Genomic DNA, 257,327 nt, shown 5'->3' on the forward strand with positions numbered 1-257,327 from the left:
TATACCAAGCAATCCCCTTGTGCTGTGATTTTCTACGCGACTACGGATTCTGTGATTGCGGTTTCTTATATCTGATTGGTCGAAAGTAACATAGGTGTACCTTATTTGGTAGGGCTGTTGAATGATTCATAGATCCGCCATTTTGAATATATATGAATATTGATTAGCTAGACCAGTGATTATAGGCGGTGAGCCGCACGGTTCGTAGTCTCGCCGTATCAGACGTTCTGCTTAAGGTTAGTCTAGCAGCAAAGAAAAAAGCTCGGCACTCCGCCTAGATTATAGGCTACCACGTACCAACAACACAGAGTACATTGACAACACAAGTCATATTCAGTACAGGCACTACAGACTAGACTCTCCGCGAGCGGTTTCATTGGAATTAATCGAGCTTTTCCCCTCGCTGCCGTGTAAATAAAAAACACGCGACCCGGATAGATATAGGGTAGTCCCATATACATCTTTATATGTACAGTGCTTGTAACTTTACCAAGACTGGGCCAAATTTCTTATTTTAATTATTCCAGAACCCTGCAGTACACACCTATATGCTAGATGATCAACCTTTTCTGATCGATTCCACAACGTTTCTTTCACAATGCAATCGAATGACCAGAACTGGTCTATACCTTTAAGTAAACACTTTGATGAACTTCTATTATTATCAGATAGCCCATCCAAACAGTTGTTTTCCATAATAGGAGTTACGGAAACTTGGTTTTGCAGTGAATCAAACCTACCATTTGCATTAAATGGTTATGATGTTTTTGTCAATAATATAAAAAACAGACCCGGCGGAGGTGTAACATTTTCGTTTAACACAAGTTCAACTATTCAATTCATAATGAAATTAATTCAATGAATGAAACAATGGAGTCTCTTTTTATCGAAATCCATGTTCCGGATACTAAAAATATAATCATGGGCATCAGTGGCGGATCCAGGGGGGGGGGGGGGGGGGGTCGAGCCCCGTCCCCTAAAAAAAAAGCTGGTATAACACCATTTTTGTATTAAAACAAAAGAAGATGTGCCCCCAAGGGGGGGGGGGGTGGAGGTTGAAAAATAATTACACTTTCCCCCCGCTGAGCCAAAAAAAAAATAAAAAAATTGCTCACTAGAAATGCTCTCATCTGGTTGGTATCTTCCTGGACTTCTCCAAGGTCTTCGACACCATCAATCATGATATCTCATTATTCAATCTTTCTCATTATGGGGTACGTGGGAAGGCCTTGGAGTGGTTTAGGAGCTATTTATCCAATAGACGATAATCTTGACTAATTATACTTGCAATATGCAAAACGTAAATTTTTGAGTACCGCAGGGAAGTTTGTTGGGCCCTTTATTGTTAATTATTTATATAAATAACTTTTGTAAATCATCCGATGTCCTTTTTTATACATTTTTGCAGACGATTCTAATCTTTTTTATTCCCATAAAAATCAAAATACCTTAGTCAATGTTGGAAATTCTGAACTTGAAAAATTCACCCAATGAATAAGAGCTAATAAACTATTCCTCAACCTCCCAAAAAATATGTTATTTATTCATTCTATAGATACACTGTCTATGGATATTGTGTTTGACGATACCCACTTGTTAGTTGTTTCATCCATTAAGTTTCTAGGTATAACTGTTGACAACAAACTTTCGTGGAAATACCATATAGATAATACACACTAAGAAAAAATGGTGCAAGTATGCACCTTTAGGGGTGCAAACCGATGCAACACTGGCAGCACCTTTATCGGTTCAATCCTGCACCATTTAAGAGAGTGCCAGATTGCACCCTTAATGGTTCAATCCTACTCCATTAGGGGTGCACACTTATGCAATAACAGCACCTTTAGGGGTTCAATCCTGCACCCTTTAAAAGGTGCAATCCTGCACCCATACTCGAGCAATACTCGTGAACTTTGCTCGTACACAAATGCATATTAAACATGCATGTTGTTTCTTGGTTAGTAATCATATAATTAAAATATCTATTGCTAAAACGCAAATGTAACTGTAACAAGATCAGACAAAATAATCTATTGGTTAATGATTGCCGAAGGAAAATACAAATCACAAAATTGATGTGCATTGTCATAACTTGCTTAACAGATCATGATAAATGTATTTGTATGTGAACACGTGTAAAGTAATCATGAATATGCATGCATATGCAAACTTTTATTTTGCACCCTTTTTTGGTCGATAGGGTTCATTTTTAGAGGAAGGGTGCAAAATCTTATTCTGCATCCTTTTTTTAACCCCTTTTCCTTCAATATGGTTAATTTTTATCTAAAGGGTGCAAACTCTTATTTTGCACCCCTTTTTGCACCCTTTTTTCGTAGAGTGTACGTGTAAAATTATTTCACGGAATATTGGCATAATAAATGAGCTTGAATTTTATTTCCGACATCAGCCCTTCTCATGCTTTATTTATTTTTAATCTTACCATATCTTAATTATGGGATACTTACTTGGGGCAATACGCAGGAAACTCTATTAAATAGACTGATTTTATTACAAAAGAAGTCTCTCCGTATTATCTACAATTCTGCATTTCTCTCACACACAGACCCGTTATTTGTTACTAGCAGACTATTAAAAACAAATGACCTGTATCTTTAATCATTAATGTATAACTACAGTAGAAAGACCCTTCCACATATATTTGATGCCATGTTCCCCCTAAATCGGTCATTTTATGATTACCCAACTAGACGGTCTAACTAATTTCACCTACCTCTCTTTAAAACTGTATTAGCAAAGAAATCATGTATGTATGATGGTCCTAGATTTTGGAATTGTTTAAGTGAAGATATAAAAAAAAGTCCATCCCTAAATTCTTTCAAGAAATTAAAAAAAATATTTTTGCTCAAATCTTATAGTAATATACAATATTAATCTGATAACAGCTGGTAATCATCTTAAATTTTCATTTAGGTCTTCATCATCTGCTAGATTAATCGAATATTTATTTGTCCTTTGGATCTTATATACATTCCCAGAATCACCAATATAACTACCTCGTCTTCGGTCATGATTTGTCCTGCATGCTACTTCCTTCTTCCTTTCCCCCCTTTTTCTTCTTCTTTTATATGTTTTACTTGTCCTTGTCGTTTCGTGGTTGTCGTTCTGTAATATTGTTTTGTGTTTTCCAGGTCTTCGTAGGTACAATTAGACACAATTCTTTTTTCTTTCTAGGGGATCCATAAACTGCAAGCACCCCATTTCTTCAGAAATTCAAAAATTTCTTGTAATAATGTTATTTTGTTCGTACAGTGTATTTGTATATCTATCAAGATTTACTTTCTGTAATAATATAATTATGTAATGCCTTTGTTTATATTTCTGTTGGAAATGAAATAAATACGAATTGAAAGATTGAAAAATCAAGTAAGAGCAATCAAAAATAGTACTTGAGATGTACAAACTTGATTTAGCAAATGGTACTTTTTAACCTGAAACTGTATTTAAAGAGAAGGTTGAGTTCTGGGAAGAGGTGAAAAATAATTTGTGAGCGTTATCATTGTTATTATGCAAGTGTGGAAGAACATCAGATAAAAATATTGCCTGAAAAGCATGGCTCTTCAAATGCCTTCATATTCTAAATATGGCATGTAACAACATACAAATCGGGACAAATTTTTATGCTACATGTTCGTGATGTCCCATATACATCTTTCTATGTATACAGTGCTTGTAACTTTACCAAGACGGGGGTTAAATTTCTTATAATTTTGATGATTCCAGAACCGTGCAGTACACACCAATACTTATATGCTAGATGATTAACCTTTTCTGATCGATTACACAGTTTCTTTCACAATGCAATTGCATGACCAGAACTCAACTTTGTCTTTAATGACAACACATTGAAAGGATTACAAATAAAGTTCTAACATTTTAATTTGTTTCTTTAAAGTAAAACACGATCATAACTCATGTTGACTGAGTCAGTAATGACATTTTTTGAAAGAGTGGAATGAGGCCGAGAATCTTAGAACTCTTCCCCTTATCCCTCTTGATTTCTTTCTTCACAATCATTTTGAAGTTTACTACTACATTAAGAAATATGAATATAAACTAAATTATATACATATTTTTTTCTTACAATATGGAATTTTGCAGAGGAGGATAGTTATGGACTTATGAATTACTCTCTTTACCTGTGATCTGAGCATTGGCTGTAAATCCTCGACCCTTTGCAGGCGCATTAACAACATCATTGTAATCCAAAATCAAGGTACTCTCTGATGAAATGATGGTTGTCGTAGCATTCAGGATACCAGACACATGGAACACATTGGTACTAGACCCCGATTGAGGCCCATCGTAGATATCGAGTTGTCCACTAACTGCGATGTTTCTGTCAAATAATGCTAACTTTATTTGCTTATCCGGAGGGCAAGTGATGGTGAATCGACAATACAGAAACGCGTCAGTTGTGGTGGAGGTACCATAGAGAGGGGTGGAGAACTGTATGCTGGGGTTAGTCTCGGTGATGTAAATAAAACCTCCACACAAGCCAGGTACGTTGTCCGAAAAAGAATCTGATATAGATGCGAAAGGAAAAAGGGAAAAAGGGTAACAAATATGGAGCAAGATGATAAAAATCCTTGCATACCAAGCGCCATTTCGACTACATGATTACATGCGCTGATAAAAGCATTCATTCATTTTATTTACGGTGTTATTCCTCTGATGACGCGCGCCAATCACAGCGCACGTCTCTGGCGCAGCTTTGTGTCAGCGAATGACGCCTATAGTATATTTGGAATTATAATGAGTGATTTATTTTTTTCTTCATACTTTTTCCGTCCACAGGGAGTTCATTGATTTTCATTTGCAACAAATTAACAAACATATATTCAAGGTTATTCATATGTATAACTGTACATAAATGAAATTGACTACTCAATATACAAATATTTGTCGAACTGTCGAGTTAACAGAAGACATACATATTTTCAATAGTGTATTTCTGATATTCATGAACAACAAATATGGAAGAAACATTATAAAAGAGACATATTATTCTTTGACTATTGGGCTATATACAACTACCTTGTTGTGACCACTGCTAATGATTTAACAAATAAAAAAAAAATAGAAATATACAATTCAGAAAAAAAATCTATTTATATAAATAAATTCCTGAATTGAAACCGTTTTCTTGTGAACTTTATTGTTTCTACAATTCGAATCTGCAATATACTTTTCATTTTTGAAATCATTTATAATCGAAACTCTAATATCAAAGTCGGGCATTGTTTTCTTTATTTTGCACGTCACCGTCTGTCGTACCACCATCAGTATACAATGCAATGCATAATTATTTGAACCTCTTAAACCAAATAATTTATCTTGTAGTGAAAATATTATTCTATTTCCGGTTCCAGTATATATCCAGCGTTCCGACCTATCCCAATAGCATAGCAGATGTATTACTGTTTCGCTCTGTTCATTACAAAATGTGCATTCTTCTCTTGGGACTATATTAATTTTAAACAGTACATCGTTCGTATATAGTATACGCTGCAAAACCTTAAACTGAAACCTTCGTAACCCACATCAATGGTACAATTAAATCCAATGGAACAACATGTTTCCCAACTCTTGTGATTCAGGTTGAAAACTTTTACATTTTGTTTTACCTCTCCTTCTCTTTAATAAAATTGCATAGATATGTGAACATCCTTTATTATGTTTTATAACCAATGCCATTGTATTTGGTATAAGTGATTCATGGCTAAATGTCTAAATGAAATAAACTTCTAGCTTTTGGAGATTTAATGCACCAAGAGGCAATTATTTTGTAGTATATCATTTTGTTTGAAAAAATAAACAAACCATGCACACCTTGAAATTGAGCTTGAGCCAGGAACCCCGGTCCATTCGCAAATACACTATAATCTTCATAAACTAAGGTAAGACCCCATCGCGATGAGACAATGACTGCATCTCCTTCTTGCAGATCGCCCTGAAAACTGCCAACCAGGTAAGTCGTTGTCGTTGAAGACGGGTGGTCGTAGACTCTTACTTGCTCATTGACAGTAGTATTCATGTCCAGAAAGGTCAGTTTGGTTTGCAGTCCAAAGGAACTTTTGATGTGCATGGTACAATACATGAAGGCATCGGTAGCAGCCGATGGGTTGCCGAAGAAGGGGGATGATAAAGTCACGAATTGGTATGCTTCACTCAGTTCAATAGCGCCTCCGCAGAATCCAAACTCCGTGGACGAAATCTCATCTGATGCGAGAAAACAAAAATGTGCAGAAAGATCCAACACGGTCATGACGGAAATCATACAGCTTTTCAAACGTACCACTCACAAGGAAGAAATACATGAAATATTAGAAAGTCATCGCAATTGCACGAATACCACAATGAACGATGTGTGAAAACAACTAAATACATGTATTATTCATCATGTTCATAATAATAATAATAATAATAATAATAATAATAATAATAATAATAATAATAATAATAATAATAATAATAATAACTAGAAATGCAATCGTGTCACAACGATGTGCGTGCAATGACGCCGTGTTTCTACGTGTCGAACGAAAGAGCTTCTCTCGGACTATCCAGAGCAATTTGTACGAAGTCTTTAGCTTCTGTAATATTGGAGACAGGTAGGGCGAAAGAAAGGCCTCAATAGTGACCTTCATGGGATGGTAGTGACTATGCCTACGAAGTTTGAAAGAAATTGGGATAGGGGAAAGAACGTAGAAAGGGCTCGCAAGCACTGCGTGCAAAAAACAAATGGGATTAGTTGCATGTTCGTCAAATCAATCAAGGTCGTTCTAGGGGTCAAAAGCGTGAACCCGATTTGCCCCATAGACAATGCGTGTAATGCATGGGCGGAAAACGTACAGGATCTGTATTATGACCGGAGTTAAATTGTTTTTTCTCTCTCTCTTTATGTCTCTTTATGGGCCGTATCTGGTATCATTGGAAAGAAAATTTCATGGTTGTTATTGTAAACTACTCTCTTTTTTTCTATGATAATCCTATCGAAACATGTGATGTAAAATAGATTTAAAGGACAAAATGGCGTCTTAAATGGCCCCCTTGACTACTTTCAAAAATCCGGCCACGAGGTGCCCTGCGTATTGCATCTCGGAATGTCATTGCAAATTTTCAACGAAAAAAAAGGATGTTTAGGGGGCGAAAAGTAGTCTGAAAAAATGACGTCATCGCCGATAAGTGTTATAATCGGGCGGAATTCGTATAGTGACCCTTGTTCAAAAGCGATTTACTCACAATTTTCTGTGTAAACATATACCATACTTGGTATCATTCGAAAGGGCACTTCATTGCGGTCAGTTTGACACCATTGTTATCTGCGCGCAATGTATTGCACGCATTAAACGCGCTATTACGTAATGCATAGTAAATTCATCATTTTTGGCGATTACTTTGCGCTGACATATTCGAATTTTACCAAACTTAGTAAACAGTTGTCACGTATATGGATACATATGTCTGCCAAGTTTCATTGATGTAAGTATAAAGATCGCCATTTTAGAGCAAGTTGAAGTTATTTCGGAATTTTCTTGAAAATGGCGAATTTGGAGGGCAATTTTCTCAAATTTGGTCAGTGATAGGGTATATAATTATGTATATGGCTGGAAAGGGCATATCTTCAAGTATCTAAATCCAAAAAAGGGTACGGGTTTGCTAAGCCATTATGGAGATACGGCCACAGAGAGAAAGCCAATTCCCAGAACTTTAGAGGGCGCTATTTATGTTGTGCAAAGCCATTGGAGCGTGAAATTTAGCATGGCTATGTGCAATTATGAGATAAAGATACTGTGAGATTTAAATACAAAACGGAATTTATATGAGAAAGTTATGGCAGTTTTAGATTATTTAGGGGTCCATTATTCAAGAACTTGAGAGATTTTTGACGGAGTCGGTTTTAGATTTGAATTTCGAGTATGAAGATGGCATTTTGAAGGTCAAGTCATATGTCGCAGATGAAAGAACATCTCTCAGACTATCTAGAGGAATTTGTTAGAAGTTTGTAGGATCTAGGATAGTGGAGATAGGAAGGAAGATATAAAGGCCTTAAAATGGACCAGAAACGGACAAAATGGCGCCTGGACGGTCATGCATGGGTGATTTCCAAAATCGAAGAATGTAGTGACCTTGATGAGATGGTAGAGACTATGCCTATGAAATTTGAAAGGAAAAGGACATGAGGAAAGCACCTAACTAGGAATCACAAACACTACGCGCAAAACGAATGCGATTTCCTGACGATAAGGATAAGGATAAGGAAAAGGAGGAAAAGGAGAATATTAATGGGGCAGAATGTGAACGAAAACAAGGCAATGACGAAGGTCGTCATTGCAAATAGGAATAACAGCAAATAATATCAACACGTCTCGTTTACCCAGGGTAGCCTCATCAGTACTATACCGTTCCCCCTGAGGGGCTTGCAATCATTTTAGTTGCCTAGCTTTAACCCATAGGCGAAGTATAACCAGCTATTTGCTAAAGGTATGGGAGACCTTTTTTTTTTTTTTACACCCACCCCCCAAAATATCAGAAATGTGCAATGTTGTTTTGATTGTTATATTCCGTAGTGATGATTACGATAATGATCTATATGACAACTTATACCCACAGCACACTATATGATCCGAGTACGATCCAACTTTGGAAGAATTTGCGATAGCATTTGATGCCGAACATTCAACCTTTTAACCCTAAAAAGGCCGGGCTATTTGAGGTCTTAGTACGGCCGGGGGGGGGGGGGGGAGGGGTGGTAGTGAGCACATTTTTTTTATGGGGGGGGGGGGGGTACTCAAAAATTTGAAAAATTGCTGGGCTGGACGAGCATTATAGCTTGCCCGGTCAAGCGGCGGCGGATGTATGCGTTCCGCGTTCAGGCTATTGGAGTGCAGTGTCCCTCGGCGGGCGAGTGTGCTTGTTGGTATTTCCATTCGACTGCATTTGAGTGCATTGCGGAAGTGACCTATTGGTAAATCATATTATTATGTGAATGTTCTTTGGAAATTTATATTGTAATTCATGTTCATTTCAGTTTTTAACTGCCAGACACGAAGATCTATCTATCTATCTACCTTCTTCTTCTTCTGGGATACTCCTCAACGTTCCGTTAGGAACCAAGCGAGGAGGATGAGGGGGTGCGCATTGTGCTTGTTTAGTTCTTATTGCTTGAGTCTTGATTGCGGAAAAAGTTGGTTGCTTGGAGTTTGAAGGTGTCGATGTTTGTGGTCCGTTGGATGTCGGAGGGTAGTGAGTTCCAGTCCTTGATGGTACGTGGAATGTAGGAGTGTTTAAAACAATTGGTGCGGGTGGAGTATTGGATGAAGGAGTTTCCTGAGGTACGTCTGGTGGCTCATATAGCTGGACGCAGGTAGTCCGACACCGGCAGGGCCAAGTGCCCCCCCCAAGGCTTTGTGCAATATACAGACCCTCGAAACTTTCCTTCGAATATCAAGCAGGTCCCATCCTAACCCCACCATAAGTTTTGTCGCGCTGGTAGTTTGCCTGTAGTCATTGCATACCGTTCTGGTTGTCCTTCTTTGAACCTCGCCAATTTCCTGCGTATGTTCTTTGGTATATGGTCCCAGACACTAGAACTATATTCTACAATTGGACGGACTAGGGTTGTGTAAGCTAAGGATTTAGTTTGTTTAGTACATGATATAAGGTTTCTACTGATGAATCCATTGACCTTATTTGCAGATGATGTTATGTTAGAAATATGTTTATCCCACTTTAGATCATTGGAGATCTCTACACCAAGGTATGAGTGAGAGGGGGTTTCCTGTAATACGGTACCTCCAATCAGGAAGCTGTAATGAATGGAGATACCGTCTCGAAAGAATTTTCCGAGGGAAAATTATTCAAGATTAACCTGGCTTAACAAAAAGAAATGTAACCCTCTCCAGCCATCATTTCCATCAACAGCTGTCCATATCAATGCACAGTCCCTCTCTGGCATTCCAAATAGTACGAAATGTTACGCAACGCCATCTGCTTCCCTAAGTTCTCTATTCACTCGTTTGCAAAAATATGCAAGCATCGGGCTTTGAAGCCATGCGTGGCACCGACAAATTAAGTCATGTTCATGGAAGATGTATTTAGCTATAACATATAAAATGCAGAATTCACAACATTATGACCAATGCAACTTTCTATTAGTCATCAAATGCGTTTTCCGTTCTCGGATAGCTCTACCGAAGACATGGCCATTTTAACCAGCGAAATCGACCAAGGAAATCATGAGTTAGAGCGAATGAAAGATTTTCATAATCATGATTTTCTCATCTAATTATTGACATTTTCCGAAAATTTCCGAAATTTGTACATAGCTAGGAAGGTAGTCCAATGGTTTATCTTCCTAAAGAACTAAATGAAATTGTGTTATATGTTTGCGCAATTATTGATTTAGGGCTAGAAGTTGTCAAGTTAGCACCACTATTCACCCAAAGTACGGGCCGGCAAAGCAAAAGCCGCCGTGCTCACTGGGCTGGGCTGTGTGTGGAAAGGGAGGACTTAGTGCTACTAGGGAGCTGTAAGGTTTTGGAGGGGGATTAAGGGGATTACGGTAGGGGAAACAAAAGACGCGCGGTGCCACGGATGACTTCAAAGGGGCCTCTTGGACGAGATCTCCATTCATTACAGCTTCCTGCTCCAATGGTGTACTTGGTTATTACAGGGGATCTAGAAGCGTTAAATCTAAGAACATGACATTTTTGAGGGTTTAGTTGCATTTGCCTCTTATCCACCCATGCAGAAAGTCTGTCAAGGTCGTCCTGTAGTCTGGTTGCGTCAAGTTGAGTTTTGATGTCAGAGTATAAGATACAGCCGTCAGCGTATAGTCGTACAGTCGAGGATAACTCGTCCGGTATGTCGTTAACGTAGATTAGAAAGAGTAAAGGTCTGAGCACTGTCCCTTGAGGAACGCCCGACTTAACCCTAACCAACTGTTCACCCCCCCCCCCCCCCCAATAATACCCGTTGGTGCCTGTCTTGTAAGAAAAATGAGATCCACCTGTTGGTTTTCCCATTGATACCGTACTGATTAAGTTTAAGGATGAGACGATGATGGGGCACAGAGTCGAATGCTTTAGAAAAGTCAGTCTGGGTCCGTTTTTCGAGAGAAAGGGTAAGGTCATGCATGGTTTGGATTAGTTGTGATTCACAGGAATGACCTTTCCTAAATCCATGTTGGTATTTACTGAGTACGTTGTACGACTCAAGATGATTCATTATATGAGAGTGTACAACATGTTCTAATATTTTACAGCATACAGAAGTGAGAGATATTTGTCTATAGTTTTCTTGTTTAGTTCTATCACCCTTTTATGGATATGTGTCATGTTGGCTTTACGCCAGTCTTCAGGTAAATTTCCTGGATCAAGAGATGCTTGGAGGATTTTGGTAAGAAGTGGCGCCAATTCCTGAGAAAACTCTTTTAGAATACGGGGGAAAATCTCGTCAACCTCGGAAGCTTTTTTCGGATCTAAGTTCTTCAAGAGTTTTTCAATCCCTGAAGTATGAATGATTATATTATCTTTACCAGAGATATTAGATTGAGGAAGATTAGGTAGGGTTTGTAAGTTCTCTGTTGTGAAAACTGAACGGAAATATTCGTTTAGGATTTTAGCCTTCTGCCTATCCTCTGATGAGAGGACACCCTTTTCTTTTAAAGCAAGTACTCCAGAAGAGTCCTTCCTGAGGCTTTTGACGAAGGACCAGAAGCAAAAATCTCTGATGTGTTTTCTGTATGCAGATCTGGTAAACTTTTGAGTTTCTTTTCTGATTTGTCTGAAACTCTCCCAGTCACAATCATTCCCTGAATTTTTAGCCTTGCTACAGGCCCGTTATTTGCGTCTATGCATACGTTTGATTTTTGGGGTTATCCAAGGGGTTTTGTTCTGTTTACTAGTAACCTTAGTAGGAATGAAATTATCCATAAAGTTCTTCAGTCGAGTCTTGAAGACATTCCATAAATACTCAACAGACTCAGTGTTTGACATTTTAGCACGGAATTCCTCAACAAATTTGTTCAATTCTGTTTTCATTCCTGTTTTGTCTGCTTTGGCATACAGGTAAACACGACGTGGTTTAGGTTTAGAAATTTTTGGTGATGTGTTTATAACAAGCATGGGAATACCGTCATGATCACCTATCCCAGGTAAGATGGTAGATTTTTTCGACTAGGGTAGGATTGTTGGTGAAGAAAATATCAAGTATGTTTGATTGTCTTGTAGGATCAGTAACTATTTGTTGTAAGTTATGATCGTTTGCCAAGTCAATCATTTGATGACATAATTTCGTAACCTGTGAGTTAGGGCGTCCGTTTTGGGAGTCCCACTGTATATCACCTAGATTGAAGTCACCACCAATCCAGATGTTGTCATCGTGTTTACCTTTAATTCTAGCAAATTACGTCTATGATTCTAGACAGGGAAGTTTGCAACTCATTCAGATACTGATGATCCCTTTTATCTGGTGGTCTGTAAAAGGCACCTACCAGTAATGAATTACATCCTACCAGCTGAATCTGGACCCAAACAACCTCGCAATCTGTGTCGAGGTCCATTCTATGGGTTCCACTAAGTCGCTCTTAAAGGCAACAAGTACACCCCCATGTGAGTCTATTCTATCTTTTCTGACGACCGAGTATTTGTTAGGAAAATATTCTTCATTTCTGATCGAGGGGTTTAACTGTGTCTCAGATCCTAATACTATATCTGAATTATTGAATTCCAGACAGGCTGCGAGATCTGCAACTTTGTTCTTTATACTACCAAAATTGATTACCAGTACCTTTAAAGGTCTGCTAAACTTAGGTTTAGTGGGATTCCTTCCTTTGTTTGAAGTCTTTTTAGTTTTAGAGCATTTCTTTGACCTACCGGTAGCAGCTTAAGGTGATGAGGAAGTGATAGGTGGACTTACGGCCACGTTGTCACTATCCAGTGTTTCCAGACTAGCGAAAGAGTTAGACAAGTTTATGGACCATTGAGAGAGAAAGGATGTGCTGACGTTGGGTAAACCACAGTTACAACAAATCCAAGAATTATTGGACCCGCCCAATGCCTTGTACATATTGCTATTCATGTCCATACATTGAGCATGATACCAACCGTTACACTCATCGCATTGAACTGCTCTCTGCGACCAAGTGCATGGGTCCCCGCATAAAATACACGGAAAATTGAGCTAGAATCGTTGTTTGAGGGACCAGCGTTCGTTTCACAGTCCCCAGATTGCATTAATAATAATAAGCACAAGTACATGGTAGCCTGTTTGCCAGGATGTTGTATGATTTAATTTTTCTGGCAAAACAGAACTACAGATATGGGTAAGTATCTGTGTTTGAAGGGTATTTGCATATATGGTTCAAGATCTATGCTAGTAATAAGGTTCCAAAGTAGGTATTGTAGGAACTCTATACAATCTGTACTATCACTGTCTTTATATCTGTGACATTCTGTGGATCTAAATCTAGGTCCAGGTAGGAAATGATACTTGTCATTCAAACTTTCCACCATGATGTTCCACACAGATGTTTGGTTACTGGCATCATAATAATGATCTGTTGTTGTTACGTTTATTAGTATTAAATCTACCGTATCAACATTTAAATCTAAATCTATATTATTTATCGAAAGATATGGCAGGACAGACCCATGTTGGCAGCAATGACTACTAAATGATACACCCAGTTTGCTGGTTTGGTCAGTCAAATCAGACATGTAACATGGTACAAACACCTGTCCTGTAGGTAGGGATAGGTCAGGGATATTTTGGTACTGCGCCCGATTCCAGTCATCTTGAGTTTGGAGTTGGCTGGAATACACAATTGAGCAGAAACAGATAACAAGTAATAGCATACTCACAGTACATGAAGGAAACATGATGGGTCTATATAAAGCACGCAACCGAGGGGGAAAACACTCAACACCCACCAGTGCCGATCCTACCACGCCAGCTTGATACACGCTAGCCCTCGATCCATTACGGAGTGTGACGCGGTCATAGAAAATACACGTGTTAAGATGGCGTCCACGAGTCCTCCGGCTCTCACCCTTCCAAAAATGAAGGAGCAAATTGCACCACAATTCACAGTAATATCGACTCGAATTTTACTTCAAGTTGATCCAGAGACTTAAGAACATAGGGTTTAATGGTCTATGGATATAATTCTAGACCAGAAAAGTGTATTTTCATGAAGAAAATCACAGCGATGTTGAGAGCTGATCTTTACTCACTCGCCGCGTGCGCACCCCTTTCTATCAGGAAGATGATGTTTGTGTAGAATTCTACATCTATATACAATTGCCATTTCTTCGAAATTTGTTGCGCTGGGTAACAAGCGCATGTAGGTCAATTAATCAAAATGCGTTGAACTTGCGATGATATCATTTTCATTCCGAAGATGTACGGCCATTTACGAGGCGTCTGGTACAAAATTAAGTGACCATACCTTGCAAAGCCAGGTCAATAGTAATTGTAGGACCCAGAAGATGACCAGCATTGCTGCTGTTAAGGCGTCACTGGGCGTCACTGGGCGTCACTGGGTAAACAAAATTATCAACATCATCATTACCATTAAATATAGATATTACAATATTTGTTTTGTTATTATTATTATTATTATTATTATTATTATTATCATTATTATTATCATTATTTCATGATTATTATCATAATTTCATGTTTATTATCAGTATTTGTTATTGTTATCATTATCGACTTCATTACTATTAAATACCGAAATTGTAGATTCGAGCTTCCGCGCTGAAACCTTTTCCATTGTAAAGACTGTTGACATCGGTCATATCTATGATCAGTCCGCCTTGTGTAGAAATGATGACGGCACTGTCATTCAAAATACCGTAAAAATGAAAAACTTGGTACTGCGATGACATGTCCGTTGGGTGATCATAGATTTTAACTTGCTTGCTTGAAGTGGTTTCAATGTCCTTCAGTGTGAGCTTGATCTGCGTCCTAGATGGTGCTCTTATATACATCCTACAGACTGTGGTCACATCGGCCATTATCGGGTTGTCGTAGATTGGAGTTGAGAAAGTAATGCGTGATGTGGAATAAGTCAGTGCCATCAAACCGCCACAGAACCCAGCTTGGTCGGACGGCAGTTCTTGGAAAGAATTAAATCAAACTAATCAATGTTAATAGATTAATTGAGTTTTCATTATGGCATCATATTGGTTTAAGACTAGACGCAAATTCGTTGTTTTTTTGTTGCTAAATCATAATATTTCGCTTCATATTAAAAACGAAACCCCGACACTATCATAAATACTTCTGATTTTGTTCGTATAATGCCGCAATCACGATTCTACTATATGGACCTGATGATAGACGATGACACTTAATATCAAGGCACCGATTTACCTAAATTTATCAATCTAAAGCAAAGTAAGTCCAGTTGAGTTGTTAATAAAATGTTATGTAAAATATCTATTAGGATCATGTTTGATAATAATAGAGTGTGCAAGCATTCTGAGAATTCCCCCTAACTGCTAGTGGGAAACTGTAAATAATGAAATAATGCGTAGTACGGAGTGGAAGGACTTTATTACCGAGAATTCGAGCTTCGGCCAAAAAGCCGGGTCCATTGTAAGCATCACTACGATCTTCAAAGATCACTGTCAGTCCCTCATGTGATGAATAAATGGTTGTTGGTGTCTTAACAGAGCCATACAGGTAGGCAATACGAGCACTAGAGGTGGTGGATGTCGGGTGATCATAGACTGATATTCTTTCATTGGTCGTTGTCTCGATATCCAGGAACATCAGCAGAATTTGTTTCTCCGGCGGGCTTGTGAAGTGGAATGAGCAATCAGCATGAAGACCGTTGGTTGATGGGTTGTAGTAAAGAGGTGAGGAAAAGGAAATGCTTGGTGTCGAGACTGTCAGGTCAGCTGTTCCACCACAAAACCCGTTTTGGTTGGATAGTAATGGATCTGCAAGATAGTGGTACGAAAAGGTTACAAATTAGAAGGAGGAGAAGGGGTGCAGGAGGTGGTCCATGCCAGGGACGGATCCAGGGGGAGCACAGGGAGCACGTGCCCCCCGGCCCCCCCAAAAAATAGTGCTCACTACCCCCCCCCCCCCCCCCCCCACAAATGAGCGAATTTGTGGCCAGCGCGATTTTCAAATTTTCAGGAGAAAACAAAAATGTGCCCTTACCCCCCCCCCCTCCCCCCTTCCCGCTTATTTAGCGGCTGGTTGAGTCGCTGCGAAATTTTCGGCCCGATTAAAAAATATTAACACCCCCCCCCCCTTTGAAAAAATCCTGCGTACGCTACTGATTTCACCCTATGCCATTTTTTGCCCCCCCCCCCCTGGTAAGAAATTCCTGGATCCGCCACTGCATGCCTCTCAGTGTTTCATCCAAAGAGAAAAAATGCATCGCTCCTATCACGTGATGGATATAGAATACTTTAACGGAAGAAGATACGAATGGCAGAGATAATAATCTTTCTCAACAAGGAACAAACTGTTGTTGAGCAACCTATACAGTGTGAGTAAAAAAAAAAGCTTACACTTAGAAAAATGATAATTATTAAAAAAATCATCTATGAACAGTAAATTATTGTACATCTGATGAAAGAGTGTTTTATCCCAAATCAATTGGTACCATTTTTGTGTGGTATGCGTTCACGCTTAGATGAACAGGAGGCATTTTTTGCAAGAGTGCAAAAATCGACTTGCGCCAAAGTTGCCTATGTGATGTTTCAATAAAACAATTGGGATTTGGGTATTTATACGGTCTTTGCAGATCCATCTAACATTCCTAACAAAATTAATCATGCCACGCATATCAAATATCGAATATCAAATATCAACAAACGTTTGTGCGCGTGTGTGTGGGTGTGTGTGACTTTGCCCTTTGCAAAAAGCATATGCAATGCATTTCATTTGATACATTCAATTCATTCTCTCACTACGCTAATCCCAACATAATACATACTGTAGGTATCATTGTGGCGCAAGTCGATTTTTGCACTCTCGCAAACAATGCCTCCTGTTCATCCAAGCGTGAACACAAACCACCCAAAAATGATACCAAATGATTTGGGATAAAACACTCTTTCATCGGATGTATAATAATTTACTGTTCACATATGATTCTACAAATAATTAACAATTTTCTAGGTGTAAACTTTTTTTTGACTCACACGGTATGCATAATTGAATGGTAACTTATTTGATGATAGTACAGATATTTACAGTTCTGGTCGATTTTAATGGAAAATTTAGACAGATGCAGGCAGATGCAGACATATGCTTTGACGGCATGCAACGGATATGAGATTTATTGGTGTATAATATTGAAATAAACGGAAAAAAGCATCACCTGAAATCGTGACTTCTCCAAGGAACCCTCGTTCAGTGTAGGAACTTACACTATTCTGGAATACTAGTGTAAGGCCACCCTCTGACGATAAAAAGACAACACTTGCAGTGAGAGGACCGTACAATGTTGAGGCCAGATTAGTGCTTGATACAGAGGAAGGGTGGTCGTAAATTCGAAGTCTTGAAATCAAAGTACTCTCAAAGTCATGGACAACGAGTCGAACCTGCTTTCCTGATTCGCTGGTAATGTATATGGTGCAATAGACCTCAACATCACCGGTTGAAGACTTCTTGTATAACGGTGTGGTGAAATTGATTTGAGGCAAAGACTCTGTTAGTTGTATCGCACCTCCACAGAAACCCGGTTCAAAAGATGAAGAAAAATCTGCATTGTCGTAGATAAAAAAGACACTTTTGTAATGTAGTTTCAATATGCTAAATGTAGGAATAAGAAGTGCGATATTTTTACAATGACTTGCAGCTTTATAGCTGATACGAATGATCTATTCAAGCATGTCTCGAACTGTGAATGTGGCCAATAATTAAATGAGTATTCAGAAATTAATTCAACATATTCCAGTGAGATGAAACATGCTTAATCAAATGTTAAGCTGTAGAGCCTTGAATGACATTCATGTGTTTCATCAAATAATCTTGGAAAATTATGGGTTACTTCTCAATAATAATTCTAAAGAGTATTCTATCTCATATCATTGTAGTTACTGAATTCTATATTCAAATTGGTGCATCCCTTGTGGATACTAAACAAAAACAATCATGCATATTACTCTTTTGAACTCGTAAACAGCATACAACTCTGTACAAACTGATGTTTCAGCAAGACTTAAAATGGACGTCTAATCTTTATCATCAAAAGTAACATTGACTACAGATCATATTTCAAATGATGGTTATACATAATAATTTGTTTATTATCAAACAGATCATACCTATAAATTGAGCTTCAGCATAATATCCCCGCCCATTGTTAGAAAAACGTGTATCATCATAGACCAAGGTGACTCCACCTCTTGATGAAAGCACGGTAGCAGTGGAGCTAAGGATACCAGACACAGTCATTACATTGTACATGTATGACGCAGCCGTAGGATGATCGTATACAGCCACTAGATCGTCAACATTGCCAGAAGTTTCTATATTTGAAAATACAACCCGAACCTGCTTTCCTAACGGGCTAGTTATGTGGATCATGCATTTTGAGAAGACATTGTTTGAGGGATTATTGTAGCTCGGTGAGAAGAATGTAATATTTGGCGATAAGGCAGATAATGTAAACGTTCCTCCACAGAATCCAGGTTGGTTTGATTTAATGGTGTTATCCATCCCATCTGAAACCATACAAAAGACAAATCACTTGAGCGAATGCCCGTTTTAGGGCGTCATTTGATGACGCAGGACTGCGTCGGGGACTTTCAGGGTTTATGTAGCGCTGTGACGAAATGACACAGTGAAGGAAGTATAAAGACGAACAGTGTAAGCATTGGGTCTACATTACCATATGATAACTGGCTTATGGGCTAGTTGCCTGATTAGCGCAGGTAATAGACCCAATGCAAACGAAATGGTGTCGCGTGCGCAACAGGCCTGATTGTATATTGATATGTAAAGGAATGTAAAGCTTAACGCGTTGACAATGTAATCGAATATGCTATACTGACATGATTGGTAAATACTTGAATATAATTCGATTTCAAATCCTAAAACAAGACTTTTTTCAAGACAAATACGTCTACATTTTTCAAAGAGTACTAAAAGTCGCGAAGAAAGTTATTGTACGACTATGACATAAAAAACATGCGTAATATGTTATTTTGAATTAATAATTTGTATTCCACAATCAACAAACGAATAAATCGATAAGATACCTCAGTCATACCGCCAAACCATCTCCAAACGATTAAAAACCAACAAATTCTTGGCCATTAGGAGTAATGTATTACTTTGGTGGGTCATTTTATCGGTCTGGGCGTCGTTTCATGCAACAGTTATAAGTACAATTTCGCCGACATCCCATTAAGACACGTGTTAAATTGAATACACGCATTGCATCGGTTTGTCAGCGAACTTGTACTTTTGACGGTTTCGTCATCGATATGACTGTGATAGTGTTTATGTACATTACATACATTACCTAAGAGTCGCGCCTCAGCTGTAAAACCGGGACCATTAAATGAGTTACTTCCATCGATGTAAAGAAGGGAAAGGCCTTCGCCACTCGAGAAGAAAACTACCCTTGCATTCAAGGGACCCTTCAGACGCGATACCTCGTTAGCCACCAATGCAGTGGAAGGATGGTCATAGACAACAACTTCTTCTGAGGATGTTGTCGCAAAGTTGTGGAGGATGAGTTGAATATGATTTCCAGTTGGACCGACAAAGTGCATGATGCAGTCCATGTTGATATCGGAATATAAGATAGACGGATCATTGTACAACGGCGTGGAGAAGGTGATTGTTGGTGAATCCTCAGTGAGCCTCATGGTTCCTCCGAAAAACCCGGTCTCATTCATGGGTAGACCATCTTTCGTAGAAAAAAACATATACACAGATGATCAACATGAAAATAAAACAAAAAACACTATATACATGTGGGATTGTACGACACAAGGTCCTGCGACAATTGCTCCACGGTCATTTCGTACCCTAACCGAGTTTCTAACTCCAACCCGGGACCAAATACTATACCTAACCCTAACCCTACCCCTAAACCTAACAAGAAGCCCGATAGCAGCCCAAAACTTAACCTTATCCTTTTAACGAAACAAAAATGGAATAAATGCTGGATTTACTCATTTTTAAATGATTTCGAACAGGAGTGATAATAAAAAAGCAAATGATCATTTTAAAGTTCTATGAAACCAGTGATCCAACAAACCTAGATATGGCCACTGTAAAATGAGTTTGGCTTTACGTGCCTCAGATCTTGTTGTCGTCGTCAGGCATCATAAACCATTGGCAACAAATTTTGAATGAGAACGATAGCAGTTTTGAGGTACATGTAAATACCGTGTCTCAGTTTAATAAGAAAACTTGTTATCGATAACAAATTAATGCTAAAGTTTAATGACAAATTTGCTCTCAGACAATCAAATGCCTCGATTTCAATAGCTTACAGCAGTTATTTTAACGTATTATTGATAACAAGGCCCTGGTTGATATACATCTGTATAAGCGTATGGTTGATTGAAGTTCATTGAAGTTCTATAAACCAATGGTCCAGTAGACATAATGCCACAAGACTAAGGAACTTGCCCCTGATGGGGCCTTTAAAGTGAACCTTCGGCCAAATGGTAACTCCCCGACAAATTCATATTTCGACTCAGAAGGAAGTGCATTTTTAGCCACTAATAAATCTGTTAATACAAGATTGTTCCTTTTGGCCCCATCATATTGCCTCTTCGCCACTGGCTTTACTTTTCCATGTCGTTGATAATTTTACACATAAATATGATTCAAAATAGTAACATTTTTGGAAAAACTAGATAACTGCAATTGGAATGGTGTACCTAGAATGCGTGCTTCAGCAAGAAATCCACGTCCGTTGGATGCAGAGTTGTCATCGTCATAGGTGATTGTCAACCCTCCTGCAGAAGAATACACCGATGATGGTGCCGTAAGAGTACCGAGGAAGAAAGCAATACTTGTTGTCAACGAGGCAGGGTGGTCATACACAGAGATGCTCTGACTGGAAGTTGTCTGGATATTAAGAAAATTCAGTCGTACCTGCTTCCCTTCAGGGCATGTAATATGCATTCTGCAATCCACATGAACATCTGCTATGGATGGCATATCGTAAAGGGGTGACGAGAAACTTAACATTGGTGTCGATTGGTCCAGAGCGATCGTTCCACCACAGAATCCAGACTGAGCCGATGGAATGATATCTGCAAGACACAATGAAACTTAAACGCATTGGAATTTGTGTCTTATTCCTTACATTAGTTGTATGGGATATGGCTTGATGATTAGAAGAAACCTTTTTACTAATGTATAAACCTAATGTCAGGTTATCATTTTTGTCCAGCAGTCAAGATATCTAGTTTCTTGTTTCATTATACATCGTATTACACCCATCATCACAGATATTTGCATTTGTTACTGTAAGCACGAAATTAATAGAACGGACTGTTACAAAATGGCATATGTTATAAAACAAAAACAACTCTAAAAAAAAGAAGTAACTTCATCTTGAATTGTCTGTCGAGAAAGATAGGATATTGGCAAAAGAACGATTCCAATACAGTCTAGCTCAAAGTATTATTGTAATGATCGTTACTTACTAAAGAAGTTTGAAAGGTCGCTGAACAGCCAGTAGACTTTAAAATCGTCTTAAACAGTTTTTCAGGGAGATTCTGCGGATAAGGCTATTGAAATGTTATGTACTTTGGATATCACCCCCCCCCCTTCGATATGTGGTGCCGCACGAGGGCTAGTTTTATTTGTAAGGCATGATCACCTTACCTAATATTCGAGCTACAGCGTGGAATCCCGGCCGATTCATGGAACTGCTACTGTCATCGTAAACGACCGTTAGACCACCTTGCGTCGAGAAGACAGCTACACCTGTCTGTAAGGGTCCGTATATATAGGCAACCCTGTATTCCACGGATTGGGACGACGGATGATCGTAGACAGCGATCTCCTCGCTCAAAGTTGTATCGATGTCGATGAAAGTTAGCTGGACTTGACGTTCCGGTGGAGACAAGATGTAGATTAGACTCTCAAAGAGCACGTCATCAGGCGAAGATTGAAAGTAGAGAAGAGAGTAGAAAGACACATTTGGTCTGGTATCCATCAGATTGATAATTCCTCCAGCGAACCCGTGAATAGTGAACGGGAATTCATCTATGTCTATTATTGTAATTTCGTCGTGTAAACCGGTGACAGACATTATTCCCACAGTCCCAGATAGTAGAGAGTCATATTAGATGGAAGGTGAAGGGAGAAAGGGGGATGTGGATAGAGAGAGAAAGAAATATATCAAATATTATTTCCATTTAGATCCATTCATAACAAACATTACATTATTCGTTTTCGATCGACATATCAAAATGTAAAACAGACTTCGAAATATTTAAGTCCTCCTGAATACTATAGTATGTAGACAATTTTTTATGATTTCACCACAAATCGGAAGAAGGTCGTGTGCCTATAAACGTTTGTCATGATTTTGGAAAAGCTAGCGAGCTGCCACATAACGCACAGCGTGTAGCTAGCGCGCTGCGCGTATACAGGGCGTGTGCTCCGCGTGAGTCTGGCGTCCGATTTCACCACATTTTCTCTCTTGTCCACATGGCAAACATCTTATCACCGATATCAGCATTACACAACTTAATCTATTCTGCTTGTATCTTGATCTACAATGACATGCAAGTATCTCCCTGGGATTAGGCCTGAAGGCGCACGGCCCGCGCATTGAAAATTTGCAATTTTTGCAAGTGCGTTGTCGTGCGCCCAACTTTTGTGGAAGCTACATCGAGCTGACACCTAATGCATAGCGCGTTGCTTGCGCGCTGAGCGCATACATGTAAAGGGTTCATACAGTGCGCATACAGACCGTACACAGAGCGCACATGATAAAAACTCCCACGGATGCACAGCGTGTCGCTAGCGCGCTGGACAAATGGTCCACGCATGCACCGCGTTCTCAACGCTCAGCCAGCGTGCGAACGACAGAGATGGTCACACATAGACGACGCATGGCCCGCGCATTGAAAATCGGAAGAAGGTCGTGTGCCTATAAACGTTTGTCATGATTTTGGAAAAGCTAGCGAGCTGCCACATAACGCACAGCGTGTAGCTAGCGCGCTGCGCGTATACAGGGCGTGTGCTCCGCGTGAGTCTGGCGTCCGTTTTGCGTGTACATTCATGCGTTGCGCTCCGCGCATACTTTTGAGCATGCTCAAACAATCCCGACGCACACAGCGAATGATGGCGAACACATAGCGTTGGTCCAGCTTGCTTGCTACCGCACGACAACGCACTGGCAAAAATTGCAAATCCCCTGTGCGTCGTCTATGTGTGACCAGGCCTGACAAACGCTGGACCTACACTATGCAATCGACGTCATACGCTATATGCCTCGGGATTTTTTGTGGATGCTCAAAAGTATGCGCGGAGCTCGACGCACGAATGTAAACGCCAAAAGGACGCCAGATCCATGCAGAGCGCGCTAGACCAACGCCAGACATACGTGGAGCACACGCCCTGTATACGCGCGCGCGCTATCAACATGCTACACATTCTGTCTGAGCTCGCTAGTATCTCCCAAATCCTGAAAAAGTCGGGTGCACGACCTTTTCCGATTTTCAATGCGCCGGCCGTGTGTCGTCTATTTGTTTACACAGTGATCCGCCTTGAGGGTTGAAGCCGGCAATTTTATGTGTGTAAACGGGATCCCAGTGATCCGCCTCGAGGGTTAAAGCCGCCTTTTGAATCCACCAGAAATGCAGGTCTCAACCCGCCTCGCGGCTTCAACCCTGCAATTTTATGTCGCGTGAACAGGATCTGATCCGCCTCGAGGGTTGAACCCAAAGACGTTTAAATATAATTACTAGACGGAAAGCAGCACACGCGGAAACCATGACACGAATGGGATTAGGCTTTGCCTTTTTTGGATCATTTGAAGACAAAATGAGCACCTGAGGCGGCTTTTTGATTGGATATGAGCCTCATGAATATGTATTTTATCGATAGTATCGTTTAAGAAATGTGATAATATATTTGACCTCATTGCGTCACTTTAATTATGCAGATTTATGCACGAAGCTAGCTACTCGCACAAACTGAGAAGATTTAGTTCATTGAGAATTAGACTGGGATGCATACATCAAAAAGTGCTCTAGTTTGTGGTTCTTGTGACCACCGAGCGGCAACTACCTGAATTTTTGCACAGTGATGGAGAAAAATATGAATAATAACCACACAAAATCGACAAGCGTGAAAGTTGCACATTAATTAGTAATCATACTTTATATTAATCATAATTTTGTTTGTCGCCCTCTTGAGTCCAAATAGAGAAGATAAGCCTAATGTGTGTGGATTTCTCTTGTTCTCTTGTATTTCGAGGTGAATATTGTGATGTACAGGATGATGAACTTTGTTATTGACATGATTAAGGAATAAAGTGTGAACTGAGCTTGATTTAACATCCTATTCGAGGGATTTTTTTTTTTGGGGGGGGGGGGGTGGTGGGGTAACTGTTTTTCTTATTTTAACTTCATGAATAGTTATACCAATAATGATGCTGATACTTATTTTATAATAAAAATAATAATAACATTGTTTATGTTGATACAAATATATGCTCATCACAACTTTTTCTTTGACTCTCTTTTCCAAAGTATCCGTCATCCATATTTTTTTCTCACGTCAACCCCCCCCCCCTCCTTCACTCTCTCGCTCTATGATTTTTTTTCTTTCTCTATGCACTCACTCTCATCTTTTGCGTTCTCTCTCTCTCTCTCCCTCTTTGTTTCTTTAATCTCTATCTCTCTCTCAACCTTCCTTTCTAGCCTTAACCCCCCCCCCCCTACAACATCACTAAACATCGCAGACAGATCATTTTACTGAATGACATAAAGTATCCACACAAGGACAAAGGCATCATCATATTCAATATGTATAATATTGATCACATTACTGAACAATTATCATAACTTGCACATATGACACATAAGAAATGCATGTAGTTATTATTTTACATTTTCAGCTTTTCTTCATTAACAGCATTTTATGAAAATATGTCATTAACTTTTCTATTCTTATTCTGTCTTGCACATCCATTGAGTTTGCAGTGTAATGATAACGTTATGCATGCACATACTAATCATGTGTACCAATGTAAACCGGTTCATTAGCTTTGAATCACTATCAAAATATATATACCCGGTAAACAAAACATAAATATAAAGTAAGCCATACGTGTACGTAAACCAAAATCTTCAGCATTATATAATCTTTTTAAGGACAGAGATAAATTCCAATACAAATTCATATGAAACTGTTACAAAATCGTCACAATATTGAGACAAACTAGTACTTCTTGCAACACTAAATATCTCAGTAGAAAATTTCTTTCTCTCGCATCGTAATACCAAGCTACTTGTAAATATAGGCAACTTCTGGTAATGAATATTCACATAATGATATATTAACCATGATAAATATGCTCAAATAAGAAGTTGAATATCACCTGTTAGTTGATTTATACACTTATGATATGGACACCTGACTTACACTGAATTATACTGTATAAACATGGCTGAGGTTTGAGGACAGAAAATTCTAACATTCAGTTCTAAACAAGCACTGTAAAAAAATGTACTATTTCTTTACAAGTCACAAGAAAATTGACAAACTATTCTTGCACTACATCGCACATGATTACGATCCATAAATATGAAACAGGTGAAATAGTGTTCTGTTAATACTGCTCGAAATACATACATAATTATTCTCTATCACTTCTACAAGTAGTTGGAAAAGTTACAAACTATTCTTGCTGCTTACATCGCAAGTGATTTTGATGCATAAACATAAAACAAATGAATTGGTTTGCTGTTAATACAACTCGAATATAAGAATTCTCTACCAAGTCACAAACTATTCTTGCTGCTTACATCGCAAGTGATTTTGATGCATAAATATAAAACAAATGAATTGGTTTGCTGTTAATACAACTCGAATATAAGAATTCTCTACCAAGTCACATACTATCTTGCTGCTTACATCGCAAGTGATTTTGATGCATAAATATAAAACAAATGAATTGGTTTGCTGTTAATACAACTCGAATATAAGAATTCTCTACCAAGTCACATACTATCTTGCTGCTTACATCGCAAGTGATTTTGATGCATAAATATAAAACAAATGAATTGGTTTGCTGTTAATACAACTCGAATATAAGAATTCTCTACCAAGTCACATACTATCTTGCTGCTTACATCGCAAGTGATTTTGATGCATAAATATAAAACAAATGAATTGGTTTGCTGTTAATACAACTCGAATATAAGAATTCTCTACCAAGTCACATACTATCTTGCTGCTTACATCGCAAGTGATTTTGATGCATAAATATAAAACAAATGAATTGGTTTGCTGTTAATACAACTCGAATATAAGAATTCTCTACCAAGTCACATACTATCTTGCTGCTTACATCGCAAGTGATTTTGATGCATAAATATAAAACAAATGAATTGGTTTGCTGTTAATACAACTCGAATATAAGAATTCTCTACCAAGTCACATACTATCTTGCTGCTTACATCGCAAGTGATTTTGATGCATAAATATAAAACAAATGAATTGGTTTGCTGTTAATACAACTCGAATATAAGAATTCTCTACCAAGTCACATACTATCTTGCTGCTTACATCGCAAGTGATTTTGATGCATAAATATAAAACAAATGAATTGGTTTGCTGTTAATACAACTCGAATATAAGAATTCTCTACCAAGTCACATACTATCTTGCTGCTTACATCGCAAGTGATTTTGATGCATAAATATAAAACAAATGAATTGGTTTGCTGTTAATACAACTCGAATATAAGAATTCTCTACCAAGTCACATACTATCTTGCTGCTTACATCGCAAGTGATTTTGATGCATAAATATAAAACAAATGAATTGGTTTGCTGTTAATACAACTCGAAATATAAGAATTCTCTACCAAGTCACAAACTATTCTTGCTGCTTACATCGCAAGTGATTTTGATGCATAAATATAAAACAAATGAATTGGTTTGCTGTTAATACAACTTGAATATAAGAATTCTCTACCAAGTCACATACTATTCTTGCTGCTTACATCGCAAGTGATTTTGATGCATAAATATAAAACAAATGAATTGGTTTGCTGTTAATACAACTCGAAATATAAGAATTCCCTACCAAGTCACAAACTATTCTTGCTGCTTACATCGCAAGTGATTTTGATGCATAAATATTAAACAAATGAATTGATATAGATGGATAGAATAGATGGTAGGTTCTCTACAGTGACCTGACTGACCTCACATACTGGGTCACATACTCACAGCTAACCTAATTATGTCAGAGGTCAAACAAGTTCAGACCAGAACAAATTTACATTACTGTGAATGAATGCGGCAAGATACATAAGCTTTCAGACATCTAGTCTTCATCTTCATTGTCTGTATCTTCCTCATCCATATTATGCTCTGCTTGAGCTGAATTTTTACAATTGATGCACCTGCACAGATCGGTGCAGGTTATGTTGTGCTGTCGACATGAACATCGACCCTTTCCTGCAGCTTTAGGTTCTTCACAGCTGGTCTTCTTGCAACTGCAATATGTAAGCTCAAGCAGGGTACTTGGTGCAGGTGGAAGGTCACCCCACACTACTTCTATGTTTGTGTCCGTTACCTTCCATCCATGATTGTGTGGACTAGGGATCACAGGATATTGTTCAAGGCATCTGGTATGTATAGCAGATTGATAGTTAGCTCTCATGAGGTGTTTTACTAGGGCATCATGTGTGGGGGGCATATTCATTTCAGCTTTAGTGCCCATCAAGAACTTATTGTATCGAGCTGTATTAACACTAGTACAATCTTGATCATACAGTCTGCACACAAATTTCTCCATTGTGTCTACCAGACTTTCTTCTACTGAGAATGTAGCACCAAACTTTTGGAAAGCTGCTTGGAAATCAACAGATTCAGTCATGAGTTTCAATGGTTTTTTCTTAGACCTGCCATAGAAACAGCTTGTTGAGTCGCAGCCTGAAAAGCAATGGAGGCCAATGAGAGCATTAGCAACACTATCTCCGAGATGAGATCGTATAGCTGTCAGGTTGAGTGTACGCTTGTTATTGCCTCTACCGGTGTGGAAGAGTAGCTGGGCCTGAATCTGGTCAGCCTTGGCTACACCAATAACAAAAACATCAGTGTCTGGGCTCTTTATGATGACTGTTGGTGTACTGCTTGAAGATGAAGGGAGAGATGCAGCAGCATACTGACAATGCAAGAAAAGCCTGGTATCCGCTTCTTCGTGGTTGCATTCAAGTTCCCTTACAACTACTACCTTGACTGTGCCATCCATATTTTGCAGCGAATGACATTCCTCATCATGAGCCAAGATAACTTTGATATCGTGAAGCAGGGTTGGGTTCTCTTTCCACGTCTTGAAGAGGAAGCGGATCAAGGCTTCTTTGTTTTGACTACATGAAAGAAATTTCTTCCACTGGTTGGGCACCTTTTGCTCAGTACCATAGATCTTTGTGAGCTGGCTTCCACTTGCAGCTCGTCTTCCTCGCTCTCCTGCCTTGATGCTCAGGGATCGGTAAGTGTCGACCACAAAGTGTACAGTGTCACAGTGGGCACTATGTGCAAGGCGAACCAGCTGTTGAATTACACACTCTGACAGTTCACCAAAAGTACCTGGCACAGCCTTCTGAGGGATTTCTTGCAGCATCGCCATCCCATCAACAATCCAAACACTGTTAAGTGGAATACCTTCCACCACAGGAGCAGGCTCTACACTTGATTCAATGGCATGAAGTAAGGAAGCCTTTGTAGTCTTGGTTAATGAACCGTCGATGGTGGCAAGAGCAAGTGGGAGAGGACCGAGATTATATGTCATCATATTGCGAATATCCAGTTTCCTAGCTCCTGCAATAATCACCAAACGCTGAAAAAGGTTGCGATCTGCTTTGATGGTTACCTCTTTCCCCTTTACTTTTGTCGTCGAGGCCTTGTTCATAGTAGCGAAGGATTTTCTTTTCTGCTTTTTAAGGACTTTGAACAAGTCTCCATCTCCCTGAAGACGTTCTTCACAGAATGTCTTAAAAGCCTCATCCCCACTTGTATATGCTGCAGTATAGTCCTTGCAGACATCAGCAGAAGCTATCACTCCGGATGCTAAGTGAAGGAGTTCTTCGTTATTTTCTTGGAAGGGATTGATCATGGCCTCTACTGTTTCGACAACTGCACAGACATCCCCTTCAACTTTCTCCATGTTGGACACAGTTAGATCTTTTTTAAGTGCAGATGTGTGGTCCTTTCCAGCCATCTCTTCACATTGCTTGCTGATTGCACTTCTTTCATGTTGGGAGAGAAGCCAACGGGCAACCGCCCCTTTGTTCCTTGTGAAGCCAATCATGCCGCCTTTTGTTTTTGTGTCCCTGTTGCAAGTTTGTTCAATTGTCTGGTCACAAGCCACTCCACAGAATCCGTGTTCTGTCTGACGATGGACAACAAACTTCCCTTCCATGAAAGCCTTGTAGATTAGAGGATGACTGTTGGGAAGATGACTCATCTCATGCCAATAGGCAGGTAGATATCTTGCATAATTGGTGCGATCATATGCAAAAAACCAGGGAAGGAAGCTGCGAATTGAAGAAAGGTGTAATTGCCAGTCTCCTTGCCTTGTAGCCCGCAGAAACAGGAGGATGACTTCCACCATCTCTATGTAGCTTGACCACAGAGCAAATGTTGGATCTTGTGTTGAACGTTGTTTCACAAAAGAACGATAGGAAGATGCCATAGCCTGAAATTCTTCTCCTCGCACAAACTCTGTGAAAGAAGAAGTGGGAAAATCCGATTGAAGCTTAGCAAGGATCTCGTATGTTGATGCGTAGTCCACATCTGAGAGGGAGCTTATGTAGGCTTGCCAGCGTAGACGTTCCATGGCTTCCATGATACACTTGTGAGCTCGGATGCTTCGATTGTAGTGGTGTCCACTGATAACCCCGTTAATGGAACCTTGGGCTACAATATTCGACTCTATCATGAGGTTCTCCAAACCAGCATCTCCAAACCGTTTCCCGATACATGCAAGCATTGATAGGGCAGTGTGAAATGCACCCAAACGAATGACGATCCTCTTGCGGAAAATTTCATTCACCCATCGTATCTGCTGGGCCTTTGAATAGATGGCCTGGTCAAAAACAAGTACAACTGATTCCTGCTTGAGGGCATCGGCTATTGACAGGGTAGTAGTGAGAATGGTGTTAACTGTGTCAAATTCTGTTGGACTTGCATCAATTATTGGAAGGTAGCCGACAGTACACTGCTTTGAGACGGGTTTAGTCAGCATGACATTCATTCCTGTCCATCCTGGGAGCAATTTCTCACCAACCTCTACCGTCTTCAACAGCCTGCAGGCTATGTCAATATCTCTTGCATACCTCTGTGCATCTTGGTACTCCTCACACTCCAGGCCAAGTCTGTCAAATGGTTGAGGTCCAATTTTCCTACGTCCAAAGTAAGTCACGAGCTCCACTGGAGGGACTTCGAATGCTATCTTCCTGGACTTTGGTATCGCAATCTTTGAAGGTTCTCGCTCTGGTTGGGTAATGGGATGCTGGACAATGATTCCATTGGTATTGTGAGTAGTACCTTTGCCACTTACAGTTTCCTCTCCAAAATCATTGTTATCATAAACAAGAGTGGTGAAGATAGGCTGAACACCATCCGGAAGTATTTGATCACCCAAGGCAAGTTGTCGTTTGGCAAGGGCAGTATCATGTGCAAGTACTACGGACCTTGACACACTGTGGCCGAGCCCATTCAAGATGCCAATGAGTTTAGCTGACCCTGTTAGGTGCCTTACTGACATCCCTAGTGCATGGTGTTTTGGTAAAACACATCTCCCTTTAGTTTTCAGATATACAATGTCCTGTGCTATGGAGAGAACCTTTCTTTCATCATCTGTAGAAACTGTTACTTTCTCTTCTCTTGGCTCGTGACTGACTCCTGACATCCATCCAAGAAAATTGAAAAGTTGCCAAGGGATGAGCTTCTTACTTTGCGTGATGTTAAGGTCATCAGATGTTGGAGGCCAGGTTGTCTTCATGTCCATGTCATCTAGCGAAGTCTTGATGATTTGTGCAGCAGCATATAAAGTTCTCAGACTGCGCTCATCTGTACGTACTTGCTTTGTAGTATACATACTACCGTCACTCTCACTCTGACTTTCCTCACTGGAAACATCAACTACAGCTGACTCTATGACATCCTCCACACCAAGGCTCTCTACGAATACTATTTCGCTTTCGTACTGTCGTGATGGTCTGCTGAAACACAGGACAGGGTAGGACTCTTTCAATCTTCGTTTCAGGTTCGCACTTTTGTAGTTTGCTGCTTCCAAACCTTCTACCTCTTTTACTGTCTTAACAAAAAGCTTCAAGAGCTTGGTCAGACGAAGAATTTCCTGCCCACGTATTATCCTCCTTTCTATTACATTTTGGCAGAACTTAACATACGAGACCACATAGCTCTGCTTCAAATGGACATCACTTTCTACTTTAGGTTTCACTACTCTACAATAACATAGGTAACAAGACCGGTGATAACGAACTTCGAGTGCTACAAGATCTTTTCCCCTGATTTTAAGGAGCAATTTCTCATCGTTGCGGATTTCAGCAGCTTTAACAAGTTGCCCCCCTGAAAGTGTTTCACATCTTATAAGCCTCTCTACTTTCCTTTTCTGAGAAAAACTTTCTTTAACATACTTGGTACTCTTACATATTACACACTCAATGGGTAGGACATGAGGTCTGCCTGGACAGGGGCTGCTGGTGGCATCTGACCGTAACAGACGCTTTGGCTCTGGCTCAACCCACGCATCTGACGTCTCCTGAAGGTTCCTTGCTGCCAAAACTCCATCAACTTCTGTGAAAATAGAAAAAGTACAAAGCTTTGCCTCAATACTGAAATATACATATTTATTTCAATTAACATCATTCAACTGATACCCTGTATATTACATGTACATGTACATCCTACATACTAAAGCATAGAAAATATATTTTTTGTAATTTGTTGTAATTGTTAAGCTTATGACCACTTGTTACATTTGTTACTGTTAAATAATATTAACAGCTGTGCTCCATGCTCTAATCTTTATATCATAAATAAATGTAAGTTTCAATTTTATAGGAATTAACTAACATAATATGAACAGTTTTAAAAAGTAAAATAAACTGTGCTACAAGATGTATGCACAAAATATTACCTGTTGATATCTGTGCTTTCCTCGACTTATCCTTGGCTCGCCTGATGGAAGTGAGATTACAGAAGTGCCGGTAGCACTCTACGTGGTATCCTGCCCTCCCTTGTCGTTTTCTATGTAAATAATCAGGACACATCAATTAATTATTATTTTGTCCATTAACAATACTGTGCTTATGAACAGCTCTAATTTTAAATCCTTAACAAGACCTTATCCTTATACCATACAAATTTTCTACTGAAATATATTTTCCTGCGATGTTATTGTTATGCCCTCCTCATCGTCTCGAACACCAACTGCCTTACCTTTTGAAGTACGAGATAAGAATCGATCAAAACTTCAAATTATCTAGCTTAACATAAGCTTCATTCAATGTTGGCTCTGTTATTGTTAGGCCTACTTAAAATTAAATCAAAATTGAAAAAGAGAAAAAAACCTCCAAGTCAGACAAAAGACAAAGTTGATAAAGTCTCATAAAATCAACATTCAGGAAAATAATGGGCATACTACTGCCTACTCTGCAAGTACATGTGCACAGCCCGCAGCCGGCACATATCCATATCAGTAATGAAAGTATAGATCTAGACCTTAGACATACTTTTTGTGTAGCCTGTACATGTAGGAAGTGAACATTCACTCATCAATCATTTCAATGATCAATCATTGAGTTTGACTCATTTGTACAAAATTCATCACCTGCTCATGACATTAGATTTTCATAATTTTAATATTGCAATTCAGATACAATTTATGACACCTAAATTGCAGTAAAGCACAATATATTTCACATCTAGACATCATACTATATTGGTACGAACATGATTAGATTCAGAGTATAGATGTCTACAATGAAACTAAACATGGCCATGGCATCATCATGATCATACAAACTACGTAGTATAGCATAGCCCACCTTGTTGTTGTGCATACATCGTCAAATTGAAGACCGTCTGCTTTGGATGCGATGACACTTTCCGGACGATTTTCTAACTCTTTCCATAGGGTGGAACACTCTAAAAACTTGTTGAAGCTTTTCTCTGAAAAGGGAATAACTCTTCCATGTGTGTCGATTGCGTGCATGAAACAGTAAGAAGACGTTTTTCCCTCAGAATCATCAGCTTCCGACGACATTGATGACGACGTGTACGCGTCCATCTTGTACAGTGAAGGTGAATTGCAACGAGGGATGCGATTGGTCAAGAAAGGATTCATCCTTTCATAAGCAGGTGAAACGCGCAAGCTGGTTGGTTTACGATCGTGCTAAAAAAAATATATTTTTCTCGGTTTTTTTCAAATTACTAAAAAATGTTCCATCGTTACGCTTGTCGAGTTTGAGACAAGACATTTATAATATTTATACATAATATCTGAGAATATAAGGTAGTTGCCTAACGGTGGTCACAAGAAATCGACTTTTGGGGCTTTGCATCCCGGTCTAAATGGGTGAGTAATTGATTGAAATATGAGTAGATTAAGTGAATTAAGTCATCAATTTTGAAAAAGCTGCAATAGTCTTTGTGATCTACGGTAATTTCGTTACATTTTGAGACAGTTCTCAACAGATTTTTTGGGAAAAGACTAGGAAAATATTGCTCTTGAAATTGCACTTTGATTTTCATCGTCATGAAGTAGTTTGACTCCGGTTTGCCGTCATTTCACCCTAGTATACTCCAGTTAGGGCTGCGAGGTTTTGGCAGGCCCACCCCGGGGAATTTCGGTGCTCATCTTTATCAAGATCAGACTTTCTAATCGGGTTTTATTTCAGATTTGATCGTCATCATGAGTATAATTCACCAATCGTCGATTGAATTTAAATCTAAATTTAACGTTACACCTTAAAATAATCTATGAAACATGATTGTTTTGATAATTCAAGTGGATTAATTCTTGTTAAAATCTGTAGATGTGGACTCTGAATCTGATGGCTCAGTGCCGGCCATCCGTTCGCTCAGTTGCATCATCGGTACGTGGTGCATGTCAACTTTATTTAGACCAAAATTAACTCTAAATCCTATTTCATTTAGATGTAAACCTGGAACTTATTAATAAAAATGTTTAAAATACAACAACACTAGGATTTGCTTATTTAATATTTAGATTTTGTGTGGGTCCAGCGTGCTTGTCAAGTTGTCATTAGGGGCCTAGATCTAGACACTATAGATCTAGATCTTGACCCCTATTATTAATTTTAATTTAGACCTAGAGTCTATTAAAGATTTTTTTCTTCTCCAAATTGTGCAGTTCATGTTGATAAATCTATTTTTGTTTGTGTAAGAGAAGACCCCTAGTCCACAATTTTGTTTACTTATGTAGATCTAGTCCACCTCTTCTTGTTTTAATAAACCAATTCTGCATAGGGCCTAGACTAGAGTCTAAGACTAATTTATATTCATAATCATAGGCCATATACATTACTTTGTACTGTGGTCCATTAAATAGGAATGTTGATTTCAACACCATTTAAATTCAGGCCAACCATGACATGAAAAATATCTTTTATGCTAGGCGTACATCTATTTTTATTTTGTTAAGGAGAAAGGGACGCCTTGATTGTCATATTGATTTTGTTTTCTTTTTGTTCCAACAGATTGAAACTGATGAAGAGCTGGAAGGAGTTAGACTTTACAACATTTCTTAAATTTGCAAGATGAAGCTGAAAGTCCCATGCAGGTAAATATTAAACGACCACCTATTAATTCACTAAAATGGAAATGGAACTAAGTTTATGTTGCAAGCGTATAGTGTGGAGGGTATATTTTATTCTAGTTCTGCACTTAGCACACAAATATTGATATCTTTCATTTCTTTGTTTACAAAGGTAATTTGTCCTTATTTACAGGAGGTCTTGTGTGAAGAAGAACGATGTCTAATGCACATTCAAAGCACTACATGATCATACATGTACATGTAGAGTTAACACAGGAACCCTCATCACTTTTTTGTAAGTGGTCCTTTTACTTCTTGAGCAATGCATATGAAGAAAAACACAAAATAAAACTAGAATTTAATTCGTCACGAGGACGAATAAGGTGGTCTGTCTTCAAGTCTTATAATAGATTAAAATATATTTACTATATTGAAAAAGGGAGAAGTTATATAGACATGTAAACAATGATGATCATGATCTTGATAGTAATGGTGATGACGATGTTGATGATGATGATGATGATCATGATGATGTTGATGATAATCATCAACAGACCATGATGACATCTGATTGAAAAAAATGAGGGGACATTTATATAGCATATAGTCTCAGCTACAACATACTCCAAAATCAACAAAAACCAAGCGGAAATAACGGCGATGTTGCTCGCAAAAGACAGGAATGTAGAATCCAGATTTGAGAAAAAGTCATCTCCCATAGGGACTACACGCAAAAAGTAATGGATCAAGTGATAATAGGGGAATAATAAGGTAAATATGGTTGTTTATTACATTATTTGCGATTGTACGTGTTTTAATATTAAAAGGAGATGGTACAGTGAAAGGTCAAAAAGAAAAAAAGTGAAGAAAAAATTGTTGGAGACGCCCGGACTCGAACCAGGGACCTCGAGGTCGGAAGTCAAGTGCGTTCCCGATATACCAAAACATTTCCAATAGAGATTACACGTAAACGAAAAATGGAATTCTCAAATCCCACTTTGTAAGTGAAATATGAACATGATCCCAGCATCTGATCGAAAAAATAGAGGGCACACTTACGATAGCATATTGTCTCAGCTACAACATTCTCAAAGCTCAGCGTAAACGAAGATAAAACGACGGAGATATTGCTCGCGAAAGACAAGAATGTAGAATCCAGTTTTGAGAAAAAGTCATGTCCCATAAAGAATACACGCAAAATGTGAAAAATTGACATGCCTCCTTTAATCGCAAAAATACGCCATGATGCCATTGTCAAAATGAAATATCGTGACGACTGCATTTGTAGAGAATATTGTTAGCTAAAACATATCAAAATTTGAAAGAAAATTGCTCAATATTAAGAGATACAATCAATTTTCCAAAAATATGCTGACGTCATAATATGCAAATTGAAATTTTGAGTTTGGAGGCCATTATGATGACGTCATGAGTTAATTGAGGGTCACATGAGACATGAAATCATATTTCCAACTCATAATCTATCCAAATATGAAAAAATATTGGGAGTTCCCATCTATTCTGAAGAGTTACAATGGATTTTGTATAGGCATGTTTTTGCCCATGTATTGTGGATAAAGATAATGCAGATCCGCACATGCTGTCAACTTTGACGGACGCTCATTGCGTTATCACCGGTCAGAACAAGGTGAACAAGGTATCAAAATGCTTGGAAAAATGTGGTTGATATGATAGAGAAAATTTGGCGTTTCTATGTTGTAAAATGTCAGTACGCGCGATTACGCGCGGAAACGTGCAAAAAATAAGTGCTCTCGCGCAAAATTTTGAAAATGCTTACAATGGCCTGAAACGTGTGCAATCAAAATTTGGAACGAATTTGAGCATTTTAAAATTTTGATGTGCGCGTACGTGCGCGTCGAGTTGCGCGCGCGGAATTTGTTGACATTTTAAGTTGACCTTTGACCTCAAGTTGATGTATACCAAATATGGTTTATTTTTGATGACTCATTATCGAGATATGATAATGACCTGATTTTTACAAAATGGCGCCTGGATGACGTCACGATGAACTATTGACCTTGAAAAAGTTAATTAGACTTGAAATCATAGGGCCTGATGACTGACAGAAATTTAAAGGAAATTGACTATGTCGATTTCGAGTAAACGTGTGCACAAAAAAGTGTACGGAAGAAATAAAAATAAAGAATAAATAAATAAATAAAGAAAATTCTAACGAAATCAATAGGTGATCTGTCATCGACAGACCACCTAATAAAGAATAAAGAATAAAGAAAGAAAATTCTAACAAAATCAACAGGTGATCTGTCATCGACAGACCACCTAATAAAGAATAAAGAAAGAAAATTCTAACAAAATCAATAGTTGATCTGTCATCGACAGACTACCTAATAAAGAAAGAATAAAGAAAGAAAATTCTAACAAAATCAATAGGTGATCCGTCATCGACAGACCACCTAATTAATGAACGTCTGTTTATAAGATGTATTATGGTTGATGTGTATCCATTATTATCACTTTTAAATTGAAGTACCTACATTGTCTTCTCTCATGTAGGATGATGCTTCGCTACAGTGGATGATGAAGCCATGGTGGTTTACAAACTCAGGAGAGGAACAAATAACAGATATTGACAGGATCATATCTAGAGATGCGAGCCTACTATACACTTCATACGAGCAAGTGTGCTAATATACATGCAGGTACCCCAAATAAACTTATTTCATGTATCATATCATGTAGAAAGTTATAGATCTGACAAATATAGTTTTCATTGTCCATTGACTTGTAAAATAATACTTGACTGAATATCACAATTGTGATTTAGATTAAAAATAAAATGTCAATAAGTCTACATAACGTATGTTTCAATAGCATTATTTCCAGTACATTCTCTGTTCCAAGTTGTTTGGTCATTTTATGTCCCATACTTAACCGAGTATTATTCAATTATGACCACGAATTTACATTACAAGTACATTGTACATGTACATGTACCGGTATTACTTATTTCGTACTTGTCTGATCCAAGCTCCATCAGGCCTATTGTCTTAATGGGATCATTAGAAATAATCTAACATGTGGTCAGTATTAACTAGTCTTGTAGGAAAAATAGTTTAGGTTTGCCCACTAGAATCCCAAGTGAATATTAGTCCTTCCTCTTTTTGTCAGAGCAGGTATCAGGGTGTATGTTATTATTTGTTGTTTATTTTCTTATACACTGTATCTTATTTCATTTTTCCATTCAACAGACGTGGGTTATCATCACAGCCCTTTCTTCTGAAAACTAGCCTACAACTTCATCGATGAATGCAGAAGACATCTACGTGGGACTACGTCTTAAAGATGCTACCGGCCCTCATATAATGAAAGAGGACAGTAGAGATGGGTTTAAACTTGAATATTTACATACTATTTATTTATTATTTGTATTATATGTTTGTAGAATACCACATTTTAAAAAAGCTAATGAATTTATCATCTTGTCAACTTTCAAATAATTAAAGATAACTAATCATCAATGAATAAACATTAACATTTTAACAATGTCAACTACCATCTTATAGGATGAAACTGAGGGCTGGGCAGAAAGAAATTTCCTTGAAATTTGAGTGATAAAGATCTATCAGTCTATATCAAAGATTGAATTAATCAATGATATTTCAATTATAATCATACATGTTGAAATTCATTTACCTCAGTCTATGGACTTCTGTATTTGAAGTTTTGTAGATTATTATATTATTGCTGCTTCAAGTATGGTATGTAAGAAGGTTTGAAAGACAACCCTCTAAATGCACTAAATATGGAAACTGCTAATCATCATTGCTTTTTGTATCCAAACTGCTAATTTTAATAGAATCATGTTTTGATACTTCCTAGCTTAAGAAAACAGGGGGGGGGGGCTTGTTATCCTCTTCCTGGTGCTGTTTCTACATGGACCATGTAACAGGTTGCAAAAGTGTAAACAATATTATATTTGTTACATGTATATGTTTATATTAGAATGATTTAGAAAATGAATACGTTTTGAATTATAGAATTACTGTTGCTAGAAGTAATGGCAGTATTGATGTGTAAGGGAAGGGGGTGGTTTTTCCAGTGAAATTAACGGTATACCAATGTAAAATTAATTTTTAAAAAAAGAGAAAACTATTCTTAAAAATAAAATGATAAACGACATGGGCCTCCTAACTAACCCTGGTACCACTTCTGGGTTGTTGTTGTTGTTGTTGTTGTTTTTTTTTTGGGGGGGGGGGCGGGGGCAACCCAATTCAAAATTTCTAGTGTTAAATTCCATTGTCTTTAAATAAAAATTATGTCAAGATGTTGAAAAACAATGTTTTCAAGTTAGAAAATTTGAATAAAATGATTAAAATATTTTCCGATCTCTCTGGTCTCTACATTAAAAATGTTCAAAGCTCGTTCAAAGCTCCTGCAAAGGCTGCAAAAAGGAAAAGTGAATATAATCCAAGTGAAATGTGGACAGTAATGGAGTGAATATGGAATGGTTGATCGTATAGTTGATAACGAGTAAATGTAAATGAGTGGTAATAACAACTACAACTGAAAGTGAGACAGAAAGGAACTGCAACAGGTTGTTCAGTCAAGACAACAAACCGTTAGTTGCAGAAGATAATTTACGAAAGACAGAGAAAGAGAAAGGGAATCATTAAGGTACGATGAGAGTGGGTAGAGAAAAACCATCCACTTTGCCACATAATTTTTTTGTCTAAAATAAGGAAACTTTATACATTGGCATATTTAATATGTATAATCATAGCCACATACTGTGTTGTTATGGCTTATAGCATGTTTGAGTTAATAAAACAAAAACAGACCCAGTTATTGATAGACTAAAAAGGGAATAAGATCGAGACATTAAGAATATCAGTATTTCTTATTCAATAAAGTTAATGCACTCCCCCATATTAACAAACAACAACAACACAACAACTAGACGAACTTTTAAGGTCCACTTCCCGATGCATCCTGGGTACACCAGCTGTTATACTGGTGATCGATAATACAAGTTCGAGCGCGTATTTCACCTAACGGTGATCGCATCAGAATAATCCACCCTCATTCGCTGAATCACTTGCGTTGCTAGCGCGCCGCGTGATGAATAAATTACCCGTAATTCCTTACAGTAGATTATTTGACCTCTCTAATTACGCTGATACGCGTATTGTCTTTTACCATGTAGTGAACATCATTCCAGTACACTTTTCGTGGGGAGCATCCTACAGAATGCATAATTCATAAGGCTCATGAATTATGCAAGGGGGCTTATTTTGGCTTCTAATGGATCCGGACAAAATGGAGGAGCTTGGGGGCCTGGTTGAACCCATGTGGGCCGACGTGAGCAGCCAATGAAAATGGTAGTACTGACAATGACAATGACAATGACAATTTATTCTCATGTCACCACATTGGGGTATTGGAGAAATTTACAATCAGTTTGAATTTGTCAATTAAACACTGAGAAATATACAATACAAATAGAATTAATGTTAATATATACAAAATAACACTTTCGACAATAGTGAGAAAAATTATGATGATAATGATAACAATATTGATGATGATAATAATAATAATAATACAAAACAAAACGATAATATTAATTAAAACGATAATTGATGACGAAATTAATGGAAGCAATCGAAAAAGAAATTTACTGGCACCAGTAAATTGATATCTGAATTAATGAATTACTGAAAATATTCTTGACATCAATTTAATACATTGATATAAGACAAAAAAGAGAAACATAAAGTTAATATTGAACTCATAACATGTTTTTGCACATATTTAAATTAATGAAAACGAAGCATTATTTTTCGACAGAATTTTACTAAGTTTAAACGTGCTTGTACATTATTGGAGTTAAAAAGCTGACCCATTTTCAGTGTATTTGGTCTTTCAATAAAATATTTATCGATGAACAATTTTCTGTCTGATCGAAAGGTAGGGCAAACAAACAAGTAATGAAACTCATCCCCAAGCGATTGCAAATTGCACAGCGTACATAGCCTCATTTCCCTTGGAGTATTTGAATATCTACCAGCTACAATCGGCAGGTAATGATTGCCACAGCGAAAACGACTTAATATTGACCGATCTCTTTTAATGAGATCGATTAAGTATCTTTCTAAACATAAAGAATGTTTGAAGATTCGATAGTTAACACAATGCGAATTATCGTACATACAATCAGACCAATACTGAGCATGAGAATCTCTAAATCGACGTTCCACGGTTTGTTTGACCCACTCATATATGTAGCTAGTATTTTCACAAATTTCCCATAAATTAGACATCCCCATATTGTCCAGATTCAGCTTGATTTTTTTTAACCAAGGTGCCTGATATATATTCTTCTCAAAGACTAGTTTTAAGATAATATACACCTTTTTTACCAGAAAATTTATCCTGTCCACTATGTACAACCCTACACCAGAAGTTTATCATTCTGCTTTCAATATATTTCTCAAGTTTAAGCCTCCCCAATTCACCAAGTACCATACAATTTGCAGTTGTTTTGTTGACAGAAAGGGCTTGCTTACAAAATTTCATGTGGAAGATGTCAAGATCGTGTATCACTTCAAATCCCCATATCTCACTTCCATAGAGCAGAATAGGCAACACAAGTTGATCAAATAATTCCAAGAGGATATCAATAGGTAAGTGCAGTTGATAAGCTTTAGATAATAGACTATATATTGCTCGTCTAGCTTGATTAAGTTGCTTAATTTGTGCTTTACGAAATTTGTTGTAGTTAAAAGTAGTTCCAAGATAGATGTATTCATCAACAACTTCTACAATATCATGATCAAATTTAAATATAGGAATTTTACGAACTTTACCACGAGAAAATACAACAACTGTGGTTTTAGCTGTGTTAACTTGAAGAAACCATTTTTTCAGTAATCAGATACTGCATAATATGCGCGCATAGCTTTCTTTTATGCGCAACCTTAAAAGTAGAAATAGGCCGCACGTATGTTGCTGAAGCTGATTCCCCGCATTGTGACGTCACAGTGATCGACCTTTTTTCCTGCTGTGTAAACACGATCACATTTGCCCGCTTTAGAGGGTTAACCCGCCTCGCGGCTTCAACCCGGCTTCAATCCTCGAGGCGGATCACTGTGTAAACACGGTAAATGTGTGACCGGGCCTGGAACGCGGCACACGTCTGCTAAATTGACCAATCACCGCCTGTTATTTAGCAGACGCGTGCAAGGTGCGATATCACACGCCTGCTAGTTTGTTAGCACACGTGTGCCTTTTTCCAGACGGATGCTGTTTACTGCGCATGCGTCTGGAATTGATCGACCAATCAGATACCTTGTTTTAATATGGAGTTTAATGTGTGTGTGTGTGTGTGTACGGTGAGTGCTTGCAGCGCAGGCAAGCAAAATTGTGCCGGGCACGTGTTGATCGACGCACGTGGTCCTCTTACCGTTCTTAAAAGTATTGACTTTGATTTCTATGTCAGAAAAGAAGTATACATTGTAAGAGTACTTCCATTGAGGTTGGAACTTTATGATGCAAAGAATAGTATGTCAAATTATAAACGAGGTACCGAACTGCTATATGATACACGTTTATCCTCCACCTAGTATTGGAGTTTGTAAATACTATAAAGCTAGTCTAGGGTTGATAAAGAAAAGGTAAGTCTAATATCATGAATGGTAGTTTCCAGATTTACAATCTATCATTCAGAACCTACTCTAATCGCAAATTAGGTGATATAATATGCAACAGTGCCATTGTGATAATATGTATGATCCACAACAGAGTAGATCTCTCCACTGGCGTACCTATGGGGGGGCAGGGGGGCAGAGTGCCCCCCTGACGGGTTCCAGGGGGAAAAAAGAAAAAAGGGGAAAGAAAAGAAAGGGAAAGGAAAGAAAAAGAAAAAAGGAAAGAAAGAGAAAAAAGGAACAAAAGGAAAGAAAAAAGGAAGAAGAAGAGAAAAGGAAGAAAAAGGGAAAAGAAAAGGAAAGTAAAAAAAATGGGGGAAAAAATAAAGAACATGGCCGTAAGCACCAGGGGGGGGGGGGGCAGTTGACCCCAGATATTTTGAAATCGTACAGTTTTTTTCCTGAAAATGTAGTGTAGGCCTATACCAAATCCTTCAATTCTACTTTTGAAAATGCAAAAGTACCCTCATGACCAGTTCGGTCGCTCGAACTTCCTTCACTCCTTTTGCTTTTGAGATTCTTCGAAAACTTTTAACGGATCTTTCCCCCTTCCCCCATCAGAAAAATATTCCGCATACGGCCCTGAAAAATTAAAACAAATAGGAAAATATAAGTGATATAACAAATTTGAAACTCTTCGCTGGCGCGAACTGCTTGCTAGCCTATTTTGTATTAAATGTTTTCACTTCCTCGTCCCCCTGAAAAAAGAAAAGGATTAGTATTGCCTAGAATACAATTGTGCCTGCCCCGACGGGCCCCGACCTGCAACCATGGCAACAATAACACACAATATTATGTACCAAATGTTACTAAAAGAGACTAATTCATTTTTCTCGCTCGCTACACTCGCTCGCGAATAAAATGAATAGACATTGCTTTGGAAACAATTGTGCCCACCCTTGACCTGCAACAATATCATTACAAATGGAAGAGTTTTTTCGCCCTCTCGCCAAAAAGGAATTGAATCGCGTTAAACGCGATTGCGTCCATCCTGACCTGCACCAATAAAAACAAGTTTATTTATTAATTTCTATTAAAAGAGAATTTATTTTTTTTGCTTGCTCGCTATGCTCGCTCGCCAAAATGGAATTGACACCGCTAACGTGCCCGCCCCAACCTGCAACAACCAGTTAATAATTATGTACGAAACGTTATTCAAAGAAGTTTTGGTGTGCTCGTGCTCGCCAAAACGGAATTAACATCACCTTAGACATGATTGTGTAAGCCCTGCCCTGCAACAAAAAAATCTGAAATTTATGAACCAATTATCATTACAAAAATTTTGCTCGCTCGCTACGCTCGCTCGCCAAAATAGAAACAACACCGCTTTTAATAATCACGTCCCTGACATGGAACAATTAAACCAAGTTTATATACCATATTTTCCCTATAAAGAGAAGTGATTTTTTTTTGCTCGCTCGCTACGCTCGCTCGCCAAAATAGAATTAACACCGCTTTTAATAATCACGTCCCTGACATGAAACAATGAACCCAAGTTTTATGTACCATATTTTCCCTATAAAAGAAAAGTGATTTTTTTTCGCTCGCTACGCTCGCTAGCTCGTGGAATTATGTGCCCACCACAAACCTGCTACAATATCATTAAAAAGAGAAATGTAGGGGGTTGCCTGCCCGCCAAAATGGGATTGACATTGCCTTAAACACGATTGTGCCCGCCCCCTATCTGCAACAATGAAACAAATTTTATATAGCAATTCATTGAGAGAAAGATGTATTTTCGCTCGCTAGCTAAAATGGGTATAAAATCACCCTAAACACAATATTGTTCCCGCGCCCTGCATGGGACAATTGAACCAAGTTTAAGTGGCAATTATTAAAAAAGAAGTGATTTTTTTCTTGCTCGCTACACTAGTTTGCAAAAAAATGAAATTAACGTCGCTAACAAGTGAATGTTCCCACCCCCAACTTGCAACAATACCAGTTTATATACCAAACGTTACTTAAAGATTTTTTTTTGCTCGCTCGCTCGCTCGCCAGAAGTGAAAATTAGCATCGCCTTTTTTGTTTGTTTCGGTCGCTTGCCCCCCCCCCCTGACGGAGTACCCCAGGTACGCCACTGGATCTCTCCCCCTCTTCCATCTCTCCCTTATCTCTCTTGGGTCACTCTGTACAGAGGTCAACCGTCACTCGTGATAGGGGAACACACACACACTCTCTCTTCCTCTCCCTTTCTTCCCCAGTATTCTCGTTCATGTTGTGTTGTTGAGCAACACGCTCCATTGGGCTAGGACAGGGGGATTAGTGATAGGAGGCATGTTTGCTTTTAATAGCTCAGATTAGAAGTTGGAAACATACAGCGTGTCCACACACAAAACAATTTATTCCGAAACTCTATTACGAAACGTCGTATAAAGAATCATAGTATGAATATCAAAGTGTCCACACACAAGAAACGTCATATAAATAATCATCGCATAAATTCAAGGATGTCCATAAACAGAAGAAAGTAATCCTGAAACTCTACAGTCTGGTCTCCTTTCGCTCGAGGTCACGTTAAGACCCGCCCAATTAGTTACACTAGTCACACTCCCCCTGTCCACACACAACATTTTCCGTGATTAGGCGTGATTAGGCGTGATTCTTTATTGAGTTTCAGTTCGAAACGATGCCCAAACCTGCGTTTCGTTAGACTAGTTTCGTTACACGACGTATCGTTAGTGAGCGTCCACACACACAATTTCATCGTAAAACTATCGCGAAACGGTATAGCTAATCACGGAAAATGTTGTGTGTGGACAGGGGGACTGTGAAGAGTTTGCATTTGCTTGGCACAAGCAAACTTCTTGGCACAAGGGATTGTCTGACCATTATTATTTGGTAGTTTTCAATCTAATAAACCTGCTCATATAATTATCCCATAGGCCTAATTGTATTTAAAGGTTGATGTTTGGATGTTGAAGTTGAAGTTGAAGTTGAAGCCGCAGTAAAATCTCTGAAGAAAGGCAAGTCGGCAGGAGTGGACAACATTTCATCAGAGCTGGTCCAGGCAGGAGGAGAGGCCATGATTGATATGTTACTCATCATCTGCAACAAGATCTGGCAGACAGGAGAGTGGCCATCACCTTGGACTCAGTCCCTGATCATCACTCTCCCGAAGAAGGGCAACTTACAACTATGCCAAAACTACCGTACCATCAGCCTGATCAGTCATCCAATTAAGGTCATGCTAAGAATCCTCATCAATATACTGAAGCCACAAGCTGAGGAGATCATCAAAGAAGAACAGGCTGGTTTCAGAGCAGGAAGGATCACAACTGAGCAAATTCTAAATCTAAGAATACTCTGTGAGAAGTACCTGCAACACCAGCAAAACCTCTACCACGTCTTCGTGGACTTCAAGAAGGCGTTTGACAGAGGCATGCAGCTTTGTGGGCAACCATGAGGCTGTATAACATCAACGCCAACTTGATCAGAACCATCGAATGCCTCTACGACAAGGCAACCAGCGCAGTCAACCTTGACAACAATATAGGAGAATGGTTCCGAACCACAATCGGAGTACGTCAAGGATGTCTACTCTCCCCCACTCTCTTCAACATCTTTTTAGACAGAATAATGGATGACGCACTAAAAGACCATGAAGGAACAGTCAGCATCGGAGGCAGGACAATTACAAACTTGCGTTTTGCTGACGACATTGACGGCCTAGCTGGACAAGAGCAAGAGCTAGTCAACTTGGTAAAGCACCTTGAAAAGGCCTCCAGGTCATATGGCATGCAGATCAGTGCAAAAAAGACCCGGTTGATGACAAATAACACCAATGGCATCAGCACCGACATTACCGTAAATAACAAGAAACTGGAGACAGTCCGTTGCGTTTTGCTGACGACATTGACGGCCTAGCTGGACAAGAGCAAGAGCTAGTCAACTTGGTAAAGCACCTTGAAAAGGCCTCCAGGTCATATGGCATGCAGATCAGTGCAGAAAAGACCCGGTTGATGACAAATAACACCAATGGCATCAGCACCGACATTTCCCGTAAATAACAAGAAACTGGAGACAGTCCGTAGCTTCAAATATCTGGGAGCTATAGTATCGGATGAGGGATCCAAACTTGAAGTACTCTCCAGGATAGCCCAGACCACAGCTGCAGTGACCAAACTAAAAGTCATTTGGACAGACAAAAACATCGCCATCAGCTCCAAGATCAGACTGGTGCGCTCCCTGGTCATGTCCATATTTCTGTATGCATGTGAAACGTGGACCATAACAGCAGACTTTGGAAGAAGGATACAGGCACTCGAGATGAGATGTTTCCGCAAACTCCTCGGTATCTCGTATAGAGATCACATAACCAACGAGGTAGTGAAAAACAGAATCGAAAACGCCATCTGGCCGTTTGAAGACCTCCTGATCTCAGTAAAAAGACGTAAACTGAAGTGGTACGGGCACGTCACACGATCATCTGGACTGGCCAAGACTATCCTACATGGAACAGTACAGGGAGAAAGACGAAGAGGCAGACAGAAGAAACGATGGGAAGACAACATCAAAGAACGGACTGGCCTTGACTGGAACATCATACGGAGGAAAGCTGAGAACCGCGAGGAATGGAGGAAGCTGGTTGTAAAATCTACAGTGGTGCCCCAACGGTCAACCAGACTACGGGACAGATGAGATGATGAGAGTTTGGATGTTGATTGGCTTATAATACAAAATGTATTGCTGTATATTGCATAAGTGGAAGTTATCACATTTCTTAGAGACAATCAATATTCTTTAGTCTATATTTCTTGTCTTGTTTATAGTTTATGATTATTCCTTTATATTTCTATGTTATATGTCATATGGGTAGTCGAGGCATAATAATAGTGCAATATTTATAGGTGAATCACCTGCAGATTGCAGTATTGATTGATAAGCTCGTTTTTCCTAAAACGATATTTACACCTGAGATTATGTATGTGTTGTGTGCTGGAGGAATACAACATATTTCTCTGTTAGTATTATTATTTCTAAATCTGAGAGGATAATAGATTAGCGCGTTTAGATGAGATTGCCTAGGTACAAATTAGTGTTAGGGTTTAACGGATCACCATCAGGGGCGTCTCCAAAGGGGGGGGGGGGGGTGGGGGGCGGGGGTGCGACACCCCCACCTGTCAGGATATTGTCGGTAAAATTGCGCTGCCGTCGGGAAAAAAGAGAAAAGGGGGAGGGGAAAAAAGAGAGGGAAACGGAAAGAAAAGAAAAAAAAGAAAGGAAAAGAAAAAAAAGAAAGGAAAAGAAAGGAAAGAAAGAAAAGAAAGGAAAGAAAAGAGAAGAAAGAAAGAGAAAAAAAGAAAAAGAGGGGAGGAGAGAAAAAAAAGGAAAAGAAAGAAAAGAAACGGGGATGAAAGAGAGGAGAACGAAGGGAGGTAAGAGCCTGAGAGAGGAGGAGTGGGAGTAAAAGAGAGAAGGGGGTTGTTGGGTGGAGTCGTCCCGTCGAGGGAGCAAGAAAGACACGGGTAAATATGTTGCTGTGTCGGGTCAGCTATGTCGGTATTCTTGCTCGATCCTCGTGTACTACATGTATATCAATGCAGAAGTTTGAAGTCGGTGAGATGTGTATTGTCGGTCGGCCGACAAGTTTTTTCCCCTACAAACTGTGACTTTTTATTCGCTGTGACGACTTTGAGAGTGACTACAACTACTATACTTGTATTTTCTCGAAGTTACACTTTCCTATAATATCAGCTAAAGAAATTAGAGGTTTGAAATTTTCGGGGAAAATGAATTCAGACAAGAATAAGGAGTCAAGAATGGTACAACAAATCGTCTTCTTTCTCCAATAATTAATGAAAGGTAAATCACCAGCGGCGTGCCAACGTACTAACACTGAAACATAATGTTAACGTGACATTTCAATCATTAATTTGATATCGCAGTAATTTGAAACAGCTCCCCTAAGTACTTTTAAAGAAATAAAATTGTAAATCTCCATCGTGCCTAGAAAGACAAATGGAAATGTTATATTCCTTATTCGGTCAATGACCAGACGACGGATGGACCAACTAGCCAACGCTCCTTATTTCCTATATTATTTTTGTTTGACAATGAGGGACGGGCCAACGTGCCAACGCGCCAACGCACCTTATTTCCTTTCTTTGTTTGCCATTGAAAGGACACCATAAGTTCCCGATTTTTTGTTTTCCCCTTTACTTTTAGGCTACCTATTTCCTATATTATTTTCGTTTGGCAATGACGGGGGGGGGGGGGGGGGGAGGGAGGAGGCTAACGTGCATGCCAACGCACCTTATTTCCTTTCTTTGTTTGCCATGTAAAGGACACCATAAATTCCCGAATTTTTTCCCCTTTAATTTTAGGCTACTTTTCGACAGTAGTTACATTGATTTCTGACGATTTTCAAGCAATATCAAGGGTAAAACATTACAACTAAGGTGAGAACATCTTTAACAAACTATAAATAAAATACTTTGATGGGTAAGAGGTAATAGGAAGGAGTTAAAACATAACAAAAACCCATATTTCCATTCTCGAGTTGATGCGATGGCAAATTCAGAAACTGGTCACGAATACGAAAGGAAGGGACTACACTAAATTGGTACGTTGGCGCGTTGGCGACCAACGGACATAGGTCTACTACGTTTTGGTGGGGTATTCTAAAGTTAAGCCCAAGGATTAAGAGTCGAGCACAGTTCAACGAATCGTCTACTTTCTCTAATAATTTAATGAAACGCCAAATCTTCAGAGCTTCGCGCGGGAGGGGGAGAACTGAATTCAGATAAGGATTAAGAGTCGAAAACAGTACACCGAATCGTCTGCTTTTTCTCAGCGTCCGCGTCCGGCCCGGCAACTCCCCGCCCAATTCCCAACCCGGCCCGGAGCAGGATATGGCGGTCAAATACGCAAGTCAGCTCAGCTGAGCTCACTCAGCCTCAGGCACAAAACGAAAGCGATTTTTTTTCTTCAACTTACCCTTTTTTTTATCTCTTCACTGCAGCCGGTCGTGTTGGTAAATCTTGCTTCTTGGAAGACTTGACTCCAAATCTGATCGTTGGAATAGCCGAATCTTTAAGCTTGCTTCTCCTTTTCTTCATGCCAAATTCGGAATACCGTACAGGCCAGGATTATTAAAATCATCTACTGCAAATTGTGCTCCACTCACTTACCCTTGTCACTCTGCCCGCGTGAGCTTCACCTTTGCAACCCATATTTTCCGTAGATTTTCATCTTTAGGAAAGCTATTTTAGGCTAACATCATCTTTCGGAGTCTTGCTACAACCCGCAACAATACATTGATTTGGCATTATTATGATACTGTAAACTAATAAAATAATCTCTGCCAATCAATCACAACGAATTCCAGACAACTCGCCACAAAGACAACCCTCCCCAAGACAACCCGCCACAATACCCTGGACATCTCGCCACAATACCCTGGACAACAGGCGAGTTGTCCAGGGTGGGGTGCCTTTTCGGACAACTCGCCACACTTTTTTCCCCTCATGATTTCTAGATCTAAAAACACTCATCTTAGATAAAATTGTCATTTTTCATGATTTTCGTGCTTTTATAAACACAGTCATTACAGGAAACATGGAAATTGTGAGTATTTCGAGAGCTGTTCTAAAGAATAAATTTGATTTTAGACTAAAGATTTTAAACTTAGACTATGTTGTGGCATCATCATCGAAAACCAAAACTTTAAACTTTACAATAAAAGTAACTTAGTATGAAGGTTTTGGTTTCCTTTAACCTAAAGTGACTCTCACACTCTGCCGTGTAGGCCTACCGTGTGCCACCGTGCGCGAAAATGTCTGCGGACGGTGGAGAACGGCGAGGGCACACGGTGGTTCGTTATCAAAGCGGGCAACACGTTAATAGGGCGTTGGCGCTTATTTACACCCGGTGGGACCCGGCGAAAGATTTGGGCATGTTCCAAACTTTGGCCGGCTGGCACCGGCCGCAAGTAAGCGGCAAGAGGACGGTGTTGAACGGTATGAGGACGGTATGAATACGTTATGAAAACGGTCACACTGTATGAACACGTTCACAACACGCTCATAACCCGTTACAGAACGGTGATGAAAAATGGAGAGCGGACTGACCGTTGCCGTTCAAATCGGGGTATTTATGGCAGTCGTGTCATGACGTCAGCAGTCCGGGGACTCGCTCACAGGACGCTCCGAGCGGTGAGGGGACTCTAAGTGACTGGTAGGTGGCTGCTACAAACCCGGTGCACACGTTCGAGACCCGGTATGGGCCCGGTATGGAAACGGCCAAAATTTTCAACAAAAGTCAATCTGGGCGGTGAAGACGGTAGAAGCACGTTCAACACCCGGTAAGCGCCCGGTGAGAACGGTCAGAAGATGGCAACGAAACGGTGAAAAGATTAATTTTATGAATTTTTTTTTGCGGCCGGGGACAAGTTCGCTCAAAACCCAACGTTCTGGACTCTGTTTTTTTTTTAATAGCCCGGCAGGTGGACGGTAGGCCTACACGGCAGAGTGTGAGAGCTCCATAAGGTTAAGTTTTTGAATGTTTGATGAAAGTATAAGTCCTTAGTCAATGAAACTTGGACTATAGGGTAATCAATTATCCCCAATCATGTGAGTAGAATTCCGGTCACTAAGTTAAGGTCAAAGGTCATTTTAGGTCAACAAACTTAGACTTTTTGTGGCTTCAACATCAAGATTTGAATTTGTAGCATATTTTCAAAAGTGTTTGTTCAAATTCCATGAAACTTGTACCCAATGGTTATCAAGTATCACAAATCCACTTCCCACTTCCCATCCCCCCCCCCCTATCAGTACGCCAGTGCTTCCAGTATCCTACCATTAAAATGCAGCTGTTATAGACCTCTAAATCTACCGAGAATTTATCCCAATGATCTGGCGATCGTACGCCTTCGGTCAGTTGTCAAAAATATATTATTGTTGCAAGAAAAATCAGCTTTATTCTTTATTCTTTGTAATGACATGTGTTTATAAAAGCACGAAAATCTAAGAGGAGGGATTTTAGATCTAGAAATCATGGGGGGAAAAAGTGTGGCGAGTTGTCCGAAAAAGCACCCCACCCTGGACAACTCGCCTGTGGCGAGTTGTCCAGGGTATTGTGGCGAGATGTCCAGGGTATTGTTGGGGGTTGTCTTGGGGCGGGTTGTCTTTGTGGCGAGTTGTCTGGACCCCAATCACAACACCAATCTTCCAAATCACTGCCTAACTCACTAGTCCTCTCTCCTATACAGTCTCTCCTACCTCATGCCCACAGAGCTCTAAAATAACACGTCTGACACAGTACAAGTCCAGTCAAGCTCTGCCTCAGTTTTGTTAACCCAGGGCGTACATGTGCTCCATGCAAATTATATTCAAATATAGCACAATAGAATTTAAGAATAAAACTGAATATTCATAAGAAAAAGGAGAAGAGAACCAATGATGAGTAAGAAGTGAAAATATGCAAATGAGAAGAGAACATACCACCTGTTCTAGCTTGAAGAGTTGGTATGTGGTGGAGATAAATGGTTGAGATGAATCAGGGAGGTGGGAAATAGTGGAGATGAATGGATAATATGCAAATGATGTGAAATGAATATGTATGGGGTAGAAGAGACTAGAGAAACAAATAGTAATCGTGACAAATAAAAGTAGGGAATGAGTCTTATTTTAACTCTTACATAAACTTCCCTTTCAACTAAAAATGTCCTCATCTTTTTTGAAAGAGCTAAAACATTAACATTTAACATCATAGATACAATTGTAATCTACCGGTACCCAGATTTCCTGTGTCATGTACCTGAGGTACATGCATCACAACAGATAACCAGAGAATACTTTTTTTTTTTTAACTTCTTTTTCTTCATGAGCCTGGTTCTTTATAACGGCTCACTATCTGAAACTGCTATCTTCAAAATTTGGAATTTGGAACATGTTTTTAAGAAAAAGCAAAAAATAAAAACTTTTTAATTTTTATTTTTTTTAATATTTTTTTTAATTTTTTTTTATATAGATTTTCCCATTTTGAATGGTCACACCGTGACAACAAATGTTTTGTATACACTCTCTACTATCTGAACTACATGTATAATACAGAAAGAAAGAAGAAAAATTTGTCCTGAATTATTTGAAAGACATTGTCATACCGATACCTATAAATCCAAAATGCTATCCTGCATACACTTTTAAAATACACAACATTGTCATAAATATAATTCTGTAGGTCAAATTCAAATCCCCAACTTAGTGGTGTTGTTGTTTTTTGTTTTTTGTTTTTTTCCTAACCAAATGAAGGGAAAATATATATATATTTTCTCATCTTAATTCCTCTATTGTTTGTACATAATCATGCTTTTTTTCTTGTCTGAAGATTCCAATACATTTTCCTGCCGTTATTTGTTTTCAAATAGAAACATAATAAACCAAACCAACAATACCGACAACCGTTGGCCTATTTCCAATACATCATAATTTCTTACTGTTGCTATTAACCATAAAATAACAAAAATGCATCCGTCAATGACAAAAAGTATATAAAATTTGTCGTATACTCATTTCCTTTACCGATAATAAATCTTTCCTTTCTTTCCTTGCGCTGTTGAATGATCAACACCACAAATTTAAAACAAATCCAATAGATAGGAGTTGCATCTCAACAACAACAAAATATCCACTCCATAGCTTTGTGTTGTTATAAAAAAAATTAAAAAATACATACTGGAACCATCTCTTTTTTTGTTTTTTGTTGTTGACAGTACCCATTTTTTAAAATATAAATTGTTACAAAGGCAAATTACCATTTCCGCACAAATTGTTGAACTGTTGCCAATTTACAGATTTATACCTGGCTCAGTGTTTGGAGAAAAAATACTGATACTTTGTGACCAAACATCATGAATCAATAAAAAAAAAAAAAAAGAAGAAATATAGCCCTTTTTTCTTCTTTTTAAATACCTTTCCTTATCATTATCAATATTATTGGTGCTAAAGCTTCCACAATCTGTGTAAATACTCAGCACATCTGCAGAACATGATAAGTCACACAGAAATGAAACTGACAAAAATCCTTTTTTTTATTTTTGGTCTTTACTCCCAATTCTGGTTTTCAGTATACCCAAAATTGATATTCATACATAACAATTTAAGTTTCTAACACAAGAAATACACACTTACTGATGAACAATGTCAGCTTAGGGACATTAAATTTGAACTTTTAAACATAGGAGCCATTGTATATATTTTCTTCCTACAATTCTAGGTAAGCCCTGTCTATTTAAAATAACTCATCCTCTTTTGTAATTCAGTTCCAGTTGAACTATTATGAACAGATTAACATTATTAATCCAAATAAAACTAGTAATACAAATTAATATACTGGCTCTATGAAAAGTACTGCAAATTCATCGCCCTACATACATCATTCAGATACAAAATCGCGATACTTAGAAGGTTTCTGAACTAGGCGGCCAGATCTCGTTCTCAACTGTGGCTGCCCTTCTCTGTCAGGGGGTAGAGCCTCTCCGTCCGGGGGTAGAGACTCTCCGTCCGGGGGTAGAGCTTCTCCGTCCAGGGGTAGAGCATCTCCGTCCGGGGGTAGAGCACCTCCGTCAGGGGGTAGAGCATCTCCGTCAGGTGGTAGCTGAAGTCCCTCAGGATGGTGATTCATCTGGCCTCCACTCCATAATGGTGGGAGGGAGCCAGACAAAGGCGTGACGAAAGGATGAGAGGTCCCAACATTATCTTGTTGAGTGAAGGTAGGATGCTTATTTGACAGATATGGGTATTTGATGTGAGGATGATCATTTGACAGATGTGGATACTGGATGTGAGGAAGATCATATGAGGTAGGTGTTTGCTGGTTCCACTCAGATCGAAATGGTTTGATGCGGTTTTTGTGCACTACCATCTCTTTCCTGTCGTCGCCAAACAGACTCTGAATCTTGACTATGAGCTGAGATGGTGCTGAAGAAAGAACTCTGTAAGGCCCTTTCCAATTAGGCGCCAACTTGCTTCTGCTCACAGCTGGATTGTTGACCCAGATCAGATCTCCTGGTTGGTACTGTACATCTCGTTCTTTCTTGTCGTAAGTTGCCTTCTGTTTGGCTCGAGCCTTATCGTTACATATGAGGTAGCATGCTGGAAGGCTCGATGTAACCGGGAACGTAGGTCTTGTACATATACTGGTAAGGAGTGTTAGCTGATCTCAAGTCACGGTGAGGTAAAGAGTGAGGCAGACGTGCTTTGATCTCTTCCATAAAATCATGAAGAAGGGAGTATACCCAGTTGACGAGTGTACGGTCGTATTGTATGCCAACTCGACCTGTTTGAGATGGTGATGTCATTCACCTCCTCTTTCCACCATGTATTTAGCAAGCTGGTCTTTGATGACACGATTGGTCCTCTCCACTATCCTTGGGGGTGATAAGGAGATGAGCGAGTTTTCTTGATACCAAGCTGTTTGCAAAGTTGGAGTACAAGAGTAGTAAGACTCAAATTGACGGCCCTGATCGGTATGCAGCACGTCTGGTAGTCCATGTTCTTTGACATAGTCTTCAAACAGGTGTTTTGACACAGTTGCAGCTTTCTGATCCTTTATGGCATACATATTCATTTGATGAATTTCGTAAAGTGGTCGACAACCACAAGGATGTAACGAAAGCCACTAGAGGAAGGAGGGAGCATTGCAATGTCAGCATACACCAACTGGAATGGGCAGGATGTGGAGACGCTTTTCAGAGGTGCTTGGTGCCCTGGTGTCGGATTTCTGAACGACTCGCAAGCTGTGCATGTCTCACAGTGGTCCATAACATCCCGATACATGAATGGCCAGTACATATCATTCTCAGCTCTGGAAAGTGCTCTCTGTGCACTGAAATGGCCAGAAGTAGGGTGACTGTGGAGCAGTTGGAGAACTTCATGTACCAAACTTCGAGGAATAACTGCTAATTGGTACAAAGTGGTGGACTTCCATCTGTCTGTCTTTGTGCGATAGAGGTTGCCATCTCTTTTTTTTGGTTTTTTTGACAGTACCCATTTTTTAAATAGTAATCGTGACAAATAAAAGTAGGGAATGAGTCTTATTTTAACTCTTACATGAAGGAACCATCTCTTCTTTTTTTTGTTTGTTGACAGTAACCATTTTTTAAAATATAAATCTTTACAAAGGCAAATTACCATTTCCGCACAAATTGTTGAGATATTGCCAATTTTACAATACTGTCTCCAAAAATCGAAAGTTATTGTAAAAAATCAATCACGCGAAAATACTATTGTGCAGTGGGACAATGGTCGATACGGTGAATTACATGCTCGCGCGGTTCCCGGATCATGTTTTCGTCACTTTTCATACGTCAGATCACGTGATCACGATGTCGCTGCGATTGCGATTTTTTTTTAGGGGCGGGGCTTATTGTGTAAATCAGCAAAATGTATTTTTGAAATGATTAATAAACACGAATGAATGCATGAAAAAATGTGTGACAGATAGTTTTGGATTCTGATGTCTCCTTCTTACGAAAATAGGGCAATTAATATTCTAATTGAGTGAACTTTAATGAAACGTCAAAGCTTCCGGGAGGGGGAAAAACTGAATTCAGACAAGGGTTAACAGTCGAGAACGGTACAGCAAATCGTCTTCTTTTCATAATAATTTAATGAAACGTCAAAGCTTTCGCGCGGGAGGGGGGGGGAACTTCATTCAGACAAGGATTAACAGTCGAGAACGGTACAATAAATCGTCTTCTTTTCCTAATAAATTTAGGAAACGTCTAAGCTTCCGCGCTTCGCGCGTGAGGCCTATCACCCATAACCCCCGTGCTCTTTAAGTGATTCGCTTGCTCACTACCGCCTAAAATAAGATCCTAGCTCCGCATTTGCATTAAAATATATAGCTATGAATGTTGACTAAGTTGAGGAAATAATTTGTTTCGTCGTGGAAAATGACCATTTGCGCATACGCAAGTACTATAGATAGTCCATAGGAAAACAATTTAGCCTTCAGCCCCGGGTTTATAGGGTTAAATTTGTAGATATTGGACATTTAATTTTGTCGGTAATTGGTGGCTAGTTTTGTCGGTAATCGTTGGCCTCTACACCCCCCCCCCCCCCCCACTGAAAAAAGTCTAGCGACGCCCCTGATCACCATATTAGGTATGAATATGATGTGTACTTATAAGAACAAAACATATATAACATTATCTGTATGTAAGTGTTTATTCGATTTGATAATGAAACTGTTCTTATAATAATGTAGATGTTAGTTAAATAGGAACTCTGTAGGGGCATGCAATATGGTTCAAGGCATGCCCACATAGAGAATCTTGTTATGTTAGGGGTCGGGGCCAAATTCAATGAATTACTGATAATTTGTTGCATTTTCTTTGTTTTTTATTTCATTTGTGGGGGCGGCGACGTACCCTAGCCCCCGCTGTTTACTCGTACCAAGGGAATAGTGCGAGGAGGGTGGACCGAATGGCGCAGCATGGTCGTAATTATTATTATTATTATTTTTATTTTTTGGGGGGGAGGGGCAGGATGATGGGTCACGTACATTATTGGGGCACGCCTTTTTTCTTTATTTGTTCAGAAATGTACGTTTTCAATAAATGTTTTCTACATATATTCGGGGCCATGTGGCGACCCCCCCCCCATCAGTCTGACCACGTAGTGCAAGTACATATTACCGACAATTTTCGTTCAAGTAGTTCATAGATGGCGTAGCCTGTGTGTGTTTCACGGGGGGGGGGGGTGGGGTGTAACAGCGTTGCCATCTAGGGGCTGATGTATCATGTCCCTAACCCACAGCAAAGGAAGGAATCGACAGAGAGGGGGTTGTATGGACTTGAAGGGCAAGTCCACTTCTAAAACTAATAACAAACCAATCAAACTAAAAGTTTGCAAAATCGGATAACTAATAAGAAAGTTTTTACTTTTTAATGACATGAAAAACTTTGAAAATCACAAGACAAATTGGCAACTCACTCATGAGTCTGTGACGTCATTCAGGCGCAGATCCAGGATTTCTTAGGGGGGGGGGGCCAAATTTGAAATTATGCGAGCCAAATATTGGTACGTAATGGTGACCAGCAGTAACGTAATAGGGGGTGGGTACAGGGACGGGCGAGCTTCCCACTCCCTCCTCCACGAAGCGCGGAAGCTTTGACGTTTCAATAAATTATTAGAGAAAGGAGACGATTTGTTGTACCGTTCTCGTCTCTTAATCCTCGTCTAAATTCAGTCCCCCCCCCCCCCTCCTACGCGAAGCGCGGAAGCTTTTACGATTCATTAAATCATTAGAGAAAGAAGACGATTCGTTGTACCGTTCTTTGTCTGCTCCTTTTTCTTCCTACGTCCTCTTCCTTTTCTCTCCTCTCTCTTATTTTTTTGTTTTTTGGGCCAGCGTTTTTCCCCCGGAAGCTTTGGGGTTTTATAGGCATTTAATCACGGTCAGATGAGCATATTTTGATACCTCATTATTTTGTGCCACTGGCAGTTAACCATTCTTTCTTTCTTACTCTCTTTCTTTCTATTTCTCTTTAATATACTGTTTTTTAAGTGTGTGTGTGTGTGTGTGGGGGGGGGGGGGGCTCGAGGCTCCCGATCCCCGCCGTTCCGCGCGCCCTGACATGTAGGCATCTCAAGAAGCATATTTCTTGCCTGGCTGTAAATTTAGGAATTGTCATTTTCCAATAAACGCATACAAAAATATAGGTAATTTACTAAAAAGTGAGGACAAATCTCGGAAAAATTATGTCATTTTAGCATTATTTGTAAACCACCGTTATGGAATTAGAAATAAACCACGTTTGAATTTTATTTCCCCCGAGCCGCCCCGCCCCCTTTCAGTACACCAGTGCCCCCCCCCCCCCGTTACACCTTGTTGGCGGGAAAAAAATCGCAACTGATCTCCCCTACCTTTCTTCTGTCTCTTTTTTTTTTGTCTTTCCCTTTCTCTCCTCTTTACCTTTCCCTTCCCTTCCTTTTCTCTCTTATAGGTTGACCGGGGGGGGGGCAAGGACCGCTTGGCCCCTGGATCCGCGCCTGACGTCATAGCCTCGCTATCTTATTGTTTTCTTTCTATTGGTAATATACATTTCTCACTTTCCCCCTTGAGAATCACATCTCCTAACATCAGCATCCAAGTCATATTGATAATAATATGTTTTTGTGTGGATGCACCAATAATCTAATATAGAGTAATTTTTTTTCAGTTAAATCATGAAAAATGTGAATTCTGAAAATGTATTTATATAAAAGTCAATAATTATGAATATACAATATTCTTTAAATAGGAGGGGAGATCACTTGCAATTAATCCAGCCAACGACGTGTTGATCGCGGGGCCGAAAGGCCCTTGCCTCCCCTCCCCCCTCAGCAAAAGAGAGAGAGAGAGAGAGAGAGAGAGAGAAAGAGAAAGAGAAGGAAGGTCGGGGAAGGGAAAGAGGAGAGAAAGTGAAATAAAATAAAGAGGAAGAAGAAAAGAAAAGGGGGGAAATATGTGCTTTTGCGCTCCTCCCCCCCCCCCCCCCCCTAAGCGAGACCAAGCACCGGATACGCCACTGGAAACTACTGGCGTACTCCCCCAAATAAGAATGAAACGAGGTTTATTTCTAATTCGATTTTAGTGATTTACAAATGTTGTGAAATGACATAATTTTTAGTAAATTATACTGTTTTATGAGTTTGTTGGAAAATGACGAATTCCCAAAGTTACAGTCAGGCGAAAAGTATGCTTATTTAGAGGTCTACATGTCAAGGCTCGCGGCACGGTGGGGCTCGGGGGCATGGGTCCCCCCCCCCCACTATTTTGAAAAAGTATATTCAAGAGAAGTAGGGAAAAAGGAAGAAAAATAAATTGTGACCTGCCAGTGTCACAAAATAATGAAGTCTCAAAATATGATCAACTGACCGTAATTAAATGACTAAAACCCCTGACTTTTCGGAGGCTTCACCCCCTTGACCCCACCAAGGGCCCTAAGGCGTGCTCCTGTATGCTTACCTGACCGTTATAAAATGCCTAAAAATCCCTGACTTTCCGGGGTATCAAAATATGCTCATCTGAACGTAATGAATGCCCCGATAGCCCCTGAGTTCCCTGGGGCTCAGCCCCTGAACCCCTGGCCAATTAGTGACCTACCCGTGTGATTAATAAGGTATCAAAATATGCTTATCTGAACGTAATGAATGCCCATTGCCCCTGAGCTTCCGGGGGCTCCGCCCCTAGACTCCACACCAATTTATGTTCCGCGAGCCTTGACGTGCAGACCTCGAATCATATTTCTCGCCTGACTGTTACTTTCGGAATTCGTCTTTTCCAACAAACTCATAAAACAGTATAATTTACTAAAAAAAATTACAACATTTGTAAATCACTGAAATCGAATTAGAAATGAATCACTTGAGGGGGATGCTGCCCCATTCGAATTAGTACGCCAGTGGTGTCTAGTGGCGTATCTGGCGCTTGGTCTCGTTTGGGGGAGGCGAGATGAGCGCGAAACCATATCTTTTCACCCTTTTCTTTTCCTCTTACCCTTTATTTTCTTTTCCTTTCTTTCCTCTTTCCCATTCCCTCCCTCCCTTCTTTCTCTCTCTCTCTCTCTCTCTCTTTTGCTAAGGGGGGGGGGGGGGGACAAGGGCCTTTCGCCCCCGATCCACACCTTGATGGCGGGAAAAATCGCAAATGATCTCCCATACCTTTCTTCTTCCTCTTTTTTTTTCTTTCCCTTTCTCATCTCTTTCCCTTCCTTCTCTCTGTTTAAAGTTTGCTGGGGGGGGGGGGGCGAAGGCCTTTCACCCATATTACTCCGATTGTCTCATTTTCGCTCGGGTGAACATTGCCAGCACAAACCACTGACCTCTACCTCCTGGACGGATCATCGCCCATTCCCATTCACTATACGTCACGTACTAAAAGGCTGTATTGTCTGACCGTTCATGAATATTCATGTTTTTGCTAAACTCGGCAAAATGTTTGCTTTTACTAAATGGAAAAATTACGGTGGGGGGTTGGATGAAATGGACATAATGAAATAGGCAGAAGTGATCTATGATAATTCATGCGTTTTATGTTTCGTGTGCTCGACCTATAATCTTCAAATCGCTCGGTAAACTGAGTCCAAAGTTAGACTTGTTTCACATGTGTATTATAGGCAATGACGAGCTTGCAACCTATTTTGAAAAATTACGGTGGGTGAACTTTCAAAAGTCAATGAGACATGAGGGCTCAAATGAAAGAGCTAGTGATAACGTACGTCGGGGTGGATGTGCTTTTCGTTTAAACAAAAAATGAATTTTTAACGATTTTTAAAAAAAACGTCCATAGGCTAACATGTTAGGCTGCTGACGCTGACCATGCTCTGACGATAGGGGGCGTCGTGAAATGAGACTAAACGGAGCCATATGCCTACCCAAACCACATGTTGTTAAATAATAATAATAATAGCTAGTTCTTATATAGCGCTTTTCAGGACCGGAGGCCCTCTCAAAGCGCTTTACAGATGTATATATTATTACATTGCATCTGACCCCCCTCCCTTTCTTTTCTTCTTTCCCTTTTTGTGTTCCCTCTAGCTCTCCTCTTTCCTTTTCCCTTCCTAGTCTCTTTTTTCTTCCCCCCCCCCCCCGAGGATCAACAAATTGTTGGCAAAAAGGCGTAACTGATATCCTCCTTCATTACTTTTCTTATTCCTCCCCCCTTCCCTTTGACTCCTCTTCTCCTTTTTTATTTCCCTTTCCTTCCTTCTCTCTTTTTTTTTGGGGGGGGGGAGGGAGGAGGCAAGGCCCTCAGTCGCCCCCCCCCCCCCCCGCCGACCTCTTTTTCCCCTCTTTTCTTTTCTTCTTCCTCTTCTTTCTTTCCTTTCTCTCCTCTTTCTCCTTCCCTTCTGTTCCTTCTCTCTCTAGCTCTCTCTCTCTCTTTCTGTTTTTTGGCGGGGGAGGGGGAGACCCCTTCGGCCCTCCCCCTGGATCCGTGCCTGGTCGTGGGTGTGTCCCCCATCCAATATGTACTGACCTGAGCAGTTTTGTAATAGCGAACAGGCCCCGTACGTACTGAGCTGAGCAGCTTTGTAACAGCGGACTTGATTGGTTGCCTTAAAAATCAATTTACGAGCATACTGCGCATCCGTCTTGAAAAGGGCACACATGTGCTAACAAACTAGCAGGCGTGTGCTATCGCACCTTGCACACGTCTGCTAAATAACAGGCGGTGATTGGTCAATTTAGCAGACGTGTGCCGCGTTCCATACGTCTGGGGCACGTGAATAAAGGCACCAACGGCTTTCCATACTTTATGACCTTTATGGCCCGGTCACACCAAACGTATAGCAGTAACGTATGTCGACGTTATATGAATTTTTACCAACACGCTAGTGCACGTTGACATAAGTCAGAGATAGGTTTGGTATAAGTTGTATACGTTAAAAGCACGCTGGTAAAAGCTGGCATACGTTGTTGTACGCAGAGGTCGAAATAATTTTGTGTGCATGCTCAAATTGTTTTGCCGCATGCCGATCGACGTCCTCTTCATAGACTAGGGTGGGGGGGGGGATAAGAGCTTTTTTGTCCCGGAAATTGGAAAATTATGCCGAATGATATTTCGTTCGGTAGGTCGGGGTAAGGTCACTTTTTTGGGGTCACCCTTTAGCACACAAAAAACAATTTGAGGAGGGGGGGGGGGGGGTCCTCCAGAACACACACATACACACAATTGAAGGGGTTACGCCCACCCCCCCCCCCCTCCCAAACCTGCGTACGCGCCTGAGCTATACTGTATTTTCCATTGGGTAGTTATGCCGAATGCTTAGAGATTATATGTAAATGTATGTTTCTGATGTAAAACTGGTGTTATACGTGTTGTCATGCAAGACCAGAAATGAGTACTTGTACGAAGCTTGTGTGTTCACTAAGCAATTCTGTTAATCGGTGCCTATTGTTTTGTGTCGATTTTCGACATGCGATTGTGCTAATTTGACACTGGCAGCAAATGAGGGTTTAATAATAAAGAAAAGGGAGGAAACAAACCTACCAATAATACTTGCTACTGCCATGAAACCACGACCATTGTACTCTTGTGAGTTGTCCTGATAGATGACAGTCAGCCCCGTCACTGATGAATAAACGGTCATCTTGGTATCTGCATGTACCGATCCGGAGACATAAGCTAAGCGTTGAGAAGTAGATGGTGGGTATTGGTAGACTGAAATGGCCTCGTTGGTCGTTGTTTCTATATCTAGGAAAATCAACTGCACTTTCTTCCCTTCTGGACACAGAATGTGGAGTGTAAAGTCGATTTCAGCACTGGCCATTGAAGGGTTGTTGTATAAGTGGGTGATGAAGGTGTGGTTTGGTGAAGAGTCCGTGAGAGCTAAAACGCCACCGCAGAGTCCCTCACTTTCGTTTGGAATTCCATCTTTAAAACAAAAATGAGTAGAAACAAAAGCAGGTACATGTAATGCGAATGAGCACCAAAAAGTAACAAGGTAAAATATCACTTCCACTCTAATGTTACAAAAACAACAGATTTAAAGCCATACTGCACTAGACGTACATGCTAGAAGCACTACTGCAGAATCCCCTCTTGTTATACCTAAGTGTATCTCTTTGGTTATACCTCAGGTCAGCTGTAGCAGTATGGTCCGGTAACTTATTGCTATCTTAGCTGCGCTGTTAGTTCTCGCATCGATTCCTCTGTCTGCGAAGTAGGAAATTGGGTATTGGGTTACGCACTATTGTCTGTTTTTCCTCCCCCAGCAAAGTGCAAGGTATTCTGGCGGTATGTGGTCTTGCCAAAGGTGGATATATAATGCCGGACTAGGGTTCGAACCCTCAACCATCGGATTGAGAGTCCAATGCATGGACCACTTTACCACGACACATTCAGCTTCATCACTTAGTTTAAAACTTACCCAAGATACTGACTTCAGCTTGGAATCCAAGACCGTGAGAAGATATGCCATTTGCTGAGTACACCAGGGTAAGACCCCCGTGTGAGGACAATACAGTCGATCTTGCTTGCACCGTCCCGTAAAAGGTGGTCACCAAGAACGCTGGATGGCTGGATGATGGATGGTCGTAGATTCGCACGTACTCATCAATCATTTGGGTATCTAGCAGGACTGCTTGGACTTCCTTGCCGGAAGGACTGGTGATATAAAAAGCGCACCAGGCTGTGTATGATGATGATGATGCTGCCGTTGGATTGTCGTAGACAAGAGAAGAGAAGCCAAACGTTGGTCTAGAATCGGTTAGAGTTATCACGCCGCCACAAAGTCCCGGTTGAGTGTCAGGAAGCATAGCAGGATCTGTTGGGATAAGATTACCAAATAGGAAAATACTACGGAATACACATTTTGGTACGTATTCTGTAGTCTTATCTAACTCAAGGTCCAGTCTAAGTTAAACCAGAGTTGAATTGACCCTGACTTAGAGTTTTCAATCGAGGACTGTGGTCTAAAGCGCTCATTTAGTCTTGGTAATACCGAACCTAACCGCAATTCAACTCTGGTTTAAAGTTAAACACGACTTCAGAATACTGGTCTTTGTCGGTTAAATATAGAACTTGGTAGAAGGTAAAAAAGGCTGATGAAAAAAATATTCCATGGCATTTTAAGGTTATGCATGGCATCCATGCTAAAGCAATTACAAAACTTCAAAGGACTACAATTGGGCTGGATGCCACGCGCACATTTTTTTTAATTACTTTTTTTTCAGTTAAAATTATAAAAATTCCAGTTTTGTAATTCTTTATTTTTGCCAAAAAATATATTATCCGTCAAAGTTCTTTTTATTTAGATATTGTTAATTATGAGTTTAAAGTTATACACGATGTTGAATTTTGTGTTTTACACTCATAGGACCTAATTAAACATAAAGGTGAGATTTGCTCAGAATATGGGGTTATAAAAACAACTTATATATGAAAGTTTTTTACACACCATAAATATGTCCATTTAAACACCTTTTCTTGATTGAAACTAATAATGCTATACGTTGTTATGCCACAAATAGAAAACAAATGATCAGATCATAGGTTGGATTTCTGTTTCATTCAGTGTTGTACCAAATGAATTGATGTTTTTTTTTCTCAAAAGATGCGCATTTTGAGGGTAGAACACCATACTAAATCTCCAATTTACATGTATTGTGTATGACAATACTCACAGGTTTACGCAGCATTAGTCCATGGGCCAAAAAACTGATATGGCCCCTATCCCCTTAAACACGATCTCGAATGAAATTTTTCTATTCTTTAGTACCCTTAGCTACTAGAATCTGCTAAAAGTACCACTAGGGCTTTTACCATGGTAACGAATGCAAAACGAAATGATTTTCGAAAATGTCATGTGTTTGTTTTTGAGAAACTTAACAAAATAGTTAAAACATGTAAGTATAATGCATTTTAAACTTTTCACTCATGTTTGAAAATAACTGTTGCTATGGAAACTGAGAAAACAAATATTTCTCAAAAAAGGAATACAAGAACATAAAAGTAGAACTGCAAAAGTATAACGTTATGCAACGAGGTTTATATATTGTTTCAATAAAAAGTTATAGCAATCCAAAGTTATTGATTTGATTTCCACAAAAACAACATTTTTGCTCATATGTGTAATGACTGTATCGATTTGATTTCCACAAAAACAACATTTTTGCTCATATGTGTAATGACTGTATGCATATACGTGCATTAGTGTATTAAGGACCTGTTTGGTGTATTTACATCGAGTTTTAAAGATAACCTTGAACCATTGACGCCCGCGTTTTTATATGACAGACGAAAGAGCATCTCTCGGACTATCCAGAGCAATTTGTTAAAAGTCTGTAGCATCTATGATCATAGTAGTCAACAGTCTGGAACAGGGCGTCTGGGATCAGGGGCGTCGCTAGACCTTTTTCAGTTGGGGGGGGGGGGTGTAGAGGCCAACGATTACCGACAAATCTAGCCACCAATTACGGACAAAATTAAATGTCCAATATCTACAAATTCAACCCTTTAAACCTGGGGCCGAAGGCTAAATTGTTTTTTCTATGGACTATCTATAGTACTTGCATAATATGCGCAAAATTGTCATTTTCCTCGACGACATAAATATACAAATTTCTTCAATTTATTCAGCATCATAGCTATATATTTTAATGCAGGCGCGGAGCTAGGTTCATATTTTAGGGAGGGGCGGTAGTTAGCAAGAGAATCACTTAAAAGCGCGCTCATTAGGGGGTGTGGGTGATGGGCCTCCCGCGCGAAGCGCGGAAACTTTGACGTTTCCTTAAATTATTAGTGAAAGAAGGCGATTCGTCGTACCGTTCTCGACTCGTCTAAATGAAGTTTTCCCCTTACGCGCGAAGCGCGGAATTTCTGACGTTTCATCACAATATAGAGAAAGGAAGACGATTCCTCGTTCCGTTTTCGACTTTTATTAAGCCCTATTTGTTTGAATTCAGTTTCCCACTCTCGCGCGAATGTTTGAATTTTGTTTCCCCGAAAATTTTAAACCTCTGATTTCTTTAGCTGATATTAAAGGAAAGTGAAACTTCGAGAAAATACAAGTATTGTAGTTGTAGTCACTCTCGAGGTCGTCACAGCGGATAAGAAGTCACAGTTCGTAGGGAAAAAAACTTGTCGGCCGACCAAGAATCGAGCAAGAATACCGACACAGCTGACCCGACACAGCAACATATTTACCCGTGTCTTTCTTGCTCCCTCGACGAGACGACTCCACCCAACAACCCCCCCCCCTTTTTTTAAGTCCCACTCCTCCTCTCTCAGACTCTTACCTCCTCTCTCTCTCCTCTCTTTCATCCCCCGTTTCTTTTGTTTCCCTTTCACTATTTTTTCTTCTTTTTTCCTTTTCTTTCTTTTCCTTTCTTTCCTCTCCTTCCTCTTTTTCTTTTTTTCTCTTTCTTTCTTCTCTTTTCTTTCCTTTCGTTTCCTTTCGTTTCCTTTCTTTTCCTTTCTTTCTTTTCTTTTCCTTTTCTTTTTTTCTTTTCTTTCCCTTTCCCTCTCTTTTTCCCCTCTCTTTTTTTCCCTCACTTTTTTCCCTCTCCTTTTTTCCCTCTCTTTTTTCCCCTCTCTTTTTCCCCCTCCCCCTTGTCTCTTTTTTCCGACGGCAGCGCAATTTTACCGACAATATCCTGACAGGTTGGGGGGGGGGGGTGTCGAATCCCCCACATCCCCCCTTTGGCGATGCACCTGCCTGTCTGGAATGCTTCCGAGTCGGAAAAAAATTACCGCAATTAGCGCAAATTCATAATAGTCATCCCGCTCCTCAGACTCATGACGGGATGCGCGCGCGTTCCCTAGAGCACAAAACAGCCAGGCCTCTCAAAACAGTCGATGTCTCTATAATATTGAAGCCATAAACAAATTGCGCTTCAAAATGGTCATCAAGAAGTGCCTCAAAAAAGTAAAATATTTTGAGTGACCGGTTTTTACCATACTCGTTTTTCCAAATAGACTGTGGTGTTATGAAAACCGTTAGAAAAAAGCAAAAATTTGATTTCGATTTCCAATCATAATTATCTTGATAATCAGACAGGCGATCGGCTTGTAAAAATCATGGGGTTCCTGACTGACCTTACGGTTTATAATTATCATCGCAGCATGAGTTAAATCTAGGATTTTGTTTCAGAATTTGAGATAAAGTTACCAAATCCATTTAAATACAACCATATTAAGCGCCTAATAAATCTTGTGTATCATTATTATTGTAATAATTCATGAAGGCACAAATACGAAGGAATAATTACCGGGATTCGAACCCACTAGTTTAGGATTATCGAACGCTGACCTTACCGATTGGGCCAACAATGGGTTTGCATGATTATTACAACCCTAACCCTAATCCTAATCCTGATCCTGATTTTAAACCAAACAAAACCCTATCAAACTCAACACTATCCCTAAGCCTATTCTGTAATCTAAAGTATGTATTGTCATGAATATTCATGAGATATTTAATCTGACTGAATAAACTGTATTATCATTATCACTTCACACGCACCTAGCATGGCTTGTCTAGGTAAAACAAAAACACATAGGTGGAGATACCGCGAAGTATGTGGGATGTGGATGATTGAGATTAAAACAAATATATAAATCGGACAGAATCTAGAAAACACTCCGTCCCTCGGATAGGACGTTAAATGGAGGCCTCGTATCAAGTAGATTCACCACCCTTGCACGTAAGGAACCCACTGCACTATTCGTATAAGGGTATAGGGGAAACCCCGGTGTAGTGGTCCACCTGCACACCCCAATCAGGCTGAGTATATATACGGCATCCGCAAGAAATTTTCAGTATTGAAGGAGGCAGAAAAAGAAGAAGAAGAAGAAGAAGAAGAAGAAGAAGAAGAAGAAGAAGAAGAAATTGTTGACGGCATTTTGGGGTGATGCAGGGCAACCATGCTAACACTCTTGCAAAAATACTATAGAATACCATAGGGGTGGATGCTACGCTCATTTTTTGCTCCAAATTTGAGAGAATGTCCCAAATCATGTTTTTTCATTCTTTGACCGAATATGTATTATATGAAAAAGACACTTTTTATATTATTTTCATTATGACTTTGATTTAAAAAACTAGTTTGATATACATTTGAAAGTTGGATATTATACACATTATGTATGGTGCAATGAAACATACAAGTTTTGTGTACGGTTCGAGACATATACATAATGTACCTTACTCAACGTAAGTTTTTGAAGTGGTGCAATGGACAAGTGAGATTTTATATATCATGAGACAAGAACTTAGAAGGCTGTTAAAACATTCCGAGGTGATCCAGTGGAATGAAATAAGGTCATCTGAAAGCTTAGAAACATTGGATCACTTTAAACAATGAAGCTTTTAAAAATAGATTTTAACATTTACAAATATTATGTAAGACGAAAGTAACGATTGCACATATAGCCTGACCTCAATTCGATGCATCAGAATAAACTGGGTACATACATATTTTGCCTGCACCTATTGAAAACCCTAGTGCTCATTCATCCGAGGCAGAAGAATTTATGGATAAGGTATATCATTAGACAGGAAACAAATTGACTTCTACCAACAGAGATTCAAAGGTCACATTGATCATGATTTATTTACATTATGGGATACTAAAGTTGGAGATACTTTTTTTAAACGTTCTGCGTGATAGCGCTGATTGAAATAATTTGTTTTGTTGATTACGCACACCAGTTGTACACGAAAGAAATCATGAGAGCGTGGGTGATAGGCGCACAAAAGCATATTTGCGGTACAGATTTTAAAGAATAATATTACAATGGAAACTGAGGGAGGGACGAAAAAGAAAACCCCTCTGAAATATTATGTATTATATATGATAAATTCTGTCGAATAAACAAGATGTGCTTAGTTTGTGTGGTAGTTGCAGGCTACTAAACAAATAAGCATGATATAGACATTGGCCTTCCGTTGACTGCCTTCAATTATAATTTCACACGCACACCAGTTTTACACGAAATAAGTATGCTATTTACTAGGCATACATGAGTGTACATGTTATAAATATTTGCTGGAGCGACAATTACACAATTCGTAATTGTCGTGTTCTCTTTATTTTTTTGTCGTTGTGAAACGCCTATATTGTAGTATAGGATTTCTCGGTCACTTTCGTAAGCTTTTCATTCGTTTTGATACAAAGTTCATTCAAATTCGCGACATAAAGCTGCCGGCGTGTAAATTTCATTCAAAATAACACTTTTTTTCATTTGATTTACTTATTCGGTCAATGGATTTAGCACTTGTTTCATTCAATTTAACAACCGCTTACAAATGCGCAGTTTGCATTCATTTTCGTCAACAATGGCAAATCGGACGTCCGTACCATTCAATTTCACTTTGGGTCATTCTAAATAACAAAGTTTTCATTCATATTCGCCTATCTTTACAAACCTATGGTATACATGGTATATGCACATGTTTCTCATCTAAATTAAACAAATGAGTTATATAACATGCCTAGATGTCTTGCCCGTCAACATGTAGAGGATTAAACAACTGTATATATAAGATTGGACATCATCTTACTGATGTTCTCGTCACTGACTTTATCGTACTCGGTCGTCTTTTGGAAGTGATATATATTACGTAGACGAACATGATAATGTCATGCATGATGTAATTATGATCATTAAAATATATATAACCAAAACAAGATATCAGATTGTATACGTGTATTCTGCACATGACATGAGTTATTGAGATGTGCGCACAGTGAGAAAACAATGTATCAAACTCATTGATGATTGTGTAGCGTGATCATGATTGTAATTGAGATGGTGATTACGATTGTGACTGAGATGGTAGTTGTGACTGTGATCACGATCGTGATTGTGATTCAGTGTGATGGTGATTCAGATTTTGATGTGATTATGATTGTGATTGAACTGATACTCATTGATTGTTCTTAACATGTTCAATACAGACTAAATATAATTTACACAAATATAAATGGCTTCAAAGAGATTACGAACATCGAATAAATTATCAAAAACAAAACAAAACAAAACATTTAAAATAAATCAATGTATAGAGTATTGATACCCCTCCCCCACCATTACGGTACGCCACTCCAATAAATACAACCGTAGTTTGTAAACATACACTTTTTATACATGCACTTATATCATTGCATATTCATAAAAAGACACTCTTGCTTAGTTCCATGCTAATTCTATATTGATGTGGCTAGGTTTTTATCTACTTAACCCATTGGCCACTGAAATTTCTTATTTACATAGGCTCAATACAGTAGCCACCCGGTTCCAGTAGGTAAAGGGTTAACACATGATCGTTCAGTTCCTAAATAGTGATGATTTAGTGGGTATACTATACATGTACACCCATAGTGAGGACAAAATAACATGTTTGTTGCTTACCAAATCATACAATTTGAGATGGATTTAGCATGGAACTAAGCTTGCGGGGTTCTATATATGATCATACTGGGTAAGATTTACATGTTTAATTTGTCTGCAAAACGTGTGAAACTGTATGCAAAGAAACGAATTTGAATTCACGGAAGACGCTATTACGTAATCGCGAATCGTCTCGCTTTAAATTGAATGAAAAATTTACGAAAAAGAAACACGTTTTAATTCGAATGAAAATGAAATGTTTTTGAATGATCGTTTTAGGAAATTAAATGCTAAAAAACGAATTTGAACGAAAAATAACAGCTGCGGTGACAGAATCGGCGAAATTGAATGAACATAAAATGAATTTGTGTGGCCAACTTACGAAAGTGACCGAGAAATCCTATATTAAGTAATAACTTTCTTCATGTTGTTCTGTCCCTTTAGTCTTCAGCACCGCACCCCTCCTAACTCTTCGTTTTCAAGTGTTGCTTCTCCAACAACTCCTCCATAACCTGTACAAGTATAATCTCTTAATGGATAATTTCACGCTTTTAATGTGTACTGAATATACTTTTCAATTTTCCTTTATTGAACCAAAATTTGTTATATGATGAACATGTTAATGAAGAAATGAATTCAAATGTTTAGGAATTTGATCTTGACTCTAGTGATCCTAATAGTAAGGCATACTCCACTAGTATAATAATCAATTACATCACAGATAAACAAATAACATCCTCTACACTTGAAAAATGTTTTTCTCTCATGCATCTTAACATAAGAAGTGCGAACACAAATTTTGACCAGTTTAAAGGCCTGAAGGATAGAAGGCAGAGGCAGCTAGAAGCAGACCGATAGATCTAGACTTTATATAAATTGTCAACTGACTGAGACTGATAAGATATAGAACAGATCTAACGTTAGTCTAGATTATACAACTCACTCCCAGATCCTAATCAAATGATTGGTCGTGCGCGGTCACGTGCGATTCATTTACTACCGTGCCCATTACCAATGTAAATGTTTATAAATCCCACATATTTTTACTTGAACAACATATACAAAGATAAGCATCAAAGGCTTCACGTTTAATTGCAATCAAATCTGAGCCATTCGAGGTCACGATAAAAATGTTGTTAGTAATGAAAAGATATTACTAAGAAATTGAATTTCGTGAAAAATAAATATTAGTGCTAATGCCTAAAATTAATGAAAACAAGAGCAGTGTCTGTATACATGCATTTCAAATTGTCTACTGGATTCAAACCCAGATCCAGAAGATGTTTTTCTGGGTAATAGAAAGGGTTATGCTTCCAAAATGTCTTCAATCATGGCAATGAACTACTGTAGATGAAAAGACCTGCTACTCAATTAATTCAATAATCTCAAGCCGTATATGATTCCATAAATATTGTGGATTGCTCTCTGAATAATAGTGGTTTCGAAAATCCCTCTTTTTCATTTTATTTGTAAGTCACTTAAACTTCATTTGATAGACAAGATTTGCGTGTAAACGTGTATTTCTGTTCATCTCGGTTTTAATATTTTGTAAAATGTTTAATGGCATAGGAAACATACTGTCTGTAGGTCGATTCATTTACTATAAAGAAAATCAGTACATATGGAAACACTGGCGAAATACATGTATCTCAGAGTTGGTGGAGCATATGTAGAAGGCGGGGTCGGGGGGGGGGGGGGGGGTCAATAGAAAGGGCACTTCGAAAACACGAAAACCTACATAGTGTTAACACATAGCGAGAAAAAAAATCATTTTGAGATTCTGAAAACCCAACATTTTGATAGGATCATCGTCGATATTGTTTCTATCTTAGCATTGATCTGGTTGCACCTTTTGACCATTTTATTTTATTTGTATGCATTAACTCTTTTGTTATTGCCTCTGCAATAGTTTTCCTTGAATATGTGATTGTACATTGCACCGAACTTGATGGGACTTTCAGCACATTCCAATCAATGTAACAGCAATTTCAGCATCCTTGATTTAATAATTACATATCTACTTACAGTTTTAAGTGCGTGCGAGCATAGTGAATAATCTTTGAGGACATTCGAGAAATATTGCCCTCATTTGCTTTAGATTACGGGCACATGCGAGCGATCAGAATAACAAAATATTTTGTTTCAAGGTAGGGGAGCGGGGGCGGGGGGGGGGGGGAATGTCTGGTCATATCACCTATTGTAACAACTCTTCCTCTCCTCGGTGCCAAAGGTACATGGAAGTGGTAAACAGGGCAAATAAATATTATCTCAATCGCGAAGAGAATAGAAATTTAACGACCGTTTTCTGCCATTCTGCAAAATATTTCATGTCAAATTTGCCCCCTCCCCCGTTTAATAGTACAGGAACATTCAACATTTTGTACAGTGTTAGAGCATTTATGACCTTGCACATTTCCAAGGGACACATAACTTTACAAGTCTAGAGCCCCAGTATACAATGCATGAAGCCTTTCGTCTACGGCTGATTGTCAACGAAATGGAGTTAAGTCTGTTGTCAATTCTGCATGTTGTTATGGCAGGCACCCAGTGAAAACGAATTCGTTTGATAACATTATGGAAATGCAAGCACTACTTTAAACAAACAGAACTTTGTCATTCCTTGCTCATTTTCCCTCATTGAGGTGTCGTATGAAATGGCAAAACCTCAACCTTCTAGAAATGTGATTTTCGCTTTGAAATTCAGATACCGTCCGCCAAATGACTTTTTGGTTACCTCTCTTCAAATTCATTTTAGTCACTCATGCGTGAAATATGCATCATATGAGTTGCATAAAATGAAAGAGGAGGATCTAGCTTTCCATTTAGTTATGAACATGTGACTAAGTTATGATAAAACATCGATAATTCTCGGTTGCGTTTTTTTTCTGGGAAGCACTATATAATGTTGCTGTGTTTACACACTTGAGAAATAATACTCAATACTCTAACACAGGCGCGTACGCAGGGGGGGGGGGGTTCGGTTCGGTTCGGGTTCCGTTGGGGGGGGGGTCCCCCCCCCCCCAACGGAACGAAAAATCGATCGGTCAATTTTCAAATTTTCTGGACAAAAAAAATGTACTCTTACCACCCCCCCCCCCTCGAATATATCATCATTGTTATAATGTAGGGATAATCAACCCTTTGTTATGGATAAAAACAAAATCTTGATTAATGCTTGTTCCCTCAATACCATTAAAAAACAAAATCCTTGTAGTTGTTTGATGCTTGTTAGTCTGTCTGTTTGTGTGCTTTAATTTGTTTACGGCTCGAGTCCACAACCTTTGTATTCCGGTGAAGTGATTACAAATTCAATCATGCTTCAAACCTTACCGATTTTTTAGCAAATGTGATAACAATCACTTTATTTATTGGAGGAACCTGCGCCTTTGAATGATGATTTAAACAGAAATATGGCGCCATATTTGAATAGTTCAACCCCGAGACTGCGATCGACATATCATTGAGAGTAAATGAGTAATACAAGTAATACAAATTTAAACCTACCTAAGAGTCGAGCTTCGGCCATGTAACCTGGTCCATTCTGTTCATTGTGTGTATCACTGTAGACCAAAGTAAATCCTCCGCGTGAAGAAACGACGATTGGAGCCCCTTCTAGGGTCCCTGTGAAAGAGGCGATACCGAAGGATGAATCAATCGACGACTGATGGTCGTAGATCGTGACTTTTACGTATCTCGTCGTCTGCACTTCAAGGAATATTAACTCGACCTGCATTCCATCCGGAATTGCAACAAAACTCGTACGGCAATTTACACGACGATTGAGTGTCGAGGAGGGATCGTTGAAGAAAGGATTTGAAACGGTCACGTTCGGTGACGACTCTCTCAAAATGATGGTTTCATCACATACTTCCGTTTGGCCCAGGACGGAGTCCACTGTCAAACATGAAAATAAGATGGAATTGTTTCATCAAAATTAGCATACCGAATTAAACAAAAATTCAACTTAGAATATAGATAAACGTATCATCAGAATCCGTTACCAACGTTATATATTATCATTATTTTTATTATCATTATTATTGTTATTTATATTATCATCATCATCGTCATCATCATCTTCATCTTCAAGTGTCTCTCTTTACGTGGTCCAAGATACTGCTTCAGCACCATACCTTGCAGTTGTCTGAAGACCTATTTGCGAGCTAGTGAAGCGTGCGGGCAATAATTTTAAGATTTGTGAGGACACATTGCGACCGATTAGATCTTGTTATTTAGATAAATTGAACAATGCTGACGGGGTATAAATCACAATCTCATAATGAAAATATGAATGAGACATTTATTTTTTAGTTAATGAGATAAAGAAATGCTAGCGAACTAAGTAAGAGAATTTGGGGGAAACTCGAGAAGAAAAAAAAAGTGCTCTCAGTCGCTTTAGAATAGAGGCACATAATGTTAAGGAGATTAAGAAAAATCTAATTGTTAAGGGGGGTCAAAGGGATGATACAAAATCCTTGATATAGCACGTACGGAACATCAAATTCTGTAGAACTTTGCAGGAATTAAGCATATGTCACGTAAGTCCTATGTGTGAAATTTAAACGTTTACAGTGTGGTAATATTCAAATTATACAAGGAAACCCATTTACTTTCTAGACTTCACTGCCAGACACTATTGAGTGACTGACTGATTCTTTTCTTCTTAGGTAATAACATACATTGATTGAGCTGTAAAGGTACATGAGCATTTGTCTACATCAATAACCCACTTCTAGTAATGACCAAAATTAAACTGATTGAATCTTGGCGCAGCACAAAACGTACGACCATTCGGTACAAGGGTCTGAAAATCAGACTATTAGTAAAATGATTGCAATCACTCAAACCGATTCGACAAATTTGCCTTTTCATTTTGTTGTGTCTGCAAATGGGACAAACCGTGTATTACCTTTAACATGAATGACATTCTTTCATGTAAATACAGTTGCCTTAGGTTTGAAAAACTCCTTCAATGTAGGATTCTTTAAATTCTTGAACAAAGGAAAATCGAATAGCTTGGTAGTCTATGAGGGTCTAAAGGGCATGCGGTTTAAAAGATGAGAGGTTGGAAGAATACCTCTTTTAGCCTGTTCTAAAACGGACACGGCTCGTTCTTATTGTCACGGTGAAGGTGCCAAAAGGATACACGTTACTACACTAAGCTGCTCCGATTCTTTAAAACTGCACTGTTGGTCATAAAGGTGGAATAATTTTTGTATCCCAATTTATGGAATGATTTTGACAATGATTTATTCCTAATGTATCTAAAAATTACTTTAATAGTATATATTCTCAGATTTTATTTAATAATAATTTGCGATTGTTTGTTTGTTTTATCTAGATCTATTAGGAATAAATCAAAATCATTACATAAATCGGGGTAAAACAAATTATTCCACTTTTATGACTAACAGTGTAGATTTGGTTCTTTTTATGAACAAAACTGGGCACACTGTAAACGCGACAATGGGAAATAAAGCTAAAAAGGGGCACTTATCAAAGGGTAGCGTCATTCAAGTAGAAAGTTTAAAAAAGACACTACAAAAGTAGCAAGGTGGTTTTATACTTTTTTTTATTTACTCTTTATTATTAGAAAGGTAAAAGTGCATTGAACAGAAGAGGAAAATGGCACTTATTAGAAAATAAATGAGGCAAGTGTAAAAGTAAAAGGGACACTTATCAAATTTTAAAAGTGCACTTCTCACATCTGAACATTGGCACTCAACGCCTCTATCATCATCACCACCCTCATCATAATCGTCAGTATCAGTGACTCGGTAACATTGTTGAAGGTTGCTGAGAAAAATGTGTAATTTTTGTAAACAAACCACAAAGATTTGTATGATTTTCTTTGAGGGCGTCACTGTGCATCACCCCCTAACAGTGATTAACAGTATAAAATTCTCCCAACCATGTTTGAAGTTTCCCAACCGTTTTTCCTTGAAAATAAGTCATAAGACAGGCTTTTAAAAATCTGTCAACACTTAAAAGTCTGGACTGGTATATAGAGCCAATTCATTGCTTTGTGACAATTTACATTCACCCAAAATGTAATTAAATTGTGATAATATAGTTGGGAGAATTAAGGAATCGATCAGATCAGTTTTTCCCAATTTTTATCATTAATAATGGTCCGTTTTCACTCAGACTTTCAGGTTATCTTTAATTGTACATCTAGCATTGAAGTCATTACACTAGCACCATTTTATCTCATCTGAACAATGTTACTAAGTCCCTTTAATATCACTGTTATTATCATTATTATTGTAGTAGTAGTAGTAGTTGTTGTTGTAGTAGTAGTACATACATATACAAAGATACATACATATAGATATTTATATAGCGCCTTTACATAAACATACTCAAAGCGCTTTACATTAGTAAATAAAAACAGAATAATTATTTTGCTCTCCAAAATTGTAGTAGAAGTAGTAGGAGTAGTAGCAGTAGTAGTATTAGTATCCGCAGCAGCAGTAGTAGTAATATAAGTTTCAGATTTATTCATTTGAAAAACATGTGGGTTCTTAAAACCACAAATGGATGGCCCCTGTTGAATATACACGATTGTAAAGACTTGATTTTATATTTTCTGTGCAGACAATATTATAGATATAGTCATGAAAAGTGCGAATGGGATAGATAGAAACAATACCTTGGGGGGGAGGGGCAGAATATCAATACCATACGCCTTTATAGAGACAGGTAAAATTGCATAATTAACAATGAAGGCAAATCGGTTTTATGCGTCTAAAATGGAAATATTTTTTATACATATGACTTTCATGCAAAAAAAATTACGCCATTTAAAAAAATTGTCACCAAGGTTTTGTTATCAGTCCTGATTATAAGACCCAGGGTCGTTATTGAATTAGAAGAATATGGAACATAAACTTTCGTAATTTGACATTGTGATATGAGAATTGCTTACAGGTGTACCTGCAAATAAGCCCACAATCCAGACCACAAATATACCAACACGAAGATGTTGAAATATGGCTCCCATTTCTTTTTTTAGTTTAGTTTGGCCAACAGGTCCTGATTATAAGACCCAGGGTCGTTATTGAATTAAAAGAATATGGAACATAAACTTTCGTAATTTGACATTGTAATATGAGAATTGCTTACAGGTGTACCTGCAAATAAGCCCACAATCCAGACCACAAATATACCAACACGAAGATGTTGAAATATGGCTCCCATTTCTTTTTTTAGTTTAGTTTGGCCAACAGATGGAAGATTGAGTAATCACCAGTTTAAATTGCACAAACATGTCGAGGATCATCTACCAGAGGTAATAATCAAAACATTAGAGCCACTCCCCGGCTCGTCAAACAAGGAACTACAATGTTTTAATGTTTACAGCTGACAATTAGAGGGCGTTGATGTAATAGAGAAGTAAATTAGGCCAAAAGAGACTTTAACAAGTCACATTCATGTTCATTTTCTATGGGTATTAATTCTTCACCAAGTCCTTCCCATCATACATTCTGATAAAAACTAAAGCTAATAGCAAATTTTGCAGCGCAAACATTCTTAATTGTTCTAAAATTCATACGCATGGTCAGTTTGGGCCAAAGCATCCAGAATGACCGAAATGGTCAAAACAGCTTTCGATACAATCGATGAAATTTATTGTGTCTGGATTCAGTTCACTTTTCGACATAGACTTTGAACATCGAAACTCAAATCAGTTAATACTGATTGAAATTTCGATCTGATATTGGAGTCCCGCAGATTCATATGAATGGTATTTTGGGGTTTAAAAAAGTGACTGATGTGACCAGAACGACAACCTCCTTAGAATGAATGCAAACTTTTACCTGGGTAAGAAGCATTTCACTCATGCCCCATCAAAAATCAAATTAAAATCACCGCTCCTCATTAAAATTTGAAGTTGTTACTGAATCTAAAGCTAACGGTGAAATTGGATAAAAGAGGTTTAGATGAAAGAACTGGTCAAGATAGTGTCAATTCATTAAATCAGACTAATTATTTTAGTATCAACACACATCTTTACATAGAATTTGGGTGCCAAAACCTGTACATCAATTGATTCTGACTGAAATATCGAACTCATGTTGGACCCCAAGATTTGACACAAAATTGTCATGTTTGGCCAAAAAAAGTAACCAATATGACCAAAACGTCGTGAATGAGATCAATAAAATATTTTTCTGAATCGGCGCAATTTTTTAAGCCAGGATCAGTCTATTATTGATACTCCCATATTTGGTCAACGAGGTGCAATAATATTTTACTAGTATTTGACAGCGACGGGTCCGAATATCGTCATATTCGTGGAGCAAGGTGCCCGAATATATCCAATATGTTTTAAATGTAATGCTATATAGAACATTTTTACCTTCGCTTCACTCGCTCGCAACATTTAGAAACAGGAATAATCATGTATCATCCCCCAGGAAAGGGAAGGGTCACGTTAAGGCTGATGGGATGTTCGTTCACAACAAAAGGAAATAGTTAATTATTATATAAATGCGCATGGCCAGCAGTTGCATGTCTTTTATAATGAACCTGAATAACAATGCATTTGGATAGGCGCATTGATTTGGCCCCAGTTAAAAGGTGTGGTGCATTCTTAACACGTAACATGTGTTGTGTAATGGAAAATGTTTAGTGTGTAAGCCATGTCACGTCACTTTGCAACTTGAAGTCGAGGCGCCTGCAAAGTCATCGCATGTGCCAGGGGTTGAAGGCATCCTAAGGTTTCTTGCTGATATATAACTATATAATCTACATGTTTAGAGTCATTTTTGATGATGTAGATCTATTTCATGCTTACACAAGTGAAAAGGAGTTCATTTTATAACGGTCAGATAAGCATTCAGGGGCTCCGTGGTGGGTTAGAGGGGGCGGAGCCCCCGGACGCTAAGGGGTTTTAGGCATTTAATTCCAGTCAGATGAGCATATTTTGATACCTTATTTGTGACACGGGCAGAACACAAATTGGCGTGGGGATCAGGGACGGAGCCCCCATTAGCTCAGGGGTTTCAGGCATTAAATAACCGTCAGATGAGCATGTAGGGACCCGCCTTAGGGCCCTAGGTGGGGTCCAGGGATCAAAGCCCCCCTCCCCGAAACTCAGGGGTTTTAGGCATTTAATCATGGTCAAATGAGCATATTTTGATACCTCGTTATTTTGTGACACTGGCAGGTCACTATTATTTATTAAATTCTCCTTCTAATTCTATTTCTCTTTAATATACTTGTTAAAATTAAGTTGCGGAGGGGGGGGGGGGTTGCGGGCCCTGACATGTTGGCCTCTAAATAAGCATATTTCTTACGATGTAATTTAGTATTGTAAAAGGCATTATTTATTCCCATGCCGCTGTCTCCCACGAGTTTGTAATAGGAATAGGGTCGAGTTGCGGGATCATCTAAATTTGGTAATTATAAAACATATATATATATATATATACGTATATAAAATTATCTTGTTGTATATATTTTTTTTCCTTCTTTTTATTTGAAAAGAAAAGGGGAAACAATTGTATAAATTATTACGAAAAATATAATTTATTTCCATCCCTGTATTATATTTCAGGTGGAACATGCAGTAGTACGTTTATTTGTGTCACTCCTGGTTATTGTTATCTTTACTCTTACACTCAATTATCTATGTTAAACTATAACTTTGAAATTCGTTATCCAATGTATAAACAAAATTGAGAATGATCCTATCTGTTTGGACCTTTCTTCTTCCTCTTTTTTCTGTCTTTCCCTCTCTCTCTTCCTTCCCTTTCCTCCCCCTTAATCTCTCGTTTAGGTTTGCTGGGTGGGGGGGGGGGGGGGCAAGGCCTTTCGCCCCCCCCCCCCGTTCCACGCGTTGTTTGCGGGATTAATGTAACTGATATCCCCTTCTTTTGACCCTTTTCTTTTCTTCTTCCTCTTTTTTTTTGTTCCCTTTTAGCTCTCCTCTTTCCCTCTCCATTCCTTCTCTCTTTACTTTTGGCGGGAGCGGGGGGGGGGGGGGATGGGAGAGAGAGGCATTGGCCTTTTGCCTCCCCCGATCCACATCTTTTTGGCGGGAAAATTGCAACTGATATCCCCCTTCTATTTTCTTTTCCTCTTTTTTCCTTCCCTTTATCTCCTCTTTTACTTTTTCTTTCCCTTTCCTTCCTTCTCTCTTATTTTTTTTTAATGAGGGGGGGGGGGGGGAGAAGGAGGCAACAGCTTGGGAGGAAAGGCTCTTTCAGCCCCCCCCCCCATCTCCCTTTCCCCCTTTCCTTTTCTTCTTCCTCTTCTTTCTTTCCCCTTCTCTCCTCTTTTCCTTCTCTCTCCTTTTTTCCCTTTTTTTGCTGGGGGATGGGGGCAAGGCCCACTCGTCCCATCTGTGCATGTTATCAATATCACTTCAATTGGTATAACACACACACACCTAGCATGGCTTGTCTAGGTAAAACAAAAACGCATCCAACACACTGGGGTTTTGGGGGAACGCGCATTAAGTGGAGATACCGCGCAGTATGTGGGATGTGGGTGGTTGAAGAATTAAACAAAATATATAAGTCGGACATAATCTGGTAAACACTCCGTCCCTCGGATAGGACGTTAAATGGATACCCCGTGTACAGGAGATTCACCACCCTCGCACGTTGTGAACCCACTGCACTATTCGTCAAGAGTAGGGGGAAACCCCGGTGTAGTGGTTCACCGGCACACCCCAATCAGGTATATACGGCATATGTTAGAATCTTTGACGTTGACGGCATTCACGCTAAAACTCTTGCAAAAATACTATAGAATTCCTTGGTGGTGGATGCGACTCTCATTTTTTGCTGAAAATTTGAGTGAATGTCCAAAATCATGATTTTGATATACATTATGTATGGCGCAATGAAACGTACACGATTTATGTACGGTTCGAGACAAATACATAATGCACCTTACTCAATTAAAGCCTGTGGTGCGATGGACAAGTGAGATTTTATATATCATGAGACAAGAAGTTAGAAGGCTGTTAAAATATTTCAAGGTGATCCAGTGGAATGAAATAAGGTCATTTGAAAGCTTAGAAACATTGGATCACTTTAAACAATGAAGCACGAAACAGATTTTAACATATTATGTAAGACCAAAGTAACGATTGCACATATAGCCTGACCACAATTCTTCGATGCATCAGAATAAACTGGGTACATACATATTTTGCTTGACTTATTAAAAACCCTAGTGCTCACTCATCCGAGGCAGAAGAATTATGGATAAGGTATCATTAGACAGGAAACGAATTAACTTCTACCCTAATGCCTAGGTCACATATAAACCGGGCCCCGTACGATTTTCCCTACCCGGCAGCTTGACGTGGATTTAGAGACCGTGCGGGAACCGTCCGATTTTCATTTCTACGGCATGTGTGGTCACATATTCTGCGGCGCCCGGGAGGTGCCCGGAGAAAAGTGGTCGAGTGAAATGCAAGGCGCCCGTAAGGGTGCCGGCAGGGTGCCAGCCGAGTGCCGGCCGGTAACCCTACGGTCTCCGTCCGATTAGCAGGTGTACCGATGGCTCCCGGAAGGTACCCTGCCGCGACCCGGTCGGGGTCCTCAAGGCGCCCGGCCGGGTGCCGTGCTGTGCACTGAACTACAGAGTGAGTCAGAAAAAATGTCCCACTTTTTAAAAGTTGTTTTGTTTGAATTATGGATATTTAATCATGGGTTTCATGATATATCTTGATAGAGTTATCCTCCCAGTACATTTAGGTACTAGTTTCATTTGAATCTCTGCATGCATCACTAAATATCAGACAATCTTAACAATACTGCCAGATCTCACTTGCGCCAAGTTACAAATACAGTCAGACACGCGCACACGCACACACACCCACTACCACACATACACACACACGCACCCACAACACACACGGTGACAATTGTTTCATAATTACCCATTTTCTAATGGAGCATTGATTTTTATCAAGATCGCTGAATGTTTAAGTGGCATAACCCTAAAAATCTTTCCCTTTTGTACACATTCACCACTACCATCATGTCATCATCATCATCATTGTCATCATATTAATCTTCATCCTCTTCTTCATCATCATCATCATCATGAAGCACAACATCCGCCAATTCCCACCAAGAGGACAGCGGCCACTCAACTTTTCGTACGATAAGAAGAATTCCCGACAAAAGTAACAGTTTGGGTGGGCCTTGTCGGGAATGGAATGCTCATTATTGTGTGTGCATGCGTGTGTTTTTGTCTGTCTGGCTAATTGGATAATTGAATAAAAAACTGGCTGTCTTTGTTCAAAACATTATTTTATTCCTCACCTAGCAACTTGGCGCAAGTGAGATCTGGCAGTCTTGTAAAGATTGTCTGATGTTCAGTCATGCATGCAGAGATTCAAATGAAAATGGTACCTCAATGTACTGGGAGGATAACTCTATCAAGACATATCATCAAACTCATCATTAAATATTCATACAAAAAATACAACTTTAAAAATGTGGGACTTTTTTCTGACTCACTCTGTATGTGTCCTCTGGTATCCGCACCTCCTGTATTTAAAACTGCGTTGTACATTTTGAGATGCCGCCGTGAGGGACCCGCACGGGCAATATTCATTTTAAATGGCCCCCGGACGGCAGACGCCTGTTGTTGTGCATATCACCCGGGGCTCTTAAGGGCCCGTGAGGGCGCCGTAGGGTACACGAACGGAACCCTTGAACACCGCAAGGCGCCCGTAAAGATTTTTCATGAGAATTGACCCCCAAAATCGTGAGGGGCCCGTCCGGGCACCGTCCGGAGCCCGCATGGGACCCGTAAGGTGCCCTACGGGCCCTTTACTGGCTTTCTATGGCCTAACGGTCAGATAAAAACGCCGGGAGAATTGGGAGCAGCCAACTCAGCACCACGGCACCCGTACGGCTTAAAAAAAACTGTCCCGGCGCCCGTAGGAACTTTACGGCAACCGGCCGGACACCGGCCGAAAATTTCCAAAATGTCTGTTTTTACTCGCCGTACGGGCCCCGGAGTGTATATGTGAAAGCCCCATTACAGAGATTCAAAGGTCACATTTATCATGATTTATTTACATTATGGGATACTAAAGTTGGGGGTAATTTTTGTAAACGCTCTGCATGAAGTGCTTAGCTTTTTGTAGCAAAAGGCATTCAAATCTTCAATTAAGAAAAAATGACACTTTTCGAGAAAAAAAATACCTTGATTGAATTATTTGTTTTGTAGATCACGCACACCAGTTTTACATGAAAGAAATTATGAGAGCGTGGGTAAAAGGCACACAAAAGCATTTTTGCGATACAGATTTTAAAGAATGATATTACAATGGAAACTGAGGGAGGGAAGAAAAAAAAAAAAAACCTCTGAAATATTTTGTATTATATATGATAAATTCTTTCGAAAAAACAAGGTGCGCTTAGTTTGTGTGGTAGTTGCAGGCTACTAAACAAATAAGTATGATATTATAGACTTTAATTAGAAAAGCGAATTTTGGACTGCCTTCCATTATCATTTCACACGCACACAAGTTTTACACGAAATAAATATGCTAATACATAATAGGCATACAGTGTAAATTAGTGTTAATTTTATAAATATTTGCTTGAGCGATAATTACAAAGTTCGTAATTGTTGTGTTCTCTTTATTTTGTTGTCGTTGTGAAGCACCTATTTTGTAGAATTGATTAATGATTTTCTTCATGTTGTTCTGTCCCTTTAATCTTCAGCACCCATCATAACTGTTTTCTTTTCAGTTGTTGCTTCTCTAACAACTCCCATGGTAGGAATTCGCAGCATCCTCCATAACCTGTACAAGTATAATCTCTCCATGAATAATTTCATACTTTTATTGTGTACTGAATACAATTTTCAATTTTCCTTATTAGATGAGAATGAATTACAAGTATTTCCCCACCAATCCTTTATTGAACCAAGATTTGTTACATGATGTATATGTTACTGATGAAATTAATTCAAATGTTGAGTAATTTGATCTTGACTCTTGTGATCCTAATAATGAGGCATACTCTACTATAACAATCAATTAAATCACAGATAAACAAATATCTTCCTCTACACTTGAAGATTGTTGTTCTCTCATGCATCTTAACATAAAAAGTGCGAACAGAAATGTTCACCAGTTTAAAGGCCTGGTGGATAGAAATAATATAAAGTGGGTGTTATACCCCTTATAATCACACGAACTTTTTGACAGCCCTCTAACATTTATTATTGAGTCCTGCTTTAGGCAATCAACAATGCTATATTATGGAAGACTTCAACATAAATATATTTGATTTTCACCTAAAGAAATGTGGGCAACCTCGCTAGTCGTAAGGACTGCTATTCATAACGTGGAACTTCCTATACGTGAAGGAACGCTATTCATAAAACGTAAACGGGACACTATTCGTAAAGGCATAATGACCGTTATTCATAAGGACCGCTATTTATAATGTGAAATGAGGGTCGCTATTCATAACTCAAATTGTGGGTCATTACTCATAAGGACCGCTATTCATACACATGAAGAAGGGGCGCTATTCGTAATTAACATTTGGGGTCACTACTCGAAAGGACCGCTATTCATAATACGAAATAGGGGTTGCTATTCAAAATAAGTATATCATGAATAGCGAACCTCTTACCCGATTTCGAATAACGGTCCTTGGGAATATTGAACATTATGAATAATGGCCCTTTCCTCAAATTATGAACAGCGGTCCTTATGAATGGCGAGTTGACCCCATTTCTTTCACCTAGATCATTTTATGTATCAGCTGAATACAAACTGGGTACACGAACGGAACCCTTGAACACCGCAAGGCGCCCGTAAAGATTTTTCATGAGAATTGACCCCCAAAATCGCGAGGGGCCCGTCCGGGCAGCGAATTTGCGATTCCCAAACCATTCAGCTATGGGAGACTTTATGAGCAACGTGATTGGTCGAGAGAAGAAATAAATATTACGTCATTTACTGCACGCTCGGGGTCGCTCACAGCTGACACAGACACACAAACATTCACAATGTTAGTCTGCAAGCACAGACTCTAGTTTGACACTTTACGAAATATATCATGTCTGAGGGAAGTCTATCTACATGAAATGGCCTACTGTAGTCTCACGATTCAGACTCTATATTTTGCACAGGTATGTGCCTGCAAACTACTCACATGCCTTAGAATTCTGCTACTGAAGGTGTGTATCATCTAAATTTACATGTAACTTGTGTTATCGTCTATGTTCAAACAATGCATGGCTAGGCTCAACAAAACACTCAGGACTGCACATACGCTATGTTGTTAGGTACAATGCACTTCACACGCGAGCTAGCTACAGGCACACCACAGGCCCACTGTTATCCATTGTTTATGTGCAGCCCATTCATGCAAACATCATTCCAAAAGTCATAGACACGGATCTGATCATGGCGACTTTATAATAAAATAATTAAATACAGGGTCTAAATATCTACTTACATGCAGATTTGGAAAATCATTTTGAAGATTTGATGGTTCACTCGGACTTGGCCCCAGACACATTAGCACCGCCATGATGAGGTGGTTCGCGTCGATGTGGGCGTGTCTTTATAACTTTTTTAACCAATCACGTTGCTCAAAATGTTTCCCATAGCTGAATGGTTTGGGAATCGCAAATTCGTGTCCGGGCACCGTCCGGAGCCCACATGGGACCCGTAAGGTGCCCTACGGGCCCTTTACTGGCTTTCTATGGCCTAACGGTCAGATAAAAACGCCGGGAGATTTGGGAGCAGCCAACTCAGCACCACGGCACCCGTACGGCTTAAAAAACTGTCCCGGCGCCCGTAGGAACTTTACGGCAACCGGCCGGACACCGGCCGAAAATTTCCAAAATGTCTGTTTTTACTCGCCGTACGGGCCCCGGAGTGTATATGTGAAAGCCCCATTACAGAGATTCAAAGGTCACATTTATCATGATTTATTTACATTATGGGATACTAAAGTTGGGGATAATTTTTGTAAACGCTCTGCATGAAGTGCTTAGCTTTTTGTAGCAAAAGGCATTCAAATCTTCAATTAAGAAAAATGACACTTTTCGAGAAAAAAAATACCTTGATTGAATCAGGAAGCTGTAATGAATGGAGATCCCGTCCAAGAGGCCCCTTTGAAGCCATCCGTGGCACCGCGTGTCTTTTGTTTCCCCTATCGTAATCCCCTTAATCCCCCTCCGAAACCGTACAGCTCCCTAGTAGCACTAGGTCCTCCCTTTCCACACACATCCCAGCCCAGCGAGCACGGCGGCTTTTGCTTTGTGGGCCCGTATTTGGGGTGAATAGTGGTGATAACTTGACAACTTCTAGCCCTCAATCAATAAATGCGCAAACATATAACACAATTTCATTTAGTTCTTTAGGAAGATAAACCTTTAGACTACTTTCCTAGCTATGTACAAATTTCGGAAATGTTCGGAAAGTATCAATAATTAGATGAGAAAATCATGATGATGAAAACCTTTCATTCGCTCTAACTCACGATTTCCTTGGTCGATTTCGCTGGTTGAAATGGCCATGCATTCAGTAGAGCTATCGGAGAACAGAAACAGCATTTGATGACTAATATAAAGTTGCAATGGTCTTATGCTGTTAATTCTGTATTTTATATGTTATAGCTAAATACATCTTCACTGAACATGACTTAATTTTTCGGTGCCACGCATGGCTTCAAAGCTCGATGCTTGCATATATTTGCAAAAGAGTGAATAGAGAACTTAGGAAAGCAGATGGCGTTACGTAACATTTCGTACTATTTGGAATTCCAGAGAGGGACTGTGCATTGATATGGACAGCTGTTGATGAAAATGATGGTTGGAGAGGGTTACATTTCTTTTTGTTAAGCCAGGTTAATCTTGAATATTTTTCCCTCGGAAAATTCTTTCGAGACGGTATCTCCATTCATTACAGCTTCCTGATTGAATTATTATTTTGTTTTGTAGATCACGCACACCAGTTTTACATGAAAGAAATTAAGAGAGCGTGGGTAAAAGGCACACAAAAGCATTTTTGCGATACAGATTTTAAAGAATGATATTACAATGGAAACTGAGGGAGGGAAGAAAAAAAAAACCCTCTGAAATATTATGTATTATATATGATAAATTCTTTCGAATAAACAAGGTGCGCTTAGTTTGTGTGGTAGTTGCAGGCTACTAAAACAAACAAGCATAATATTATAGACTTTAATTAGAAAAGCGAATTTTGGACTGCCTTCAATGATCATTTCACACGCACACAAGTTTTACACGAAATAAATATGCTAATACATAATAGGCATATAGTGTAAATTAGTGTTAATTTTATAAATATTTGCTTGAGCGATAATTACAAAGTTCGTAATTGTTGTGTTCTCTTTATTTTGTTGTCGTTGTAAAGCACCTATGTTGTAGAATTGATTAATGATTTTCTTCATGTTGTTCTGTCCCTTTAATCTTCAGCACCCATCATAACTGTTTTCTTTTCATTTGTTGCTTCTCTAACAACTCCCATGGTAGGAATTCGCAGCATCCTCCATAACCTGTACAAGTATAATCTCTCCATGAATAATTTCATACTTTTATTGTGTACTGAATACAATTTTCAATTTTCCTTATTAGATGAGAATGAATTACAAGTATTTTCCCACCAATCCTTTATTGAACCAAGATTTGTTACATGATTGTTACTGATGAAATTAATTCAAATGTTGAGTAATTTGATCTTGACTCTTGTGATCCTAATAATGAGGCATACTCCACTATAACAATCAATTAAATCACAGATAAACAAATATCTTCCTCTACACTTGAAGATTGTTGTTCTCTCATGCATCTCAACATAAAAAGTGCGAACAGAAATGTTCACCAGTTTAAAGGCCTGGTGGATAGAAATAATATAAAGTGGGTGTTATACCCCTTATAATCACACGAACTTTTTGACAGCCCTCTAACATTTATTATTGAGTCCTGCTTTAGGCAATAAACAATGCTATATTATGGAAGACTTCAACATAAATATATTTGATTTTCACCTAAAGAAATGTGGGCAACCTCGCTAGTCGTAAGGACTGCTATTCATAACGTGGAACTTCCTATACGTGAAGGAACGCTATTCATAAAACGTAAACGGGACACTATTCGTAAAGGCATAATGACCGTTATTCATATGGACTGCTATTTATAATGTGAAATGAGGGTCGCTATTCATAACTCAAATTGTGGGTCATTACTCATAAGGACCGCTATTCATGCACATGAAGAAGGGGCGCTATTCGTAATTAACATTTGGGGTCACTACTCGAAAGGACCGCTATTCATAATACGAAATAGGGGTTGCTATTCAAAATACGTATATCATGAATAGTGACCCTCTTCTCGTATTATGAATAGGGACCCCTATGAATAACGCCGATGTGTATTATAAATAGCGAACCTCTTACCCGATTTCGAATAGCGGTCCTTGGGAATATTGAACATTATGAATAATGGCCCTTTCCTCAAATTATGAACAGCGGTCCTTATGAATAGCGATCCTTACGAACTGCGGTCCTTACGAATAGCGGTCCTTATGAATGGCGAGTTGACCCCATTTCTTTCACCTAGGTCATTTTATGTATCAGCTGAATACAAACGAACTACCTAAATTATTCAATAATATGTATTTAAAAACACACAAAACCATAATTATCCCACGCGACAGTATCATTCCTAGAGTATGTGAACAGTGTCAGCATTACATTCTTTTCTCTATACTGGACCCAAGTTTGGAATTCTTTCGAGCAAACCTTGGCGAATGCTTCCACTGTGTGCTCATTTAAACGGTACGTGGCAAGATATTTTTTAGAAAAAATATCAATGTGCAAATGACTTGTGATCATGTGATGAACGTGTTAAATTAATTAAGGTGTCATTACATGTACGCAGCATCTTCACTATTGTGTTTTACTATACAATCGAATGGATGCATAGAAACAGTATTTAAGGGACAGAATATCAATATCAATATACGCCCTAGACTAGAGACTGGTAGATATCATACCAATTGCATAATTAACCATGAAGGCAATTCGATTTTATGAGTGCTGTGGAGAAGAATATAACTATGCATTCTCGAGAGTTACAATTTGAATGCCAATGTAATTCAACCAAAATGCTAAATAATTTCATTTATTCGATTTCTTTTGTTGATATACCATTTACCGATTTCGTGGCACCCATCCTAAGATAAAAATATTTTTATACATATGAGTCTCATGCAAAAAATTACGTCTTTGTAAAAAAAAACTGTCGGGTTTGAAGAATATGGAACATTAACTTTCGAAATTTGACGTTGTGATATGAGAATTGCTTACCTGCAAATAAGCCCGCAATCCAGACCACAAATATACCAACACGAAGATTATGAAATATGGCTCCCATTTCTTTTCTTAGTTTAGTTTGGCTAATAGGTGGAAGATCGAATAATCATTAGTGTATATCGCACAAACATGTCGAGAATCAACCACCAGAGGTAATGATCAAAATATTGAGGACACTCCCTGGCCGCGAATTTGCGATTCCCAAACCATTCAGCTATGGGAAACATTTTGAGCAACGTGATTGGTTAAAAAAAGTTATAAAGACACGCCCACATCGACGCGAGCCATCTCATCATGGCGGTGCGAATGTGTCTGGGGCCAAGTCCGAGTGAACCATCAAATCTTCAAAATGATTTTCCAAATCTGCATGTAAGTAGATATTTAGACCCTGTATTTAATTATTTTATTATAAAGTAGCCATGATCAGATCCGTGTCTATGACTTTTGGAATGATGTTTGCATGAATGGGCTGCACATAAACAATGGATAACAGTGGGCCTGTAATGTGCCTGTAGCTAGCTCGCGTGTGAAGTGCATTGTACCTATAACAACATAGCGTATGCGCAGTCCTGAGTGTTTTGTTGAGCCTAGCCATGCATTGTTTGAACATAGACGATAACACAAGTTACATGTAGACTTAGATGATACACACCTTCAGTAGCAGAATTCTAAGGCATGTGAGTAGTTTGCAGGCACACACCTGTGCAAAATACAGAGTCTGAATCGTGAGACTACAGTAGGCCATTTCATGTAGATAGACTTCCCTCAGACATGATATATTTCGTAAAGTGTCAAACTAGAGTCTGTGCTTGCAGACTAACATTGTGAGTGTTTGTGTGTCTGTGTCAGCTGTGAGCGACCCCTAGCGTGCAGTAAATGACGTAATATTTATTTCTTCTCTCGACCAATCACGTTGCTCATAAAGTCTCCCATAGCTGAATGGTTTGGGAATCGCAAATTCGCTCCCCGGCCGGTGTGACGGCGTTTAGTGTGACTGGCGGATCGTGTTCGCGGAACAAAATCCGCCGGCAGATATTGTTCCCGTCACAAAATCTGCCGGCAGATATTGTAACCCACCACGCAGAGTGGCTGGCAGATAGTGTTCCGTTTTGCAGCTATCGTTCCATTCTGAAGGTATCGTTTTTATGAGTGGTACGGTACGGTCTCCGCTTGCTGCATGCATGCATGCTGGCTAGGCTGCGTGCGATTGCAATTGCATGTGTACCGTAGTACTATACTGTATACCACCATGGATGCTGAGTGCGAGTACGAGTTCGAGCAAGAGGCCGCTCTTATTAAGAGTTTTCTCTTAAAGAGGAATTAAGCCACCTAAGCGTAAAAAAGAAGAAAGCGATAAGGCGAAATTAAGAAAATAGTTTATGATATTTAAAATCTGTTTTTTCTATCATGTAGAGTGACCTTAAAGTTCACTCCCCCCCCCCCCAAAAAAAAAATGAAGGGAGGATATGGGATGATGCAAAGAGCCTCGATCACCCCCCCCCCCCCCGGCCCCGCAAGTTTCGTAATCAGTACAACCGAATAAAAAAAATGTTATAAATCTGTAAGGGATGCACAGTAATGGCAAATTTTAAATTGATAAAGAAATACAATATAATCCTTTTCGTCTATTGGATGCGGACAACTTCTAAAGGTGGCAAAATAACCTGAATTATACTCTGTAAGGATTCGAGAATAGTTTGAAAATAGGGTAAAACAAATTTAAGTTTATTAGGTCTATATTGTTTTATTAGCTTATAAATCTATTTTTAAAGAAATGATCGAAGCCGTTGATAATTTCTATTTCTTGCAATTTATCATATAAAATCAAAGGAATCTGTTTGGTTTTTTTTGGGGGGGGCTTACCAATGTTTAAAACGCTGCTATGGGAATCAGGTTGTTTTATTCTAAAAGGTTTTCTTGGCTAACAAATGCAGTAATACAAAAGTTTGAAAGATTCCAAACAAACACGTCAATTTGCTCTGACCAATCATGATCCTTCCCATATCTGCCTTCATTTTAGTTATAAATGAAAAGAAAGAAAATGAAAAAGCACAGAGACTGGATCACAGGAAAAATGTTTAATGAAATGAAATAAATACGTAATTAAATTATGATTTATTTCTGTTAAAACAGCAGTTGGGGAGGAGGTCTTATGTATAGGCCTCTAGAGGCCATTAGACCCACTCGGGCATAAATAAAACAAAAATGCCAAAATGTCAATTATGCTGGTTTTAACATAAAATTAGAACGATGGACAAGAAGAATGGACAAGAAGAAAGAGAGACAACAAGGCTTTGTCGCCTGTGGGCGTCAATGCAATAAAGGGGGGATGCTTTTCGGAATAGCCTACAGATTCGATGTCCAATACGAACAAATCAGACAATTTAAGTCTAGCAATCCGCCATGTTATTCACGATAGAATTATCAGACCATGTCCTGTAGCCACTAGCGTACCTATGGGGGGAAGGGGCCGGATTCCCCCCCCCCCCCCCCCCCCCCGACGAAAAAGAAAGAGAAAGAAAAGAAGAAAAGAGAAAAGGGAAAAGAAAGGAAGGGAAAAGAAAGGAAGGAAAAAGAAAAAGAAAGAAAAAAAAGAGAAAAGGGAAACGAAAGGAAAGAAAAAGAAAAAGAAAGAAAAGAAGAAAAAAGGGAAAGAAAGGAAAGAAAAAGAGAAAGAAAAAAGGATAGAGACAGAGAGAGAGAGAAAAAAAAATGAAAGAAGTAGGGAAGGAAAGAGGAAAAGAGAGACGCATTTGCCGACAGAAATTTTGAAGGGCTTCATAAGCCCAGTTCCTGTCACTGTTGAGGGAAAAATCAGTTCGTAATGCCTCGCGCTCGCATGATTATTTTTTATCACTGATATGTGGATTCAGATACAAAAAGGGGGCTAATTACTTTTTTGTATTTGTTTTCAGGTCGATCACGATGTAGAAACAAATTAGTTGCATGTTTCAATATTATAGGGGGTAATGATTACTTCAAAAGGTTTTTTAATTAGATTTTTAATTAGAGCCTAATTAAACCATGGAATAATTAACATTTAGGATAGGGAAGGAGGGTGGTAGATGCTATGCATTTGTTAATCGGCAAATTTGGATGACGTCGCACCCTTAAAAGTTGGCAGCAAATTTGGGTGTCACACCCCTAACCCTAACCCCCCCCCCCCCCCCCTCCCAATAAAACAATCTTTTTTTCGAATTATGAAGACTTTTCAAATCAACAAAACATAAGTAAGGTACGGGTATGCATGAAATAGCGCGATCGCAAACAGCAAAATACCGTGGAGGGGGGAAAACCCTCCCCCCCCCCCAAAAAAAACACCCTCCCCCCCCCCCCCCCCCCCTGACGCGGTATGCCAGGTTCGCCACTGCCTGTAGCTATATAGGAACAAAATCCGCCAATGCACATTATCCGCCGTGTTCACTAACGGCAGATTTGGTTGTAGCGGGTACGATATCCGCTGCTGATCACGATATCTGCTAGGCAGATTTTGTTCCGAGAACACGATCCGCCAAGGTAACAAGATCTGCCGTCACACCGGCCCGCCAAACAAGGAACTACACTGTGTTAATGTTTACAGCTGAGAGTTAGAGGGCGTTGATGTACTGTAATAGAGAAGTAAATTAGGCCAAAAGAGACTTTACCAAGTCACATTCATGTTCATCTTCTATGGGCATAGGCGCCGGAAGTGGGGGGGGGGGGGGGGGGGGGGGGGGGGGGGGCAGGGGGGGGGAGTTGCCCCCCCCCCCCCAGTCAAAAAAGTGGGGGCAAAACGCATTTTTTGCCCCCCCCCCCCCCCCAAAAAAAAAAAAAAAAAAAAAAACGCCCCCCCCCCTCCAAAAAAAAAAAAAAAAGCTGTAAAAGAGTAAACATGGTTTGTATTTTTAATCCAGTTCACAGGAGTTAAATTTCGTAAACATTGCGCATTCCACCTATACGGTATTTATCAATGGAGGTCTTATAATAGCGATACGCGCATATCGTGGACATATTGTGCGATAATGGGAAAGCGTGTCCGTTTTTTTTGTTATAGGGGTGAGAAGACATGAGCCCCTGAACGCTGGCGTAGTGATGGGGGTGGGGTGTATTTCTTATTCGAAACAAATGATTTACAAATGTTGATGTTGTGACATGATTTTCCGGCTTTTTTCTCCATTTTTTTGTAAGTCATACCTTTTTATGCGTTTGTTGGAAAATAAGAAATTCCCAAATTACAGTCAGGCGAAAATACGCTAATTTAGAAGCCTTTATGTCATGGTATGCAAAGTGGCTAGGCTCGAGCCCCCCCCCCCCCCCCCCCCCTCCTTTTTGAAATAGTATGTTAAAGAGAAAAAGAAAGAAAGACGGAGACAAAAATAAGTGACCTGCCAATGTCACAAATAAGGTATTAAAAATGCTCATCTGACCGTAATTAAATGCTTAAAACCTCAGAGCTTACGGGGGCTCCGCCCCCGGACCCCTGGATGCTCATCTGACCGTAATTAAATACCTAAAACCCCCGAGCTTCCAGGGGCTCTGCCCCTTAGACCCCACCAAGGGCTCTTCGGCGGGCCCCTGGATGCTCATCTGACCGTAATTAAATACCTAAAACCCCTGAGCTTCCGGGGCTCTGTCCCCTGGACCCCACCAAGGCCCTAAGGCGGGCCCCTGGATGCTCATCTGACCGTAATTAAATACCTAAAACCCCTGAGCTTCCGGGGGCTCTGTCCCCTGGACCCCACCAAGGGCCCTAAGGCGGCCCTTGGATGCTCATCTAACCGTAATTACATACCTAAAACCCCTGAGCTTCCGGGGGCTCAGCCCCTTGACCCCCTGCCGAGGCTCATGCCCTGGACCCCTCGCCAATTTACGCTCTACCTGATCGATAATACTCCACTTTAAAAAACGTTCCGCGGGACCTGCATGTAACGTGTAAGACTGGTGGTGATGCAGATTTTTCGTCTGCCCCACCCCCACCCCTTCCGAACTTTATTTTTCATTACGTCACTGCCCCTGGAAGGTGAGCCCCCTGGAATGTTTGCCCCCCCCCCCCCCCCCCCCCATCCCAATCTGCTTCCGGCGCGCCTGTCTATGGGTATTAATTCTTCACCAAGTCATGTGAACTGTTCAAACCTTCCCCATCATACATTCTGATAAAAACTAAAGCTAATAGCAAATTTTGCAGCGTAAACATTCTGAATTGGTCTAAAATTCATACACATGGTCAGTTTGGGCCAAAGCATCCAGAATGACCGAAATGGTCAAAACAGCTTTCGATACAATCGATGAAATTTATTGTGTCTCGATTCAGTTCACTTTTCGACATAGACTTTGAACATCGAAACTCATATCGGTTGATACTGATTGAATTTTCGATCTGATATTGGAGTCTGGCAGATTGATACGAAAGGTATGTTGGGGTTTAAAAAGTGACCGATATGACCACATGGGATGTTCGTTCATAAAAAAAAGTCATTTGTTATATGTACATGGTCATCATATGCATGTCTTTTGTATTGAACGTGAATGACAATGCATTTGGATAGGCGCACTAATTTGGCCCGAGTACAGGGTGTGGTACATTCTTAACACGTAACATGTGTTGTGTAATAGTAATATTGTAAGTGTGTCAGGCCTGCAACATCAACGCATGTGTCAGGAGTTGAAGGCATCCTAAGGTGTTTGGTAGTTTATTACCTGGTATGTAGAACTGTAGCCTGATGTATAAATATATTATTTACATGTTTAAAGTCAGTTTGGATGAATGAATGATGTATTGTATGCTTGCACAAGTGAAAAAGAATTCATGTGTCATGCGATACATTTTCTTACTGGATTGAACTGATAATGTGTGTTCTCAATGATGATATTTCATTATTATGAAGCCTATTTCTGCTCACTTTTATACTGATTAGTGATATTTGTGAAGAATCCAGAGTTTTAGCACTCCACGGAGATATGAAAGAATTAATATGTTTTATATTACATTTAATTAGTGCTGGTTGTGCATGTATAATTGTCGTAGAGGGCAAATGAATGTGCATTGACTATCGAAACAAATTGCTGTAGGTGGGGACTTCTTTTGATTATCCTAGATGTTATAATAAGATACAAATTAATTGATAAAGAGTGAAGAAATGGTAAGTTGCTACATCTGTAGTACAAATGTCATGAATAGGTATTTTGGCGGATTCATTGAGTTTGAATTTAATTATTGATATGCCATATGACATGCTGATTATTGATGTCAGAATAGCCAGTGTAAACTAATTCAAATAGCCTCTCACCAATATATATCAAAACCACCTATCATTCACAAACCACTGCCAAACTCAATCCTCTCTCCTAAATTTCCCAACATAAAAGTAGCAGAGCCCTAATTCAATACAACTGCCTCAGATGATGTCCATGCAGGCCTCTCCCGTCTTTTATTAGGGACTTTTAGATTTGCACGAAGACAGAGGAGGATTGCTACGATCGACGTCCTTTTAATGCACTGCCTTGAATGGACGTCACACGTATCAGTCCACGCAAATCTAAAAGTCCCTATTGACGGCTGATATGCAGCATCATACTGAACATTTTTAAGCAAAGTATATTCAAATGAAATACATCATGAACCAATAGCAAAATAGGATTTAGAGTTAGACTGAATATTCGAAAGGTAAGGAGAAGAGAACCAATGATAAGTAAGAAGTGGAAATACCTTATGCATTTACACAAGATTCATGAATACCGGTAAAAAATGAGAAGATAACAAAGGAACATACCAGGTGAGATGGAAGACTTGGTATGTAGAGGAGATGAATGGAGGAAGGCATTGGGTTGAGTAATTGAAGTAAATGAATATGTAATTGAATAAGGAAATGATGTGAAATAAATAGATAGAGAGAAGAGACTAGACAAAAAAAAATAGTAATTGAAACAAATACAAGTATGAAAGGAGTTTAATTTTAACTCTTACACCAGTAAAGAAATACTTTATTTTATTGATTATTACAGCTGGTATCTGCCAGCTGTTGAGGCATCCTATCTAATGGCTGAAAGTGGTAACTTGGCTGCAAGCTGTCTGTTCTGGGCTTCGTTGATCATCGTGTTGATGGTTTACTCTGTTTCTGGTCACTGACCTGAGGCACTCCAGCAAAGCATAGAGAGTCAATGCACTTGCTGAGAGGTAGCAATTGCACACAATACACACATCGCCGCAATTGCACACAAATGCATACAATGAATACGAAGTGGCTGATCGCACTCCAGCAAAGCATAGAGAGTCAATGCACTTGCTGAGAGGCAGCAATTGCACACAATACACACATCGCCGCACTTGCACACAAATGCACACAATGAATACGAAGTGGCTGATCGCACTGCAGCAAAGCATAGAGAGTCAATGCACTTGCTGAGAGGCAGCAATTGCACACAATACACACATCGCCGCACTTGCACACAAATGCACACAATGAATACAAAGTGGCTGATCGCACTCCAGCAAAGCATAGAGAGTCATTGCTAAAGCGTATTGACCTTTGGCGCTGCACTACGTGCTAATATGCAGCAATTGCACACATGAATAGTCCATGTTGAAATGTTGAGACTAAATACAGTGTGTCCCGAAAAAAACTATACACTTTTGAAATGGCTGCCGAATAACAAATATATGATTCTAGTGGAAAAAGTTGTATATGTATGGAAAGCCCATAAACTCAACTTTCATATGACACCAAAAGTTGCGAAAATAATTCATGCTCGGGTTAGCACTGCTCACTTTTGTAAAGGGTATGAAAATTAGGTTGCGCAGGAATTAGCCTTCCAATGTGTGAGAGGTAAATCCTTTGGAGCTTACAACATTGAGGGTGATATGATAAATTCATGATTTACTGAGTGAATTCCATGGTTTATTAAACCAAACTTTTATGCACGGAACAGGAATTTCATTTTTCTATTGTAGCATTGTAACTTTCCCTGGTAGACTCAGTGGTGTGTTCATGAGAGTCAGGATGGGGTGATGGTACACGTTGTAATTTCCATGTTACAAACTGTTATTTTTTTACATTTGTGACTTTGAATAAAAACCTTCACCCCACATTTCAGTTACCATTTACCTGAAGAATAAGTAGCCGACATCTTGGACATTCCTTTTTTCAACAAACCGTATTTGAATATTCGATTTACATTATCCCTACCTGGGTATTGAATAAATCAATGAGATGTTCAACTAATCTTACAATAATTGAAATGTGGGGTGAAGGTTTTTATTCAAAGTCACAGATGTAAGAGAATAACAGTTTGTAACATGGAAATTACAACATGTACCATCACCCCATCCTGACTCCCATGAACACACCACTGAGTCTAACAGGGAAGTTACAGTGCTACAATAAAAAATGCAATTCCTGTTCACTCATGCATAAAATGTTAATCCCATAAACCAAACATTTCACTCAGCAAACCCAAACTCATCACAATTGATCATAAATTGGCCATATCATCCTCAATTCCGTAAGCTCCAAAGGATTAAGTGTCACAAATTGGAAGGCTAATTCCTGCGCAACCTAATTTTCATACCCTTTACAAAAGTGAGCAGTGCTCACCCGAGCATGAATTATTTTCGCAACTTTTGATGTTATATGAAAGTTGAGTATATGAGCTTTCCATACATATATAACTTTTCCCCTAGAATCATATATTTGTTATTCGGCAGCCATTTCAAAAGTGTATAGTTTTTTTCGGGACACACTGTAGAGGTTGTCTAAACAGTTTTAATACACAGCCAGGATAGTAATGAACCTATGTGTAACCTGGGGTAAGCATTTTCTACTGCTAGCTGTTTATATTATTGAATGATCCAGTTGTCAAGAGACGATCTCTTTGATTGTATGCATGTATTTTTATTTTGATATAAAAAACTCAATCATTCATAGTGATATTTCAGATTTTGCTTGCATAAATTTTGGATATTTCTAGACCGAGTGTTGTATGTTTGATAAAAGAATTATGATGTTCAATACAGTAGTATAAATGTATAACATGTTTGTAACTTAATTGAGTAAAATGTAAAAAATTTTAGTACAAGAAATTAGTCTTTAAGATATGCACCTTGCTTGTAATTTTTTTCGGAAAGATTTCCTTTTGCAACAGCTACCTAAAATCTAACCCTAACCCTAACACTATCCCTATTAAACCCTGTTTTATATATCATATTATTATTAGATATATCATTGTAAGCTGTACCCATATTTTTTTCAATTTGGGTAGCTGTCGCAAAAGGAAATCTTCTCCTTTTTCCTTTTGTATTATGCTTAGGTAACAAGAAATACTTCAGCATTTAAAAGTGAACTTGATTATGAGATTACTTCAGCTCATCGCCAGGATTTTATTCAGATTAATTTCCTATCGAAACTTAAGGAAGAGATTCTAGTACCAGAGGGCAATGAGTGAACTTGAATTTTAGTTAGAATAGGGATACAAATAAGGATTGTTTGTAGGTCATGTAGAGAATGACAGTGTTCCTATGAGGCCTGACAGTTGGAGGCATTTTATGGAATATGCAATCATTTATGCATATCGAGTATTGTAAACTTGTCAGTTATTCTAGCAGATGTGTGGAAGTTATACAGAATGAATTCACCTTTATTAATCATTGTCCTAATGTCAATTCAATTCAATTCAGTTTATTCAATTCCAATACAGAACAGAATACAATCATAACAGTATAAATCCACCAAGAGTACGAAATAAGGTAAAATGATAAAACAATAAAGCGATACATCAGATAACAACACAAGATAGAGCATTATTGGAATTTGGTGACCATAACAACCATGAGGATTTGTCGAGACGACCACACTTAATAAAGGTAAAAAAGGTTGCATTGAACATTCTATATTATATAGAAAATGTATAAGATAATAGAGTACTATATTAAAAGGTATAAATGATTACGAATATATGACATATTCTATTCAAAAATACATATTACCGCACAAACTCACCACAGGACAATACAAGGCAGCAAAATCAACAATTTAAATTTCAAACACTTGTGATTAAGTATGATTTGAGTTTTCTTTTAAAGGTATTCATTGAGTTAAATGACTTTATTTCTAGTAGAAGATTATTCCAGATAACAGTAGCATGATATCTAAAAGATATATTAACAGTCCATAGATGATATTTATCTCTGCTTCTTGTATTTAGTATGGTCATGTACAACTGCATTCAAAGTGAGCATTGCTGATAATGATTTTTTGGAGCATACTCTGCTTATGTTTAAAAAGTAATATTACACAGTGCTGTAGTAAGATCTGAGTTGAAAGACAGTAAGAACATGAAATTAAAAAAATTATCCTTTAGTATGGGCTTGTCTCCAAGAAAATAAACAGATACGAATAGCTCTTTTCTGTAATATATACAATGGTTGCAATTCCGTTGGATATGTGTTTACCCACACTACATTACAATAAGATAAATGAGTGTTATATCTTGTTATTCTAATATAACTTATGTTCATATTATATTAATATATGCAACTACTATTTTGAACATGTAATTATTTATGTTTTATTCTTCTGCCTTTGCCTTTCTTTGTATTTGTTTTTGAGTATTTGTTTACGATTGGTGAATAAACTGCACTACATCGCACTGCACCTTTGTATGATTGCTTTATTGGGTCACTGCAACTAAGACCTGCTACAAAATCTATAATATCGGTATTAAAATCCAATATGTATAACTTTATTTCGTGACTGTTAGCTAATAAAACCATAGTAGCATTAATGTACCCTACTGCTTTAACATTGACACTCCAGAAGTTATGTTTCCTTACTAACACAAATCATTTTTTTCTTCAAGTTTGTTCAATTTCCCGCTCCGTAGACTAATCGCAGGCCAAATGTAAACTAGGCATTGGTTTATTAACGTAATACAATGACCAGATATAGATGTGGATGGTATCGTATCGAACAAAATTAGCTTGACATTACCTACAATACCCATAAAAAACTATTGTGATATATAAGATTTTTAAAGAAATATATACTTTATGTTCGAATACAATAACCATTTATCTTAATCTATGATAATGCACATAAAGTCTTTAAGCTTATTTTACAGGTGGATATACATGTACGTACGAGTTATATTATTATTGCATTAACATAGAGTTTTCATCACTTTGTAAGCATGTCATTATCTTTCTTTCTTTTTTTCTTACAGCCCCTCCCCCCCCCCCCAACCCCAACACACATTATCTAGCGATCTAGATAGGCTTAATTCGTGTCATGATAGTTCTTTATGTATTCTACAGATACAAATGTATTTCGCAATTATACCGTTCCTGAGTTTGGTCATTGGTTCCAAAGCTTTGACAACAGTATAAAAACTGAATGAGGAGGGGATAGGGAGGGGGAATCCCATAGTTACGAAGATTTACTCTCTTTACTCTGCCCTCCTCTCTAGAAAGGCATTCATCTTCTTGACTGGGAGTTCACACTGTCTTCCAAATTGTTCTTTCGTGAGTTCTAAAAACTCTCCATAAACTGGACTCGTTTGCTAAGTCTCTTTCATTTTACGGACCGCCTCACTTTGAGAAAAGAGAGGAGGAAGAAGGAGGGGAGGGGTGGGGGCTTTGTCGTTAGTTAAGAATATTAATCTTTTTGCTCTGCCTTCCTCTCGAGTAAGGCATCCATCTTCTTGTGCAGGAGTTTCAAGCTGTCTTCAAGATGAACCACTCGATGATGGATACTCTTCTGCAAGTTATGAACGCTCTCCGACTCCTGGACTTGTTTGCCATGCCTTTCTCTCATATCATGGATAACCTCATCTACCTTCAGGGAAATATCCTTGATCCGATCCTCGTCCGCAAGCTGATTACATAATCAAAGTTATAAGAAATTAAGTATTCGTATTACTTAGGATTTTTTCTCAAATCAATTTTATTTCTGTTTCCAACAAAACGTTACAAATCAATTATAATAATTGTCAACAATAAAGGAATTTATGTTGAAAACAGAGGGGTTCACTAGAAGGCAATGATTATACAATGGTGGACCCCTCAAATGATAGTTAGAAATAATGAGTAATTAGAATAAAGTAATTAAATCAAACTCGTAACTACAGGAACTAAGGAACTACAAAAAGGAAGAAAAAGAAGAAGATAGGGGAAGGGGGTGCCAACAGAGACGAGAGCGGGACAACGAGTACTTTACATGACAATGCCCCAATGCCAACAAAACATTGCACATCAATAACATTTGTATAATCATTTGCAACAGTTAAGGAATACATATTGGAAACAGAAGAGTCCACTAAAAGCAATGCTTCTACAATTGTGGCCCTCTCAAATGGTAGTTAGGAATGATGTGTAATTAAATTAACAGATTCGTAACTACAAAAAGGAACTACAAAAAGGAAGAATAAATGGGGTGCCAACAGAGACGAGAACGGGGCAAAAGATTACTTTATATGACAAATATAGAAGTGTTTGGGAGATACATGTACGAGTAAACGAAACGGAGATCACAATACATACCTGTTTGTTATTGCAAATTTTAATCGCTTTCTTCAGTTCTTTCCTCAGACTCGAAATTAGCTGCATCCATTTGCCGACCCTCGTCTTACTCACGACGAATGCCTTCCTACGAATAACAGACGATCTCCATACCCACAGCGGAAATTTACACTGCAGCTCCATCACATAATCAACCTATAAAACAAAGCATATAGTCCATAATTGAAATGGTAAAAGGGGGAGAGAGAAATCATTCATCTTTGAAATAAGGATTTAATTGCACCAAAGTCATTTGTCATCCTTACGGTTGGGGATTTAGGGTAAGACGAAGAGCTAATGTCTATGTTAGCAAAACCTTATAACAAAAAAATATTATTACTTTACCTGAAGAATATTATTAAGTTTGTAGCACTGTTAGAACATGACTTTGCTGTAAATGAGGAAATTATATTTTCGATGTCAATATGTCAATATATAGAGTATTAGATTTGCCCTTTATGATGTTTTTTTTACCTTGTATAAATGACCTGCAATTCAGCTTCGGCTGCCAGAACGTCATATGAATAAACCCTTTATTGAATTGAATTGAATTGAATTTATACAAATGGTTATATTTTTAACATAACTTGTAACTTCTGTTTGAATATCTTGAGTTTTGTTGGCTAACTTTTGGCAAACTTACCTGCATTGTAAGTCGATGAAGGTGTGCTTTGGCTTGAATAGCTTGGATGTCATCAACCGCTAAACCAACCTAAAAATAAGAAGAAGAAGACGAGCTCACTCGGTTGTATGTAATCAATTATATCATTATTTGTGTGGGTAAAAAAGGGAAACCTTGTTGGTAATTGTCAGGCAGGGCATGCAGGGGGCATTATTCTCAATATATGAACAAAACGTGAGCGAGCAAAGCAATTGAAAAGTATTAAAGGGGATCTAGAATAAGCTTGTGTCCCCTCCCTCCCCTTGTCTCTACCTATCTACACTGTTGGTCATAATGGTGGAATATTTATTTTAACCCCAGTTTAGGGAAGGATTAAAAAAAAAATATATATTTCTAATAGATCTAGATAATGGCATATATTCTGAGATTTTATTGAATGTTAATTTGCGAGTGTTTGTTTTGCGTGACTGATAAATCATATGTGTGCTACTATGCTAATCAGCTAGGGAACCTACGTCCTTAAATCATAATTGACAGTAATGAGGATTAATGCCTCACAAAAGGGCACTAATATAGCTGATCGACAAGATTTTTATCCTGGGGCCTCACAGTAACGAGGCCATTGCTTAGCCCCTGAATCATGAATGTACGCAGTGTTTGCTAGGGTACGCGGCCGCCCCCACAAATCCCCCAAAACGAAGAAAATGCAATAAATTGTCAAAAATTCATTGCATTTTCCCCCGGCCCCCAACAGGAAAAATTCCTCTGTGTGGCCATGCCTTGAACCATAATGCATGGCCCTACAGATGAATTTTTCCTGTTGGGGGCCGGGGGAAAATGCAATGAATTTTTGACAATTTATTGCATTTTCTTCGTTTGGGGGGATTTGTGGAAGGAGCCGCGTACCCTAGCAAACACTGCGTACAGTCATGATTCAGGGGCTAAGCAATGGCCTCGTTACTATGAGGCCCCAGGATAAAAATCGTATCGATCAGCTATATATTAGTGCCCTTTTGTGAGGCATTAATCCTCATTACTGTCAATTATGACTTAACGACGTAGGTCCCTTAGCTGATTAGCATAGTAGCACACATATGATTAAGCCGTCACGCAAACAAACACTAGCAAATTAATATTCAATAAAATCTAAGAATGTATGCCATTATCTAGATCTATTAGAAATAAATAATTTTTTAAAATCCTTCCCTAAACTGGGGTAAAAATAAATATTCCACCATTATGACCAACAGTGTATATATATCACTTTTCCCTGCCCTCTATTTCTCCAATTCCTTTTTACCTATCGGTGATGTAAATTCTCAGTCGATGTTTCCTTCCATATGGGGGTAATCTTTGTTAATTTGTGTCATTCCTGGTAATTGTTATCTTTACTCTTACATACACTATAACCAAGAAGTTTGAAATTTGTTATCCAATGTATAAACAAAATTGAGAATGATCCTATCTGTATGAATTGAAATCAGTAAAGTTTGAATTTTAATTTGTATCTATTTAGTGAAGATCCTTCCGCCAATGATAAAAATACAAATACTTACCAACATGTTCATCATGAGAATAGGCATGAGCACGACGAAGAGGATGAAGAAAACATAGGTCAGTTTTGGTATGAAGAGAGAGTCGGTGAAAGAAGTGGACTGGGATTCCATGTAGTCGCTACTGAAGAAAATGCTTTCAAAATCAAACTCGCCTATCATCATGACGAAAGTCTTGGCCAATGAGTCGCCCACAGTGTGAAACGCGCTCTAGAAATCGAGAGAATGGCAACATTTTTGGTTGAGACATGGATTGAATTGAATCGAATTGAATCAAACGGAATGCAAACGGGGTTTTTTTCTCATAGCAATTGGTTATTAATTCGATTCGGATACGAGTGGAAAACATAGAACTGAAGTCCATAGTTGTATTTTCAGGAACTTGTTAAATATGCTATGCTCTGACTGTAACAGACCATAATGATAACAAATGATATTATAAGATGGTTAGAACAACCCCTGCAATGTGATTGGTCAATTATCGTGTAGTTACTTTTACTGGATGCACGCGATATCAACACGATATATGCTATATTGGAATCGATATCACCGATATCTTAATTGTTTGCACTTTCTCTCTTCTTCACTAAGGAAAACAACCAAACCCAAATCAAGATGGCGAAATCGCGGCGGCGATTTGATTTTCCAGCTTCTATAAGAAGAAGAATTATCTAAATTGTTGGATGATTCAGATGCGACTAGCATGAAAATTTCAATTTAAGTATGGATTCTCAAAGTTGGAAAAGTTTGCGCAGATCAAGAACGTCAATTTAGGAGACATTTTTACGCCAGAATTGGACAAACTGTTATCGTTCTAAACTAAGTTCTATGCTTCTGTACATAGACCGACGGTGAGTTGTAAACCTATACTTTAGTACCTTCGCTGTGGCATACAACGCCACTTTTTGGATCACTGTACTTTAGATATCTAAAACAAATTTCAATTTCTCGAGGCTGTGTTGGTGAAACTGAAGCGAGGGGGCCGGGAAGCACCACACATAAAGCCTCAATTTCTGTACTTGATATGAACAAGATCCAGACCTCTTCTAATTTAGATTGCACCTCCTCAAAGCTCAAGAAAGCTTGCAAAATAAGTTTGTATTGATTTAATGACTTTCTTTTGTTAAGGTTTAGGCCTCAGTCATTCTATATTTGTTTAAATCCATTGCACTAAGTAACAACAGACAAATTATGCAAATTAAAAAAATCATGCGTCCGGTAATAACCGGACGCATGATTTTGCCATGCATCCGGTAAATCTGTAAAATAACAACATTTTGTATTTTTGACAATTTTTGGGGCCCCATCTTATAAAACAGATGATGCAGAGGGTTAATTCGTGGGTCGGTGGAATTGTGTGCACGTTGTACCTTTGAATTTGGTCTAAAACTATTCAAAGGTACCTTGTGCACACAATCCCTACCGACGCACTCTAACCTGTGCATCATTTGTATACTGAATAGGAGTGACCATGCTGACAGTAATAAAATGTTGAATTTAACAAATGTGTTTTGCATGACATCATAACATTTCTCTCTTCCTCTTCATGAATATCTCTCCCTGCCCCCCCCCCCCCCAAAAAAAAACACCACCTCTTCTCTGTCTCTCTTTCTCTTTCTCTCTCTCTCTCTCTCTCTCTCTCCGTTTCTGTCTCATTTTCTTTCTTTCTTCCTCCTTCTCTTTCTTGCTCCCCCCCCCCCTCATTCTGACTGTTGTCCAAATTTCGGACGCCATCATTCACCCATCTTCAGATTCAGCCAATCATTGTTGATTGAGTTTATAAGGCTTCAAATAGTGATTGGTTGATGCTGCAAACACATTATAGATGTTCAAAGCAAACTAGTGATTGGATAATGAATACGTTCATGATATACCTTGTTCATCAGCAAAGCGTAGAATGTCAGTGCGAATGCCATGACAACAATGAACAGGATGAATGCAAACTTCAGGAAAGTTCGTGTGATATCTGCCATAAGAAAACAAAAATTGAAATGTACACTCTATGTCTGTAGTTGAGGTACACCAAAATTATCATGAATGATGTACAACAGATGTAGTGAGCCGTATTTATCACAAACATAAAATGCAAAGTTTAATCGACCTAAAATGATGCCAAACTTTGAAAGCTAGAGTGCCATTTCGTCGGCAATAAATCCAAAATTACTGAAAAGTATCATAATGGGTCTCAGTGCTGTATATCAAAATCGTTGTATGTAGTTCTTCCATGTGAGTTGGCTTGTCCAAACTAATATCATGATACAGAGGAACAAATATACTAACTTTAAAATCATTTCTAACACATTCGGAGACAGAGGGAGGGGGGGGAAGGTCCTCGAAAATTACAAATTTGCACCCCCCCCCCCCCTCCCTTGAGCGCCACTGGTGGGAGGATGGTAACTAATATGATGTTAATGATATACATACATAAATATTGATATTTATAGAGCGCCTTTACATAAACATGCTCAAAGCGCTTTACATTAGTAAACAAAACATAATAATTATTTTGCTCTCCAAGTGCATACACTGTAAATTTGATATGTAATGATCCAACATAAACGGCGTATGCGCAATAAATAAACGAATAATTTCAAAAAATGGCAAGTAAGAAAATTTGTTTTCACCTAAGAACATGATGACATAGATGCCCAGTAGGGATGATCTTCTCATGAAGAGAACCAGGTTGATCCAAGCCAGAAACCCTGCACAGGCACCTAAGGGCCACTGCCATGGCTGGTAGGCGAAGAATAGGTAAAGAGGCATTATAAAGGAGGCAGGTAGGATAACAAATGCAGCCGTTTGAAATATAGTCTACCAGCATCTTACATTTTAGAATAAGAAATGAGTGTAGTTGCAAGGGTATTATAAAGGAGACAGGTGGGATAGCAGGTAGGATTCAAATAAATAGTCTACGAGAATCTTAAATATTAGACTAAGAAATGAGTGTAGTATTTTTGTTTTTACTTTTAAAGTTAAGTACGATGTGTCTATAGTCGAACAAGGAGAGGGATGGGGTGGGGACGGCGGTTGTCTTTATAAGTAGACGTCGAGTGGTCAAAAAGGGATTTCCCCTATATGAAAGAAGTCGTAGGGAACCTTTTTTGTCTTCTTAATTTCGTTCTGTTTTTCGTTCTTCCTTTTCTACCTCTTCCTGCGCTACACCATGTCTTAAAAGTGTCTGAAAGGAATTATCACGTGGATGACAGCCATCCTAATAGAATGTGATGTTGAAAGATGTTTTACTTGTACAGGTACTACGGGAATATATTAAAAACATTATGTACACCCCTTACGAAAAAAAAGTTAGCTTAACAATATATTAACATGTATTTATAATCTGCTGCACTCAGAAAAATAATACATTTTCATTTACATTTATAGGTAGAATGGTTTCAAGATTAATCGTCATAAAACCACGACAATTAAATGACTCTGACTCATACAAATCCGTCATAATGTCAATGCTATTCAATCAAATCATTTTAATTACCTGTATAAGATGACCATTGTTGACGAATTCGACGTCACCCCGTGGCAGGGTAAACAGGATAGCAGCGATGTATAAGAAGAGCTCCAGATAGTTGTTAGCACTCTTGAAGTAGTTTAGTCTGTGAACTGCCATCTGTATAATCTGGAGGAAAACAGAAAGGATGAAACCATGCGGATGTACGTAAAATACTTCATTTTGGAAGCTCGAAAAACAAGGTATTTAAGAAACTTACATATTCCATCAAGAAACGGCTTGTAAGGTACATTTCCTTTACTGATATAAAACGGTTTGTCTTGCCACTAGAGCAGAGGCAGTATATAGAGGCAGTCGACATGGTCGAAAAGTGCATCAAAGTGAGTGAGAGAAGGAGATATGCATGCAGAAAGAAACTGATATGGGCTTGAAGTAAGAAAGAGGAAGAGGAGTTGGGGCGGAGGAGATGGTGGAAGAGGAGGAGGAGGAGTGAAAAGAGAGGGAGCAAGAGAGAGGGAGAGAGAGAGAGGGGGGAGAGAAAGAGCAAAAAGAGAGATATGGAGAGAGATAGAGAGAGAGAGAGAGAGAGGGGGGAGATGAAAATTTAGCAACCAAAATGGAATATAAAGACACAGGTACCACATTTTATATTTGCCTACCTCTCTGAATAAATTGAGCACGGACAGGGCGATGATGACGATGTACCCAAACCGGTTGAAGATGAGCACGTTGAAATGCGAGGCGCTGTCCACCCATCTCTGCTTCCCATCGGCCTTCCAGGTGATGCGATCCGGGTTCTCCAGGGTGTGGTTGAAGGACTGGACATAGTAGCTGGGTGGCATGACGATGATGAACCCGGTCAGCATGAAGAGGAATAGAAGGTAGATGACGAGGGAGGAGATGAAGGCGTAGCGACCCACTGAGACCCACTTGTGATGCAGGAAGGTGGTGACGACGGGGTGATCGAGGAGACTTTCGCGCTGAAGGCTCGTCTGAAGAAGGATGGGATATGAGTAGAAACAGTAGGAATAGAACATTTCTTCTGTGTGCTCGTATTATATCGTTGATATTCAAAACAGATTCTAACTCAGGATTTTCAATGAAGAACGTTTGGACTTGTCATGGAGCCGGGTCTTCTTGACATGTCTATACCATGAAGCTCGTCCACGGACTAAATAGACAAATCCATTTTGTTCGTTTCCAGTGATGCCTCACCAAAGTTTACCTGGCTTGGTTTATAATAGTATAACACATTACTTTGTCAATACCCTACAATGGGGTGACTAGCTAATGGGTGAATACATTTATTTTAAAAATGAGATAAGATAATCTTTCCGCTAAGAAAGAAGCACACCCTTTGCATTTCTTATATTCATGGTTAATAAGTTGATTAAAAAAAGAAAATCCGCTTTATCATCGGGAAAAACATGTGATATCTATATATTTTTTTGAAGGTCATTGTACGTCCTTAGACGTCCCTATGTACCAATTTCTCAAATGTTGACGAAAAATGATTATGGTATCCATACCATGATCTGCAGGGGATGGTTCAAGAACCGTTCTCGAGGGTCTGAGATGTAGGGCCAGGCACTGCGCTTCAAACGACCTTTGATGTCGAATTGGGAATTCTTCGCTTTAGCTGAGTGATAGGATCCTCTCATTGTTGATAACCTATGATAGACTCTGTTCAGAAGCCCTTCCTGTTTGCTACCATCTTCTTTAAAGAGATACAGAGTCATTTGGGTCATCGATTCAAGTGTGGTGGAAAATCTTTCCTAAACAGATTATTGGTAACTGTTAACATGACAATGAAAAACTGGAAATATTTGTTGTTTTACCTGATTGCTGAGAAAGCATGTGTTTGACTGTAAGTTAGCAACCAGGGTAACAACGATTCAAGTCTTTTCCGAGGGATTAATGCCTTACCAAAGGGCACTAGTGCATCGAATGGGATTCGAACCCGGGACCTCTCGGTTACGATACCACTGCTTTGCCACTAAGCTATCGCACCTGTCAATCTTGACCTTCATCTTTGTTCCACTACAACGGCAAGAAAAATCAGGACCAATGTCGACTAGATTTTTTTTTCGTTTTAAATCAAATTATTGGTCGTTATTGACTTTTCTGTGGCTGTTTTGGTGAACATGGTGGTCTCTTGGTCTCGACTGATTTCAGCGACTTTTGATGTTTTGTTTGTTTCTTTCTTTATTTATAATTTTGTGATATAATTACATCGAGACATCAAACATCTTATTTCAGGAATATTCCTTGAATGCTTGGAACTTCGTGAGGGAAGTCCACTAAACAACTAATATGCTTTTCATTCGAGTACTTGGAGCGTCACTGTGTGACGTACTAAAATGGGAATTCTTCGCTTTAGCTGAGTGATAGGATCCTCTCATTGTTGATAACCTATGATAGACTCTGTTCAGAAGCCCTTCCTGTTTGCCACCATCTTCTTTAAAGAGATACAGAGTCATTTGTGTCATTGATTCAAGTGTGATGGAAAATCTTTCCTAAACAGATTATTGGTAACTGTTAACATGACAATGACAAACTGGAAATATTTGTTGTTTTACCTGATTGCTGAGAAAGCATGTGTTTGACTGTAAGTTAGCAACCAGGGTAACAACGATTCAAGTCTTTTCCGAGGGATTAATGCCTTACCAAAGGGCACTAGTGCATCGAATGGGATTCGAACCCGGGACCTCTCGGTTACGATACCACTGCTTTGCCACTAAGCTATCGCACCTGTCAATCTTGACCTTCATCTTTGTTCCACTACAACGGCAAGAAAAATCAGGACCAATGTCGACTAGATTTTTTTTTCGTTTTAAATCAAATTATTGGTCGTTATTGACTTTTCTGTGGCTGTTTTGGTGAACATGGTGGTCTCTTGGTCTCGACTGATTTCAGCGACTTTTGATGTTTTGTTTGTTTCTTTCTTTATTTATAATTTTGTGATATAATTACATCGAGACATCAAACATCTTATTTCAGGAATATTCCTTGAATGCTTGGAACTTCGTGAGGGAAGTCCACTAAACAACTAATATGCTTTTCATTCGAGTACTTGGAGCGTCACTGTGTGACGTACTAAAAGCCAAATTGATCGTTATAAAATCTAAGACGTACCTATCATGACGTCACAGACTTCACATAAAATTAAGAAGATTGAATACGAGATTTTTCTCACCAGGTTGTCTGATCCATGAGGAGAAAGTGTCTTCAAGGAATTCATAGTAGAACTCCACCGTCTTCGTCTTACTGGGTTTGGACGAGTATTCTCCACCAGTCACTGTGATGCAACGATCAAGTACTATCTGCGCTACATCTGTATTAGGATAATAGGAATAGCAATGATAAAAATAATCAGATGATAATATTAAAAATTGTATAACAATGCTGAAAATAGGCCTTAAAATATTAATGATAACAACAATAATAATAACAACGACAACAATAATAAAAATGATAATAGTAATAATACTTATATTAATTTCAATATTAATTACAATGATAATAATAATAATGATAATAATAATGATAATAATAGGAATTATAATAATAACAACAGAACGATGGAAATAATAGAATTATATAATAAGAATGAATAGCCTACAATAATCATGATTAAAGATAACAACAATGATAACTAATGATAGCCCGGATTTACATTGCCCTTTATGTATCACCCCGATAATGGGATTAAATTACCAACAAAACGTGTGCACCATCTCCATATACCATCTCGGACGGCATATGGCAAGACCCAAATATAACGGAAAATCTTCCTACACTATCATAAAAATAAATACATATTGATAAGAAATAGAGGTTCACATAAAAATGAGGATTCAATGTAAACAAAAACGAATGTAATTAAATAGTGGAATGATACATGTTAAAGGGATACGACAGAAATATGTGTTACCAGGCATTGACTGGATAAGTTTTCTCATGGGCGTGGTCCGATAGTTAGTCTCCTCATCCAGACTCGAGATACACATCAGTTCTCGCCATTTTGAATGGCGGAGAATCAGCTTTGCTACATCCCTTCGAACATAAATTAGAAGATGATTGGACGAAAGGAAAAAGTCTGTATGGCAATGATATTCTTATGTCTTGATGTGTCCATTACAGAACTCATGCTCAATGCACTTTTTAAGCAGTATAACGAGCGACGTGTCGACTAAAACCGTGCGTCTTTTAATTTTGGAAATGACCCGGGAGTGCAAAATATTCGATTTCATGTCATAATACTCAAAAGAGAAACACGGGATGGGGAGGGGGTATATATGGGCTGACAACAGAACACTGCAAGTTGCTTTGTTTTCTTCTTGTCCTTCCAATTCGGTATATGCCGGCCAGCTTCACCCTTAACTAGATACATTGCCAATGATCATGGTATGCACAATTTGAGAATGCTACCTTGAAAATAAAAATAATATGAAATCATTTGACTTCTAAAATATCTAATTCCCATGAGGCAAAACAAAAATACAGGCAGCATCTAATTCACGGAGGCTGTTTTAATTGATCTAATTTACTACATACTCATATCCGTTGTCGATGGCGTGATCAAGACATGTCCGTCCGTCCTCGTCACACACGACTGCGTTGGCCTTGTTTGTGATGAGGTCGTCGTCCTGATCGAAGAGTAGCATCTCCACCATCTCAATCTGGCCGTTCATACACGCGTGGTGCAGGGGTGTCATCTGATGGCCCGACATGGCAACAAGAAAAACAAACGCAGATTTGCTTTTAATTTAAACGACTTGGGCATTAAAAACAAAAACATAGATAAACCATTGACGAAAAGATGTGTAAATAAAGACTGATAATCCAGAAAAGGAATATAATTCTTTTTTAATAAATATCAAGTATCCACCAAGGTCTAATTTGACCTAGTCCCAAAACATGCGGATTTTCTTAAAGGCATCGTCTAACAATGTTACATCTGAGATGCACGGCCCTCCGTGATATCAGTGTCTATGATATGGTGTAATATTGAAGCCATAAAAAAAAATGCGCTTCAAAATGGTCAAGAAGTGCCTCAAAAAAAGAAAAATCTTTGAGTGACCGGTTTTACCATACTCGTTTTCCCCAATAGACAATAGTGTTATTCCAATCATAAATATCTTGATAATCAGACAGGCGATCGGTTTGTAAAAGTAATGGAGTTCCTGACTGACCTAAAGGTTTATAATTATCATCGGAGCATGAGCTAATTCCAGGATTTTGTTTCAGAATCTGAGACAAAGTTATCGGATCCCTTTAATACATACATGTAAATACTCACATAATGTTGCTCCCTAAGAATAGAGTAGAAAGAAAGAGACAGATAGACAGACAGAGAAAGAGAGAGAGACACACACAGACAAAGAGAAAGACAAAAAGACAGAAAGACAGAGAGAGAGAAAAACAAGACAGAGACATACAGAGAGGGAGAGACAGACAGAGAGAGAGAGAGAGAGAGAGGGGGGGGGGTTATATTCAAATTGCATAGCATATAATTATGCAATGATGTTGTGGTTATGAGTTTCTTCAAACAGTTTCTTTCCCGCCCCTCAAAAAACCTGATCCCCCCCTCCCCTCTCCGAAAAAAACAGGAAGGGGGGGGGGCTCACCTCGCTCTGGTCCCTCTCATCGATGTGAGCGTGATAATGCAGCAGTATTCCAGCTGGTCTAGTCCAGCCGTTCCCCGCAGCAAGGTGCAAAGGGGTCCGCTCACCTTCTCTCTGGGAATTCCTAGAAACGAGCAATATAATAGTCAAAATATAGAATAGATATTAGACGAAATTATGATTAAATAAGAGATTTGTAAACGTTTGTCATATTTTGCTTTCGCTAAGAGCAAGTAGAACGTGTACAGATTATTTGAAAACAGGAGGTGTATCAAATATTACCGGAGGAGGGGGGGGGGGGGGGGGGGAGGCTCGCCTATGTAAGTGTAGAAAACAGGCGCGCGTTAAGGGTGCCCCCTTCCAGGCGCGTACGGACCTTACCCCCCCCCCCCCCCCAACGGAGCAAAATGTATTCCCCCCCAAAAAAAGTGTCCTTTAAATAAGAGATTTGTAAACGTTTGTCATATTTTGCTTTCGCTAAGAGCAAGTAGAACGTGTACAGATTATTTGAAAACAGGAGGTGTATCAAATATTACCGGAGGAGGGGGGGGGGGAGGCTCGCCTATGTAAGTGTAGAAAACAGGCGCGCGTTAAGGGTGCCCCCTTCCAGGCGCGTACGGACCTTCCCCCCCCCCCCCAACGGAGCAAAATGTATTCCCCCCCCCCCCCAAAAAAGTGTCCTTTACCCCCCCCCCCCCCCCTCACACACACATCAAAGATTGAGAAAGGGTGAACCAAGCCGACTTCAGGCGGAAGACTTCTTCGCCATCCCGGTTTAAAAATATCATTGTTCGGTGTCTTGTCGGTCTGGAGGCGATCTCATCGTTGTGATTGAGGTATACGGAAGAAGATTAATAAGAGAATAAACCTCAAAGAAAATGATTTGACTAACTTTGCATTGACGTGAGCCCTAGCCTTGATGAGTTCAAGCATGATGACGGTATCACCAATCTCGGCGGCGTAGTGCAAGGGTGTGTTCCCTCCTGCGTCCGTGTGATGGACAACGGTCTGATGGGACCAGTTGAGGAGCACCATCACCAACCTTTAATAATTGAATAATAGGAATTATAATGATAATGTTGATGAAATATCAATGATAAACCGAACATCGTAAATAAACTATTAAATTTAGAATGACTTTAAAGATACTATGTCCCTTTTGCAGCCAACATCAAATTCTTTAAAACGTTGCAGGAATTATGAATATGTCATGTATGTCCTATCTGTGAAATTTAAACGTTAGCAGTGTCCTAGTATTTAAATTATGCAAGGAAACCCGTTTACTTGCTAGACTTCACTGTCAGACACTATTGAGTGACTGACTGGCTTTTTTTTCTTCTTTGGCAATAACATATATAATATGAGCTGTAAAGGGTACATGAGCATTTGTCTACATCAATAACTCACTACTTGTAATGGCCAAAATTAAACTGATTGAAACTTTGTGCAGCACAAAACAAGGATCTGAAAATCATACTATTACTTAGATTATGCAATCACATATGTCGATTCAGCAACTAATGGTCCTCATTTTCCCACAAAAAGCCATTTTCAAATCCTTACGTTTTGAAGGAGGTTCTAAATATTGTCTTTTAAATGCCGTTGGTATTTAACCTTTTCATTTAGTACCTTAAAATGAAGCGAAAACAATATTCGTAGCGACGAAAACGATTGACATATTCTTACTCTTTGTGTCTGTTCTTCACGGCATCCATAATAAAATCCATGGTATCCCTATCAGACAGAGTAGGGAACCGTACGTCACTCTCCAGAATCTGTTATTGTATTGAAGAATAGACATATGCATTTAGATTATCATTGCGTGAGGGGTTTAAATGAACTAGCGGATCACGTACATCGATAACTCATACCCAAACTCAGGTTATTCTAAAATACACAAAACTGATTTCACAAAATACTGTACGTAATTTAAATTACACTTTGTACTTTCTTAAAAGCAATGAAGTATCCATACTATTTTTGTTATTGAAACAAATATTTATTCAAATACAGATATATGATTTGATCTCATTTAAACATATGATGAAGTGCTTGTTATGAATACTTATGTATGATGTTATCCGTGATTTTGTATCTGAAATATAAAAACTATGGATTTTTATTTTGGTTCAATTTTCGGAGTCTCCTATACCTTGCTGAGCGCGGCTGCTTTGTTGTTTGCCGCTGCCCATCTCTGAATCTCAGCTCCTACTTCATGATGCTTTCGACTCGATGATACCAAACACCTCAGCAGTGTGAGAAGGGCATCAAAGCTGTCATGGTTTATGGCCACCTGCAGCGGGTTGAGGTAGGTCGAGTCATGGATTGTGATGTCAGCACCGCTATTGAGGAGGGAGAGGAAGATGTTATTTGTTTTTCTCTTTTAATTGATTAATTGTTTTTATCGTTAATTTTTGTTAATGAATTAATTGTTCATTTAGAATTATTTATCATTTTTTTTTATTATTATTCATCTGTATTTACATGTAATTGTCTATTTATTGGAAATATTGATTATTTCTGTCAATGCAAAATGAGCAATAATGTACTGAACTGTTGCTAATATATTAACCAATGTCACTTAATTACTAATGCGGCTGTCAAATTTACTAACAACTACAATTTTGTTATATACGATCATATTAATGATGATATTTGTTTTGTTACGTTTCCTCAGACATGAAACTGTTGATTAGAGCTAAACATAAAATTGTTATATTATTATCTTGATTGTCATCTTCATCACCATCTTCATCGTCATCATCACCATAATCATCATCATCATTATCATCATCATCATCATCATCATCATCATCATCATCATCATCATGTTCTACCGACACTCTGAAGAACAGCTTCTGGCTGGAGTGTGTAACCGTAGTTATATGAAATTAACTTTTTAAAGATCATAATCATCTTCATCCTCATCACCATCGTCGCCATCATCATCATCATCATCACTACGCAACTCCTTACTTTTCGAAGAGAAAGCTTGCAATCTTCGCCCTATCGTGGTTACAAGCCAGATGAAGGGCCGTCTGTCTGTCTCGGTTTTCGCAGTTCATCGAAGCGCCCCTACAGACGAGATCCTTGACGATGTCGAGATGACCCGCCGAGCTCGCCACATGGAGAGGTGTGTTTTTATGGTGATCGACGTTGCTTACTAGATCATCTTTAAGATAGATAGGAAGAGAAAGAAGAGAGAGAGAGAGAGAAGAGAGAGAAAGAGAGAAGAGAGAGAGAGAGAGAAGAGAAGAGAGAGACAGAAAGAGAGAGAGAGAGAGAGAGAAGAGAGAGAGAGAGACAGAAGAGAGAGAGAGAGAGAGAGAGAGAGAGAGAGAGAGAGAGAGAGAGTTAATACTTGTTGAGTGTCAGGAGTGTCAAGTCTAATAGACATGAGCATTGTACAAGAACCCACTATTATTATTATTATTATTATCATTATTATTATTATTATTATCATCCTTGACACACATAATGACAAATGTGGAATCCGTATAAATTGAATGCAGATTTACAACAAACGATTTTTGGGGAAAGAAATTGGTCAGACTGAAGGCAAGTAAATTTCAAAATGTCAAAAGTAAAGTCGCCTTAGGTCTATAACTTTACAACATTCTTATGGGTGAATTGAGGGAATAGTCGCTGATTCTTTGTCTGGAACTTTTTCGTTCCCTATCTTTATATCTATTTTCTGATACCTCAGTACAATCACAGTTCTGCTATGACACAGCTGACAGTTGCATTGATTATTTTTGGTGTTATATATATTATTAATTGTTTTTTTGGAGAAACAAATTCAACGTAAACAAATTAATAAAATCCTAAATAATCTCATTAAAAAGAAATATATAAATATTAATTCTTAAAAATTCACCTATTCATCCATCCATCCCTTTATCCATATATTTATTCATCCATCCATCCCTTTATCCATATATTTATTCATCCATCCATCCACTTATACACTAATTGATTCATCCATCTATCTATCTATTCGTCCATCCATCCACTCATCCATTAATTCATTCATCCATCCATCTATCTATTCATTCATTTATCCATCAATCCATTCATTCATTTATCCATTCATTCATTCATTCATCCATCCATCCATTATTTCATTCATTCATCCATCATTCCATTCATCCATCCATCCACCCACCCACCCACCCACCCACCCATCCAACCATCCATCCATCCATCCATCCATCTATCCATCCATCCATCAATTCATGTATGAAGTTTACCTGTTCCACAAGCCATCAATGTATTGACCACCTCCACGTCACCGTGTAGAACAGCAATATGGAGAGGGTTTGTTTTCTTTCCATCCTGCTCTGTGATGACGGTCAATATACCCTGCTTGCCGACATCGTCCACCAGTTCGTTCAGCTTCGCGACATCGCCTGTTTTGACGATTGCAAGTAAATTACGGAGGTCGTCCGGTGCGTTCGGTGGGGGAGATTGCTGGCCCTTCTGATAGGAGTATGAATGTGAGAAAATATTGTCGTACAGCTGCCTATAAAGAAAATACACCTTTGGGCGATTCCATGCAACATCTTCTGTTCGACAAATATATTTTTGTCCATCTATCTCATCCCCATAATGGAAACTCTCTTAAAGCCCAACTGTACTACTTGTAGCTACTTGCGCCCTCTATATAAAAAACAATGCATAATCGGTGACCACTGGTCTCCCATGATCCTCTATTTCTTATGTTGATTTAGAGCTGATTTGATGAGATATCCACCTGTCGTGTGACCTTGCATAGTGGTCTAATCCCTCATGTACACTAGTACAGATGGGCTTTAAAGGTACTTTGCAGCAAACATCACATTCTGTAGAATTATGCAGGAATTATGAACATGTCATGTATGTCCTATACTATATGTGAGATTTAAACGTTAGCAGTGTCCTTATATTCAAATTATGCAAGGAAATCCCGTTTTAATTTTTAGACTTCACTGTCAGATATTATTGAGTAACTGACTGACTTTTTTGTCTTTGGTAATATAGTACGTAAAATAAGCTGTAAAGGGTACATGAGCAATTTTCTACATCGATGACCCAATTCTTGTAATGGCCCAAAAGCCCCAAATTAAAATGATTGAATCTTTGCGCAGCACAAGACGTACGACCATTTGGTACAAGGAATCTCTAAATTCGATTCGACAACTAATGGTTGTTATTTTCCAACTTAAAGACATTTCAAGAGACAAGCTTTTGTTGTATAAAATTTGAAAGAGTGTGAGTTTTATCAGGGAGGTGTTTTAGACCCTGGTTTTATGTAGTTTAAGCTTCTAACAACCACCCCCGTGGAACATTTATTATTTGCACATCAGATTTATTGCTGTCTGCTGCCTCGAGATCACTGGAGCGAAAAATATAGCAAGTTATAGCAAGTGAAGGATTTTTTTTTTTTAATCCAGATTCTATTTATTGTTATGACCAGTATTAAGGGCGTGTTATGTTACTACTGAAAGAGATTGAAAGTCTAATCAGAAGGCTTTTGTGTGCTCTTTAAAGGTAAAGACCAGTTATGGTCATGCGATTGCATTGTGAAAGAAACGTTGTGGAATCGATCAGAAAAGGTTGATCATCTAGCATCTAGCATCTGCAAGGTTCTGGAATCATCAAAATGATAAGAAATTTGGCCCATTCTTCGTAAAGTTACAAGCACTATACACAGATAGATGTATATGGGACTACCCTATATCTCTCACAGACCATGAGAGAAACAAATTTACCAAATATATGAATTAGTAGGCGGTTTCCCCGGCAAATTTTTTATCATCATGTATTAGTCAAAACATATTCTTTCACATGATTGATAATGAGAGCTTCCATTTCATTTTTTGAAATTGGGGCGTTTCCAATACTGGTCTTTACCTTTAAAAAGAGCACACAATAAATAGGGCCACTGCAATTCAAATTTCAAGGGATAGAGTTTTTATCGCCCACGACGGTTATCTAATATGTTCTAAATTGCCAAAACTCGAGAGCTTTCGGGCGCTCTGACTCCTGGATCCTTGGCGGGGGCATTGTCCCTGAAACCCACCAGGGGCCCTAAGGCGGACCCTGGGACCCCATTAGGAAAAATAAAAGTAATTCCCAAGACAACCCGCTGTTGGATGGAATGTCTAATCTGAGTTTTGTTTGTGCACATTAATAAGAGCACACAATAGGAGCAGTGGAATTTAAATTTCAAGGGATGGTTAAGAGTTTGTATCGCTGACGTCGGCTATTCAGAATGTTCTGAATTGCCAGAGCTCGAGAGCTTCTGGGGGCTCTGACTCCTGGAAACTCTGGCGGGGAGGGGGAACTGTCCCTGCAACACACCAGGGGCCCTGTAGTGGATCCCTGAAGGTGTTTCATCAAGCCTTAAAATCTAAGGGCCTTGGTTTTTTAATATTTTTTTAATCGAAATCAATTCTAGTTGATGAGACACCCCCTAGATCCCATTAGTAAAGATAGAAGTGGTTCCCCAGACAACCAACTGTTTAGGAAAATTGTCCTTAGGTCATCTTGAAGGTTCTGAATTGCAAAAGATCGAGAGCGTTCTGAGGCTCCGCCCCGGAACCCCGGCAGGGTCTATGCCAGACCCCAAAGAACATTGGGTGTTCTCTTTTTTTTTTAGGAAACTCTTTTTTTTAGGAAACTCTTTTTTAGACGAATGGAAGCACTGGTGGCTCTGTTTTATAAAACTGTAACAGTTCTCTTTGGATTAGATATAGACCTAAACCAATCCTCAATATTCTCAGTATAAAAGTGTCATTAATGTAAAATTTAGGAGTAGATCGTCTAAGTCCGAAACAAATTTGAGCAATGTTTGTGTCGTGTCCGGCTTTCCAGCAATCATATTGTACATTGTTATTCTCAAGTTGTTGTTTTTTATGGTCAGTTTTTATTCTTTTCTCTCTTGAAACAAATTATAATTATAGTACAAATTACAATCATCATATGTAACGCTCACTGTAAATGTGATGACATTATAAATCAGTATAAATTTTTGTCTTACAAACGGCTTCCAAAGAAACTTACATAGTAAGTTCCTATAAGTCATATTTGAAACAAAAATTCATATTTTCAAAGAAAACATGTGCAGTTGTATAACCCAAATATTTTGTTTTAACAATGTAGCAACTTATACTTCTTTTATACTGTTGTCCTGAGAGAAAAGTTTTCTCTTTTTGTTAACCCTACCCTACCCGACCTCTCCCTTATCCCCCCCCCCCCCTCTTAACCGGTGGACGACTGGCTCTGGGTTCCAATTGTTTGTCTAATACTCAGGTTTTCCCATTTAGAAAAATGAATAGTGAGAGTTCCCCTCATTGCTGCCAATTTCCTTTCTTCTACTTTATCCCCTATTATACTATCCTTTATTTCATTAAAAGAGGGTGGTTTTTTAAGTTCTCTATTTCTATAAATCAGATATTTAACAAGAATTAAAACATGAATCATTAATTGATATTTTCCTTTATTTCTCTCCTCTTTCCCATACAGAATTTCCTCCAAACTACAGTTATGTATTTCAAAGTCTAAAAATCTCGTGCACATTCCCCACACTGATTGTGCAAATTCACAAGTATAGAATAAATGTTTATATGTTTCTTCATCTTTTTCGCAAAATGAGCATAAGTTAGTCGAGACAAGACCAAAACGGAAGAGGTGATGGTTTGTATATAATATATTATGTATAAGTTTGAACTGAAACTCTCTTAATCGACTGTTAAGTGTACACTGTCTTAGTCTTAAAAATATGTTTTCTATTTCCTTTCAGGAAAAACCATAGTTCCTTCTAATTCTCTCAAAAACCAAAGGTTTAAAATCATCTTTCTTTATTAATCGTACATAAATTTGTTTTGATATTAGATCAGCTATATTAGTTGTTTTCTTCCCCAAAGTGAAATCAGTTCCAGAATTATTTTTTTCTTCTCCCTTTCTAAAATTATTTTTCCAACAAACTGGTAAACAGGCATAAAAGTGCTTGATCTTTTCAATTTCATTTACTTCAACACCTAAATCGATAAAATGCCTGTCACATTTTAGTTTACCTTCGTTTTCCAGAATATGTTTTAATTTGTAAATTCCTTTGTCATACAACCTCTTATCGTATATACAACTTCCTTTATATCGAATAAGTTTATTATTAAAAATTACCACATCACCAATGTCTATACTCCTTATATGTCTCGTATTCACCCAATCTTCTAATAAATCCATAAAAAATTGTGGAGCTGTCACTTTTAATGAACTTGGTATATAGTCACATGAAAATATCAAATCTCCACCCACGCGTTCAGTGACAAAGTTAAAATATTGTTTCCATTTCATGTCTTCATCTTTGTTTAGAAGTTTTTGAATCCACATAATTCGCTGCGATTTAACTTGTGCAGAAAAATTTAACATCTTTAACCCCCTTGCTTATAGTCTAAGAACATGGTGTTTCTATTGATTTTATCTGTTTTTCCTTTCCATATGAAATCAAAAGTTAATTCATCCAGTGAATCATAAACCCATTTTGGAACAGGAGTAAGTGACGCCCGATAAAGAACTTTAGAATAAATGTGCACCTTCAATAGTTGAATCTTACCCATAAGTGTTAAATCCCTTTGCTTCCAAAGTTGAAGGATACGTATCCTTCAAGTTAAAGGATACGATCGACCATGAGAATTTTCGGGCGAATGGCATCCCCAGTTTCGGACCTTAGAGCTTTTATAGAAGTCACGATATCTGGACCGTCAAAGAAAAAGTTTGAGAAACCCTGGTCTCGTAGGCCTACTTATATAATTTATACTGGGAATTTCGCTCAACAAGCTTAGCTTTTCTGAGATTCCCTATGGTTTGTTCTTGATAGATAAAGTTCTATGTTCTCGGAACTTTATTGATCGATCTCTATGAATCTTAAGATTAATCAATAATGTTTAAAGAAGATATAAACTCTATCTACTAGTAAGAAATCGTATTTTCTCACCCACTTCATGAAAAGAGGTAGGCCTACATAAAAAAATTATTCTAACATTTTTGGAAACTTAACCCTTTTGGTGGACGAAATAAACCCCGGAGCAATTACCACCGGAGAAAATATCGGCACACCTTTTTACACAAACTGCAGATCTCATAGTTTCTATTCTAAAATATAACAATGCCAATATTTTGACAGAATTGTCTCATGCATCTACAGTATAGGGAAGAGATATTGTCGGCACACCTTTGTAAACAAATTGCAAATCTCACAGTTTCTATTCTAAAAAAATGGCAATGCCAAAATCTTTGCTCAATTGTCTTATGCATCTATAGGGATTAGAAATTGGAGCAACTGTTTTTTAACCTAGACATTACGGTGGCTTCCTTTTCATAAAAACGAGACAGGTCAAGTTGTAGATATGTCATGGCTTTTTGGAAAGCTCCGAACAAAACAAACAAAAGCAAAAAAATCTGAAAAGACCGGCATACCTCCTATTCACCGTGGCATGATTTACTAGGATTTTGTTTTCAGAAATAGAAAAGAACTAATAAGTTTTTGTATTTTGAGGTTGAGTTTCCGACTGTCTAAATATTGAATATTACTTTATTCTTCTGTATATTCCGAGTGAGTAAACAATGAAAAGAAAGGTGGTGACTTTTGATAATTTGGACAATTTAAAACCCACCGGACAAAAGTGATTTTGCGACATTTTCTCCCGTGACGATTGCTCCGCGTCAATTCCCTACACGAAACAAATTCCTAACTTCAAACAGGAACCAACAATACACCTGCCGTCAACCCTACCCGATGCCAGAACCTTAATTCTAGTATGAAACCAAATTGCAATCCGATATCTTTCACGGGTAAAGAGTAAAGTTCAGAAAGTTTTACATAATACATTTTTGGTTTCCTTTGAATCAATAAAAACTTACTTGCACAAAGACTGCATATCACATCATTTGAAAAGAAAACTAAACAAACTTTTAAAAAAACAATACAAAATGATAATAAAAACAACGACAACAATTACAAAAATAGCGATTCTATATGCATTCGTATTCAGTGGCAGAGATTATAAAAATGCAATTAAAATATTAATTGTCATGTTGAACTACTCACCGGATCAAAATCAATAGCCGAATAAGACGACGATGACGAATGGCAGGCGTCATCGCCCCACGGAATCGTATCCACCGAATTCAACGATGACCTCATTTCCATTCGAGTTTTGTTGTCGTCATCATCGCCATGATCACGAAGGGGCTTTGCGAGCAAGGTCCTAGCTTCCTCCATTCTGGTCGAAGAGCAAGGACGAGACTATTTGGAACGCTTTGACTTGTTGCTCGTAGAATGTAAACAGGTGACATTGAGAAAAGGGGCGCCCAACCGTGTCACAAAAGCAAAGGAAGGATAGAGGGAGAGGAAACGAAAGAAAGAAAGAGAGAGAGAGAGAGAGAGAGAGAGAAAGAGAGAGAGAGAGAGAATGAGAGAGAAAGGGAGAGAGAGAATGAGAGAAAGAGAATGAGAGAGAGAAGGAGAGTGATAGAGAGAGAGAAAGAGAAAATGAGAGGGAGAATGAGAGAGAAATAGAGTGAGAGAATGAGAGTGAGAGAGAGAGAGAGAGAGAGAGAGAGAGAGAGAGAGAGAGAGAAAGAGAGAAAGTGAGATGATGAGAGAGAGAGAGAGAGAGAGAGATATGGAGAAGAGGGGGAGATGGAGGGAATAAGAGACTCAAGAAAGGGAAAAGCCACACCAATGGGTAGAAAGAAAAATAATAATCTAAGTGAGAAGTGAGGAAGAGAGAGGGAGGGAGAGAGAGATAGAGAGGGGCAAAAGGAGAGAATGAGAGAGAGAGAGAGAGGGGGACAGAGAGAGATGGAAAAGAGGGGGCGGTGGACGGAATAAGAGGCTAAGAAGAAAAGGAAAGGCACATAAATGGGAAGAAAGACAATATTTATCTAAGTGAGTAGTGAGGAAGAGAGAGGGAGAGTGTAGTATAGAGGGAGAATGAGAGAGAATGAGAGTGCAAGTCAGAGAGACAGAGATATTTATTTATTCTATCTCATTTCAATTTATCCCTAGCTCTCTTCTTTCTTTCCTGGGAGATCATATATGATTTTGTATTCCAAATATCTTATTCGTTTAATAACAGTCGCCATGCATAGTCTGTAATGTTTTGATTAGTAAACAACCTTGGGTAAACATAAAGAATGTGATGATTCGACTTATTTCGTGTCATAATTATTATCCAGCCAACTATGGTGGTGTGCAAAAATGCTTTTCAGTTTTTTTCGTCAAAACAGCTTGCACGAGAACAAGCAAAGAATTCGCCTCCCATACAAAAATGATGAATAATGATAAATTCCGCGGCACAAACAGCATTAGTGTGTTACTGAACTCTGAAAGACCCTATTCACTTTTGCTTGAATACAGGGCAAATCATCCTTTATGTTCATTTTGTCTCTTTCTCTCTCGTTTTTTTTTCGTGACTTGTCACCAAAGTTTGCTATCGAATGAGAAGTAGTCAACCAAGAAATCCGTTCTTTCACGGTTGTAATTGAAAAGTTTGGGGAGATATGGAGAAGTTTTCGAATCTTTAGTATTTCAACTAAAAAAGAATTATAGTTAGCTATGCACAGGAAAAAACATATAATGTCGTCTATAGGTCATCATGTTGAGTTAGAACCCCCCGCTACTTGACAAATATGTATTGTATGTCACCCGCCTTTCCCGCCCCCGTCCCCATTTCCTATTTCTGAAGCTTAATGCAAACACTCAAAAAGTTAGCAGGGAGATGTCGAATAGTACAGCCAACGAATGCCCGTGTAAAGATTAACGCAACCGAGACACCAATGTATTGACGCATGACTGCGTCAGTGACTTGTTCGGTCTTTGACGTACCGTGTAAGAGTCATGAGACCTCATTGAAGTAGAGATAAACATGATGAATAATGAATGCATCTGGGAGATAAACTAAATTGCTCAGAAGAAATCTCCACCGACAAGAAATGAAGAAAAAAATATTAACACCATGTACATAAGTATGGATCCCATCTTATGCATTACTTTCAACAAATAAAAAAAATAAATATGTCCTGTACATGCCAAATTTTGTAGCAAAATATTTATTTAGATTTATTATGACTTGTGCTGGTAACAATGCTGTAGTCCAAGGACTAAGGGTGCTATATTTTTAATGTAAAAGTGACAAAATAGAAATATTGATAACAGATTGAAATTATTATCAAAAAATATATTTCAATTCAAATGTACATTTCAATAGAGTTTTTAGCAGATTTTAAATGAGTCAGCCTTTTATCAAATCAAAGTTCAAATACGTGAACACGATTAAACAAATAGTCGGCGGTAAAATCACATGTACTTGATAAATTACAATGTATATTGAACCAAGAAAAGCAAAAACATTTTGAATAATATTTTCACAGATAGGCCTATATATTGATGCGATAATACTAAAGAAACACAAAACAAAACCGGAACTATACATTTATCTATTACAGTTATAAAAGAAATATATTAATGACACAGTGTCCCATGAAAGGAAACAAATTAATGCACAACATATAGTTTACATAGTCGCTATATAATCTCAAATATTCTATAGTATATTAGGAAGACTTATGGATGCAGTTCATTCGCTAAAGTACCTTACACATACAATGTAATATATAGTACCAAAATATATGAATGTGTCCAAATTACGTTTTGAATCGATATCACTGAAAAGAAAACAAGACAAAGTAACATGGCAAACATAAAATCACGAAATCTTGTATTATTAGACTTTAATACCTAAAAACAAGTAATACTCTGTGCAATTCATAATCTTTATTTACCTGACAGTGATAAACTCAGGTGAGTACTGCGATAGGCAGTAACACAAATAGAGTGTCATAGAGTATGATTCGTTATGTTCTCTCATGAACATGCCTTTTTAAAAATAAAAATCCTATATTGAACCAACATGAACGTTTAAAGAAGAAATGACTTATGTGACGTGGCTGTTTTCACGAAGTGACGGTAGTGAAAAAAATTGCATTCACTTTGCATTACGATTTTCCTCACTACCGTCACTTCGTGAAAACAAGGACATGTACTTGCCATGTGCCACGGTGCCAATATCACCACCACATTATAGTAGCCCATTCCCCGTAACAACCATAAAAACAATAACATCACCACCACCACCACCACCACCACCACCATTCGACACAACACCTCCACTCAAGGCCGTCAACGATGGTCAGTCCAATAGCGTATGGTCACTTACCATGGATGACGGCATCACCGTAATAAATAAACACCATCAATAATAGCGCAATCATTGTAAGTACCATCAATAACAGCGCAACCATTGCATGTACAATCAATAATAGCGCAACCATTGCAGGTACCATAAATAATGGCGCAACCATTGTAAGTAGCATCAATTATGGCGCAACCACTGACGGCAACACCATCCCTAAATTCACTAAGCAATTTGCTTCAAAACAAATAGAAATTTACATGGAGATTCGTAACACATAATAACTCAGCATTGCTAGAAAATGCATGGTTATAATTCAACGTTTATACAAATTTTCTTGGACACATTTTGAAAAGCTGTGAATCCTTTCATCAGTTTACATTTGTTTTTCCGTTGACTCTCTTTGGTAGATAATGACCAGGTTATATTATGGTCTTTGTTATTATTTTGTGTTTATCTATACAGGTAAAATTCCATGCATAACCAGCCCCCTCTCTCCTTCTCTCTCTCTCTCTCTCTCTCTCTCCCTCTCCCTTCGCGTTATACTACCTGTCACATTAACAAATAACATGTCTGAGTAATACTGCACACATGGTGTATTCACCCAACGCCTTCATGGCAAACACTGCACGCGGGTAGACCATTGTCTGGACTCCACGGCCTTCAAAATGAGTATTACAGCAAAATAAGAGATCTGCTATTTATGTCAACAAACAATATTGAAAGGAATATCTTGCTACTGGCGTGATCATACAGTGCACGCGAACTACAACAAACACATTCTCTGGTGACTAATGTCTAGCTGTCTAAGTTTCTGCAATAGGCAAACTTCAACCCGTGACGAGAGACTATTCCTAAAACTAATCCTGACCAAAAACCCGTTGGAACCTCAACGTACAGTACAGTCTATCACTTGCATGTTCTCCAAGATGTAATAATAATAATCAAAATAATTTGGATTTGTATAGCGCTTTATGAGAAATACTGTCTCTAAGCGCTTTACATATATTATATAATATTATTATTACCCTGATCATCGGATTCATTCACACACAATGTTAACCGTCTACACTCCCTGTGTACTACAATTTGGTCACCATGAGGGCGCTTTGACTTACGTAGTCCTACCAGGTTCCCCATTTTCTCCTGTGTAAGAAGTGAAAATGTTGATTAATGCCTTGACAAAGGGCATTATTGCTGTGTCGGGAATCGAACCCATGACTTTTGCATTTAAGTGCTGAAACCACTCGGCCACGACACCTCTAATAAAATATGTACCGAAGTGGAAATCCATGACATTATTAGGGACCATCTGGTCATTTGATTTTACCTGTTTATCTACTTGTGTATTTATCTCTTTTGTTTTTGCTGCTGTTATCTGTTTTATTCTTACCAAACAGGGCCTCATAGATGACCACCAAATTGGTAATATTTGCCTCATTATATACATAATATGTAATCCTCATTACTGTCAGTTATGACTTAAGGACGTAGGTCCCCTAGTTGATTAGCATAGTTGCACACACATGCTTTAGCAGTCGAAAATTACTCACAAATTATTATTTTCAATAAAATCTGAGAATGTATACTATTATCTATATCTATTAGGAATAAATCATTGTCAAAATCATTCCATAAATTGGGGTAAAAAAAATTATTTCACCATTATGACCAACAGTGTACATAACGTATTGTATTGAAACTTAAAACATACATATATATAATCATTGCTGGAGCAAATGTGGGATCCCTGACACGTCACCTCAGAAGACACCCTCGATCTTCTTCTCCTTAATCTTCATTTTCTTCATCATGACATCCAGCTTCCGATGCATTATCTCCATCCGATCTCCAAGGAATTCTTGCGCTGCCTGTAGACGGTCGGTACGGTCGTAGAGGCTACCCTGAGCTTCACGTATGTTGTTCAACTGGGTGTCTCTTTTCTTGGCTTCTTCGAGCATTTCAATGGTTGCTCGTTCGACCTTCAGGCTAACGTCCTTCATACGTTCTCGGATCTTCTCGTAGGGTTCATCTTGATGTGAGTCGATGCTAAGAGGATTCTGGAATATGATTCGTGAAGGATGAGTGATAAAATAATAAATTTCGAAGGTGAAAATCAAACTAATTGGTGCGATAATTCCTTATTTTAGCCAAATAGCATCACCGATATGCTCCGAGATCCAGGTGTCTGCCTACTCCGATGCCCTGTGTACAATTTCCTCTCTCTAATTCCATCTCACCACACTCCTTACATCCCCTCTCTCTCTCTCTCTCCCTCTCTCTCTCTCTCTCTCTCTCTCTCTCTCCCCTACCCCTATCTATTTATCGATCTATCTCAATCGTTATTTCTCTCACTCTCTCCTCCGTCTTTATCCCTTTTTCTCTTCTCTCTGCTTCTCCTTCCTTCCCTGTCTGTTTTAGCCCTTGTGTATTCGCCATTATTCATACCCACCTCTGCATCAGTGCTGATCAACAGCGCCCTCTTGAGTTGCTTTCTGCCACCCGTCAGCCGTCGAAGCCATTTCTTGAGTTTAATCTCGTTCGACGATAGGAACTTCTTCCTTCGAACGATAGACCTTCTCCATATCCACAGAGAGAATTTTGACTGATTCTCCAACACCATGTTCGCCTTGAAAAAGGGATAAGAGAGACATTTTACTTTTGTCTTTCAAATTAAAGCAAGATACACATTTTGGACATCAATGAAACAGGGCATTTGTCGTTCTGCTTGACTGACAAAATGTAATGTCCCCAATCACCGGTGACCAAGTTTACCTCTATATAGATTTGTACATATTGAGTTTGATCGATTGCAGAGATTATTTTTCACATAGTGAACAAAATATCTTTTGCCTTAGACTCATCGAAATTGAGGGAACTGGCGTAGTCATTGTTTCTCATGCGGTTTATTTAGTGCTTAGGCCAGCAAAGTATTCGTATAAGGAAAGTTCTTGAAAAGCGCGACTCAAAATAGGTTGTGCCAGGCATTTGATCGGGGATACTAGCTAGGCTCACTATTTTTCTTTGTTCATTACTAAAATATCATACATTTTCTATCAAAACATCGGCAGTTATCGTATTTTACAACTTGAAGAGAACTCAAGATTTATTGTAATAATTATGCGTTATGCGGTTTCTGTTGGTACTGGGAGTTAGGTTACATATAATACAAAGCAGTGAGTAGTAATTTTACTAATGCCCGAACAAAATAACTTGTTTTTTGTTTTATACTATTGACCGGTCATTAGTAGAATTACGTGTTAGGCAAAATAAATGTCTGGTCACGTGTATGCTTTCAACCAATCATTTGATTAGGATCCTCTTCATCATTTTATAACAGAGGATAACCCGTATTGAACATACCTGCATAGTAAGACGATGAAGATTGGCCTTTTCTTGGATTGCCTGGATATCATCTACAGCTAAACCAACCTGAAGGAGGAGGAGGAGGAAGGATAATAATAATAATAACAATAAAACGATGCTTATAAAGCGCTTTCCACTGGAGTCTCTTAGCGCTATAACAAAAAAATTACGATGACAAACAATTATATTTTAAACAAAAAACTTCAAATAAACCTACAAAGTACAATTCATATCAAACATACATCGATGTGAACAGAGTAAGTTAATCATCAAAAGTAATTTTGAATAAATGTGTCTTAAGACAAGCTTTGAATTGGTTGATAGTCTGACAACTTTTGACATGTAAAGGTAGTTTGTTTTAAAGTTCAGCAGAAGCTCTGCAAAAAGAGCGATGTCCATAAGAAAGAGTTGACTCCGAAGTAGACAGGAGGTTTAATCGTGAAGATGAAAAAATATTGCGTGAGGGTTTGTATTCCTGGATTAGTTCTTAGATTAGGTGGAGGAGGTTGGGGAGGAGGTAGAGGACGGGGACGATATAGACTGAATGAACGGTATGCTTAATCGATGTTTGGCTAATTGCGTGCAAAACTTCATCTTCATATAATCTCATTAAAGCTTAGCCGTCAAATTACAAATAGCTGATGATGATGATGATGATGACGATGATGATGATGATGATGATAATGATGATGATGATGATGATAATGGTGATGATGATGATGTTGGTGATCATCAACATCATTATCATGATCACGGTGAAAGTGATGCCATATCTATGTTGACACTTAAAGACCGTATACATGGTACATGTATATGCACGGCCATTGACGTCCATCTTCTGCTGTAATCAGGGGCGGATCCACGTAGCGATTATTCCGGCCCGCCCCCCCCCCAGCCCCCCCCCCCCAAACGATAAAACAATAGGATAATAATGTAAAGTTAACCTTTATAAAACAAAAACAAAAGCGCCCCCCCCCCCCCGCTTATTCGCCGGCCGGCTGAGTCGGCACTAAATTTTGTTTTAAGATTTGGCTACCCCCCCCCCCCTTGACGCCGTCTGGATCCACGGGGGGGGGGGGCTGACGGGTCAACAACAAAAAAGAATTAAAACAACAAAAATTCTCACGAATTAGATGAAAAAACAAAAATAGTGGTCTCACCCCCCCCCCCCGCCTTGTTCACCGGCTGACTGAGTCGGCGCAAAATATTTCCTGAAAAATTGGACCAAAAAAAAGTGCCTCCTCCCCCCCCCCCCCCCCCCCCCCCCCCCCCCCCCCCCCCCCCCCCCCCCCCGCTTATTCACCCGCTTATTCACCGGTGGCTGAGTCACAACTAATATTTTCTCACGGATTGGGCCCCCTCTTCCCGCCGGATGGATCCGCCACTGGCTGTAATAGGTGAGTTTAAAAAGCGAAATCTAAACTAACTTCACACAAGTTTAGCGTTGTTTCACATTATCTTACCAGCATATTCATCATGAGAATGGACATAACGATGAGGAAGAGGATGAAGAAGAGTTGAGTGATCGTTCCATAGAAAGATGAATTCATAAAATAGGCTGCCTCTCCATCTGCCTCGAGAGTATTGGATGTCCCTAGGTAATCTTGAGCGAAGAAGATATCAGCATAATCCAGCTCACCGATCATCATTACAAACGTCTTGGCCAGGGAATCGAACAGAGAGTGAAATGGATTCTGGAAGGAAAAGACAAATTAAAATTTTAACAAAGACTCAAATTGTCATTATTTCATTATACTAACATTTGGTAATCCAAAAGCCTTTTACCTTTTCCCCGATTGATTTTGTTTTGGTTGCTTGTTGGAAGCGTTTCTATAGCTGGATTATTGGAAGAGTTTGCTTGACACCACCCTATCCTTTACGAAACCGTCAAGTGACTTCCGTTTTCAAGCATAATTATATATTGTTTTCATAGCAGAAAATAATATTCAAGTATGACACAATTTAAAACAAAACATATAGCGATCTAAAATTAGTGAAAACGTGTTTGAATTTGTGCGCTAAAATTGAACTCGTGTCGGGATATAAAAGCGGATTTGAAACATCACAATATAAAAAAGTAGGAAACAGAGTTTGTAGCAGAAACAAAATGTGGCACAAAATGTAAAACGGATGATGATATCCTAATGGATTATCAAATTATAGATGTTCATCGTTGCTTTAATGAATATGAATACCAGCACGAAATAAATAGAAACCAGAAACAGAGAGACAGAAAGTCAGTAAAACTGGAACAAAGTAACAAAGTATGATATTTAACTTGGACGTTATGATTTCTCCTTACCTGATTCATGAGAAGTGCGTAGAATGCCAAACCAAACGCCATGACGAATAAGAACAGGATTAAACTGAATCGAAGGAAAGTCTTGAAGATGTCTAGAAAATGATGAGGGAGAAAGTTGAAGTAATTAGCTGATAAAATGTAGATAGCTTAATGACCTACCCATGCATACTATTGTATGTCATGGTTATGAACCAAATGCATACTTGAAACAAAATGTCTGTGTGTGAGGGGGAGGGGGGGTGGTGCACAACTCACCTATAAACATGATGACATAGATGCCAAGCTTCGAATTACTCCTGATAAACAGCAGCAGGTTGATCCAGCCTAAGAAGCCAGCTGCAGCGCCAATCGGCCATTGCCAGTCCTGTCCGAGGGTGGGCGAATAAGCAATACCAGATAAAATTCAACAATAAAGTAATCGAAAAGGCTTACAAAACAACAGGCAAGCAGACAAACAAATCCCCTTTGCCCACAGTCTAGCTTGTTTCTCGCAAATTATAAATGTGCGAGTATTACGATTACAATCGTGTGTTAACATAATAATGATAAATAATTATAAATCTTGATTAATTTAGCGTCTCTATGCGCTTCATATATATTATTATTACCCCGGTCATCGGATTCGTTCACGCACAATGTGCACCATCTCCACTCTCTGGGGAGTATTCCTACCATTATGGTCACTGTGAGTGCATATGGCAATTACTATCACAAATGCTTTCAACATTCTACCAGGTCCTCATTTCATTCTACAAATTCTAATTTATAGTATTTATTTTTTATTTATGTCTATGTCATTGTGTTTCAGAGGCCATTATTTTTTCCCCAAAATGCCCTATTCATTTCATGCTTTGACAATACATTTTGTTTGATTATATTTAGGGATACGATACGATAAATTAATTGAATAGAATACCTATCGTTCAGAAAAAATGCCTAAAGTCTAGTTACGTCATTAAAAATATTCTATATAATTTTATTATATTGCAAGATATGTCACTACTTTGCGTTTCACCTGTTTGATATTACCGTGCTTCACGTATTCAACCGTGCTGAAAGGCAGAGAAAATATGATGGCGAAGAGATAGAGGAACAATTCCATGATATTTCCGAAGTCCTGAAAATAAGATATCCGCTGAACGAACATCTGAGTAAACTGTGAAAATAAAACATACACAGCTTGTGGTAAAGATAAAAGACAACAACAACAACAACTACTACTACTACTACTACTACTACTACTTCTACTACTACTACTACTTCTTCTACTACTACTACTACTACTACTAATGTTACTACTAATAATACTACTACTACCACTACTACGTACTACCACTACTACCTACTACTACTTCTACTACTACTACTACTTCTACCACCACTACTTCTACTACTAATACTACCACTACTACTACTACTGCTGATACTACTACTACTACTACTACTACTACTACTACTACTACTACTACTACTACTATTACTACTACTACTACTTCTTCTACTACTACTACTACTACTACTACTACTAATGTTACTACTAATAATACTACTACTACTACCACCACTACTACTACTACTACTACTACTACCACCACCACTACTACTACTACTACTACTACTACTACTACCACCACTACTATTACTACTTCTACTACTAATAGTACCACTACTACTGCTGATACTACTACTACTACTACTACTACTACTACTACTACTACTACTACTACTTCTACTACTACTACTACTACTACTACTACTACTGCTACTACTACAACTGATACTACTACTGATACTACTACTACTACTAATGATAATAATAATAATAATAATGATAATAATAACAATATTAATGATGATGATTATATTATCATAAAAAGATGATGAAAACTAATAATGATAATAGTTATAATATTAGTTACATCGTCACCATCATCATCATATTATACAAAATAATGAAATTAATCATGTCGCGTCTTTCTTGACCCTACCTCTCTTAAAATGTTCAAAAGGGACAATATCATGATCGCGGTAGGTCCAACGACGTCGAATAAGACCAGGACCGCATCTGGCACGGACTTCACCCATCGTACTTCCCCGCTTGCAAACCACGTAATGGTGGGTGGATTGGTGGTTTTGTTGACTGCACGTACATAGTAATTCGGCGGAATCACGATGATGTATCCGGTCAGCATCGCAAGGAACGTGATGTAGACGAAGAAACCCACGTAGAAGATGTAGCGACCGATGGAGTTCCATTTGTGCTGGATGAAAGTCGTCACGAGTGGGTGGTCCAGTAGATCGACACGTTTGGAAGAAACCTAAAAAACCAAGAAAGAAACAAAGCAAAAACATCGTCATAGGAGCGCGGAACCCAGCTGGAGACCAGGGCACATACGAGGCATTTAAAAACCGTACATAAAAATTAAAATTATTAGCTGGACATAATCATCTTAAAGCAATATGGTCAACACCTAAACATTCATTGTGTAGTTTTTCCAAATACATTTAGATAAATAGTGAAACTAGCACATAGCCTACATCAAAACTGTATTTTCTCACGATGCATATACCCAGTAATTCGGTTCTTGAGATGTTGTCTTTTTTTTTCTTCAACTATCATCTATCAAATCTTTTCCACGCTTAATTGAAAAGTGAGCATTTGCATCTCAAGATAATCGGGAGTAAGACCGGGAATTTAGATAAGCTAGGAGGGACAAACGTACATTTATGTTTACCCTACGCAATTCCGATTTTCCCAAAGTTTAATTGAAATTCGTTCGTTTGCTTGTTGTTTTTAATTTTTGTTTTTGTTTGGGTCTCCATTGTACAGTATATAGATTACGATGGGGGAGGCTGCCTTTGCCTTCCCCTGTAAGCCCCTGTTATTAGGAGTAATAGAGTAATAGAGGAAACGCGATAGCTCAGTCGGTAGAGCAGTGGTCTCGTAATCCGGTGACCCGGGTTCAAAAACCAAGGCGATGCGCTAGTGCCCTTTGGTAAGACATTAATCCTCATTACCAGGTCCCTCGGAGAGGACCTAAAGCCGCCGGCCGTCTGGTTGCTCACTTACAAGCATTTATGCTTTCTTAGCAGTCAGGTAAAATATCCACCACCACAGATTGATAATCTTACCATCAGTTTCAAAGGATGGTTTTCATTTCTCTCCTGGCAGTCCGCGATGAAAGGTTGAGCTGATTTGAACAAGCGATCTTGCTTATCGTACTGGTGGTCGATGTCGGACGGTAGTCGAGTCGACACCCTCCTGTACATCCGATTCAAGAAAGTGTTTATTACTCCCTCGTGAGGGGGTAAATCTTCATCTGGAGCACGATGACCGTGATGATGACCACGAGGGAGGTGATGGTTAAGATGGTGGTGTTGGTAGTGATAATGATGATGATGATGATGATGACGGCGATGGTGAGGATGGTGAAGAGGAGGATTAGAAGAATGAGGATGTTGAGTACAGCGAAGACGACGGGCAAGACAGAGAAGATTATGACAATAAGTTATGATGGTAACGGCGACGAGGATAATGATGTCGCCGACGATGGCAATGATGATATATATTTTTAAAGATTACGACGACGACAACGGAGCAGGTGAAGACAGGGGTCACGATGAAGACAATGACGATGATAATGATCGCGATAATGACGACAAGGATCATTATGATGATGATAAGAAGTAAAGGAAGAGAACGTTTGTAATGTTAATAAACACTACTAAGTGCTTTATGGCAATCAATGTAATAATTAGTAAACTTTACATTCGAAGAGTGGTCATGGTCCTTTCATGTATTCTGGCTCAGTGTCCTAATTATACATGTATTGAGTGGTGTACATGTGCACTGCAATGCTGAAATCTACTCTGAAATACTGAATCGGATAGGGAGCGCTGCGAAAAGTTTTGCACTGTCTATAACTCTTCCCAGTACACCCAGTACAAGTTTTTGATCAATTATTATTATTACTATTGTGATTTATAAAATATAAATAATATATAGTAATTGATTTTAAAAAGCTACACATGAGTAATGATAAGTATTACCAATACTGTTTGAATGAATGATTGTAACAAATAAAATATAATGTTATGTAATGGTGCTCATGTGTATGTAAAAATGCACAATTCAGCATTTTGGATGCGTGGCATTGTTTTTTAATAAAACCATTATTGAATTTAATTGAATCAATTGAATTGAAAACGTTTAAATTACACCACTTACCACGAAGGTTCACTTGTACAGTCAAAACTTGCTTGAGGGTACCAAAGCATATCTAAAGGACTCAATATTGCACCCTTAAGCCTTGAAGAAATTCTTATGATTTCGAGTTGAATATTGAATGTTTATGCAAAACACACAAGAGGTTGGGTATTAAATGCCGATGTGTATTACCATAGAATAGGGCAACATACCTGTCGGTTTCATCCAGGGTGAGAACGCGTCTTCTAAGAGCTCGTAGTAGAATTCCACACGGACGTCTTTATCCCGAATACTTGTTCCGCCCGTAACGGTTATACACCGGTCCAGTATCATTTTGGCTACGTCTAGACGGTATAAGAAAGAAACGCTTTGATTGGTTAAATTCCTTTGACAGCATGAGGCGATACGGCATGCGATTGGTTGAAAGTCATAGCGGACGAAGCCGTTATCGCGGAGTGCTTATCTCATTGGTCGAAACTTACCTGGCATAGAGCGAATGAGTTTTCGCATCGGCGTTGTGCGGTAGCTAGTCTCCTCATCCAGACTCGATACCGACATCACTTCTAACCATCTGTTATGTGTTATGATCATCCTAGCGATCGTCCTGAAAATGATTGGAAAAAAAAGAGCGTGACAAAATGGAAAACGGTGGTCATGATATAATGTTTCTTTGGAAACTAACAATTCTGAATTTGCTCTTATAACTATCTTACAATCTTGCTTAGTGTCATAGACATAATTATATGGCTGTTTCAGAAGATCACTGTGAGATTGAAAAAAGGGACCTCTCTCTCTCGATCTCTCTTCCTCTCTCTCTCTCTCTCTCTCTAAGATATAACCCTACTTGATAGTGAATGTTAATAATTATAAATGTATCGAAATTAGATATTCTACGGCGGAAATGTAACGTATTAAATTTGTTCAAACTAGTTTTGATTTGCGATATGACGACTAAATAACGATAGGCCCTATGACTTTAACATAAACTTGAATAGAAAGCACTCTTTCGTGTGTCATAATTTTAAATACACAGACAACATGCAGACACCCTACGCTCTAAATAATAGTTCAGGTTGCGACGAGTAATCTTTGCTGTGATATTGGACGAAAAAATAGAAAGAATAAAAAGGGCCCGGATAATAACATGTTGGTGAAGCTTTAGGGTAGAAATTAAAATAAAAATGAATATTCAAAATCCTACCCCTAAAATGACAAAATATTGGCATTGCCATGTCGTAATCTTGGTCATTATCAGTAATTGATACCACTTAAATCCCCACTGTACTAGCTTGGCCAGGAGTGATTAGACCCCCCTGCATGGTCACTAACAGGTGGTTATCTCATCAAATCAGCTCTCAATTAACATAAGTAAAGGGGGGTCATGGGGACCAATGGTCACCGATTAGGCATTGTTTGCTATATAGAGGGCGCAAGTAGCTATAAGTAGTGCAGTTGCGCTTAAACATGATCAACTAAATAAAGGGCAATCACACTATCTGATGTCACGTTCGCACTTGTCAGTAGATGACGCAAAAGGCTATTGAATTGTCTAAGGCTGATTTTTCGAAAGAACTTTCGTTCGTGTTCTTATAATAGTAGTTATAAGATTTGTATATTTTTCTTTGTTTATTGCTTTTGTATGTTTATATTTCTCGTAATTCATGCTTGTACAGCGCACAGAGAAACCTTTGTTTATCATGCGCTTTATAAATATTGTATTATTATTATTATCATAATGAACTTGTTTTTTCTTACTCGCGTCCGTTGTCGATTGCGTGATCGAGGCAGTTCAGTCCCTTGGCGTCCTGTACTGTGACGTCAGCAGGTTTGAAGACATCGCCAGCTCCCTTGCCATAGAGCAGTAGATCTACCATGCTCGCATTACCTTCTTTACATGCATGGTGAAGGGGTGTCATCTGGGTTACCAAGGGGGTATCAAGAGATATGGGAAGGGGTTAGCATGTAAATAGTGTCTTCAGTTCAGTTGTCTTTTGACTAGTGTCTCTTTTAGCGATTAATATATTGCTGAATCAAGGCAAAATTCGCCAGCTACCTTGCCATAGATTAATAAGCCTACCATGCTTGTATTGTAATAGTATAGTACCAAACATTCTTGCCAAAGACTGGGGACCAGACTCAACTAGTAGTTGGACTAACTTCTGGTACTCATAACCTTGTCTTTAATTTTTATATAACATACTTTGTAAAAAAATGTTCATCTTATTTATGTGTAATTCTTATTTATATTGTGTTATATTGATATATTTTATGCAATCATGATTGATATATTATATTTTACTTGTTCTTATTGTTTTTGTTAATAAACCCAAACTCAAACTCAAATCTCAAACTCAATTGCCTCCTTTCAAGCGTACATGGTGGAGGGTATCATCTGGAAGAAAAAGTGACATTGGAAGGGGCATGTCATGGATGAACTTGCATCATTTCGTCCTTGTTTTCACGAAGTGACGGTAGTGAGGAAAATCGTAACGCAAAGTGAATGCAATTTTTTTTCACTTCGTGAAAACAGCGACGATTTCATTTATTGTTTAACCATCAGATGACGAGTGTCTATTTTAGTGATTAATTACAATTGTCGCCAGATCATTGTGTCATGCAATCCAAACTAGATTATTGATTTCATACCAATTGGCTGTCCGTCTGCTCAATATCTGCTTGTGCATCAAGTAAAACACGGGCTGTTCTAGTCCATCCACGGTCAGCTACGTAATGGAGAGGTGATAGGCCACCGAGATCTTCACCATTCCTAAGTAAATCAAAGATGTCACAACATAAAATACAAAATCAACTGAAGAAGAAGAATTACTGAAAAATATCTATCCCACCCGGACCCCTACAATAATGAGGAATACACCCCTGTTCCCGACCTGAGACCCCCCCCCCCCCCACGTCTACCGTCCATCTGACATGTCATAGTGAATGGCATGTGTTAGTAACAGTATGCTTTTGATAATGGTCCTCATTTAATGTTGAAGTCCAAGTGACAATTTAGTTGTTAACTTTGCATTTTCTAATATTCGTTTCTAAATCTAGGAGAAGGGCAGCAAACAACACCACGATGTCTCGAAATCGTCTTGATGTTCTCTTGTTTAACCTGAAGCTGTCACATAAGATATATCTTTAGAAGAAGAAATAATAATAATAATTTTTAATGAAAATCTCACGTGGCATTAACTTGGGCCTTGGCTTGAATCAGTTCCTGCGCGATATCTTGATGCCCGCCCTCAGCGGCGTGATGAAGGGGTGTGTTTCCGAGCTTGTCTCGATGATCCACAACAGCCCTGTTCCAGCGAACTAATACATGAACCGTCCTGTAGCAAGACACAGAAGAATATGATTACAGTTAGCTAAGGTTTGGAAATATACCTTGGAAGTAGGCATTTAAAGTTTAAAACTGATTTGCCTCTCGTTGACATTTGGATAAAGAATCCATATTGGGACACATGTTCAACTAGTATACGAAAAAAATTAACGATTTATGTTGATCAGATGGTAACATTAGGTTAAAGTAACGTTAGGTTCTTGTAGTGAAAAACAAATAAAGCTTCTCAATGTATATCAAAAGAACTCCAAAATCCAAACCGCTTTTTTTTTTACACTTTGTCCATGATTTACAGTGAATTCTAGTGTTTATATATCTGATAAAAACTTAACATCTCTTTTCTTGTTTTGTTTTCGCCATTGATTGGGAATGCGGACACTGTCATAATCAAGATTAAGTGAAGATTCACAGGTAATTGCAATTTTGTACAAGGAGACAATTATCATGATTATTACGATGTTCTTCAGCTTACAAAATACATTTGATTGAACTTACTCTTTATGCTTCATCTTGACGGCATCCATGATGAAGTCCATTATCCCATCATCAGTCATCTCATGGAAACGAAACTCATAATCTAGGATCTGAAGAAAAACAAAGTAATGCAAATCGTCCACTTTAGAATAGAAGGCTGACGGGGGAATATTGTAGTCGTGAGCGTTTTATCAAATTCCACTCTAGAAAATATTGTTCGAGTGATGGAAATGTGCCAACACGAACATGATCATGTAGTTTATGTTTCGTATATTTTATATTTTTATATGTCACCTTTCTGAGTATATCCGCTTTGTTGTTTGCAGCCGACCATTGAAGGATATGTGTAGCCTCGTCAGATTGGCCACCCGAAGCAGCTGAGATGTACTGCAGTAGCGACATCAAGGTTTCGAAGCTTCCGTTGTTCACAGCAACCTGTAAAGGGTTCAAGTCAGCGCTATCTGCGACGATTGCAGCTCCACTGGAAGAAGAAAACAAATTGAATTTCCAAAAAAAATTACTACCATCCATAGTTGACATCAACAATCCCGACGTATTCAATTCTCATGTGCAACAGCATTTTCAATAGTATTTTAATTTATTATTTCATACCCACACCCAGTCCAACTCTTTTTATTCCATTAGGAGTGTTGAGTCGTATTGTTTTCAGATACAGATTCAGATACTCTTTACGGAGAGTTCAGTAAGTTCTTAACGTACAAAGGTGGTGACTCTCCTGCTCTTAGGCATCAGTTTAACGTCCTGTCCGAGGGACGTATAAAGATAGATAGATAGATAGATTATGTTATTGATCCATATTCAAAATATAGCAAATTGGCCTCCACTGGCAGCACATCAACAAAATACAATGTAGTTTCAAAATAATTGATAAACTCTTAGGTGTATACGTCACAAAATACATAAACTCACACGAGAGTCATGCATGACATTTAAAAAAAAAATGGATAGCGGCAAGGAATAAAATACTCACTTTTCAACGAGGCACAGTGCGATACTCTCGTGGTTCTTTTCGCATGCCAGGTGCAGCGGGGTCTGCCCGTCAAAGTTGACCAGGTTGACCACGGCTCCGTTGGCGATGAGAGCCTCGACGATGTCCTGATACCCGGCCGCAGCGGCTACGTGAAGGACAGCGTCGTCGTTGTCTCGACCGGCGAAGTTCATCAGCTTCATCATGTCCACCTCGCTCGTTCGCTTGGAAACTGATATCGAGAGTTTAAATTTATAAATATTTAATACCATGATTACTCAAAAGTATCGGGTATTTATATAAACTTTTAAAAATTTGTTTTGTCTGTCTAATTTGAGGACATGTTTGATCGCCTATTGTGAGAAAGTCATATAGACACTGATCTAGGTGTAAATCACTTCCTCGAACTAAAGTTTACCCCAAAGAAATTGTTTGGTCATAGATCATAGATTATGGTACCCCCCCCCCCCCCTCTCCCGATGCAACATAGATCATTTGACCTTATGGTAACATGCAATCATGGTAATTGAGGCGATTTATTTCTTAATATTCCGTAAATTAAACTTCAGCTTAATCACTATCAAATTCGTCACAATTACGATTTAAATATTCAAGTACATATGTATTTGCATAAAATTCATTAATACATTCTACTACATCAAAATCCATTTACAATATAACACGTCAGAAGCTAGACATGAATATTCAAATAAAATGTGCATATCATATTTGTAACAAAGTAGTCGAGAGGCGGCTCACCATGGTCGAGACAGACTTGGAAGAGATCCCTGTGCCCACACTTCACCGCATCGTATAGAGGGATCACACCTCGGGAATTCTCGTTCAGCATTACCTGTTGAAAACCAAAGACATGTATGACGTCACAATGATATCTTTAGCGTTAGTTTGACTTTATTTCGTGACATTGCGGCTTGAATTCCTATCCTAGACTGGTCATCGAGGAAGAATTCGTTTAATAAAATGGTAGGGGTATGTGGACTTGGCTTCGAACCCCGAGACCTCCTGGTTACCAACGCACTGCTAAACCACTGAGCCATATTCTTGTGCATATATTAAAGGAAGGACCCATGATGTCATTTTAGGATCCATTGTGATACATTTAATAAGCAAGAGAGAGGAAAAGTGTGTGTGTGAGAGAGAGAGAGAGAGAGAGAGAGAGAGAGAGAGAAAGAGAGGGAGAGACCCAGGAGAATAGTAACGTCTGTAAAATTATCATGAATTGACGCCCTTCTGGCTCTCGACATCTTAAGTTAGTATAAATGACTTTTTTTTTTTAAATCACAAACAACAATATTCACCTCGTTGATGTCCCCTTTGCTCTCCGCCATTTCTATCAATGATGTGACGATCAGAGTGTGTGAATGCCTTACTGCTAGATGAAGGGGTGTATCTCCATTTATATCAGAGATGAGAATATCTGCCCCTTTGTCGATGAGGACCAAAGCGCCATCCGTGTTACCAGCTTTGCAGGCTATGAGGAGCGGTGTCGCACCTCGTCTGTCCTGGGCCTTCGGTCATGACCGGTGTGGGGAAAGGGTGAGAGAATGAAATCGTAAGATAATATTTATTTTCGTTGTGTTTCAGTGATACATCTCAGTCGAAGATGACAAAATTTGACCATCGACCTGATGTGATCCTTTCTTTTCGAAGATCAATTTTATAGAAGCAGTGACTAGCCTGATTACGGTAGTGGGACACACGCCCATGTTAAATACCGTGAACTAACAGGAGTGATTTATATAAGACACAACGATAAAGGTACAATATACATATTTAGCCTAATGTTTCAAACATCAATCGGACCACTTACATTGATATCAACTCCAGGTGCGGTTTGGAGTCGCTTGAAGGCATCCATGTTGGCGTGCATGGAGGCGAGATGAAGCGGCGTCGTCCCCTTCGTATCTGTGGCGCTCGCGTCGGCACCTGCCGCGAGCAAGATATCAACAATGTTCTCGTCATCGTTATGCTCCTCGCCATCGTCGTCCTCGTCGTGTCCCTCGTCGTGTTTTTCGTTGTTCGGGTTCTCGTCCCTCTCAGCTAGCGACGGGACCACGGACCTGGGACTGGGAGGCTAGATATAGAGGATGCAGAGAATAGCTACTTTAACTTTGTTGATAGCAGTTAAGTACATCTTTATCATGTGAATGTGTCTTGCTTATAATAATACTCATGATGATAAAAAATACCGATTTTTGTGTTTAATTGTGATAGATATTAAATGAAAGAGAAGTGATAATATCTCTTTAGTGTCAACACTATCAGTAAACCAGCCAAGACACGAAGTTGTTTACTTTGTACGGCATGTTGGGATATTGCGTGACACCCATGCTAAAGATTTTACAAAAATACTAAAGAATAACAAAGAAAGCTTGTCCCATGGTTCAAATCAAATTTCCTCAATTGTTTCAGGCGGTATTGGTGGTCTGCAATACGATTTGTTTGTGAGGCTACATACAAATAGCTTCACATTGTCGTTTATTGTGATAAAAATAATCAAATGGAGACGATGAACAAATAAGAAAAATAACACCCCATCGCTAAGCGTGAGAATGTTCACTTCTATTCCCTCTACTAAACCATTCGAACAATATAATCAATCAAGTGAAATCAACTGTAAAACTAATTAGGTTCCATGACACATGCTCCGCCGACGATTGCTCCGCCGACATTTACTCCGCAAAACGCGACAATTGCTCCGCGACAGTTGCTCCGCCGACAGTTGCTCCGCCGACATGTGCTCCGCCGACAATTGCTCCGGTGACAATTGCTCCGCCGACATGTGCTCCGCCGACTATTGCTCCGCCGACAATTGCTCCGCCGACATTTGCTCCGCCGACAATTGCTCCGCCGACAATTGCTCCGCAAAACGCGACAATTGCTCCGGTGACAAATGCTCCTCGAACGACAGTTGCTCCGCCGACAGTTGCTCCGCCGACAATTGCTCCGCCGACAATTTCTCCGCAAAACGCGACAATTTCTCCGGTGACATTTGCTCCGCCGACAATTGTTCCGCCGACATTTGCTCCGCCTGAAGCGACACTTGCTCCGGTGACATTTGCTCCGCCGACAATTGCTCCGCCGACAATTGCTCCGCTAAAAAAGTGCCCCGTAAAATACAAAGGCTACTACGACAATAATTGTTGCTCCTCCCCAAAAGTACCCCGCAAAAGACAATGCTCCGCCGACAATTAAATTGCTCTCTGATCCAAAAGTGCGGCCTCGTGGAAGACATGAATGCTCCTCTGGCAATTAGTGCAATAAATGCTCAGCCGTTTTTTGCTATTCCCCATAATGTTTGATTTAAAAAAACATCAAGTTTTAGCTCCTTATGCAAGTTCTCCAGCGAAAGATAATTACTCCGCTCAAAATCTGTTTCATTTATTACTCATTAGCCGATCCAAAGCTCAAGGATATCTCTCTCTCTCTCTCTCTCTCTTGCTCTTCCTTTTCCTTTTTACACCCTTTTCTTGTCTTCTTAGCTCTTTTCTTTCCTTTCATGCTATTAGTCTTCTTTCATTTTCATCACTTCTTCTTTTCTTCCCCTCTCGAGTTCTAGTTCTCTCGTGAAATTGTAACGTAATGTAGTACATGTACTACATTCTTGTTTAGAATAGTATTTTCAATAATATCCAGTCCGTCTTCTGTAGGTTTCTTTCCTTCAGTTAAGTGTATGTAGCTTTACTATATATATATATATTAGTGTGTAAAACACCCCGTCTCATTCGAGTACTTTGTTTTCACTGACTTTAAGGGACTCAAGGAACCAACGGAAGAAGAGCAATTGGCTTATCGTGAAGAACTGACATCAAACTGCAACAAAATGATTTGTATAAATGGGAATAAGCAGAAAGGCTGCCATCTAATTTTCCCGTCTGAATGGGTTCTCTTCTTTACGTATAAGTGCCCTTCAAAGCTTATTTTGATCCCTCCCCTGTTGCTTTCTAGAACTTCCACGATGACCTAATACATTGTACCAGGGGCGTCGCTAGACCTTTTTCAGTGGGGGGGGGGTGGTGTAGATTCCAACGATTACCGACAAAACTAGCCACCAATTACCGACAAAATTAAGTGTATCAATATCTACAAATAACCCTATAAACCCGGGACCGAAGGCTAAATTGTTTTTCCTATGGACTATCTATAGTACTTGCGTATGCGCAAATGATCAATTTCCTCGACGACATAAATATACGAATTATTTTGTCAACTTAGTCAACATCATAGCTATATATTTTAATGCAGGCGCGGAGCTAGGATCTTATTTTAGGGAGGGTGGTAGTGAGCAAGCGAAGCGCGCTCGTTAGGGGGTGTCGGTGTTAGGCCTCCCGCGCGAAGCGCGGAAGCTTAGACGTTTCCCTAAATTATTAGGAAAAGAAGACGATTTATTGTACCGTTCTCGACTCGTCTAAATGAAGTTTTCCCCTCCCGCGCGAAGCGCTGAAATTTTGGCGTTTCATCAAAATATAGAGAAAGGAAGACGATTCGTCGTATCGTTGTTGACTCTTAATCCTTGTTTGAATTTAGTTTCCCTGAAAACGTAAATTTCTGATTTCTTTAGCTGATATTATAGGAAAGTGAAACTTCGAGAAAATACAAGTATTGTAGTTGTAGTCACTCTCGAAGTCGTCACAGCGGATACAAAGTCACAGTTCGTAGGAAAAAAAACTTGTTGGCCGACCGACAATATACATCTCACCGACTTCAAACTTCTGCATTGATATAGTACACGAGGATCGAGCAAAAATACCGACACAGCTGACCCGACACAGCAACATATTTACCCGTGTCTTTCTTGCTTCCTTGACGAGACGACTCCACCCAACGACCCCCCCCCCCTCCCCTTTCTTTTACCCCACTCCTGCTTTCTCAGGCTCTTACCTCCCCCTCCTCTCTTTCACACCCCCGTTTCTTTTGTTTCCCTTTTCTCTTTTTCCTTTTTTTTTCTTTTCTTTCTTTTCTTTCTTTTTCTTTCTTTCCTCTCCTCCCTCTTTTTTTCTTCTCTTTCTTTCTTCTCTTTTCTTTCCTTTCTTTTCCTTTCTTTCCTTTCTTTTCCTTATTTTCTTTTCTTTTTCTTTTCTTTTTTCTTTTCTTTCCCTTGCCCTCTCTTTTTTCCCGACGGCAGCGCATTTTTACCGATAATATCCTGAGAGGTGGGGGGGGGGTGTCGCACCCCACACCCCCCTTTGGTTCCACCCCTGTAATGCTTTACTTGCAGATGGTTTGTGCTTGCTTGCATTGAGGTCATTTCAGGTCTTACATAATGATGAGCTGTTTGAAATTAACTATGAGGTATGCGCGTATTGGGGAATGTGGCTTGCTGCTCTACTTTTTTAAAAAAAACTTCCCACGACATGGAATGAGTGTTCAGTGTATATCATAATACGTACAGTGATAGATGGAAAGTTATTTTAGTATATTCGAAATGACTTCTAGGTAACTCCCTTTTCCTCCCACATCCTTATCCTTTCTTCTTTCTCTTGCGTTTAGAAACATTGTATGAAGCGCATTATAAATGTAATGTATTATCAGGTGGGCTGTATATAATACAGATCACCTTATGTTTTCGTTAGAATATTTGTCTTATTTCTAACCACTTTTTTGTTAGCACGATAACTTGAAAATGGCTCAATCAAATGCCTTGAAATTTGGCACACATAATATAGGCATGAGGAAAGATCACAATAAGGTTTTCAACCTAGATCTTGATTGATAACGTCATCCAGGCACCATTTTGTGAAAATCAAAATATGATCATATCTTCATAACGAAAAGACATTTCTCATTCATATTTACCAGGATCAAGGTCAATATCAGTCCGGTCAATTTCACGTCAAAAAACGCGAGCGTACGCCATTATTAGCAAAAGCATTTCATAAAGAATCGCGCGCGCGTTTTCGTTTGTCACGGCCGAACGCAAAATAATTCATCCTAGATTCTTTTTTGACACAGTATTCCTCATGTTTTCCCGAACAATTTGATACCATGTTTATCTCTTTATGACCATAAATAAGGGAATGAGGGTCCGTTCAAGATAAACGTCCGTGCGCGCGTGCTCATGTAATACATAGCATATATGGGCAACAACATGCCTACACAAAACCCTTATGACTCTTTGGGATGGACGGGAACCCTCAATTTTTTTTCATATTCGGATAGAGTATGAGTCGGAGATGTGATTTTATGTCTCATTTGGCCATTAAGTATATCGTGTCATCATCATATTGACCTTGGAACTCAAAATACGAATTTGCATATTATGACGTCAGCATATTTATGGAAAATTGATTGTATCTCTGTAAATATTGATTGATTCTCTTCTTAATGTTGATATCTTGTAGTTTAGGCAATTGTCTACAAGTTAACTGCATATTATATTTAATTTTGATGACATCATCATAGTGAAAATTGCGATTAAAGGTAACTTGACAGATTTTCTTAATTTGCGTGTTAAGCCTGTGGAAGGTGCCAATTTAGTTTAAATCATGGATCTACATGACATTAATCTTTGAGCACTATCTAGCTTATTTTGTGCTCTATGTTCTCCCAAATTTTGGTACGTTATAGCTGAGACTATGGGCTATAAAAGTTGTGCCTTTTGTTTTTTGATCAGATGGTGGGATCATGTCGAAATTTTCAATTGAAAGTTAAATTCGCAAATATTGTAGAACATTGTAGGAATTATGCATATGTCATGTTTGTCCTATTTGTGAAATATAAACGTTAGCAGTTTTCTAGTATTCAAATTAAACAAGGAAACCCCTTTACTTTCTATACTTTACTGTCAGACACTATTGAGTGACTGACCAATTTTTTTTCCTCTGGTAATAAAATACATTATATGAGCTTAAAGGGTACATGAGCATTTGTCCACGTCAATAACCCACTTCTTGTAATGGCCCAAAATAATCCGATTGAATCTATGCGCAGCACAATCTAGGTAAACATGACGGGTAGAGCATTTGGGTCAATGTCGCTATTCATAAGGACCGCTATGCATAAGGTCCGCTATGCATAAGGTCCACTATTCATAAGGACCGCTATTCATAAGGTCAGCTTTTCATAATTGGAGAAAAGGGTCATTATTCATAAGGGTCATTATTCATTAGGACCGCTATTCATAATCAAATAAGAGGGTCGGTATTCATAATATTAGAAGAGGGTCGCTATTCATAATACGAAATCGGGGTCGTTATTCATAAGGGTCCCTATTCATAATATTACAAAAGGGTCGGTATTCATAACACAGGAAGAGGATCGCTATTCATAATACGAAATGAGGGTCGCTATTCATAATACGAAATCGGGGTCGTTATTCATAAGGGTCCCTATTCATAATATTACAAAAGGGTCGGTATTCATAACACAGGAAGAGGATCGCTATTCATAATACGAAATGAGGGTCGCTATTCATAATACGAAATGAGGGTCGCTATTCATAATGCAAAATGTGGGTCGCTATTCATAAGGGCTATTATTCATAAGGGTCATTATTCATAATCAATGAAAAGGGTCGCTAATCATAATATGAGAAGAGGGTCGCTATTCATAATACGAAATGAGGGTCGCTATTCATAATAGGAGAAGAGGGTCGCTATTCATAATAGGAGAAGAGGGTCGCTATTCATAATAGGAGTAGGGGGTCGCTATTCATAATAGAAGAAGAGGGTCGCTATTCATAATAGGAGAAGAGGGTCGCTATTAATAATAGGAAATGAGGGTCGCTATTCATGATAGGAGCAGGGGGTCGTTATTCATAATAAGAAATGAGGGTTGCTATTTATAAAACGAAATGAGGGTCGCCATTCATAATAAGAAATGAGGGTCGCTATTCATAATATGAAATGAGGGTCGCTATTCATAATAGGAGTAAGGGAATTATGAATAGCGACCCTAATTTCGTATTATGAATAGCGACCATCTACTCCTATTATGAATAGCGACCCTCTTCTCCTATTATGAATAGCGACCCTAATTTCGTATTATGAATAGCGACCCTCTTCTCCTATTATGAACAGCGACCCCCTACTCCTATTATGAATAGCGACCCTCTCCTCCTATTATGAATAGCTACCCTCATTTCGTATTATGAATAGCGACCCTCTTCTCATATTATGATTAGCGACCCCCTACTCCTATCATGAATAGCGACCCTCTTCTCCTATTATGAATAGCGATCCTCTACTCCTATTATGAATAGCGACCCTCTTCTCCTATTATGAATAGCGACCCTCTACTCCTATAATGAATAGCGACCCTCTTCTTCTATTATGAATAGCGACCCTCTTCTCCTATTATGAATAGCGATCCTCTACTCCTATTATGAATAGCGACCCTCTTCTCCTATTATGAATAGCGACCCTCATTTCCTATTATGAATAGCGACCCTCATTTCCTATTATGAATAGCGACCCTCTTCCCGTGTTATGAACAGCGACCCCCTACTCCTATTATGAATAGCGACCCTCTTCTCCTATTATGAATAGCTACCCTCATTTCGTATTATGAATAGCGACCCTCTTCTCATATCATGATTAGCGACCCCCTACTCCTATCATGAATAGCGACCCTCTTCTCCTATTATGAATAGCGATCCTCTACTCCTATTATGAATAGCGACCCTCTTCTCCTATTATGAATAGCGACCCTCTACTCCTATAATGAATAGCGACCCTCTTCTTCCATTATGAATAGCGACCCTCTTCTCCTATTATGAATAGCGATCCTCTACTCCTATTATGAATAGCGACCCTCTTCTCCTATTATGAATAGCGACCCTCATTTCCTATTATGAATAGCGACCCTCATTTCCTATTATGAATAGCGACCCTCATTTCCTATTATGAATAGCGACCCTCTTCCCGTGTTATGAATAGCGACCCTTGGTGGTAAATATAATAGGTGGTAAATCAAGTCTTTATTAGAGATCATGTACACAAAAACCAGGTCCGTCAACCCAGTGGGTTCAGGCGGCAGGTTATAATGAACAATACATACAATAGCAAAGTACATTAACAATAATACAAGTTACAGTGTAATAATATATGTGATAACAAGGAGCACTAGGATAAAGAGAGAGGGAAAGGGAAGATGTGAAAAGGAGAAAAGGAGAAAAGGAGAAAAGGAGAAAAGGAGAAAAGGAGAGGAAAACAGAAGTGGTATAGTACAGAACAGGGTAAAAGAAGAAGATTGTAACATTATGGTGAGGAAGCTAGAAGATCCCCATACAAGATACATAAATGAATAGTGTATAATTGAATCGATATAAATTGCGTATTACGGTAAATATTGTCAGTTTGGTACAGAATGGTTAAAAGTTCATTGACAAAACAAATATGAAAAATTAATGTATATAGATTGATAAATTAAAGGTATTGATCAAATTGCCATGCTGGCTCACGACTACCTTGGAATATTACATAAGAACTAAAAAGAACGGCCTTCAATATTTCGTCCCTGGATTCTGGGTACCTAGTTGAGTCAGTGATTTTGAGGATTTCCTTTAGGCGGTATTTATTTTGTGGGGTTATGAGTCCACGTGAACCGATTTCAATACAGATTAGTTTGCTCTTCCACCCTGTTGATGTTATTTCATGTGTGAGGCTTGCGTATTTGTCTTGTTTCCGTTGATGTGCTTTGTCAATGTTAGTTTCGAAGGGGACTGTGAGTTCGATGATGATAATGTCCTTATTTTTGTTGTCAATGTGGCAGATGTCTGGTTTGTGTTGGGTACGTATTATGTTTGGTGGTATGGTGCCCCCATTGATGCTTTCTCCTTCTATGTCTGCATATACTTTGGTGGAATTGTTTGAAGTGTTTTTAATGTGTTTGAGCATGATGCGTAGTATGTTATTGTGGCGCCAGGTATATCGGTCGAGCATTCTTTCACAGTTATTAAGAACATGATGCAGAGTGCCAGTACAATTACAAAGGTTACATGTATCAGATATTCTTTTTCCCCACCGGTACAGGTTTTTGTTAGTAGGAAGACTATCTATTGCTGCATTAACACTGAACTTCATTACACTCTGAGGTAAGTTATAAATAATCGACTTCCAGGTTACATCAGTACTTTCCATATGAACAACTTTCATGAATTCTCCCTGAACAAGTAAAGGTTCGATCACTCTTTTCCAATTTTCTCTACATACATCTTGAACTGCTTTTTTAATCACAGTTTTTGTCTGGTTCCAGCTTACAGAGCCTGGTATTTTTGAGTGAATTTCATGTGCTTCCAAAGAGAACGACGTTTGTCGTGACCATCCCCTTTCCCTCTCTAGTCTTCGGTCAAGGGCGTGATTTACAACATCGTCGCCTTTGACCCTAGATCTACTGTAAGCCAGACAATGACAGGTACGGTAAAGGTCCGAAATGGAAGGTATGTTTAAGCCATCAGGATCGTGGACCACAGCAAGATTGGCACCACGTGACGGTATTCCTAACCACATCTTAATATATCTATCTAATATTATATCAAGAGATTTCAGATGCGTTGCATGGACATCATGAACGGTAAGCATGTAACGGAGAGACGGGAGTGCATATCTAGTGAGTATACATAATTTATATTCGTTTCGAATGTTACACTTATTAATATTTTCGAGAGTGGATTCTATTTTTCCTTTCAGGTATTCGAAGATTTCAGAAGTTTTCATCGAGAATGTGATGAGTGATCCTAAAAATTTAATTGGATGTCCGTGGACTGAGGATATTACATCGCTTCCGATAGTAAAGTCTACAATATTTGGTTTACCACTCGTTAAAGACAAAGATGAACACTTTCTCGGTTTCAATGTCAAGCCCATACTTTTCAATCGGTCGTTGATGCCATTCATGAGTTTTTGGTGTTGTAGTTTGTTCCCCGTTATCAGATTAAAGTCGTCCGCGTAGGGTGTCGTTATTATTTTCCTGTCTCCCCATTTGTATCCGAACTGATCCTGCTGTTCCTTCAGATATTCTAGAACGGGATTAAAACACATTAGGAAAATTGTAGGAGACAGGGGGTCCCCTTGAAATACTCCGCGCTTGAATTCGAAGGGTTTTGTTATCCATCCGGGGCCTCTTACTCTGCCATTCAATCGTGAATACAGCGTTGCTACGTATCTCGCAATTGGCGTCGGTATTGCGTAACGCTCCATTGATGATGTGATCAGCTGGTGGCTTACGCTGCCAAATGCATCCGCCAAATCGAAGAATGTAGTGTGAAGCGATCTTTTCTTGCACTTTGCGTCACTCAAAATTTCATGTAGAACAATATTATGTTCGATGCATCCGTTCACTCCGTCAATAAAAGCCTTTTGAACTGTTTTATCGATGAAGTTATTTTCGGTAAGATAGGACATTGATCTTTCAGCAATAATCTGGTGGAAGACTTTGCTGATACAAGATGTTAACGAAATCATACGAAAGTTTTCTGGCTTATCGGTATCCCCTGACTTATATATGAGCGTTACTTTAGATTCTGACCAACTTTCGGGCGGGTCACCAGAGTCAAGAATCTTGTTATACAGGGTTGCAAGGAAGTGGTGCACAGAGTCCAAATGTTTTATCATTCCGTACATAAGGCCATCATTTCCAGGTGCTGACATAGCTTTTTTCCGTCTTAACACATTTTTAACGTCTTTCGGTTTAATTGGAGTCATGTCAAACTCGAAGCGGTCAGGGGTATTAATATTCACATAAGGAAACCAGTTCAGAGAACCGATATTAATCACATTTGGTGTGCTGTATTTATCTCCAAAATAATTATTAGCAACGTCTTCAGAAAATAATGGTTTTGTTGGTGACTCGTTGAGCGAACCGCTACATGCAGCTTTCGAGAATTCATAAAAGTTATTCCGGTATCTTTTTTCCATGTGTGATCTAGATTTATCACATTTGTTTTGTTTATCTTGTTTCCTCAAGTACGACACAGTTTTGACTGCCGCTCTAAAAGCCTTTCTGTCCTCGGCTGTTCCATTTTTACCAAAGGCCCTTTTCCGAAGAACGTTCTTACACTTTCGGGCTTGGATTAGTGATTTTGGTTCATGTTCAATGTACGTGTCGCTTAATTTCTTGTCCACAAAGTCATCTTGACCACTAAAGTATTCTGTCAGAATGCTCGTTAGGTCGTCAGCTGCGGACTTCGGGGTAACAATACCGGCACCAAGATCGTGGTGTAGCAATGTTAAACGGTCTTTTATCGCGGCATTGTGGGGTTGCCATTCGGTGGCCCTCAGATTTGGGACGTTGAATCTCAGACAATTAGCCTGGAATGTGAAGAACAATAGTAACGACCCAATGAGCACGTATGGAGGCATTGCGGTTGTTAGGTGATTCGTCGCCGGTAGTTGTAGGGTAGGAAAAATCGAAAGTTCCGATATATCGAGAGTGAAGATATATGAAAAACGTACCTTATCTTTTTAGGGCTCCAGGTTCACATATAAGTCACCAAACGAAATGATATATGATCACAAGACTACAGATGATATTAATATATCAGTATACAGCACAAATAACAATTTGTTGGGGGCTGCCAGTAGCAAAGTTGCAGAGATTTGCAGTGGTGTGATTACCGAGCTACCAGCGCCATTTCCCGCTTGTAAAATATCGTCTGGGCGATTTATGAATAGCGACCCTCATCTCCCGTTATGAATAGCGGTCCTTATGATCAACGAACCTTATTTTATTATGAATAGTGACCCTCCTTTACCATGATGAATAGCGGACCAGGAAGTACGGGAATTTACACGCTATGAATAGCGGTCCTTATGAATAGCGGATCTTATGAATAGCGGTCTAGCGAATAGACCACGAGCAGTTCATGGAAGAAGATGAAATTGTGAAAATGCATTCTTCGTTATGTCAATTAGGGTCAAAGGTGTAACTGCTTATTGTATGGGGTCAATTGTCATATATCGTCTCAATCTATCTTCCATAGATCCATAATGGTCAATATACTACACAGTTGAAACTTTTCATATGGATAGACCTTAAAGGTAAAGACCAGTTATGGTCATGCGATTGCATTGTGAAAGAAACGTTGTGGAATCGATCAGAAAAGGTTGACCATCTAGCATATAAGTATTGGTGTGTACTGCAAGGTTTTGGAATCATCAAAATGATAAGAAATTTGGCCCAGTCTTCGTAAAGTTACAAGCACTGTACACAGAAAGATGTATATGGGACTATACGCACACGTGCGCGACACATGCGTTTATCTCTCACAGACCATGTAGATAAACTAATTTACCAAACATATCAATTAGTAGGCGGTTTCCCGGCAAAATTGTTATCATCATGTATTAGTCAAAACATATTCTTTCACATGATTGGTAATAAGAGCTTCCGTTTTAATTTTTGAAATTGGGGCGTTTCCAATACTGGTTTTTACCTTTAATAGGAAGAGCATTTTAGTATAGTATTAATGACTGCTTTGAGAGAAATAGTTGTTTTTATACGCTCAAGGGAAGGTTAGAATTGTGCTATTGCCCCGAGGCGTGCCGAGGGCAATAGCCCAATTGTAACCTTCCCGAGAGCGTATAAAACAACTATTTCTCGAATATTAAAGTAGTCATTAATACTTTTATATGCCGAGAAAAAATAGACTAAAAAATAACAAATAAAAAATAAAAAACTTTTGTCGAAGATGGGATTCGAACTCCTGCGTTCAAAAGGTGGAGAGGGTAAAGTCAGCGCCATTGACCGCTCGGCCAGCGCGCTCTGTCACCATGCACAGTAGTTTTCTCTAATATATACACTAAAATGGATTGAAAACGGCTTCGAGTGGTGGATGCTTCGCCGCTGCTCCATTAAACGGGCCCTTCTTTTACTTTTGCAATGCATATTGGCACGAACTTAGATCAAGATCTATCGGCAGATGTTGTCTCTTTGTTTTTGGAAGTTTATTTTCGTCTTCATGTCAACAATGCAAGATAAAATTGTCGGTAAGATCGATCGAGATTCAATTGTATTGAAATTACCGACCAATTCTTCGCACACGTACGGTATCCTCGATCGCTCAGACCATTTTTTAACATGTAAACCTATGGGGTAACCATGGAGACTGACCTATTTTCCCAATAACCATGGTTATTGGGATTTTGAACTGTTTTAACAATGGTTACTGGGAATTTTCGGGAACAGTTAAAGTTTATGAATACAATTTCGACCAATCAGATGGCTGGATTTCTTAAGTGAGGTATATAAAAGATAATATAAAATCGTGAAAATACATTCTTCATTATTTAAAACATTAGAATACGTATATCCTAAATTGTCAAAGTGACAAATTCAAGTTATTATTATTCCCATTCATTATTCTGCCATTAATTTGTTCGCAGGATATCTCATGAATGAATAAAGCCATTATCATGAAACTTGCCATGATGATTAATATTAGCATAACTTAGAATTGTGACACTTTTCAATAACTCAAAATCATCGTGACGTCATCCAGGCGTTATTTTGTGGAAATCGACTTTTAATCATATCTTCATAACGAGTCATCAAAACTGAACCATATTTAAAACACACGAACTTCATGTCAAGGTTCGACATAACATCTCATCAAAATCCGCGCGCGTCTGAATTTTAAAATGCTCAAATTCACTTTTTAATCAAAACAGAGTATGTTCTAGGCCATTTTAATAATTTCGAAAATTATGCACGCGCGTTTTTGCGTGTAACGCCATTACACAACAAAGAAACGCAATTTTTTGTTCTTTCATGATATTTCATAATAATAATAAATAATAATAGATCACACTTATAACGCGCCTAATACATTGTTTCTAGGCGCAGTGGTGCTGTTGTCCCAGCAGCCATTAAGTGAAGTAATATCCTTACACGAAATAACGGAGTGCGCGTCCATTTAAAGTTGAAATTCAAAGAAAATCCCAAATATGTCAACTAATGTATGACTAGAAACTGGTAATCTAACAGATGGCCTACAAGTTATAGGTTAACTACATATCGGGTGATTTATAAAAAAAAAAATACAAATACAACCACCTCCATAGCAGCTGGGATATACCAGAGATTCGCCGGAAAAATAACGATGTTTTAATGACGTTACTATATGGACCAACACTGCCCAAGCAGACGACATCCCATAGAGAATGAACATAATTGCAAAGCTATTATTTGTCAAATTATAATGAGTTTAGTGTATATAAATGTAATGGCATGTCAAACCATTCAAAAGGGGATATGACCTGATTCTGATAACTAAAATCTTTTGCTTGTAAATACACAGGATTGGGGTTAATTAACAATCAAAGAAACCAGACTTTCACATTGAAAACCCCCTGGAATGATATTAAGGACGGCATTTGTTCCCTCTTGAAACGCCGAACATACCCCGATGTGTGCAGCTGAATATACAATGGCGTCTTATTTTGTTTACAAGCGACAGATTCCTTTATTTTTGTATCACTGCATTTGTCATCAAAATAAAACCATGCGCGGGGTTAAGAGTGAGGCAATAGATTATACATTTAGCCTGACGGTAGTGAAGTAAGAGAAAGGACTCGAGAAAAGATGAAAACATAGGCACTGAAAATGTGTGAGATGTCATGGGGCATCGTCTGCTTGTGCAAGTCATGTCCATACTGTGATCTCACACATCTCAGTAGCGTTCGGAGAGCTCTTCCGGTGCTATGCCGGGGCTGTATTTAAGAGTTTTGTAATTTATGATAATCGTTACTTCTAATATTTTCAAGCATTGAATTTTGATAACCACGTCGAATCAAAGTTTCAACTTTGCAATAATGAAAATAAATTTAGTTTTTAAAATCAATGAATAGACCTAGACCCCCAATTGTTCTTTTATTTTGATTATATGAGTCGGAGATATGATTTCATTTCTCATTTGGCCATTAAGTACATCATCGTCATCATAATGGCCTTGGAAGTCAAAATACGAATTTGCATATTATGACGTCAACATATTTACAGAAAATGATTGTATCTCTGCAAATGTTGATCAATTTTCTTCTAAATTTTTGATACGTTGTAGCTGAGACAATTCTTCACAAGATTATTACCAATATTTATTCATTTTGATGACGTCATTAGATTGTTTGCTTAATATGCGTCTTATGCCTATGGGAGGTGAATGATACTACATTCCAGTCTAGACTTGTTCATTATATTGCGTATGTAGTGCGTCGAAATATCAGTTCAATGATTGGTAGGCTCTGCAATCAGGCGAAAATTTGAGCTTGTTTAGTAAATTAATCATATAACAATTGTCTATCGCATTCATGAAGGGGGCGCTATACCACTTTTAATCATTGTCATCGTCATTTAAAACAAATAAATCATCATCATCAATATCTTTATTATCGTATTTATGAATATTATCATTAGATCATCATCGGCACACTTTCATGATACAATTTTTCGAATTTTGCTCAGGTATTTGGTACGTGATGATTTAAATGGTAGAAATGAACTTGTGTCCTATTCATTCTAGTCTTATTCATTTGCATTATGTTTTATTCATTCAAGTTCTAATGTTTCTGACTGTTTTCAAGACAATATTTTTTTTGTCGATCATAGTTCTATGCAGCTTGATATCTCACGGTAATTTTGAGAGAAAAGCAATGCAAGCAATGATTTCTGAATTGTAGCGACAATCGCGTTCGCCTTTGCTGTTCTTCAATAATATTTGACAAGCAGTATTAATTAATTTTTCAAGGACTCATGATACATTCGTTTAACAGTTGATTACCCTCGGTTGATTCTTTTGTTCGGATTATTTGGCGGGGAAAATGTATTATTATTCTTATTTGTCCATCGTCTCTACGATGCTCTTTGAATCAAAAACAGCTTTTAGTGTTAGGCTTCCTGAAAGAAATTTCAATTGTTGTTAAGAATTTTTTGGTTGCACTCTGTAGATTATGATGATGTGTTTGATCTTTTTTTCAATACAAGATCAAACACATGATGAAAATCTACTGGCTGCATACCAATAAGTTCTTGACAACAATAACAATATGTGAGCTAGTGCTATTCGGTGTGGCGTACACATGGGAATCACATGGTAGATAAAATTATGATCATCAGTACTGAGTCAAATAAATTAAAGAGAACTGAATTTGAACCCGGGCCATAGGCTACCCCCTCTCATTCTCTCTCCCTCTCACTCCCTCTTCGTCGCCTTACCTTTCCCTCTCTTACCTCCCTGTGCATTTGTATGCCTCGATAATACAAAAAATAAACAATTAGATTCTTTCTTTTCCCCTCCTTCTTCCTAGTACATGTAGTAGGAGTAGTACTAGAAGCAGTATCACAATAATAATGACAACAATTATTATTATGGTTGGTGGTGTTACTAATGTTATTTTTGTAATTATTATGTTTGTTATTGTGATTATTATCCTTATCATGATTCTTATCGTTAATATAGGTTATTATTGTAATTATTATAATCATTATTATTGTTATCATTATGATGAATATGAACATGATGAATTTGATGACGATTAGTATAAGTATATAGTATTATTATAATTGTTATCATATCATTATTATCATCTGTATTATCAGCATAATCTACAATGGCAGTAGTGTAGTATAGTACATGAAGAAGTAGGCCTAATAGTAGAGGTATCATTCTGATCATTATTATTCTGATTATCTTTTGCAATACGTCTAGACGATAAACTCATGACAATTGACAATTGTCATGAATCATTGTCTTTAAGCTTACCATTAAATGCATCTGGTTCGAATTTTGCTCAGGTATTTGGTACGTGATGATTTAAATGGTAGAAATGAACTTGTGTCCTATTTATTCTAGTCTTATTCATTTGCATTATGTTTTATTCATTCAAGTTCTAATGTTTCTGACTGTTTTTAAGACAATATCTTTTGTGTCGATCATAGTTCTATGTAGCTTGATATCTCACGGTAATTTTGAGAGAAAAGCAATGCAAGCAATGATTTCTGAATTGTAGCGACAATCGCGTTCGCCTTTGCTGTTCTTCAATAATATTTGACAAGCAATGTTATTTAATTTTTCAAGGACTCATGATACATTCGTTTAACAGTTGATTACCCTCGGTTGATTCTTTTGTTCGGATTATTTGGCGGAGAAAATGTATTATTGAAAATGTATTAGTAAATGTATTATTATTCTTATTTGTTCATCGTCTCTACGATGCTCTTTGAATCAAAAACAACTTTTAGTGTTAGGCTTCCTGAAAGAAATTTCAATTGTTGTTAAGACATTTTTGGCTGCACTCTGTAGATTATGATGATGTGTTTGATCTTTTTTTCAATACAAGATCAAACACATGATGAAAATCTACTGGCTGCATGCTAATAAGTTCTTGACAACAATAACAAAATGTGAGCTAGTGTTATTCGGTGTGGCGTACACATGGGAATCACATGGTAGATAAAATTATGATCACACTGGGTCAAATAAATTAAAGAGAACTGAATTTGAACCCGGGCCATGGGCTATCCCCTCTCATTCTCTCTCCCTCTCTCTCCCTCTTCGTCGCCATACTTTCCCCTCTTTTACCTCCCTGTGCATTTGTATGCCTCGATAATACAGAAAACAAACAATAAGATTCTTCCTCTTCCCCTTCTTCTTCCTAGTACATGTAGTAGGAGTAGTATTAGAAGCAGTATCACAATAATAATGACAACAATTATTATTATGGTTGGTGGTGTTACTAATGTTATTTTTGTAATTATCAGGTGGGCTGTATATCGTACAGACCACCTTATAATTTCGTTAGAATTGCCTTTGTTTATTTATTTATTTAATATCAGGTGGGCTGTATATCGTACAGACCACCTTATAATTTCGTTATATTTGCCTTTATTACCAGGTGGGCTGTATCTTATACAGACCACCTTATAATTTTGTTTTTATACAAATAACCATTGAATTGGTACCTATGATACTCCTCAATTACTTGCTGTTTCATCATTATCATTCCAATCAGCATTTTCCCTCTTACAAATTTACAAGCTACATAGCTGTTACTGGCCTGTGTATATAATATATACGCATACAACACTGATCTTTATGATGTCTTTAACGTGACATATCTTCTTCTCCCCTTGCAAACGAGAAAGAAAACAAGGTCATTAAAAGGGATTAAGCGACAAATAATGATTGTGATTCAAATTGATGCGAATATTTGTTTGAATAAGCACTGCTATTCACCCGAATCTTCTTTGTAAAAACAACTTTTACAAATCTCAGTCATGCTTACTGAGTTGAGACGTTCCATTCAATGTAAAATACTCATTAAAGATTACACTTCTCCTAATCTGAAAGTGATCTTACACCACAGTGGCAGATTTGCATGGCTGAGATTTGTAAAAGTCGTTTTTACAAAGAAGATTCTGGTGAAAAGCATTGCTTATTCAAAAAAATCCTTGCATCAATTTGAATCACATTTTGTCGCATGATCCTTTTATTAAATAACCTTGTTTTCTTTTTTGTTTGCAGGGGGAAAAGAAGCTATGTCACGTTAAGAAATCATAAAGATCAGTTGTATTATGCGTAATTATATACATTATGATACCAGAACAAATGTTGATTATCAGAATGTCATTTTGGAATACCTCTATACAAATACCACATTGTCTTTAGCCCGTATCAGTATTAGTATCATGCAATATAAAGCTATTATTCTTTCTTTAATTCAGTATAATGCTTTTCCTCAAAAATAGTTTTGCCATTTTGTTAGGGTTGAGACGCTAAGAAATGGTTTCAAATGTACATTACACGAACCCTGAACCATTGCAAAATGATGGTGGTTCTCTCTCTCTCTCTCTCTCTCTTTACTTTAATCATGCATTATCAACTACATATAAAGCAGCAACCAAAAACTTAGGGTTATCTGAGATAGGTGAAAGTAAGAGTTAAAAAGAAAGTCATGCTAAAACGGCGCTTCACTCCCCCCCCCCCCCCCCATGAAAAAAATTAAATAGATTAGTAGTCCTCCTCTCCAGCACCCCCCCCCCCCCGCTTTAATATCACATTTTCACTTGGCAGCCCAAGGGGGCCGGGGATGGGAGGAGGGGGTTAAACCCCTAACCCCCCCCCCCCCCGTAGATCTGCCCATGTTACCATATCATTCCACGACATCTTGGTCTTCCTCTTCTTCTCAATAGGGACTTTTAGATTTGCGTGGACGTGGACGTGTTACCTCCTTTTAAGGCACTGGCAGTCACATGTCACGTCCTTTTAAGGACTGGCACTGCCTTAAAAGGAGGTCACACGTTTCAGTCCACGTTCCCATCGTGCAAATCTAAAGGTCCCTAATATTGATTTACTGGTCGAGGTTCATTATTTGCTAGTCATTTGAAATCACTAGATTTCAGCGGGTTAACGCTTTCACAACGAAAAACTTCTCCATGACCATGTTTCTGCCCTTGCGCGATCGCCTCCAGCTCCAGCAGACATAGCGCGGCAGCGTGCACACGTACCGCTACTAAGGGCGCAGTAGGCCTATAACCACTGCTGACGGCGGCACTGCACTGTGAGCTGAATCGGTAATAATAGGCCTACTCATAAAACAAGAAATCTTGCACGCTAATCTAAGTTCCATTTCATTTGAAAATTGAAACTCAATATTGTGTTAAAGTTATAACAGAAAAGAAAATCTTTATATTATAATTCCATGGGGGCGATTTTTAATTTTGCAATCGCCCCCGTGAGCAACCTGACGGGGGCGATTATGTAGCTCACGGGGGCGAATCGCCCACCGCCCCCGTGTATTTTGAGCGCTGGGTGGGCTGTATATCGTACAGACCACCTTATAATTTTGTTAAAATTGCCTTTATTATTAAGTGGGCTGTATCTAATACAGACCACCTTATAATTTTGTTAAAATTGCCTTTATTATCAGGTGGGCTGTATATCGTACAGACCACCTTATAATTTCGTTATATTTGCCTTTATTACCAGGTGGGCTGTATCTTATACAGACCACCTTATAATTTTGTTAAAATCGCCTTTATTATTCTTTATTGTCAGGTGGGCTGAATATCGTACAGACCACCTTATAATTTCGTTAGAATTGCCTTTATTATTTATTTATTCATCAGGTGGGCTGTATATCGTACAGACCACCTTATAATTTCGTTAGAATTGCCTTTATTTATTTATCAGGTGGGCTGTATCTAATACAGACCACCTTATAATTTTGTTAAAATTGCCTTTATTATCAGGTGGGCTGTATATCGTAAAGACCACCTTATAATTTCGTTAGAATTGCCTTTATTATTAATTTTACTTATTTCAAACCACTTTTTTGTAAGCCCGATTACTTGAAAATGGCTCAATCAAATGCCTTCAAGTTTGGCACACATATGTACAGTGCGTCCCAGAAAAAACAAAACCGAGAAGTATCGATGTTCTATCATAACTTAATCACAACTATAATTAATGAATGATACATATTTGGAAAGCTTAGAGTCTCCTCTTTCATGTGATGCTACTCAGATAATCTGAATTTCGAAGAAAAATTCACATTTCTAAAAAGTTGAGTTTCTGCCCTTTCATATGACACCTCAATCAGGAAAAATGAGCGAGGAATGACAAAGTTCTGTTTGTTTAAAGTAGTGCTTGCATTTCCATAATGTTATTAAACGAATTCGTTTTCACTGGCTGCCTGCCGTATCAATAAACGAAATTAATAATAATAATAATAATAATATTTGCATTTATATAGCGCTCATTACAGTAAATGTATCACAGCGCTTTACATATCATATACATATATAAGAATATCAATAACAAAATAACTTATGAACTGATTACATTTCCTGGTTACGCATAAAAAAAAAAATTAAAAAAAAATTGTCTTACAAAATAACTTATAAACTACATGTAATATTACAGGTACAGATTAAGTATTAAATAGAAATGTCTTAAGGGACTTCTGGAACTGAGAAAGGGATGACGACGTCCGTACGTTCTGGGGGAGGTTGTTCCATAGGCGTGGTGCAGCAGAAGAGAAGGATTTGTCACCTGTACATGTATTGGTCCTTGGAACTGCGAGTAGTGCTGGGTCATTGCTTGATCGGAGCCCTGGTCTTGCTGTTTGATGCTTACGTAAGAGTTTCGTGAGGTAGTTGGGAGCAGAATTATTAAGACATTTGTATGTAATAGTCAGAATTTTGTATGTTATGCGCTTTTCAACGGGGAGCCAATGAAGTTGTTGTAGGAAAGGTGTTACATGGTCGTACTTCTTGGCCCGAAAAACCAACTTTGCAGCACGGTTCTGAGCTCGCTGCAGACGCTTCACATTTAATGCAGAAGTGCCACAGAGAAGGGAGTTTGCATAGTCGATCCTAGACGAGACGAGCGCTCTCACAGCATGCTCACATGCAGACTGGTCCAGGAAGGGCCTGATGCGTGCTATGTTGGACAAATGAAAGTGAAGCGAACTGGATAGAGATGACACGTGGCGATTCAACTTCAGATTAGCGTCAATCTCAACACCCAAACTTCGGATAGAGGTTGAAGGCTCGATAACTGTACCACCAATGGTCAGAACAATCCCTGATATGAGATGTCGATAGCGTGGACTAGCAACAATAAGGAAATCCGTTTTTTCAGAGTTCAGTTTCAACATGTTGCTCTTCATCCATTGTTGCAGATTGATGATACACGCAGATAATGACTCAAGAGCAGCTGTCATTGCATGCCTGTCCTTTGGATCGACAGAGATGTACAGTTGCACGTCATCTGCATAGATGTGGTGTTGTATCCCTGCATGATGCTTGATGATATCAGCTACAGGATGAGTGTATAAACTGAAAAGTTGAGGACCAACCACTGAGCCTTGTGGAACTCCGAATCTCAGAGGTTTTTGTTCTGATAGCTCATTCACAACCTTCATCCTGAAGCTTCTGTCTGACAGGTACGAGTCAAACCACGATCTCACCATTCCTGAGATGCCAAAAAGCTTGTCCATACGCTGTAGAAGTATTGTGTGGTCAACACAGTCAAACGCAGCAGACAGGTCCAGGAATACGACAAAGGTAACCAACCTGTTGTCCAATGCTCCCAGAATGTCATTTTGTACTTTTAGAAGAGCAGTCTCTGTACTGTGCCAACGGCGGTAAGCTGACTGGTTCTCAACGTTCAAATCATGTTCGTCCATGTGGTCCGAGAGTTGAGACAATGCAGCCTTTTCAATGATTTTTGATAGAAAAGGGACGTTTGAGACAGGCCTGTAGTTCTTCAGATCTTCCCTATCAAGATTGCTCTTCTTGATCAGTGGAACTACCACAGCTTCCTTCAGTGCTGAGGGGAAGACACCGCTACTCAATGATGTGTGTACAATTGATGCAATATATGGAAGAAAAGTGTTAATGTTCTCTTTCAAAAGCCACGTTGGTAGTGCATCTAGCGAGCATGTCTTATTTGGTGAAGAACGTATTAATTTGCAGACCGTCTCAAGAGTCACAGTGTCGAAATCTGACAGTTCGGTGATAGGAACAGAGGCATCCGTGATCATCCCATCATCATTACAGGTGTCCGTAACTCCTGCATTACCTGTCATAAGACTTGCTCTAATCTTCTCTACCTTCTGTTCAAAGAAAGTAGCAAACCTCTCTGGTAGTGATGTAGTAGAGCTATCAACCGGTAGAGCCATCGGTAACCTGTTCAAAAGCGTATTCAGAACATGGAACACATTCTTTACGTCTGCACTGCTTAACTGTTCTGTATAGTACTTTGATTTCTCTCTTTCAATGAGCTTGCAGACCGCATGAACCTGGGAGAGATATTGCTGGCGGCTCTCGACTGTATGCGACTTTCTCCAGCGCCTTTCAACTTTACGCCGAAGACGTCTTGCCTGATGAATTTCATCTGTATACCACGGAGGACGAGAGCGAAAACGATGGACACGCTTAGTCGCAGGGCAATGCTGGTCAAGTACTTCCAAAACAGTTTCATTGTAAAATTAACAAAAGACTTAACTCCGTTTTGTTGACAATCGGCCGTAGACGAGAGTCTTCATGCATGGCTGATTGTCAACGAAACGGAGTTAAGTCTTTTGTCGAATCTGTTTTTTGCTACGGCAGGCACCCAGTGAAAACGAATTCGTTTGTTAAAATTATGAAAATGTAAGGGCAACTTTCAACAAACAGAACTTTGTTATTCCTAGCTCATTTTTCTTGACTGAGGTATCATATGAAAGAGCAGAAAATGAACTTTCTAGAAATATGAAATTTTCTTTGAAATTCAAATACCGCCCGCCAAATTACTTTCTGGTTTCCTTCCTTAAAATTGCTTTTAATCACTCATGCGTGAAATATGCATCACGTGAGTAGCATCAACTGAAAGAGGAGACTATAAGCTTTCCAAATATGTATCATTCATTAATCATGGTGGTGATAAAGTTATGATAACACATCGATACTTCTCGGTTTCGTTTTTTCTGGGACGCACTGTATAGGCATATGGACAAAACACAATAACGTTTTCAACTATGACCTTCACTGATGACGTCATCTAGGCGCCATTTTGTAATTTTTTCTGAAAATCAACTTCGTAGCCAAAAGCCATTTTTGATTCATATTTATCATGATTAAGGTCAATATTCGTCAGGTCAATTTCAGGTCCAAAAAAACGCGCGCGTGCGCGTACGTACGCGCGTCAGTGCGCGCGCAAAATATTAAAATGCTCAAAATAATCTCAAAATAATTTTACATACGTTTTAGGCCATTTTAAGCATTTTATAAAAAATCTCGCACACCCGCATGCGCGCGTGTTTTCGCGCGTTCTGGCTTTTTGGAACAAAGAATCGCCAATTTTTCTTTGTCATCATATTTGGCACATTTTCCCAAGCATTTTGATACCTTGTTAACATATTTCTGACCATTAATAACGGAGTGAGCGTCCGTTTAAGATACACGTCCGTGCGTGCGAGCTCTTGTAATACATAGCATATATGGGCAAAAACATGCCTATACAAAATCCATTGTAGCTCTTTAGGATGTAATGTGACGTCAAATTTTGTTTCATATTTTGTAGAGTATGAATTGGAAATATGATTTTTTTTGTCTCATTTGACCCTCAATTAACTCATGACGTGATCATAATGGCCTCCGAACTCAAAATTCCAATTTGCATATTATGACATCAGCATATTTTTGGAAAATTGATTGTATCTCTGTAAATATTGATTGATTTTCTTCCAACTTTCGATATGTTCTAGCTGAGATAATTCACTACAAATGCATTACACATGATTTTTCATTTCGACAAAATCATCATGGCGTATTTTTGCGATTAAAGGAGGAATATCAATTTTTCACTTTTTGCGTGTATTCTTTATGGGACATGACTTTTTTTCAAAACTGGATTCCACATTCCCGTCTTTCGCGAGCAATATCTCCGTCGTTTTAGCTTCGTTTACGCCGAAATTCGAGTATGTTGTAGCTGAGACAATAAGCTATCTTAAATTTGCCCTTTATTTTGTCTCAAATTTAAATTAGACCAGCCCACCTATACTTGTTCAAAACAAGTATTACAAATCTAGTTATTAATATTGTCATCAACATTCATTCATTTCATTTCATCTACATTATTTCATGAAATGCATTCAGAAAATGAAGAAAAAAAGGAAACGAAAATAACCCGTGAAAGAAAAATATTGTCGGCGAAGCATTTGTCACCGGAGCTAGTGTCGCTTCAGGCGGAGCAAATGTCGGCGGAGCAACTGTTGGCGGAGCAATTGTCGGCGGAGCAAATGTCACCGGAGCAATTGTCGCGTTTTGCGGAGCAATTGTCGGCGAAGCAAATGTCGGCGGAGCAAATGTCGCGGAGCAAATGTCGCGGAGCAATCGTCGGCGAAGCATGTGTCGGGTTACCACTAATTATTATGATTTCTGAAACGGTGAGAGCAGCCATGGCAAACGATTTTTGCTAAAATCTAGCAACAATTATTGCTTTCCCCTAAAATTACAATGAGACATAAAGTTAAATGAAATTATGATCGACAACACAATATTGTCTTGAAGAAATTAAAACATATTGGAAATAGAATTAATAAAACATAAATGTGATCATGAAATTCTTTTCAACCGTTAACAAGGTTATACATGTACTAGTAGCCCTAGTGATCACATCCACCACAAAAATAAGGGCCAACAAGCACATCACCACCACCACCATCATCAATCATCATCATCATCATCAACATCACCATCAACAACACCATCGTCATCACCACCACCACCACCATCTCATCATCATCATCATCATCATCATCAACAACACCATCGTCATCATCATCATCATCACCATCATCATCATCATCAACAACACCATCGTCATCATCATCATCATCATCACCACCACCATCATCATCATCACCACCATTATCATCATCACCACCACCACCACCACCATCTCATCATCATCATCATCATCATCATCACCACCAGCATCACCACCACCACCACCACCACCATCTCATCAACATCATCACCACCACCACCATCACCACCACCATCTCATCATCATCATCACCACCACAATCATCACCACCACCACCACCACCACCATCTCATCATCATCACCACCACCACCACCACCACCACCATCTCATCATCATCATCATCACCATCATCATCATCATCATCAACAACACTATCGTCATCATCATCATCATTATCATCACCACCACCATCATCATCACCACCACCATTATCACCATCACCACCACCACCACCACCACCATCTCATCATCATCACCACCACCACCACCAACACCATCATCATCATCATCATCACCATCATCATCATCATCAACAACACCATCGTCACCACCACCATCATCATCACCACCACCACCATCATCATCATCATCACAACCACCATCATCATCACCACCATCATCACCATCATCACCACCATCCTGTCTTCCTGACTAAGAAAAAAAAGACTTACTTCCAACGGATGTTTCACTTCGTCCTCACCGCTCTTCAATGAAATCTCTGACTTTTTTCTCTTCTTTTTCTTCTTCGTGAAATTTAATCCCAAGATGGATTTGGCGAGTCGTAGCGGGAATTCGTCAGAGTCAGGTTTCTCGTCTGAGCTTTGAGACGATGAATCGGCCTGCTTGGCATATGACGGAAGGTCGCCTTGCTCATTGCTCTAATCAACGAATTAAAAGAAAAAATACATTAAAGAATAGAGATGGAGTCGGGTTTGGAACGATTTCAACACATGGCCGAAGTTTCATTATTAATAGTATATCCATATTCCTTCATAGTAGGTCCATGGTATATCGCAAAGAATTCGATAAATAAACCTGAGGCACTCTTAGAAGCCTAGTCCATCACATGTTAAAATACGCAAACTTTACAATGGCCTATCACGTAATCTGGATATGATTTCATTAGGGCATTTAAATTGACCTTGGAGTGACGTCTCGAAAGACTTTGCGATCGTGTTTTGTGTGATAATATCCTAAAATCATCATATGCAATATACATGTACAATGCCAAAGGCGAGCCGAAATCGATCCGCGATCGGTATCTCCAACTTTTGAAAGGATAATATGGTCTTTTGCTAGACCTTTCCTTGACCGGTTTCAAATATATTTCTACTATTTACACTGTTAAGCTAGCTATTACAAAAATAAACGATAGTCCTTGTCTTATAAATAGTGCGATGTATTTAAATCGGTCACAACATAATGTGAATCGCAGGTCTGTAAAGAGACAGGAGTGTATCAGTTTGTGACTGATTCGAGGATTTTCAGTCAATCCGGACGAATCGCAAATCTTGTAAAAGTCAGTTGAGGACGATCATTTACATTTTAGTTCGAGATTGTTTAGTTATAGTCACGGTTATGAGCAAAAGTCTGCTAATGGCGAAACATACTTTTCGACTATGCCATTTCAAAAGATAAGCAAATTTAGGCGCTGTCATCCATATCATTCCATTTTATGGGTTTCAAATTGGACAGCGACTTGTTATCCGAAGATTTACCTGTATTGTAGGAGCCCTGTCGCTGGCTTTTCCGATCGCTGCGAAGTGAAGAGGCCGCTTTCCACCTTTTCCGATATCGTTGACGTCTGCAATGATAAAAATGAATTGTTTGTTTGTTTGTTTATTTTATTTTAGCACGGTGGCATACTTACAGTCAATAGCTGTTCTTCAGCAAGGCCGGGCAATCACAATTTGTATATTTCTTCTCAAGATCAAGGATAAACAACGAGAAGTTTGTAATATTTGAGTTTCATACAGTATTATCAATGCCACCATATTTAGCCATCTCTCCTATATCTTGTATATAATGTTTTTAGTTTAGATTAATTCACGTTTTGCATAATGGACAAGCGAAAGAGAATATTTCTATTTAAAATGTAATCAAAAGTAAGACCTATTTCGTGATCTTACAATAAAGCATAGAATTATGATTTAAATATCGATGTTTTCTGTGAATCAATACAATTAGAACAATATGTAGATAGACAGGGTCCACATTGATGGTGGGGGGGGGGGGGTGGAGCTTGAGTATGTAGGCTCTTCATCCACTCTTCCCATTTTTTGTTTAGAAGACACACTCATTTCATCACGTTTTAGTCAATGTGCTCTTTCCCATGATCCCCCCCCCCCTTCCCTAATTCAAGGAACGCTCTGAATTGAATCATAATTATACCAATCTTGATCCCAAAAATCAATAGGAAAATCACAGGACATATAAATACCTGCACCATACTGAATCAACAACTTGGTCATGAGCACATCGTTGTTGAGGGCGGCATAGTGAAGTGGCCCATTATTCTTCCCATCATGCTCTCTGATGATGGCGGCAAAGCCTTCGGTACCGAGCTTACTAAGCATGTCCATCATCTTCTCATGGTCGCCCATCTTCGCCCCCGCAACCACGATGTCTGTGTACTGTGATTGAAACCCGGAGGAGTACCACTGCAGACAAAAAAAAAATATTACCAAAGATGATGTAAATACTACATTTGAAAGAGAGAAAGAAAAAAAGGAGCTGAATTTCACAAATACTAGCCACAAAGGAAACAGAAATTGGAAAGATGATGTCCTTGAAAGATGAAGCTTCGTTGAATATTCATTGAGCTTAATCTAAATGATATAGTTCTCTGCTAATAAAACACATGATACATTTGACGTTAACAAATGTAATGAATTGTGATATCATGATTTCTTGTATCAAAAAGTAACCAGTTGCTGCAAATATGATGCATGTGATTATTATACTGATTCAAAGAAAGCTACATGCGTTGTAGAAACAGGTATGGAAACCGTAACTTGGTCTCATAATTGGTATCCTAAATTTTTTGATAACTGAGCCATTATGTGCACCATCTCCTCTAAATGTAGATCATTCTCAACATCACTATAAACAACACTGGTTATGGGTCACTGAATACCCACAAGTTCTGCCTCAGTCACACATTTGCGTATTTGACTTGCGTATTGCTGCGTATTTATAGCTAGCCGTTTTAACATTTATTCATATTTCTTGATATCTAGAATAACCATTGCTTTACAACAGAAAATCATTTCTTGAAATCAAGAAATAGAAATAACTTTTTAAACGGCGTGCCATACATACGCAGCAATACGCAAGTCAAATACGCAAAGATGTGACTGAGGCACTAGGGAAGCAAGTCATTTTTAAAGGCATCGAAAATTCATCGAACGCTCCATACAATGCTACGGAAGCGTTAAAGTGCCTTTCTACTTGACGACATGACGAGATATTTTATCTTGTCAAGTCGACTTAATATCCATATCATGTCGACATGTAAAGATATTTAACCTACCATGTCGACTTATCAACTTTTATTAGTCGACATGGCGAAATAAATTATCTTGCCAAGTCGACTTCACAAAAAGTTCATGTTGTCATGGCGACATAAGTTATCTTACCAAGTCGACTTCAAATTTGCCACTCTCCAACAAGTGTAAATCCATACCCGATATTTTTAAGAGCTAGTTACTTGGGTTGTTCGTCTATACAGAACAGTGTCTAAGCGCCCATGAGCTTCACAACATGCTGATATAAACGCTCGATAAAGAGCAATTATTATCATTATTGATAATATTTTGTTTTTGTATATACAATCTGGGGTCATAGTGACAGCTTAGCTGTAGTGACGATTTTTCAATTCATTTAAGAAATCAGAAATTTACTGAAAAAACTTTTTAATTCCATGTGTTACCGTGTAAACTCGAATTTAACGCAATTTGGTATTTCTGAGACACGGTTAATTCTAAAAAAAGATATTTCCAAGACACGGACTGTTGTAATTTATTATGTAAATAATGTTATTCTTGGTTACGCAAAATCGTGGGTTACATTACGTTTAGTTCAGAGCAGAGCAGTTTCCCGGTTATTGATACTTTATCATTTACACTTAGTGTGTAATCTTTCTCCAAGGGGATTCGAACAAATTTCTCCCCGCGATCATCGGCATAGCTCCCAACAGCTACATCCTTAAGAGGTAAGAGGACACATACTCAAAACATAAAAAAAAAAAAACTCAAGGGGGGTTTAACCCCCCCCCCCCCCCCCCCTCCCTGCGTACGCGTCTGCCTGTAACCTTGTTCACTTCGTATAATAGCTGCTTTGTATAACTCATCTCTATGTTTTTTCCTGGTACTTATCGGGTTCAACTGACAGGGATTTTCACTGTCGCCGAGTTTTTTTCCCGGTTTCGTCAATGTTTGGATTGGGTCTTCGCTCCTAGACTACATGTAGTTCATCCAAGTTCAGGACGCCGAACATTTCAGCTTCTCTGAAGTAGAACATTGACAGTCTTCAAAATCAACGTCGTGACGCGTCGCTTGTCGACAAGTCTCCGCATTGAAATTGCATTTGAAAGGCATTGAAGCTTGATATCCTATTATTCATATCTCATTATATTCTCAAATCAAAATTTTAGTCTATGTATATTCATGCAAAACTGAATATCTTTGAGTGTATGAACTAATACATGAATATATACATTGTTATTTTAGTACTGCGTTCAATTTATTGTCTGGTCAGGTTTTTCTTCGATTATAATTACAGACATCTTCACTTTGTCAAATGTAAAAACCAGTTCAATTGCTGAATTATAAATTGAACTCATTGAACTGTATTTATTTTGTTTCCAAGTGCTTATTTATCTTGAGAGATCACAGTTAAAAAGTTAAGATGCTGAGTCGCCGTGTTTCATTCATTGGTGTGTTTAAATTGTTAATGCTTAAAAACGTATCAATACTTTCACTCCCATAATTTAGAAAAGTCAGTAACGTCCCAACATAGTAACCATTTGAGTTAGACGATTTTAAGTTGGGTCATTTCAGAATAGGACTTTTTCTTTTGCCACGCTCCAATACCGTGCATGAAAACACACTTTTTAAAACGTGATTAAATAGAGTGCTATTCATGATATTAGACTAATGAGAGAAGCCATTCTCCTTTTTTGTAGTGGGTACATGTTGTGGGGGAAGGGCGAAGCTTAGCTGTATAGATACTAAGTTGATCATAGAGAGAGAGATATATAGAGGGATATTAAAGTCTTGCACAAAAGAAAGGAGAACAAAATCAAGAAAAAGAGAACAAGAAAGGAGAGATAATGCAGAGTATGCCACACTGATCACATATAATGTTCTTCTTCGGCTGTTACTTTTTTGTTTGTTTTTGCTTGTTCTTATTTCATTTTCATTTTTCTCTTCTTCTTGTTTTTGTTCGCTTCTCACGCGAAATCCGCACTCTATTACCTATCAATTACAAAAGTTTCATAATTACTCGATACTTTATGCGGGGGCGGGGCGGGGGCGTTCATGCAAAAAGTTGGTAACCAGACGTAGTTCAATAACCTGAAATAATACATTTGTCTGTGGGGCTACTGCGATGTAGCGAAGTACATGGAGAAGGTGTAACAGGGTAATCACCCCATCTCGGATATTTCGAACCTTTCAGGGATTAAAAAAAAAAGATCCTTATAGTCTCATAACTATTCGCTTTACTTGGAAATATATTATACTCGTCGTTTAATTTTTATATATTAAAATCCGCAGGGATAGCAAACACGTTTGTTATTATTTTATTATTTTAATATGGGGACACAGCTAAATAGCAAAAACTACGTGATATCGACGATTATTTTACTAATGCAACGACACAATGCTTCAACACTCACTTATTCAAGGAGTATGAGATCACCCACTTGACCTTGAAGCAGCCTAGCACTTCAGAACTCCTAAGATGCTCCTATACTCTGCAAATCTTCTAGAGTCTCTTGAAAACACGCCTTATTCTGTAACCTTAGTTGAATTAAAATAATGTTTTTAATAAAGTAGAGCATTTTGTACATATTTTGTTGTTGCTGTATTATTACATCATATGATCTGTTCTGCAACCTATAAATTCCTTGTACTGTATCATATACTTTCTCTAAATCATCATCATTATTATTATTATTATTATTATTATTATTATTATTATTATTATTATTATTATTATTATTATTATTATTATTTACTGACCTTTATGGTCAAATGCAGTTTGTTAACTTGTATTTAGTATTTTCCCGCTCATATTTAGTAAGCTATATTTTAATTATTACTACTACATGTACTACTCCTACCAAGACATTTCGTTCAACGACTTGCATAATAATAATATTAACAATAGTGGGTTCTTGTACATAATACCGCTCATGTCTGTCAGATTTGACACTCCTGGCGCTCAACGATTGTTACCCTATAGCCAACAGCCTGCCTGTAGTGATCGTGAAGAAGTTCCCCTCAGACAAATCCCCTCCTTAACTTGTTATGCCCACTCACAAATCGATAATGTTAGGGGGAAATGCTTTTTGGACCGTATCAAATCGTTCATCGAAGTTTAATGAACGCCTTCAATTAACAAAATCTAGAAAACCTTGAAAAGAAAAGAAGGTTTAAGCAAAGGAGTCGCTATTGTTACTCCCGCATTGAGGGGCCTAATCAATGTTCCGGAGAAACAGATTGCATTGCATTTGTGTATCCAATACAACCCATGTATGAAGGGGATTGGATCAGGTAGTGGCGTAGCGTTGTTTTAGACTGATGGGAGGGGGCACTGGTGTGGGGTGGTCGGTGTTACTTTTTGGGAGTAAGGTGTCGTAATATCGTTTCGGGTAGCTCTTCCTTTTTTTCTGTATAATGTTCGGCCTACCTAGCAACAATTAGTGTATGTAATTTGCATTCTCATTGTAACGCGGCACTTAACAAAGATTTATGCATTAGATTCGACTACATTACGAAAATGGTCAGTTGCCAGGTACTCATTTACACATGTGGGTGGAGAGCGGCAAATGTGGAACAATATCTTGCCAAAAGACGTCAATAGTGCCAGGCCATTGGATTGATAGTCAAGTGACTGAACCACTTTACCATGACACCTCCAAAGAGGTGGCTCGATCCAGAAGTCCATGTGGCTGTCGTGACGTCACTTGTGGAACTTCACCATGTGACATCAAAATATATCACGATCGCTAATTAAGATCTCGTTTAGTTCTTATCATTTTGATGATTCAAAAACCTCGCCGTATAAACACCCGCTGCTGCCTGCTTATATACGCGCTTCAAAATTAACCCTTGTCAAATCTCTTCCATACATTTCTTTAACAGTCGTTTGACCAGATTTCAACTTTATCTTTAATCCCTAGATAGTTGGGATTAGTGGGGGATTAGCTACCTTTGCTAAATCCGAGACAACATAGATTCATTGACAATGACGCCAGGGCATAACAAACATATATTAAGTGAGAGCATGGACCTATTCCGTAATAGGTCCATGGTGAGAGTAAGGAAAACTAATCTCAATGTGATCTTCGGCTTGAGCTCGCGCGATACTGCGTAATTAATTTTGAAATTTGGAACATGACACAGGGCTTAGAGCAGTACAACTGTAATGATATCATTTCATGATAATTTTTTTAATTTTTTTTCCATTTCAATTCGGTGTATTTTTTTGTGACTGAGCCACCCACTAATAGGAGATTATATTCTCAAATCCAGTTTGAAGGGGCTTTTGGATTGAGCGTTGCGTAATTTATTTTCAATTATGTCTTTCATTAAAGAAGAACTTTTTCAGCTTTCGCACATTATCACCATGCTTTTGTGTAGGTTTCTGCCAAGTAGAATATATTGCTTTCTTACAAACACGTTTTTATCAAACAGATGTGTGATTATTCATCGTTAACAATGTGGAAGAAAAGAACTATATTACTGAATCGCACGTAAATTTTGCAGGGTTACATGTGTTGTGCTGTTTTGTGTTGTGTTGTCCTGTGGTGTACCGTGTTCTGTATACATCCATTTACTTTATTGATATGGTATGTCATTGAGTTTTATTTTCAATACAAAAAAATACCCCCCTTTCAATTTCAAGGACCATTAGTTTTTAGCGGAGCTCACCAGTTCTCTTCAGGAATCTTATTTCTCTGAGTAAGGGCATGACAAGTTTTCAGACGAGGGGGTGGGGGGCTTACGTCTCTTTACACTCTCGATAATTTGAGAGCAAGCTTTATAGCAAGCTTAGAAAAATTTTGTAAAAGGAAAGTTTGTCCTCACGCTTCACACTTCACAGCCCAAATAAGAGGCGGAGGCGCCCGGATATTGCGATTTACTTGTTGTTGTTTTTGGGGGGTGGGGCTGCAGCCAATATAGTTTAGGTAAATCGTAAAGTAAAATTAGGTTAAGACGATTTAGATCAATCTCAACGTAACGATTTCAGGATTTTACTGTTATAGATCTGTGAATTGCATTTATTGAAAGCATGAGTGGCATCCACAAACACTATGTAATTATTTACAGAAATATGAAATGAACAACATAATGTAGACCCACTATCGAAATAATTACTTGTAACATATCAGACCTTTAGACTTTTTCGTTTCGTTTTTTTTTTGTCTGTGTGATATCCTTTATGGGGTCTGATCAAAATGACAAAGAAAAGTGTAAACACTAATATCTATCAAATCTCAAACACTAGCTATGAAATAAGATATACCAATGGATGATTCACATTACCAAAATTCATGAATAGCGCTGTGTAATTTTTTTTTCTCTCTCGAAACTCCTAAAGCGTCCGGCTATAGCAAACTCAGAAACGTTTTAGTAGGGAAACCCGATCTATATGCTAAAAAAAGTGCCTTTATCTTTTTAAAAGTTGATAGTAAATACTTTAATCTTTTAAAAGTATGGTAGTAAACACTTTTAACTTTTGAAAAGGTGTCAGTAAACATCTTCATCTTTTGTAAAGGGTGCTTGGCACCACCATGACAAGTGACGCTGATGTGACACTCTTGGGATTTTTCCACAACTTTTTGTTAATTATTCGAGTGTTATTCTACCTGTCCCCCATATGAAAATAAATAGTAATTAAAGGTTTTATGGGATGAGACGGAGCTGAGAGTAGGCAAAAACGTTGATGAGAACCAAGAACAGGTGGAAGAAAACTGTTAATACTACACGTGAGGCACAGGAGGAAAAGGAGAAACTAAGCGAGGGGTCAGTGACACAAAGACGTAACTCCATTTTGGCCATTTTGAGAAAAAGTGCTTTAACGATAGAGGTCCACTTGAGCCTTAAGGAGTTAAGTCTATGTTTCACTAGCCATTGACCTCAATGGGGTGTTGGGTGGAGTTCAGTCTTTGTGTTTCCTGGAAAGGAATCAAGAACTCATTTTTTTTGTTTTTATATCAAGTACTCATTTTGGCAAAATATGGAGTTACGTCTTTGTGTCACTGAACCCTCGTAAATCTCTGGTCTAGACTTAGGGCGTGTTTATGCTTCACTTTTTCTGGCCAGAATCAGGCATCTGTTACGCGTTTAGTTTAAAACACCGTTGCGTCCATGCTCACTTTTTCGCCGATCGTAAACTCACAAAAAGATGCGTTTACAATTTGTAAACGCGTTTAAATGGGGTCAACGCACAGACCTCTAGTGGGTCTACGTAGCATGCACAGTGAAGGTTTGCGAATCCAGCTGGAATACCAATTAAGGCCACCAAAGGAGAATTGCCTGTAGGAGCCGGAGAAGTAAGCATAAACAGTACACCGTGGAACTGCGGTTGCGATGAGCGTTTACGATGAGCGTTACAAATCGCTCATTCTGCCTTCAAAAGTGAAGCATAAACGCGCCCTTAGAAATTCGATCTGTCCTACAATGACTCAGGCAAAATTACAAAATAAAAGATAAACTCACCGACTGGCTTTTATCCCGAGAAAATGACGAAGCCTTGCTAACGGAATCTGAACCTGGGCCCTTCGTAGTCAGACACGCACTCGACTTCGACAACGCCTTCAACTCTATCGGACGCCCGCTCCGATCTCGTCGGTCGATGTCTCCCGCAAGGTGCGGCAGCGACCCGATCATATCCTTCGAAGCCATTTTAAGTTCTGACGAATACTCTAGAGTGTATATCTTGGTTATTGGTCCATGGGTTTCTAAGCTTGCTCTGGTCGGGTAATCATCCTCAAAAGCTGATGAGAAGTACAGACACTCAGAGCATAGACGTCTATGCTCAGAGATCACAAAGCAAGATGAATCCAAGCGTGAAACTAACCCTACATGTCATTGAACGAAGATCTTTTCAAAATGGGGCCAAACTGAATACTTGTTGTTATTTATTTTGAGAAAAAATGGCAAATCAGAAATAGATTAGTTGCTCAGTACACTACCAATGAACCCGAACTATAATTAATTGATTAATTAATTAAAGGGGACGTATACATGAAATAGATCAGATGTATTTACTTAACCTGCTAAACAGAAGCCAGTCCAATTGTTAAGAGCTACTCAGTTACGTGCTGCATAATAACGGAATATTTGCGACTCCATGAAACCTTGAAATCGGACAAAGTGTTTCCTTCGCTCTATTGATCAAACAGTAACATACAAATCGCTCGCTTTTTGATTTTCCTTGTAAACAACTTGTTGTACGAATGAGCTGTAACACGATTAATGTCTTTCGCGGTGTGGGAAACAGGATAAGGAACCCGAGAGAAAATGCAACAACTTACGATGTGTTTAGAAACGATGTTTAAGAATAAACATAAATGTCCGCTTATGTATTTTTGCTCTTAAGGAGAGAGATAAATTGTTTTAAAAATATCACTGATAATACGATTGCTATAATTCTAATTCTTGTAGAAAAACAATACGACAATGGGGAAAATGAAACAATGCGTATTTTGTTGTCATTTGCTTTACAAAAAACAAAAATAAACCTTTACAATACGATTACTCTCATTCATGCGTTGAATCTTTAAAGAAATGTAAGAAAGGAACTCATTTAAAAAGTTTGAAAAGAAGGGGAAAGTCTATTGCGTAAAACAAAATGAGTTTGATGCGATTACCGACCTTTGCATATCAACTCTTCAAGAAAACAGTGATTGATGCGTGTTATTTATCTTGCTTGCTTGAAGCAAATATTATTTGTTTGTGTACTGACAGCACCCTGCTGCACGTTCCTCGAACATACCATAAAGCTGGCGACAATGCTTTTCATGCATGTGCTCCACGACTCTGGAATGAGCTTCCACGTTTTATTCGATTAGCACCATCGCTGGATGTCTTCTAGTCCAGAATCTGGCCTATTTAATTTTGATCTCCACCACCAACGCTAACCTCTCCCTACTTACTTGCTCCCAGCCGATGATGGCGTGATCATGAAATTAGGACGCCCGGCTGGGCTTGTGAGCATAATTATGAGTTTGTTGATAACGCCATCTTCGACGGCTTGAATCAAGAGTAGGGAAATTATAAAGGACCGTGCAGATTCTGGACTAGATGTCTTCCGAAAATGTCTAAAAACTCTCCTCTTTGACCATGATCAACAATAGATTCTTTTATAACTTTTTATGTAAAGCGCTGTGAAACAACAGTTAGTTCGTAAGAGCGCTATATAAATGACTTTATTGTATTGTATTGTATTGTATTGTTAAAATACAGACTAGAAGTTGAGGAAAATAAAACTAAGACAATAGATGTGAATACTACAAAGTGGATGAAGATAACTTAAGATTTACAGGAAATGCATTTACAATGTGCTTTCAAGTAGGGAGATGTCAGTTACATCTCCCTGTTTCAAGTAAATATAGATATATCATTTTATTTTAAAGCATGTGATGAAGTGCTTGTTATAAATATTTATGTATGATGTTATACGTGATTTTGTATCTTAATAAAGATTTATTTCAACAACAACGATAAATCTTGCTTGGTTGGTGATAGACCGTCTATGATAGTATACACATGATAATTAATAACCCAAAAGTCTAGAGTAGAGTCTAGACGATGTTAAGAGCCTTATGCGTCACCTTTTGAAACGTGCGAACAATGTATGCAAAGCCATATGACATAATTAAAGAATGATTTATAGACTGAGGCATTCAATGTTGACTTGAAGAAAGTCCTTGGTATCGTGTCTTTAACAAAAAGAATTTCGTAAATTAAACCATTATAAATCGCCTTTTTGACTTTAAGAAGGTCTTAGTCGAGTAGTTGTTCAAAATTACTGATGCAAAATGATATGTAAGATTGTATTCATGTGGGTTTAAAAAACAAAATCTTGACGTGCATCTGGACGCATTTCGTTCCGTCCCCAGGCGTTACATGACGCTCAAAAACTGTGACGGTCGCATTCTACCGGGTACCCATTTAACACTTGGGACGAGAGTAGCAATTGTTTACCTCTGTATTTTCTCCCTCATCTGGTATTTTTTTCTATCAAAAGTTAGACATTTAAAACTAAAATTGTTTCAACAGTTTCATTTTATATGCAGCAGAGAAATTATTTGCTTACAATATTTAGTCTGTACCCCTCAAAATTAATGATTTTGCAGAAAATGTAGATCAAGATGATGATGAAATTAAATGAAAAAATACAGTATAAAAGACACATAGAAATTGTATTAGTTGATCAAATAAATTTGGGCAGGGGAGGTAACCGAATCCCGATGCATCGGGGGTGTCATTTGCTGACTTGCAGCGACTTTTGCTGAAGCGCCATTTTAGAATGACATCGTACACACTTACAAATATTGCGTTGGGAATACTGGCCTGTGGGGTAAAATACTAATGACAGACTTGATGAGCGCAAACGTAGAAGGGGCCTTCGCTTTGGGCCTACGCTGGCTCAACCAACCAGTTCGAATATTTAGGCAATTGATTTTGATGAATTAATTAACAGAATCACCTTCTCACGACCTTGCATTCCATTTTCGCTAATCGATTATTTACAAACAATTTACACAATTCATTAATTATAGGTGTTACCCGCAACAATTAAAATAACAAACAATCATGTATGTCACGAAGATCTATGTCAAGGATTTATAAATCGGAATTTCAGATTATCGTAAGCTAATATTTGTTTCACCATTAAGTGCAGAGAACGGGAGGTGTATTAATTAATATAATCACCTTCCCTCTGCCTTGCATTCCATTTGCACTAATCGATTATTTACAAACAATTTACACGATTCATTAATTTATAGGTGTTACCCGCAAGAAATCGCACAAAGAAACATGTATAGGCCTATGTCTAGAAGATCTATGTCAAGGTTTTATAAATCGGAATTTCAGATTATCGCAAGCTAATATTTGTTTCACCATTAAGTGTAGAGAACTAGAGGTGTGGTGGTCCAGTGGATACGTTTCCGGGTTGTGATCCACAAGGTAAGGGGTTCGAATCCCTGCCGCAGCATGAACGTCCTTTGGCAAGATAGGTCAGTCGGAAGAGCAGTGGTCTCGTTAATCGGTGACCCGGGTTCGAAACCAAGTCGATGCGCTAGTGCCCTTTGGTAAGGCATTAATCCTCATTACCAGGTCCCTCGGAGAGGACCTTAAGCCGTCGGTCTTTTGGTTGCTTACTAACAAGCATTTATTGCTTTCTTAGCTGTCGGTTAAAATAACCACCACTATTTCTAATCTACATTTGCCGCACAAACAAGACAGGTGTACTAATTAGCAACCTGGAAGATTTCAGTCCTTGAGAGCACCGAGCCCTACAGTTGCCGGGGCTAAAGCTGGGGCAATCAAATATATACAGTCCTTTGGAAATTGAGACGTTATATCATAATGCGATAGGTGCTATACAAAAAAGGCGTGTTATTATGTTATTATTTTCATTAAGTTGGACGACTGTGCCCATGGTGATGGCACAGTTTACAGAAATCGAAAGATAATGATGAAAATAGCATGCCTAATGAGGCCTTCCAGTTAACAGAACGGAATTTGGTATTAATCAAAGTGGAGTGTCACAGCATCCGTATAAAACCATAAGCTAATTAAATTAGTCATACATAATAATTTCCGACATTGCGAATTGCTCCCCCTGAAAACGAGACGACTTGAAATAAAAATTGAATTACAATGTTCTCATAAGTAAAGGGAGTAAATACAATACATGGACGCATTAGAATCAGGTAGCATGACAAAGTAAGTTACTCAGTTTCAGATAATCCTGACAATTATGTTAGCTCCAGTCGCTATAACCATGATATACAAATTGTTCCTCTTTAATCAACATCAACCCTTGAATTCTAACAATATGGTTGCAGGGCTCTCGGGAAGAACAGTATTAAAGCTGCATGATGAGGCTACCCTGGGTCCCCAGACATATGGGCCCGAATTCACAAAGCAAGGTTTGAGCTCAGACCAAGGTTTGACCTCAAACCTCCTTTTGTTTCGCCAAACCTCCTTTTGTTATTTACAAAGGTAACAAAAGGAGGTTTGGCGGAACAAAAGGAGGTTTGAGGTCAAACCTTGGTCTGAGCTCAAACCTTGCTTTGTGAATTCGGGCCATTATTGTTAATATTATCATTATTATTATATTTCGGTTGGTAACCATGGCATTTGTTTCGTTCCGTCCCCAGGCGTTACATGACGCTCAAAAACTGTGACGGTCGCATTCTACCGGGTACCCATTTAACACTTGGGACGAGAGTAGCAATTGTTTACCTCTGTATTTTCTCCCTCATCTGGTATTTTTTTCTATCAAAAGTTAGACATTTAAAACTAAAATTGTTTCAACAGTTTCATTTTATATGCAGCAGAGAAATTATTTGCTTACAATATTGAGTCTGTACCCCTCAAAATTAATGATTTTGCAGAAAATGTAGATCAAGATGATAATGAAATTAAATGAAAAAATACAGTATAAAAGACACATAGAAATTGTATTAGTTGATCAAATAAATTTGGGCAGGGGAGGTAACCGAATCCCGATGCATCGGGGGTGTCATTTGCTGACTTGCAGCGACTTTTGCTGAAGCGCCATTTTAGAATGACATCGTACACACTTACAAATATTGCGTTGGGAATACTGGCCTGTGGGGTAAAATACTAATGACAGACTTGATGAGCGCAAACGTAGAAGGGGCCTTCGCTTCGGGCCTACGCTGGCTCAACCAACCAGTTCGAATATTTAGGCAATTGATTTTGATGAATTAATTAACAGAATCACCTTCTCACGACCTTGCATTCCATTTTCGCTAATCGATTATTTACAAACAATTTACACAATTCATTAATTATAGGTGTTACCCGCAACAATTAAAATAACAAACAATCATGTATGTCACGAAGATCTATGTCAAGGATTTATAAATCGGAATTTCAGATTATCGTAAGCTAATATTTGTTTCACCATTAAGTGCAGAGAACGGGAGGTGTATTAATTAATATAATCACCTTCCCTCTGCCTTGCATTCCATTTGCACTAATCGATTATTTACAAACAATTTACACGATTCATTAATTTATAGGTGTTACCCGCAAGAAATCGCACAAAGAAACATGTATAGGCCTATGTCTAGAAGATCTATGTCAAGGTTTTATAAATCGGAATTTCAGATTATCGCAAGCTAATATTTGTTTCACCATTAAGTGTAGAGAACTAGAGGTGTGGTGGTCCAGTGGATACGTTTCCGGGTTGTGATCCACAAGGTAAGGGGTTCGAATCCCTGCCGCAGCATGAACGTCCTTTGGCAAGATAGGTCAGTCGGAAGAGCAGTGGTCTCGTTAATCGGTGACCCGGGTTCGAAACCAAGTCGATGCGCTAGTGCCCTTTGGTAAGGCATTAATCCTCATTACCAGGTCCCTCGGAGAGGACCTTAAGCCGTCGGTCTTTTGGTTGCTTACTAACAAGCATTTATTGCTTTCTTAGCTGTCGGTTAAAATAACCACCACTATTTCTAATCTACATTTGCCGCACAAACAAGACAGGTGTACTAATTAGCAACCTGGAAGATTTCAGTCCTTGAGAGCACCGAGCCCTACAGTTGCCGGGGCTAAAGCTGGGGCAATCAAATATATACAGTCCTTTGGAAATTGAGACGTTATATCATAATGCGATAGGTGCTATACAAAAAAGGCGTGTTATTATGTTATTATTTTCATTAAGTTGGACGACTGTGCCCATGGTGATGGCACAGTTTACAGAAATCGAAAGATAATGATGAAAATAGCATGCCTAATGAGGCCTTCCAGTTAACAGAACGGAATTTGGTATTAATCAAAGTGGAGTGTCACAGCATCCGTATAAAACCATAAGCTAATTAAATTAGTCATACATAATAATTTCCGACATTGCGAATTGCTCCCCCTGAAAACGAGACGACTTGAAATAAAAATTGAATTACAATGTTCTCATAAGTAAAGGGAGTAAATACAATACATGGACGCATTAGAATCAGGTAGCATGACAAAGTAAGTTACTCAGTTTCAGATAATCCTGACAATTATGTTAGCTCCAGTCGCTATAACCATGATATACAAATTGTTCCTCTTTAATCAACATCAACCCTTGAATTCTAACAATATGGTTGCAGGGCTCTCGGGAAGAACAGTATTAAAGCTGCATGATGAGGCTACCCTGGGTCCCCAGACATATGGGCCCGAATTCACAAAGCAAGGTTTGAGCTCAGACCAAGGTTTGACCTCAAACCTCCTTTTGTTTCGCCAAACCTCCTTTTGTTATTTACAAAGGTAACAAAAGGAGGTTTGGCGGAACAAAAGGAGGTTTGAGGTCAAACCTTGGTCTGAGCTCAAACCTTGCTTTGTGAATTCGGGCCATTATTGTTAATATTATCATTATTATTATATTTCGGTTGGTAACCATGGTGAAGGTGTTTCGGCTTCAATACCCTTTGCGTGAGATCGCATTAAGCTTCGTTTAAAGCTCCATGATACTCCATGATACCTCATTTTAAAATGTATTTATTGATCAAGAGAAAGGGTATGACGTAAGAGCTCTTATGGCGTAACGTCCGATTAAAATGAGCCCACGTTTAAATCTCCTTTGTTGTATATCATGATGATTAACCTAAAAAAACCTTTGATACAGTGACACAAAGAATGTTGAGAATGCGATTGTGATTTCGCTCTGGCCAATTCAGATATAGCACAGAACGTGACTGGCCAAGTTTGACGCAAGTAGAGCCCCCCCCCCTTAATCCAGGAAGGAAAGTCACAGTCATCATCAACAACGACGATGATGGGGACGACGATGACGGAGTAGAGAACAATAGCGGCAGGACATAACACAGTGGAATCTTTTCGTGCACAACCTTCTTTGCTAATTCTTCCAACCGCTCGCAACTCCCACACGCCCCTTTCATCCCCACCCCCTGTCACCCCCTCTCTCTCTCTTTCTCTCTCTCCCCCTCTCTCTCTCTCTCCCTACCTCTCCCCTTCTCCCCCTCATCCCCCTCACTCTCCCTCTTTCGTTTCCCATAATGACATTGATAAGTTAGTATATCACTGCTACAGATTACCCATGTTGAATATACAAAGTGGAATATTTATTTTGGTGTGTAAATTTGCTTCATATTCAATTAAAATCTGCAAAATGGGCCTAACTAAACTTGCCCCATATAGATTAAACGATAAAGTGTTCCATCAGAAGTAAATTACAGGACATGTGACCAACAATTTGATTTTAAACAGAAATTGATTTTGTTACATTACATTGTAAATTGATTTATATGTTTATAAACAGAATATTGATGTACATCAATGACGTTTAATAAATATAATACCATACAATACATATAAATCATGGAATGTTTTTGTGTTTGCTTTGTCATTTTTTCGAGCGATGAAATGAAATGCTTTGTGTTGGGGGAAAAAAACAACAATAATAATACATGTAGTATCATACGGTTGACAAAAACATGTAGCTCTGAATAAATTGATGAATTGGTTGAAAGTGACTTTGAGGTGTTAAGGTATGCCAACAATACATTCCAATTGTACTTTTCGATAAAACAAAAGATTAATCTAAAGATATAAATTAATGTTATCTCGCATTCATAGACATGTACATTGCCAGGGCTTGAGTCTGAGGAGTGTGAGTGATTAGCAGTAGCAAAGTTCTGGGCCCCGTTGCATAAAACTTACCATTGATGGTAACTTTGCCATCAATGGCAACTACCATGGTAACAGAGCTCATCAGCCAATCAAAATCAAGGTTTTCATGGGAGTAACCATTGATGGCAAAGCTACCATCAATGGTAAGTGTTGTGCAACGGGGCCCAGGTCGTGATATTATTCATAATTGACATGCTTTTATTTCAAAGGAATGTGTTGATGTCCCCTAACAAAAATTATGACTTATTTAAACAAAGAGAGGGGCACGTGTATATAACAACAACAACAAAAACAAAGTCGCATCTCAAGGTCGATCATTATTGACCTTGAGATGCGATTTTGTATAATACAAGTTATCTTTTTTTCTGGTTGCCTGAGAAAGAAAACAAATATTTCAAACTCTTTTGCGTTTTACTAGTCCTGAAAATTCTTGTTTTTTATTTACTACAAAATATGGATGATGTCTCAATAAAATAAATCTAATAAACAAATACGAACAAAACAATGTCGCATATTTCCCGTCCAAAGCCGTTCGCCCCCACTCCGTGATCAATGATGCGGAGGTGAAATCAACAAGCTGATTTAGGTGAAGGGATGGATAGGATTGGCTAACCAAGCTTGACCTCATTACCTAGATGGCTTGAACTGAAATTGAAAGTCGAACTTTGGGTTTGAGCCCTGAAAGCTGCCAAAAATAGAGAACTTACAACTTAAATCAGAGCCTCTTGTTCTTGAGCGGATTATTGGCATGGCAACTTTCTCGCGGTGAAGTCGTACTCTCCACGTCTGCGTCAAGAACAACAAATTTACGGAGTTCGTGGAACAGGAGGAGCCTCCATTAGGAGTTGCTGTCGCTCTACTGTGGTTGTGATGCTGAAGCAAGAACTTTTCTTCAATCTTCAGTTTCTATCGCTCTATTTTGGTTTAGCCGATCCATGACTTATCTTCACAATTAGGTTTCGCTGAGTTTCTGCCACTCTCTCTGGTTCAGGCAAATCTTTCCTTCATATTTTCATTTCCGCCCTCTCACTTTGGAGCAAGAACTTTCTTCACATTGTAGTTTCTGTCGCTTTGTTATGGTTTAACCAGTCACGACGCTAAGCAAGAACTTTTCATCAAATTTCAAGTTCTCGACAACCTGCTTGCAAGAAGCACACTATCTTCTATTCTGAAGGCTTGAACAGAGAATACGACCATGTCGTCGTCGTCGGCGAAGGCGAAGAAAATGATCTCGAGGATCATGCCCAAGAGGAAATCGAAATCGAGGTCCATATCGTCCCTGGCATCATCGTCAAGTGAGGATGATAGACCGAGGAAGAAAAGGATCTCACTCCGAGAAAAGGTTCAGGTGAGAAAGTTTTTCTGTTGTAAATATAAATCATTGGCGTAGTGTAGGCCAGCTTGTGAGGGGGAGGGGGGGCACTGATGTCATGGATGACGGGTTGGCATCGGTCTTGCAACGTTGATGAAAAGCGAAAAAAGGGCCATCGGGAGAAGGGTGACTCTGGGAGGCGATAATCATCTGTTCACGTTGCTTTACCCTCTTACTTTGCTTCTCCCTCTCTCTCTCTCTCTCTCTCTCTCTCTCTCGCTCTCCCTCTCACACACTCTCTCTTATGATCTCAAATAGCTAGGCTACAGGGCTTGTCCCCGAGATGTATGTGTATCCAGGCGCGGATCCAGGATTTCTTAGGGGAGGGGGCCCAACTTTCTTTTTTTTTTTCCTCCGAAAATTTGAAAATCGTGCCGGCCGAAAATTTCAAAATTTGCCCCCCCCCCTTGAGCGCCAGGGTAAAAATCACGTGTTTTTACATGATTTTTTTTTCAAGAGGGGGGGGGGGATGATATCCCGTATAATGTATGTTTCATCTCACATACTACTCGCTGCAGGCTTTGTGAATCTCCATGAACTATCTTGTCGAGATATTATGATCAATGTTATTGTCTACGGTTTTAACTTAAAAGCGAGGAGTCAGATGTTCCAAGTAGTAGTGATGCTTTCCACTATTACATGTTTAGAGCCCAAGAAAAAGCTGATTTTGTGACAGTTTGCCAGACAAAAAAAGTCTGGTGTATTTTATATTATGGCAGTGGTTCCACTAACTTTGTGATTAAATAGAGATCCAAACGATGAGGAGGGGGGTCTTGTACAAACTTTTAATCCACAACAATGGCGAATGTCAGTGCAGGGAACTAGGCCCTTCTCGCAACTATATATCCTCAAATTTCTATCACTAGAATAAGATGCGGGACTGCCCCCTCCCCCTTCTGAATGAGTTGATTGAAGCTACGCCATTGTAAATGTAATAAACGAATATTGGGGGGGGGGCTGGAGTTATAAATAAATGGTAGTTGATACTTCAAAACAAGGTACATGTAGGCTTATGAGGCGATTTCAATTAGACCTATATGTGTATCAATATTTGTCTGAGGGTTACATCACACATGGGCGTCGACCCATCGACGGAATTTAAGGGGGCACACATTTATTTTACCGCTCCCGCACCTGACCACAGAACACACTTAATTTCAGAATAAATGACGGGACACCCCCAAAATAAGTGCCCCTAATATAATAATCACTAATTTTCCTGAAGTGTAAGGCTACCATGCGTCCCGTTTTAGTATCACTAAACAGTTACCCCTGATGCGAGGGTCAGGCGTTCAGACCCCCATGGGCGAAGCGAGTATCGTGTTCTTCTTTGTCTGCCTAGTGTGCCCTCTTCCATGTGGTAGACGAGATTGTGTGCCTAACAAAGAGAAAATGTCACCGGAATGTCAGACTAAAGTATGCCCGGGAGAAAACACTCCTGCAGAAATGTTATTGCCATAGAAACGCTTGATTCTAAATGATTGCAGAAAGCTATCTAGGCGCGTGCAAAAGGTCTAGATAGTTACTTTATCAGATGACATTGATCTTCATTTCGGGAAAGATTTGATATGACAGGTTTTCAAAACGACGAAACAACGGAATCATTATAGTAAAACAAATTTATACTCGATGGGAGGGAGGGGGATCCATTATAGTAAAACAAATTTATACTCGATGGGAGGGAGGGGGATCCATATACTTCAGCCTCATACCCCTATCCGTCATTATATAATACATTGACGTCTACTCAAGGAAGCAGATTTAGAAGAAGAACTACCAGACAGAAACTAATCTCATTATTTTTTATTTTTTTACAGTAATCCTATTCCAACCTGGGAACCAGTATATTATAGAGACAGATCAGACACCTGTGGTTCATTTTTAATATCCGAAATATATTTTTATTATAATCATAATTTTAAAAAAGTCCACGGAGGTTCAGCTTCTTAATTACGACCGAAAGAAAGAAAATCATAATGAGATTGGCCTTCTAAATCATCTTTTACTTTGAATTTGACTAGTTTAATATTTGCATTTCGAGTGAGTTTCGAACGGGACATCCCGATAGACCGATAGCCCGATAGACCGACAATGACAGTCTGGTGGGCCGTCTGTCTCGGGGGTTTCTTACAACTTTTCAGAAGATTCGTTCGATCAACATTGTCAGTCTTCTGGCTGTAGCCATTTTATACAAACACTGGTGGGAAAATATTGAAAAATTACCCGTCGCACGTTAATTTGCAGAGGAAAATCTACTAACCGGATCCCGTCTTATAAAGAGTTGCGATTGATCCAAATCAATCGCAGTTTGCAGTCTCCTATCTCGTATGTACATACGAGATAGGAGACTGCAAACTTGCCATTGATTACAGGACTTGCGATTGATTTGTTTGAACAACAAGGAGAGAAATGTGAAAGTATGCTGTTTTATTTGAGTTAAAGAAAGATTTAATTTCATTGAATTGTAATTTCTTTTGTTTGACTCAATACAAAAGCCTATGGAGGGCTTACACGTTAACAACAAGTAATATAAAACACCTTGGCCCCGTCTTATAAGGAGTTTATATAAATCAACTCCTTATAAGACGGTGTTTTATATGTTGTTCAAACAAACAAATGTTGAAGTGACTGCCTTTTAGTTTTAAAAAAATGTTATACATACTAGATATAGAATGAATATATCTTTCTCGTCTTCATAATATTAAATAACTTTCTTCTTCGAAGAACTAAAATTTGAATTTTGTTAGTAAGCTTTTGTACAAATAGTTGATGCTTAATCAAAGTCGCCAGGTGTTTTATACTAATGATAATACCTTTATATCCCACACATTTTGGTCGAATGCGTTTGCTAAGATAAGATTTATAAAACAGTATCCATAAACACAAGTTCACATAGCATGACACTGGTTCAAAACAAAATCATCCAATTGAAACTCTCAACTAGCTTGCATATTAGATAAATAAATTACACCAACAAATTTAATAAATTGATAAACAGTTTCGAATGGTTAACCGTGTACACTAGTATCTATATAAACAACACCATTGACGGTTTGGAATGAATTTATTGTTATTGTTTACCAACACCAGCTTATTGTATACAAATCAATTCAACTAATATTTTAGGCATTCCTTTCTACTTCACTCAGGCACCCCCCCCCCCTTGTATCTAAATAAAGCGATTTTAAATATAATTCATATAATTAAAATTTACATATACATGTATAAATATAATTGTTTTAATGAGAGAATTAAGATCAGGGTTGAGTCTTGTAGTATGATCACGTTGATTGCGAACACCAATAAACCGTAAACAAACAAAAGTCAGAAGTCAAGGAAATTGCATTGCCTAAGGACAAAGACAACGCAGGCTAAAAGAACATTTGAACTAAAGTACATATGTCTTGAATGTTCGAAGGGATGAAGAGCACCAGATTTTGACCAACATTACAGCAAAATTGATTACGTCCTGTTCAATACAATTGCTTTTCTCAAAGGAAGATAATCATACAAATTAGATATGTTCCCTTTTTTGATAACTAATCTTTGCATTTGTTACTTCAGTATTGAGTATTTGTGAACAAACAAATCGTCACATTTGTTTCAGTGCCATCAGTCAATTTATTCGTTAGTTCACAAGGCTATGACATTATATTGTATGCGTGAGAGTGAGATGGCAAGGTAGAGAGAGAGAGAGAAAGAGAGAGAGAGAGAGAGAGAGAGAGAGAGAGAGAGAGAGAGAGAGGGTGTGAGAGAGAGAGAGAGAGAGAGAGAGAGAGAGAGAAAGAGGGGGAAAGGGGAGAGGATGTGAGAGAGAGAGGGGGTAAGAGGTGGAAGTGGAGAAAGAAGCGAAGAGAAAGAAAGAGAGGTTGAGAGGTTGAGAGGTTGAGAGAGATTAAGAGACAGACAAGCAGAAACAGAGAAAGAGGGAGAGAGAGAGGGAGAGAGAGAGAGAGAGAGAGACAGACAGACAGGCAGATCATGTTACGTAATTTGTGACAATAATCTGGCATTGCCTTTAATTCAAAGGATGTCCTAACTAGACAGGGTATGTATTGAGGCCACGACATCCTAATAGGAAGAACTATGCGGTTGCTTAGTGAAGATATTTAACTGAGTTACGTCATAAGACATTGTACACAGTTTACACGAGAAGAAATATATTCTTATGAGAAATGACTGGATTAATTACAATGTGTAAATTCTTATTTCTGGGGTGTTCTTTGATTTCGTTTGGAAAGGATTTGTCACAATATGTATAGATGAAGGTGTTGACAAGATAATGTAAGGACGGTTTCGAAATGCATGGCTTAATATTTAAAAGAAGGGAGAGAGGAAATAAATCATCAACTGAAACAAGCATATACAAATGCATTATTTTAAAAGTATAGTAGAATTTGCCATGGTAACTACATTAAATCTGATATGATGCAAATTTAGGATTCTTATAGGCTATTTTCATATTTTCAACTCTATATTCACATAAATATCACTTTTTTTTTTTTTTTTTTTACTGATTCTGCTGATATATTATTTTATTTCTTTTTTTCAACCGATAATATAGCATACAAATACGGTAATACTCAACATGCGAAAGTAGTTCGTTCGTGTTTATACGAAATACTTTCATGGCTTAGTTTAACAAAATATCAATACTATTGTATAATTATATCAACACTAATTTTTAAACAAAGAAAACTATTGAATTTGATAAAAAGCTGAAAAAACATCGAAGGGTAGCAACAACAAAACTAGCAGTAAGTTATTTGACAGCATTCAGCAGATTATAAAACCACTATGGCTGAAATTCCATGGAATTAATAGCCTGTGAAAGACACAAAGCAGGATTGTGGGAGCGATTATTCATGTCATGTCCGAAAGGAAAAAAAGACCCAAAGACACTCTTTTGAAATATCGAGTACAATACATGGTAAATTGCGTAGGACAGGAGCTCGAACTTTGAACACAACAACTATTCTAACAAACAAGCACTTCCACAAAAGAGGGAGCATATGAATTATGTCAGCTTAATTTTATATCCAAACCTTAAATACTGAATGTTTTATTGTTTTATACGGACAAAAAAGGTTCCAAAATTGGTAATTTCCGTCCGACCTGGCACTTCTTCTACTACGACAACAAGAATCATACATTTGGTTGACAATAAGTATAGTAACTGGTAAATGTCATTTGTGCGTTTTGTGTTTATGCCATAGAATAATTATGGAGGAATGCGGTGTGCGATCGTGGAAGCATTGACGAATTCTTCGGGTTTTGTTCTTTTATCATAGAGTGGAAATGTGTATTATTTGTAACTATTTGTATATTGTTTATTTGCTCATGTTCCTCCTCCTGCTTCCCCCTGCTCCTTGTGCTCCCGCTACTCCTCCTTCTCTTGTTCCTCCTGCTCATGTCAGTGTTCTTGCTCCTCCTATACTTGCTCCTGCTCCTACGACTCCTTCTCCTTCTGCTCCTGATATTGTTCTTGCTGCTTCTGCTCCTGCTAGTGTTCTCTCTCATGTTGTTGCTCCTCTTCATCTTGCTCCTGTTCTTCCTCCTGCTCATGTTAATGTTCTTGCTCACCACACTGCTCCTCTTCCTCTTGCTCCTGCTCCTGTTGCTCCTGCTGCTCCTTTTGTTCTTGCACCTTCTTCTCCTGCTATTGTTCTTAATCATCCTGCTGCTCCTCCTTCTCTTGCTCCTGTTCCTGTTGCTCCTGCTCCTGTTGCTCCTACTAATAGTACTACGACTACAACTTCTACTACTACTACCACCACCACCACCACTTCTATTTTCGAAGTCTCTTCCTCCTCCTTTCTCATTATGTTTGTCTCTTTCTCTATATTTCTATCTCTTTTTCATTTTGTTTCTCTGCCTCCCCTACGACTGTACCACATCTCAATCTCTCTTTCTCCCCCTCCTCCTCCTCTTTTCCCATCTACCTATGTCTCTCCCCATGTTACTCAATGTTATTCATCTTCTATTTCTCATAGAATGCGAAGCCCAAATTGAATCCTCCGTTCAGAAAGAAACGATCTGACACCAACGCTAAGAACTCCCAAGGCCTCACTCCGCTTCATGTAGCTGTACTCGACAGCAACGTAGATGGCGTTAGAGATCTTCTATCCAGGAAAGACATTGACATCAATGTAAGAATCATAGTTATACCTAGGTTAAGTTTAAGATTAAGATAATAAATAATTACAATATTGAACCCAGAACTAGCGACGGTAGGTTTTACCCAGCTGATGCATTTTGAATCGTTTAAAATGTAATAACTTGTTATTAAACTGACATGAGCTGATGAATTAATCCAAATTGTGAAGGAACAACTCAAGTTGGTTTCAATTTACTGCATTACCATTTTGTGGGTCAAAGCCTCGTTCATATCACGGTAACGATGGAGTAAATATTTTTATTTTTTGTCAATCCTTGACCGATAACCTCAGGTCGAAGACCGTCGACATCGCACGCCCCTGATCGTGGCTTGTGAGAACAACCTGACCGAAATCGCCCTCAAGCTCATCAAAAACAACGCTGACCTTACCGTTTGGGACGAGAATTTTGACACGCCACTCCACATCGCATTCAGGAAGGGAAACAGAACAATTGCGGAGAGGATCGTTGATAGGGCCAGGGCTAAAGGGCATCTGAAAGAGGTAAGACTGAAGCCTCGATCAGATATTGAGCGGTACACCGATGTTTTTTTTTAAAATGATGACGTAAAGTTTAATACGATTCACATTTCTGTATTTTATAACACAATGATCAGTAAATACACATTGGACCTTTGTTGTGTGAAGTTGTCATACATTTCCCGTATAAAAAATATGTAAACAATTCTTTTTTTAAAGCGTTGGGAATATTTATTTTCATTTGTTCATGTACATCACCTGTCTCTAACTGTATTTCTTACCACCTTTTTTCTTTTCTTTTTTAGGTTATTTATCTAAATACCCAGCGATATATCAGTGTTTCTAGCTGTCTAACAATTCCTTCCTCTGTCACTCCCTCTCTTGTCTCGCACTACCTTGCCATATCCTCATTTCGTTCTCTTTCTCTTTCTCTCTCTCTCTCTCTCTCTCTCTCTGTACTCTTCCCCTTGATATTTCCCCCTTGCTGTCTTCCCCTGTCTCTTTTCATCCCTCCCTCCCTCTTTCTCTCTCTCTCTCTCTCTCTCTCTCTCTCTCTCTCTCTCCCTCCCTCCCATCCATCTCCGCCTCCCCTGCTCTCTCTCTCTCTCTCTCTTTAGTTGGTGACCGAGCCAAATTGGAACTGGGTGGCTCCCATCCATGAGGCAGTCAGAGTAGGCCACACAGATCTCGTCAAGAAGTGTCTGGATGAAGGTTGGTTAACAGAAAAATTTATGAAAATATAATTTCACTCCAACAAAATTATAGACATTGAATAATTTGTCTGGGCATTCTTATGGTACTGTATACATTCTCGTCTTAAAGAGTAAGGAATGCATGATATTTTGTATTATTTTGGCAAACACAGCGTGAAAACCTCTAAAGTATATACGAATTTAATGTCAGTTAGAATATTTACGAATTCTCATGGATTCGGATGATGTTGCCCTTGAGTCCTTTGAATAATGTAATTTTCTTTCGCAATGGGATCTAGGCCTAACTTTTTAAACTTAATAGGAGCGTTCATGTTATCATTATTGTTCATCGCTAGAAATAAACATGCGATTCAGATATTCACATATTTCTCGCCATTTGCTCCCAGCTCTTAAGTCCGAAAAACGTGATGAGACGGAGAAGTACATCCTCGATAATGGAGTCCACGATGACCGCGACAATGTGCTGGATCTTCGCGGGGAGAACGACGATTCTCTTCTCCACATCGCCTCTTCGAACGGACATGTTGACGTAGTCGAGCGTCTGGTCGAAAGAGGTGCGAAGATCGACAGTACAAACTGGGATCTCCGAACCCCATTGCATCTGGCTTGTATTGGCAACCACAGGGCCGTGGTGGAATACTTGGTCGAAAAGTAAGAATAAAGAAGGATGGATTTTACTCTAACTTAGTTTTTGAACTGCTATTAAACATTCATTATTAATAGGAAAGATATTAAAGCGAACTACCAAGAAACTTCATCATAGTGTATTGTATTCAGCGATGTATAACAGTTATCTTTTCAATGATATGGTCTTAAATCTAAAATCTAATTTTAGATCGTCTTCTATCGTCTTCTTTCGCATGACTAGGAATAAAAGCCAGAGTAATTTTATTGGCAGTTTCTTCAATTTTACATTGACAGCATAATGTAACTAAAATACTTCGAGACAAGATAGAAGTATTATTGATTAAGATCATTTAAAATCGCTAACTGTTTAGTCAACAATGCAATATTCTCAGAAAACTAAGGCTTCGCATCGCCATCTTTGGCCGTACATGGGTCTTGTTTGAGAAATAAAAAACTAAAGAAAACATAGTTTTACTTCAAAAATACTACAGTATAACAAACAACGATGACATTAATTCCTTACATTTAATCAAAACTAATTTTATTCATAACTTTGTTGGGTTGTCAGGAAGGCCAATCTCGAAAAGACCGACGTCGATGACCTCACTCCTCTCCAGGTGGCAGCCAATGCCGAGAGTTTTGACGTCATCATCGCTCTTCTAGAACGCCATTATAATAACAACAAAAACCAAACTCCACTGGCCATCAAAGACAACTACGATACCGCGACAATCATCAGCGAAGGTGGAAAATCTTCGATCGGGTACGTTGAAGGGAACGATCTCGATGCCATCGCGGAAGAAGAAAATGAAACGGCGGTCGATGCGGAGAATGATTACCGAGTAGACGAACTAAACAAAAATGAAAACGAAGGCTCGGTGGCAGATGTCACTGACCACACCAACGACGGCGACAACAATGAAAATTTGGAGGAGATCGATGAAACCAAGTCAACGAAAGCGGACTCGGTGGGAACGAATGTCGAGGAAAGTCTAGCTGGTGATTTCGACGAAGAGGGTAAAGTCGATCCCGTGAATGAGCCTGAAGAGCCGACTAGGCCGGACAATTTTGATGAGAAGACCAGCCTTGCCGCTTTCAACGTCGAGCCCATCCCTGAACCGGAAGCTCAACCGATAAGCGAAGAGAAAGATGAATCCATTGCTGAGTTCCTGGACTGGGTGGTTACTGAGAACAAAGCAAATGTCTTGAAGGTAAATATGAATGAAAATCTCTTTGCATAGATTGGACTTAACGGAATTTAGGTTGAACTCTCTAAAAAAACTTCAAGATTGTAGAATGCAAGACTAGAAAAAGAAAAAAAAAGAAGAAGAAGAAGAAGAAGAAAACGAAGCACATGAATAAGAAGACTACGACAACGAAGAAAAAGAAGAAGAAGAAGAAGAAGAGGTGTCAAGATTTAGTGCACAGTTATGTAACCAAATTTGAATTATGCCCAACCTGTATTGGCAAGAAGATAGTTGAACAAAAATGGATATGCACAAAATGTTTCAATATAATCTCCTACTCAAATTATGAACAACTTGTTATATTTATAGACAACACAGGAAAATAACTTTGGAATCCGCCTTTTCACTCTGTTCCTCTTAACAGCTTTTCCTGAGGTACAGATCGAAGCTGAATGACGTCAGTGATGACGACATCAAGAAGTACATGAGCCACGCCGCAAAGAACGGTCATACAGAGTAAGAATAATAATGTGCAACTCTATATTCCAATAGCCTATAAAGCCGATTGAGAGAACAAAATTGTTTACTACATTTGACGGTATATCATACTTTGCCTTTTGCCATTAAACTAGGTCGATGAAGTTCTTACAATTTATGCTCGAGTATCGTAACCATAACCGAATCGTTCATCATTTTGCCAATAATATAACAATCTTTAACATTTAGAAACAAAATCATCGATAGCCAGAAAAAATGAAAGTTATTTTGTGTTATGTTATTCCAATCATTACAATTGTTTTTATTTGTCTATCTCATCATACTGATAATTATTTTAAAAAACCTCCAGGACGGTCGGAGTTTTGATTCGCTGGAAACCAGAGTTCGTCAATTTCTACGATGACGACGGGAAGACACCACTCCATCACGCCGCTGCCCACGGGCACGATGTCGTGGTCCAAGAGCTCACCAAGGCCAACGCATCGGTCAATGCCACAACCATTGACCCCGTTGGAGCCGGGTACCATCACGAGATGACTGCCGAAATTGTCACAGACAATAACGGGTGACTATAACCCTCACTTTCTCACTCTAGACATATCTTTTGAAAAACAGGATTAAAAATTGTTTTGCAAGCTGTTACATGCTGTAACCAAATGGTTAACGTCTGGTTGGGTCTAAAATAAGACTTATCCATTTAGGCACCTTAGTACTTATTGTGCCCGTTCTTTATACTTTCTCATAAGAACATTATTTGTTTTCTTCTTTAACTCCTCTTCCTTCTCTTACTCTCTCTCCTCTCCTCTCCACTTTTTCCCCTCTCTCTTCCACCCCTCTCTCTCTCTCTCTCTCTCTATCTACCTGTGTCCCCCCTCTCTCTCTCTCTCTCTCTTCCTCTCTCTCCCTCTCTCTCTCTCACTCTCTCTTTCTCTCTTTGTTTTTCTTTTCCTCCTTCCTTCTCCCCACATCTCATTTTCCGTGAATCACCCTTTGATGTTGAGCTTTTTGAGTGACACTATTTAAATATCATCATCATAGAAATTCTGAAATTCATTAAAGCTCTCATACGATGTGTTTTCATATCCTTTAGATCCAGCAAGAAGGCTGATGAAAGAACAGCTCTTCACTTTGCTGCCGCCAACGGCTTTGCTAAGCCAGTTCGATCGCTTGTCAAGGCTGGGGCTGATATCAACTTCCCAGACAAAAACGGGGTAAGCTGAGATATAGCGTCAAATACATTTAAGAAGTGATCAATTTAATAACTCGAAACTGATTTTGAATTTTGACTGAATCCAAGAATAACAAATAGTCTGATACACTGATCTCTTTCCTAATTGATTGTTTGATTGATAAATGGATTGATTGACAAATACAAATATTATTATGTGTTTAAGTGAAATACGTGTATAATAATAGTAACAATAATAATAACATATAGTAGGCTAATAATAGGTCTAATAATGATGATAATAATAATAATATTACTTGTTTATCCGGGGTAGCCTCGTGAGAAATGCAATCATTTTATTACCCTGGCTTTGTTGTAGTCGAAATGTAAAACATTAATGAAGACATTGTAGATAATTTAACCTTTACTTCATTTCTATTATTTTAGATCTTAATGTCATCTCCTGCTTCTCTCTCTCTCTCTCTCTCTCTGTCTCTTCCTCTCTCTCTCTCTCTCTCTCTCCTTCTCTCTCTTTCTCTCTCTCTATGTCTCTCTCTGTCTCTCTCTCTCTGTCTCTGTGTCTCTTTGTGTGTGTGTGTGTGTCTCTCTCTCTCTCTCTCTCTCTCTCTCTCTCTCTCTCTCTCTCTCTCTCTCTAACTCCTCCCTCTCTTCCTCCCTTCATCCCGCCCCTTTTCTCTTTCTTTCTTTCATACACCCCATTCAGGTCACTCCGCTCCACCTAGCGTGTATAGGTGGTCATCTCGATGCTGTAAAACAACTGACCGAACACGACGTCGACCTGCTGACCCGTGATCATCAAGGTCGAAACTGCATGGAGTTTGCCGCTGATTGTGGAAATGAGTACGTTTGATTTGCATGAATCATTTGCTACCCTAAAGTCAGAAAACCTTGTTCCGACAACTCTAAACTGTACACCTCTTTGTTTCGACATTCATATGTATCGACATCCGTATGTTTCGACACCCCTGTTTCGACATCCATATGTGTCGATACCCCTATGTTTCGACATCCATATGTTTCGACACCCTATGTTTCGACATAACTCTGTTTCGACATCCCTATGTTTCGACATCCATATGTTTCGACACCCTATGTTTCGACATCCATATGTTTCGACACCCTATGTTTCGACATAACTCTGTTTCGACATCCCTATGTTTCGATATCCCTATGTTTCGACATCCCTATGTTTCGACGTTAATATGTTTCGACATCCCTATGTTTTGAAATCCATATGTTTCGACATTACTATGTTTAGACATCCATATGTTTCGACACCCTATGTTTCGACATCCATATGTTTCGACACCCCCATGTTTCGACATAACTCTGTTTCGACATCCCTATGTTTCGACATGCCTATGTTTCGAATTCCATATTTTTCGACATCCAAATGCTTCGACACCCCTATGTTTCGACATCCCTATATTTCGACATTACTATGTTTAGACATCCATATGTTTCGAACACCCCTAATTTTGTACATCCATATGTTTCGACATCCCTATGTTTCGACATAACTCTGTTTCGACATTACTATGTTTCGACATCCATATTCTTCGACACCCCTATGTTTCGATAACCCTCTGTGTTGACGCTCCCATGTTTTATTTGCCTATGTTTCAATGGCCCCTATTTACATCATCCCAATTATTCTTCAAGGACCCTTGGTTTCACCATTCATATTACTCGTCACCCCTACTTTTCGTCATTCTCTTTATTTTTCGGCAACCGCGTTATTCGTCACCCCCGTTATTCGTCACCCCTATGTTCTGAAGCCCCCATTTTTCGTCATCCTTATGTTCAGAGACCCGTAGGTTTTTGCACCACTGTGTCCCGATATATCTATTTCCCTACGCCCCTACGATAATCAATCCCTATTTTCTGTCACTGATGTGTTCCGACATTGATGATAATATAAGCAAACGTTTCACGCAAAAGTATAACTAAAACATTTTCATAAATGCACAAAGTGTCATAACGACTGGGTGTAAAAATCCTGCTTTATTTAACCAGCCAGGAAACATATGCACCATTTCTCTCTTTTCTTGTAATCCATACTTTTAATCACTCGGATGTACAATTTCAAGAGGAAGATTTTGATTTGAACTAAAATGACTCCAACCGAAGTTTATTCTTGGCTTAATCCTCTATTTGCGTACACCATCTTGGGATTTTTTCAAATAGTCAGAATCACCTAAAGGGCGTTTTACATGCTAGTCAGTAATGATTGGCGCTTCACCGTTTTGGGGAAGCAGAATTACTAATCAGCGATAATCTCTGCCAACCTCTTTAATGTATTAACAATTTCTTGTCTATTTCTATTAGGAACGTGGCCTATTTTCTGCTGAGTCATCGTGACTGGAAACAGATTATGTCATCAAGCTCATGGGATGAATATCACAAAGATCGATCGACTCCTATGGAGAAACTTATCGAGAAAATGCCCGGTAAGCAGAAACACACATCATTATCATGCTTTTTTCCCCAAGAGAAATCATAATTACGATATCTATCAATGATATTTAATATCCCTCGGTTGGAAGGTTAAATGGAGGTCCCGTGTAGAGGAGAGTCACCACCCTTGCACATTAAGAACCCACTGCACTATTCGTACAAGTGTAGGGGGAAACCCCCGTGTAGTAGTCCACCTGCACACCACAGTATATACATCGGCAAGAATCATCAGTATTGAAGGAGGCAGATTTTCCATAAGAAGAAGAAGAAAATTGCAATACAATTAATGTTGCCTCAAATAACGTGTAAACGTGATAATGACGGTTACATGATGAAAGCTAGTTTCATAATCGTGGTCCTAAAGCTCGAGTCCCGTGTTCAGCTGAGAGTTGTGGTCGTGATGACTCGAGTCAAGTCGAGTCATTACAACACTGGTAGTAGCATATTGGTGTATAGCGTCCCTCCTCCTACAATACTTATTAAAAAAACATTAAGTATTCATGATATTAAGTAACCTCCAATCCCCCCAAAAAAATCGTATCGGAACATTTAGAAAACTTTTCTTCTCGATGAGTTGGCTACCTCTGTTGTATCGTTTCTGGAACAAATTTTTTAAAAATGCATTATCGAAACGAAATTTTAGTGCATTCATTTTGATTGCGTAGATTAGTTAAGAATGTTACAAATGATGAGATTCTTTATTTATCCCCCTTAATTTATAGACGTGGCTCAAGCCGTCATGGATAAGTGCATTGAAATATCTCCGTATGCGGACCGCAAGGACGAAGAATTCTGGATTGAATTTTACTACGAGTTCTTAGAGGATTCCTTTTCCCTCTGGGAAAATCACAGTAAGTGAAGATTGCCAAGGAATTCTTCTCTAATCCTACGACCCCCTCTCCTTCTCCCCTCTTCGTCCATCTCTTCTTTAATACATCCCCTCTTTATCCCTTTCCCTATCTTCCCCAATATCAGTATTTTGTCTGACGATACTGTTAGAGATGGCTTTTGGAATCGAATCAGCGGATCAGAGAATGTGGACTCAAACAGGTCCCAACCGATCATTGTCTGGCCCAGGAGTGTTTCTTGGCCATTTTGAAGTGGGAGAGGGGGGGGGGGGTCAGATCAAATTACTTTACTGATTATTTAGCCGAAAATTCTCCATTCCAAAAGCTAATTTATGAAATAAATACTCTACCGATGTCTCTGAACTAATAGCTCATTGATGTGATCAGTAAGTTAAATTATAACAGACGGGAGCAAAAATATAGATAACAAATCTATCTCGTTTCTCAAACATCTCTCTGTAGTTGAAAATAAAAATAACACAAACAACAACAATGATAGTACAGAGGACGAAACGGCCTTGACTGAAACACAATCCACGCCCATCAACGAAGACGCCCCACAAGAAGAAGGAACTCAGCAAGAGAACGAAACTCAACCTAGCGATTCGCAACAGGACGATGATAATCACATCACCGACGAAAACCACGTTGATGAGGAGAACCAGGTTGACGAGAACGAGACCTCGTTCACCAACAAACCCGAGGACGAAGGTACGCTCAACGGCGGATTCAAACATGGCGAAGGCGACGTCGAATCTCAGAAACCCGAGGCCCTCGCCAGTTACAAAGAGGTACAAGAGGAACCCGAACCGATGTCGAATGTGACGGCGTACGACGATGACGGATATTTGAGATCGAAGATGAGACCGTATTCGAGTAACTCTGCGCGGATGGTGAAAAATCATCCTCTGATCGCTATGGTAAGTCCCAAAGACGGAAGGCAAGTAGTGTTTTGACGAGTAAACTCCACCACTTTTCACTTCATCTTATGCATCTACCCTATCGACAACACATTATGCAATATTGTTTTCAGAGAAAGTGTTCTTTCACTTGATATTTGCTTGTTTGATAATATAAAGTTATTACTTTTGCTATTTTTTGTTAATGATAGTAATAAATAAATAAATAAAAATCATTTGTTACTGTGCTAATTTTTGTTCTGATTAGGTGAAGCCGAATCCCAAGTCAACCTTTTCTTACGCATTCGATCCTTTCTTCCTAATTGCGTTGAATACATATTCAAGGGCGGGAGATTGTGTTTCTTTTCAGTTGTAGAAAAAAAGGCTTGCCAATTGTTTCGGTTTTTTCTTACTACCGGATGGAAAAATTGAGCAATGACGTACATGTAATTATTTCAATGAAAAGTGTGACGAAAACAGCGTTATCACAATAAAGTTCCTAACCCCCAGTTCTCTCAGCCGGTTTTCACCCAAATTGGCATGATCAATGAATAAGTGACTTTTCTCATAAAGCGACATTTGTGAGGCATGAAAGTGATAATATTAAGTGTTCTTCCTGTTATTTTAAAAGTTTGACAGTCATAATCATTGCTCATATTTGAAAAACAATCAACGTTTTTATCGCAGGTGAAATCGGAGCGTGTCGACCTCCTGACCCATCCCCTGGTCATCAGCCTCCTCGACCATAAGTGGTCTTCCCTCGGTCGCTACGTCTTTTGGCCATCACTCATCATCTACTTCATCTTCCTGGTTATCTTGACGGGGTACGTGACCGCGGTCGCACCACGATACTATGCCAAGATGGCGAACGAGACGGAGATCGAGTGGTTCGGGGATGGCGAGCAGCGTTGGATCAAGGGGATTCCGCAGGCCACTCTGGATTTCTTTGCGGTCAACGGTCACTGGGTTATACTGATTCTTGCAGTTTTACATCTTGTTTGTGAGGTAAAATGGGTCTTAATTTGGTATAATTTGTTATACAGCTTAGAGGCACTATGTAATTTGCGGTATAGAAATATCTTATTATTTTAATTATCATTATTATTATATATTATATAAATGTATGCAGCTCCTGCAGCCTATTACATAAATATTGTGATCAAACACAAATAAAAACAGCAAATAAATCTGTTCTGGTCTAGTCATCTGAGTACGAATTATAAGGTTAGGGGTTCGAGTCCCAGGACATATTTAAACTACATCTTTGCCATACCCTAGTAAAGAAAATGAGCACCGGATGGAAGAAATTCCTTGGATACCGTTGTACCTGTTCAGGGCAGCCAGGCTTCAGTCGGGTAATAATTTCCAAAGCACTGCCGAAACTTCTACTTCAACTAATGTTAAAAATATATTTATTATCTCCCTCTGTTTGCGGTAAGTATCAATGCATGAGGTATGTTGTAAGGAAAATATCGCTATGATAATAACCTTTTATTTTGTTGTCGTGCTTTTTTTCTCCATCCTTCTAGCTAATCCTCTTGGTGGTGCAGAGGCTGTCATATTTCCGGCTCCGAAAGCTTGTGGAATGCTCCATGTACCTCCTATCTATACTGTTCGTGATACCTTTGGCTGGACAGACCGAATATCAACCGAGTATCTCGCTGCGTATGGTAAGATCCATCCCCTGGATAGGCTGTTAAACCAATGTCAACAAAAGTGTTATCAATCGTGAAAAAAAAATCTTTAGAAATTACACAAATAATAGAAGTATCATTGGAAATTTAATGCATTACTTTGATGACCAACATTACCTCGGTTCTCATCGAGCTCAGTTTGAATCACTTTAGCATTTATGTACAAGGGTGGCTAAAACATTTTAAAAGAGGTGGGCGATGTAAATTCGTTAAATTCTAGCCATACATTTTCAAAGAAAGAAGAATATCTTTCATGGGAAAGTATAGGTTACGGCAATTATGTTTCAGGGTTCGTTTGTCATGTGTTGTATGTACACTTGGTATAATTGGGTATCGTTTCACGAATCAGCCATACAAAAGTATTGTAATTAATACGCGTTTCAATTGGATGTCGATGAACTTGTACTCATGACGGTTTTGTGAAACGATGCCTTGGTTTCTAGCATCACCGTATGATATGACCCAAAATCAGTCAAATCTGAAAAAACTGATCACTGGTAGGTCTTATAGTTGTTTCTCATTGAATCTGTATACATGCACAGGGATGGCAGTGGCGATGTGGTTCAGTAGCTGTGTGTCTGGCCTGGATCAACTTCATCATGTTCCTCAGACGATTCTCTTTCCTTGGTCTCTACGTTCTCATGTTCATGGGTAAGTTATGTTACCATGACAACGTTGAATTATACTCAATTTTAGATATAGTGATGGCTCTTATAATGATAACAAATTCAATGATATTAGAGGGCCTATGAGATGAACAGATATAAACTTACATTTTTTCCATAATGATACGCCTGATTGTGTAATTCTAAGTTAACTGCAGAAAGAGAAAACAGGTCTAATATTCATAACTTCACCCTAGATGGTTGTCAAGTTCATGCTATTATATTCTTTTGCCCCCTGTATTTTTTTCTCATTCTCCTCTTGTTTTCGTGTTCCGGATCTCTCTCTCTCTCTCTCTCTCTCTCTCTCTCTCTCATTCACGTCTTTGACTCAATCTCCCTTTCATTCTGCCTTCGTGGTCTATTTCAGATATTCTTCGAAGCTTCCTCAAATTCATCTTGGTTTTGTTCTGTTTTCTCATGGCCTTCGCCCTCGCTTTCTACATGCTGCTTGTCAATCAGGTAATGATAATAGTCTGTTCTTGTACGGTGCATAACACATTATGATATAACGTCCCTATGCGCTTCCAAAAAGCGTTGAAAATGATTACCATCGCTCCGGCAGCCGTTATCAGCGCACAGTGCATTTCAAGGAATCATCCTACCAGGTACCCATGTAACTCACCTGGGTGAAGTGTGGCAAATGTAGAATAACGTCTTGCCAAAGGATGTTAGTGTTGTGGCAGGGATTCGAACCCCGTACCTTGTGGTTCACAGTTAGGAGACTTACATCCCAATAATGTGCCGACTGCTTCTTTCCTATGCAATCGCATTTCAATTTCGCTGTAGGACGGCATTGAAGGCCTCAAAATGATCTCGTATCCGCTGGACCACAATACCTCGAATAATATCCGAGATATATCATATCAAGCTTGTGAAAATTCTAATCGCGACCGGAAAATTAATAGCGGAACTTTGCTAGGTGTTCCTTTTAACAAAATCCTTACATCATTTTTGTCAGTTATAAATCAGAAGATTACACAAATTTGTGATCAGCAAAATTGCCTTGTTTGAAGAAGAAAACAAGTCGATTACAATGACTTTCCTGATCGACGGGTTTCCAATGTAATCCTATTCATTACCAAAGAAACATATGTGTATCCTTGATCAGGAAAGTACATTTTCTCCATACCCCCTCCCCTTTCGATTGTTACCAACACTATTCACCTACGTCACCCTACTACTCCCTACAGCCGCCCTTCAACCGAATTGAACTGTCCCTGGTAAAGACCATGGCCATGATGCTGGGTGACTTCGACTTCGTTGGGATCTTCCACAGCCAGGACTACCTAGGTACTGAGAACACGCTGGATGTTGACGAGGATGATTTCTTCCTGACATCGGTCTTCTACAAGGCTATCACCTACCTCATGTTCACAGTCTTCGTTGCAGTCATGTCCATCATTGTGGTCAATCTGTTGGTACGTAGTCTTTGAAGTTAGAAGAGGTCGGTATTTCTGAATTCTAATATCAACGAAAATTAATGTTAGTAGGGTTGGACAACACAAAAGGTTATCACTCATGTTTGCTGTCTCCGTGTCAGTCATGTCCGTCGATGTTGTCAATCTATTAGTTTGTGTTCTTTGAAGAGCATGAGGATATTATTTTGTGTTGGTAAAGAAAACAGAACAACCATAGTATATTACAATGTATATAGGACGGATCCTGATCTTACTAAAAATTATTAATATACACATCCTTAGTCACCGAAACTGAAGGTATTTAATAATTGAATACTCCCTATTTCGATTGACACAGGGTAATATGTGTAAAGCGCCATGAGCTTCAGAACCTCTGGTGGATACCGGCGCTATATAAATAACCATATTATTATTATTATTATATTTGAATTTCATTACACACTTTAGGATTTAATGAACACAATATGGGTTGTTCATTTATTCAAACCCAAGAAGAAAAGGTGATCTAACTATAAATTATAACAAAGAACACAGTGTTATTTCTTAAAAACTGCATATTGAATCCCGTATATTGAGTGCTAATTCTTAAACTCTATTGAATCCTTAGTTATAAATTTACTGATGCACCGATAGATAATACAATACAAAATCGTAATATTCATGACACAGTATTGTAATGACTTCAATTTTCCTTTCTTTCTATCATTTTTTTAAATTTTATTTGGATAACTCTTTATCTCTTCTCCTCCAGATTGGTCTAGCTGTGTATGACGTACATGAGATCAGACGGAAGGCTAAGTTTTACCGTCTTGCTATGCGGGTATGACATTCTTCTATATTGTCAAAAATTACTCAGGGGCTCGTGGTGGTCAACCCTCATCAGTCATTAAAAAGAGAGATTTCCAGCTTTTTTTGATGATACATGTAATTTATTTTGCTGGAAAATAGTTGCAGTTATAGACGTGTATACAAAGAGGGTGAATAAATTTAAAGTGAAAAAGGAAATGAAAAGAGAATGAGAGAGACAAGCAAAATTGATCAGAGGGACGTGGACACGGAACAAAACAAGACCAGGGAGAATGACTTCCGGGTCAGCTTGTTAATATAAGGCATTTTTCCGCTTTGGCTGTGCAGCATACATGTATCTATCTAATAAAATCGGGGTAATAATATATATATCTGTAAAGCGCTTTGAGAGAGCCTTCGGTCCTGAAAAGCGCTATATAAGAACTAGCTATTATTATTATTATTATTATCATTTATTGAATTATATTATTTGATGTTATTGTATCTTGTCATTTTAAACTTTTCCTTTGTTATGCTGTGCGAAAAAATAAAATGATTGATGAATAATGAGTCATGTTTGAAGGGGAATCATTGATTCGGTATTCATCATCCATCCGTATAAAATCTCAATGTATGTGTCTATCTATAACTTCACACATTTCTTTTGTATATTTGTACATTGATTGATACAGGTGGAGGCCATCATGGAGGTGCAGCAGTATCTTCCAGTCTGCATCTGGAGGCAGGTGATGCGCTCCAAGAAGCGGTTCTTCCCTAACAGCGGATGCTGCCCCAGGGTGAGGCGAGGATGCAGTGTGCTCACTGGAGACAGGAGGGTAATCAAAGAAGCGATCATGGTCTGCGAGAGGACAGCTTCAGAGGTAAGAGACAGGGGAAATGTTTGGATGGTGAAAAGATGGATAAATAGATAGATAGATAGAAAGATAGATAAATAGACAGATAGATAGATAGGTAGATCGATAGATGATAGATTGACAAAAATAAAGAGATATATAGATATTAGGTAGATAGATATAGATAGATATTATAGATAGTTAGGTAGATAGATAGATAGATCGATATTTACATTGATAAAGATACTAGTTAGATAGATAGATAGATGATATTGATTTATTAAATGGAGAGGTTGATTTATAGAAAGATAGACGGCTGCGTGGGTAGAAAGATAAAGATATAGATTTATAGAAAGATAGTTGAATACAGGGGCGTAGACAACGGGGGTGGGGGGGGGGGGAATGAGGGGGATGCATCCCCCACCTCACAAGGTGGGGGGATGGCATGTACAATCATATCCCCCCCCCCCCCAGGTTTTGGGGAATGATATTTGCTTACTTAATAAGTCATAATGATGATAATAATAGTAATAATAATAATGATAACAATTATAATATTAATAAAAATAATAATTATGATGATGATAATAATAATCCTCATCATTATTGTAATTGTGTTTATTGTTATTAGCCGCGTTCACACGGTGAAAGCCAATTCAGACGGTAAAAAAAAGAAAACCTTACAAGTATTTTGTGGTTATCTTGTGGTTTGGAAACCACAAGATAACCACAAGATTAAAACAGGCGCGGATCTACGGGGGTTAGGGGGTTTAACCCCCCCCCCCCCCCCTTGGGCGGCCCAAAAAAACAAACCAAAAAAAAAGGGAAAAAAAAAAGAAAAGAAAAGAAAGAAAAAAGAACGCACGCTGGAGAAAAACCCTTTCAAGTGCAAATATTGTGAGAAGATATTCAACTCATCTGGTAACTTAACCAAACACATGATAACTCTGGATATAACTGTGTATTTAACTGTTACTTGATTTTAAAAGACGTTATCATGCACTGCTTTTTATGGTCTCCATTGTGTTAATAGATGCCAGGAAAACATCACTTACGGGGTTCAAATAAACACCCCCCCCCCCCCCCAAAAAAAAAAAAAAAAAAAAAAAATCGGCTCGCCGCTTCGCGGCTGGTGGACGATGCTCCGCATCGTCATTATTTTGGTCAACCCTCCCCCCCTTAGCAAAAAGCTAGATTCGCCCCTGCAGTCATCCCCCCAGGTGTACGAACCTGGCTACGCCACTGGTTGAATAGATTGATGGATAGAGAGAGAGAGAGAGAGAAAGAGAGAGAAAGAGAGAGAGAGAGAGAGAGAGAAAGAGAGATGATTGATAGATATATGAATTGGTAGATAAACAAGTAGATAGATAAAGTAATATAAGATTGACGGAGTAATAATTACTATATGTTGAACTAATTCAATACCCTATCCAATGCAGGGAGGAACATTCAAGGAGCGACTTCCTAATGATGAATTTTACACCGGCATGAAGCAGCGACTGGAATCTATTGATGGAAAGATGACGACGACGAGCGGCCGAACGGGTGGCGAACACCCGAAGAGAGACGAAGAGATCCGAAGTATTCGCGATCGCTTCGACCGAATGGAGAGAAAGATCGATGCCCTCCTGGGCCGTAAGAAACTGAAACACGAGGACGAGATGACACGGGATGCCTCCAAATAATATATGTGTTATGATATAAACAGATTTATCAGACAAATAATGATTTAAGATTGCGTCATAATGGAGACGATTATAGCAGTAAAGATAATTATTAGGAAAGTGCTATACAGAGAGATAAAATTGTATAATCATGCAGATCGAAAGAAAAAAATAACGATAGCGGGTGTATGAGATATTGCATTCTTACAAATGGCAATGAAAATAATTTGAGTGTTTAAAATGTAAATAAGCACACGTATATTTAAAATAAGTTGTTTAAAATGTATAAACTAAAAACTTTGTATTATATAGATTGCATGTTTAGAAAACAAGTACCATTTTTACTTTCTATGGCCTCTGTTTTTATTGCCCCCCCCCCCCCCCCCGAATGAAATGCATTAATCGATCGAAGTTTGGTACTGTCAAAATAATGAAAGACTTGCTTGTTAGGTGCCTTGCCTGTTCCATACATTGGCGATCAAGGCTTTCCCTCTACTCTATCTCTGGTTCTCTGTAACGTGACGTTACTTCTGTTACCAGTCATCCCAATGAACTTATCTATTTAGTTAGTGCTCTGTCTCTCTTTGTTTCTCTTTCCCTCAATTTGTCCTGTAACTATCTTGTTTTCTGTGCCTTCTCTTCTCATAATATGCCCAATAAATTGAGGTTGTCTTTTCCTTATGATGTTAAGGAGAGATCTATCGACACATGCCTTATGATAGACTATAATACTTAGTATATCGGATAAGAAGGAAAGACGAAAGATGACTCCATATTGTAAATGCTTTGCTTCCTTCCCCCTTACAAAATCACGGATGCGACTCTCGTATATCAAATGTGCCTACATGTATAATACAAATTTCTCTTTAACGAAAACAATGTAAGTTCATTTAAGATTAAGTTTTGAATTGAAGTATGTACCATAATACTATCGTTTTTTAAAAGTAAGTAAGGTATTTTCTGATGATAGAATTTGTCTCTTTATATTGATACTACCAAGTGTATTCGCATGTATTAAACGATATACAAATGAAGAATATTAGTATTTATCTGCTTAAAGGTAAAGACCAGTATTGGAAACGCCCCAATTTCAAAAAATGAAATTGAAGCTCTCATTACCAATCATGTGAAAGAATATGTTTTGACTAATACATGATGATAAAAAATTTGCCGGGAAACCGCCTACTAATTCATATATTTGGTAAATTTGTTTCTCTCATGATCTGTGAGAGATATAGGGTAGTCCCATATACATCTTTCTGTGTATAGTGCTTGTAACTTTACGAAGAATGGGCCAAATTTCTTATCATTTTGATGATTCCAGAACCTTGCAGATGCTAGATGCTAGATGATCAGCCCTTTCTGATCGATTCCACAACGTTTCTTTCACAATGCAATCGCATGACCATAACTGGTCTTTACCTTTAAGTTTTAACCTGTGACCTGATTACAGTATAAGGCATTATAATATGTGTGTTCTATGTTCAACTTGTATATCTTTTGCTGCTATAAAATCAAATAAATAATACGTAGAGTAGACAGATATCTTTACAGATTATCTTTTGAAAGAATTTTTGAGATTGCATATTAGACTCGTGTGTTTTGTTGTTGTTGTTTTATATTCGACAAAAGATAACTATAAGACGAAAACGCAGGAGAAAAAAAGGAGACAGATAGGGAGGAGGGTAGGGAATGAAAATTAATAGGGGATCGAGGTGAGGGAGAGAGACAGATAGAGACAGACAAACAGAGAGAGAGACAGAGAGACACAGAGAGAGAGAGAGACTATTAAGAGATAGCAATACATACTGAAAGAGGGAGGGGTGGAGAGAAAGAGGGGAGGGTGGAGAGAGAGAGAGAGAGAGAGAGAGAGAGAGAGAGAGAGAGAGATTGAGAGAGATTGAGAGAGAGAGAGAGAGAGAGAGAGAGAGAGAGAGAGAGAGAGAGAGAGAGAGAGAGAGAGAGGGGGGGGGGGGGGGGGGGGGGAGAGACGGAGGAGTGTCGGTTTTCGAAGGTAATAATCTCGATTTACTGGGCCATATTACAAGATTTATTATTTAAATTTTGTCGGTGGCATGCATGGATACAGACACAAATCCACAATTCACATAAATAAATAGATAAACATAAATATGACCAATGGAAATACATGTGATGCCTGCCTATCACGATGCAGCATCGGGGGAGAAAAGGAAGAGAAAGCCATCAACGCGCGCGCCCTCTAGAGCTCGTTGAGAAGTTACGTAAACAAATCAAAATGGCAGCCTCCAGGATCCCACCAAAAGTGATGAGTTTGAAACAGGTAAACTTCTATATTTTATCTTATCAAATTTAAGTATGATTAGTCTTATTATAGTTTGAATTGTCACATTTACATGCACCGTTATGATTAATGAATAATCTTGTCAGAATAGTGTTTTCTAAGTTATTGTGTATTTATTTTTGCTCGAACGCTTGTCCTCAGTCCCATAGCTACTGTTTCTTGTAGTGTTTGCGTTGATTTCATTATGCTCTTGAATTCATAGCCCCCCCCCCCCCCATTAGCCTAATGTCAATTATGAGCTAGGTAATTTATGAAGTATGGTATTCACTGCTTCTGTAATGGTTTTGGAGTATAAGGTTATAACCTCAGAGTCATACACTAGTACGTTGGATGAGTGTATTACTATTGATGTATTTTCTAACCATTTATTGAATATTGTATAGTCTAGGTACTCTAGACTCTAGATCTAATAAAATATCGAAATTCTTTTATACCTTTTTTTCTCCTCCTTTTTTGTTCTATGTAGTTTATGGTACGTCAGCAGGTGATTTCACTTTACCGAGATGTGTTCAGAGCTTTGCGTGCAATGCCAGATGATGCACAAAAGAAAGAGGTCAAGGCTTGGGCAAAGGAAGAGTTCCGCAGGAATCAACATCACACAGACGAGGTAACTATAACTATTGCTTGGGTTGTAGGGAATGTCAGTTTACCCTTTCTGTTGTCATTGTTGAAAATACTACCCTACCAGTAAAGCCTACCAGCAAATGTAGTGCATGCTGAAAGTTCGGAGAACATTCACAGACCGTCCCGAGGCATGTGATGCCCTTAGACCTAAAAAAGAAAGATGTTGTTTTGCCCTTTGCGACCGACCCAAAAATCTTGAAATCTACTATCAGATTTAAAAAAAGTTTTCTTGGGTTTACTGTTTTTTCGAGAGAAAGAATATTAAAGCATTCAAAACTGAGAAATATCAGGAGGAAAAAGAAAAGAAAAAATTATTTAAAAAAAAAAGATTTCTGATCGACCGACCCATGTTTTGGCACCTAAAGGGCAATACAACATCTCTTTTTTGTAGGCCTTATCCCATGAATGATTGAACCTCATTTGTCTTCCTCACACCTTTGTCAATCTTTAGTTCATCTTCTTCATGAACTGCATAACCATCTGAAGACTATGAGAAGAAAAAGGGGAAGAGGAAGAAGGAAAAGAAGAAGAATCCTGAAAAGAAAATGAAAAGTACAGGGTAGACTAAGTGCTTTTTGTTCAAATGCATATTTTTTTTAGCAGTGTCAGTGGTGTCAGTCTGCTCCTTGATATTGCTGATATTCTTCTTCTTTTAATCATATTTTCTTTTTGTTTTGTTTAGATGGTGATCAAAATGATGCTGACCCAAGGCAAGCAATCTCTACGGGAGCTCCAAAAGACTGTCAACATGGCCAGGTGATGATAACTGACCTCAAATGACCTTTAACCTGTTTGCTACTGGGTTTTCCATATTCAGCTAGAATTAATACACAAGCCATCTGAATCTTGTAGGCAATGGGTTAAATTTGGGTTTGTGAATCTATGTCAATGAAGCAGACCTGCTGAAGAGAGATTGGAAACCTGGAAACCATGATTCGGTCAGGAACGGGACTTCAGAGTCTTGCTGTTCAAGCAAGAGTGTTGCTGCAAGCTTTATGAAGAAGAGATTGCTTGTGGATGGTAGTTTCGATGAATATGATGGAATTATGGATCATGGATGATGTCAAAAAGATTTGAAGATGACTGTAGAGAAACTTACACAGAATTTGATGAAGTCTGTGTGAATGTCTACTACATGCACCAAACCCCAGATGATCTTTTTTATCCAAAGATGCATGATTAAAGAAGAGCTTTATTTCAGATAGTAAAATAAATTGAGTTTTCTTCATCAGGCATATAACAAGCTATTCCATAAATCTCCTGCCAGGCAAACCCTTATACGACCTTCTTCCTTAATAGATTTGTTTTGTTTGAACATTAAAAAGCCCTTCTTTTTTATTGTTTGTTTATTAAATGTGTTATTGCTTTCTGTCTGAAAGCGGAGGGAGGGTGGGATTACATTGTAGCCTTTCCCGTGATTCACGACCATGATTGAAAGGGTACACTTTACTGAATAGGCCTTTCATGTTATGTAGGAAGTAATTATAGACAAAACAACACAATGCATGTCCTGGCCAAGTTTATTGCTTAATCCTTGTATTGACCAATGTTTTCATTGGACAGGAAGTTCATTAGAGTGCCATCCTGATATTGTGAATGTGTATAACAATAAAGCCTGTATAGGTCTACATGCAGCATTTTGTCTGTACAATAAGCATTTGCCACTCAATTTTTGATGTGTTCTTTTTTTCCATGATGGATAAAGAAATTAAATGGTAAAATACCTTTGAGGTTATACTTATCTAATCTTATTATCATACCCTTTAACTTTTGTTAAATTCTCAAATTTTGATGGAAATTGTTCTACCGGTATACTGATGTTTTTGTGGGGTTTTTGAAATATGAATCAGGAAGCATATAATGAACAGTTACTTCTCAATTCTATCTTGAGACATGTTGATAGTTTTGATAGGAATACTTATACTCATAGCAATTTATAATTCAACCAAAGATACTCATATTTTTAGATTTATACTACCAAAATAGTTATAAATTAGTTCAAAAGGATTGTATTATTATTTACGTGTACTACTTTTGTGTATGTCTGTTTTTTCAAGCATCAGTTATTGTGCAAAAAAGAAGTCACAATTCAGTTCTTATAACTACAAATCAAATGAAATCAAAGCAATAATGGTTCCGGGGGTTGACTGGTGCAGGATTGGTCAAGTCCATTTCTCAAAAACTTTATCAGAATTGTTATCTTCTCTTATAGTTTTATCCCATAGTAGTAGCAGTTTTTTCCTATGTAAATAAAGTAGAACTAACAAGACAAGATATTGCTATGTACAAAATGATGTTTAATTTCAAATTATCAATGCAAATAAATAGTATACTTGATGAAGTTTAAAGATATTTAAGACTTTTAATAAATTTATACTTTTGACAATCATACAACAACAGAGTGGATGGATAATTTTCTGTATCATGCCTGAAAGGATGCGTTATTTTTGCACAAATTTATTTCAATTATCACATTTTCAAAAAGCAAAAGGAACAGAGAAAGTATCATAATGTGGAGAGAGAAGAGAGGGAGAGAGAAAAAGTCGGTGACAGACAGACAGAGAAGCAGACGAGAGAATCGTAAAAGAAAAAGCGAGAGTGGAGAAATTTAGAGAGAAGATAAACTCAAACAATCTCATAAAGCAGAGAGACGGATGACAGAGCAAATGCCATAGGGGAGAGGGAGAGCGAGACTGAAATAAAGAATTAAGGAGATGAATGGAGAAATAGAGATGAAAAGGCATTAAGAGCTAAAGTTGGGAAAGAAAACATTTAGATGAAAAATATTAATTAACTTATGAGCCTGAAAACCGCATCTCAAGGAACATTTTTTTTTTTTTTTGGAAAAAAATAATAACAAATTCTCTAACATTTTAATATGAAGTACCATGTCAGTTCATGTACATGTATTACAACGCTGGACAAATTTTGATGTCGCAGTACTCCCAGATTGTCCTCTCGAGCGTAGTGAAACACCATGGTCGCAATCTCTGACCCCCAGGGTTCCGGCAGAAATTATGATGTCCGATACCCCTCCCCTCGTTGCTGGCTTCGTCCTCCGATAGGAAGCCGTGTTCGTGTGGGTATTTCGACGTCCATCTTTGACAGGTGACACCGGTCTCGGTGAAGTCGATGTCCCCGCGGTATTCTCTTCCGTCGCCACTTTCGCTCTGGATACAGGGCCCTGAATAAACAAAGATATAGTTACATATAATCCAAAATGCTTGGCTTTTTCAAGGCGCCTATGTATTACCCTGATTAATACTAGTATGCAGTGTAAGCATAAGAGATAACCCCCCCCCCCCCCCCCCCAAAAAAAAAAAAAAAAAAACGGAAAACGAAGCAAACATGCAAATCACTATCATAAATCAAACAAACCTAGAAAAACAAAGACAGTATGGGAAGAAGTAGTTTGTAATTATACTTTTTGAGAATGACAATACCAGCCATGGCAATTCGATGCATTTTGAAATAAAGTAACAATAGTTTGAGAGGAAAAACGAGAAGGTTGATCGCTTGATTTGCATATGTAATAACAAGAAAGGCATGTGCAATCAGAGTCGTCACAGAAAATGGACTGGTAACATATATGATTATAAGGTGAATGAAAGTTTTAAAAAGTACCGATGAACAATTGATAGAGGAATAAAGGAATAATATAAAGGAATAGTGAAGTTAAGTTGCCAAAAGGGTAAAATTTGCGCATACACACAAACACAATCGCTCACCTTTTTTCTGTTTCTTGGCAGCTCTCACATTGCACTCATACATCCCTCTTGTCTGGGCGATATCCAGCTCGCTCAACCCGTTGCTAGGTCGGCCAAGGCTTGCACTGACCTCGGGAAGGAGGTCACGGTACCTCTTCTTCATCCGTATAGTAGGTTTGCCATTGACGCTGAAGGCGTTGGCGGAGTAGTGCATGATGGAGGCGAAGTCGTAGGGGAAACCCTGCGAGGTGACGTTGGCGATGGCGATCTTGTTGAAGTTTTCCTCGGTACCCTGGGCGATGTTCCGCTGGACCACCTGAATGTACCGGTCTCGATCTTGACGAGACTACAGCAGAAAGAAACACAAAATAATAATGAGTTAGACAACCTCTTGCATAATTATATTCGATGACATGAACATGCAGCGGGGTAGCAACTTGGCCATATCGGAAGTAGGCCTACGTGTCTCCCCCCCCCCCCCCGTCGATCATCGAAATTCCAGGAAAAATTCTAGAAAGAGAGACAGGGATCGGGGCAACGTGAAAAGTTTGATATATGACCCCTCTTGCACCCCCCTTTACCATATAATTATACTAACTCAATGATCTTGTTCTCTCACATTCATTCATCTAGAAATTAAGCCCGGTACCCCCCCCCCCCCCCACCCTCCCCCCTCCCTCCTCCTTACCATGACTCTAGTTCCCCCTTTAGGGCTGGAGCAATCTTACGCCTATGGTACATTTACAGAAGAAAGATTTGGATATACAGTGCAGCAATAATTAAGCTCATGGTGAAGGCGGGAAATGCAGACAAAAAGAACGTGATTGGGTATAATGGATATAAATTGGAAAATGTGTATGATTCAGGGGTAAAGGAAAGGACAGGGTAAATAGTAGTTTACCTGTTCATGCCAGTAGCCGATAGCATGCCCGAGTTCATGAACGATGGTGTTGAATACATTACAACCTGGTCCCATTGATAGCAGCTGCTCTCCACCTTGTCGACCAATAAACGACCAGCATCTGGAAATAATGAAAATTAAAAAATAAATAGACTACCATGCTTTCTTGTCTATCGTTCTCCATGGAGGAGGCGTGATGGTTCAGTGGTAGAGCAATGGTCTCGCAACCGGAAGGTCCCGGGTCCGAAACCAAGTCAATGCGTTCGTGCCCTTTGGTAAGGCACTTAGCCTCATTACTAAATCCTATGGGGAGGACTTAAAACCGTAGGTCCCCTGGTTGCTAAACTGACAAGCATACACATACTTTCTTAGCAGTCAGGTAAAACAGTCATCAAGCAATCGTCAAACGACACATAATTGTAAATTGTCATGCAATTCAGCCGAGCCTGCGAAATGATGATATTTATAAACTGAACTGAACAGAATAGCCTAAGCAATACTGCACAAAAACTGTTGCACGTACTGACCAAGAAATTACAGAGCATTGATTTCCAACGTTGTAAAAACAAATGGCTTATTACTCACCCTGGAATGTAAGCAAATCTCAAATAATCTTGATGAGATGATTCCTTGTGGACAAATCTGATACAGGTATTCTGCTGCCAGTGTTTTAGGGCAGATCTGATCAGCTTAACAGCTTCATGATCTAAGAAAGAAAGAAAAAAATGCATAAGCTTTTCAGTATTAGGGCATATTTAATGGCGTATCCAAAATGAAAAATGGGGAATGAAAATCATATTTGATTGCTAAATATTACCCACTATTAAAGGCTTCAGCTAGTCTTCATATTTCGCAATTTTCCATCATTTCCGATAGGCCCGTGTCTTTTTATGTACAGTCCAGATATAATATCGATTTATATCATTAGCTAGCACTTGCACGACATACGGGAGGGGCGGGGTACAGGCCCCCTCCCCCGAACGATTGGTGAAAAATGTAATTAAAAAGAAAAAGCTACTACGCACATGGACTATTAACCTACACTTCATCCCATTTTGCTGCTGACTAACCGTTTTTGACACCCCCCCCCCCACATACACACACACACACCCTCTTTCGGATGGTGACGTTAAATTAAGGTCGGTCCCCAGACGTAAATAATCATATCAGATTGATATACGTCTGTAAAAACCCATTTACACACACATACACACATGTTCTCAAACGCCCTCCAATGTTGCCCTTATACCCCAACATCATATTATATACTCACTGAAATCTGAATCGATGGTGTACGGTATGATGGCGTCTGGCCATCGACGATCACGACCTTTGATGATAGCACGCCGTGGGCGATGTCGAGAACCAGATTGTGACGACCTCGAAAGCATGCCGGCTAGCCCAAGGTTTCTTCTCTGTTCCCAGTCCAGGACAATGTCGCCCTCGAAAAACGGTGTCACGAAAGAGCTTTGAGCTGTTTTAAAAATCAGGAAGAGAATATTCTTAAAATGTAAATTAGTCTCCTTAAATAAAGCAAATATTATAATCGAGCACGTTTACTTTTAAACTGATATACAACTTCGTTTTTTCTTCTTTTTTGTTTCTTCTCTCTCTCTCTCTCTCTCTCTCTTTATTAATTTTCTCTCTCTCTCTCTCTCTCTCTCTCTCTCTCTCTCTCTCTTTCTCTTTCTTTTGTTAAGTGCCTCAGATATTAATCCAATAATAACATGACTCGTTGCATGCCAACTGGAATTTGATTTCAACTCACTTTCACCGTTTGGCGTTCGATGCTGGATGTTGCATAAATGTGCAAGGGATGGTGGGCATAAATCTGAAGAAAAAATATCAAAATACCATTACAATACAGCAAAAATAGGTCTAACAGGTTATTGTATTTTAGTAGGAGATATCAAAAATTACATCCAATAGGAATAATAAACATGTAGTGTAATATAGATTCCTTGGTGAGAAACAGAAACGAGCAGGTAAGGAGGGAGGCAGGGAAATATTGAGAGGAGAGAGAGAGAGAGAGAGAGATAAAGGGAGAGAGAAAGAAAGGGAGAGAGAAAGAAAGAGAAGGAGAGAGGGATAAAGGGAGAGGCATACAGACAGACCGACAGACATAGAGAGAATGAGATAGGGAAAGAGAAGAGAAAGAAAGAGAGAGAATTCAAAGAAAGGGCGAGCAAGTATATATACACAAAGTCAGAAATTTAGAAGAGTAGATCTTAGGTTCACAGTCTTGGGGAGGAAATGAACAGATAGCTAGAAAGGGAGGAAGCGGTAAACCGTAGACAAATAATAGTATGGTAAGGGGGGATTCCCTATACGGTCAATGATAGCTTCATAAAACCATCGTTTTTTGCATACCTCAAAGGGAGTTTTGACTCTCATCTTTAGCCTTGCACATGAGCTAGCTTAGGGTTGCGAGCTTATGATGAGTCATAATAAAATCAACTGACAACCAAACCCTTTATAGCTATGACGTAATTGTTGGGGAAAAAAAATCTTCTTAACAGGTGATCACATTTGATGGGAAATCCAGAATGGGTCTTTGCAGGGTGTATGTTCCTCGTATACTAGTATTTTCATTTATTTAGTTTTGTTTGCACGTGCATTATTCCTATATTCAAGAAATAAACAATATCATATAACGGGGCGGAATGATGTATGTGTATACGCTTTATCCTGAAAAATATCATATTCATCCTATATTTGCTCCTATATCAGTGAAAATGCTTATTATTAATTGCGCTGATGAGGCAATCAAAAAGCCAAATGAATGTGAATATATAAACTTATTTTGACTGTGTTTCCATAATTGTATTAACCAATTGATAATAATTAACGATGAGCAGAAAAGTGACAATTAAAAATTACTACAGGTTGGGTGTAGTACAACCTCCCCCCCCCCCCCCCCCCCCTCCCCTTCCTCCTCCTCTTTCTCCCCCTCCTACATGGCGTATACGCCCCTGAATAAAAGAAAAGGTTAATTATTTATCCGAATAACTTCCGCATACATCTCTGCATGGGGCAAACCTTGCGAAAGTAGGATTGTCCATCGTGCCAGGCTGCCAGCATTGGCAATCATCATACGTAATTGATTGAATTTACATCGAAGCCAAGAATTTGTCATTAGGAGAGTATTATTGCACAAGCGACTATGATCATGCATTTCCATGTTGCTTATTAACTGGATTGACGATACACTTTCCATATTTTACAAATATATTTTATAAAAAAACAAAAAAATAATAAATAAAAGTACAAGGGCATCGTAAATTGACAGCAATATCTGCTAACAAAGTGTGAAAAACTAAAGATTACCATGAAGAACAATGAAGACGTTTACTTATCAATTTAATCATCTGGGTGGGGAAGCGAAGAAAATGTAAGTGGCATAAGGAGCCTGCCTGGAAAATTGATGATTTCAGGGGAACTCGCAATTCTGGCAATACCGTTGTTGGATATTTTATTTATTTATTCATTCATTTATATTTGTTTTAATTTGGAGGGGGAGGGGAGAGACTCCATGACATTAAAATTTGATAAAGAAAGATTCTTACTTTGATTGATTTGCCATGGATCCCTGGTCTCCTCATCGTCATTACTCGTAGTCGCTCTTATCGTCGACATCGGAATCATAGGAGCACTCCTCAACCGACGGTGATCATCGACATCCATCGATGTCAAGTCACCGGCTACGAGTGGCCAGTTGACCACGGCTCTGCTCCCGGTGGGGAGAGGTTGGATCATCGTTATCAAGACCAAAAGGAGGAAGTACTGCAACTTCATCGAGTGAGTAAGTGGCTCCGACGTCATTTTTATTTTTTTAGTATAAATGAATCCCGTTTTATAAAAACAATTTGTCTGTCACGAATTCCTTTCAAGTCATGAGAAAGCCTCGTTATCTCGTTTAAAAACGAATTAATAAAAAGTGTAATTTACAGGACTACTGATCAAAGTTAAGAAAAGCACCATCAGTCGTATAGAAACGTACAAAAGTTATTTCAAATGTTTCCTCTCAACCATAGTCGGCAAGCTTCGTGATATTGCAGTCGATACCTTTCACCAATACTCCTGATAATTAAGCTGAAACAAAATTAATATAAGTTCAATAATGACAAAAATGAAAATATCACAGCTGTCTTTAAGTTGAACAGAAATGAGAATCGAAGCTAAGCGTGTCCTTATATACACGCGAATAACGTAAGAGGCGAAAAGCTGCATGAGATTGGTACGTATATTCTTTGAAAAGGATACACAAAATAAATTGAATTTTCTCTTTTTCCAGAGCGGTTGATGACAAAGTTTATTGGATTTAACAGAATGTGGTATGTGACATTGAAACCGGGAATGCGATTGACGTGTCTGCTCAGAAATTCCAAATTAAATAAATTGATTCCGGGCGACAGTTCGGCATGTTCGTAAGTTGTAAGGGGACATGTCTAAATTATCCTGTTATCCGATGAGAAAAACATACCAGTATAGTCAGAATTATGATGCGTTATATCCTGAATAAAAAACGTGGCATCATACTCCAAACAATTTAATGAAAAATGGCTTACGTCATTGAAAACATCATCAAGAAGTCTAAAGAAATTAGTTTTTTAAAATTCAATTGTGACATTTTTCAGAAGAAACTCCCCCCCCCCCCTTTCAAACAAGGTCTTCCGGTTATACGGATGCCTATAGTAGGATAATCAAAGGCGTTTTTTAGGGGGCGGTGGTGTAGACCCTTCAGGAGCGGTATTGATTTTCCTGTGCGGGGGGGGGGGGGGGGGGGAGGGGTGAGTGGCCAAATAGTGCGAAAACAAAGAATGAGCTAAAAGGTAAAAGGAACGAAAATAAAAGAGTTCCTCGAGAAAGAGGTTCTTGAAACACATACGCTTTTGGGTGTTTTTATGTAATAGAGGCACAATAAGATTTCATTATTGATTGAGGACACTGGTGAAAATGCTAAATTAAACTGCATGGCAGAAAACTAGACTCCAAACCTCGACTCGATCTCCGCTTCAAAATAATGTACAATTTTTCTTTATGAGAGAAATGAATAAAAACAAAAAATAATCGGAGACGTGTTGGGGCCCGGCGTCGAAGAGGCCGAAGGGGGGGGGGGGGGAGGTTGGGCGTGATCTGACTCGCCATCGGTTATATTGTTAAGGGTATAGAGTTGGGTTGTGACTAGCTTTATCAAAGTTTATGGTCAGCGTTATAAAGTGACCTACCTGCATGGGTTGGGGGGAGGGTGGTGGCAGCGAATCAGAGACGGAGCCCAGTCGGAGGGGGGGGGGGGGGGGGAAGGGGGGGGGGGGGTGAGTGATGTAAACACCTTCGTAGTATATCAGGGCCGCAACTGGGTATGTCAAATTTTCTGGTTAGCGTGTTGATTGAAGGTTGGAATGAAGTTAGGAATTCCCATGTTGAGCTTTTCTTTATCGCTCAGCCATAAGTTTACCGACGCATATATTTACACAAGTATAGACCCTCAAACTACGCGAACTATTAATTCTTGACTTGTAGACAACAACATCATCAGTAGCGACAACAACAACACATTAAAAACAACGAAAATTAAATGAAAATAAAATAAACAAAACAACCGAAGAAGATTAACCTATTGATTCCATCAGTCTATATACTGCAAATATAACTTTTATTATAATAGGGCCGGAAAAGTCATCTCTCTAATTAAGTCTCCCGTAAATGAACCTGTTGATTCAATGATGACGCTGCGTATTGAATTGGACTATTAATATACTTCGGTAACATAAACACACATAGGACCCATTCAAAATGATTGTGAATGAACGCCGGTCGTGATGTAGCAATATCGTCAGCGAGATGATGATTATAATAATACTCACGTCCAAAAAGTAGCAATCTAGATCATCAGATGTTTTTTAAGGGTGTCGAACAGGTAGTGACATGCAACATAATATCCAAGAGAATGATAAACTTTTTTTACATTACACCTCAGTACGAGTGGACATGCATTGACAGTTCAAGTTCGTGAAAAGTATAAGTACAAAGATTAAAACCTTTGTGCTATTTTGATTGATGGCTTGTTAATCTATAATCCCTACACGCATATTGGCGGGACACCGACTGAAAGAGTGCTTTCAGATCTATAGGGTGGAGTTGATAAAAGAAAGCTTTAACAGGAAAAGGAAGGGGCAAGTAAAAGAGAATAATGGTCGTCCGAACCTTGGGCCACCGAAACTGAGCGCTGAATAAAGGCCCAAAGAATAGATGGACGCATCAACTAATTAAAGCTTATAAGCAGCTGAAGATTAATCGAGATTAAAATCATCTTGAAAGGGCCTCGAATCAATATTGCATTCGTCCAATCAGCACACATTTTCTGTTTTTTGGATGCAGACTTAGGCTTGGACTCCATGCAAGAAGGTGGTTCTATATAATATAATTATGTACAGGTGTTTTCTTCTCTTTTCTATTTTTCGTCTCTCTTTCTTTTTTAAAGATTTGATTTGATTTGATTTGATTTATTTATTTCTGTTTGATATTCTTTTTCTTTTGCATTTTTACAAATATATAACAAACAAAATATTGCAAATTTTACACATTTCAAACTAATATAATGTCGAATAAAGTAACTAATCTAAAACATCAAACAGGAGGGTTGAAAAAGTAAGCAAAGCTTGATAGCATGACTACCCTCAATGGATACATAATAATACGAATATGGTGGAACAAATATTGGTAGAAGGGGAAAGTGAGACAGAGAGAGAGAGAGAGAGAGAGAGGGAGAGAGAGAAAGAAGAAAGAAAGATGGGGTGTACATCAACATTCACAGATGTATGTGGTACTATGTAGTTGGATTTAAATTTGATATATGAAGATAAAAAAAGAAGATGCACATTGGAATATTGGGTGGCCAACTTGGGATATATTATAGAATGAGAAGACTCACGAGGTTTCTAGACAATATATGTGAGATCAGCGAGCTGGTTTATGTAAACTGTAAACCTGTGTTTGTATACAAAACAGGTTTTGGAACAAACTGCCTAATTTTTGTATGAAATGTTAGTATTAAAAACTTACATTCCTTCTACTTAACCATCTAACATGCAGAAATCCTGAAAAAATGTTCAAAGCACAAAGATTTTGTATGGTTTTCTTTGAATCTTACAGTAAATTCTCCCAACCATTTTTGAATTTTCCTAACCATTTTTCCATGAAAGAAGACATAAATCAGCATTAATTTTTTTTTTTTTTTTTACAATACTTAAATGTTTGGAATGGTACATAGAGCCAATTCGTTGCTTTCTGACAATTTACATACACCTAAAATGTAATTTAATTGTAATAATATAGTTAGGTGAATATTATTAAGGAATCGATCAAATCAGTTTTCCCCAATTTTTTATCATTTAATAATAATGGTCTGTTTTTATTCAAACTTTCAGATTATATTTAATTGCACATTTACCATTGAAGTCATACCTTAGCACCCATTTGCTTTTCTCTCATTATGTTATCTTTAAGAAAACGTCAAGAGTTGCACAGTCATGCATGGAGGCGGCTAGCTTTTACTTTCTTGAACAATGACATCATAAGGCCTTTTAAAAAAAAAGATTTTTTAAACCGTTTTTAATTTAAAAAAAGCATTCAAAACCGAGAAATATCGGCCCAAAGAGGGAGAAAAAAGAAGAAGAAGAAGAAAAAAAAAGAAAAAAAAATCCGACCGACCGACCCATGTTTTGGCACCTCTTAAGGGCCTAAACTCTAAAGGGCAATACAACATCTTTTTTTAAGGCCAATATAAGCGCAGCCAAACAGCATAATGTAATGTGCCAGTGTGTTCATTTATGATTTATCTACATCTTTCATTGTTCTTGTTTGTCTTTTTCTTCTTTTATCATTATTATTATTCTCATTATTATTACCATTATAATGGTTATTATTATCATTATTATTTGTATTATTATCATTATTATTGTTATTATCATTATTATCATTTTATTGTTACCGCTATATATTTGTATTATTATCGTTCATTATTATTATCATTATCATATTGGGGAGGGGGGGGGGGGGGGGGCCGGGTGTCGATTAGTAGGCCTTTTTTTTTCATTTTTATAGTATTTTTGTAGAAGGAAGGTGACCATTGTCTGCCATTTTCGAGAAAAAATCAATAGTTCATATAACTCATGCAGCCACCATCAAATGGTACTTGAAATTTATGAAGAGGATTTTGTGGAAAAAACGGGAGGCCGCGGGCCCAGTTTAAGTGGAGGGGCACGATTCTTGGCCTACTAGATCTAGTACTACTAAGAAACGAAAAAGAAAAGAGAAGAGATTAAACAAACAAACAAATTATAGGGGGAAAGGGGAGGTGACCCTGAGTCTCCGACGAATTAACATTATCAGGGTCTTTGTCATTAGACTATCACCCTATCAGTCGACAGGAAATAACAATTACGTAATACTCGAGCTTGAATGGGCGCTCTCGAGCGTCGAGCGCGAGCTCTATACTAGCGGGAATTTTGAGTAACCACGGCCACACCACCGGCATACAGTACATACGTACAATACGGATATGCCTACACTGTCACTGCACGTACATGTACATGAAGACAAAAACCTGGCTGAATTGAAGTAAACAAGAGAGTCTGAGTTGAGCTTCAACTTAAACTTAAGGTTAACACGTGAACTGAGGCTGGGGAGCTTGGACTTAGAGTAGCTAGCAGTATAGTTCAGAAGATCTAGACCTACCGTTTGGACTACATCATACATCATCATTCGATACGGAGCCTGTCGAGACTCGTACTACCGTAATCAATTGCCGGTTTGTTTATTTACACGTAGGCATAGCATTAGCACGCCACTTGCACCGGTAATGACTGTGCTAGCTTTGTGGTAGTAAACTAAAAGCAACAACAGACACTTGACCATATAAACAGACAGGTAAGTACAATCAAATTATTCAGTTATAACCGTAGATTGCTTGAGTTGAGGGTTTGTATTAATTCTAGCTGGATTAGTTCTTGCATCATGTGCATGGACGAGGGGGAGATGTGGAGGAGGAGATGTAAAAGTTAGGACTCGGGACATGCTTGACAGAAATCACCGTCTGATATGGGGAATTCTGTAACAGAACTGATATTTGTCAACCTTCTCCCTACACAGATTATTAAAGCCCCACTGTCCTACTTGTAGCTTATTGCTCCCTCTAAGGCTCTATATAGAAAACTCCCCCAATCGGTGCCTGTTGATCCCCCATGATCCTCTTTTTTTTAATGTTAGTTGAGAGCTGAGTTAATGAGATAGCCACCTGTCAGTGACTTTGCTGTGTGGTCTCATCCCTTCTGGCCCAGTAGTATTGACGGTCTTGAGGCCTTAATTTCGAACTAAGTAAAGTTACTTTGTGGATTCAAGCAAATAAATTGTCTTTAAATCTGCAAAAGACAAATTATATGTTTTTTAGTAATACAATCAAAGTGCTTCCAGGAGATGTATCATTTAATAATGTATTGATAGATAGGGTATCATCAACAAAATTCCTTGGTTTGCACATTGATGAGCAAATGAGTTGGAAAATTCATGTAAATCATCTCTATAAGACATTGTCAAGAAACAGTGGCGTAATTCATAAATTGAAATCAATTTTACCTAAAGGCATCCTTTTATTAATGTACTCAACATTAATCCTCCCCTATCTTAATTATGGTGTTCTTGCTTGGGGTAACTCTCTTAAAACTAACCTTGAAAAGTTATATTTGATTCAAAAGAGGGTCTTAAGAATTATTTGTAACGTTAGCTTTCGTACGCACACTAATCCGCTTTTTTATACGCATAGAATTTTAAAGGTGCAAGATATTTATCACCTTCAACTGGGTTCTTTAATGTACAACTTCGATTCTGGTGTCCTTCCACAGGCTCTAGTCAGCATTTTTAAGAAAAATAGTCAAGTTCATGACCATGCTACACGAAATGCCTCTGCGTTTCACTTACCCCAAGTAAGGACAAAGTTAACTTTTAATACTTTGGTTTTTACTGGACCTAAATTTTGGAACTCTCTAGGCTCTAGCGTTAAGCAATCTGTTAGTCTCTCTTCATTTAAGTGTAAACTTAAGGTTTATCTTCTCGATAAATACCGTGACTCATAGAGTAGTTCATTTTTGTAGTTATTATGGTGCCAAGATATATTATGTATTACTATAAATGTAAATTTTCTTCTTGATATTAATATGTGTCTACTGTCTAACTGAATATTTTCAGATTGTCAACCTCTTATTCCCTCCCCCTGTTGTCTTGTGCCCGTTGTGTGCTGTGCCTATTGTCGATGTGCTGTATTCTTCTATTATTTCTCATATTTTCTCTTTTCTCCCGTCTTGTCTAGTCTAGTCTCTCTTTTGTTGTTGTTGTTGTGTGTGTGTACACTTCTTGTTTTGTTATACCCCCTTTTCCCTATTGTATTCTTAGGTAGTCACAAATATCTATTCATCATGTTTTATCCGGCTCAGAGGGGACCCTAATAATTACAAGCTCTGCTTTTACCAGGGTCTCCTCGTCTTTCTTTTAGTTAGCTATGTTTTTTATCATTATCATAATTTGTTATTTTGCTTTGTAAATGTGTTATGATCCAATGTTATGCTCTGTATGTCATTTGAAAGAAAGACGAATAAAATCTTATCTTATCTTATCTTATCTTATCCTTGAGGCCTTGTTGCATGAACAAGACCCGGCCCCCCCACTCAGAGGTCGGAATGACCGCATGCGTGTTGCCAAAATGTCCGGTAAAGGGGTACTTTTCGTGCGACAAAGTCCGGCCCGAGAATTGTAAAAAAAGGGGTGTATTTGACTTTTCACCTGGAGATTTCTTTAAAAAGGGGGTGTTTTTCTTTTTTTCTCTCATCTCTTTGGACTCCTGAGAAATTATTCCGAATCTAGGGGGGTACATTGAGCATTTTTCCTGATTTAGGGGGGTCTCCAAGGCAGGAAAAGCCCGCGAAAAGCCCGCAAAAGGGGGGTTCGGAAATGTTGGCAGTCCTCAGATAGGGGGTGCTTTCAAAAAGAGGGTACGAGCATATGCGTACCCTAAATAACACTGAGTGGGGGGGCCGGGGAACAAGAGCATGGAAGGAGGGGGGGGGGGGGGGATAAACCAAACGTATTTTGCTACAATCTGGCGAAAAGTTTATCCATGTTTTTTTTTTAGGATATGAACATGATGAAAGAAAATTTGATTCAACGAATGATACAATTCAGTAGTTAACAGGTTGAAAGTTGGTTCCTTTTGTAATGAAATTAAGGCTCAATATAATGATTCCCTTGTATTATTTTATTCTTTACCACAGAGCAGAAGATAACATGCCTAAACGCAATCAAGGAGTGAAGGATATCACAGCATATTTCCGTAGGTATCGTGTAACAGAGAGAAGAGAACAGGAGAGACAGGCAGATGATGGCAGTGGCGAAGATGAGGTCCAGGATCCGGTCCACGAGGAGGACACCATGGAAGATTTCCTGGAGCTAGAAGAAGATATAGCAGTTGAGAACGGAGCTCCGTATGCCAGGGCCAGATCTGTCCCTTTAAGGGAGCGTAAGTAGGCCAATCTTGTTCTACAAAAAATTGAGGTTTTGAGCTGGATGGGTTGTTGAAAACAGCTATGAACAGAGGATACATACTGTAATTGTATAATATACCTTGAATACCAAAGCTTCTGGAAGAAAGCCGTCTCCAGCTGCCAAGCTTCCAGGTCTTGCACCATGGTCATTTTACATCTGTATCTTGGCTGCTGGGTCATATAAAGCCCCTTGAAAGATTTCCTACTCTTACTGTAATTTTTTGGTTGCTATTATTATTTCAAATTATACATTGCAGAAAAACAAGTTGTTCATTAAATGAATATTGGTCGATCCCACCATTGCAACAAGTTGAATTGTGTGAAACCTGAAAAATCAGGGAAACGGGTAGCATGGTCTGTTACATGTACAACCTAGAGGTGAAACATTTCAATGCAAACAAGAAACTAAATACAAATAAATGACAACCTAATTAAAACAGCTTGATAAGAAGAGTGAAATTTCATATTTGTGGCAAGACAATATAGTCATGTTATATATACAGTGTAACCTGTCTATAAAGACGGCCCAAGGGAGACAAGAAAAGTGGTCTTTAAAGGCAGGTGGTCTTCATGTACAGGTGCCTATAGTACAAGTTTCAATGAGAAACCAATTTCAAGGAAAACAAAATATGTGGTCTTTCTATACAGGTGGTTGTTAAAGCAGGTTCGACTGTACATTAAAAAGATCAATTTTGATGTATGACTTTTTTCCAGGCATCATGATACTAAAAAAAGGGGGTAAAGAGATCAAAGTTAAGGGTAAGTTCCTGATGGATGGACCTTGGTGGGATGCTTCCTTCAGAGCTGTTGAGGAAGGGGGCATCTACATCTGCCAGGGAACCCCCACTTACACTCTCCGATACAAGCAGGGGCAGAAAGGGAAGAGTCTCCTCCAGCTGCTTCTCTCCTATGTGTTCAACTTTCCAAGACCAGGGAGCGCAGACGACCAGATGAAGCGAGCCTTCTGGGACTACTTCGAGAAGTGGCATCGTATCAAGGGGCATACAGACTTCACCTTTTGTCAGTTCTTCAAGGCGTTGGAAGATGCTCTCAAGAAGGAGACAAAACCCGAAGACACAGTGGCGATACCGATGATGCAGGTTGCTAAGGTAATCATGCAGCGGTTTGATCCATCTAACAGATGCTTCAGACATGTACCAAGCCATGGAGATGAAGAGGAAAAGAAGCCAAAATGTGAGTACATGTAACAAGTGCAATGAAAAATGATGCATTAAGTGTTGTAACAACTTTGTGTTTGTAATACAATGTATCAGTGAATACTTGTGTTACTTGATGGTCAATTCCTTACAATATCCATATTCATAACTTCAGCCATGGATCTAGGAGCACACATACAGTATTTCCAACCCCAAAACCCAAATCACAACCCTTACCCTACATTGGTGATGAAATGCAACCTTTGGGCAAATAATAAAATTTAGATTCACTGTGGATTGTGAATAGAATTGCAACCATATTATTAATAGATTGTTATGTTCATTTTATGCAATTTTTGTTATAATACTGATTTTGCACAGTTGATCTGAGGTACGTCTACAGATGTTTCAAGTGTCCGCTACTCTTCAAAGGGCTCCCTCTGTTGATGGAGAGAGAAGCATTCTCTATCCTGTCTACAGAGAAATTGAGAAACCTGGAACGGCTGGAGTCTGTGCTGGAAGATTCCCCAGAAGACCTGGGATTTTATACGGTAAGATATTGGCAAGACACTAATCCCTGAATTGCCACTCTCCACCCAGGTGTAAATGGGTGTCTGATATGCTAGAGTGCTACGTATTTGGCCTCTTGGCTTTGGCTGGGTAATACTAATAATGTTGGATTGCCAGAAGCATCATGGACATGTGTGCTATATAAAAAGGCACCACCATTATATTATTTTTCATCATTCAATTTCGCTTGTTTAGTGAAGGCAATGTTATAGTTCTGGTAATGCAATTTCACCCTTCAAAGTAAATGTGTTTTTCTCTATTCTGAATTGCAGTAAATGAGTTGTCTGAACCTGCCAATAAAATAATTATAAAAAAATGTCTTAGACTAGCATTTATTGCAATACTCAACTTTCATTAACATCCTAATAAATTGTATGATCTTTCTCTGTCCCTATAATAATTGCAGTCCATGAGAGAGCACAACTGGGGTACCATCGAGGTTTCATTCCAAGGCTTTGTGAATGCTGGTATGATACCGCCCGACATCTTCAAATGTACGACCAACCAAGCTTCTGCTCCACACCCCTCGTCCAAGTCCTCGGGCAAGCAGAACTCTACTCTTGACCGACCCTCCACATCCACTGCCAACCAAGACACCGTCGGACCTTCAACATCCAAACCAAAAACGAAGCAAAACAAAAAACTAAAAAAACTCTCAGTCGAGATGGCAAAGGTGGTGAAACTCTACGACATCGTAAAGTCTAGGTGTAAGGAAGGCAAACACACGTTCTTGTTCAAGCGTCAAATGGAGACGGCTTGGCGCAGAGATGCCTGCGAGAATGTTCCTTTTGGCCACATCAGGGAGGAACCCTTTGTGGAACTTCAGGAGAGGGAAGTGGTGAAGATAGAAGAGTAAGTCCGCTTTTTTTTTTTGCCTTCATATGATTTCTCTAGATCCTAGGTGTTTCTTTGTCAGGGTTATATTGGTGTACTTGTGCAGTTTTCTTAAGTATAAAAAAAAAAGGATGAATCTCTCTGCATGCCTACTGTAGTTGGGTGGGCTTGTGCTCTAAAGAAAAAATTCTCAATCACAAGCCTATTTTTGCTGCGGTGTTATGCTCCCTTTGTCTTTCCTTTGTTTACAGAAAAACTTCCCAATTGGACGTAAAGTTCCACTGGAGCAAGTATCGCCGATACGAGAAGAGTATCGCACGATCAATGGAAAGACTGCTCGCCAAACATGAGGCAAAGCCATGGACCCTGCCTGTTGAAGATTTCTTGGAGTTCAACTTTGACTCCTACCAACAGGAGGCAGCACTCCATGTTTGTAAGAACGCCTTGACGGTTATCCTAGGAAGGGGTGGGTGTGGCAAGACTCACGTTGTAGCCTCAATCATCAGAAAGTACCTAGACCATCTTGAGGAGAATAGGAGGCTTACAAAAATAAAAGGTTTGATGATTTCTTTTATTTGAATCAATTTTGATTTCTATTTCATTTATTACTTATTGTATCCCCCGGCAGTATGCCGATGGGGTACTTTGGATTCAGCAGCGTCAGGCGCGTCATATTCTTGTGTGCGCTCTAACTGCCACATTCCTTGACAGATTTCTTTCAAATTTAGTATGAAGGTGTATCTGGGTATAACCTACAAGCCTCTAGATTTTCGTGATGCTGCCTCCAGTGTCCGTGTTTTAAAAGGTCACATTTTGGTGGGTGTCTAGTGTGCGCTCTGCAGGTCATATTTCATGATGGGTATCTTTCAGATTTTGAATAGAAATGTATCTTGGTACAATCTACACATCTCTCTTTTCTGGTGATGCTGCCCCCATTGTTCCGTCTCTTATATGTTCAAAGATCATATGTCTTTTATGGGCTCTAACTGCCACATTTCTTGACGGATTTCTTTCAAATGTTGTATGGAGGTGTGTCTTATGACAATCTACAATTCTTTAGTGTTTGATGATGCTGCCACCTCTGTTCCATCTGTTATAGGGTCAAAGGTAATATTTTGGTGGCTGTCTATGTGCGCTCTAACTGCCACATTTCTTGACAGATTTCTTTCAAATTTTCTACAAAGATGCATTATACTCTAATCTACACATATATTGTGTCGGTAATAATGCTTCTCGTCTTGACAATAGTCCGAGCCACTAGTGGCGACCTCTCTACGCCATCTATTTGTTTCAGGAAGGGGAGAGGGGATCTTTGTCCCTCCTTCCAACATAAGGATGACAAATTCACTGCCACTGCTGGGGGATACATTCGCATTGGGTGTCAATCAGGCCTGATAAAAACCTGATTTAAATCGGTTTCCCAATTTTTTTTTTTCTTTTTTTTTCCCCTATTTTATCCTGATTTTCCCCATTTCCCCCTTATTTTCTCTATTTTTCCCAATTTTGCCCAATTTTTTCCCCAATTTTCCCAATTTTTCTTACTCGAAAGGGGGGAACGTTGTTAGATTTTCCCCCGCGATTCCTCTTTTTTTTTTTTCAAGGGGGGCGTGGTTGAGGGAAAAACAAAAAACTTTTTTTTTTAGTGCTCACTATCACCCCTGATCAATACAGTATACAAATAACGCACGGCCCAGAGTGCAATAGCGGTGAATGCAGTACGTGCAAGGTTTCTGTAGATTGGTGCCGCTCTGTGCAACAAGCCGCTTGCGGCGAGTTGACAGTGCGAACCATCTAAAGAAACCGAGCGTACACTGCATTTACGTTTCGCACAACAGGGTCAAGTGCGTTATTTGTTTTATAAAATAGCGACATAAATAGCAACAAACAAAAGTTTAGATCTTAAGTTAGAGTCTACGAGAGTTCGATCTAGATCTAGAGTTATGTTGGTTCTACTAGACTAAAATAAGAGTAAGACCTTGCAGGCTTACCAAAAACTCCACGGGATTCATTGTTTGATTAAAAATAAAATCCATAGGGGGTTAGACCGGGAGCCAGGGGGGGTCAACCTAGCTGGGAAGGAAACCAATTTTCATGTGCACAGATGTAAAGATCGCATACCTTCACATAACAAATTGACCGTCTGGCATGTTCTAAGTGGTGGGTGTGGCCAGGGGGACGCCCCCAACCAAAAAAGTGGCCCTTTTGACGACAAAATAGTATTTTGTAAATAATATTTTAAGGAAACCTTGAACCACCATGAGTTTAGTGTCATATGAAAGAGAGTTAAATTATCTACATTTTGATACCAATTTTAAAGAATTTGGGATTAATTAACATCGCAAATTTAAGTAAAAAACATGATTTTTGTGTTTTTTTTTCAAAAAATTGAATTTTACCAAAAAACATTATTTTCCATATATCAAAATTGAAAAATTAATTTTTTTAATAACTTTCCAGGAATTTGCTTATGTACAACGACAATATCCTGTGCGAGGGAGAGGTTTATATATCATTTCAATAAAAAGTTATAGCAATCCAAAGTTATTGATTTGATTTCCACAAAAACAACATTTTTGCCCACATGTGTATTAACTGTATGCATATACGTGCATTAGTGTATTAAGGACCTGTTTGGTGTGTTTACATCGAGTTTTAAAGATAACTTTGAACTAAAACCTCTAATCACCATGTATTTGGTGTCAAAAGATGGATAATTAAAATACCTTCATTCTGATATCAATTTCAATGAGTGATGTAGTGTGTGAAATGTAAATTTTGAGCCAAAAATGTGCTTTATTGTAGATATTCCTCTGATTTTGGCCAGTATATCAGTATATTAAAGGTACTATGTCCCTTTTGCAGCCAACCTCAAATTCTGTAGAACTTTGCAGGAATTATGAATATGTCATGTGTGTCCTATCTGTGAAATTTAAACGTTAGCAGTGTCCTCATATTCAAATTATGCAAGGAAACCCGTTTACTTGCTAGACTTTACTGTCAGACACTATTGAGTGACTGACTGGCTTTTTTCTTCTTTGGTAATAACATACATGAAAAGAGTTGTAAAGGGTACATGAGCATTTGTCTACATCAATAAGCCACTTCTTGTAATTGCCAAGATTAAACTGATTGATTCTTTGCGCAGCATAAAACGTATGACCATATTCGGTACAATTGTCTGAAAATCAAGACTATTACTTTTGGGCTCTATAGCCCTAAAGTCGATTTGACAACTAATAGTCGTTATTTTCCCACTAGAAGTCATTTTCAAGCCCCACCTTTGTTAGGGAAGTTCTAAATTAGTATTATCTTTCAAATGCAGTTGGAATTCAACTTTTTCATTTGTTTGGCCTGCAAATGGGACATGATAAAAGTGATAAGACATTTAGTAGTGTAGAAAGTTCAAAGGATTTGGAGCGCTGAGTGCAATTGATAAGGTTCTTCTTCTGTACTGTACTGGGATGTTTAAGGAAATGTGGACATTGGCAGTTGCCTCTCCCCTCCCCCAACCCGGCACCCCGCCCCCTTCCAGCCGCTTGTCATAATCTTGCCCATGCCCAAGATAAGTTAGTGCATCGATCAACATGAATATAATATAATATTGCCATATTTGGTTAAAATTTGCTCATCTGACCGTGAATAAATGCATAAAAACCCCAGAGCTTCCGGGGGCTCTGCACCCTGGATTTCGCCTGGTGCCCTATAGCTGGCACCTGGATGCTCATCTGACGGTAATTCAATGCTTAAAACCCCTGAGCTTCTGGGGTCTCCGCCCCCTGGACCTCACGCCAATTAATGTCCTGCCAGTGTCACAAATAAAGTATCAAAATTTGCTCATCTGACGGTAATTTAATGTATAAAACCCCTGAGCTTCTGTAGGCTCCGCCCCTTGGACCCCACACTCATTTGCGTCCTGCCAGTGTCACAAATAAGGTATCAAAATATGCTCATCTGACCGTAATTTATTGCCCAAAACCCCTATGCTTCCGGGGGCTCCGCCCCCTGGAACCCCACACCAATTCGTGACCTGCCAGTGTCACAAATAAGGTATCAAAATATGCTCATCTGACCTTAATGTATTGCCCAAAACCCCTGAGCTTCTAGGGGCTCCACCCCTTGACCCCCACCCCAACGTTCAGCGGGGCCTGCATGTAAGAGTGGGGTGATGGGGATTTGTTTTTGATCTACCCCTCCCCCCTCCCCCAAACGTTTTTGCCACTGCCGGTGTCACCATTACGTACCAATATTTGGCTCGCATCATTTCAAATTTGGCCCCCCCCCCCCAAGAAATCTTGGATCCGCGCCTAGGGTATATAGCTCTTATTTTTTTTTATCTTATTCATATCAGGAAGGAGTGCTGGAAAGGGACGTTTAAAGTACAATTTGCCTTTCACATTAGTCAAGCAAGGTTTCTCTCAACAATCTATATCTATATGGCAGTCACTCCCCACCATTTAAATCGTCTGGCAATGGCCATTTGTGTATCTTTGACCTGTGACGAATCTGTTCATATAGGTTCCATTTGGGTTTCCTTTAAAGCTGATCTAGCTCGATATTGAGGTTGGGGTATTTTAATGACATCTGACAGACACCCCCACCAGGCGCGCCGGAATTGGGGGGAGGGGGCAAACATTCCAGGGGGCTCACCTTTCAGGGGCAGTGGTGTAATGAGCAAAAACGTTCTTGGGGGGCAGAAGAAAAATCTGCACCACCACCACTCTTACACGTTACATGCCGGCCCCGCTGAACGTTTTTCAAAGTGGAGTATTAACGATCAGGTAGAGCGGAGCGAGTGCAGCGTAAATTGAAGTAGGGTCCAGGGGGCTGTGTCCCTTGAAGCTCAGCGTTTAAGGCATTTAATTATGGTGAGATGAGCATCCAGGGACCAGTCTTATAATGGGCCCTTGGTGAGGTCCAGGGTGCGGAGCCCCCGGAAGCTCAGGGGCTTTAGGTATTTAATTACGCATACCTAGCCGAAACTGTTTTATGAGAAAAGTTTATGTCATTCTAATCTAATTACAATAGGAATTATGCGGATTATTGGTTGCTTACAAGCATACACGTGTTTTCTTAGTAGTCAGGCAAAATAAACCATTAAACCAAATATGGAAATATTATATTATATTCATGTTAATCGATGCACTAACTTAATTTTCTTGGGCATGGGCAAGATTATGACAAGCGGCTGGAAAGGGCGGGGTGGGGGTGGGGGAGGGGAGAGGCAACTGCCAATTATGTCCACATTTCCTGAAACATCCCAGAGAACAGAAGAAGAACTTATCAATTGCACTCAGCGCTCCAAATCCTTAGAACTTTCTGCACTACTAAATGTCTTATCACTTTTGTCCAGTTAATATACCGATATACTGGCCAAAATCAGAGGAATATCTACAATAAAGCACCTTTTTGGCTCAAAATTTACATTTCACACACTACATCACTCATTGAGATTGATATCAGAATGAAGGTATTTTAATTATCCATCTTTTGACACCAAATACATGGTGTTTAGAGGTTTTAGTTCAAAGTTATCTTTAAAACTCGATGTAAACACACCAAACAGGTCCTTAATACACTAATGCACGTATATGCATACAGTTAATACACATGTGGGCAAAAATGTTGTTTTTGTGGAAATCGAATCAATAACTTTGGATTGCTATAACTTTTTATTGAAATGATATATAAACCTCTCCCTCGCACAGGATATTGTCGTTGTACATAAGCAAATTCCTGGAAAGTTATTAAAAAAATTAATTTTTCAATTTTGATATATGGAAAATAATGTTTTTTGGTAAAATTCAATTTTTTGAAAAAAAAACACAAAAATCATGTTTTTTACTTAAATTTGCGATGTTAATTAATCCCAAATTCTTTAAAATTGGTATCAAAATGTAGATAATTTAACTCTCTTTCATATGACACTAAACTCATGGTGGTTCAAGGTTTCCTTAAAATATTATTTACAAAATACTATTTTGTCGTCAAAAGGGCCACTTTTTGGTTGGGGGCGTCCCCCTGGCCACACCCACCACTTAGAACATGCCAGACGGTCAATTTGTTATGTGAAGGTATGCGATCTTTACATCTGTGCACATGAAAATTGGTTTCCTTCCCAGCTAGGTTGACCCCCCTGGCTCCTGTACTAGGTCTAGAGACGAGTCTACATCAGACAGCTGAAATTCCTGGCTTTATTATAAAATCCAAAAGTCAGAACAGGTCTAAATCCAAGGCAAAAGTAAAATAAAAATTTGCTTTCTAATAATGCCCCGCTCTAGCTAGCTAGCTAGAGCTACGCGTACGCTGCGCTGGGGATCATGGTGGAGCGTACAATATTAGCTACACGTAGCCTATAGCCTACAATGCACTCGAGGGAGCGTACTAGTACTACGCGTACGCGTGCGCGCTGGATATCCATGGTAAAAAAAAAAAATTTTTGCACTTTTATCTGCAAAATCGTGCTTGCATCAAAAATTTGTCAATGTCATGTGATGCGTATTGACCAATCACGATGCTTAAAATACTAGAGCCATTTTATAAATTGCAATATTTCTAGTTGTACCTGTGTTTAGGGGGTTGTCATGTTTGAGAAGAGTGCAGAGAGCTGTGTGATGTGGGTGCATGTACACCCTTTTACCACCAGCTGATTGAAGATTACACTTGTATGTAGAAGAGGGGGGGGGGGGGGGGTTGTCATGTTTGAGAACAGTGTTAAGAGCTGTGTGATGTGGGTGCATGTACACCCTTTAACCGCCAGCTGATATATGCTTACACTTGTGTGTAGGAGGGGAGGTTTGAGAAGAGTGCAGAGAGCTGTGTGATGTGGGGTCATAATTCACCCTTTTACCACCAGCTGATATAAGATTACACTTGTGTGTAGGGGGGGGGGGGGACAGGGTTGTCATGTTTGAGAAGAATGCAGAGAGCTGTGTGATGTGGATGCATCTTCATCCTTTTACGGCCAGCCGATATAAGATTATTACACTAGTGTGTAAAGGGGGGGGGGGGGGGGGTTGGGGGTTGTCATGTTTGAGGAGAGTTCGGAGAGCTGTGTGATGTGGGTGCATGTACACCCTTTAACCGCCAGCTGATATATGCTTACACTTGTGTGTAGGAGGGGAGGTTTGAGAAGAGTGCAGAGAGCTGTGTAATGTGGGTTCATAACACCCTTTTATCACCAGCTGATATAAGATTACACTTGTGTGTAAGGGGGGGGGGGGTTGTCATGTTTGAGAAGAGTGCAGAGAGCTGTGTGACGTGGGTGCATCTTCACCCTTTTACCACCAGCTGATACAAGATAACACTTGTGTGTAGAGGGGGGGGGGGGGGGGGTGTCGTGTTTGAGAAGAGTGCAGAGAGCTGTGTGATGTGGGTTCATAACACCCTTTTACCACCAGCTGATATAAAATATCACTCGTTAGTAGAGGGGAGCGGGGGGGGGGGGTGTCATGTTTGAGAAGAGTGCAGAGAGCTGTGTGATGTGGATGCATCTTCATCCTTTTACGGCCAGCTGATATAAGATTATTACACTTGTGTGTAAAGGGGGGGGGGGTGGGGGGTTGTCATGTTTGAGAAGAGTGCAGAGAGCTGTGTGATGTGGGTGCATATACACCCTTTAACCGCCAGCTGATATATGCTTACACTTGTGTGTAGCAGGGGAGGTTTGAGAAGAGTGCAGAGAGCTGTGTGATGTGGGTGCATATACACCCTTAAACCACCAGCTGATATAAGATTACACTTGTGTGTAGGGGGGGGGGGGCGGGTTTCATGTTTGAGAAGAGTGCAGAGAGCTGTGTGATGCGGGTTCATAACACCCTTTTACCACTAGCTAATATAGATTACACTTGTGTGTTGGGGGGGGGGGGGGTGTCATGTTTGAGAAGAGTGCAGAGAGCTGTGTGATGTTGGTTCATAACACCCTTTAACCACCAGCTGATACAAGATAACACTTGAAGTTGTGTGTAGGAGGGGGGGGGGGGGTTGTTGCCATGTTTTAGAAGAGTGTAAAGAGCTGTGTGACGTTGGTGCATGTACACCCTTTTTCCACCAGCTGATATAAGATTACACTTGTGTGTGGGGGGAGGGGTTGTCATGTTTAAGAAGATTGCAGAGAGTTGTGTGATGTGGGTTCATAACACCCTTTTACCACCAGCTGATATAAGATTACACTTGTGTGTAGGGGGGGGGGGGGAGGGTTGTCATGTTTGAGAAGAGTGCAGAGAGCTGTGTGATGTGGGTTCATAAAACCCTTTTACCACCAGCTGATATAAGATTACACTTGTGTGTAGGGGGGGGGGGGTTTGTCATGTTTGAGAAGAGTGCAGAGAGCTGTGTGAAGTGGGTGCATCTTTAACACCAGCTGATACAAGATAAACACTTGTGTGTAGAGGGGGGGGGGGGGGGTGTCATGTTTGAGAAGAGTGCAGAGAGCTGTGTGATGTGGGTTCATAACACCCTTTTACCACCAGCTGATATAAGATTACACTTGTGTGTAGGGGGGGGGGGGTTGTCATGTTTGAGAAGAGTGCAGAGAGCTGTTTGATGTGGGTTCATAACACCCTTTTACCACCAGCTGATATAAGATATCACTCGTTAGTAGAGGGGGGGGGGGGGGGCGGGGGAGGGGGGGGGGGGTGTCATGTTTGAGAAGAGTGCAGAGAGCTGTGTGATTTGGGTGCACGTACACCCTTTACTACCAGCTGATATAAGGTAACACTTGTGTGTAGGGGGGGGGGGATGTCATGTTTGAGAAGAGTGCAGAGAGCTGTGTGATTTGGGTTCATAACACTCTTTTACCACTAGCTGATATAAGATTACACTTGTGTGTGTGGGGGGGGGGGGGGTTGTCATGTTTGAGAAGAGTGCAGAGAGCTGTGTGATTTGGGTGCACGTACACCCTTTTACCACCAGCTGATATAAGATATCACTCGTTAGTAGAGGGGGGCGGGGGGGGGGGGGGGTGTCATGTTTGAGAAGAGTGCAGAGAGCTGTGTGATGTGGATGCATCTTCATCCTTTTACGGCCAGCCGATATAAGATTATTACACTTGTGTGTAAAGGGGGGGGGGGTGGGGGATTGTCATGTTTGAGAAGAGTGCAGAGAGCTGTGTGATGTGGGTACATATACACCCTTTAACCGCCAGCTGATATATGCTTACACTTGTGTGTAGCAGGTGAGGTTTGAGAAGAGTGCAGAGAGCTGTGTGATGTGGGTGCATATACACCCTTAAACCACCAGCTGATATAAGATTACACTTGTGTGTAGGGGGGGGGGGCGGGTTTCATGTTTGAGAAGAGTGCAGAGAGCTGTGTGATGCGGGTTCATAACACCCTTTTTCCACCAGCTGATATAAGATTACACTTGTGTGTGGGGGGAGGCGGGTTGTCATGTTTAAGAAGATTGCAGAGAGTTGTGTGATGTGGGTTCATAACACCCTTTTACCACCAGCTGATATAAGATTACACTTGTGTGTAGGGGGGGGGGGGGGAGGGTTGTCATGTTTGAGAAGAGTGCAGAGAGCTGTGTGATGTGGGTTCATAAAACCCTTTTACCACCAGCTGATATATATTGTGTGTAGAAGGGGAGGTTTGAGAAGAGTGCAGAGAGCTGTGTGATGTGGGTTAATAACACCCTTTCACCACCAGCTGATATAAGATAACACTTGTGTGTAGGGGGGGGGGGGGTTTGTCATGTTTGAGAAGAGTGCCGAGAGCTGTGTGACGTGGGTGCATCTTCACCCTTTTAACACCAGCTGATACAAGATAACACTTGTGTGTAGAGGGGGGGGGGGGTGTCATGTTTGAGAAAAGTGCAGAGAGCTGTGTGATGTGGGTTCATAACACCCTTTTACCACCAGCTAAAATAAGATTACACTTGTGTGTAGGCCCTGTAGGGGGGGGGGGGGGGTTGTCATGTTTGAGAAGAGTGCAGAGAGCTGTGTGATGTGGGTTCATAACACCCTTTTACCACCAGCTGATATAAGATATCACTCATTAGTAGAGGGGGGGGGGGGGGGTGTCATGTTTGAGAAGAGTGCAGAGAGCTGTGTGATTTGGGTGCACGTACACCCTTTACTACCAGCTGATATAAGGTAACACTTGTGTGTAGGGGGGGGGGGGAATGTCATGTTTGAGAAGAGTGCAGAGAGCCGTGTGATTTGGGTTCATAACACTCTTTTACCACTAGCTGATATAAGATTACACTTGTGTGTAGGGGGGGGGGGGGTTGTCATGTTTGAGAAGAGTGCAGAGAGCTGTGTGATTTGGGTGCACGTACACCCTTTTACCACCAGCTGATATAAGATAACACTTGTGTGTAGGGGGGGGGGGGGGGTTGTCATGTTTGAGAAGGGTGCAGAGAGCTGTGTGATGTGGGTTCATAACACCCTTTTACCACAAGCTGATATAAGATATCACTCGTTAGTAGAGGGGGGGGGGGGGGGGGGGGGGGTGTCATGTTTGAGAAGAGTGCAGAGAGCTGTGTGATTTGGGTGCATCTTCACCCTTTTACCACAAGCTGATATAAGATATCACTCGTTAGTAGAGGGGGGCGGGGGGGGGGGGGGTGTCATGTTTGAGAAGAGTGTAGAGAGCTGTGTGATTTGGGTGCACGTACACCCTTTTACCACAAGCTGATATAAGATTACACTTTTGTGTATATGGGGGGGGGGGGGTGTCATGTTTGAGAAGAGTGCAGAGAGCTGTGTGATGTGGGTTCATAACACCCTTTTACCACCAGCTGATATAAGATATCTCTTGTGTGTAGAAGGGGGGGGGGGGGTGTTGTCATGTTTGAGATGAGTGCAGAGAGCTGTGTGATGTGGGTGCATGTTCATCCTTTTACCACCAGCTGATTGAAGATTACACTTGTGTGGAGGGGGGAGGGGTTGTTGTCATGTTTTAGAAGAGTGTAAAGAGCTGTGTGATGTTGGTGCATGTATTACCACCAGCTGATATATGCACTTGTGTGTAGGGGGGGGGGGGAGGGGTTGTTGTCATGTTTTAGAAGAGTGCAGAGAGCTGTGTGATGTGGGTTCATAACACCCTTTTACCACTAGCTGATATAAGATTACACTTGTGTGTAGGGGGGGGGGGGGGGGAGTGTAATGTTTGAGAAGAGTGCAGAGAGCTGTGTGATGTGGGTTCATAACACCCTTTTACCACCAGCTGATATAAGATAACACTTGTGTGTAAGGGGGGGGGGGGTGTCATGTTTGAGAAGAGTGCAGAGAGCTGTGTGATATGGGTTCATAACACCCTTTTACCACCAGCTGATATAAGATATCACTTGTGTGTAGGGGGGGGGGGGGAGGGTTGTCATGTTTGAGAAGAGTGCAGAGAGCTGTGTGGTGTGGGTGCACGACACCCTTTTACCACCTGCTGATTGAAATTACACTTGGGTGTAGAATGGGGGGGGGGGATGTTGTCATGTTTGAGATAAGTGCAGAGAGCTGTGTGACATGGGTGCATGTTCATCCTTTGACCACGGGCTGATTGAAGATTACACTTGTTTGTAGGGGGGGGGGGGGGAGAGGGGGTTGTTGTCATGTTTTAGAAGAGTGTAAAGAGCTGTGTGATGTGGGTGCATGTACACCCTTTAACCACCAGCTGATATATGCTGTAGGATGGGAGGTTGATGTCATGTTTGAGAAGAGTGCAGAGAGCTGTGTGATGTGGGTTTATAACACCCTTTTACCACCAGCTGATATAAGATATCACTTGTGTGTAGAGGGGGGGGGGGGGTTGTCATGTTTGAGAAGAGTGCAAAGAGCTGTGTGATGTGGGTTTATAACACCCTTTTACCACAGCTGATATAAGATAAACACTTGTGTGTAAAGGGGGGGGGGGGTGTTATGTTTGAGAAGAGTGCAGAGAGCTGTGTGATATGGGTTCATAACATCCTTTTACCACCAGCTGATATAAGATATCACTTGTGTGTAGAGGGGGGGGGGGGAGGGTTGTCATGTTTGAGAAGAGTGCAGAGAGCTGTGTGATGTGGGTTCATAAAACCCTTTTACCACCAGCTGATATATATTGTGTGTAGAAGGGGAGGTTTGAGAAGAGTGCAGAGAGCTGTGTGATGTGGGTTAATAACACCCTTTCACCACCAGCTGATATAAGATAACACTTGTGTGTAGGGGGGGGGGGGGTTGTCATTTTGAGAAGAGTGCCGAGAGCTGTGTGACGTGGGTGCATCTTCACCCTTTTAACACCAGCTGATACAAGATAACACTTGTGTGTAGAGGGGGGGGGGGGGTGTCATGTTTGAGAAGAGTGCAGAGAGCTGTGTGATGTGGGTTCATAACACCCTTTTACCACCAGCTAAAATAAGATTACACTTGTGTGTAGGTCCTGTAGGGGGGGGGGGGGTTGTCATGTTTGAGAAGAGTGCAGAGAGCTGTGTGATGTGGGTTCATAACACCCTTTTACCACCAGCTGATATAAGATATCACTCATTAGTAGAGGGGGGGGGGGGGTGTCATGTTTGAGAAGAGTGCAGAGAGCTGTGTGATTTGGGTGCACGTACACCCTTTACTACCAGCTGATATAAGGTAACACTTGTGTGTAGGGGGGGGGGGATGTCATGTTTGAGAAGAGTGCAGAGAGCCGTGTGATTGGGTTCATAACACTCTTTTACCACTAGCTGATATAAGATTACACTTGTGTGTAGGGGGGGGGGGGGTTGTCATGTTTGAGAAGAGTGCAGAGAGCTGTGTGATTTGGGTGCATGTACACCCTTTTACCACCAGCTGATATAAGATAACACTTGTGTGTAGGGGGGGGGGGGGGGGTTGTCATGTTTGAGAAGGGTGCAGAGAGCTGTGTGATGTGGGTTCATAACACCCTTTTACCACAAGCTGATATAAGATATCACTCGTTAGTAGAGGGGGGCGGGGGGGGGGGGGGGGTTGTCATGTTTGAGAAGAGTGCAGAGAGCTGTGTGATTTGGGTGCATCTTCACCCTTTTACCACCAGCTGATACAAGATAACACTTGTGTGTAGAGGGGGGGGGGGGGGGGGGAGGTTGTCATGTTTGAGAAGAGTGCAGAGAGCTGTGTGATGTGGGTTCATAACACCCTTTTACCACAAGCTGATATAAGATATCACTCGTTAGTAGAGGGGGGCGGGGGGGGGGGGGGGTGTCATGTTTGAGAAGAGTGCAGAGAGCTGTGTGATTTGGGTGCACGTACACCCTTTTACCACAAGCTGATATAAGATTACACTTTTGTGTATATGGGGGGGGGGGGGGTGTCATGTTTGAGAAGAGTGCAGAGAGCTGTGTGATGTGGGTTCATAACACCCTTTTACCACCAGCTGATATAAGATATCTCTTGTGTGTAGAAGGGGGGGGGGGGGTGTTGTCATGTTTGAGATGAGTGCAGAGAGCTGTGTGATGTTGGTGCACGTACACCCTTAAACCACCAGCTATATAAGATTACACTTGTGTGTTGGGGGGGGGGGGGTGTCATGTTTGAGAAGAATGCAAAGAACTGTGTGATGTGGGTTCATAACACCCTTTTACCACCAGCTGTTATAAGATAACACTTGTGCGTAAAGGGGGGGGGGGTTGTCATGTTTGAGAAGAGTGCAAAGAGTTGTGTGATGTGTGTGCATCTTCACCCTTTTACCACCAGCTGATACAAGATAACACTTTTGTGTAGAGGGAGGGGGGGGGGGGCGGGTGGTTGTCATGTTTGAGAAGAGTGCAGAGAGTTGTGCGATGTGTGTGCATCTTCACCCTTTTACCACCAGCTGATACAAGATAATACTTTTGTGAAGAGGGGGGGGGGGGGGGTGTCATGTTTGAGAAGAGTGCAGAGAGCTGTGTGATGTGGGTTTATAACACCCTTTTTACCACCAGCTGATATAAGATTACACTTGTATGTAGAGGGGGGGGGGGGGGGGGTTGGTTGTCATGTTTGAGAAGAGTGCAGAGAGTTGTGCGATGTGCATGCGCAACACCCTTTTACCACCTGCTGAAAGAAAAGTACACTTGTGTGTAGAATGGGGGGGGGGGTGTTGTCATGTTTGAGATGAGTGCAGAGAGCTGTGTGACTTGGGTGCATCTTCACCCTTTTACCACCAGCTGGTACAATATAACACTTGTGTTTAGAGGGGGGGGGGGGTGTCATGTTTGAGAAGAGTGCAGAGAGCTGTGTGATGTGGGTTTATAACACCCGTTTTACCACCAGCTGATATAAGATTTCACTTGTGTGTAGGGGGGGGGGGGGCGGGGGGTTGTCATGTTTGAGAAGAGTGCAGAAAGCTGTGTGACGTGGGTGCATGTTCACCCTTTTTCCACCAGCTTATTGAAGATTAAACATGTGTGTAGAAGGGGGGGGGGGGTTGTCATGTTTTAGAAGAGTGTAAAGAGATGAGTGCAGAGAGCTGTGTGACTTGGGTGCATCTTCACCCTTTTACCACCAGCTGATACAATAGAACACTTGTGTTTAGAGGGGGGGGGGGGGGTGTCATGTTTGAGGAGAGTGCAGAGAGCTGTGTGATGTGGGTTTATAACACCCGTTTTACCACCAGCTGATATAAGATTACACTTGTGTGTAGGGGGGGGGGGGGGGGGGTTGTCATGTTTGAGAAGAGTGCAGAAAGCTGTGTGACGTGGGTGCATGTACACCCTTTTCCACCAGCTTATTGAAGATTAAACATGTGTGTAGAAGGGGGGGGGGGGTTGTCATGTTTTAGAAGAGTGTAAAGAGCTGTGTGACGTGGGTGCATGTACACCCTTCTTCCACCAGCTGATTGAAGATTAAACATGTGTGTAGAAGGGGGGGGGGGGTTGTGTCATGTTTTAGAAGAGTGTTAAGAGCTGTGTGATGTGGGTGCATGTTCATCCTTTTCCACCAGCTGATTGAAGATTAAACATGTGTGTAGAAGGGGGGGGGGGTTGTCATGTTTTAGAAGAGTGTAAGAGCTGTGTGACGTGGGTGCATGTTCATCCTTTTCCCACCAGCTGATTGAAGATAAACATGTGTGTAGAAGGGGGGGGGGGGGGTTGTCATGTTTGAGAAGAGTGTAGAGAGCTGTGTGACGTGGGTGCATGTTCATCCTTTTACCACCAGCTGACTGAAGATTACACTTGTGTGTAGGGGGGGGGGGGGAGTTGTCATGTTTGAGAAGAATGTAGAGAGCTGTGTGACGTGGGTGCAGGGCACTCTTTCACCACCAGCTGATATGATTACACCTGTGTGTAGGGGGGGGGGGGGTAGTCATGTTTGAGAAGAGTGCAAAGAGCTGTGTGATGTGGGTTCATAAAACCCTTTTACCACCAGCTGATATATGCTTACACTTGTGTGTAGGAGGGGAGGTTTGAGAAGAGTGCAGAGAGCTGTGTGATGTGGGTGCATGTACACCCTTTCACCCCCAGCTGATATAAGATTACACTTGTGTGTAGGGGGGGGGGGGGTTGTCATGTTTGAGAAGAGTGCAGAGAGCTTTGTGACGTGGTTGCATCTTCACCCTTTTACCACCAGCTGATACAAGATAACACTTGTGTGTAGAGGGGGGGGGGGGGGGGTGTCATGTTTGAGAAGAGTGCAGAGAGCTGTGTGATGTGGGTTCATAACACCCTTTTACCACCAGCTGATATAAGATATCACTCGTTAGTAGAGGGGGGCGGGGGAGGGGGGTGTCATGTTTGAGAAGAGTGCAGAGAGCTGTGTGATTTGGGTGCACATACACCCTTTACTACCAGCTGATATAAGATAACACTTGTGTGTAGGGGGGGGGGGGGGGTTCCATGTTTGAGAAGAGTGCAGAGAGCTGTGTGATGTGGGTTCATAACACCCTTTTACCACTAGCTGATATAAGATTACACTTGTGTGTAGGGGGGGGGGGGTGTCATGTTTGAGAAGAGTGCAGAGAGCTGTGTGATGTGGGTTCATAACACCCTTTTACCACCAGCTGATATAAGATAACACTTGTGTGTAAAGGGGGGGGGGGGTATCATGTTTGAGAAGGGTGCAGAGAGCTGTGTGATGTGGGTTCATAACACCCTTTTACCACCAGCTGATACAAGATAACATTTGTGTGTAGAGGAGAGGGGGGGATGTCATGTTTGAGAAGAGTGCAGAGAGCTGTGTGATATGGGTTCATAACACCCTTTTACCACCAGCTGATATAAGATATCACTTGTTTGTAGAGGGGGGGGGGGGGGTGTCATGTTTGAGAAGAGTGCAAAGAGCCTTGTGATGTGAGTGCATCTTCACCCTTTTACCACCAGCTTATACAAGATAACACTTGTGTTTAGAGGGGGGGGGGTGTCATGTTTGAGAAGAGTGCAGAGAGCTGTGTGATGTGGGTTTATAACACCCGTTTTACCACCAGCTGATATTAGATTACACTTGTGTGTAGGGGGGGTGGGGGGGGGGGGGGGGGCGGGGGGTTGTCATCTTTGAGAAGAGTGCAGAAAGCTGTGTGACGTGGGTGCATGTACACCCTTTTCCACCAGCTGATTGAAGATTAAACATGTGTGTAGAAGGGGGGGGGGGGTTGTCATGTTTAAGAAGAGTGTAAAGAGCTGTGTGACGTGGGTGCATGTACACCCTTTTTCCACCAGCTGATTGAAGATTAAACATGTGTAGAAGGGGGGGGGGGGGGTTGTCATGTTTGAGAAGAGTGTAGAGAGCTGTGTGACGTGGGGGCATGTTCATCCTTTTACCACCAGCTGACTGAAGATTACACTTGTGTGTAGGGGGGGGGGGGTCATGTTTGAGAAGAGTGCAGAGAGCTGTGTGATATGGGTTCATAACACCCTTTTACCACCAGCTGATATAAGATAACACTTGTGTGTAAAGGGGGGAGGGAGGGTGTCATGTTTGAGAAGGGTGCAGAGAGCTGTGTGATATGGGTTCATAACACCCTTTTACCACCAGCTGATATAAGATATCACTTGTGTGTAGGGGGGGGGGGGGGTATTATGTTTCAGAAGGGTGCAGAGAGCTGTGTGATGTGGGTTCATAACACCCTTTTACCACCAGCTGATACAAGATAACATTTGTGTGTAGAGGAGAGGAGGGGATGTCATATTTGAGAAGAGTGCAGAGAGCTGTGTGATATGGGTTCATAACACCTTTTACCACCAGCTGATATAAGATATCACTTGTTTGTAGAGGGGGGGGGGGGGGTTATCACGTTTGAGAAGAGTGCAAAGAGCCTTGTGATGTGAGTGCATCTTCACCCTTTTACCACCAGCTGATACAAGATAACACTTGTGTTTAGAGGGGGGGGGGGGTGTCATGTTTGAGAAGAGTGCAGAGAGCTGTGTGATGTGGGTTTATAACACCCGTTTTACCACCAGCTGATATAAGATTACACTTGTGTGTAGGGGGGCTGGGGGGGGGGGGGCGGGGGGTTGTCATGTTTGAGAAGAGTGCAGAAAGCTGTGTGACGTGGGTGCATGTACACCCTTTTTCCACCAGCTGATTGAAGATTACACTTGTTTGTAGGGGGGGAGGGGGTTGTTGTCATTTTTTAGAAGAGTGTAAAGAGCTGTGTGACGTGGGTGCATGTGTACACCCTTTTTCCACTGGCTGATGAAGATTACACTTGTTTGTAGGGGGGGAGGGGGTTGTTGTCATGTTTTAGAAGAGTGTTAAGAGCTGTGTGACGTGGGTGCATGTACACCCTTTTTCCACCAGCTGATTGAAGATTAAACATGTGTGTAGAAGGGGGGGGGGGGGTTGTCATGTTTGAGAAGAGTGTAGAGAGCTGTGTGACGTGGGTGCATGTTCATCCTTTTACCACCAGCTGACTGAAGATTACACTTGTGTGTAGGGGGGGGGGGGGGAGTTGTCATGTTTAGAAGAATGTAGAGAGCTGTGTGACGTGGGTGCAGGGCACTCTTTCACCACCAGCTGATATGATTACACCTGTGTGTAGGGGGGGGGGGTAGTCATGTTTGAGAAGAGTGCAAAGAGCTGTGTGATGTGGGTTCATAAAACCCTTTTACCACCAGCTGATATATGCTTACACTTGTGTGTAGGAGGGGAGGTTTGAGAAGAGTGCAGAGAGCTGTGTGATGTGGGTGCATGTACACCCTTTCACCCCCAGCTGATATAAGATTACACTTGTGTGTAGGGGGGGGGGGGGTTTGTCATGTTTGAGAAGAGTGCAGAGAGCTTTGTGACGTGGTGCATCTTCACCCTTTTACCACCAGCTGATACAAGATAACACTTGTGTGTAGAGGGGGGGGGGGGGTGTCATGTTTGAGAAGAGTGCAGAGAGCTGTGTGATGTGGGTTCATAACACCCTTTTACCACCAGCTGATATAAGATTACACTTGTGTGTAGGGGGGGGGGGGGGTTGTCATGTTTGAGAAGAGTGCAGAGAGCTGTGTGATGTGGGTTCATAACACCCTTTTACCACCAGCTGATATAAGATATCACTCGTTAGTAGAGGGGGGGGGGGGAGGGGGGTGTCATGTTTGAGAAGAGTGCAGAGAGCTGTGTGATTTGGGTGCACATACACCCTTTACTACCAGCTGATATAAGATAACACTGTGTGTAGGGGGGGGGGGGGGTTCCATGTTTGAGAAGAGTGCAGAGAGCTGTGTGATGTGGGTTCATAACACCCTTTTACCACTAGCTGATATAAGATTACACTTGTGTGTAGGGGGGGGGGGGGTGTCATGTTTGAGAAGAGTGCAGAGAGCTGTGTGATGTGGGTTCATAACACCCTTTTACCACCAGCTGATATAAGATAACACTTGTGTGTAAAGGGGGGGGGGGGTATCATGTTTGAGAAGGGTGCAGAGAGCTGTGTGATGTGGGTTCATAACACCCTTTTACCACCAGCTGATACAAGATAACATTTGTGTGTAGAGGAGAGGGGGGGGGGGATGTCATGTTTGAGAAGAGTGCAGAGAGCTGTGTGATATGGGTTCATAACACCCTTTTACCACCAGCTGATATAAGATATCACTTGTTTGTAGAGGGGGGGGGGGGGTGTCATGTTTGAGAAGAGTGCAAAGAGCCTTGTGATGTGAGTGCATCTTCACCCTTTTACCACCAGCTTATACAAGATAACACTTGTGTTAGAGGGGGGGGGGGGGTGTCATGTTTGAGAAGAGTGCAGAGAGCTGTGTGATGTGGGTTTATAACACCCGTTTTACCACCAGCTGATATTAGATTACACTTGTGTGTAGGGGGGGGCTGGGGGGGGGGGTGGGGGGTTGTCATCTTTGAGAATAGTGCAGAAAGCTGTGTGACGTGGGTGCATGTACACCCTTTTTCCACCAGCTGATTGAAGATTAAACATGTGTGTAGAAGGGGGGGGGGGTGTCATGTTTAGAAGAGTGTAAAGAGCTGTGTGACGTGGGTGCATGTACACCCTTTTTCCACCAGCTGATGAAGATTAAACATGTGTAGAAGGGGGGGGGGTTGTCATGTTTGAGAAGAGTGTAGAGAGCTGTGTGACGTGGGGGCATGTTCATCCTTTTACCACCAGCTGACTGAAGATTACACTGTGTGTAGGGGGGGGGGGGGGTTCCATGTTTGAGAAGAGTGCAGAGAGCTGTGTGATGTGGGTTCATAACACCCTTTTACCACTAGCTGATATAAGATTACACTTGTGTGTAGGGGGGGGTGTCATGTTTGAGAAGAGTGCAGAGAGCTGTGTGATGTGGGTTCATAACACCTTTTACCACCAGCTGATATAAGATAACACTTGTGTGTAAAGGGGGGGGGGTATCATGTTTGAGAAGGGTGCAGAGAGCTGTGTGATGTGGGTTCATAACACCCTTTTACCACCAGCTGATACAAGATAACATTTGTGTGTAGAGGAGAGGGGGGGATGTCATGTTTGAGAAGAGTGCAGAGAGCTGTGTGATATGGGTTCATAACACCCTTTTACCACCAGCTGATATAAGATATCACTTGTTTGTAGAGGGGGGGGGGGGGGGGGTCATGTTTGAGAAGAGTGCAAAGAGCCTTGTGATGTGAGTGCATCTTCACCCTTTTACCACCAGCTTATACAAGATAACACTTGTGTTTAGAGGGGGGGGGGGGGGTGTCATGTTTGAGAAGAGTGCAGAGAGCTGTGTGATGTGGGTTTATAACACCCGTTTTACCACCAGCTGATATTAGATTACACTTGTGTGTAGGGGGGGGGGGGCTGGGGGGGGGGCGGGAGGTTGTCATCTTTGAGAAGAGTGCAGAAAGCTGTGTGACGTGGGTGCATGTACACCCTTTTCCACCAGCTGATTGAAGATTAAACATGTGTGTAGAAGGGGGGGGGGGGGTTGTCATGTTTTAGAAGAGTGTAAAGAGCTGTGTGACGTGGGTGCATGTACACCCTTTCTCCACCAGCTGATTGAAGATTAAACATGTGTAGAAGGGGGGGGGGGGGTTGTCATGTTTGAGAAGAGTGTAGAGAGCTGTGTGACGTGGGGGCATGTTCATCCTTTTACCACCAGCTGACTGAAGATTACACTTGTGTGTAGGGGGGGGGGGTGTCATGTTTGAGAAGAGTGCAGAGAGCTGTGTGATATGGGTTCATAACACCCTTTTACCACCAGCTGATATAAGATAACACTTGTGTGTAAAGGGGGGAGGGAGGGTGTCATGTTTGAGAAGGGTGCAGAGAGCTGTGTGATATGGGTTCATAACACCCTTTTACCACCAGCTGATATAAGATATCACTTGTGTGTAGGGGGGGGGGGTATCATGTTTGAGAAGGGTGCAGAGAGCTGTGTGATGTGGGTTCATAACACCCTTTTACCACCAGCTGATACAAGATAACATTTGTGTGTAGAGGAGAGGAGGGGATGTCATATTTGAGAAGAGTGCAGAGAGCTGTGTGATATGGGTTCATAACACCCTTTTACCACCAGCTGATATAAGATATCACTTGTTTGTAGAGGGGGGGGGGGGGTTATCACGTTTGAGAAGAGTGCAAAGAGCCTTGTGATGTGAGTGCATCTTCACCCTTTTACCACCAGCTGATACAAGATAACACTTGTGTTTAGAGGGGGGGGGGGGTGTCATGTTTGAGAAGAGTGCAGAGAGCTGTGTGATGTGGTTTATAACACCCGTTTTACCACCAGCTGATATAAGATTACACTTGTGTGTAGGGGGGGGGGGCTGGGGGGGGGGGCGGGGGGTTGTCATGTTTGAGAAGAGTGCAGAAAGCTGTGTGACGTGGGTGCATGTACACCCTTTTTCCACCAGCTGATTGAAGATTACACTTGTTTGTAGGGGGGGAGGGGGGTTGCTGTCATTTTTTAGAAGAGTGTAAAGAGCTGTGTGACGTGGGTGCATGTGTACACCCTTTTTCCACTGGCTGATTGAAGATTACACTTGTTTGTAGGGGGGGAGGGGGTTGTTGTCATGTTTTAGAAGAGTGTTAAGAGCTGTGTGACGTGGGTGCATGTACACCCTTTTTCACCAGCTGATTGAAGATTAAACATGTGTGTAGAAGGGGGGGGGGGGGGTTGTCATGTTTGAGAAGAGTGTAGAGAGCTGTGTGAGGTGGGTGCATGTTCATCCTTTTACCACCAGCTGACTGAAGATTACACTTTTGTGTAGGGGGGGGGGGGGGGAGTTGTCATGTTTGAGAAGAATGTAGAGAGCTGTGTGACGTGGGTGCAGGGCACTCTTTCACCACCAGCTGATATGATTACACCTGTGTGTAGGGGGGGGGGGTAGTCATGTTTGAGAAGAGTGCAAAGAGCTGTGTGATGTGGGTTCATAAAACCCTTTTACCACCAGCTGATATATGCTTACACTTGTGTGTAGGAGGGGAGGTTTGAGAAGAGTGCAGAGAGCTGTGTGATGTGGGTGCATGTACACCCTTTCACCCCAGCTGATATAAGATTACACTTGTGTGTAGGGGGGGGGGGGGGGTTGTCATGTTTGAGAAGAGTGCAGAGAGCTTTGTGACGTGGTTGCATCTTCACCCTTTTACCACCAGCTGATACAAGATAACACTTGTGTGTAGAGGGGGGGGGGGGGTGTCATGTTTGAGAAGAGTGCAGAGAGCTGTGTGATGTGGGTTCATAACACCCTTTTACCACCAGCTGATATAAGATTACACTTGTGTGTAGGGGGGGGGGTTGTCATGTTTGAGAAGAGTGCAGAGAGCTGTGTGATGTGGGTTCATAACACCCTTTTACCACCAGCTGATATAAGATATCACTCGTTAGTAGAGGGGGGAGGGGGAGGGGGGTGTCATGTTTGAGAAGAGTGCAGAGAGCTGTGTGATTTGGGTGCACATACACCCTTTACTACCAGCTGATATAAGATAACACTTGTGTGTAGGGGGGGGGGGGGGTTCCATGTTTGAGAAGAGTGCAGAGAGCTGTGTGATGTGGGTTCATAACACCCTTTTACCACTAGCTGATATAAGATTACACTTGTGTGTAGGGGGGGGGGGGGTGTCATGTTTGAGAAGAGTGCAGAGAGCTGTGTGATGTGGGTTCATAACACCCTTTTACCACCAGCTGATATAAGATAACACTTGTGTGTAAAGGGGGGGGGGGGTATCATGTTTGAGAAGGGTGCAGAGAGCTGTGTGATGTGGGTTCATAACACCCTTTTACCACCAGCTGATACAAGATAACATTTGTGTGTAGAGGAGAGGGGGGGGGGATGTCATGTTTGAGAAGAGTGCAGAGAGCTGTGTGATATGGGTTCATAACACCCTTTTACCACCAGCTGATATAAGATATCACTTGTTTGTAGAGGGGGGGGGGGGGGGGGTGTCATGTTTGAGAAGAGTGCAAAGAGCCTTGTGATGTGAGTGCATCTTCACCCTTTTACCACCAGCTTATACAAGATAACACTTGTGTTAGAGGGGGGGGGGGGGTGTCATGTTTGAGAAGAGTGCAGAGAGCTGTGTGATGTGGGTTTATAACACCGTTTTACCACCAGCTGATATTAGATTACACTTGTGTGTAGGGGGGGCTGGGGGGGGGGGTGGGGGGTTGTCATCTTTGAGAAGAGTGCAGAAAGCTGTGTGACGTGGGTGCATGTACACCCTTTTTCCACCAGCTGATTGAAGATTAAACATGTGTGTAGAAGGGGGGGGGGGGGGGGTGTCATGTTTTAGAAGAGTGTAAAGAGCTGTGTGACGTGGGTGCATGTACACCCTTTTTCCACCAGCTGATTGAAGATTAAACATGTGTAGAAGGGGGGGGGGGGGGTTGTCATGTTTGAGAAGAGTGTAGAGAGCTGTGTGACGTGGGGGCATGTTCATCCTTTTACCACCAGCTGACTGAAGATTACACTTGTGTGTAGGGGGGGGGGGGGGGTTCCATGTTTGAGAAGAGTGCAGAGAGCTGTGTGATGTGGGTTCATAACACCCTTTTACCACTAGCTGATATAAGATTACACTTGTGTGTAGGGGGGGGGGGGTGTCATGTTTGAGAAGAGTGCAGAGAGCTGTGTGATGTGGGTCATAACACCCTTTTACCACCAGCTGATATAAGATAACACTTGTGTGTAAAGGGGGGGGGGGGTATCATGTTTGAGAAGGGTGCAGAGAGCTGTGTGATGTGGGTTCATAACACCCTTTTACCACCAGCTGATACAAGATAACATTTGTGTGTAGAGGAGAGGGGGGGGGTGTCATGTTTGAGAAGAGTGCAGAGAGCTGTGTGATATGGGTTCATAACACCCTTTTACCACCAGCTGATATAAGATATCACTTGTTTGTAGAGGGGGGGGGGGGGTGTCATGTTTGAGAAGAGTGCAAAGAGCCTTGTGATGTGAGTGCATCTTCACCCTTTTACCACCAGCTTATACAAGATAACACTTGTGTTTAGAGGGGGGGGGGGGGGGTGTCATGTTGAGAAGAGTGCAGAGAGCTGTGTGATGTGGGTTTATAACACCCGTTTTACCACCAGCTGATATTAGATTACACTTGTGTGTAGGGGGGGGCTGGGGGGGGGTTGTCATCTTTGAGAAGAGTGCAGAAAGCTGTGTGACGTGGGTGCATGTACACCCTTTTTCCACCAGCTGATTGAAGATTAAACATGTGTGTAGAAGGGGGGGGGGGGGGGGTTGTCATGTTTTAGAAGAGTGTAAAGAGCTGTGTGACGTGGGTGCATGTACACCCTTTTTCCACCAGCTGATTGAAGATTAAACATGTGTAGAAGGGGGGGGGGGGGTTGTCATGTTTGAGAAGAGTGTAGAGAGCTGTGTGACGTGGGGGCATGTTCATCCTTTTACCACCAGCTGACTGAAGATTACACTTGTGTGTAGGGGGGGGGGGGGGGGGTGTCATGTTTGAGAAGAGTGCAGAGAGCTGTGTGATATGGGTTCATAACACCCTTTTACCACCAGCTGATATAAGATAACACTTGTGTGTAAAGGGGGGGAGGGAGGGTGTCATGTTTGAGAAGGGTGCAGAGAGCTGCGTGATATGGGTTCATAACACCCTTTTACCACCAGCTGATATAAGATATCACTTGTGTGTAGGGGGGGGGGTATCATGTTGAGAAGGGTGCAGAGAGCTGTGTGATGTGGGTTCATAACACCTTTTACCACCAGCTGATACAAGATAACATTTGTGTGTAGAGGAGAGGAGGGGATGTCATATTGAGAAGAGTGCAGAGAGCTGTGTGATATGGGTTCATAACACCCTTTTACCACCAGCTGATATAAGATATCACTTGTTTGTAGAGGGGGGGGGGGGGGTTATCACGTTTGAGAAGAGTGCAAAGAGCCTTGTGATGTGAGTGCATCTTCACCCTTTTACCACCAGCTGATACAAGATAACACTTGTGTTTAGAGGGGGGGGGGGGGTGTCATGTTTGAGAAGAGTGCAGAGAGCTGTGTGATGTGGGTTTATAACACCCGTTTTACCACCAGCTGATATAAGATTACACTTGTGTGCAGGGGGGGGGGGCGGGGGGGGGGGGGGGGGGTTGTCATGTTTGAGAAGAGTGCAGAAAGCTGTGTGACGTGGGTGCATGTACACCCTTTTTCCACCAGCTGATTGAAGATTACACTTGTTTGTAGGGGGGGAGGGGGTTGCTGTCATTTTTTAGAAGAGTGTAAAGAGCTGTGTGACGTGGGTGCATGTGTACACCCTTTTTCCACTGGCTGATTGAAGATTACACTTGTTTGTAGGGGGGGAGGGGGTTGTTGTCATGTTTTAGAAGAGTGTTAAGAGCTGTGTGACGTGGGTGCATGTACACCCTTTTTCCACCAGCTGATTGAAGATTAAACATGTGTGTAGAAGGGGGGGGGGGGGTTGTCATGTTTGAGAAGAGTGTAGAGAGCTGTGTGACGTGGGAGCATGTTCATCCTTTTACCACCAGCTGACTGAAGATTACACTTTGTGTAGGGGGGGGGGGGGAGTTGTCATGTTTGAGAAGAATGTAGAGAGCTGTGTGACGTGGGTGCAGGGCACTCTTTCACCACCAGCTGATATGATTACACCTGTGTGTAGGGGGGGGGGGGTAGTCATGTTTGAGAAGAGTGCAAGAGCTGTGTGATGTGGGTTCATAAAACCCTTTTACCACCAGCTGATATATGCTTACACTTGTGTGTAGGAGGGGAGGTTTGAGAAGAGTGCAGAGAGCTGTGTGATGTGGGTGCATGTACACCCTTTCACCCCCAGCTGATATAAGATTACACTTGTGTGTAGGGGGGGGGGGGGTTTGTCATGTTTGAGAAGAGTGCAGAGAGCTTTGTGACGTGGTTGCATCTTCACCCTTTTACCACCAGCTGATACAAGATAACACTTGTGTGTAGAGGGGGGGGGGGGGTGTCATGTTTGAGAAGAGTGCAGAGAGCTGTGTGATGTGGGTTCATAACACCCTTTTACCACCAGCTGATATAAGATTACACTTGTGTGTAGGGGGGGGGGGGGGTTGTCATGTTTGAGAAGAGTGCAGAGAGCTGTGTGATGTGGGTTCATAACACCCTTTTACCACCAGCTGATATAAGATATCACTCGTTAGTAGAGGGGGGAGGGGGGAGGGGGTGTCATGTTTGAGAAGAGTGCAGAGAGCTGTGTGATTTGGGTGCACATACACCCTTTACTACCAGCTGATATAAGATAACACTTGTGTGTAGGGGGGGGGGGGGTTCCATGTTTGAGAAGAGTGCAGAGAGCTGTGTGATGTGGGTTCATAACACCCTTTTGCCACTAGCTGATATAAGA

The 257,327-nt window shown here is 39.5% G+C and overlaps 10 protein-coding genes across 10 annotated transcripts; 5 read left to right on the forward strand and 5 right to left on the reverse strand.

Annotated features, from left to right (window-relative positions):
- Window positions 1-24,992: 24,992 nt before the first annotated feature.
- Window positions 24,993-33,826, reverse strand: LOC105443650. The gene is made up of 3 exons (XM_011677071.2): window positions 33,299-33,826; window positions 32,389-32,498; window positions 24,993-32,045 (listed from the first exon to the last, which is right to left on the reverse strand). The coding sequence occupies exons 1-3, from the start codon at window positions 33,595-33,597 to the stop codon at window positions 27,544-27,546; spliced, it is 4,911 nt and encodes a 1,636-aa protein (XP_011675373.2). The 5' UTR covers window positions 33,598-33,826; the 3' UTR covers window positions 24,993-27,543.
- LOC105446659 lies at window positions 33,825-46,122 on the forward strand. The gene is made up of 3 exons (XM_030994141.1): window positions 33,825-33,828; window positions 34,289-34,348; window positions 45,641-46,122. The coding sequence occupies exons 1-3, from the start codon at window positions 33,825-33,827 to the stop codon at window positions 46,120-46,122; spliced, it is 546 nt and encodes a 181-aa protein (XP_030850001.1).
- Window positions 46,123-99,512: 53,390 nt separating this feature from the next.
- On the reverse strand, window positions 99,513-109,763 carry LOC115928184 (transient receptor potential cation channel subfamily A member 1 homolog). Its single transcript, XM_030995093.1, has 9 exons — window positions 109,581-109,763; window positions 108,711-109,043; window positions 108,079-108,219; window positions 107,213-107,321; window positions 106,463-106,554; window positions 104,592-104,798; window positions 103,057-103,125; window positions 102,396-102,569; window positions 99,513-101,730 (listed from the first exon to the last, which is right to left on the reverse strand). The coding sequence occupies exons 1-9, from the start codon at window positions 109,710-109,712 to the stop codon at window positions 101,512-101,514; spliced, it is 1,476 nt and encodes a 491-aa protein (XP_030850953.1). The 5' UTR covers window positions 109,713-109,763; the 3' UTR covers window positions 99,513-101,511.
- Window positions 109,764-110,077: 314 nt separating this feature from the next.
- LOC105446658 (ankyrin-1) lies at window positions 110,078-124,119 on the reverse strand. The gene is made up of 12 exons (XM_030994142.1): window positions 123,769-124,119; window positions 117,929-118,157; window positions 116,655-116,850; window positions 115,831-116,020; window positions 115,365-115,453; window positions 114,571-114,720; window positions 113,682-113,802; window positions 112,609-112,769; window positions 111,986-112,107; window positions 111,248-111,385; window positions 110,408-110,506; window positions 110,078-110,091 (listed from the first exon to the last, which is right to left on the reverse strand). Exons 1-12 carry the CDS (start codon window positions 123,940-123,942, stop codon window positions 110,078-110,080), a joined length of 1,683 nt encoding a protein of 560 aa, XP_030850002.1. The 5' UTR covers window positions 123,943-124,119.
- A 1,639-nt stretch (window positions 124,120-125,758) lies between these two features.
- On the reverse strand, window positions 125,759-178,165 carry LOC586866 (transient receptor potential cation channel subfamily A member 1 homolog). Its single transcript, XM_030994932.1, has 24 exons — window positions 177,817-178,165; window positions 170,307-170,526; window positions 169,585-169,670; window positions 168,538-168,744; window positions 143,428-143,691; window positions 142,916-143,125; window positions 142,356-142,449; window positions 141,600-141,828; window positions 140,903-141,089; window positions 140,630-140,718; window positions 139,977-140,123; window positions 139,438-139,558; window positions 138,547-138,707; window positions 137,274-137,395; window positions 137,004-137,135; window positions 135,717-135,904; window positions 134,573-134,902; window positions 133,600-133,740; window positions 132,840-132,948; window positions 132,585-132,676; window positions 131,746-131,976; window positions 130,280-130,348; window positions 129,369-129,545; window positions 125,759-128,976 (listed from the first exon to the last, which is right to left on the reverse strand). Exons 1-24 carry the CDS (start codon window positions 178,000-178,002, stop codon window positions 128,680-128,682), a joined length of 4,089 nt encoding a protein of 1,362 aa, XP_030850792.1. The 5' UTR covers window positions 178,003-178,165; the 3' UTR covers window positions 125,759-128,679.
- Window positions 178,166-186,753: 8,588 nt separating this feature from the next.
- LOC115928279 (ankyrin repeat domain-containing protein 49-like) lies at window positions 186,754-194,097 on the forward strand. Its single transcript, XM_030995357.1, has 3 exons — window positions 186,754-187,336; window positions 193,354-193,509; window positions 193,810-194,097. Exons 1-3 carry the CDS (start codon window positions 187,184-187,186, stop codon window positions 194,071-194,073), a joined length of 573 nt encoding a protein of 190 aa, XP_030851217.1. The 5' UTR covers window positions 186,754-187,183; the 3' UTR covers window positions 194,074-194,097.
- Window positions 194,098-194,124: 27 nt separating this feature from the next.
- Window positions 194,125-210,520, forward strand: LOC115918909 (transient receptor potential cation channel subfamily A member 1 homolog). The gene is made up of 19 exons (XM_030994143.1): window positions 194,125-194,157; window positions 194,613-194,706; window positions 195,095-195,359; window positions 195,904-196,546; window positions 196,947-197,038; window positions 197,370-197,585; window positions 198,111-198,231; window positions 198,913-199,049; window positions 200,538-200,659; window positions 201,389-201,517; window positions 201,977-202,434; window positions 203,101-203,418; window positions 203,943-204,083; window positions 204,650-204,758; window positions 205,140-205,231; window positions 205,963-206,190; window positions 206,942-207,010; window positions 207,669-207,857; window positions 209,270-210,520. Exons 1-19 carry the CDS (start codon window positions 194,125-194,127, stop codon window positions 209,513-209,515), a joined length of 3,702 nt encoding a protein of 1,233 aa, XP_030850003.1. The 3' UTR covers window positions 209,516-210,520.
- Window positions 210,521-211,708: 1,188 nt separating this feature from the next.
- On the forward strand, window positions 211,709-214,832 carry LOC588626 (LYR motif-containing protein 2). The gene is made up of 3 exons (XM_788301.4): window positions 211,709-211,796; window positions 212,284-212,424; window positions 213,124-214,832. The coding sequence occupies exons 1-3, from the start codon at window positions 211,752-211,754 to the stop codon at window positions 213,199-213,201; spliced, it is 264 nt and encodes an 87-aa protein (XP_793394.1). The 5' UTR covers window positions 211,709-211,751; the 3' UTR covers window positions 213,202-214,832.
- A 453-nt stretch (window positions 214,833-215,285) lies between these two features.
- Window positions 215,286-223,049, reverse strand: LOC105439885 (zinc metalloproteinase nas-6). Its single transcript, XM_030995173.1, has 8 exons — window positions 222,917-223,049; window positions 220,616-221,141; window positions 218,818-218,880; window positions 218,323-218,523; window positions 217,635-217,755; window positions 217,050-217,170; window positions 216,170-216,494; window positions 215,286-215,625 (listed from the first exon to the last, which is right to left on the reverse strand). Exons 2-8 carry the CDS (start codon window positions 220,869-220,871, stop codon window positions 215,351-215,353), a joined length of 1,362 nt encoding a protein of 453 aa, XP_030851033.1. The 5' UTR covers window positions 220,872-221,141; window positions 222,917-223,049; the 3' UTR covers window positions 215,286-215,350.
- Window positions 223,050-225,533: 2,484 nt separating this feature from the next.
- LOC115918940 lies at window positions 225,534-231,819 on the forward strand. The gene is made up of 6 exons (XM_030995243.1): window positions 225,534-225,980; window positions 228,374-228,618; window positions 229,358-229,837; window positions 230,182-230,351; window positions 230,777-231,222; window positions 231,456-231,819. Exons 2-6 carry the CDS (start codon window positions 228,387-228,389, stop codon window positions 231,781-231,783), a joined length of 1,656 nt encoding a protein of 551 aa, XP_030851103.1. The 5' UTR covers window positions 225,534-225,980; window positions 228,374-228,386; the 3' UTR covers window positions 231,784-231,819.
- The last annotated feature ends 25,508 nt before the right edge of the window (window positions 231,820-257,327 follow it).

Source organism: Strongylocentrotus purpuratus, unplaced genomic scaffold, assembly GCF_000002235.5.
Source record: "Strongylocentrotus purpuratus isolate Spur 01 unplaced genomic scaffold, Spur_5.0 spur5_scaffold_21, whole genome shotgun sequence".
Lineage (NCBI taxonomy): Eukaryota > Metazoa > Echinodermata > Echinoidea > Camarodonta > Strongylocentrotidae > Strongylocentrotus > Strongylocentrotus purpuratus.

Excerpts from the sequence above, each read along its gene's own strand:
- LOC115928279 (XM_030995357.1), top strand. The coding sequence starts at position 187,184 with ATGTCGTCGTCGTCGGCGAAGGCGAAGAAAATGATCTCGAGGATCATG. Across the intron at positions 187,337-193,353 it reads CACTCCGAGAAAAGGTTCAG|AATGCGAAGCCCAAATTGAA; the intron begins GTGAGAAAGTTT and ends TATTTCTCATAG. Across the intron at positions 193,510-193,809 it reads GGAAAGACATTGACATCAAT|GTCGAAGACCGTCGACATCG; the intron begins GTAAGAATCATA and ends CGATAACCTCAG.
- LOC115928184 (XM_030995093.1), bottom strand. The coding sequence starts at position 109,712 with ATGAGAGGATCCTATCACTCAGCTAAAGCGAAGAATTCCCAATTCGAC. Across the intron at positions 106,555-107,212 it reads CTATGTCATCATGTTCTTAG|ATATCACACGAACTTTCCTG; the intron begins GTGAAAACAAAT and ends TTCTTATGGCAG. Across the intron at positions 104,799-106,462 it reads ACGCTTTGCTGATGAACAAG|AGCGCGTTTCACACTGTGGG; the intron begins GTATATCATGAA and ends CTCGATTTCTAG.
- LOC105443650 (XM_011677071.2), bottom strand. The coding sequence starts at position 33,597 with ATGAATCCTTTCTTGACCAATCGCATCCCTCGTTGCAATTCACCTTCA. Across the intron at positions 32,499-33,298 it reads GATGTATGCACAACAACAAG|AAAACGACAAGGGAGGGCAG; the intron begins GTGGGCTATGCT and ends TTATTTACATAG. Across the intron at positions 32,046-32,388 it reads GAAAGCACAGATATCAACAG|AAGTTGATGGAGTTTTGGCA; the intron begins GTAATATTTTGT and ends CTATTTTCACAG.
- LOC586866 (XM_030994932.1), bottom strand. The coding sequence starts at position 178,002 with ATGGCTTCGAAGGATATGATCGGGTCGCTGCCGCACCTTGCGGGAGAC. Across the intron at positions 170,527-177,816 it reads CTCGGGATAAAAGCCAGTCG|TGGTACTCCTCCGGGTTTCA; the intron begins GTGAGTTTATCT and ends TTTTGTCTGCAG. Across the intron at positions 140,719-140,902 it reads AAGCGGATATACTCAGAAAG|ATCCTAGATTATGAGTTTCG; the intron begins GTGACATATAAA and ends GTTTTTCTTCAG.
- LOC105446659 (XM_030994141.1), top strand. Across the intron at positions 34,349-45,640 it reads TTCGCTCAGTTGCATCATCG|TTGAAGTTGAAGTTGAAGCC; the intron begins GTACGTGGTGCA and ends TGGATGTTGAAG.
- LOC115918940 (XM_030995243.1), top strand. The coding sequence starts at position 228,387 with ATGCCTAAACGCAATCAAGGAGTGAAGGATATCACAGCATATTTCCGT. Across the intron at positions 229,838-230,181 it reads AGAGGAAAAGAAGCCAAAAT|TTGATCTGAGGTACGTCTAC; the intron begins GTGAGTACATGT and ends GATTTTGCACAG. Across the intron at positions 230,352-230,776 it reads AAGACCTGGGATTTTATACG|TCCATGAGAGAGCACAACTG; the intron begins GTAAGATATTGG and ends TAATAATTGCAG.
- LOC105439885 (XM_030995173.1), bottom strand. The coding sequence starts at position 220,871 with ATGACGTCGGAGCCACTTACTCACTCGATGAAGTTGCAGTACTTCCTC. Across the intron at positions 217,171-217,634 it reads AGATTTGCTTACATTCCAGG|ATGCTGGTCGTTTATTGGTC; the intron begins GTGAGTAATAAG and ends CATTATTTCCAG. Across the intron at positions 215,626-216,169 it reads TGCCAAGAAACAGAAAAAAG|GGCCCTGTATCCAGAGCGAA; the intron begins GTGAGCGATTGT and ends TTGTTTATTCAG.
- LOC105446658 (XM_030994142.1), bottom strand. The coding sequence starts at position 123,942 with ATGGAGGAAGCTAGGACCTTGCTCGCAAAGCCCCTTCGTGATCATGGC. Across the intron at positions 116,851-117,928 it reads ATTGATGGCTTGTGGAACAG|ATGATCTAGTAAGCAACGTC; the intron begins GTAAACTTCATA and ends TCTATCTTAAAG. Across the intron at positions 111,386-111,985 it reads ACTTATCCAGTCAATGCCTG|ATGTAGCGCAGATAGTACTT; the intron begins GTAACACATATT and ends ATCCTAATACAG.
- LOC115918909 (XM_030994143.1), top strand. The coding sequence starts at position 194,125 with ATGATCAGTAAATACACATTGGACCTTTGTTGT. Across the intron at positions 203,419-203,942 it reads TTTTACATCTTGTTTGTGAG|CTAATCCTCTTGGTGGTGCA; the intron begins GTAAAATGGGTC and ends CCATCCTTCTAG. Across the intron at positions 204,084-204,649 it reads CGAGTATCTCGCTGCGTATG|GGATGGCAGTGGCGATGTGG; the intron begins GTAAGATCCATC and ends ATACATGCACAG.
- LOC588626 (XM_788301.4), top strand. The coding sequence starts at position 211,752 with ATGGCAGCCTCCAGGATCCCACCAAAAGTGATGAGTTTGAAACAG. Across the intron at positions 211,797-212,283 it reads AAGTGATGAGTTTGAAACAG|TTTATGGTACGTCAGCAGGT; the intron begins GTAAACTTCTAT and ends TGTTCTATGTAG. Across the intron at positions 212,425-213,123 it reads ATCAACATCACACAGACGAG|ATGGTGATCAAAATGATGCT; the intron begins GTAACTATAACT and ends TGTTTTGTTTAG.